Source organism: Ceratotherium simum, chromosome 23 (genome assembly GCF_057802395.1).
Source record: "Ceratotherium simum simum isolate JZ-2026a chromosome 23, ASM5780239v1, whole genome shotgun sequence".
NCBI classification, from domain to species: Eukaryota; Metazoa; Chordata; class Mammalia; order Perissodactyla; family Rhinocerotidae; genus Ceratotherium; species Ceratotherium simum.
The window spans coordinates 43,650,966-43,939,323 of record NC_141922.1 but is presented as its reverse complement, the minus strand read 5'-3'; the positions used below and the strand labels follow the sequence as shown (position 1 = coordinate 43,939,323).

The following is a 288,358-nucleotide window of genomic DNA, read 5'->3' as shown; positions in this document are numbered from 1 at the left end:
TAAAAAAAATATATATATATATATAAATAAATAAATAAATATTTAAAAAATTAAAAAAAATAAATAAAAATAAATAAAAATAAAAAATAAAAAAAATAAACCTACACTCCCTATCTGCACACTGGGGCGCATGCCATTATTTGTCAGCCTTTCCACAACAGCAGGAGGCTAAGCAGAAGCCCCAGGGTGGGACACTGCCCGGCCAGAGGCTAACTTTCCTCAGAGCCTCCCAGTGCTGGGTGGGGAGCGCCCCAGGCAGGCTTTAGGAAGGGGAAGGCCTTTGGGGGCCTGAAGGCGGAAGGAGGGAGCCCAGGATGTCAGGGGCAGAGGGACAGGGGGGTGCGCAAGCCCCAGAAGCAGCTTTCCAGACCAGTCTATGTCTTCCCTTCTGGAAAATGACAGGGTGCTCCTGCCCTTCAGCTGGCTCTTATTGGGGCCTCTCAGTCTACGGGACCTGAGATGTCTCCGGGGCCTTGGAAATCTGTCATATTTCCTCCTGAAGGCCCCAGCCTTGGGGCCTTCAACCCAGGAGCAGACCTCAGCCAAGGCTTCTCCACGGCCAGCTCCCAGGAGTCCTCTGCCTCTCTCCCCTTCCTCTAGCAGGAGCCCAGAAAGGACACTGCCAAAGGCACAACCTTCAGCTCCAAAGGAGAGAACAGAGTCCTTTCTCCTCCCAGTCATCTCTCTCCATGATTCCAGAAGGTACGGCAGCAGAGCAGCCCCAGACAGACCTCGGATCAAATACCGCTGATAAGCTGTGTGACTCTGTGCAAGGCACTCAACCTCTCTGAGCCCCAATTTCGTCCTTTGCAAAATGACAAGAACAGCAGTACCTAATGAGATTGCTATGAGATTTCCATGAGATAATACATGTAGCAGGGCCCAAAGTAAGTGCTTAGCAAATGATGGCTATTATGTCCCTGTGTGGGAAAATCTGGGAGGAGGGAGCCGAGTCATAGATAGCAAGCTACAGAGCAGGGGGCACAGGACTGAGAATCAGAAAATCTGGATTCAAATCCAGTTCTGCTGCTTAACGGCTATGTGTCCTTAGACAAGTCACCTGATGCCCACACAGTGAGAAGGACAACACCTGTCCCAGAGCAGTCGTGCTCACGCATGTGAAAGCACACGGAGGCCAGGGCTGCCATGAGGCAGGCATCACTGTTTAGACTCAGAGTGTTAGGGCAGCAAGAGACCTTGGGAATCATCTCCACGAGGGCATGCATCATGCTTTATTTAATGCCACATCTCTCCAGCACAGAGCTTGGTGCGTAATCAAAGCTCAGTAAATGTTGATTTTTGAATTAATAGATTTAACCCAACCCTCTTTGCTTTACAGAAGAAAACGTCCTGAAGCACAGAGGTGACGAGACACTTGTGAAGAGCTGAAGCTGGTCCCAGGTCTCCAGTTTCCTGCCTCCTGTTTCACCTTCTAGAAAACGCTACCCTCGGTACCAGGAGCACTCCCGCTGCCCATTCTCATCGGTCCCAGCTTATTGCACTCAGGGTGTGCGTCATTCATCCCCAAACCTGACCCCCTGGGAAGCGAGGCTAGTTAGAGCCTTAAGAGGCTCCCAGCAAAGCCCTGATGGCACCATCTCAAAACCCGTCTTCAGAGGGCCCCAAAGCACCCTGCCAATCAGCACTAAGCTTTGGAATTAAAAACAGTCATTCCCACCTTACCTGGAGCTGGTGGGGTTGCTGCAGGCCTGGTGGGCAGCCATTCATTTCTCAAACACCGGGATTTGTGAAACAACAGAAATACGAGTGCCTGCATGGGATTTGGAGAAGCAGAAAGAGGGGTGCTGGCAACAGAAAATAAAAAGGCACCCACAGAGAAAGTCACAAAAGATCCTCAAGTCAGTGATAGATTCACAACTGTGCCCTGGGGAAGACAAGCCATTCCCATGAACACAGGCCCCAGCCACTCCCCCATGTCTTTCTGCCTCCAGTCACCTCCAGCCGGTAGCCTCTCAGACACCAAGAGTTAGCAAACCAGGCATCCGGGCCTTTAAAGCCAGACTCTCTGCTCTGTGTTTACAGGGACTTCCAAAACACAACTTTGGGGGTGAGGCATGGGGAATTTAATCAGGTTATGGAAACTGAACCAAATTGGTTGTATGTTGTTGCTACTTTAGAATAAGTATGCTGCGCATTTGAGGAAGCTAGGAGACCAGCTACAGCATTACAAAAGATCAAGCTCTTTCTACCCAATGTCATATCAGTGCCTTATCAGGCCCCTATCCCAAGGTCTAGACCAGTGCTCATCAAAGTGTGGTCAGAAGACCTGCTGTTTCAGACTGGCCCAGGGAGCTTGTTCTGGGCCTCACTCTGGTACTGAATAAGAACCTCTAGGGACAGGGAGGTGGGATCTTCAAAACTCCAGGGGATTGAAATTTGATTACTGGTCTGCACTTCATTTACCCTAAGGGATGATGTCGTCTCACTAAGTGCCCGAGGAGGATCAGACAGAGGCGGTGGTGCTTTGAGGTAGGAAACAGAGATGACTCAATGTCATTTGACATTGGGGAGGGGATGGGACTTCCACAGGGCTATCCCAGGCTCCCACTGTGCCACTCCACAGGCAAGAGGACTTCAGTTTGGGTTCTGGGCGCCTGCAGAGGTGGGATGCTAAGAGATTTGGGGAGCCACACTGAGAGCCCCATGTGGAGCATGAAGTCAGGGGAGATGAACAGTGTAGGGGTGTATCTCAGGAAACCCCCCAGATTGTCAGTGCCCAATACATGATGGGGACCATACCCACGGGGGTACTCTGTATCAGAAAGAACAATGGTGATGAGAGTAATCATTCCCTAGAGACCAACTGTTTTGGCCTTGAGTAAATCCCATGGTGTCATCAATAATCCAAAGGAGTGGAGGTCTCCCAAAAAGACCAGCCCTGCTGAGGAAGGGCTGGGCTAGATGTAATTTTATTTTTAAAAAATAATGTGTCATTTCTTGCACCTCAGTGTCACAGAGAAATTTGTACCCATCACATAGATAATATACACACCAAAAACATTCATGAACTATATTTCTGCTTGGCTTATGTGAAGTCGTCACTAAGGCTGCGAGTTCATGAAAGAGGGTTACTTGAGTCTGACTCCTAGCTTCCCAGCATGAGCTTGGCAGTCCAGACCCACTTCAGCTCAGTGCTTGGCTGTATGTGACTTGTATCCTTGCCCTTTGTGTAAAATGGGTCTAATTTACACTGAAGAAAAGAAGCACCGGGACTGGGCTTGCTACTGCACAAGTACACAGCTCCTTCTACTAGCACATGAGAGCATTTCCCAGAACATGTTCTGTGGAAATTAATCCTCTAAGATGCTCCTAAGAGTTTCTTGGCCACTGCATACTTTATTCCTTTCTACCTTAGATTCACAAAGCAATATCAACAGCTCTGAAAAAGTTTTCAGTGAAGAAAAGCAGTGGGCATCTACCTGCTGGTGCCCCTTCCCCTTCCTCTCATGACAGCGTTCTGGCTTTCCTTTGGGGAAGCACTCCCTCCCTCCCACTCACCTCAACCCAGCATTTCATGTGGTCTTGTTTGTTGAGACCATTCAGTGACAATGCTGCCTCATCCTCAACACACACACACACACACACACACACACACACACACGTACACACACTCCCACTTACAGGCCTCCAGCCAAATGTGATACCCAGCACAGAAGTACACATACACAAGATTATTGAAGGTGAGTCTCTCAGATCACAGCACCATTAGAAACAGTCCATGCATTCCTGTTACTAAGATGCCTGAGTCTTTCCCATATTCTATACTGCCAGAGATTTTACCATTCAGATTTTCCCTTAATTCCTATGAGCTATCTAGAATTATTTCAATAATTAGCCTTACTCAATTTCTGTTGCTTGCAACCAATGAATTCTAGGTGATGCAAGAAACTTATTTTCCACGTGCAAAAAAGTGAAATTGGACCCTTATCTTACACCATATGCAAAAATTAACTCAAAATAGATCATAGACCTAAACATAAGAGTTAAGACTATAAAACCCTTAGAAGAAAACACAGAGGAAAGCTTCATAACATTAGATTTGGCAGTGATTTCTTAAATATGACACCAAAAGCACAGGCAAAAAAGAAAAAAAGAGATAAACTTGACTTCAAAATTAAAAATGTTTATGCATGGGCCGGCCCCGTGGCTTAGCGGTTAAGTGCGCACGCTCCGCTACTGGCGGCCCGGGTTCGGATCCCAGGCGCGCACCGACGCACCGCTTCTCCGGCCATGCTGAGGCCACGTCCCACATACAGCAACTAGAAGGATGTGCAACTATGACATACAACTATCTACTGGGGCTTTGGGGAAAAAAAATGGAGGAGGACTGGCAATAGATGTTAGCTCAGAGCCGGTCATCCTCAGCAAAAAGAGGAGGATTAGCATGGATGTTAGCTCAGGGCTGATCTTCCTCACAAAAAAAAAAAAAAATGTTTATGCATCAAAGGACACTATAAGCAGAGTGAAAAGGTAAATCACAGAATGGGAGAAAATATTTGCAAATCATATGTCTAATAAGTGATTAATATCCAGAATATATAAAGAACTCCTACAGCTCAACAACAACAACCAAAAACAAATAACCCAATTAAAAATGGGCAAAGAGGGGCCGACCTGGTGGCGTAGCAGTTAAGCACACGCACTCTGCTGCGGCGGCCCGGGGTTCGCAGGTTCGGATCCTGGGCGTGCACCAAGGCACCGCTTGTCAAGCCATGCTGTGGTGACGTCCCATATAAAGGAGAGGAAGGTGGGCATGGATATTAGCCCAAGACCAGTCTTCCTCAGCAAAAAGAGGAGGATTGGCATCAGATGTTAGCTCAGGGCTGATCTTCCTCACAACAAAAACAAAAAAAAGGGCAAAGGACTTGGACAGACATTCCTCCAAAGAGAATACACAAACGGCCAATAAGCACATGAAGAAATGCTCAACATCACTAATCATTAGCATAATGCAAATCACAACCACAATGAGATACCACTTCACACTCAGTAGGATGGCTATTATATAAAAACAAAAAACAGAAAATAAAAAGTGTTGGCAAGGATATGGAGAAATCAGAACCCTTGTACATTGCCGGTGGGAATGTAAAATGGTGCAGCTGCTGTGGAAAATGGTATGGAGAGTCCTCAAAAAATTAAAAATAGAGTTACCATATGATCCAGCAATTCCACTTCTGTGTATATTTCAAAAGAATTGAAAGAAGGGACTTAGATATTTGTACCTCCATGTTCATAGCAGCACTTTTCACAATAATCTAAAGGTGGAAGCAACCCAAGTGTCCATTGATGGATGAATGGATAAACAAAATTTGGGTCACATTTATGAATATGTCATTTTTCCTTTTGGGAACCAGTCCCTCTCTGAAGTGGATGGGAGAGAGGGACTGGTTCCCGAAAGGAAAAATGTATCAGCCTTATAAATGAATGAAGTTCTGACACATGCTACAATGTGGATGAAACTCAAAGACATTATGCTAAGCGAAATAAACTAGTCCCAAAAGAACAAATATTGTATGATTCCACTTATATGATGTACCCGGAGTAGTCAAACTCATGGAGAGAGAAAGTAGAATGGTGGTTGCCAAGGGCTTCAGGGAAGGTGAATGGGGTATTATTATTTAATGGGTACAGAGTTTCAGTTGGAGAAGACGAAAAAGTTCTGGAGATGGATGGTGGTGATGGTTGCACAACAATGTGAATGTGCTTAGTGCCACAGAACTGTATACTTAAAAATGGTTACAATGGTAAATTTTATTTTATGTATTTTTTACCACAATAAAAAAGAAAGAAACCTACTTCACTTTCTTTAACCTAATTTTCCCTGAATGTAATTGACCATGGAATTCACCCTTTTCACCAGAATTCACATGAATACCATTGAGAGCAAAGGTCCCAGAGGACACACTTTGGGAAAGGTTGGCATGTGACATTGTGGCTGGACCTTCAAGGGTAAAATCCCATGGTGGAGTAGGGCGAGGGTCTCACCTAACTTGAGGAGAAACATATTGAGCCAGTCATCTAGGGAATGAAGATGCCCATACTTCACTCAGTAAACTAGGATTAAGAGGGAAAGCACTAGTACTTCAGATAGCAGAGACGGCATCTGCTTCCCTGGGTCTTGATGTCAAGATAGCTAGGTAGTCCCCGAGAGGGGGAACTTAGGGGAACCCTCTACTGAAGGCAGATTTGGAAGCTGGGAAACAAGCAATCCGGGCAAGAGGCCCAAGACAATCTGCGCCCAACACACACCCCCAGGGACTGGGGGCTAATTACCTCCGCTATTATAGGCTATACTGTTTACATGCAGAAGACAGGTTGCTTAGCAACCTCAGAACTTAATAAAGGCTTTTTGAAATTTTTAGCCTGTTCTCAGCCACTAAGGGGAACTCCTTTGGCAGGGAGTTTGGTCCACACTTTGGCCAGGGCATTAAGGCTGGGTCACCCCCAGAATGGTACTAAGACTGCCCAAGGGGAAGAGGACAATTTAGAATAACAGAGTAGGGCAGTCTCTTATTAGATAACACCTCCCTACTTCCAGACTTCCTCCTAGGACTAATCTCTGAAGGCTCTTGGTTTTCATTTGAATAAAAAAAATAATAAAACATAGCTAAATGTTTTTGAGCTTCCATCATGTGCCAGGGACTGTGTGTTGTATGCATTTTCCCATTATTCCTGGTAAAAACCTAAGAAATAGATAACTTTTTAAATTTATTTACTCAATTTTTTCATTCAGATGAAAAAACTGAGCCTAAGAAAGATTAAGCTACTTGCCCGAGTTACCCGGCTGGGGCAGGTGCAGCTGGGATTCAAACCTGGGCAAGTGGACTCCAGAAGCCACCCTCCTCTCGGCCGTTTCACCCCGGCTCTTCAGCCGTCCCCTCACACAACTACACAGCCTGCATCTTCCTTCTCAGCCACAAAGGAGGTCGATTCTTTGTGTCCACTCTGTCTTCTTTCCCCTGCTCACAATTATAACCGGAAGCACCTATGACACCCAGCGTCCCATTTATCTCTGGGGTGGAGCGCTGTTCTGCTTAAAAGCAGCCGAATGGACAAGGTCACTATCAACCTGACTTTTTTATGAGTTAAACGTCCTCATCTTCAGCACCTAATATAGCATTTCTCATTGCCCAGTCTGTATGGAGACTCTCAAAGACACAATAAAAGAAATCAAATTAAGAGTTCCCTTCTTTTGCTGCCAAAGGAGATAATGTTGGCATTTTCCCAACCGTTAATGTTTTGTAACTGGCTTTATACATTCCAAGGGACAATGATCAATGCAGTCCAATACGTTAGCAAAGTAGGTGAGCGTCTACATGCTGGAATCCAAGGGGGCAACTGGGGGTGGGCACTGGGAGACCCACCTACTCCAAAAGATCTTATCCACGTGCCAGTTAGACTTACACCTGTAATTCTCCCTCAAACATTGTTGAAGCCACTGATGTGCAAACAAGCCCTAACACCATCTCGTCTGTGCTTAGCACTTTTATAACTCTGTAGAAATTTGAATACTCTTTAGAAATTATAAATCATATTTACTCATCTCATTCTGTCATTTTAAAAACACTGTGAAGTTAGTATTACTTTTCTTATTTTTACATATGAGGATTTTAAAGCTCACTAGTAACTAGCAAAGATATTTGCTATATATAACATAAGATATTTGCACGTATCAACCCCTCTTACACAATTCCTTCACCTGCCAGAAGCCTGAGCCCGGGACAAGTAAGTTTTGATAGACCTACTGAGAAGAACCAAGTCTAGTTTCAATTGCGCAATCCTGCCTTAGCCCTGGAACCCCAGCCCTGCCTTTCTTTCTGTCTGCACTCTGCCTTGACGTCCCCATGTGGCCCCTCAGGGCACCCTGTGCTCCACTTAACAAACGTTAATTTAACCGAGTCATAACAATTAGCTACTACCATCCTTATGGCTGTGGCTCAGATAATTCACACATGGCAGTGAAAATGTGCCCCCTCACCCGGGGCCAAGTGAAGGTGCAGCTGGGGGTTACGCTCAGGCCGCTGCCGGCTTCCTTGCGTTACATATTCCTGGGGCAGTTCTCATCTGAAAGACATCTGGAGGCCCTGCTTTCACTCATTTGTTTTCCACCTCAGCTCAGAACTACTTTTGTCCAATCATTCTCAAATAACCCAGGCTCCTCACACTGCTGTTTCCAAATAGTGAAACACATTATGGCAGGACACCAGCTCCATCTTATAATGAAATTGGTGAATCACAAGGCAATATCCTTTGGATCTTTTAATAGGATTTCCACCCCCACCTCATTGCCTTGTCCGGCCTGATGTTTACAAAAAAGAAATTACTGCTTTCAAGTGCATCTGATGATGTTTTTTTAGTCAAATAAAAGCTGACTAACTGCTTGAGTTGACTCCTCACAGCTCTGTGCTTTGTCCACCTTCTGGCACCCTTGCTCTTCCTCTGTGTCTGTGGGTGTTCCCAATAAGGTACGCTCTGCCGACACTCACGTGAGGGCCATCACTCCTTCATCTGATATTTATTTTGAAACATCTGCCGTCCGCACTACAATTATTCCCTGCCTTTAAACGAAGCTGGCATAAATGTGTATATGTACGTATATGTGTGTACACATATATATGTACATATAGGTATGTGTATATATGTGTATGTGTATGTATATGTATATAAAAGTGCAAATACTTTTCAAGAAAGTGCCCTCCAAAACTGTTTCAAATTACTCACAAGGCAGCCAGATTTCTCCAAGTCAAACAACTGCCTTGGGGCCTCTGAGTGATACCCAGAGGTGTGAGTACTTCTCATTCTCTTGCATTTTGATTTTTCTAATGACAGTAAGTGGGTAGCTTCTCTACTTTCAATCAAGTGGTTAAAAACTTCAGCGAAATAGAAGACTCAGGCGTGTTGACTTATTTCACCACAATGCGAGCAACTTAAATTACAACTTGTCTTGAGTTTCAGAAAGGACATGCACCTCTTGAATACTCAGTTTCCTTGGTAGATGCTGAAATAAATAAGACCACTGACAGCATCCCCATTTTGGGAATGTACTGAGAAGTGGGGCAAGATGAGAGTCTAGTTGATATATGAAGTTATTGTCATTGCAGTACTCTGCTGTTCCTTCAACTATGAGCCCTCTGTCTCACCTCTCCTCCCCTCCCCAACACACGTGCGAGCACCTACATGCACACTCACACGCACACATATATGCGTCCACATGCATGCACAAGCAGCCACCTGTGCAGACAACAGCATTCCTTTGCTAAAAACCTCACGTCCATGGTTTGCATAGATTTTTCCCTAGCTACATTACAAGAAAAGCAGATATATAATATTTACTTCCTCATTTCCCCAGGAGTTAGACTGGACAGTTACTGGTGATTTAGAGTCTCTTGTTTTGTGGCTTTCTAGGCAAAGTTGGAATCCACACCCTTACTCCAGTGTAATCTTATAACCTGGGCCTCGGCTAATGCTTGGGTCTGCCTCACTCTGCTGCCTGTCTCTCACTCTCCCTGTCATGTGCACTGCTGTCCAGTTGTTGTAGGCATCAGGCCTCATTGCTTTGTGAGGACTCCTTGTGCAAAACCTTGCACACTGCCAGTTACATGCCCTCCGTAAGTCCAATGAACATATCAGTGGATTTTCTGAGGGGAGGCTTTCCCCGATGATTGACTTCCTCCCCTCTGCCTGGAGCACGTCAGTCGGTACACTAGCCTGGGTGTTCTGGTGGCTTCCTCACTGGTCTCCTCGAGAGGGGGTTTTGTGCCTTCCAGTTCCTGCCAGGTCAGCTCTCCTGGGTGATGTCCTGAAGCAGCTCCACTTGATCTGTCACACCCCATTTGGGAATATTCAAATGCCACATTGCCTCATGAAGCAAATCCAAACTTAGCCTGGAAATCGACATATTCCCCAGTTGTTCTCCAACTGATCTTCCGGTTCACTGACTCTCCACCTCTTGGACAGACAATAAATTAAGTGCTTTACATTTAATCCTCACGATAATCCTTTGAGATGGGTATTATCCTTGTGTTTCAGATGAAGAAATTGAGGCTTATAGAGGCTAAGTAACTTGCCCTTAATAACACAATGTATTTCATTTCCTTGCACTGCTGACATTACCATAAACTTGGTGGCTTAAAACAACAGAAATTTATTCTCTTGCAGTTCTGGAGGCTAGAAATCTATAATTAGACATCGGCAGGGCCGTACTCCCTCAGAAGGCTCTAGGAGAGAATCCTGCCTTAGCTCTCCAGCTTCTGGGGGTCCCAAGTGTTGCTTGGCTGGCAGCTGCATCGCTCCAATCTCTGCTTCTGTCTTCACACGGCATCCTTCCCTGGGTCTCCTCTGTGTCCAGATCGCTCTCTCCCCTCTCTCTTATAATGGCACCACGCACTGGATTTAGGGTCAACCTTAAATGCAGGATGATTTCATCTCAAGATCCTTAACTAATTACATCTACAAAGACCCTATTTCCAAATAAGGTCACATAAGGTGGACATGAATTTTAGGAGGACTCGATTCAACCCACTACACTCAACAGGTAAGAAGTTGAAACTACATCTACCTGACTCCAAGCCTCATACATTTATCCACTTCACTTAACCAACTCCCAAAACCCTCCTGGCCGACTTGGACTTCTCTCATTTTTCTAAACAGATTTTTCTCTTTCCTGCCTTTCCGCTCTTGCTCATGCTATTTTCTTTACATAGACCAACCTCTCCCTTTTTCTTTCTTTCCCCCAACCCCACCTGTGGAAATCTCGAGTCATCTTCAAGATCCAGCTCAACGCCCCTTCCTCCAAGACATCCGTGATTGCACCAGTCACGCGAGGAATTCTTTCTCCCACCCAAGCTCCAACTGCCTTGCTTCACACGTCTCTCCCAGCCCTTCTTATCGTCTACAACATAGTCTAGGTGTTCGTGCAGTTTCCCACCACTATATCATAAGCTAACTATTAGTTTCTTAAAGGCGAAACTGCCTTCTCCCACTGAGGATTCTCCACAGCACCTCGCACAAGCAAGAGCTCCATCGGTTTGGCCAAGTGAATTCATAATCACCTGCCTCGTTCCCCGTGTTGAAGAGTTCATGTATTAGTAAGGAAAAACGCGGGAGACTAAAAACCAACCTTTCTCCAATGCTACTACGTCCCCAAAATGGAATTTAAAAAAATAGCCCAATTTACTTTTCCACATCGAAGTCAGTCATTTTAATAATAATGTTTTCCTTCATTTGAATTTTATCTAATGGCAGCAAATCCAGTCCCTTCCAGGTATAATTCTCCCAGTTTTTTCATTTTCTTCCTATCTCCAACGCCATCTTCTTTGGCTTTTCCAGACAAATTTACTACTCTCGAGGGCTCTCTGGACCAGGACAATGCCTTAGTCACCACTAGACTTCCAGTACCCGACGGTGCAGGTGCCCAATAGCGTCTGAAGAATGCGTGAGTGAATGAAGGCGTGAAGGCTGCTTGAGAGTCCAAGGAGTCCGAGTTCTCCTGGGATGATAACTCACACTTCTGCAGGTCTCACCTCATCCTCACCACAACCCTGGGAAGTAGGCATTATTGTCACCCCCATGTCACAGATGGGAAGACTGAGGCTGAGAGGATAAGGAAGTTACTCCTGGTCACACATCTAGTAGGTGGTGAAACCAGATTGAAACCCAGTTCTGTCCGACTCTGGAGCTGTAGCTCATAACCAAAAGCCTCTCAGACCGAAATGCAACCTGCACCGTCTTGCCCTGGCTCAAGCTGAGGGAGCTCCAATGTGACCATCTTGAACACGTCCTTAAGTGTAGGAGGCTTGGGAGCTGTTGGCCATTTGCTGGGAAGTTCTAAAAGAAGTGAGGAGGAAGGTTGAATCTGTGAGAACACAGAATAGTGTAGATAAAGAATGTGTCTGTGCTGGGGTGTGTGTGTGCGCTATGTGTGAGGTGTGTATGTGGCATGTGCGGTGTGTGGTGTGGAGTGTGTATGGTGTGAGGTATATGTGTGCTGTGTGTTTGCTGTATGTGTATGTGGTGTGTGTGCGTGAAGTGTGTGATGTGTGATTTTGTGTGATGTGTGTGCCACGTAATGTGTGATTTGTGTGTGGTGGTGCGTGGGGATGAAAAGGGCTGCGTTTATGGGAAACAGTTTTGTATCCTAGAATATGCAGATGACTCAGAGTCATGTTTGAACCCCAGTCCCAGCCCAGACACTTAACATCTGAACAGGTCACTTATCCCTCCGAATTTGCTGTAAAACGGCCCGTCAACTTCACGGGGCCATTGGGAGGATTTATTAAACTCAGTAAGAAACACTATAAAAACCCCAATGTATGCAAGGCACTGCACTGAAGAGAGTAGAGGGATAAAAGGGAAAAGGAGTAGTGGTCCCTGATTTTAAGGAGTTTCTATTCCAATTGGGGGAGACAGACATATAAAACGAACTCTAATTTATGCAGAATGGAAGATGTCTGACAACAACAACTGACATCTTTTGAGCCCTTTACAGCGTGGCAGATTAAAAAACATTCATCCCACAACCTTACAAGATAGGTATTATTAGCAACCCCATTTTGCAGATGAGGAAACTGATGGTTAGAGAGGTTTAACCTTTAACTACCCCCAAGACACCCTGATGTTAAATGGCACAGCCAAGATTCACCCCAGGCCTGAATCTTTACTCTTATCACATCTCTGTACTGTTTCCTTGAGCAATTCAAAGATGCAAAGTGCAGAGAGATGGGAATCTTTGGAGAAAGGACCAAGAAAACTGAGCAGAGACACCTTGTAAAACTGTGTTGCTTTAGGAATATGCAGGGTCCCATGATTGTCACTATTAGTATGTGTCTGATTAAAAACTCAAAAAGACAGGCGAGAATGAAAGGGAGTGCACGTAGGGGCCAGAGAAGATGTGAAAGGGGAACAGCAGGAAGTTCTACTCCAGCAAAAGGGTTACACACCACCACTGGAAAGATGCCACGTGATTAATGTCAAACCGTATTAATGTCAAAGAGGAGAATTTGGTTAAAGTCTTGACTGGCCAGATCTCAAGCTGAAAATCACCAATTTCCTTTTTTTTTTTTCTCTTCCTAATCCTTTACAATTTCCTCTAATGCTTTAGTCAAGCTTAGGACCACAAGCCTTCAGGGAGCAAAGCTAGGCCCATCTGTTCATCAGGAATTTGCCAGACCAAAGTAAAAGATCAATCTGGCTTTTACTGTAACTTAGCATTTGGATGACCCCAAATACTTCCCAACTGTATCAGCCAAAAATAACTTTGCATTACTGTGAATCATGGTTCCAAAGGAGAAATTTTGGGGATACTCTATAGAACAGTTAATGACTGGGCTACTGCTAATGAAAAGAAGAAATAATAAAATCACAGGTATGTTTCTTTAGAATGTGCTTGCTCTAAAAGCTTTATCAAAATAATCCCCATCATCTTGTCTGGGGAGGAAAAACATTTAAGAATGTCTTTTTTTCCAAAGATTTTATTTCTTTTATTATAAGACATATAGGTAAAAACTTGCATATTCTGAAAAAGATAGAAAATGGTAATAAAATGGACATTTTTCTTAAGAAGTATGTTCATAAATATGCTTTATCAAATGTTAAAATGGTTATTATTTTGCAAAATAATAATAAATAGAGCAGAGCTGTGGCATACAAGGTTCAACTCAAAGTACTGGAAGTATTTATGTTTTATAAAAATTCAGACCTTTGATTATATTTAAAAATTTGGCATTTTGCACTCTAGGTTACCAATAATTCAGATTTTAAAAATATTTTTATGATGGCCTTATGATTTTAAAAATAATGAAACATACAAGGTAGTTTAAGTAGAATTTGATTAAAATAACTTTCCCCTAAATAAAAATTATAAGACACAGAAGATATAATTTTTGAACCCATAAATGGTACATGTATCAGTTCCCAATTCTGTAAATTTCTGGATCCCCAACTGTGGGCATTGAACAAAAATTGTTTGCTAAGCTTTAGTTTCCAGCAAGGTCCATAATTTTTTTTCACAGCTTGATAGAGCAATAATAGTCATGACCATGGTGAGCCCAGTTCTACAATCCCAGCTCCATGAATATAAGGTACAGAGAAAGAAGTTCTCTCTCCTTTGAATAAACCCTTTGACAGTTTCCTATATTTATGACCCATCAGCCTCAAATTCACATGTCAGAACACTGGGCAAAATTTTAATTTTGTTCTTGTTTGAAAAGTTCTTGTTCTAGGCATTCTTTTGTAGGCTTCAATTCTCTACTATTCAAAGGAGAGAGGAAACACATGAACACCAAACATATCCTCTAATGAGTCCCAGGTGTTCAAGTAGCAAGGTCAGGCTTTTCCTGTAAATAAATACTGACTCTTTACAAAGATCTGTCATTTCCCATGCATTATGTTGCCTGTGAGGCTAACACGTTAATTTCCAGCTGCAATAGGGGAAGCCACATCTAACAATACTTTAGAATTCAATCTAATATAGATTATCTGTCCCAACAGCCTTCAACGATGTCCATCAGGGGACATCTGGGTGACTCTGGGTGCCTAGAGCACAGAGAGGTCATGGCAGGATTTGGACTTCAGCTTGAAGGCCATATTCTTGTTGTTTTTGGCCACAATTTTGCCCCAGAAGCGCCTGGCTTTCCTGGGGATGCTCTCCCTCCTCTTCTGGTAGGCCAGCCGCCGCTCGTTCTTCTCCTTGCTGTCCCGCCGAAGGCGGACCTGCCGCACGATGCCCTCAAACAGCTCCTTCACGTTGTGCTGGACGGCCGCAGAGGTCTCGATGAACTTGCAGTCGAACACCACGGCACATGCTCTCCCTTCTGGTAGGGAAAGGAGGGGAGAGGAAGGTCAGAGGGGCTGCACAGAATGACCCTACACAGCACACAGTCAAGCTGGGTGATTCCCAATTTTAAATTGACTTCAAGGCAACTCTAAGTCAGTCACACACTGATGGATATTGGAGGTCACTGTGACACATGTCCTCCCAGGGCATAAACAGAAGCAAAGAATCTCACAGGAAGATTCCTGGGAAGCAGGAGAGATGGGCTTTAGATCTGGTCCACCATAAATTCACTGTGTGAGGGTCCAGTTTCATCAAATATAGTAGTATTAATTATAACAGTAAAAACCATAGCCTTAATTTATTGTACTTACTATGTGCCAGGAATTGGGTTAAATGCTTTATAAAGATTTTTTTAATGCCCACAACAACCTTGAAAAATACATTATCCCCTCCAGATAGATGAAGAAACTTAGGCAGGGGTGGGGGGATCCTGTAAAACCTTGAGGGAGTTCATAGCCTGTAAGTGGCAGATGTGAATTCGGGCTTGCTGCATGCTCAAGCTCACATTCTTAACTCTTTCTCCTGACTCAGTTTCCTGAGTTGAAAATAAGAATCCTACTATTTCGCGTTCCTCTCTTAAAAAAAGAAATTAACTCTTTGATGAAATTATTTTGAAAAAATTTTGAGGATTTCACAAATGTACTAGACAATTACAGCAAAGTGTACAAAGAAGCTTTTCTGGAACAGCCTCAATTTCAAATGTTCCATTGTGTTCAATGACCATAGGTCCAAGTTTTGGTTTGGAAAAAATGATTACTATAGACAGTCATTTCCTAGAGTAAGACATTCCCAAAGTAGTTGTGTACATTAAGCCTTTATCAGGTTTCTTTTCTCCTGAGTGAGGCCTGGCAATGCAGTGTTTTATTTTTTACCATTGTACCAGGGACCAAATCTATATTAGCTCAATAAAATTTCACCCAAAAGCACTTGGGTGCCCATTCAGCAAAAAGGAATTATCCCTGAACTAAGTATGAAAAAGTATACGTGACACCATCAGACTGATGCCTTAACTGAAATTTAGGAAGCCAAGGGTGGGGGCTAGGAGGGTTTCTAGGGTCTACAGGATAGAATTCTTCTATCCAGAGTAGAATTCTTCTCCTCAATGGAACTCTTTCTCACAGGTCCCTAAATCAGAGTTCCCAGCCTTCCTGCGTGAAGATGCCACTTTCACCTCCCTGAATTCTTGAGATCTCCCTGGAGAGCAGAAAGGACAAGGAAAAAAGGCTGAGGACTGCCAGTAAATTCCTCAGCATGATCTTTTCCCTAAAGGAATTCCAGGGAAAGCCTTGTGGGTGGGGAAACTGGAATCCTGCAGGTAGACCAGATGGGCAAGTGAGCAACATCCAGCACAGATGATCTACTGGGCGTGGAGGAGTCAGCGCATACATAAAACTCCACGGAGCATTTTAATGAGCCCCTGGTTCCAGCTTCGTGAAAGAGCAAGGGAAGAGCACCTGTCTGAAGGAAAATGCAAGTAACCCAGAGGTTGTTTCCACGGCACTGGCACCACTCCCCTTACCTGATACAGACACTTCCCGGCACCGCACCAGGTCACTTTTATTGCCAACCAAAATTATAGGAATGTCCTCTGTCTGCCGGGCTCTGCGGAGCTGGATTCGCAGCTCAGAAGCCTTCTCAAAGCTGGCTCGGTCTGTGATGGAGTAGACAATCAGGTAGGCATCCCCGACTTGCATGCAGTGGTCTTGGAGCCATTCATTCTCCCCCTGAAATGAGAATGAAATGAGAAGATCTTCCATGAGCTCAGCATGGCCTGGTAAATGAGGAGTCAGTTTGCAAAGAAATGATATGTGTATCCTAAAGTACCCTTGCTGATATGAGAAAGGAAGAAAACTTATCCCAACGCCCCAAATGCATCAGTCTTCCATGCCTGCAAGATGTCTCGTGGCTGTAAAGACTGCTAGCCCATAAAGTACTTATGCCAAAAAGTTTTTACTCTCCAATTTCTCCTACAGCTTGAGTTGAGTTGATCAATTATACAACGACTCTGCCAAACAGTATTTCCAGTTCCTACCTACACTACCAAAAATGAGCCTTTTCTGGCTTCCAAAAGACTCCCTTTTGCCTTTCTCAAGTGATGACATTAAGAATCTTTTTGTGAGAATAGGAGGACTCTCAATGAATAGGTAGTCTAGCATATATGCTCAGAACTCAAAATCTTTAAAAAGCAAATGTTGAAGACTAGTAGTGAGAACATCAACTTCATATAATGTGGTTTTATATAGTTTAAAATTATCATCCATAACTCGTTGGTACTTTTCCTAACACAAATATACCTTTTTGTATTTTTGCTTAGATGTAAGGGCAAATCATTGCAACTTTCTTGTTATTCAGAGCTCATTTGCGAATAGCCTGTTCCTTAGAACAGTCTCATACTTCAGAAGTAAAAGCTTTTAATCAAGAAAATGAGCCCACCTCATCTGGAACACCAAAAAGGGCAAGGTCACCCTTGCACCAAACGGCCTGTTGGAAGGCAAGCCCTGAGGAATTTACAGAAGAGCTGTAGGCTCTGCGTACCTTATTTTCCCACATGTCCAAGAGTATAATTGTTGCACTCTCCCCATCAACAATCAGTGTTCGCTCATATGTATCTTCTAGAAAAGAAAGAGCAGTGATATTGGAGTCAGGCAAACAGGCAACACTTTTATATAAGAGGGTCATGTACAAACTTATGCTGAAAATAAACTTACTAAATATGCAATTAATTATGTAAATATACAGACAGTCACAAAGGCAAATTATTATTTTTTTAATCACTTTCAACAACATTCTATGTATATTCCTCCAGTACTTACTAAGCAGAATACCTACATCTTCTGAACGTGTATCACTAAACCACTTGACGTGAGAGGCATTCGTTTTCGTTATTCCTGGACCTTTCATACAGGAAAACCATTTATTAGGATAAACTCACTTTACAGCTTCTGACTCAGATTCAACAGATGCTGCCACGAGAAAACACTAACTGCCCAGTGGAACTGTCAGCCCCGTTCAGGAGCCTCACGTGGAAATCCACCCCACCTTCCAGTGGGGTGATTACTGAACATTCACTGGCGATTTCAGGAGCTTTGAGCTCAGAGACATTTCTCCTCTTTTGAGACGGGAAAGAAAAAAATCTTAAGACTATCCCTGTTCTGGCTGAAGTTTTCTTCCTTAAAAAAATACAGCTCCCTAGGAATAAACGGGTTTGTTTTTCCATCTTAAGTCCAACAAAAGCACAGCCTCCAGCTCTACTTGGTAATGGAAACGTCCCTCCCTGCACTTGAGCCCAGACTGAGGGTAGGCAAAGAGTGAAAGCAGTACAGTGGGCCGGAGCAGCTCCAGCCTGGAAAAATGAGGAGGAGGGCAGGGCAGGGGAGGGGGACAGTTAACTTGAGTTAACTGGGATTTTTGCAAGAGGGATTCCCATCAACTCCATAGGGCTGAGCCCATCACCACTCTATTTTCACAATGAAGTTTCCTGTTTGGAATTTCATCATTTGAAAATTACGATTTTCATAATGATTTTTTATCATTTTTCTTGCTGTTCCTTTTGCCTGGAATCTGTTCCCTCAAATATCCAAAAGTCTTTTTCCCTTTCCTCCTTCTGAGAGAGGTGGTCTCTGAGCGTCTATTTAAAATTGCAATACCTCTCCCCTACCGATATTCCTTACTCTCTTCCCTGTTTTATTTTTCTTTATTGTGTTTATCACCATCTAACATGCAATCCATTGAACTTACTTATTTTATTATTTTCTGTCCCTCTCACCCCCTAGAATGGTAAGGCAGAGATTTGCATCTGTGCTGTTTAGTGCTATATGCTCCAACACCCAGGATAGTGCCTGGAATATTGTGGGTGCTCAGTAAATACTTATCAAATGAATGAATGAATGATAAATATAGCATTGTGGCTGTGAGCACAAGCAAACCTGAATTAGAATCTGGGTGCCATCCCTTATTAACTATGTGGCTCTGGACCACTTAACTTAAGCTCTCTGGGCCTCGGTTTCTTCATCTGTGAAATGGGATTGGTAACAGTATCCATGCCTTAGGGCTGTGTGACAATTACATATATCAAGCCTGGGCACAAAGTAGAAATGCAACAAACGTTAGCTGTTATCACCACCTCTTCAGATGGAGAAGTTGGTCCTTGCCATACTTGGCATTTCCTAGTATAGGTAAATCCTAGCTTAAGAGGGCTACTTTGGGAGAACCAGGATATTTCTTGCTTTATAATAGTGAGGGGATTATGAAAAGCAATGTTCCTGGTTTAATGCTTCTTTATCAAGGAATTAGAATCAAGATTGGGAAAGGAAGGAAAATGACAAATGAGAAGAAAGGTAACCAGGGATGGTTCTGTCTTTCTGTCAATTTCCCCACCTCCTCTAGGTGTCATTCTTCTAACCCATGGTGATTGTTTTCCACTGGAGGATTAAAAATCCATTATGCCCATCATGTTTGCTGTCCAAAACATGCAGCAGGAACGGGATCACAGCGGGATGCACACTTGGTTTACTGGAGAGGAGGACCTCAGGACTTCAACAGGCAAATTTATACAACCAAATGGAAATCCTCAGAGCCTCAGCAGCACAGATGGGGCTGGGGCTGAGTGCGCCTTACCACCTCAGAGTTGTCATCTTTTCTCTAAAAGCCCTCCCTGTGCAGAGAAAACTCAATACTGCACTTTCTCTGCCATCAGCCCATCACTCACCACCGAAAAGCAGGTCCAAGGGACTCACAGGAATCCCCAGTAGTTCAAACAGAAAAGCCTTGTATTCCAATAGCTAAGGGAAAAAGCCAACTCCAACTTTCTCTTGGTTTAACAGATATCAGAACAAGTCTAGAGAAAAAGTGGACTAAGGATTACAGCTGTGAACATAGAGCCAAACTACTTTGCTATTCTGGAAGGTTCCTGACAGTGACATTCTGTCTGACTTACCTCTGCCTGAAAAATCATTGTGTTTAAACCCAAGAGCCCAAAATAATACATCCCTGTCCTGCTTTGTGCATATGCCCCACACCTGGGTTTATATACTCTGCCTGGCTACAGGCCCCAAGGAGTCTTCAAACACACAAAGCATCCTGCTTGATGGCCTTCTGCTAACCAGGAGGGGGCCTGCCTGTATCCAAAGCTCCAGTTTCTCTTCCTCCCTTAGTTGCTCACCTTTTAGCCTCTTCAAGTGCTAATCAGGTGAGGAGAGGGGAAATGAAAGAACAGGAGAGTCCTTTGAAATTTGCCCTGGGTTAAGGCATGTGGAGAAAGGATTGAGGCCTATTGGGTTGTAAGGCTTTCCAGTAACCTGGGTCTGGGGAAGTCTTCATTTCGCCAGCGCTCTAGATGAAAGCCGGGGTGCATTCACATTCTGTATGTCTCAGGAGAGCTCATCCTGATCATCCTGACTGGGTGGGGTGCAGTTTCTATGACTGGGCGATTGCGTCAGTGGCCATTTTCCCTGGACTAGTGCACCTTGATTTGTCTTTCCTCATTTGACCCCAAATGTGCTTGGAGGGTCCTCTTGCCCGGGACTGGCTCAAGTGCTCTGTGTGGAGCCTGCACGGGCATTCTCTCACACGCTGCCCCTCAAAGGCTCTGAGGCCCCAGCATCCCTCCCGCCAAACACTTTCTCCTGCCTTCAGCTTTCACAGCCCCAGGGGTCCCAAGGAACCCTGGAAGGAAGACCTACTCTAGGAATACCGTCCTCTCCTCTAGTGGCTCCCGCCTCCTCTGCACATCTCATAGGGCCCCAGCCAGGGCTGACCAAAGTAGATGGGGACTACAAGCAATGAAAGGGCCAATTTTGGAAGATAAGCCCAGGGAAAGGAAATGGTAGATTCAGAATCAGCTCTAACGAACGTCCATTCCGTACTTACTATGCACCAGGCACTATGCCACAAGCTTAATATATGTCATCTCCTTTAATCCTCTGAACACCCTAGGAAGTAGGTATTATCCCTATCCTCCTAATGAGGAAGCTTGAGGAGGTTAAGTATCTTGTCCAAGGGCACCCAGCTCAGTCAGTGTCAGAGCTGGGGTCCAAACCCACACCATCAGACGGCAAGTCCAGAGCTCTCCCTGTACTTCCTGTGGATGTGTGCAGGGCCTTCTCACCTGTCTCAGCACTTCCAAATCCTAGTTGTCCTTAGGCCCCAGCTCAGAGACCACCTCTTCCATGAAGCCTTTTCTGATTTCCACAACCAGAAGTAACCTGTTCTCCTCTGAATTCCCACAGCACTCTCCTAGTACCTCTTTCAAGACATTTATTACAGCCTCGCTTGATTTGTAGTTGATGTATATCTGATCTCTATTACATATACTGTAAGCATCCTGAGGGAAGAACCCTCATGACTCTGCATGTCCCCACAGTGCCTCACCAAGTTCCATGGTATATGTTCAGTAACTTGTTGAGGAATGAATGAGTGAATGGATAAATGAATGAATGAACAGCATTAAATGCATACTGAGTCATTAGATTATTGCAATATAACCATAACAACAACCATCTTTATTAAGAGAAATAATGATGAGATTATTGTGTCTATTTTTTTAATGGTTAATGCTGAAAAAAGAACAACGTAGGGGCCTTGGAAAACCCTCCTCTTGGGAAACAGAAAGCCAATTAGTGATTCCAATAGCCACCTACAGATAAGTGATGTAATCCTAGATGGTAAAAATTAAGTTACTCAAATAGGACACATTAGATAGGTCAGGTCACCTGAGAAGCTTCTTGTTGTCAAAGATTCTCTGTTTGAGGAGATAAGAAAAGGATTCTCCCTCTCCCCCACCTCCCCCCCATTAAACAAAGAGGTTTCCCAAGTATAGAAGACTGCCTTCCCAAATTCCAGGTATGAGTCCCCCTCTCTTCCCACTCTAGGCCTATGGGGTTGCCACCCTCTGGATAGGTACCACTCCACTCTAATCGATAAACACTTTTGAAAGTCTACTATCCACCAACTTTTTCAACTCCTCCTTTTTAAAAAAACAAACAAAAATTCTCAATTGATCTCTTCCTTCTGTCAATCCCCAAAGCACTGTATTGTTACTTCTTAAGGTATTCAGTAATTTTACCCTGTTCTGAATCATAGCCGCTGACACTTAGCTCCTTCCTAAGAGAGAACACTGTACCTTATCCATCACTGGGTACACCAGAGCCTAGCGGAGAGACAGGCATGTGGCTGACGCTCAGCCCAAAATGCTGTAGGACTTAGCATTTGGGCACTAAATCCAGGGGCTGCAGGGTACAGCGAAAGAACAGAGCATTTGCATTCAACCACAACTAGGTCTGAATCCTCATCATACCATGGACTAGCTTTTTCACCCTGGAAAAGTCACTTGACCTCATAAGCCTCCATTTCTTCACCTGTAAAATAGTGATATTAATACCAAATTGGTGCAATTTTCCTAAGTATTATCAAAAACACATATGGGAAGTACTTAGCAGAGTACCTGGCACACAGCAGGTTCCCCATCAGTGGTAGAAAGAGAAAAACACCAAAGTGAGATTATAAAAATCCCGAGTTCTGGGGCCAGCCCGGTGGCGCAAGCGGTTAAGTACGCGCGCTGCGCTGCGGCGGCCCAGGGTTCGCCGGTTCGGATCCCGGCGTGCACCGACGCACCACTTGGCAAGCCATGCTGTGGTGGCGTCCCATATAAAGTGGAGGAAGATGGGCATGGATGTTAGCCCAGGGCCAGTCTTCCTCAGCAAAAAAAGAGGAGGATTGGCAGATGTTAGCTCAGGGCCGATCCTCCTCCAGAAAAAAAAAAAAAAATCCCAAGTTCTAACTCCAGCTGCCCCACTGAATGATTCTAGATAAGCCTCTCCGTCTCCCTGAGACTCAGTTTACTCATATGAGTGCAGGAATTTTGTGAGGTCCGAAATAAATGGTAGAAAATATAAGACACCCCAATAAACTGCCTCTCCCATTGCAAACGCACATTTTAAATGTTAATTCCTCCTTCCCCTTCTCCTATAGAGACAGTCACCCATCAGCCTTTACAAAAAAAGAGAAAATCAATTGTACAATACTGGCCCTACTTCTCCCTTGACATTTGTTTAGCTATTGTCCCTGAGATTCCAGAAGTGAGGAGAGAAATCGATGTTCCATCAATGAGTCATCATTTATAGCCCGGTTTGGGACTGCCTCATGAAGCAAGAACTCCTCGACACTAGAGACAGTCAAGAGGAATCAACGCTTAGTGGACACGGGATGACAGCAGCGAAGGAGTACGACTGCTATGCTTCATGCTATGCTGTGAAGTGGAGGGTAGAACTGCGTCATCACTAAGGCATCTTCCTACTCTGGAAGCCTGTGATTCAGCTGTGGGTTGCAACTGAGAGTACAGACAGCCCATGCCACTCGGGCAAGCACTAGAAAATTCTTCCTTCTGCAGCTAGGGACATGCAGCTACCCTGGTCATGTATGCTAAGATGGAAGCCGTGGCCGAAAGACCCTGTATGAACACCACTGGCTATTAGGATCCTCATATTACTTCCCAGAATATAGTGTCACGCTTTACACGCATTTGAGGAATACATGCATTTTTGAGATTACATCACCTCAAATCAGTTTTGGAAATAGGCAAGGCTTAAATAAATATTTTAAATGAGATTGTACAAGGAAAACTGTCTTGGAAAACTGTAAGACTCTATACAAACATATTTATCATCATTATTATACTTCAAATTTTTTTAAAAATTATTGTATTATTTCAAATGCAGATTTTTTTTTTCCTGCTGAGGAAGATTGGCCCTGAGCTAACATCAGTGCCCATCTTCCTCTATTTTGTATGTGGGATGCCGCCACAGCATGACCTGATGAGCGGTGTGTAGGTCCGTGCCCAGGATCCAAACCTGGAAACCCTGCAGCCAAAGCAGAGCGTGTGAACTTAACCACTACGCCACCCGGCTGGCCCCTCAAATACAGATTTTTGAATTATTTTACACCCTTAAAAGACTCTAATATTGGTGGAAACAAACTGATGAACCCAACCTAACAGTTTTTCAAATCGCTTTGGTTTTAGGTATAACCATGGAAAAAGGCTATGTCTACAGTGAGCTCTTAAAAGGTCCAGGTCAGAGGGGGATCCTGAGCCTCTGGCTCTGCTGTCTTTAATCAGCCTCCCCCAGTCCCTTCAGAGCTGGAATGTAAGAAATTCCCTTTCTGGCCCAGGTTTTACCTCTGAGCATTTTCATTTTCTTGTCCCGAGGGCCTGTGCCAGGGCTTTCTGGGGACTCAGCTCCCCCAGCCAGTGCCAAGAAGGCACAATCGCAGTTCCCAACTCTGCAGATGAGTGACCCACTCACTCACGCTTCCTGCCTGGACCACCGTAACGGACAGAAACCCGGTGGGCGTGGGCCACCTACCTCCCAGCACCTCGCAGTCGCTGTCCATGCTGTCATGCACGCCCGCAAAGATGTTGGCCAGAGTGGACTTGCCCACCCCCTGCTCCCCTATGAGCACCACCCGGTAGTAGGTGTTCCCCGACTCGGAGGAGATGACTGAGTCTGTGGAGTCGGAGGACCAGCTCCGGCGGTAGTGGTCCTCAGGGGTAACAGAGGGACGGCTGCGCTGGCTGTGCTGGTGGGGCTCTTTCTGGACCATCAGATGCCTGCCGTCAGCCGGGATGCTCCAGCGCTGCTGCTGTGGCTGCATGCCCACAGTGCCCTGGCGCATGGTGACATTATTCAGAGTCATCGTTGGGTCCTGGAGAGCAAAGCGGCCAAGATGTTAGCGTTAGTAAGCATAAGCGAGAGGTGAGGAGGCTCAAACACACAGTCAGTCATCAGTGATGTTTTATCAGATGGGGTTAGAACCAAGCAACCATAACATAAGGAACACCAATGAGACAGTCCCCAAACCCTAAGAGGCTTTCAACTGGACACACACACACACACACACTATGAGTAACCAGCTCCTCAGGCAGCCTGTCACTTGCAAAGAGAAAAAAGTACCGTTAACATCGCACACTGCCCATGGGCTTCCTCCATCATCAAAGAAGCCTTGGGATCCCCACTCAGAGCTGGTACAAAGGCAGCCAGAAGGAACCTAGAACCTCCACAGATGGCTTAAAAAGCAACAAGTTAATGGAGCTGGGGACCAGCTGGCCAGGTTAGCTGCTCTTGTCTAAACATGAATCTTAATTGCACCAGCGTCCAGCGGGCTTTTGTGCCTCAGTGGGAAACACGTGGCAATGACATCACTCCCCCCACTGGACTGGACAAGCACTTATTGGAACTTCCATGTTTAGTCAAGTTGCCCTGATGATCTCCAGCTGCCTGAATAGGCTGTTATTTGGGGGGAAAAAAGAATTTCTGTTTGAGGTTTATGCCTCAGCTCTGCCCTCTTGCTCATAGATATCATGGTTAAAACATCCCAGCCCCAAGCCTGTTCCTTCTGGCAGAGAAATGACCTGCTCATGTTCAGACATTTGCAAAGAAAATGCTTCACTCTTATAAAACCATGTCCAGGCCAAGAGTTCTTTAATTCAACTCAGATTTCCACCTTCTTGAAGCAAATCGGAAGGCCAAAGACTCTGCTAAATGTCATTCAACAACTTAGCTACAACTTTCCCTTCGCCAGACCCTCTCTCCTTGCACGGAGGTCTGTTCTCCCAGGCTACTGATATAAAGCAGAAGCATTCACATTTTAACCAGCAAGATCCGCTCATGAGAGCGTGAACTGCACAGACACTCCCCTCGCCACACTCACCCTCACACTCCACACCCCGACACCTCGGCCACTAACCAGGATGACCGGCCGGTTTTTTAATCTCACAAGCAGCTGACTTGCGTTCAAACAACAAAAGCATGAACTATCACTGAGGGCTGCCCTCCGAGCACACAGTCTGTAGGAGGAGGTGACTCTCCCACCGAACAGAACTCAGGCAGCTGCTGATGACCAATGGCATCCTTTGCCCCTTAAACTCTGCCCCCGCCCAGAAAACCACAGCGCAGACAGCACGTTCCAGGGGCTCTTTTCCCAACTCAGAAAGTTCTGCCGGCTGGGAACGCCCACCCCCCTAAATCACTGCCCCGAAGTCGGGAGGGCGCCCCCGGGCAGCCCCGCTTACTCGGCTCCGCCGGGCGGGCGTCCGCGCGTCGTGTCGCTGTGCCGGCGCGCTGCGATCCCAGGCCGCGCTTTATAGCGCGCCCGCCGCCGCCCCGCTTTATAGGGCGCCCGCCGGCCTCGCCGGGGCTTTTCCGTGACGTCGGCGCCCCCGCCGGGGGGGGGCGGGCTGCGGCACACTCCCGGTCGCAGCCGCTCCACTAAATCAGTTACTCGCAGTCATGTGACCTCTCTCTCCCCTTTTGAAAAATAACGACAGTTCAATCCCGGGCTCCTTTATTTCTTTCTTTTTTTATTTTTACCAGGTGGACACAGGAAGATGGAAAAAATGAACTAAATGTCGCTTAATCGCTCTTCCCAGCAAAGCACTCGCGAGCTGTTGGGGTAAAGGATGGAGGAAGAGGCAGGCTTGAGTTGCGAGACCTGCTTTGCCAGGAAAACAGGGATCAGCCGGGCGCCCGCCGAGACTCGAGCCTCTGGCATGGGGCTGCAGCCACCTTGAGGGGCCAGGGCTTGTGTCAGCCGCATCTTGTGCAAGGGAAACAGCTGCTGCCTGCCTCCTGTCACCTTTTCTCTGGAAGACGGAGGGAGAGGAGCCCCGCCCCGTTTTGTTTCTCTTCTCTGGCAGGGACCCGGAGAGAAGGGGCCAGGGAGAGGTGAGGAGAGGGGACAAGACCTTGCATAGTGCAGTTTTGAACAACAACTTAATTAGGGAATCCAAGCAGATTGTGCTAAATGTGGCCAGCCCTCCTGCTCTGGGCCAGGATGCCGAGGCTCCTCAATCAGGGAATTTAGTCATAGTCCCAATCAGCAGCATCTCTGTACCGGCCTCCCTGGCATGGCTGAACCTGGGCATGAAGGCAGAGCCTCCCAGCCTTGGGGAGCGTGAGCCAGGGACGGGGGCCCAAATACCACCCCCCACCACCACCACCGCTGCTGTGAATGAAGGGCACAGGATAATAACAACAACTACTACTACCATTTACCAAGTATCTCTTAGAGCCTAGACACAGTAGGTACTCTTAGGCCTCTGCAGTACCTTAATCTTTACCATTCTGCAAGGTGGGTATAATGCTACCCCCATTCTATGGAGGAGAAAAATGACCCTCGACCAGAGAGCTCAAGGTCACACAGGTCACATAAGTGGCAGAGTCAGGATTCAAAATCTGATTTGCCTGACTGTTTGCACTGCACCACCAGCTGAAGGGTTTCCATGACCTCTTTCTGGGGACATGGGCATTTCCCAGACAAAGTGTTTGGGGATGACAATGGCCTTTCCAACACATCCATCCACTTTTCCAGCCAGCTTCATTTCTGGGTTGGCTGGTAGCTCCGGGAAGTAGCCAAAGGCACCAGCATCTATTTGAGTGGCTGGAGTCTGCTGTGATGCGAGTCCATTCTCAGTTATCCTGCAGGCGGTTATCTGCTTTGGGGACCCGCTGCTGAGACCTGCCAGGCCCCAAGCTGGCAAAGGTGGAATCCACAGAGTAATGAACCCTTGGAGTTCTTCTAGTCCCAGGTGCCTTGGCCACAATCTCCTACTTGTTTTACACATAAGGAAGCTGAGAGCCAGAGGGCTGACTGCCACTCAGCTGGCAAATGGCAGAGCTGGAATTGGAACCTGGGTGTCCTCACTGCCTGGATGCTGCCCTTCACTTCCATCAAGCTTCCTTCTGGGCTGAGCCAGGAGGGCACGACTACAGATGTGGTGACAGGAAGGGGGTGAGGAGAGGCCATCCAAGCGTGTATCGCTGACTCACTTCTAAAACACATGTAATTTGTGAATTATCTGCGTTTCAGAATTATCCATGCTTTGTCCATGCTGAGCCTCCCACTCTCTCGACTGGTCTCAACAGAAACATTATGTGCGTAAAAACTAAGAATAAATCAGAGTTTATAATCATAGAGCCTCTCAATTCTGCTTTGGCCTAATGACAAGAACCTAATTTTTCACATTAATAAGAACCTAATTCTATGCCTAGGCAATATCTACTGTGAACTATTTTTCATTGGTGTATGTGAGGCACGCCAAAGAAAAGGAGCTCTCAAGGTGGGGGGAGGCACTTTCCATCCACTATTGATTGGCTAAGTACAGCAACGTCGCGTTTGAATGCAAGAATCTGCCTTCTTAAATTTTCTGTCCTTTCTTAAATGTTTCTTCTTTTCAAGAAGCCGGATGAGAAAACAACTACGTAAAAGTTTCAACTGAATGGCAGTTAAGTTGGAATGAATATTTAGACAAAAGTCACAGTTATGCCTCACAAAAAGCACATTTGAGCACCAAATCTTATCCAGCAGAGTCCCGGGTACCTCATCCAGGATTCCAGCTCACTGGGACCATCTGAGGGTATGGAGCTGGAGAAAAAAGGTGGAATCAGGGCATTTGGGCAAGTGGCAAGTTCTGAAGAGGAAAAATTGGCAGAATATTATAGTTTCTTGTTCTATGAATTATTCTCTCCATATTCTTCTGCCAGCATTCAAAGGCTTCCTCAGGTTCTAGCTAACATGAAGAAGAGTACAGCTAGGCGGCAGAACTCAAAACAACAAAATAACTAACATTTACTGAACAATATACATACCTTGTCTCCGTTAATCTTCATCACCATTGCACTTACCCATGTTTTATGGATGAAGATGCCGAGGAAGGAGGTGAAATAACTTGTCCAAGGTCTCAGAGCCGCGCTCTCCAGGGCCACCATCTCAACCACTGTTCTCATTAGAGCAGGGCACACACTTCAGCCCCGTTCCCACACTAGCCCCACCTCAGCCCGCTCCCTTCCCAAGTCCCCTCAAAAGAGAAGGAGTTTTTATCTGATTGGCCAAAGTCCTTGACCTTCACTGGGCTCCGTTTTACTAATGGGGAAGGTTTCTCTACTTAAAAAGCATGAGCCATGCTCTCCTCTCCCTTTTCTCCAGATCCTGTGCCCTGGCTGAGAAAGTGAACTTGGCCTTCCTTTGGGGCCCTGACTACCACTCTGTCTCTGTCATTACCACTCTTTCTCTCAGCATATTGACCTGAGAAACCAAGCCCCATGATTTCCAAAAGGGATGAGAGAGGGAGGAAAGAGGTGGGAGAGGAGGAGAACCTTTGGGTTCCTCCCAGGGCTGCGGTTTATGGCATCAGGGACTTGCAGAAGCATTAATATAATATCGCTTTGAATCTCATCCCTTGAAAACTCTGAGGGAGGAGAGATGATGGGTAGGCCCAGGATCTGTATATCCTTGGGTCTGTAACAGTATCCTAAAAGCAACAGAATCACTCAGTCTTCAACATACTGTACTGCCTCATCTATACTGTAGACTTACTACAACCAAGGTCATGCTTACTCTTGCCACCAAGTCAATGCTACTCAGTGGTAAAGGTGACACCATCCACATGCTCTCCCACTAATAAAAGGTAAATTATAGACTGGTGCCTGAGTAGGTGATAAAATAAATGGCTATTTTAAATTGGCTTTTTTTTTTTTTTTAGTGAGGAAGATTAGCCCTGAGTTAACATCTGTTACCAATCCTCCTCTTTTTTTGCTGAGGAAGATTGGCCCTAAGCTAACATCCATGCCCATCTTCCTCTACTTTATATGCGGGATGCCACCACAGCATGGTTTGATAAGCAGTGCGTAGGTCCGCACCCGGGATCTGAAACTGTGAACCCCAGGCCACCAAAGCGGAGCGCATGAACTTAACCACTACACTACTGGGCCAACCCCTTAAATTGCTTTTTAAATGTTTTGCATTTTGATGCCTTTAGGCAAGTCATGCTCTCCAATTCGCCACAGTCCTCATTACTCCCCAATGTATTCTACTCCAGCCAAATTCTCTCATTTAGATGATCTACTTGGCCTCCAAAGGCATTTGACTGTGACCCCTGCAAGGGCTGAAAGGAAAGGTAGGGGCTTTAGCATTAGAAAAGCAAATTCAAACATAGGCCTTTCCTCTTCTTAGCCACATGATGCTGGGGAAGTCACCAAACCCCAGAGGCCTTGGCTTCTGTCGTTCTGAGGACTAAAGAGCTCCTGAGTGTGGAAGGGCTTTGTCTAGCATGGAGGGAGCACCACGTCGACGCGAGTGATTGTAAGTATGACGCAGGAGCCAGGGATTGAAGATCAGCCACCTGCCCTCGGTTCTGCTGCCTCTTTAGGCTCGCGTTAAATTAATCCAGCAGAATTCAGGACGCAGGAGGAGGAGGGAGGGCGGACGGGAAATGTACTCATACTGATGTTACTAGGAAAAAATAATTAGAAGGAGAGTGGTAGGCTTGAGTTCTTTGTAAACAAACAAGGAGCTGGGGTCAAACAGCCAGCACACATAATAGGTCTCCAGCAGCCACAAAGCACTCAGGAGGAGCCGGGTGGGAGGCAGCGTGCACAGTGTCTGAGCACAGAAAGAACTGCCCACCCACTCTGGGAAGTCTAAAGAAGGAAAGAATTACTATATGGAAAATCATTGCTTTACAGAAGGGAAAAAAAAGGCTCCAATTGCAAAATCAAGAGAGCCCTGATTAAGAGAAAACAAAGACTGAAGAAACGATGGCTAAGAATAACCTCTCAACATCCAGAGGCCTGTGCGATCCAGATGGACACTCCCTGCAGCTGCATCTTCCTTCAGGCCGGCCCCAGCTGCTCATCAGACTCCTGCTGAGCAGATTTAATTTCCCATTGAAAAAATTCTTAGCTGTCACCCGTCCTCCACTCCATTAGCCCAGCCTGCTGCAGGCCTTTACTGCTCCTTCTAAAATCCCGCAGGGGAAGTGCAGAAAGACACCACGTAGCTCAGAAGGCTGAGGGGAGCCTCCTGAAGAAAGCAGACATTCTCCGCCCAGGTTCCTCCATTCATTCCTTCATTAAACAGCAATAACTACTGAGCCTCTACCTTATGCCAGGACCTGTGCTATGGCTGGGATAAGGTACTTACGCTCTCATGGGACTTATGTTCTGATAGGAGAAATAATAAATAAACAAAGTATCACCATGTTCATTCATTCATTCATTCATTCACTTACTCTTTCTCTGAGCATGCCACTCTTTAGCCTCAGTTTCCTCATCCATAAAAAGGGGATGATAATCCTGGAGAGGATGTGCAAAGTAAGGGTCAAGTACATGCCCATTTAGAAGACTGACAATGCCAGGTTGGTGAAAATGTAAAGAAGGGGCGTTCTAATGCCCTACTGGTAGGAGCATAAGTTGATATGGCCACTTTGGAGATCAACCATCAACATCTAAGATGTGCATATCCTTCATGATCCAGCAATTCCACTTCTAATTGTGCATCTTCTACATTACACGAGGAGATGGACCCAAGGATGCTCATCAAAGCACTGTTTGTTTGTAATGGCAATAATCAGAAACCACCTAATGCCCATCGGTGAATAAATGCATAGTGGTATATTTATACAATGAAACATTATGTAACAGTGAAAATAAATGAAGTGGACCTACTTGTAGCAACATGGATAAATATTGAGACCATAATGGTGACTGGAAAAAGCAAACTGCAGGATATCTACAGGGTAATAATTTATATAATTTTTTTAAAACTCCACACGAATTTTTTATAGTTAAATCTATTTAGTAAAAGTATAAGAACATGGATGAGAAAAATACACAGCAACTTCAGAATAGAGATTACCCCTGGGAAAGAAGGGAATGACAATTAGATGGACAGCAGACTTCTCAAAAACAACCAAGAAGCCAGCAGACAGTTGTATAATAAAATCAAAGTGCTTATTGAAAGTAATTGTCAAGCTGGAATTTTATGTTCAGCTAAACTGCTGTTCAACAATGTGAGCTAGACAAATATTTATTGAGCACTTATCCTAAACCCTAGAGACGCAGAGTTATATAAGACCAGGTTCCCATCCTCCAGGAGCATAAAGTCTAGTGTTCCTTTCCCCAGCAGCTACCAAATCCATGAGAAGATCATCCACGAGCTGCATTAAAAGCTTTGGCCCAATGTATGTTTGGTTTCCCAGTCCACACAATGTTTTTCTCCCTGGGGTTTCTTCCTTCAGCAACAGAAAAATCAGTGAGACTTCTTAACCCAAGGAGTCAAAACGAGCCCAAGCTAAAGGCCTTGATTTACCCAATTATAGTGACACAAGAATTCTTCAATGACAAACCTAAAAAGGCCAAAAGAACAAACAGTTTGGTTAAGGACCTGCACAGTTAACACCTTTCATACATGGTTATAAGTATTCCTATTTGCCTGCTCTGTTTTCCTAATCTCATATCTTCCTGATTCCCTGGGTCTTTCTTTAAACAATTGGATGGTTTCTCCAATACTTAAAAGGCAGTGAGACTTTTGGCTTTGGTAGGGTGCATTTAAGTCATCCCTGCAATGAATATCATCCAGAATTTTTTCTAAAAAAGAAAAATGAATCAAGCCCTTAATTAATGAAAAGTTATGTCTAAGTTACTGTTCTTTTTAAAGAATTCCTTCATAATTGACTTAAAATCTGGCAAAAATCTTTGACTTACAAACATATGCTGTGGTCTCTTCTTAAGCAAGATATCATTTTTAACTCAGAATGGTACATTTATTGGAGGTGGTGAGGCTAATCAATGAAACAATGACAACAGTGGCTAGCATGTGTGCCAGGCACAGACATGCGTGAATTGACTTACTCCCCACAACAACTCTATGAAGTAGGTACCACTATTATTCCCATTTTACAGGTATGGAAACTGAGATGATGGGAGAGGCTACATAGCTTGGAATTGGCAGATTCAGTCTGTCTAACTCTCCTCTACCACTCTGGCCCATGTGATGAAACTCTCCATGGCTCCTAAGGACAGACAGACACTGGCACTGCTCTCACCCCCCGGGGTAGCGGGAAGTGAGTGAACAAAACTGGACAATGTTACATTAGCTCCTACAGAAGTGTCACATAGAGGTCAGCCTCTTTCACGAGACTGGGAGCTGCTTAAAGGCAGCGAGTATATCATGTCCATCTCTGTATCCTAGCTCCTAGGGGTAAACCTGGCACACAGGAGGGACTCACTCTGTCTGTTGAATAACTGAATAAATAAACAGCATGCACTACCACATTATCCAGTCAGTTATTTAAAAAGTCCCTGACTCAGGCAGGGACAGTGACCCTTTTAGGCCAGGCTTCCATCTACAGACCTGAATGCAGTGGGCCTCCATCCAAGGCAATAGAGTGGAGTGATCCAACACCCATGTGCCAGGCCCTCACTGTGCAATGACATATGTGAGATGCTGTGCAGGGGACACAGCCAAGGGTACAAGGCCATGCATTCAAGGAGCTCAGAGCCCCAAAAAAGAGGAAAACACTGAGTGTGATCTGAGGCAGAAGGTGGCAAGAGGCTATGGTAGACGTGCACACAGGAATGAGAGATGGGCACTAGACCTCCCTGTCTCCTCTGCTGCAGGAGAACCTTCCCTCCTCCTCCTGGCATGCCTGCCTGGGCCCAGGCAGCACAATGTCCTAATTGTAATCTCCTTTCCCTTGGGAAGAAAGCACTGGGAAGCACCTCTGCCCTGGTCTCCTCCCCATACACATTCCTTCCAATGGAGGAGTGACCTTCCTGATTGGTGAGATCGGGGAAGAAACTGAGCATGTGAAACCAGGCCTCTTTAACTTCTGCTCTTTGGGGCCAGGCTGCCTGTGGGAGGGGTGGTTTCTTTCCTCCTGCTGTCCTCCAGGCAGCACACAGCTGTGGTGGGGAGAGACCTGCCGCTGCTCTCTGCCTGAACAGTGGGGCAGTCACCATGGATGGCGTCTTGGCAGCTCTTTGTCCCCATCTTCCCTCTAACAGAGGTTGTTCCAGTAGTAGATGGAAGGCCCCTGGCATCAGAGGATGAAATGGTCTAAGCCAGGCAAGGTAAACTCACCCCTTTGCCAGGGATTGGTCTGAATATGGGCAAGTGATCCTGTTCTGGCCAATAGGATTTAAAGGGATGTCTATTTGAAAGCTTCTGGGAAAGAATTTCCTTACAAATAAAAAGAAAGCTCGCTTTGACGTCCTGCACTTCCTTCCCCCCGGGAATACAGGTTTAAGGATAGCTCCAATCCGGAGCCATCTTGAGACCACAAGGCAACACATGGATGATGAAGGGCACACAGGTCTTTCATGACATCACTGAGTTGCAGAAGAATCCTGGCGTCACCCTCCTTCAGACTTTTTATCAGGTAATGAACCAACTTTAGTTAAGTTTTCTATTAATTAGAGCCCAAACTAACTGATAGACAGATGAATTTAATTCTGTAAGGAAAGTAGTAGAAAAACTGAATTTGGCTGACCATATCATGTTCTCCAATCCAGCAAAATCAGCTAAAAAGCAGATATTTTGATCTCCATCTATGTGTCTCCTGAATCTGTATCTCCATGGGTTGAGAACTTTGAGAACAGGTTGAGGTTTATCATTCCTTCAAACCCCAGCTCACATGAAGGAGGCGATCATATCTGATTTACTTACCATTGCATAGCCAGTGTCTAGCATGGTGCTAGGCTTATAGTTGGCATTTAACAATGATATTGGATGATTGAATAAAGAATGAGATTACTTCCAGCTAGAGTAATTGAGAAAAACTTTATAGTAGTGATATTTAAGATGAGCCTTTAAATGTAATAATCTTCATAACATTAATGGGAATAATATCAAGTAACATTTATTGAGATTTTTCCATATTCCAGGCACTGTGAATGCGGATTATCTCTTTTAATCCTCACAACTACCCTATGTGCTAGGTACTATCATAATTACCATTTTACAGATGAAGAAACTGAAACACAGAGCGTTTAATTAACTTGCCCAAGGTCCCAGTTAGAAAGTGCTAAAGTTACAATTTGAACCCCAACTTCTGATTGCAGGGAATATGGATTTAATCCAGTAGACCATTGGGAGCCATCAGTTCAACAATTCAATTCAACAAACAGATATGAAAGGCTCTAGGAATATAGGACACCTAAGAGACAGTCCCTGTACAAGATGGTTGAGAAGAAAAACTGAGGAGTTAATAATAATATTAACAGCTGCCCTTTACTGAGCTGAATATTTTGCTAAGTGATTTACATATATCATCTCACTTAATTTGTTCAACAGCCCTATGTGGTCATTATTAATACTACCCCCATTTTACAAATTAGGAAACCGATGCACACGATATTAAGTAACTGGCACAGGATCACACAGCCCAGCGATGGAGCTGTGATTTGTAGCCAAGCAACTTGACTTCAGAGCTAGAGCCCTCCTATCCAAAACCATCACCGCAAAGTGACATGACAGACACTGCCCCAGAGCGCATGTGCAAAACGGTGAGGCAGCAAGTGGGGGTGATAACCTGTGCTCTGAGCGGTCAGAGGACACCTCACAGAGAACACCTCCGTCTCAGTTTTAAAGTACCAAGAGAAATTAGCAGGGTGGTGTGTGTCTGTGTTCACATGCATGTTCTGTGCACGAGCACACACCACCAGATGAAGAGGGCCTGGGAAATAGGAAGCATTCCAAGTTAAAAAAAAAATAGCAGATACCGGCTGACCCAGTGGCGCAAGCGGTTAAGTGCGCGCGCTCCGCTGCAGCGGCCCGGGGTTCGCTGGTTCAGATCCCGGGCGCGCCCCAACACACTGCTTGGAAAGCTATGCTGTGGCGACGTCCCATATAAAATGGAGGAAGATGGGCATGGATGTTAGCCCAGGGCCAGTCTTCCTCAGCAAAGAAGAGGATTGGCAGATGTTAGCACAGGGCTGATTTTCCTCACAAAAAAATAGCAGATACAAAAGCTCAGAAGTAAGAGTGTTTAGGGAACTACAAGTAATTTGGGGTGGCTGGAGAACATGGAAAGGTGGGGGGAATGAGAGAGAGAGCCAGAAAGGTGATCAAGGGGTCCTCTGTGAATTCTGAACTACAGACGAACAAGCCCAATGCTCTGTGTAGTCCTGCCCCAGGAACTCACAGTCCCATCAGGAGCTTCAGGAGCTCCGGCAGTGGGAGGTGGAGAGAAACTTCTCACGGTACAGGAGCAATCAAAGTGAAGCCAGCTCTGCCTTCAGAGTCGAATGGGTGCGGGAGCCATGACATGCAGGTGCACATCCTCCCTTTCCCATACAAGGGGCCGGAGGCACCCACAATTTTTATGAGGGAGCAGCTCCATAAAATGGAGCTAAGAAGCTCACAAGCCCCACTGGCTGTGCTCGCAGAGGAAGGGGGGAGGCCTGGGACCCACCAGGAGCAGCCAGACCACCCAGGAGGGACGGGCTGCACACAGCGCCACCAGCTGGAGCAGGGAGAGGTTTCCTGCCCAAACACCACCTTCTGTCACTGCCTCCACTTTATCCTCCCACTCCTCTGCACTTCTTTGTCCTTGGTCTACAGTATTTTTCTGAGCATCCAATACACAGCAAACATTGTGCTCAGCCAAGCGATTCTCATCTATACCCAATGCAAAACATGACAGCTGGATGGGGAACAGATGTTTTCGCCCATTAAAATTTATATGAAAACTATAAACGTTCCTCTGACAAGTGAAATAAGTAGACACCTCCGAGAAATTGTGAAGTCATCTCCCTGGGGAATTCAGTGGGAGTGACGCATGACCCAGTGACAGGTAGGCTTGCCATTTTTCTTTCAAAATTAAAGCACAGTCTGGGGTAGAGAAAAGCAAGCTCCCTGCAAATGACATGTGGACCCAACATTCTTATCTATGTTTTCCATGCTAGGGGATTCACACCTTAAGGGTTAAAAAATTGCATAGTGATGATACCATCATCATAAATAATACCCTAAAGAATTTTAGTAGGCATCTACCCATTTGTATGCTCAGAATATATAATTCACTATGTGGTTTGGTTTCAGGTTTTATATTCTGGTTTTTTTTACCTTCAAATTGCCACTGAGAAAAACAATTTATTCAGTCTTTCACTCAGTAAATTTTGGTGGAGGACATATTAGGTACTGGGCCAGGTGCAAGTCTCCAGGGTACACGAATGAAAGCAACACAACCCTCGCCCTCAGTGAAGTCACAATCATTGAACCCAAGTTTAGTATTGAAATGTCCATTCACCAAGAAGGCCTAGCCCTGTCAGCACAGATGGGCAGGATGACGGTGAGACTTCAAAGGGAGAAAGGGGACCTCTGAACCTGAGCATGGGGCTCCCCCATTCCTACTGCACCAAGAGAGCCTCTGCCCTCCAAGAACACAGAGATATATAAAGTAAAGGATAAGGAGAAGAGAAAATAGCAGAAGTATCCTCAAATAAAAATTGGTGTTTGGTGTTGGAAGATCTAACTCCATTAGTTTCACACCCTACTATTATGTCAGAGTATCCATGTATTTTTGTTTGCTAGTCCCTTCTAGTTTGCATAAAAAATGAGAGATACTCAACCGGGAGCTTATTGTAAAAGAGGCAAAAAACCATCTTGGGGCTTCATGGAGAACACAACTTGCATACAGTTTGCCACACCAGCTCTATGTTCTCGAGACTCTTCTTTGCTGGACTTCAAAACTGGACACTGTCTTGAGCCACCTGAATTTAAAAAGTAGTTGTGGATATTATATAAATACACATATCTTGAGGCCCTAAGGGACTCCTTTGCGGGATCAGAGCCAGGAAATGGAAGACTATCAGAAGCCAAGACGCCTGCACTGTCTCTTTCCCTCTCTCCACATGGCCCCTCCATGTCTGCTGCTTGCTGCACATCTATTTCTTTCTGTTCTCTCCACACACCAGCTTTGTCTTCTTCTCACCCCATAGCTCCACATCCCTTTGCTCCAGCCACAGGCAGACAGACTGTCTCTCAGTCTCAATTCCAAGTCCCAGGAAAGAACACCCAATTGGCTCAGCTTAGCTGAAACTGCCACCCTGGTCCAACCACCTGAGGCCTGGGGAGTAGGGCTGTGTAGCACGATCACTGCTGCCACAGAGGAGCCTTGAGAGTGTGAAAGAAGGACATTCTCAGGTGAAAGCGGTTGCTGTGAACTGAGCAACACCTCAAAAGGTGTCTACTAATCTTTGGCTATGTTGTCATCTCTCCACAGAAGGCCTCCCTTGCTCCCTGTCCTGGGGTGCTGTTTTATGGTGACCCAAGTACTGATAGTTTCTATTACATTCACCAAGTTTCTCCCCTCTCTTATTCTCTACCTCGTGGCTTCTGCTTTACTATGGCTACTACTGTTTCATGCCTCTGCTCACTGCCTGTCTCCATGTCTCTTGGCTTCTGTGCCACTTTACTTCCAGCATCTCTCTGAGTGAATGGAATGCACTTTCCCCAAAAGTAGATTGGATTGGATGGGCCAATCAACCTCAATTGACCTGTAGCTCTCTTTGGGCCAGTTATCAAACCATCAGTCCATCAATCCCTGGGCCTATCAGCTGTGGTCAGGGTATTAGGGTCTATAAGGCTACGGAATAGAAACCAAGAGCAAAGAACTGTCTTCTGCTTTTCCCAGGAAAAAAGCTATGGGCCTGGCAGTTTTTCTTAAAAAGTACTATAAGCTTCCAGCATACAGATCATAAAAGACCTGTCCTGTCTCTAAATTCTCTCTGGACATAAAATGAGGTCCTTAGGAATCTCTACGAGCATTTTAAATTTTCAAACAATAATTAGTTTAGCATTTCATATATGTTTAATAAAATTACTAATGTACTATTCAGTGTACTATTGTACCCTCAACTGGCATTTTAATAAGCCTTATTCTCCTCAAATACCTACTTCTGAGAATCTGAAAGTAAAATAGGGCAAGCAATTGATAGATCAAACAAAAACTCCTCACATATTGCAAAATCATTAAGACTGCTACATAACTTCATGGTGACTAAGGCCATACGATCTTGGTGGTAAGATTGTGATCCATCTTGTAGAATCCTCTGTAAATTGCTTATTTAAACAAGTAGAGACAAGCAGTATACTCTGTCTCCTGCCCTGCACTGAGAAATATGAGCTAACTAATATTAAACGTTACAACACCTCAATTCTCACCATAAATTAAGAAGAAATGTAACACACAAACACAAAGTAAGAGGAAAGAATATATCACTGAGAACAAAAGAATATATCACTGAGAACTGATGGGAGTTTTAGAAAAAGACAGACACATCATGTTACACCAAAGATCCTAAATATTTTCATCTCCTAGATACAAGCCGAGCTTCCAACTCATTTACGACCTAAAGCTTCCAGTCACTGTGAGCACATCCCTATACCAAAGAAGCAGATCCTCTGCCATCAGGAAACTCTCTTATCCACGAGTAGAGATAAACTCACCCTTGGTGCCAGTCCACATGGGGCTATTTGCTAGGGAAAACTCCACTAGGGTATGGTGAGTTTCAACTGATTGATAACCACAGAAGGACAATCTCTCCTACAGTACACTCAAGAAAGATTTCATTTGGGACTCATTTCCATCCTTGAAATGTAAAATTCTATTTTAAATGGTAGTGGAGCACAAAACTGTGATCCAACTTCGTTCACTCTTTCCATAAGGAGGAACACTGGTCAGAATTACTCGCATGTTCGGGCCTAGAAAAGGAACTCTAGAACAACAGGCTCAGAAGTCAGGAGGCTGTCCAAGAAGAACTATAGGCCTGCTTCCTGCAATGAACCCAAATCCAGTTTAGACAGTCCCTCCCTGCCACAGGTCTCTCCCTCCCGTCTTGTGGTATAGAAAATCTTTTGCTTAAACCCAGTGGTAATTTCTCTTGAGACACTGGATCTAAAATCAAATAAATCCTTATTAGCAAAATCCAAAAGTAGCACACGAAATCCAGAAAATCTGGACTAAAAGGACAAATAGGCAAAATAGAATGTGAATGTGAGAAACACAGTGAGTTGAATTACCACTGACCTAAAAATAGAGTTCCTAGGTTAATCTTTTAGAATGAAAAGCCATGGAAATATACTTCTTAGACAGTGAGCCCCTCAATAGCAGTTATATATTGTGGTATTACAAACCGTCCCAAACTTAGTGGCTTAAAACAACTGCAATATATTACCTCATGACACTATGGGTCATCAGTTTGGGCTAGACTCAGATGGGTGGTTCTTTTCCTGGTCTCTTCTGGGCTTACTTATGTGGCAGCTATCAGCTGGCAATTGAGCAGGGACTGGATGACCCAAATGGCCTCACTCCTATGACTGGAGGTTAGTGCTGGCTCTCAGCTGGGTTTCTCTCTCTCCATGGAGTCTCTGATTACCAAGGAAGCTGGCCTTGGCTTCTTCCCACAGCAGCGGCAGAATTCCAAGAAAGCATGCCTGGGGGCTGCAAGACCTGGAACTCCCATAGCTGAGAACTCCTACAAATGTCTCTCTTGCCACAATCTATTGGACAAAGTGAGTCACAAGTTCAGCTTACATTCAAGATGGTGGAAAATAGACTTCACCTATTGATGGGAGGAGAGGTAAAGTCACATTGCTAAGGGAATAGGACACAGGGATGGGAGGAATTTGTAGCCATTTATTTCAGTCTACACAAGCAGGAACACATCTTAATAAGTTCTATTCTCTCTAACATCTAGAAGTGCATACATAAAAGATATTTCAAGTCTGTTGTTAAATGAATACACAAGTTTTTGCAAATAAAGTCAATCAGATGCCAGCTAGGTGAAACAGGAATTTCAAAATTAAAACTGCCAGTAACTTTTAAAACTATGGTACTAACATTTTGATCAACTCTACTCTTATGCCACTATTTCCCTTTTTTCTACTTCCATTGGCATGAAAACTTGTTTTCTCCAAATAACTGAGCTTGGATGAAGCTAATTTTGACATCTCCTTGAAAAATATTGTGCTTGTTCTCTATACCAGCTTCTAGTATCATCAAAATAACATGGATCATTCTAGATATAATTGTATGAACTGCTTATAAATATAACTTTGATGTTCTGCTCCACAACATCTGGAAGCAAACACAACCACAATCCATTACTGAAAAGAATGCAGGCTTACTTGTAGCTCATCGCACACAGACTGGAGGCCCATTTCACACAGAGTCTGTCTAGAAAGGGAACCCAGAAATATCTCCCTTTTAAATTCTTCCTTCTTCCTTTTCCATTCACATGCTCGTCCCTTTTCATGAAAGGTAACACATATTTGCAGCTGAGTAGTTTTATCATCCTGTTTCCCACCTATAGAATTTTCGGGGTCCAACAGCATTCTTTCATTTCATTCTGTCCCCTTCAGTCCAAGCTGGCAGTGTTTTGCTGGTCTAAAATGATCAAGAACCTTGTGAGTCTCCTGTGTATGTCACAAGGATTCACTTCATTAGGCAAGAGGCTTGTCCCAGATCTTTGGTAGATAATCCCATCTCTGGGTTTTTTTTGTTTTTTGCTAAAATGGCTAAGGGACAATGACCTTAAGCTCTCTCCGTGCTCTCTGGATTGATTGAGAGGATCTGCGAGCCACATCCTTCAAAAAGCCTTTTGTGTGACTGAATACTCTGACCTTTTAATCTTTCTGAGGTATTAGCAAAAGGCTGTACAGCACACCCTCAGCTTTTTCTTTAGAGCATGCTTTCCTAACAATAAATCTCTCAATTTGAGCATTTTTTGCAATCCGGATAGGATGAGAGCTTTCCAAAACATCAAGTCTGGGGTCTTTTTTGTTTAACTGTTATCTTTCTCCTCTTACATTTTACTATAAGCAGCAAGAAGAAACCAGGCCACACCTTCAATACTTTGCACGGACATCTCCTCAGCTAAATCATCATTTGCTAGTTCTGTGTACCACATAAATGCAAGTCAAAATTCTGCTAACCTCCCTGCCACTGTATAACAAGGATCCACTTTTCTCCAGTTTCCAATAACATGTTCCTTATTTCCTTCTGAGTTTTCACCAGAATGTCCTTAAAGTCCAGATTTCTATTAACAGTGTGCTCACAACCATTTAGGTATTCTCTAAGACGATTCTTAAGAGCCCTCACTAGCAGAGACTTTCATATCCATATTTCCACCATCAGTCTGTTTAAGACAACCAGCCTCAAAATTCTTCCAGCTTCTTCCCACTACTAATTCCAAAGCTATTTCAACATTTTTAAGTATTGCTTACAGCAGCAACCCACTTTCAAGTGCCAAAATATTTATTAGTTTTATATTGCTGCTATGTTACCACAAATTGTGTGGCTTAAGACAACGCTAAAATAGAGGTGTTGGAGGGGCTAGGTTCCTCCCTGGATATTCATGGGGAAAATCTGTTTTCTTGCCTTTTCCAGCTTCTAGAGGCCACCACATTCCTTGGTTTGTGGTTCCCTTCCTCCAGCTTCAAAGCCAACAATGACAGGTTGAGTCTTTCTCGTGTAGATCTCTCTGACCCTCCTTCATCATCACATCCCTTTCTGACTACAGACAGGAAAGTCTCTGATTTTAAGAGGTCACCCAGATAATACAGGACAATCTCCCCATCTCAAGGTCTGTAACCTTAATCACATCTGCAAAGTTCCTTTTGCCCTGTAAGGTAACATTCACAGGTTCTGGAGATTAGAACATAGATATCTTTGGGAGGCCATTACGCTGCCCACCACAGAAAGAAGCTTCTATCTTCTCTAAGCCACTATTATTTTGGCCTTTGCAATAGCAACCAAACTAGTATCCTAACTGATACACTCCTTCTGTTCAGTTTCAAGGTTTTGAGTGGTTATTGTCTGCCTTTTTAAAGCACTGTCTATAAGGCAGGACAAGATAGCAGGCCCTGAAGAAGGAGAGATAACAAACAACGCCCTGTGCAATCTCAGCGTACTTCACCTCATGTAAGAGTTACCTAAGGTTACACATGTAATTATAATTGCTAGAAACTGAATCACATTTTAAATACACTGGGATAACTTACTATGGAGAATAATTTATAAAGTGAAAAAACACGTTGTAAAGTGAATAAGCATTACCTAATATATCTTTTTAATCCAGATTTTTACATAATTTTTTTTTACTAAAGTAGGACGTACCTACATACAAAATATAAACATGTAACATAGATACTCTTTATTTTTGGATGCCTGTAAGGTACTAGACTCTGTGCTAGGTGTTTTACAGAACTCAAAAGATTTTTAATAAAGTAGGAAATGTGTTTTTATTATTAAGAATATTCAACCCTGTTAGAAAAGACAAGAGAAACAAGAGGATGGATGAAACCCACAAAATGTAAGTAAGCCATATGAGGTATAAATTAAACTCATAGGAGGTGTTAAATATAGATAACGAGTCAACAAGTAGCTTGTGAGAATTAGGTAGAATTCTTAAGATATGTTAAATATAAAGAGTTTTAAGTAAATCAGTATTTACTTGTCAGATCCATTAAAAATAGATAGAATAAATCATAGAACAAGCAAAAGTGTTACTTATAGATTTAAAAAGGATGGAAAGACCAAGTCATAGGGTACAATTATGCTGCCTTTGAGCTGACAGCTATGGTACCCCTAAACTGGTCAACCATTGGCAGCACTCATAATGTTCCCACCCTGGCCCCATACATGCATAGATAAAATCCATAGTGATTGGTCGGCTAACTGGTGAGCTACAGTAGTGGCCAGGAGTACTTGCCCCATGTCTTGCCGATGGAACAAGGATATGTGTTGGTCCCAAGTACCTTCCAACTATTATCACTCAAACTTTAACTTGGTCCTTGTAACCACACATCAGCAAGGAATGGAAATCAACAGGACATGCAAACATCGCATAGCCCAGGACTTAGGCAGTATGTCCTCGCACCCTATTCTAAGTGTGTAACCAGCCCCATCTCTTCCCCTTAGATTCTTGCTGTGTGTTTTAAATTGAGACAATAATCCATGTGATTTGAGCATCTTAGTTTGTTTCATGAGCCTCTCTGGGTTCTGGGATAGCTTGCTTGGTACTGTTCTTGGAGGCAACCGTTGTACAACGGAATAAAATCAGAAGATAAAAGGGGTGGGAGGAAGAGAGGACGGTAAGGGAGAGCCCTAAGACACATTCCTGAACTGCATCCAAGGGCTCACACTGTCAGAAGGCACTTTTTCCCCTTAGGTCAACACCTCACTGAGTTCCCTCTCTCAACGGATGCACCTCATCTATTCAGCTACAAATAGAAATTCAGAACTTTAGTCTTCCATCTTTCTCCTTCTTCACATCCAATCCATCACAAAGTCTTGTTGATATTACTTCCAAATAGTTCTTGATTTCATGCACTTCTCTCCATTTCCCCCATAATGACCCTAGTCCAAACTACTGTCCTCTCTTGTCTGAATTTCAGTAACTGCCTCCTAATGGATCTCTCTCTGAATTCACAGACCACAGAGTTATTGTTTTAAAACATAAATTTCAACTTGACCTTCCCTTGCTCAAAGCCCTTCACGGGATCCCCCTTGCCATTAGGATAAAGATCACAGTCTTTGTAAAGTTCCATAAGTCCCCGTGAGACCCAGTCCCTGCTCCCTCTCCACTCCTGTCTCCCTCCATGTTCCTGCCACCTCTCTTTCAAGTACTCTCAGCTCCTTTCAGTTGCCAGAACATGCCAAATTCTTTCCTCCCTCAATCCCTGGGCTTGAAACACTCCTTTTCTACCTCTTCCAATTTAATTCTTACTCATCCTTCAGATCTTGGCTCAAACATCACTTACTCAGGGAAGCCCTCAACCCCCAAGGCTACACTAGGTCCCCCGATGTTTTCTCTTGGATCTTTCTGGACTCTTCCTTCTTAGGGATTACCACAAGTTCAACAAATATTTATTAAGGATTTATTGAGCATTTAGGCACTGTGGACGCAGCAGTAACAAAACAAAGTCTCTGTTCTCATACAGTTTACCTTCTACCATATTAACTTAGGTGGTCATTTGGATAATGTCCGTCTCCCCCTCTAATCTATCAACTCCACGGGGACAGCACAGATTTACTCACCATTATATCCCCAGTGCCTACACTGTGCCAGACACAGAGAAGGTGCTTAGTGAACATTTGCTGAACAAATAAATACAACCTTAGAGCCAACACTCCCTGTAGCACAGATCATATCTTACCACTAAAATCTGGTTTCTGCCCCAGATTCACACTTTTTCTAGAGCCCATGGGCTTAAGGCAATTTTAAGTATTGCTTCAAACATGCTGACCCTTCTGAATAACAGCTTTCATTTATATTTACAAAGTGTTTTTTTAATATTATCTTTATGACAAACAGGTGAAGAAAGCAAAGGCAATAGTCCTAGCCCCATTTTTCAGACATTGAAACCAAGCCTCAGAGACCTCCTGAAGGTCACACACTAGTAAGGGACAAGGCCAGGGCTAAACTCTTAGGTCTTCTGACTTCTATTTTTTTAAAAACTATTCTAAGCTATCTCCCTTTGCTAAAGCTAAAATCTTATTCAACTAGTAGTTTATCAGAATAGAGGAAGCCTAAGCCCTTGAGAATTCAACAGATCTTCATTTGTTTCTTTTGGAAGATGAGAGAAGAAAGTTTTCTTTAAAATTTAGCATCCGGGCAAGCACAAAAGTCAAGGGAGAAGACAGATGTGGAGAGCTCTGTCAGCAATGAGCTCAGCCCAGTTTGCAGAGAATAGCTGGGATACTATGATGCTTTGTGCCTGGATCTATGGAGTGCCAGCTGATAAAACCTGAACACAGCATTAAGTAAATAGTAAGTCTTCCATCATGAGCAAAAAAAAGGATGGGGCTTACCATCTAAATCACAACAAATGTGGATTATCTGCCAAGAACAAAGAAGCCCCTAAAGTCAACCGTCCATGAAAATATTCAAAGAAATCAAGAGATTATCTAAAGACTTCTGATACAAGATGGCAGACTGAACAGGCCTTTACCACCTCTCCTTCCTAAAATGACATTGACATGACAGTAAAGAAGAAGAAAAGGGACTATATCACATAAAAGAAGCCTGCAGCAGATCAGAAATTTGACAGATTTCTGGGACTAAAGAGAGCAGATGAGATTGTACTGGTAGATAAAACAGAGGAAGCAGCAACAGCCCAGAATGTACAGCAGAGAAAGCTGTAGCTAAGGTTGGAGCCATTTTGGGAGGCTCTTAGTTCAAGCCAGCAGGAACAGAATGGGAGTGGGGAGTAGAGCAGAAATGAGCATGACGAACTGAAGGCCTGTCACTGGAACAGTTGGCAGTCAAGCCACATCCCCACCTTTACATTTGGAGAATGACTGTCGGCTGGAGGATTACTCCTTGGAAAACCAAGATACACTTGCTAAAGAGAGTGAATGATCTCTTTAGGGAGGACCAAGCTCACCATTTCATGTGCTGGAACCCCCTGTTTTGCCTGCCCCTGTTTTCGTGTCTCGTTCTTTTAGAACCCCCATCTTGCTTTGGGGAACCACTCATCTCGCATTGGCTACAATCTGGTCAGTCAAGAACTGTGGGCCAAAGTGCCTTCCTCTCTTGGCCAAGGGGTGGATACCTGACCCAAATGAGGCCAGTTAGATCATCTCTTTAACAGACTGACACAAAGACGAAATATAGCTCGAGTTCTTTCTTCCTCCCTGAAGAAACTGTTGGTTCCTAAACCTTGCTTGTTGCCTAGAGGTAAATCCCCAAGATGTTCTGGTTCCTGGGGGTCCTGGCCCCTGTCCTGCCCTGGTCCCTGCTCTTCCAGCAGCACCATATCTTTCCCGTAAGTCTCCCCTGTATCCAAAGAACCATGACTAATATATAAACCCAGACTCAAGCCCTTCTCAGTTAGCTTTTGCCTCCTCGCCCATCTACCCTACGACAAAGGCTGCCAGTCCACACACACTTGTTCCAGGCTGACAATGAGAGCTTCTATCCAAAGGAGCCACAGACCTACACAACAGTGGAAAACCAATGACACAAAATAGAAAGACCTAGACGACCAAACACCTGACCTCAAAGAAATCAGCTAATTAAGTGACAAGAAGACAACCTAAAAGTAATTTTAATCAGGATAGTTAGAGAGATTTAAGATAACAATTCCTAGAAAACCTAGAGCAGGCTTCTGTAAAAATGGAACAATCAAAAATAAGATGAGTAAATATTTTTAAGTTACTACAAAGGCCACAAGAAAAGTCACAGAGATCTCCTGGAATATAGAGCAAAAGTCAAAGAAATGGAAAATATAAGAAACAGGTTAAGAGTCATATAGAGGACTTATCCAAGAAATATATCCCATATGAGTTTTAGAAAGAGCAAATAGTGAAAATACAGGAGAGCAAAATAGGAAATAAATAACAGAAGAACATTCTCAGAGCTGAAGAAAGATATACGGTTTCAGATTACAAGGATTCAGCAAGCACAGAGCAGAGAAATAAAAAAGACCCACACAAGGGTACATTATTGTGAAACTTCTGAACATCAAGGACAAAGGGAAGTTCCTTTTGTGCTGAGACAAAAAAAAAAAAAAAAAAATGAAGGTTAACTGTAGAGGATTAAGAATTAGATTGGTGTCACATGCATCAGCAACAATAGATGTTGGAAAATAGTTCTCAAAATTCTAAGGGAAAAATTATTTTGAACCTGATATTCTGTACGTAGCCAAACTTGCACTAAAGTGTGAGGTAAAAATAATGACATTGTCTCCCATACAAGAACTCAAACAAATGACCTCCTACACAATCTTTTTGGAGACTAAAGTCTTCTAAAAGTAACCAGCAAATCAAAAAGAAAAAAAAGGAATCTAAGAAAAAAAGAAAACGTGGGACCCAGTAAACAGGGGACCTAACCCAGTAGCTCAATGTTTAAAAAAAGCCCAACATAACAGTCATGCAGCTGTTTAGGAAGTAATCAGTCCAAATGAAAACAAGAAATCGGAGAGCTCTGAGATTAAGCCTTCAAGAAGTGAATTATATTATAGGCTGATTAAGCAGCTGATGGTCTTGGTGATAACGTGAAGTTATATGTTTCTTTTCTCCACAGGAAAAAACAACAAACAGAAACTCTAGTTGGGGGGAAATGTACGGAAGTAAGAACATCACAATCCACATATGAAGCTAACTAAAATGCAGGGTGAATTTGAGCCATTGTGAAAGCAAAAAGACAAGCCATTTGACCTCAATGTTTGGGACATTCTACTTCATTCAGAAGCTCAGTTTTTGTGACATTTCCTTCCCGCTGCACATCAAGGTTCTACATGAAATAATACGTACATGAATCATAATGTTGTAAACACCTTTTACTAGTGCCTCATTCTTGTTGTAAACTAAAATAAAGATACAGGAAACACACCAAAGTATAGCTTAGTGAATTAGTATGAGGAGAACATCATTTAATCATCACTCAGCTTGAGAAATAGAACTTAGTCACTCATCCCAGAAACTATGCCATTTTCACTATCCTGATCTCAACCCTCCTGAAGATTATAAGTAATGATTTCCTTGGCTTCTTAATCATTTTGTCACCCAAACCTGCATCCCTAAACATTATAGTTTCATCTTGATCATTCTAAACATTTGTAGGGCTTTTCTTAAATTCACAGGTTTCCCCTCCATCCCTTTCTTTCTCTGGCACTTTATCTGTTGAAGAGCATGGAGTCTGGACTTTGCTGGATGCACACTCACACCACGGCTCAGCATGTCCGTCTCCTCTGTAATCCTGCAAATGGGCATCTGGATCCAGAGACCGGATCAGACTCCAGGGCCAGCCTTTTAACAAGACTAGAGGTGGTGACGTGTTCTTTTTTCCTTTCTTTCGTTTTTATAACAGCTTTATGGAGATAAAATTCACCTCCCATACAATTTACCCATTTAAAGAGTACAATTCAATGGTTTTTAGTATATTTACAGAGTTGTGCAACCATTACCACAGACCATTTTAGAACATTGTTCATCATCGCAGAAAGAAATCCTATACCCTGTAGCCGTTACCCTCCAAACCCCCAATCCTCCCCACCAGTCTCAGGCAACCATTAATGTCCTTTCTGTCTCTATTGAGTTGCCTATTCTGGACGTCTTGTATAAATGGAATTAAACAAAATGTGGTCTTTTGTGACTGGCTTCTTAGCATAATGTTTTCAAGTTGATGAGGTATTCTTTCATCAGAAGGCAGAAAATGTCCAGTTTTCACCCTTTTTTGATATTAAAGGATGTTGAGGCCCCTTAATTCATCAAGGATTACAAAATGGTGATCTTCTGATTTTGTCATTTCTCTCACATTTATCAACTTGAATACTTATATAAAGAGCTGCTTTCTCTCTTTTACAATATGGTTTCCCACTACTACAGTTCCAATAGAAAAGGCAGGATAAATGCTTGATTCTTTCCCATTCTTTACAAGTGTTCAAGATAATAAGTTATTCCTCTATCATCCTCCATAGGTGATCAATGACATTTAAATATATACATCTGTAAACTAAGAAAACGTGGATTTAAACATATTCAATAGGTTTTGATTCATTTCAACTATTGCGCTTTTTCAAGCTTAAATTGTATTTCTTTGGCCAGAGGGAACCTCTTCAAGTTGGCTCCCTAGTGCTTTTGACATGATTCTGCATGTACACCAGTCTCAGAATAACAGTACTGACACTGTGCCACCAGTATTGAAAACAGTTAAACATGTTTGCTTAAGCTGTCCCACTCTGGCTCTGTTTCTTTTTTAATAATTGTACTACATCTACCTTGTCTCTCCAAGCAGTCACTTCATTCTATACTCTCTCTTTTAACCCTCATTTAGTCTTAGTTCTACAAGTACGTATATATTTGTTTAATGCTCACCACTTGCTGTTATGTCTGCGTTACTCTGGTCATTTTGGTTGTTGTCACTTTCTCTAGTAAATCCTCAGGAAGAGTTCATATTCCCTGACTTTTTGAATATTGATAACAGATTTTGCCCTTGATACTTGACATTCGGGTTTGCTGGATATAAAACTCTTGGATCAATTTTCTTTCCTATAAAGAGTAAAGCCAGCCCTGGTAGTCAGGTGGTTAAGACTGGCGCTCTCACCACCAGGGCCCAGGTTTGTTTCCTGGTCAGGAAACCACACCTCCTGTCTGTCGATTGTCATACTGTGGCGACTGCACGTTGCTGTGATGCTAAAAGCTGTGCCACTGGTATTTCAAATACTAGCAGGATCGCCCATGGTGGACGGGTTTCAGTGGAGCTCCCAGACAAGGAAGAAGGATTTGGCCACCCACTTCCAAAAAAAATTGGCCATGAAAACTCTATGAATAGCAGTGGAGCATTATCTGATATAGCGCCGGAAGGGTAGAGGATGGTGCAAAAAGACCGGGCAGTGTTCAGCCCTGCTGTACACAGGGTTGCTGGGAGTCAGAATCAACTCAACAGCACTAACAAATAAGGAGTAAAGCATTGTTATTGAAAAGTCAGATGATAATCCAAGTTTTTGTCCGTTACAAGCATCTCATTGTTTTTGCCCAAATTCCCAAAGGATTTTTTATTCTCTAAACTCTAATAATTTTACTAGAGTATGTCTTGGTATTAGTTGCTCTGGGGCAATGTGCTCAGGTGTGTGGTGTACTCTTTCAATATGCAGTTTTAAGTTTTTTATTATTTAAGGAAGCTTTTCTTGAGTTATAGTTGCTATTATTTGTTCTTTTCTATTGCTTTGCTTTTCTTCTTCAAGGACTCCTATTATCCATGAGTGGGATCTTCTGTGCCTACCTATAACATTAGTCATTTTCTGTTAAGTCCTTTTTTGTTTCTTTTTTCATTTCTTTGAATTTAAACATTTTCCTCCTTTTTACCTTCCATTTCTCTAAAAGTATTTTCTGTTATGTTTATTCATTCTTGAGTCCCTTCCAGTTTACTAATCATTTCTGAAATAATTTTTCTTTTTATTTCTATTTCCTGAATTCTATCACCTCACTTCTGAATTTTCTAATTCTGATTTATGTTGTTCTTTCACATCTTGCATTATTTTATTTATATGTTTCAGCTCATTTTGAAAGAGAAGGGCACAATTTTCATCTGTAGGTAGGTCTTCCCAACACACACTCACCATTTGTAGGGATAGCATTCTGCTCCTTATTTTTTTTTTTGCTTATAATAACTTTGCATGGGACTTGACCTCAATCCTTTTCTGTTGCATTTTATGTGAAGTTAGTTTTCATGAACTTTCAGAAGAAAAATTTGGCATAACTATTCTAACTTCACAGAGTTTCCCCTTCTGTGTAACATCAGTATCTGTTGTTTTTGTTATTGATGCTGGTGATGGTGGGTTTTTTCTTTATTTTTGGGGGGGAGTAGAGATGGTTCAAAATATGATGTCTTAGACTAGATCTTAATTGTTCTCACTATAAAAAAAAGATAATTATGTGACATGACAGAGGTGTTAACTAACACTATGGTGGTAATCATATTTCAATACATAAATGTATCAAATCAAGACATTGTACACCTTAAACTTACACAATAGTATACGTCAATTATATCGCAATTTAAATATATATATATGATGCTTGATTTCTAAGATTTTCTCTCTGTTCTCTTCTCTCATCTTTTTCTAGACCTTCTCTTTCCTTTCTCTCTATATTCCCTATCCTACTCATTTTTTATTCCACTCCCAGCCATTTCCCCTCAAGTTTGGGCCCTGTCCTGGAAAGGAGCTCTGGCTGGTCCAGCCCCTTCAGATCCTACCATAAGCTCCTTGCATTCACCCCGTAGTGGAGAGGGTAAAACTGCCCCCACGTTCAGTTCTGTTCTCAAATTGGCTTTCCATACCCGTCAAGGAATATCTATTGGGTTCTCCTGGTCTCAGGCCTGTAAGACGCCACATTGCTACCCTCTGCTCTATTCTGCACAGATACAAGTCCTGAGGTTATTAGTGGTTTGTCCACACTTGCTTGTGTTTTGGGGTTCCTGGAGATACCCTGTCACCTAGTTGTGTTGTAGTTGTTGTCCACAAATTATTTATTTTGCTATCTAGTTGTTCTGCCTGCTTTTATGTGGGGATTCAGAGAGAATGAAAACTATTTCACAGCTACTGTCTTTGCTGCTGCCATCTTCCCCAAGGTCCCAGGTTTAGAATTAAATGTAACAAAGCAGTTTCATTACATTTACAGAACATAGTGAAAGTGGAGAAAACGTAATGGTATACTGAAAGAGGCTGAAGGGGGAGGGAAGGAGGCTTGGAGGGAAGTGAATTGAGCACTAAATTTCCTCCTCTTATTCAGTGGGGGAACTAAGAGATATCTTGTAGAGTGGGTGGACAAAATGACAATACACCTTGATTACCCAGAGCATCCACCAAGGAACTATTAGAAAAAAATAAGAAAATTCAGTAAAGTGGTTAATTGCAAAATTAACAGATAGAAATCAATAGCTCTGCAACATAATTAACATCTCCTGAGTGCTACTTATGTGGCAGGCACTTTTCTAAGTCTTTTCAAAAATAATTTGCTTAGTCCTCTAAGCATTTCCCTGAGGTAGGCACAATTATTATCCTCAGTCTATGGAGAAGGAAACCAAGGCACACAGAGAGCTGCAGTATCTTGCCTTTTCACACAGCTAAAGGTCACATCTACATCAGGCAACAAGGCATCAAAGCCTATGCTTTGGCTACTATGCTATTATACCACTGCTTGAGAAAGAAACAATCACCAATTCAAGAATATGAAAAGAAAATGTCTCGTGGATCAAAGCACAAAAAAGACAAAATATTTAGGAATCATAAGAGAAATGTGCAGACCTACACAAAGAAGACTTTAAATCTCTATGTAGAAACACAAAATAAGACTTAAATAAATAGAACTATATCCTTTAATTGTAAACAGGACAAGACAATAGTGTTAAAATATTAACTCAACTATCTCTAAACTTTTATTTAAATTATCTCAGAATTGTTCAATGATCTCTAAATTTAATCTGATCTCAATTTTTTAAAAACCAACAGGATTATTAGAGGGACTAGACAAATTGATTCCAAAGGAAAAAAAGTATAGGTTTCATACGGAATGTAAACATGCAAGATAAGCCACAAAAAAATGTTAGAAAAAGAAGGACTGCAGTGGGGTGGGCAGGATTGCCCTTCCATATATCTTAAAATAATACAGAGCTACAGGAATTGAAAGTCTGGGACCAGCACAGGAAGGGAGAGATATATGAATGCAAAAGAGATTCAAATACACACAGGAATTTTATATATGATGATGGTAGCATTTCAAAACAATGGGGAAAGGTAGATTATCCAATAAATAAAGTTGGAAACATTGGCTAACCATTTAGAAGAAAAGAAAGCTGGACCTTCTTTTTCCCCTAAACTAAAATAAATTCCAAGTAGAACGAAGATTTAAAAATGGGTTCAATAGTGACAAACAGCAGCCCAGTGGTTACCTAGCCAGGGATGTGAGGCCAAGGAGCATGAGAAGGTTTTTGGAGATGATGGAAATGTCCTGTATCTTGACTGGGGTGGTGGTTACATTTGTCAAACTCATCAAACTGTACACTTAAAATGAGTGCATTTTACTGTTGGTGGGAATGTGAATTGGTGCATCTACTGTGGAAAACAGCATGGAGGTTCTTCAAAAAATTAAAAATAGAATTACCGTATGACCCAGCAATCCCACTTCTGGGTATTTATCCAAAGGAAATGAAATCACTATCTCGAAGAGATGGCTGCACTCCCATGTTCATTGCAGAATTATTCACAGTAGCCAAGACATGGAAACAACCTAAGTACGCATCAACGGATGAATGGATAAAGAAGATGTGGTATATATATACAATGGAATATTACTCAGTCGTAGAAACAAAGGAAATCCTGCCATTTTGCAACAACATGGATGAAGCTTGAGGGCATCATGCTAAGTGAAATAAATGAGACAGAGAAAGACAAATACCTTATGATCTCACATATATGTGGAATCAAAAAAAGCCAAACTCATAGAAACAGAGAGTAGATTGGCAGTTGCAGGGGCTGGGGAGGTAGGGGAAATAGAGATCTTACAAATACCCAGTTATAATAGGAATAAGTTCTGTGGCTCTCACAAGCTACTTGCTTACTATCTATACCTAACCCTTCCTTTAAGTTTCATCCATTCTATTTCTTTTCTTCTCTTCCATAGTAGAATTGAATATTGTCAAATAATAGAGCAAATATACAACATAGGTAGAAGACTTTCATTTTTCATCTTATACTCTTCCAGACTATCTGAAAAAAAGTTATAATGTGCCTGAATTACTCTTAAAATATTAATAATTGATGGGCCAGCCCCTGGCTTAGTGGTTAAGTACGCGCACTCTGCTGCTGGCGGCCTGGGTTTGGATCCCGGGTGCTCACCCACGCACCACTTCTCCGGCCATGCTGAGGCCGCGTCCCACATACAGCAACTAGAAGGATGTGCAGCTATGACATACAACTATCTACTGGGGCTTTGGGGGGAAAAAATAAATAAATAAAATATTAATAATTGAAAATGAAAATGAAAACCTTCTATACCTATATCCATTCATGATCATAAATCTTTATTTGTTATTAATAGTTTTACATTGAAGTATTAATTTATTTTAACAATTTATTGTATGGTTTCTTTATAAACTATGATTTTGTAGCTAAGGGTTTCATTGTATAAATCACCAGGCAGATCATGAGAGGGGAATACAATGCAGCAGCTAAGACCTCAGGCCTTGCGGCCACATAAATGTGGGTTTGAATCGTGGCTGTGTCACCTAGGCAAGTTACTGGAATTCTGTACCCAGTTTTCCCATCTGTAAAGCGGAAACAATAAGACTACTACATCCCAGGGTCATTGTGAGAAGGAAATTAAATAATGCAGGTGAAATGGTTAACACTCCCCCCCGCATAACACTATAAGTGATCTGCTATCATCCTCATTACATTGAGGGAGAAGCCACAACTCACATTTCATGTTCCTGCAAATGGCCTAGTATTCAGCAGACTCTCGGTAACATTTTAGTGAATTGAATCAGCTGTAGCTTCTGTAGAGAAGAAAAAGCGGGGAGGCAGGGGAGACTTAAGTGAAAACAGTTAGTATATTTATAGGGAAGCAATTAAGGAAATAGCCCCAGCTAATACGAACCAGCTACTAAGACTTGCAAAGTACCTACAGATTTCCTAACAATTAGTCCCTTATGAAAAGTTCTGTTTGTTCCTTAGGAAGACTCTGAGATTTTATTTAATTACCTTGATTTGGGTCCCAGGTCTCGGCAATATTCTGGCATTCTCCACTCCATGAGGCTCTAGGACAGGCAAGTCAAAGCACAGCCCTCTAAGATTTTTGTTCTTCCCCCAAAGGAAACCCAGCAGTAGCCTCTCCATTGTTAAGTATTCCAAGATTTTTAAAAAAGAGATTGTTTAAGGGATAATTCTGCTTGGCTTTGTAAATAGCCCTGAGATGGTGGACGCAGAGCCTGGCTGCTATCAGGAGCCAGTTCAGGAAGGAATCAGCCTTAGGGCTGGGGAGACTTCCAGAAGGACCAACCTTTAGAATGGCCTCTGTAAACCTAGATGTTGATGAATTCAGAAGAGAGTATGTAGGGCTTGAATTCCGGGGGTGTAAATTCTTTTTTTGTCCAGTGTTGTTGTGATAAAGTTAATTCATGTACGGGGACCCAAAAAACGGAGGCTGCCCTCGTGGCCCAGCCCACATCACAAATCTAAACCTGTCAGCCTGCACCTACGGGGAAACACCAGTCAAGGAATCCTGACGTACTCCAATCCCAATCCTCCAGCTCAGCTGCAGGTTACCTGACCCTAGAAAACAGGACCTGCTTGCCTCATAAGGAAACCCCAGGTCTCCTGGCCAGTCATGCCCTGTTTCTGCATTGCTTCCTCTCACACTCTATAAACTCCCTCTTCCCCAAATCCCTCAGGAACAGTGCTCTACTGCTTGTGAGGCCCTACACCCACCCAACCCATGGATTGTTTGCTCTTGAATAAAGGATATCAAACTTGTTATTAAACAGTATTATTTTTGTCATTTGACAGTTCAGATATAATTGACATACAGCACTATATAAGTTTAAGACAGCGTAATGATTTGACTTACATATATTGTGAAAGGATTACCACAAAAAGTTTAGTTAACATCCATCATTTCATATAGATACAAAAAAAAAAAGGAAAAAATGTTTTTTTCCTTGTGATGAGAAGTCTTAAGATCTACTCTCTTAACTTTCAAATATACCATACAGCAGCGTTAACTACAGTCATGTTGTTGCACATTACATCTCTATACCTATTTATCTTATAACTGGAAGTCTGTACCTTTTGACCACTTTTATCCAATTCCCCATCCCCCTACTCAAGGGATAAAAATTCGGATCCTAATTGGGCACCCAAAGTGTTTGAGCATCTTCAATGAATCCTCATTCATTCATTCATCCAATATTTCTCGCTCACCAACCATGCTAAGTACTGGAAATGCAGAGATGAATGAAAACAGTTCTCTCTGAATCATATAGCTATGCTACACAGACACATACAGACGCAGAAGGGAGCATTCCCCGGCGTGTGTGCGAGCAGGCCTCCAGCTCAGTTGTCTGCAGACAACAGCAGCAACAAGTTTACAATGTTTTATTCTTGATTATATTTATTGTCATGGGTACCTATTATCTATGGCAGGTAAAACTAACTCTTAATTTACAAATAAGTAATATAAAGTTTGGTTTTAAATATATTAAATGGATTTAAATAAAAAGTAGCAAGTAGATTTAAAGTAAATAACAGCACAAGTGTAGTAGAGGGTAAGGCAAGAATCTTGACGCTGGTAAGCAAATAACTGGAATTTGGGGGACAAACTGGTATCTCCTAGTGCCTGCCTACCTTCCTTAACAGAATTGTTACAAGGATTAAATGTAAAAACAAATGTTGATGAGCTTTGAGAAGAGACTCAAAGCCACTCAATCTAAGACACTGAGTAAAATTCAGATATAAATCTGTATGTTAACTATATTAATTTGAAATAAAGATGAGAGCAAAATGTTTCCCTATTTCTCCTTCGTGTTGATATTTGTATTATATTCTTTGCATCACTTAGGATGTTTCTTCATAACAGCTTAATTTCCTTTCAAACAAATCTGTTTCTCATTCTAGCACATGCAAAATTCTACCCAAATGATTTCATTTCGAGGCTCTTAAAGATACATATTTTTGGGATTAAGTTGTTTACTCAGAAGTCAAGGCTTGAATTTATCCTCTCATATCACTGGGGACTGCTGACCCCTAGGTGTCTATGATGATTAATTTTATGTGTCAGTTTGACTGGGCCATGGGGTACCCAGATATTTGGTTAAACATTATTCTGGGTGTTTCTGCCAGGGTGTTTTTGGATGAGATTAACATTTACATTGGTAGACTTTAACAGTAGATTAGATTACCACTTTAATCAGGAGAGTAAAGCATATTGCCCTCCATAATGTGAGTGGGCTCATCCAATCAGCTGAAGGCCTGAACAGAAGAAAAGAGCATCCCTCTCCTAAGTAAGAGAATTCTCCTGCAGACTGCCTTCAGACTATCTGTAACATTGACTGTTCCTGCTGGCCTTCAGCTGGAGTGTCAGCTCTCCCTAGGTCTCCACCCCACTAGTCCACTCTGCAGGCTGGACTTGCCAGCCTCCATAACTGAATAAACCAATTCCTTACATAAAAATATATGTATATGTGTATATACAGTAGTCCCCCCTTATCTGCGGTTTCACTTTCCGCAGTTTCAGTTACCTGCAGTCTACCAAGGTCCAAAATATTAAATGGAAAATTCCAGAAATAAACAACTCATAAGTTTTAAGTTGCACGACCATTCTGAGTAGTGTGATGATATCTCAAGTCTGTCCTGCTCCATCCCACCCCATGCCACCCAGGACGTGAATCATCCTTTTGTCCAGCGTATCCACACTGTATATGCTACCTGCCCATTAGTCACTTAGTATCTGTCTCAGTTGTCAGATCGACTGTCATGGTATCACAGTGCTTGGGTTCAAGTAACCCTTATTTTACTTAATAATGCCCCCAAAACATAAGAGTAATGACGCTAGAAATTTGAACATGCCAAGGAGAAGCTGTAAAGTGCTTCCTTTAAATGAAAAGGTGAAAGTTCTTGACTTAATAAAGAAAGGAAAAAAATCGTATGCTGAGGTTGCTAAGATCTACAGTAACTTGTATTACGGTATATTGTTATAATTGTTCTATTTTATTATTAGTTATTGTTGTTAATCTCTTACTGTGCCTACTTTATAAATTAAGCTTTATCATAAGCATGTATGTACAGGAAGAAACATAGTATCTACAGGGGTCAGTACTATCTGTGGTATCAGGCATCCACTGGGGGGCTTAGAACATATCCCTGTAGTAAGGGGGACTACTGTATCTCCAATTGGTTCTGCTTCTCTGGAGAACCCTGACTAATACAGCACCTTTCTGAGAATTAGAAGAAGGTATCCCAAAGTTGATGCTGGCCCCCTCTGGGGAAGGGAGAGGGACTCAGGCATCCTCAGGCAAGCACGTCTTGCACAACTATATTCAGCAGCCATGCACACACGCTTCTTGCCCAAGTCATTATTGAATAAAGGTCTTTTATTCTCATTACTCTCAACACTAGCAATAGCATCTAACAATAGATATGTGAACTGTGGGCTGGAAAACATCGTATGTTTTGGTGCTACCAGTCCAAAAGATGACTAGAAATGAACCCTGATGGGAACTGATCCAATTATGAAAAATGGGGAGACATATTTGCAAATATATGACAAATGAAAGTTTATATATAAAGAAAGATCATAATCAGTGAGTGCACAAGATAGATAACACAATGCTTTAGCAAGCAATTGACATGAGCAGACAGCTCTGTCAATGAGAAAGGTGATGTTCAACTTCAGTAATTATCAAATAAATGCAACTTTGCAATAATAAAAACACCACTGTTTACCAAATGGGCGAAGATCAGCTAGTGTGTGTGGGTATAAGGTAATAGGCACCTCATGGGCTGCTCGTGGGAGTGTATACTGCGTCAATGTTTCTGCAAAGCCATTTGAAAATAAGCCTCAAAAGCCTTAAAAATATTTATATGCTTTGGCCCAATATACACACTCGTAGGCATTTATCCCAAGGAAATAGAAAGATACAAAAAGATTTAAGTACAAGAACATTCATTAGAATTCTATTTCTTTGTGTGTGTGTGTGTGTGTGTGTGTGTGTGTGTGTGTGAGAGGAAGATCAGCCCTGAGCTAACATCTATGCCAATCCTCCTCTTTTTTTGCTGAGGAAGACTGGCCCTGAGCTAACATCCATGCCCATCTTCCTCCACTTTATGTGGGATGCCACCACAGCATGGCCTGACAAGCGGTGCATCGGTGCATGCCTGGGATCCGAACCTGGGCCACCAGCAGCAGAGCGTGCACACTTAACCGCTACACCACAAGGCCGGCCCAGAATTCTATTTCTAATGGTATAAAATTGGAAATAACCTAAATGCCCAGAAATAGGGAATGATTAAATAAATTATAATTCATTAACACAACAAAATAGGATGCAGTCACTTCTTCAAATATTTTTCTGCCCCGTTCGCTTCCAGAGACTCCAATTATACATATGTTACAGACCACTTGAGTTGTACCATAACCCACGATTCTCAGTTCATTTTTTTTCACTCTGTGTTTCCTGAAGGCATTAATTTCCTGGCATTTCTAGCCTGCGTGACATACAGGAAATGTGGGCCTTGGCAGCCAAAGCAAGACCTCAGGCAAAGACACAAAGTACCATCAGTTGGGAGTAGGACATGTACGAATGGAAATGGTGAAGGCCAGGGAGATTCAGGCAGAGCACCAACAGCTGCTCTCATCTCAACTCTCCTTCCCTAGTTCCAGGTCCCACCATGGCTTCTGTGCCAACTTCACAGTCAATTGAGATTCCAAGTGCCTCTCCACACTGAGTCGAGAATCATGGCCTGAGCGGGTTCAGGGCCAGGAAGGAACGCATCCACAAACCAGGAAGAAAGGGAAAGAGAGGACATATTCCTAGGGGTAAGCTATGGCATGAGGGAGAATGTACCAACAGCCTTAGCTGCCTCCTACTCCTGCTGGATGGCCAGCCACCCCGGGCTTCTTCATCTTTGTCACTGTCCATCCCACTATCGGTCGGTGAAGCTTCGCAGGTTACACCCCAAACTGGCAGGCAAGGAGAACTGCTGGGGCCTGACTGGGCCTGTGAACCACAGGGGAAAGGCTAAAAGCATGAGTCAGATATGCAAGGTGCGGGCTGGCTGACAAGTGAAAGGGTGCCAGGCAAACTGCCATCCTCAGTCACAGTTCAGGCAAATCAGAAATCCAGACAAAGCAAAGTGTCTCAAACACCAGAGCTGCGCCAGGCACTGGGGAGCTGAGGCTGCTGCAGTGCTTTCCATTGAAGCCCAGATTTGTCTAGAAACAGAGAAATGGACCAACAGGAGGTGGGAAAATCAGGGCCGCAGCTGGTCCAGAACCCACAAGGCAGCTGAGTATGGGAGGACTGACTACGTGTGGGCTGCTGCTGTCCTTGTAGCTAAGTGCCCAGAGGGTGCCGTCAGTGACTGATGTTGGGCTACATTAAAATTCATTCCTAAATGATACTGAAGAAACATTCCCAGGTGCCAACCTTGTCTCTGCAGTTTTTCCCCATAATGTTCATGTTTTCAGTTTACAGAAAGTTCACAAGCTATCTATAACTTATTCCTTCAGCTTTATCTCTCATTTATCCCTCACACAAACTCTCCATGCAGGGCAAACCCAGGTACATACTGATCCTCCATAACGGCGTCCAGTTCCTGCCTCCACAGTTTGACCCACAAAGTTCCACTCCTCACCCAGTGCCTTCCCTTATTCCCAGACAGTCAGGTTCCCATGGTCAAGAACACACACACACACACACACACACACACACACACACCACGGTCAAGAACTATGAAGGGTCTGAGATTTTGCCCTACTTGCAAGCTAACAACTGAGTCTACCACAGTTTCATGGATGCCGGCCAAGACATGAGACTCCTGGATCAGAGACAAAGGACTTTATCACTCACAGTGCAGCAAGCAGCATCAGCATCAGGATATTCAGTGCAGGTTCCCCAAGCTCCACTTCCCACAGGGCAATGTGAAAAGGTCCAGTGAACAATTGCTCACACAGCGGGTGCCACTGCAAGAGAAGAACCCAGTGCTCAGGGAACCTGAATCTTTCATAATGAGCAGTGAGCATGCCTATCCCTTGTTCTGGAAGGAGACATCATTGGTATCTTCCGAGACTGTGTGCTGTATAAACCTTTGAAAAGATAGTACCAAACAAAGAGCAGCCAGTGCCCACTCACAAGACATGCAGAAACACAAAAGACACATGGAGAATTGTCTCCCAACAGCCACCAGAGGATAAAAAGACTTTGGAGATAGACTCTCTTCTGTTCAAATCCTAGAGCCCCCTTTTACTAGATATGTGACTTTGGACATAGTTCTTAGTTTCTCTGAACTAGTTTTCCCATCAATAAAATAGATGTAGTAACATCCACTATAAAGATGTTGTAGACTGAGTTAATAACATCTGCATAAGCTTAGCAGAGTGCTTACACCTGTGAGGGCTCACTAGGTGGCCACCACCATTATTGATACTAGTACCCAGCTGTCCAAATTCTATAAGTCTTTAAAGTCCAGCATGGTTGATCCCTTTGTGGAAGCCCTCCCTTCCCTCCCCATTCCACCTTCCTACTTCCCACCAACCACAGGAAGTTCAGCCTCCCTTCTAAAGTCACCAGCCTCACCTCTGACGGTTAATTATGTCCCAACCAGGGATGACTCTGGCTCTGTTGTTTAAGTCTTGTCATTTCATGTAGATGTGTATGTCTTGTCTTCCCAACTGGATTATTCCGTTCTAGAGGCAGGACAGAATCCCTGCCTCTCAGTACTCTCCATGGCATGCAGCATTATAGCTAATACACACTCCAGAAAACATTGACAGGAAGATTATCCAGCCTAAGGCAACTGAGAAATAGCACGTTCTTGGGCAATTAGGGCCCTCTCGGCTACACAAAATAAACATACCTGAAAAAACAAGACAGAGGCCCTTTTCAGCAGCATGGAGGATGAAGCCTGGCCTATTGCCTGAGAGCTGCCAGCCCAGCTCCGGCACCTCACATCCCCCAACCCCCGGCCCTGGAGCCAGACCCCCCCATGACTCATCTCCAGCACTTACAGGAGGGGCCTGTCAGGAACCCTGGAAGGAGCTGTTCCCTTGGCAAAGCGAGAGAAACCCTGGCCATGAGGAGGAACTTGTTTGAAAAGAACCAGTTGATTCGAAGTCAAAAAATTGTTATCCCCCAGAAAGCCGTCTTCCAGCCAATCTCTGGAATGAAAAACAACCCCCTCTGATTAAACACCGTGGCCCGGGTGGCAAAACACATGCACCTCTAACCCGGCTGTGAACTGGCAAGCCAACGACATCTTCTGTGGGCATTTTAGTATTTAGTAACCACCCGACAGCTTATTAAATCCAGATGTGCACTGCAGCCATCTCTGGTCAGCAAAGAACAAACAGGCCTTCCCAGCCATGCCTGTCCCACCTCCACCCCCACCCCCAGGGCCGGGCCTCCGAGCTGCCACATTCGGGCTACAGCGTGATCTGGGACTCTGCATCACAGGCTCTCATCCCATCCTCTGAAAGCAATCACCGTACCTAGCTAGATTCTGAGAAGAGGTTTCTGAGAAGATTTCTGAGAAGAGATGGCTCACTGCAAAATTCTGACAAATCTTCACCTGTCACCAACCTGGAAAACACCCTTTCTTTCAAAAATCGAAGTATGTACTGAAATCTAGTGGTAATGGATGCTGCAAAAGGTATTGATGGGGGCAGCCCTGGCCTGTGGTTTTGCACAGGAAGTGCTGCGGAGCTGGAGCATTCCCTCTCCTCCCTTCTCTCCCTGAGCAGCCGGGAGAAGAGAAGGCAGGGTGCGCCCACAGCACTGGTGGCTGCAGCAGCAGGAGCGCAGGTGCAGAAAGAGGAGCGTGGCACCTCTCCCCTCGCCCCCAAGTGGGCAAGCCCTTGTACAAGGCCTCTGCGCCCCTTTGTGAAACCAGAGTAATACCACAGGCTGTGTGCGCTTGTGTGTTGTTGGGGGACAGGAGCAAAATACAACAAATCAGGAGAGACCACGTGGTGGCCGTTCCAACATCGAAGCCAACTCTCCTGTGGGGAGCTGAGGAAGAGGTGGGAGGATGCGGGGGTGGGGGCTGTGGGGCCCATTTCACACAGCTAATCTGGAGGCCCCTCATCAGGGACAGAGGGCCCTCGAGTCAGACCTGAGGTCCAGTTCTAGCTCTGCTACTTATGAGCTGAGTGACCTGGGTCAGGTTGCTTACCTCAGTTAGCTTCAAATTTCCTCCTCACATGAAATGGGAAAAACATGTTAATATTATCTCACAGGGCTGTTGTGAGGATCAAGTGCGTGATGAGTGCTCAGTACGGAGCTTGGGGCGTGGTAAGGGCTCAATAAAAGAGAGTGATTTTAAATCTCCCTCAGCTGGCTCCATCACCACATGGCTACCAAGCAGGCTTCAAGCCGGAGTCCCCTTCCCCAAAGGTTGCCTGCGAGAAATCATCTGCTCGTCAGCTGGGGCAGGGAGCGGGCACAGGGGATGGTGGTTCACCGGAAATTACGTTCCAGTCAAGAACTGACGTGCCCATCGCTCTGTCCATCCTGATAAAGGCCTGCCCCTGCAGCCACTACCACACGTTCCACCACCACCTCCATACAAGGAGCGCGGAACCTAAAAGTCTGGGGGTTCACAGTTTTCTGTTGGAGTCCTTCCATTTTTCAAAATGCTTTTCAGTGAATGCTGCAATGTATTTTAACCAAAATTTATCATCTCTGGATTTCCAAAACTGGGGTCCACAAGCACCTACTGACATGGAAGCTACAGGCTACACCAGGTGCATCTCCCTAAAGCATCAATTTCACCAGATGGTATTAATTGAATATATTTTACACTAAAAAGAAACACAGGCTTGTAGTGAAAGAGACATGAAGGATGGGGTTGGAATGCTGATGTGAGAGAAGTCTGGGCTGAGGCCATCTCAATGTCATGAGGCAGACAGCACAGATGGCCCACACACAGCCATGTTCCTACCCAGGGCTGCAGCTGAAGTTTCCACATACCATCGCAGCCTCCCTTGGACAACAAGCACTGCTCTGTGAGCCAATCCTGGCCAGAGGGTCCTGAGGGGAAGTCTGCTGAGGGAAGCAGGGGCCTCCGGGCTTCATGGGAGGGTGTTTCCTCCCAAATAGAAAGAGATCCATGAGAGGAAGTGCCCTCTTTGTCAGCCAGGTGACCCTCCACACCTGATGCCTAAGGCAGCAGCAGCCATCTTCTGACCCCAAAGAGACAGGCTCAAAAACAAGCCAATGTCCAACGACCCCTGAGAAGACAGACAGGGGAGACCAGGTCATGGTTAATGCCATCCAGCTCCCAACTAACCAGCCCTGGAACCACCAACTCCAGACATCTTGTTCTATGAGATGCTAAATGTCCTTTTCATGTCAGCCATTTTTGATACTCACAGCTGATGGTCAGTATGGAGGCGGCAATTTTAGATCCATTCTCCATGTCTCCGTCAAGGTTCAGGAGCCTTTCCTGCGTCTAGGAGACAGAAGAGCAACGCACAAGTGTTCCTTTAATGTTGATGTTCGCTCTCGTTTGTGGAGTTCTTGTTTACTGAGCTCTTACTACATGCCAGAGCCGGGTTTCACCTTATTTAATTCTCCTAACAACCCCTTGAGACCTGTCAGTGGCATTATTATCCTCAATAGTTTACAGATGGGGAAGCTGAAGCACAGAGAGGTTAAGTAACTTGCCCAAGATCACTCAGTCAGTTCATGCCAGGGGCAGGCTTTGCACCCCCACAACATAACACCAGAGCCCAGACTTGAACAACTCCTCTACACTGCCACTCAACTCTTCAGAGAATTACAAGAGTCCTGGAAGGCAAAGCAGCTCCCCAAACACAAAAGTAGGAAGGGTTCTGTTAAACATTTCCCACGAGGTTTCTTTCTGAGACTCTTATGCCCCTCTCTCTGCTTAAAGAGTTAGTGTCAACATTCCACAAACACAGTCAAATTCACTGGCTTTCACCGCTCTTGTGTCAAAGTCACTGGAAATTCACCAGGTATTGCCCAATGCTGAGAGAGTTCCCAGAAATTATATACAAAATGCTGTGTGGCTTAAGGACATTTTCCTTGGGGGAAACTCGACAATTTTCAGAGAGATCTGTTACCCAAAAAGATTAAGAATCAGCCTACTCACACTCATATTCATTGCAGCATTATTCACAATATCCAGGGTACGGAAACAACGTAAATGTCCTTCGACAGATGAATGGATAAAGAAAATGGTATGGAATACTATTCAGCCATAAAAAAGAAGAAACTCCTGCCATTTGCTACAACATGGATGAACCTGGAGGGCATTATGCTAAGTGAAATAAGTCAGAAAGAGAAAGAAATCCTGTGTGGTATCACTTATATGTGGAATCTAAAAACAAACAAACAAACAAAACCAAGCAAGCCAACTTCATAGATACAGAGAATAGAATGGTGGTAGCCAGGGGCTGAAGGGAAGGAGAAATGGGGTAATGTAGGTCAAAGGATACAAATTTTCAGTTATAAAAAGAATAAGTTCTGAGGATCGAATGTATAGTGCAATGATTATAGTTAATAATACAATATAGTATACTTGGAAGTCCCTGAGAGTAGATCTGAAGCATTCTCACCACACACACACACACACACACATAAAGAGTTAACTATATGATGGATGTGTTAATTATCTTGATCTTGGTAATCATTCCACAATGTACATGTATATCAAATCATCACGTTGCGTGCTTTAAATATATACAATTATATTTGCCAATTATGCATCAATAAAGTTAAAAAATAAAATAAAATTTAAAAAGAACTCAGCGTCCTAAAGAAACATCAGACACAGCCCGGCCCCACTAAATTTTTTAGTGTTCAAAGGGACCTTAGAGACCATCAAAACCAATGCCCTTGTACTGAGAAAGAAAACAAGGTCAAGAAGTAAACTGACTTACAGTATTATATTAGTTTCAGGTGCACGACATAGTGATTTGACATTTGTATACATTGTGAAGCGGTCACCACAATAATCACCTCAACTAAAAATAATAATAGAAACAATTTTTAAAAAACAGAAAAAAGAAAAGAACCAGTAAAATTTGAGTTATAATGGTTAAGGTGAATCCATTAGCACCCATGGACTATTGAAGCCTAGGAACCTTGGAATTAGAAAGGGAATACTAGGAAACCCCAAATTCTCATATTTTAGAAAGATATTTAATGACATGGGAAAATTTTCGTACTATATTTCTATGCAACTAGAAGGATAAGTATCAACATGTTAACCAGGTATAGTGAGAATAGTAAGAATAAAGTGATTTTATTCTTATCCTCTGAATAGTAAGAATAAAAGTGATTTTTCCCTTAAAAAAAAAAATGAACTGACTTGCTCGAGAGGCTCAGCTAGTTAGGGACAGGCTGGGACTGGGACCCGGAGCTCACGGCACTCAGCTCTCCCGCGGCAGTCTGTTGCCTTGCCTAGGATTCCAGCATCAGAATCCCCTCTGAACTAAGGAACCCTGATTCCACCTACAGCCATTAGATGTTCCTGCCATACGCTCCCAGGCACAGTGCCCCTCCCTTGCATGTTGTATTGTTATTGCCTATTTATTGTTTGTCCTTCCCTCTAAACAAAACCTCTTGTAAGCTCCATCAGGGTAAAGAGCAGGTATTACTTTCTCGCCATTGTATCCCAGGATCTAGCATGTGGTGGGCTCTTAATAAATATTCACTGTTTGAAAAAAATGAATGAATGAATGATAACCACCTCCTTATAGAACAGCCCTTGTAAGGCTGCAATGAGGTCGATGTAACCAGCTACTTTCCACCTCAAGCTAGCCAAGATAAGGCTCCTGGAGAAAAGAGGACGGTGGACAGTTTGATGAGGAGGAGAGGAAACAAACTCACAACAGCATTTTGAGGAGTGCAGGTTGAGGCGAGAAGCCCAGTGGATGTGTAAAAGTCCAGAGCACCTGACTCAGATAGAGAGATGTAAGTAAAATGAGAAGGAGGAGCGCTTGAGACCCCGCACACACTCTGCCTGGACCACAATTCTGTGTAGGACTCACCAGTTCTGCCAAACCAGGGCCCAACCTCCCCATGTACCAGCAGGTGTTTTCCAGCAGGGAACTTCACTGTCTTTGCTATGTCCTTCTCCTTCTCCAAACACAACTTGTGAGCCATTAATTTTCTTTCAGCAGGCAGGAAGCATGCCAAGAACTTCCTGTAGCTTATGAGTCATGGTCTCTGAGCACAGAACATCTCCCAAGGGAAGCGACAGCTGTGGGGCCCCCGAGCCCCAAGGGAAGCTCTGCCCAAGGGTGCACTGATGGAGAAGAAGCACCCAGAAAAGGACCTGTTGGAGATGCTGGGATAAATCGTGCAGGGTGCCACAGAAACCTCACTGGGTGGCCAGGGTTGAAAGAACTCAGGGCCGGCAAGAAACCAGGCACTGACCTGGGCATCAGCTGCCTGATGTTTGTTCTCAGAAGCCCAGGCTTGACAGGCTTACTGAGGTAATTGAATGAGAAAATGTATGTGAGATTGTTCTGCAAGCTGTAAAGTACTGTTACTACTAGTTGCTATGGTTAAACAAAAATTAGACTTCAGACCTACAAGACATAATGTTCCCTGTCTCTCTTTTCCATCCTCTTTGAGTTCCATTTTCCAGGAAAGAAGAATAAAGAGGGAGCACTCAGAATGTCTTGATTGTGGAAGTGAATTCAAATGGATCTGCTGCAGGTAGACACTTACAGTCTCTTCCTAATGGGGAGCTTCAAAGACAGGAGAAGGGACAGGAGAAGAAAGGGTGACATTCTTGACTGGGGCTGGTACCCACAGAGACCTGCAGACCGAAAGCAGAAATTGCAGCCTGTTAATTTTCACACTCTTTGCAAGGTTGCTTTACACTTTGGGGCATGCCTACTTGTTATAATCCTATTTGAGTCAATCAACACATATTCATTCAGCACCTGCTGTGTGCCAGGGCTGTGTTGGGCATGTGGTTTCCAGAAGCTATCCAGAATCTTTTTCTCCCTTAAAACTCTAACATGTTACCCGCCTAATATCAGCATCACACATTAATATTCTCATCACTCCTTTGACCCAGATGCTGAGGGTGACAGAGACAGTTTGGGAATTTACTTCCATTTCAAAGGCTATTGTTTTCCCAGTTTCTGATATATCTTTTTCTGCTCTTGGCATTCTATAGAATCTATTCTCCTTTGCTTCTTCCCTTCTGTTTCTCACACAGCCAGATACATACACGCATGTGCACATGTGCGCACTTGGAGCTAAAATGCCTACAACAATTGTAAGACACTCACTCCTGAGGGTCTCAGTTTCTTCACCTGAAAAATGAGGGTGTTGAAGAAGATATGCTCTAAGGACCCTTCCAGTTCTGTCTTTCTGAGATCCTGAGGTTCTAAGTCAGTAGGCAGGTCTCCATTTTTCAATGAGGAAAGGAACTCAAGGCAGGGAGAAGCACCCAGTAGAGATGAGAGACGCTAAAAGCGTTGAGTTGCCAAGTTGCTCTCTCCACGCCCGGCATGTAACAGCCTGAATTGCAAGAAACACTTTGCACAGTTCAGCCACGTCCAGAACAAGAGGAAAACTATTAGATTGAGGTGAAGGAAGAACTATCAAACGATAAAAGGATCAAAGTTCCTTAAGTAGCTGTTTTTCACTATATCTTTACCAGAAGGTTGACTCTGGCCTGAAATTGGGGCTAGGAGCCCTGGGATGGCAGCAAGCCAAGGGGGAGCAGGCAAGAAATGGGATGGCTTCTTCTCCCAACTTTGACTGGACATCAGCTAGGCAGCATTGTTGCCTGGCCCCCTGGAAGCCTCTTCAAAAGATGGGCTGTGGTAGCCCAGAACACAAACCATCTCTAACCCTTGTAGAGCAGGACAGGAAGTACTCCAAACTAGTCCAAGAAATGGATAAAGATACAAATGGAGACGGGAGAGAATATCCAAGAATGACTAAGTTGATTTATATGAAAAGGGCAAGGACTATGGACCAAAGAAAATATCTCCCTCTTGGAGGATGAAGCAGAAGACCAGCTAGCCAGCACAAGCTGGAGTTTGAGGGAGAGGGAAGACAGAAGGGATAGCCTAGAGGAGGGGACAGCTGCTGTACTCAGTGCAATGTGGAGAAGATGTGACACTCAAAGAGGATTATTATTTTGCTATGTATCATGCAGTGTTTTACATACATAGAGAGAGAGAGAGACTTTTTCAGGGATTTCAATCAAGACAAATCCTTTTACAAGGTTTTCTTGAAGTTGAAAGTGTTTCTTTGAATGCTACCCTTTGCTAAGGCTATTGCAAATGCCCAGTTACATTCTGGTGAGCTTTGGAAGAGCATTTTATGCCTGAGATAACCTCAGGTCTGTTATCTGCTGGGTTCATAGAGTATGCACCAAGGAAAGAGCCCTGGGTTTGAAGTCAGAAGATATTGGTTTCAATTACTAATTGCATAAAGGAATTGTTTAGCCTCTCTGCTTCCTCATTTTGAAAAAAAAGATGATAATTTTTACACTGATACAGTATATAAATGGTGGTCCTCAACAGGAGGCCATGGAATCACTCTGAGAAGCTTTTTGCAAGCACATGTGCCCATAAAAAGGAACAAAATACTGACATGTGCTACAACATGGATGAATCTCAAAAACATTATGCTAAGTGAAATAAACCCAGACACAAAAGACCACATATTGAATGATGCCATTTGTATGAAGGGCCCAAAAAAGGCAAATCTATAGAGACAGGAAGTAGATTAGTGGTTGCCTAAGGCTGGCGGGTGAGAATGGGGACTGATGGCAAACAGGGACAAGGTTTCTTTTTGAGGTGATAGAAATTTAACATAACATTGTGGTGATGGTTGCACAACTAATACTAATATTCATTTAATTGTACCCTTAAAACATGAATTTTATGGCATATCAATTATCTCAATAATTCTGTAAAAAAATACATATGCCCCTCATTACCCCCAGTTGATAGTGCTCGTGGGGGAAATAGGCGAAAGTGTATTCTGAAAGAATTTCCTACAGTTGGTTCTTATACATACCTTCTCTGCCTTCACATGTGAATCACTGATACAAGCCTTTACTCCTCAAAGAGCAGTCCACGGGGCCAGCAGCATTGGCCATCCCTTGGGGGCTGGTTGGAAATTCATAATCTGAGGCCCCAGCACAGAACTGTAATTTGGGTTTGAAATTGGTGAGCACATTAAAGTTTGAGAAGCACTGCTCTAGAACACTCTGCAACCAATGAGAGTCATGTCCTCGCAAGTTCTTGTCTCTTGTCATGACTTCATCCCTTATGAATCCAACATTTGATAGAAAAAGTCCTTTCTCTGAGAACATTCTTGCCTTCCTGAAACCAGGTACTAGGAAAAAAAACCAAATAGCTTCTTTTCAAATTAAATTCATTCATTATTGGTCATAAACAACACTCATTGGTGTTGCCTGCCTGCTTCAAAGCCTTGACCAGAAGACTTTTATGTGAGGCTGCAACCAAGAGTGAAATCCAGGCATCCGAAGAATGCAGCCCCTCACCTCCCTTTCTGGATGGACATTGGAGAATCCAAATGCCCATTTACTGTAGCTGAGAGGCCTTCCCACAATCTGTCGTGTGGGTAAGCTACCCCCACTGATACTTCTCTCAGGAATCTCACTTAGCACAAACATCAGATGGTTGGCATTGTGCAGTGGAAAACAACCTAAACATGAGCAACGCTTCCACATTCTGATGCTGCAAAGTGAGTGAAACAGCAGGGGCCTGATTTGCTTCTGGCCTAGACGACAAGGGTTTTGGAAGCTGCTTTGGGGACTGTTAATTGCAGAAGCTAAAGGCTGTCCCATCCCCCAAAAGATACTAGCATTGAACATCAACCTCAGATATCTACATAATAGAGATTTTCCTTGCAATTTTTAATCTAAAACATGAGAGACATTATCTCAATTGTGTTAGAGATTTTTGACTATCTCTAAAAAACAAAACTGTTTAGAAAGCATTATGTTCTTTTAGCATAATCCTGTCTTATTAGGCAAGGCATTTAAAGAGTCTTGTCCTGCTCTGTTACTCAAGGTGGCAAACCAGCCCAGGGTTTACTCATGCCTTTCTTTGGTCACATGGGTATCTTCATTTTGTTCATTTTTTTCCTCATCAACACTACCTCCAAAAGATGAGCAAGAGAAAGGAAAGGTTACCAAGCTGGATGAGTTAAATCTCTATTCCTCTGGAGGTCTAGGGAAAATAGTGGACAATATTTCCATTTTTCATGTGATGCTGCTTCTCAAGTCAGAGAAGTCAAACTCACAAGGGAATTCAATATAAGATGAATTTTGAGCCAAGTTAAAAAAAATCAAACACTTTAGAAATTAATACAAAAGAACATTCACTCACTCTTTCCAATATTGAGAAGTATAAAAGATTTTCTAAACTCTATGCAAAAATGTAAAAAGCTTTTATCATGGATTACTTTACTTATGGTCGATGCAGGAGGAGAAAGAAGAATGGATTCATGACCTCTGGGGCTCTCAGGCTAAAGATGTAGAGACACAGGCTGGAAAGGAAAAGAAAGGGAGGAAATGGTCTGGAGGTGGGATAGGCTGACTATGCCTGACCATCTGTGGACATCAGATGAGGCTGCTCCAAATACAGCAGCCAGAGAGCAGTGCAGTGATTTAACATCCTTGTGATGTCTTCCACACACCATGAAAAGGACATAGTGTACTTCTAATGGCCCCAATTTTACTTCCCAAGATTTGAAGAAATACACACTCGCACTAAGACATTGGATGAGTGAGAGTTCTTGCAGCCTTGATTCCCATCACCAGCCCTAAGAGCCATTTCTAGCAGGGTCTGACTATACTGCCATCTACGGTCATTACAAATAGCCATAATTAACCTATCAGAATCAATCCCAGAGATTGCAACAATTACTAAAAAAATAACTACATCCAAACCAGAGTGGCCTTGGGTGATAAAAAAATGTTTAACCATGCACCATCAAAACATGCTTGTTTCGTAAAGCAGGTTTAGGTGATGTGTCCCACTTTAGTTTTATCTTCCTGTATGAAAGATGGTGCATTACAATCTGTGGCTATTTAATAATATATACCTGACATCTGGACCCCATAACTCTGAAGAAAGACAACAGCTTGATAATTTATTTGCACACTGTCATTTCTCCAAGGTTAAGGGAGTTCTGTGGCATATAATGCAGCAGAAAACATCATGGGGAAACGTCTGCTGTATTCTCCATACCAAAGGCAAGGAAGAAGTGCATTGATTGGTGACTACGCTGTTGTAGTGTTATTATTCACTTTGCCTTTGAAATCATCCTGTCGAGAAGTAGAGGTCAAAGGCTTGCGGTCCTTCCAACTTGGCCCAGAAATAGAGTTCAGGTTCCAGTTGGTCAGAACCAGACACATCTGGAACAGTCCTCTAACTAACACAATGTAGGTGGGGGGCGCATCAGCACCACCTGGCAGTTGATGGAGCCTTTCGGCAGGTCACGAGAGTCTCCTCGGATAAACCTAGAAAAGAAGGAAAGTGTTTAACATATTGTATTTTGGGGAGAGGTAATAAATTAAATGTCAGTATGGAGTAAGAAAAGGAACCTTACTAGGTTAAGTAGGTGCTGATTATAACTGGAGATCTGGGGAGAAAATGAATTACATTTGGCAACATAAAAAGAAATGATTGTATGTGTCAAGGTTAAAGAAAAATCTCTTCTGGTTAAAGTGGGGACGTGCATCAGAACCTCAAGGGGGGTTACTACCTGGTAGGTGAAAGAGGAGAAGAACATTATGAACTCAGAGCAGAGAAGGAATATGGTATGTTTGATCCTAGTTGAAGTAGAGAACTAACGTTGGAAATAATGAGAAAGTGGCTAAGCAAGGTGGGACCAGGCTGAGGAGGCTGGTTTTTTATCTTCTGGCTATGATGACGTGAAAAATTTTATCTTGCAGGCCAACTTCACTCAAAAGGGAGCAGCTGCCTAGAACACAGTGTCACAGATTCTGAGGCAGTGTTTGCATTTTTGAGAAAAGAAAGTCATGATCAATTAGCAGTGTCTGCCGTGGAAGTTGGATGCTGAGGTACACGCTTCATGTCTGCTGACTTAGTCCTATAGTAAGGTGTGCCATTAGAGGTTTGAAAGCAGAACTAACTCGATTAAATGGAGAGAGAGTGTTAATATCAACATGACTATTATAAGAGAAAATTTTCCCCTAAATTTTTAAATTTCAAACCTGTGCTGAAAAAAAGATGCAATAATGATTGTACCTTGGATTTAATTTTACTGAATCATTCAATGAATATCCTTGTACGCCTACCAGAAGCCTGGCACCAGGAGTAAAATGATAGGCAAGACAATGGCTTCTGAGCTCCAGGAGGTCAGGAGTGAGGGATACAGACAAGTAAACCAACCACCAGAGCTACAGAGAGGTGAACTGAGGATAGTTTGGTAGGCTGAAAAATAGCCCCTAAAATATATCCACGACCCAATCCCTGGAACCTGTGAATGTTAATTTATATGGCAAAAAAGGGTCTTAAGATGGGGATTAAGTTAAGGATCTTGAGATGGGGAGATTATTCTGGATTATCTGAATAGGCCCTAAATGGAATCACATGTATCCTTATAAAAGGGAGGCAGAGAGACATATGACACACACAGAAAAGGAGAAGACAGTGTGACCACAGAGGCAGAGAATGGAGCGATGCGACCAAAAACCATAAGCCAAAGAATGATGGCAGCCACCAGAAGCTGGAAGCTGGAAGAGGCAAGGAACAGATTCTCCCTTAGAGTCTCTAGAAGGAGCAGGGCCCTGCCAACACTTTGATTTCAGCCCAATGATAATGATTTCAGATTTCTGGTCTGAGAGAATACATTTCTGTTATTTTAATCCACAAAATTCATGATAATTTGTTATGTAGCCATGAGAAACTAATACAGATATCCTGCAAGCTCATTCAGAGTTCACGGGTCAAGCTTGGGAACTGATTCTGGCTGATTTAGACAAAAAGATTCCCTGGACAGCTATGGGGGACTCTTACAGAATCTAGAGGGGCTAGAGGAGCAAGCCCATAAACTTGGGAGGACCTCAGAGGGGTTCAAACACCAGGTAGGAGGAACAATCCTTCCGGTGCCACTGGAAACGGGAAATGAATTCTGGCCATATTTTTTGTCTCTGTATCACTCACTCATGATCCAAAATTCCAGAAAGTAGAATCTGACTGGATGAGACTTGGACTGCTAGGGGATGGGAGAGAAAGAATCTCCCCTCGTTCAACTTCCTCAATGGGAAGAGGAGTAAGGGACCCCACAGATACTACACATAAGGGAATTTTTCTCCCAATTCAGTAGGGATTTTGGATGTTAACAACCAGAAACAATAATAATAACAACAACAAATATCCATGCCAGGAGACACCTAACCCAGTCTTGGGAAAAAGTGATATTTAAGCTGACATGCAAAGAACCAGTAGAAGTTAGCCGTGGGTGTTTGTGGAGTTGAATTATTCCACATACACGAGTAAAGCCCAGATACATTTATATCTCAGCTAACTGACATACTCAGCACTAAACAGCTCGTCAGCCACCTCTCCTATTCTTACACATCTTATTTCACTCCTGATTACAGAGTGTGAAACTGATCCAAAGAGACGTGGGAAGCAGAAAGGAGAATACGAGTTGAAACTAAAAGATACCATGGATGACCCTTCTGGACCTCACTGCACCTATGTCCTTGGAATCCCCCACACATTACGGGCACTGAGAGCAAACAGTGCCGGTGCTGCAACTAATGAAATGTGTATTCTATTGCTTAGCAACCCCGCACTGTTTGTGTGACTGACTCTTTGCCTAGACACATACGAGTATAACTTTGGCACTCTGGAGAATGTAACTGAGTCACAATTCTACTTTTATGAGATCAGGGAAGATTGAAAACATTATTACCTACGTGGTTGCCCGCAGCTCCTGAAGTGAAGCAGAGCTCGAAGACCTTCAGGTGAGATGACTCAGGAGATGGCAGGGAGGACAATGAGGATGAACAGGGATGGCAAGTTTCAAGAACAGGCTGGAAATAAATCTATTAACATCATCCTTCTAACGAGGCAGAGGAGATCCAGTCTGGGGGTTTCTGTCAGCAGAGCACCAGTGACGAGGGCACCATTGCTGGGCTGAGATGGTCAGTAGAGTCAGTAGGATTTATGTCAGACATACTCAATCTCCTGCCATTGTTCTCAATTGGGCCTTTATACCTAGAAGTTTCCTGGGAAGATGTAATACCCATGATCTATGGATAAGATTAAAATCAAATTTACTGAACATTTAGCTAAATCATACCCAGCTACTTACATTTATCCTACATTGCTATTGCTGTGAATTAGCCTACAAGCAAGTGACTTCCATTTAGACCCTGGCCTCCACTGTCACTTCACCTCACAGGCTGCTTCTCGGCGCCTTGGTCTGTCTCTCTCTGGCGCTGATACCTTCTTGCCCATTGTCAAGAGAAGCACAACCAGGCGAAGGAGCCAAATGACAGTCCTGCCACTTGGTAGTTGTACACCATAAGCAACTCTTTAAGTCCAGGATTCTTTATCTGTAAACTGGGGAAAATAATAGTACTTCATAGGGATGTTCTGGAAATTTAATGAGATAGTGTAAATAAAGCACTTATCACTGTCTGGCATATAAGAAGCACTCAATAAATGGTAACTATTTATACCACGTGGGGATCCTAGCTCTATCTCTTACCAGCTGTTGACCTTGACAAACTACTTCAGCTGTCTGAGACTCATTCCCTCCTCTGTAAAATAGTGACAATGCCTATCTTACAAAACTCTTGAGAATATTAAATGAGATAACATATGTAAAGGAACCTGGCACAGAATGGGTATTCAACTAATATTCATTAATCAGTGGAAACAAATTTTCTGTTTCCATCCATTGTTCCTTCTCATGTGGATTAAGCTAATACTTGTGTAGTTGGGGTTATCTGGCTCTTTCCTCCAAAAAGATAAATTTTTCTAAGTTACTAAGACTTTTATAAACAACTTAGGGAGAGAGATTCTATAGCTTGATGTCCCTGGTACCTGGCACATAGCAGACAGACAATTAATTAAATTTAAAATTTAAATAAAGTAAAATAAAATAAGAATTTCTCTTCTGTCCCTGATTTCTTGCCCCGCACCACCTCCCAACAGACCCCAACTCCTCCTCATACTGTTTCTTGAGATCTTATTTATTGGTTTGATGAGGTAGAGTGTAGGTTCAGAAAGTACAATATTGACAACAAAGATTAAATTCTGAAAACTGTAGATCCTTTCCTTTCCTGTGATTAAGATTAAAAGAATATTTAAAAAACTTCTTTCTTTAAAGAAAGAAAGTTACTTACTTCTAGTTAAGTAACTGTTTAAACCATTATGTGAAGTTAATGTGGTTGGGAGAGGGCAGGAGATTCACGCATCAGAAAAAGTATACAAGTTAATCCACTGGTGTATGGGCAAAAAGTATCAGAACTTCAATTCAATTGTACAGTAGTAAATGTATATAGTGTATAAATAAATAAATTCTATATATTGGGGGTGCATGCCCCAAAACTGTGATGGAGTTACAAATTACACAATCAAAAATGTTTGGAGATATTCACTTAAACCATGTATTTAATGTCACAGTTTGCCATCACTCTTACATCCAGAACTTATCATGCCATTTTAACTTCATTACTTTGGATGTGTAGTTAGAGTTACCCACATAAAAGCTACATATACAGCTTTTAAAGGTCCAATACCTTTATACATTTATGGGGGAGGGGGGAGGAAAGAGGGAAAGATGGAAGGGACAGGATGAAGAGAGAAGAGAAAAGAAGAGAAGGGAAGGGAAAAGACCAAGGGATTAAAATTTTAAAATCTCAAAAGAATAACTTAATCACTTCATGCATCCTGCTAACACTTCTAAGACTAACATCCCAAGTGTTAGCCAACGTCGAACAATACACAAACAAAACCCAAGTTCTGTCAGCCAGTGTAGAACAATACACAAACACTTGGTCCAAACTGAGTCAACAGAGGCCAGCTTTCTCCCGCAGTCACACAAAGCTCAGTGTGGTCCAGATGTCTGATCTGCCACTGTCTTCACCTGCTGGCCTCTCCTGGACTCAGACCTGCACATGGTCCTGGGCTCGTGGCTACAGAGTTTGTTTGTAATTATGTGTCCTGCTGCCCTCTGCTTGTCCCTTCTTGAAAGAGGTGTTAAATCATGAATCCCCAAGGCTGACCCAGGCTTGTGTTGGGCAGTATGTCTTTAATTCAAATCGCCTAAACAGAGCAGTTACACAAGACCCTCTTCTTAGAGGAATGTTTTTTGTTAAATATTACATATTTTTAAAATTTCCTCCACTTCATTATTGAAGCTTCTCATTCCCCTGTCTAGCCACACAGGCACAAATTTAGGTGAGATATCTATTGTCTACACCTGCCTAGAGTGTGGTAGACACCCCCACTCCCATGGGCAGTTCTTGCCCCAACATTCGGGGCTACCCAAGGCCCATTAAATCTGGTTTCTAGACACACTCATCATCTGGAAAATATTCCCTGTCTGTTAGCTGAATAGCCATTATTAATAAAACAGGCCATCTATGAGTCAGCCGAAGTCTTAATTGTTTGGGCAAGTCATGACTGACTAAGTCACTTCTCAGACTTGTGACCGAAGAGTTCAGTGCCAACATTGAAGAATCGCTTTCTCTTCTTTGTTGTTTTAGGGCCAAAGCCTTAGCCAGCTGGAATATGGAGTTAAGTAGTAACAGATGAAATTTTAAATAATTTTTCAATACAAATAAGATTTTCCATTTAAATGAAATTTCAAATTTTGTGTTATTGTTAAAATGCTTTTATGACTCTTCAACACTTTATTAAGGCTCTTCTTAAGGATTTCATATCTTCCCTCACTCAACCTCTTACACTTGGATTTCCACTCTTCTAGAACATTTCCCCTCTCCTCTGACACCTTGAATCCCGAGCCATCTGACCCACCTGTCCAAATCTACCTAGTCATCAAGGTCTAATCACATCACACATCCTTCTAAAGCTTCCACTGATGTTTGCAGCCACATTGATCTCCCCCTCCTCCTCCTATATGTGACAACCCCATGCACAGCCCCAGTCGATTTATGCCACTTTGTGCTGTTCTCCAACAATACAGGGCCATCTTGGAGGAGCTGAATAATTATGAGCACATTTGCTTTCACCACACCACAAAATTCAACATTCAGTATCATACTAAGTGTTTATGAAGGTACATTCAATCAGCATATTTAGAACTTTGACCTTGAGGTTGCCTGTTTCTGTGTTAATCAGAGGAGATGTGCTATCATGCCAAGAAGAACCTTGGTATGAAGGAAACACAATGTTCCTAGAAACAAAACATGCCAGATTATTGGGTTATTACACTAAAACTCTCTATACATTAATAATAGCTACTGTTTATTAAATTCTTTAATTTAAAAAAAGAAAAGTGTAAAGGGTAATGTTATAATACTTGTCACATTTGCTTCAGATTGAGTTTTTCGAGAAATACAATGTTATAGGGGCATTTGAAATCCTCTTTTTCCCAGTGCCATTACTCTCCCTTCCTAGTCATTGGCAACTAGTATCCTGAATTTGTGTGTATCTTGACCATGTTGTTTATGTTCATTACACACACCACACACACACACACGCACGCACTATGGTGCTCTGTTCCATTAGTTGCCTCCAGTGAACAACATCTCCCGGAAATCACACACTTCAGTAGGCCCCTCCCTTGAGCCCGAGCTGGGCTGTGAGTGGGGGATTGACAGTGGGCCAGCTCCGTGCCCAGGCTTTACGCCTGGCTGCTTCTACTTTTGCACTCTTGGGAGCCCTGACCCGCCTTGTAAGAAACACAGCCTCTGTGAGAGACCATGCATAGAGGCTACATGGAGAAGAAGACCCAAAACTACGTGGAAAAAGAGAAGAACCCAGGTGTCCCAAGTGCCTGCTGACTCCAGCTCCAGCTGACCCACCAGCCACCAAGTGACCAGTAAAACCAGCAGAAGAACTGCTCAGCTGAAGTGAGCCCAGACTGCAGAATTGTTGGCAAAAACAATGTTGTCGATTTAAGCCACTAAGTTTTAGGGTGGTTTGTTATGAATTAATAGATTATCAGAATATGTGTTCATAAACAATATATGGTAATATTTTATGTGGGGTTTTTTTTTATTTAACATGAGTGGCATCAGTATATAATATTCTGAAATTTGCTTTTTCTTAGTCAACATTATGCTTTTAGGTTTATTAATATTAAAACCATAAATCTAGTTCATACATTTTAATTGCTATATATTCCATTGTATGAGTAACACAAGTTGTTTTAAAAATTGGGTTATTTCCAATTTTTCTCTATTATAAACAAAGAAGTAATGTACATTCTTATGTAGGTCTCCTCATGCTTATGTGAGAGAATTTCTCTAGTTTAAATATCTTAATGTTGAAAATTTTCCATGCATCAAGTACTACATTACTAAAACTAATCTTTTAGGTAGGCACTATTATCCCCATTTTACAAATAGGGAATCTGAGGCTCAGAGAAGTTAAGTAACTGGCTTAATGTGATACAGCAAATAAGTTACAGACCTAGGATTTAAATAGGTTTATTTAACTCCAGAGCCCATATCCTCAACCTCTGTACTGTTCTGTACTGTTCTATATACAAGTATCCTATGGATCTATGTCTCTTGATATTGTTTCTCCACCAGATTATAAATCCTTTGAGGGTTTATAATTATAATATTTATAATAACAATAATAGCTACCACTTATTAAGTACTTACTATGGGCCAGGTGTTGTGCATAATATTTGAATTACTATTTAATTTCACACAACCTGATGATTGAGATACTATTCCCATTTTACAAATGAGTAAACTGAGGCACAAAGAATTTAAATAGCTTGCCCAGAGTCATACAGATAGACCATGGCCAAGACAGGAACAAACGCAAGTATTGTGGGGCTTGAAGCTTATTCAAGTTGGAGTAGGGAGGCTCTCTTAAAGAAAAAGAATTCAAATTTTGGATACAAATACAAAATTAGGTATGAAAGTAAATATTCAGAATGAAAGTAGAAACCACAACTAATTTCTTGCGTCTTAGATATGCAAGTCCCTTTCTTGTAAGATGGCTTTGGACAATTCCACTGAAATGCTTACATAGAAAACACTTCCTGCATGCTACCTAGCTTCCCCATCACCATCTGGAACACCTGTAACTCCTTTCACAGGGGCCATGCAAGGCAGGGGCCCTGAGGCTGAAGCAGCATTAGCTCGTGCTGGCAGAGAGGATTTAACCCAGGTCTGCCCTTCTCTGAAGCCCAGATCTCAGGCACCTTGTTGGATTCTCATAGGCCAGAGGCCTCGCACAGGTGCTCAGTACATAGTATTAGGGAGCCATGCTCTTGTATGCTGCCCACTCAGTCACTCTCTTTCACACTAGACAGATAATTTTCTTCACAGTATCTATTATTACCTACAATTGTCTTAATTGTGTCTTTATTGTCTGTTTGTCCCACTAGAACATAAGCTCCATGAGAGCAGGGACTCTGTTCATCTTTGTTCCACACTGTATCCTCAACATCTAGAACAGTGCCTAGGCCTCATCCGTAGTAACAATGAATATCCGTTGAATACATTAGTAAACAAACATTAGCTGAATGAGTAAACTGAAATACTTTTGGACAGAGATAGCTCGAAGCTTAGGAAGTCACACAGAAAAAGCTTTATAACAGTTTGTAGTATTTGAGACAATGAGGTAATATGATCCTCTTAAAAGCAAATTTATATTTTGCACAAATCATGCATTATATTAAGTCATTTTCTTATCAAAATGTTCAGTATTTCAAATCCCAGATACAAACCACAGTTCTTGAGCAAGAGGCATTATCCTTCTTCCACAGTAATTATATTGAGGTTGCAATCTAAAATAACAGTATTCAAGAACTACCTTTATTAACTTGGTAATCAAAAAGTCACACCACATATACTTCGGGAATCAACAGACATCTAAAAGAATTGACAGTAGTAGCTTCTTTTTCCAGTGGAGAAATGTAAATTTTGTCCCTTTGTGGATTATATATCTTAATTTTGGAAATCAAAACAAAAGAGCAACATTCGTTTCTAGACTATGAATCATATGAGAGAACTGCAGTAACTATGTTTTATATCTTTTCACACTGGTCTACTTGAAAGACTATTTCATTTTTTATCCTCATTTCACATTTAACTAACATGATTAAAATTCAAAATAACAGCTTTGTTTTCTTAAAATACATAATTGTTATTGAGGAAAAAATCCAGACTACATAAAGTTATTGTCTGAGATAAATATTTGTGGTTAAAGTGTCTTGTTTTCTGTTTTTCTATTAAGTATAGCAAAAAATGTCCTCAAAATAACCATAATTAATGTTTCATTTGGGAATGGTTCACTTCCCTGTTGACTTTCCAAGCATCCCACAAGCCTCTGTTTCTGTTTATTTTGGTTAACAAGATTTCCAAATCTTCATCCAATATTCTGACAAGTTTTAAGAGCATACTTTCAGTATAAGTTTATTTACATTGCTGTAAAATGTGTGGAGTTGGGACAATTGATTGACCATCTGGAGAAAAACAAATTAGATACCTCACTCCTTACACAAAAATTAATTCCAGCAGAATCAGAGACTTAAATAGAGAAAAAAAAAGAAACCACAAAAGTACAAGAAAAAAATACAGGGAAATTCTACTTCTTGTAATAGTAATTTAGGCAATTCAACTCACTATCCTGCTGAGAAAAACAAGGCAAAATATTTTTTAAATATACCTACCATAAGACCCAACTATTCTACTCCTAGGTAATTTGTCCAAGAAAAATAAAAGTATATGTCCACACAAAGACTTTACATAAATGTTCATAGCAGTGTTATTTGTAAGATCCAAACACTGGAAACAATCCAAATGCCTATCAATAAGTGAATGGATAAACCAGTTGTGGGTACATATACACAATGGAGTACTCAGTTTTAAAAAGGAGTGAACTATTGATATATGCAACAACACGGATGAATCTTAAGATAATTATGTTGAGTGAAAGAATTAAGACAAAAAAGAGTAAACACTTTCATGCTTTCATTTATATAAAATTCTAGAAAATGCAGACTGGTTTACAGTGAAAGAGGTAGATCAGTGGTTTCCCAAAGATGAGGAGTTGGGATGGGGCAGAGGGCAGGGAAGGAGGGATTACCAAGGGACGTGAGGAAGCTTTTGGGGGTGATAGATATGTTCATTATTTTAATTATGGTTATGGTTTCACAGTTATATACATGTGTAAAATCTCATCAAATTCCACATTGTTACCATGTGCAGTTTACTGTATGTGGACTATACTTCAATAATTACCTCAGCAATATTTACAACAATGACTTCAATAATACACCTCGACAGAATAAGTCTACTTGAAAGTATTGGAGAGCTTAAGGAGGCAGTGAAGAATGACACAGCCAAGATCCAGGAGAAGAAGGAATTCCAGAGAGGTGAGCCTGGTATTTGGGGTCATTTCTCCCTTTGAGAAGCATTTTAAATGTTTGCCTTAAAAAAGAAGAAATACTGGGGGCCAGCCCGGTGGCGCAAGTGGTTAAGTGCGCGCACTCCACTGCGGAGGCCCTGGGTTCACCGGTTCGGATCCTGGGCGCGCATCAAGGCACCGCTTGGCAAGCCATGCTGTGGCAGCGTCCCATATAAAGTGGAGGAAGATGGGCACGGATGTTAGCCCAGGGCCAGTCTTCCTCAGCAAAAAAAAAGAGGAGGATTGGCAGATGTTAGCACAGGGCTGATCTTCCTCAAAAAAACAAAACAAAACAAAACAAAGAAGAAATACTGAAAATAAATCGATAAAGTGGCCAACTTAAAAAGTTAGAAAAAGAACAACAGAGCAAGCCCAAAGAAATGTGTAAAGAATGAAAAAGTAAAAATAAGAACAGAAATCAATGAATTAGAAAATAAGAAATTAATAGCACAACCAATAAAACCAAATATTGATTTTTTCAAAAAAAGACTAAAAATAGACAGTCTCTGGCAAGATCTATCAAGAAAAAAGGAGAAAAGTCAAAAACAAACGTACTAGCAATGAAAAAGGGGACATAACTACAGAGGAAGTAGATATTAAAAATCATAAGAAATATAGAACTTTATGCCAATATAGTTGAAAATGACACTTTTAGAAAAATATTAACTACCAAAACTGACTTAAGGAGAAATTATTTTTTCTGAGGAGGATTTGCCCTGAGCTAACATCTGTGCCAATCTTCCTCCACTTTTTGTATGTGTGACGCCACCGCAGCATGGCTGATGAGTGGGTTAGGTCCACGCCCAAGATCTGAACCCGCGAACCCCGGCTGCCGAAGCGGAGTGCACCGAAATTTTAACCACGCAGCTATGGGGCTGGCCCCTTAAAGAGAAGTTTTTTTAATCTGAATAAACCAATAACCATTAAAGAAAGTGTTTCAGTGTTTTAAAAATCTTGAACACACACCCACACACGTGCCACAAACAGCAAACCTAAAGAGTTTCACAGGTAAGTTTTAGCAAATACTCAAAGAATAGACAATCTCAATCTTATGTTCCAGAACAGAGAAAAATAAGACAAATTCTACAGTTCATTCAATGAAGCTAATGTAACTGTTATACCAAAACTAAGAAGAGTATAAGAAAGGAAAATTTCTCATTTATGAAATGAATCTCATTTATGAAATGAATGCAAAAGTCCTAAATAAAATGTTCCTTAAAATATGAATATATAAAAAATTACTCCTGACTAAACTGTGTTTATTCTAGGAATACAAATATGGAATATATTATGGAAAAATTATTAATGTAATTTACCTGATTAACAAAGCAAATAAAGTTATTTGATTCTTTCAATAGTTGCAGAAAATGCATTTGACATAATTCAAAACACAGGTATAAATTTTTTTAAGTCATAGCAAAATAAGAATAGAAAGGAATAGACTTAATCTGAGAATGGGAATCAACCAAATTCCTATAGCAGACATCTCATTCAATGGTAAATGTTAGATCCATTCCCTTTAAAGTAGAAAAAGAAAAAAAATGATGCCCATTATCACTGATTCTATCCAACACTGTACTAGAAAACCTTGCTAATGTAGTAAAAGAATAAAAAAATGAAATAGGGGTTACAAATGAATAACAAAACTGTCATTATTATAGACAATATGTCAATATAGACAATCCAAGAGAACTTACAGACAAACTAGTAGAGTTCAGGGAGTTATTGGGATACAAAATCAGTAGGCAAAAATCAATTACTTTTCTATGCACCAGCAACAAATAAGTAGCAATAGTAATTTTTAATGTCATGTCTTTCACAAACAGTAAATATCACCTAGTGCCAAGGACTAAATCTACAATTTATGTGAAATATTCTTATGGGAAAAGTCACAAAACATTATTGAAGAATTAAATAAATGGAGAAGTACGTGATGTTCACAGATCAGATGCCTCAACATCACCAAGAGAGCAAATCTCCCAAAATGAATCTAGAAAAGTCAGTGCAAATCCAATCAAAATACCAAGAATGTTCTTTGTGCAACTTGACAAGATAATTCTCAAATTTATATGGAAAAGTAAAAAGGCAAAACTAGCCAAAGCACTGTAAAAGGAACACATTTGGATATTAAGCTATCTTGATTAATACAGCATAGGACTGGGCAGGGACAGCCATGTACATCAATGGGAGACAACAGAGAGCCTAGAAACAGAACCACAAATGTAAAAACTTCATATTTGTCAGAGATAGCACTACAAATCATGAAGAAGAATCAACTAGTCAGTAAACTGTGTTGAAATAAGTGGGGATCCAAAAGTAAAAAAGTAAAATTAGATCCATATTAAACAGCATATACCAAAATAAATTTCAGGTAGATTAAACACTTAAATGTGAAAAAGAAAACATTAACGTTTTTAAACTAAAATATAGAAAACTGTAGTTATGACTTTAGGGTAGGGAAGGATTTTTTAACCAAATCACAAGAAGTAAAACCATAAGGAAAGACTGAATTTAAAAACCTCTGTAGGGCCGGCCCAGTGGCATAGTGGTTAAGTGCACGCGCTCCACTACTGGCGGCCCGGGTTCGGATCCCGGGCGCACCGACGCACCACTTCTCTGGCCATGCTGAGTCTGAGTCCTACATACAGCAACTAGAAGGATGTGCAACTATGACATACAACTATCTACTGGGGCTTTGGGGGAAAAAAAATAAACCTTTAAAAATCTCTGTACATCAAAAGATACTAGTAATAAAATGAAAATACCAGCCACTTGAAAGAAGATACTTGCAATGCAACTAGCAAAAGATTAGTATTTAGAATATGGAAAGAATTCATACCAAAAAATTAAGAAAAGAAGAAAGTCCAGTGATTAAAGTAGACAATTCTCAGAGGAAAAAGTCCAAATAGTCAATAAAAATATGACAATATACTCAGTTCCACTTGTAGTTAAGGGAATGCAAAATAAAATAACACTAAGATAAAATTTCACTCCAATAAAGATTGGCAAAAACCACTTTGGAGAGTAATTTTCCCATAAGGATGGACATATCTTATGGCTGAGCAATTCCACTTGTAGAGAAAGTCTTGCTCATGTGTACAAAGAGACACTCATTTGACAGCATTTTTTATAAGATCAAAAAAAATAGAAACAACCTAAATGTTCATCAATAAGAGAAAAAAATGAACTGTGGTATGTTCATACAGTTGAATACTATTCAGCAATTAAAATGAAAAACTAGAGGGGGTGGCCTGGTGGCGCAGCCGTTAAGTGAGCGTGCTCTGCTTCAGAGGATCCCAAGCACGCAGCGACACACTGTTTGTCAAGCCATGCTGTGGCGGCATCCCATATAAAGTAGAGGAAGATGGGAACAGATGTTAGCCCGGGGCCAATCTTCCTCAGCAAAAAAGAAGAGGATTGGCATCACATGTTAGCTCAGGGCTGATCTTCCTCCCAAAATAAAAAGAAAAACTAGAGCTACTTGCATCAGCATGGATAATTTTTTTCTTAAATATGTAGAGTAGTTAGTAGGTTGAAAGAATACTCATAGGACTATGACACTTATATAAAGTTTTACAGCCTGCAAAACAATACTATAAAAACTTTATGGACAAATACATGGATACGGTATTAATTACTTCTGGGAAGAGGAATGAGGTCAGAGTGGGGTTCACTGTTATTTGTTAGATTTTATTTCTTAATGAAAAAAGATCTAAAGCAAACATAGCAAGATGTTATGATTGTGTAAAGTTGTGTGATATGTACAGAGGTATTTATTACGATATTATACTATATACTTTTTTATATGTTCAATATATTTCATAATTTTAAAAAGAAAAAATTATATACACAGATGCTGAATACACACTAATCTGGTGACAGAAGTAGTGTTGGGGAAAAAGACAGTGATTCCCGTGATCAAGTCATTAATGAATGAGGACATGTAAATGAATACATGTAACCAGGAAGGGTGGACGAAAGCAACAGAGAGCACTATTAGGCACCATCGTCTAATGGCTTGTGTTTCACTGGGTCTGAGATGGAAGAAGAAGCAGGCAGCTTGTTATCAACAACAAATTTAAATCCCATTCTTTTTATTCATAGGAAAGGTTTCTCCAGTTCAGGAACTATCAAAAGTCTTTACATAGGTATTAGTTAATCAGTTCTGCTAGCTTGGGGCCCAAACAAAAAGATCTCTGTTGACCAAGATTTCTGCTCATGGCCATGGGGCATGGCAGTGCTTCTCAAACTGTGGTTGATGGCACAGCACTCTGAAATTTCCGACCTGAGTCAGTGGTGAAGGAATAGATTGTGGCAATGCTGCAAAAAGGAGAAAATTGGATTCTGTTCTGGCTACCAAGTTATTCGTTCCAAGGGAGACGCTGAAATCCTCTCTGAGAGGGAATGAACCTAAGCCAATCTGATCGTCAGAGCACTTGGAGTTCTCATAGACACAAATGAAGCACTGAGTCCCTGCAGAAGAGCACATCTCCAGCAGAGCACCCCTCCAAAATCTGATTGGTATTATCTGGAAACATCTTGCCAGGAGTTGTTTATGTTTCCAGGTTTCCATGGATTTTATCCCATTATAAAGTGTACTCCAAACATCAGTTAAAATGCATTTTATATTTACTGGAGGTAGAAGATACTAATACTGACCTGTACAGAAAATCCTGGAATACAAAATGACTCCATCAGCACTTTAAGTAAAGTAGAAGTTTTAAGCTTTTTTATGGCATTTTATGGGTATGTCCAGCCAGCAGGCCTACTAACAGCCAAAGAGACAATAGAATTATAGCATCTCAGGGTAAGGGGAAACTTACCTTACTGTCCAGAGAAAATGAATAAACATTCATCCAACATGTAAGGAATCTCAGAAGCACTGACATTGTTTTACTCAAGATTTGGAAAAGACTTAGGCACAACACTAAACCTAAAGATTATGTCAGCTCGGAGGAACAAAACAGTACAACATGGTTTCATCTACTAAAATTTGGGGATGAAGATCGATGTGGGCCATTTTTAGAAAATCTGTATTTAAATAGCTATAAACTGGGATTTCTTGATATAATTTAGAACACTTGATGGGGCTGAGTTGTTAGAAGATTTTCAAAGATTGACTGAAGTAGAAAGAAGAAAAGGAGGGTGTGAGGGATAAGAATGTGGGAGGGAGAGGGACAGGGAGAGGAAACTGCCCTAGCCAAGAAGGGATAACCAGTCTTATTATTAAAAAATAAAGATTTAGGGGGCTGGCCTGGTGGCACAAGCAGTTAAGTACGCTTGCTCCACTGCGGCGGCCCGGGATTTCCTGGTTCAGATCCCGGGTGCGCACTGACGCACCGCTTGGCAAGCCATACTGTGGCAGTGTCCCATATAAAGTGGAGGAAGATGGGCATGGATGTAGCCCAAGGCCAATCTTCCTCAGCAAAAAGAGGAGGATTGGCAGATGTTAGCTCACGGCTGGTCTTCCTCACAAAAAGTAAAAAAATAAAAACATAAAGATTTAGCGTAGAAAACAGAATCCAAGAAAATACGCAAACATACAGTGGTTTTCTGGGGTGATAAGATTTTCTTTTCAAATTTTTCTTAATACATTTGTATTACTATTAAAATGGACTAAATAGGGGCCGGCCCAGTGGCTCAAGCAGTTAAGTGCGGGAGCTCCGCTGCAGTGGCCCGGGGTTCGCCGGTTCAGATCCTGGGCATGCACTGATGCACCGCTTGGCAAGCCATGCTGTAGCGGCCTCCCATATAAAGTAGAGGGAGATGGCATGGATGTTAGCCCAGGGCTGATCCTCCTCACAAAAAAAAAAAAAAAGAGTGGGAGTGACTCAATAAAATGGACTAAATAGAGAATGGTAACCAAAGAACAATGTCAACGGCTCTGGTTAGCTTTACAAGCTGAAACTATAATTCATGGAAAAGAGCAAAAAATCAAGAACACGTCAGGACAAATTTTAAGCCAAACGGGTAAGGCTTTCCATTCATATGTCAAGACTTATTATAAAGTTATGTTAATTAAAAGAATGTGGTATTTCTTCAGGGTCAGGCTAACAAACCAATATAAAAGAATACAAAACGCAGAACTTATCCATGCAACTGTGGAAACCTGAACTATGACAAGGTGACATTACATTCCAGTATAGAAGGGATGAATCTGTTCAACAAATATTATCAAGATAATTAATTATGCAAGCAGAAAAAATACACATAGATTCCTATTTCATGTCACTTGCAAAAATAAATTCCAGGTGAATTAAAGAGCTAAATGTGAAACTTAAAACATTTACAAGAAATTATAGAATCTCTTTATGACTTCAGGGCAAGAAAGAATTTCTTCAATAAATGAACAAATAAACAAACAAAAAAAATCACGTACTTCTAAAAGAGAATATAGATAATTTGGCTACATTAAAATTTAGGAATTCTATACATAAAGATTGCTGGAAGAAGATACATTTGTAACTCATAAGACTGACAAAGGATTAGTAACCAACCAAAATATTAAATATTAAGCTAATATTAAATATTATTAAATAAATATTAGTATTAATAAAATCAACCTAAATACTTAAAATCTTATATATCAGAAAGATATATAAGAAAAAGAAAAACAACAAGGAAATGGAAAACATAAATGAAGAGGCAATTAACAGAAGAGAAAATCCAAACGTCCTATTAAACATATGAAAATACACCTATCCTGATTGGTAATCAGGAAAATTCAAGAATAAAACATGATTTCACTTAACATCCATTAGACTGGAAACTTCAAAGTTTGGTATTCACAAGTTGAATTCCTAACCCCCATATTAGGAGGTGGGGCCTTTGGGAGGTGATTAGATCATGAGGGTGAGGCCTCATGAATGGGATTAGTGCCCTTATCAAAGAGACTCTAGAGAGTTCTCTGCTCTCCACTATGTGGGGGTACAATGAGAACTCAGTAGTCTGCAACCCCAAAGATGGCCCTCACCAGAAACAGACCATGCTGGCACCCTGATCTCAGACTTCCAGCCTCCAGAACTGCGAGAAATAAATTTCTGTTGTTTATAAGCCACTCAGTCTACTGTACTTTGTTATAGCAGCCTAAGCAGACTAAGACAGTCTGTCAGTGCTAAGTGTTGGCAAGGATGTGGAGCAACAAGAGTTCTCACACCTGGGTGGGGTATACCTATACTACAGAGCAATTTGGCAACGTCTAACAAAGATGAAGGTGTGCAGCTAATCCACTTCTAACATGTCTTAGCATTTACAGAGCAGCAATGCACATAATTGCAGAAGAATTGGAAACAACCTAAATGTTCACCAATAAGAGAAAAAATAAACAAATGCACTTTATTAACCAATGTAAAAACAAAAGAACTAGAGATACGTATGTCAGCATGGGTAAATCCCTAAAATATAACAGTGAGTGAAAAAAGATAATTTGCAAACATGTATATACATACACACTCACATATATAAACATAGACACACACACACATACATTTCAACTGTATCTGTGTTGTTTTTTTTCTTTTAAAAAATCTGGTTCACCTAAATATATAAAGCAATGATTAACAGACATAAAAAGAGAAATAGACAGTAACATAATAATAGTAGGGGACTTTAACACTCCACTTACACCAATGGATAGATCATCCAAACAGAAGATCAATAAGGAAACATTGGCCTTAAATGACACACTAGACCAGGTGGACCTAGTAGATATATACAGAGCATTCCATCCAAAAACCGAAGAATACACTTTCTTTTCAAATACACATGGAACATTCTCCAGGATTGATCACATATTAGGCCACAAAACAAGTCTCCATAAATTTAAGAAGACTGAAATAATACCAAGCATCTTTTCTGACCACAACGGTATGAAACTGGAAATCAACTATAGGAAGAAAATCAGAAAAGCCACAAATACATGGAGATTAAACAAAATGCTACTGAACAACCATTGGGTCAACGAAGAAATCAAAGGAGAAATCAAAAAACACCGGGAGACAAATGAAAATGAAAATACGACATGCCAGAATTTATGGGATACAGCAAAAGTGGTTCTAAGAGGGAAGTTTATAGCAATACAGGCCTATCTGAACAAATAAGAAAAATCTCAAATAAACAATCTAACAATGCACCTAAAGAAACTGGAAAAAGAAGAACAAACAAAGCCCAAAATCAGTAGAAGAAGGGAAATAACAATAATAGAGCAGAAATAAATGAAATAGAGACTAAAAAAAAATAGAAAAAATTAGTAAAACCAAGAGCTGGTTCTTCGAAAAGATCAACAAAATTGACAAACCTTTAGCTAGACTCACCAAGAAAAAAAGAGAGAAGGCACAAATAAGTAAAATCAGAAATGAAAGAGGAGAAATTACAACAGACACCACAGAAATACAAAAGATTATAAGAGAATACTATGAAAAGCTATATGCCAACCAATTCGACAATCTGGAAGAAATGGATAAATTCTTAGAATCATACAACCTTCCAAAACTGGATCAAGAAGAAATAGAGAATTTGAATAGACCAATCACCAGCAAGGAGATTGAAACAGTAATCAAAAACCTCCCCAAAAATACATGTCCAGGACCAGACGGCTTCCCTGGTGAATTCTACCAAACATTCAAAGAAGACTTAATACCTATCCTTCTCAAACTGTTCCAAAAATTTGAGGAGAGGGGGAAGCTCCCTAACTCATTCCATGTACATGTAAACCAACATTACCCTGATACCAAAACCAGACAAGGACAACACAAAAAAAGAAAATTACAGGCCAATATCACTGATGAACATTGATGCAAAAATCCTCAACAAAATACTAGCAAATCGCATACATTAAATACATTAAAAAGATTATACACCATGATAAAGTGAGATTTATTCCAGTTACGCAGGGATGATTCAACATTCGCAAATCAATCAACGTAATACACCACATTAATAAAATAAAGAATAAAAATCACATGATCATCTCAATAGATGCAGAGAAAGCATTTGACAAGATACAGCATCCATTTATGATAAAAACTCTGAATAAAATGGGTATAGAAGGAAAGTACCTCAACATAATAAAGGCCATATATGACAAACCCACAGCTAATATCATCCTCATGGTGAAAAACTGAAAGCTATCCCTCTAAGAACAGGAACCAGACAAGGATGCCACTTTCACCACTCCTATTTAACATAGTACTGGAAGTCCTAGCCAGAGCAATCAGGCAAGAAAAAGAAATAAAAGGAATCCAAATTGGAAAGCACGAAGTGAAACTCTCACTATCTGCAGATGACATGGTTTTATATACAGAAAACCCTAAAGAATCCACCAAAAAACTTTTAGAAGTAATAAACGAATACAGTAAAGTTGCAGGATACAAAATCAACATTCAAAAATCAGTTGCATTTCTATACACTAACAATGAAGTAGCAGAAAGAGAAATTAAGAATACAATCCCATTTACAATTGCAACAAAAAGAATAAAATACCTAGGAATAAACTTAACCAAAGAGGTGAAAGATCTGTACACTGAAAACTATAAAACATTGCTGAAAGAAATTGAAGAAGATAGAAAGAAATGGAAAGATATTCCGTGCTCTTGGATTGGAAGAATTAACATAGTTAAGATGTCCATACTTCCTAAAGCAATCTATAAATTCAATGCAATCCCTATCAAAGTTCCAACATTTTTCACAGAAATAGAACAAAGAATCCTAAAATTTATATGGAACAACAAAAGACCCCGAATAGCTAAAGGAATCCTGAGAAAAAAGAACAAAGCTGGAGGTATCACACTCCCTGATTTCAAAATATACTACAAAGATATAGTAACCAAAACAGCATGGTACTGGCACAAAAACAGACACACAGATCAATGCAATAGAATCGAAAGCCCAGAAATAAACCCACACATCTATGGACAGCTAATCTTTGACAAAGGAGCCAAGAACATACAATGGAGAAAAGAAAGTCTCTTCAACAAATGGTGCTGGGAAAACTGGACAGCCATATGCAAAACAATGAAAGTAGACCCTTACTTTACACCATACACAAAAATTAACTCCAAATGGATTAAAGACTTGAATGTAAGACCTGAAACTATGAAACTTCTAGAAGAAAACATAGGCAGTATGCTCTTTGACATTGGTCTTAGCAACATATTTTCAAGCACCATGTCTGACTGGGCAAGAGAAACAATAGAAAAAATAAACAAATGGAACTACATCAAACTAAAAATCTTCTGCACAGAAAAGGAAACCATCAACAAAATGAAAAGACAACCTAACAATTGGGAGAAGATATTTGCAAACCATACATCTGATAAAGGGTTAATCTCCAAAATATATAAAGAACACATGCATCTCAACAACAAAAAAACTAACAACCCAATTAAAAAATGGGCAAAAGACCTGAACAGACATTTCTCCAAAGAAGATATACAGATGGCCAACAGGCACATGAAAAGATGTTCAACATCATTAACTATCAGGGAAATACAAATCAAAACTACAATGAGATATCACCTCACGCCCGTCAGAATGGCTATAATTAACAAGACAGGAAACAACATGTGTTGGAGAGGATGTGGAGAGAAGAGAACTCTCATACACTGCTGGTGGGAGTGCAAACTGGTGCAGCCACTATGGAAAACAGTATGGAGATTCCTCAACAAATTAAGGATAGAACTACCATATGATCCAGCTATTCCACTGCTGGGTATTTATCGAAAGAACTTGAGAACACCAATGCATAAAGATACATGCACCCCTGTGTTCATTGCAGCGTTATTCACAATAGCCAAGACTTGGAAGCAACCTAAGTGCCCATCAAGGGACGGACGGATAAAGAAGATGTGGTATATATACACAATGGAATACTACTCAGCCATAAGAAATGATGAAATCCAGCCATTTGTGACAACATGGATGGACATTGAGGGTATTATGCAAAGTGAAATAAGTCAGAGAGAGAAGGTCAAATACCGTATGATTTCCCTCACTAAGTAGTAGATAATAACAACAACAAACACATAGAGACAGAGATTGGATTGGTGGTTACCAGAGGGGAAGGGGGGAGGGAGGAGGGTGAAAGGGATAATTTGGCACATGTGTGTGGTGATGGGTTGTAATTAGTATTTGGGTGGTGAACATGATGTAATCTATTCAGAAATAGAAGTATAATGATATACACCTGAAATTTATACAATGTTATAAACCAACGTTACCACAATAAACAAAAAATTTTTTTAAAAACATCTGGGATTGGTGTCAAGATGGCGGCATAGGCAGACTCTGAACTCACCTCCTCCCATGGACACAACAGACTTACAACTACTCTTGGAACAATTACCTCTGAGAGAGAACTGAAACTGGGTAAGAGGAACCCTTGCAACACGCGACAGTCCTGACTGAGGTGGAAGAGGCAGAAATTCCCTTCTGGAGAGGAAAAAAGCCACCTTTGCAAGCCACAGCGCTTCATAGCCACCCAGGAGCAATCCAAAGGTACACAGCCTTCCCTGGAGGAGGCAGATCTGAGTAGGGGAGCGTTACTACTATAAGCATTTTTTGGAGTCAGCACAAGCAAGACACGTGTCATAATATCTGGCCTTGCTGGCTACTAACAACAATGGGGAATACCCCCAGAAAAGCTATTGGATATAAGGGAAAAAAAAAATCCAGCTCTTAAAGGACCCACACACAAATTCACCCATTTCGGAAAACAACCTAAAATCACCAGAAAGAAATGTGCACAGTCCTTTGGTAAAAAGAAACTCACCAGATAGGCTCTGGGTGCATCTTGGTGAGAGGTGAGACCTCTCCAGGGACTGAGACATTGGTGGCAGCCATTGTTGTGACCTGGTTCAGGTGTGCTGACATGCATGCTAGCAGACACCCTTGGAGTTCTCTCCCTGGCCTCTCCACCCAGGGCCTGGCCCACCCACTAGAGCACCAATTTAATCCAGCTCAGCCAGGGCAAGCAGCCCGCCCTAGGGACTGGCGCCACCCAACAACAAGCCCTGGGGCAACTTGTGGGCCTGCATAGGTGGGGTGCCTGAATTATCTGCAGCCAGCTAGTGGGTCCACCTCCGCAGAGCAGGGGGTGTGCAAGGAGCGGGTGGAGTGTGGGGCAGTGGTGGAGCATGTGGGGCCTCTGCCGTGGGGTGACTGGCTCTGCTTCAGGGGGTCGGGGAACACACACGGGGCAGGACTGTGTTGACAGTGTGTATGGCCCTGTGGGTGGTAGACCTTGTCAGCTGCAGAAGACTTGTGCTTCTCAAACAGCCACACAGGGGATCAGCCCCCCTTCCAAAGCCTGAAACAATTGGGTGTTCCCCTGCCTGGGGCCAGCCCTACCCAGCTGCAATCCTGAGAGAGCTGACAAGAGCCTTATAGGTCTGAGGCCTACAGCAATTGTAAGCCCCTGAGCTTAACAACCAGCCATGCTGGGGGCCTACTCACTTAAAAGAAAAACTGTAATGGGAATGTGCTATTAGGCTTTGCAGCCAACTATGCTGGAGCTCCCCACACCCAATAAAGAGAAGGAAGGGTCCACAGCAGCCATACACAGCTGAGCATTACAACCAGAAGGCCAGGGGGACAACTCAGCCTCCCTGGGCACCTACAGCACGAGCAGCCCTGCCACAACAGAAGGAAACATGTAGCCCACATGGGGGTCACTCCTGGAACATTTGGAACTAGTGATGAGACAGAAGGACAGTGCTGGGCCTCATAAAGCATCTCTTACATAAGGTCATCTCTCCAAGATCAGGAGGCATAGCTGACCCACCTAATACATAGATAAAAGCACAGAGAAAGAGGCAAAATGAGGAGGTAAAGGAATATGTTCCAAGTAAGAGAACAGGACAAAATGCCAGAGTTTTCATTTAGTTTTTCATTAATTTCATTTAGTTAAATGAAACAGAAATGAGCAATTTACCTGACAAAGAGTTCAAACGTGTCGTAAGGATGCTCACTGATCTTGGGAAAAGAAGGGATGAACTCAGTGAGAACTTCAAGAAAGAATTGGAAAATATAAAAAAGAACCAATCAGAATTAAATAATACAATACTGGAAATGTAAAATGCACTAGAGGGACTCAAAACCAGAGTAGATGATACAGAAGGATGGATCAGTGAGCTGGATGAAAGACTAAAGGAAATCACCCCAGCTGAACAGATAAAAGAAAAAAGAATTAAAATGAGTGAGAACAGTCTAAGGGACCTCTGGGACAACATTAAGCACACTAATATCCATATTATAGGTGTCGCAGAAGGAGAAGAGAGAGACAAAGGGACAGAGAGTCTATTTGAAGAAATAATAGCTGAAAACTTCCCTAACCTAAAGAAGGAAACAGACATCCAGGTACAGGAAGCACAGAGAGCACCAAAAAAGATAATTCCAAAGAGGCCCACACCAAGACACATCATAATTAAAATGTCCAGAATTAAAGATAAAGAGAGAATCCTAAAAGCCACAAGAGAAAGGCAACAAGTTACATACAAAGGAAACCCCACAAGGCTATCAGCTGACTTCTGAGCAGAAACCTTACAGGCTAGAAGAGAGTGGCACAATATAATTAAAGCTCTAAAAGGAAAAAAACCTACAGCCAAGAAGACTCTACCCAGCAAAGTTATCATTCAGAATGGAAGGAGAGTTAAAGAGTTTCCCAGACAAGCAAAAATTAAAAGAGTTTATCACCAAGAAACCAGTCCTACAAAAAAATGCTAAAGGGACATATTTAAGGGAGAAAGAGAAGACCACAAATAGGAAAAAAATTCTCTATTTCCATGATGAGAGGGTAATGGATACAAACGCACAAAAAGGAGGTTAGATATGATATCAAAAACATAAAATGTGGGAGGAGGGGTGTAAAAGAATGGAGCTTTTAGAAAGAGGTCAAACTAAAGAGACCATCAACTTAATTCAGATTGTTATATACATAGATTATTATATATGAACCTCATGGTAATTACAAACCAGAAACCTATAATAAATACACAAAAACTAAGAGAAAGGAACCCAAACATAATACTAAAGGATGCCATCAAACCATATGCAAAGAAAGCAAGAGAAGAAGAAAGGAACAGAGAAGAACTACTAAAACATGGAGGAGAAAAGTAACAAAGTGGCAATAAGTATATACTTATAAATAGCTACTTTAAATGTCAATGGAATAAATGCTCCAATCAAATGGCATAGGGTGGCTGATTGGATAAAAAAACAAGACCCATACATACACTGCATACAAGAGACACATTTCAGACCTAAAGACACAAACTGAAAGTGAAGGGATGGAAAAAGATACTCCATGCAAATGGAAATGAAAAGAAAGCTGGGGTAGCAATACTTATATCAGACAAAATAGACTTTAACAACACTAAGATATCACCTCACGCCCATTAGAATGGCTATAATCACCAAGACAAAAAACAACAAATGTTGGAGAGGATGTGGAGAAACAGGAACCCTCATACACAGCTGGTAGGAATGCAAACTGGGGCAGCCTCTATGGAAAACGGTATGGAGATTCCTCAAAGAATTAAAAATAGAAATACCCTATGATCCAGCTATCCCCCTACTGGGAATCTATCCAACAAACTTGAAATCAACAATCCAAAGAGGCTTATGCACCACTATGTTCGTTGCAGCATTATTCACTATAGCCAAGAAGTGGAAGCAACCCAAGTGTCCCTCGACCGATGACTGGATCAAAAAGATGTGGTATATATATACAATGGAATACTATTCAGCCATAAAAAAAGACAAAATTGTCCCATTTGCAACAACATGGATGGGCCTGGAGGGTATTATGTTAAGTGAAATAAGCCAAAAAGAGAAAGACAAACACTGTATGATCTTACTTATATGTGGAATATAAACCAACACACGGACAGAGAAAACTGTATTGTGGTTACCAGAGGCAATGGGGGTAGAGGGTGGGCACAAGGGGTGAAGGGAGACATATATATGGTGGTGGACAAACAAAAATGTACAACCAAAAATTTCACAATGTTATAAACTATTAAAACATCAATAAAAAAATAGACTTTAAAACAAAAACCATAACAAGAGACAAAGAAGGGTACTACATAATGATCAAGGGAACAACTCAATAAGAAGATATAACACTTGTAGATATCTATGCACCCAATATCGGAGCACCTAAATATATAAAGCAATTATTAACAGACATAAAAGGAGAAATAGACAGTAACACAATAACAGTAGGGGAGTTTAACACTCCACTTACACCAATGGATATATCATCCAAACAGAAGATCAATAAGGAAACATTGGCCTTAAACGACACACTAGACCAGGTGGACTTAGCAGATACATACTGAACATTCCATCCAAAAATCACAGCATACACATTCTTTTTGAATGCACATGGAACCTTCTCCAGGATTGATCACACTTTAGCCACAAAACAAGTCTCAATCAATTTAAGAAGACTGAAATAATGTCAAGCATCTTTTGTGACCACAAAGGTATGAAACTAGAAATCAACTACGGAAGAAAATCAGAAAAGCAACAAATATGTGGAGATTAAACAAAATGTTACTGTACAACAATGGGGTCAATGAAGAAATCAAAGGAGAAATAAAACAATACCCAGAGATAAATGAAAATATGACATGCCAGAATTTATGAGATATAGCAAAAGTGGTTCTAAGAGGGAAGTTTATAGCAATACAGGCCTATCTCAACAAACAAGAAAAATCTCAAATAAACAATCTAACAATGCACGTAAAGGAACTGGGAAAAGAAGAACAAACAAAGCCCCAAATCAGTAGAAGGAAGGAAATAATAAAAATCAGAGAAAAATAAATGAAATAGAGACTAAAAAAAAAATAGAATAAAATCAATGAAACCAAGAGCTGGTTCTTTGAAAAGATAAACAAAATTGACAAACCCTTAGGTGGACTCACAGAGAAAAAAAGAGAGAAGTCTCAAATAAATAAAACTGAAACAAAAGAGGAGAAATTACAACGGACACCTCAGAAATACAAAAGATTATAAGAGAATACTATGAAAAGCTATATGCCAACAAAGTGGATAATCTAGAAGAAATGGATAAATTCTTAGAATCATACAACTTTCCAAAACTGAATCAAGAAAAAATAGAGAATTTGAATACACTAATCACCAGTAAGGAGATTGAAACAATAATCAAAAACCTCCCAAAAATACAAGTCCAAGACCAGAAGGCTTCCCTGGTGAATTCTACCAAACATTCAAAGAAGACTTAATACCTATCCTCCTCAAACTCTTCCAAAAAATTGAAGAGGAGGGGAAGCTTCCTAACTCATTCTACAAAGGCAACATTACCCTGATACCAAAACCAGACAAGGACAACACAAAAAAAGAAAACTACAGGCCAATATCACTGATGAACATTGAAGCAAAAATCCTCAACAAAATACTAGCAAATCAACAATACAACAATCTTAAAAAGATCATACACTACGACCAAGTGAGATTTATTCCAGGGATGCAGGGATTGTTCAGCATCCGCAAACCAATCAGTGTGATACACTACAAAATGAAGAATAAAAATCAAATGACTATCTCAATAGATGCACAAAAAACGTTTGACAAGGTACAGCATCCATTTATGGTAAAAACTCTGGATAAAATGGGTATAGAAGGAAAGTGCCTCAACATAATAAAGGCCATATATGACAAACCCACAACTAATATCATTCTCAGTGGAGAAAAACTGAAAGCTGTCCTTCTAACAACAAGAACCAGACAAGGATCCCCACTTTCACCACTCCTATTTAACATAGTATTAGAAGTCCTAGCCAGAGCAATCTGGCAAGAAAAAGAAATAAAAGGGATCCAAATTGGAAAAGAAGAAGTGAAACTGTCACTATTTGCAGATGACATGATTTTATATATAGAAAACCCTAAAGAATCCACCAAAAAACTTTTAGAAATAATAAATGAATATGGTAAAGTTGCAGGATACAAAATCAACATACAAAACTCAGTTGCATTTCTATACACTAACAATGAAGTAGTAGAAAAAGAAATTAAGAATACAATCCAATTTGCAATTGCAACAAGAATAAAATACTTAAGAATACACTTAACCAAAGAGGTGAAAGATCTGTACACTGAAAGCTATAAATCATTATTGAAAGAAATTGAAGAAGACACAAAGAAATGGAAAGACATTCGGTGCTCTTGGATTGGAAGAATTAATATAGTTAAAATGTCCATACTTCCTAAAGCAATCTATAGATTCAATGCAATCCCTATCAAAGTTCCAACAACATTTTTCACAGAAATAGAACAAAGAATCCTATAATTTATATGGAACAACAAAAGACCCCAAATAGCCAAAGGAATCCTGAGACAAAAGAACAAAGCTGGCAGTATCACACTCCCTGATTTCAAAATATACTACAAAGCTATAGTAACCAAAACAGCATGATACTGGCACAAAAACAGACACACAGAATAAGGGAACAGAATCGAGAGCACAGAAATAAACCCACACATCTATGGCAGCTAATATTCAACAAGGGAACCAAGAACATACAACGGAGGGTCTTCGATAAATGCTGTTGGGAAAACTAGACAGCCACATGCAAAAAAATGAAAGTAGACCATTATCTTACACCATACACAAAAGTCAACTCAAAATGGATTAAAAACTTGAATGTAAGATCTGAAACCATGAAAATTCTAAAAGAAAACATAGGCAGTACGCTCTTTGACATCGGTCTTAGCAGCATATTTTCAAGTACCATGTCTGACCAGGCAAGGAAAAAAATTAAAAAAATTTAAAAATGGGACTACATCAAACTAAAAATCTTCTGCACAGCAAAGGAAACAATCAACAAAACGAAAAGACAACCTAACAATTGGGAGAAGATATTTGCAAACTATATATAGGGGTTAATCTCCAAAATATATAAAGAACACATACATCTCAACAACAAAAAAACTAACAACCCAATTAAAAAACAGGCAAAAGATCTGAACAGACATTTCTCCAAAGAAGATATACAGATGGCCAACAGGCACATGAAAAGATATTCAATATCATTAATTATCAGGGAAATACAAATCAAAACTACAATGAGATATCACCTCACTCCCGTCAGAATGGCTATAATTAACAAGACAGGAAACAACAAGTGTTGGAGAGGATGTGGATAGAAGGGAACTCTCATACACTGCTGGTGGGAGTGAAACTGGTACAGCCACTATGGAAAACAGTATGGAGATTTCTCAAAAAATTAAGAATAGAACTACCAGGGGCCGGCCCCGTGGCTTAGCAGTTAAGTGCCTGCACTCCGCTACTGGTGGCCCGGGGTTCAGATCCTGGGCGTGCACCGACACACCGCTTCTCCACCCATGCTGAGGTGGCATCCCACCTACAGCAACTAGAAGGATGTGCAACTATGACATACAACTATCTGCTGGGTCTTTGGGGGAAAAAAGGAGGAGGATTGGAAATAGACGTTAGCTCAGAGCCAGTCTTCCTCAGCAAAAAGAGGAGGATTGGCATGGATGTTAGCTCAGGGCTGATCTTCCTCACAAAAAAATAAAAGAAGAAAAAAATTATAATTTAAGAATAGAACTACCATATGATCCAGCTATTCCACTGCCGGGTATTTATCCAAAGAACATGAAAACACGAACGCATAAAGATACATGCACTCCTGTGTTCATTACAGCGTTATTCACAATAGCCAAGACTTGGAAGCAACCTAGGTGCCCATCAAGGGATGAATGGATAAAGATGTGGTATATATACACAATGGAATACTACTCAGCCCTGAGAAACAATGAAATCCAGCCATTTGTGATGACATGGATGGACCTTGAGGGTATTATGCTAAGTGAAAAAAGTCAGAAGGATAAAGTCAAATACCGTATGATCTCACTCATAAATAGAAGATAAAAACAACAACAAACAATCACATAGAGACAGAGATTGGATTGGTGGTTACCAGAGAGAAAGGCGGAAGGGTGGAGGGCGAAAGGGATGATTAGGCACATGTGTGTGGTAATGCATTATAATTAGTCTTGGGGTGGTGAACATGATGTAATCTATACAGAAATCGAAATATAATGATGTACACCTGAAATTTATATAATGTTATAAACCAGTGTTACTACAACTAAAAAATATAAAACGTTTAAAAAAATAAATTTATACAGACAAAAAAAATCTGTAACAAATATGGCAAAATGCTAAGATATGAAAGAGATGGGTGGTGGGTACAATTCATCCACAAATATTCATACTAGAATGTGCTGAGCCTGTGGCAGGCTGGGGATACAGCAGTGAATGTATCCACGTCTCCATCCACACAAAGCTTCCATTCTATTGGGGGAGACAGACCACATAAATATAAAACAAATATTTAATGTCAGATAGTAAGTGCTATAAAGAAAAATAAAGCAAATTAAAAGTTATGGGGGTGGGGCCTATGCTGTTTAAACAGCGAGGTTAGGAAGGCCACTCTGAGGAGGTGACAACTGAGTGCAGACGTGAACTAATTAAGGGAGGTAGTGCCGTTTAGTGTTTTCTTCCACATAAGGAAAGCAACACAACATTTCCTAGAACATAAAAGAGGACATGAATATCTAGAGAATATCTCATATACCTGGACAAATACTATAAATATATCATTTTTTCCCCAAAATCAATTGACAAAATAATTTTAAGACTCATCCAGAAAAATAATTGATATAGAATAACCAATGAAATATTGAAAAAGAAGAATACTATAGGGAAATTTGATCTACTAAATATTAATAAATCTTGTAAATCCATAGTAATTAAAATATTGTCTAAGTTCAAGAGCAGACAAATCAATAGAAAGCATAAGAAGTCCAGAAATAAACCTGTCAGATACAAGTGACATATCACCTCAATAGGGAAAGAATGGATTATTTAAGCGTTGTTGTTACAACTGGTCAATCATTTTCTAAAACTTAATTCCTGACTCATTCCTCACACCAAAACTACAGATAGCATACCTGCGGAAATGAAAATAAGCATCTCTGAATCTAGGTGTTTAACAAAAAACCTAGAATATCATAAGTTCTCAAACAATGTATGGCAAGTGAATGAATAAATGAATGAGACAAAACATAGAGCTCCTTCCTGAAGAAATGAAAGGAGTTCTCTTGCACCATATTATTTGTCTTATTCATTTCTTCATTTAATTCACATGTATTGAACACTTGCTTGGTGCCATCAGCATCTCAGGGTATAGGAGTGATTGAAGGCTCAACATGTCTTTCCAGGTAGATCATATTTCTCCTGTTAAAGGGCTCCATCCAGATCCAATTCATGGGCTCTGCATCCTCCAAGCCTCAGTCTGTGTTCCTTCCATAGAGGAGCCTGGATGTGGCCTGCTGACACAGTACTAATGAAAAGGGCTCTTCTATCTCCTCTTCCTCAGCAACACTCTAGATTCAGAAACCAGGCTCAGAGGTAGGGAGGCCTATGGGTCTAAGCCACCCAGAGAAAGCAACATCCAGGTCAAAGCATCGCTGTCTGACCATGTGAGCTTTCTACACCTGGGCCTCCAGGAACGCTGATGGGAGTGAGACAGCTCCTACCTGTGACCTGAGGCTGGGCTGCATCAAAGCTCGGAAACTGCAGAAATTTTCAATTTCTCTTTATGGGCACTTCCTCAGGCATAAATAGAACATTTATGTTCTATTTTAAAACATTATAAAACATTCATTTATCTTCTACTACTTATGGAATAAACATTAATGCTTCCATGTTTTCAAAGCCATTTGACAGTCAAAGAATCTCTTAATAATGTTTATGAAAGAGAACTGAAAAATCATTACTGGAAGTCTCTCAAAACATTGTTAATAAAACAACAAATCTTTCATTCTGTGCAAAAGTCAGTTTATTAAACCATATTCATCTCACAACAAAGGAAAAAGTTAATAACTAAGGGGTTATGATCTCAACAGTCTATTCCATCAGTTTTTAAAAGGTTTTCTCACTTTTCATTTTAATTAATAATTTAATACCCATCCCCTTTTACCCCCACACCCCATGGGAAAAAATTAGTGTAAAACTCTGATAATATAAAACGTTCTGGAAAATAATCTTATCAGTCATACTGATAGCTAGAATGATTTCCCAATTTTTATAGCTATCCTAAGAGCAGCCTGTGATGTGAAATCGTATAAAAACGGAGCTCTGTGCTTTAAGACATGCCTGGAGTTCCTGATGCGACAAGGGACAACTGTTGTGAGCTGTTGCTGCCACCAGCAGGGTATTCTCACAAAATATGTTCACAAAATATGTTCCCCTTTGCTTTTTGTTTTATTTCTAACTCATCTACAGATATTTCTTGACCACCAAATTCTTTAATCAGGACAAATAATTAGACAAAATAACAAATGTCTTTCCTGGGTATCCTCAGTAACAACTACTTTTTAAAAATCTACTATACATGACCTGTTTTTCTTTTAGAAATAGGCCTAATCTTTTTCCTTATCTTCTATTCCTACTTCCATTGTTCTCCATAAACCCCCAAATTCTTGCTTTTTGACACATTTTTCTGGTAAATGTATCTTAATTTGAGAACGAGTCATCCTGGCATAAAAGGTAGAGGCCCACAGTCCATCACACTGGATGACTACTACCTGATGTTCCTTACCTTTTCATTTAGATTGTAAGTTAAAGGTTGGTGCACACAAGTGAGTTCTAAAGCCACATCGACCTGGGGTTCAATCCAGCTTCTACCAATAACTAGCACTGTGCTCTTGGGAGGTATTTAACTTTTCTAAGCCTAAGTTTCCTCCCTTGTAAAAGGGGGATAATAATAGTTACATGTTGGGATTGTAGAGAGGAACAAATGAAATAATGAATATAAAGCATTTAACAAAATGTCTGTCATATAGTAAGCAATAAATAAATGATTCATTATTATTATTACCAAAAAGTACAAAAATTAAGTGCCTTCCATACGATCAGAAGCCAAATCAATGGGACAGTTCTGACCAGAACCTCCAGACTGCCTATTCCCAACCCAGAGCTCTGACCATCACACTGCAGTGACGCTAACTTTATATCTGTCCAATTAACATTAGGGCTCTGGTTTCCTTGGGATAGGCACAGAAGTGCTAACATTTTTAAAAAGTGAAGTCCTTTATGAGCCCAGAATTATACAAACCATTAGGTTCACAGGACATGCCTCTCACACCTGATAACAGCTTTCTTCCCAATGGGTGACAGAAGCGCTGTTTCCATGGTAATATTTCTCATAAGAAACAAGTACATGTGATTTCTCTCTAGGCTCTGAAATTTCCTTCTTTTGCGGAGCTTCAGAGAAATAAAACAGCTGTCCACTATTTGTTTCTGTCAAGTGACACCATTAAACATATTCATGGTGGAGCGTAAACATGAGGGTTGGCCCCAGTGCAATTAGTGGAAATGATTTCTAGTCCAGGTCAACACAGTAACCAAAGCCGTAGAGCCTCCTTGCTTGACACTGGTTGGGACTGACTCCTTGGATGTCTCACTGAGTAGCCTCCATGAAGCACAAGGCAGGACAATGAGAATTCCCACCTAGCGTTGCTGCTAACGAGTCGTGGATTCAGGAGCCGGGGAAGACCAGAAATGCCAAAGAAGGTCTACTTTGCTACAGAGAGAATGAGTGGAGTACTTGTGCCTCAATGATAAGTCTCACGGAGGTATTTTAAAAACATTATCCTATAATTAGATTCTCATTATATCTCCCTTTCTATTTGAACAGTAATTACTCTGGATGTGCTGTCTCATCAAATGTTAAATTATATGTTAATTATTCTTACATCAGCAAATGCTTTCTAACCCAAGGATTTCCAAAGGCTTTTCCATACATTGGAGGTTAACTTACTACATGGAAACTAAATATTGGAGGTGAGTGAATTCCAGGACTAGGGAGGGAATTTACAGAGTTTGCTCCTCAAACTAACTTTATTAGAGTAGAAAGTTTTATCAAGGTTCATGGATCGTTAGCAAGTGTTAGAAAACTCTGGCTATTGATCTCATACCCATGTCAGTACATGGGCACCAGAGCCTTCTTTATTGCTCATTGTGTTTTTTAACACTCTCGTTCTCCACAGTTAATAGTGGGTCCTAGTGCACGGAAAAAAATGGACAGCAATGCTCCTTGGCATCTGGTCAACTCTCTCAGTCATGTAGTTCTTTCTTAATTACCTTTCAGGGGTATGTACACACCTATAAATTTTGTCTCCAGTGACAATATATGTAACTGACCACAAAAGCCATTTTTTCAGTGCCTTCACTACAAAGAAAGCCTTGGTACTCAAACAATGGTCTCTTCCTGTCCCACATTCCTCCTTGTTTCCATAGAAAATGTTAAACAGCATTGGCCAATCCTTCCTTCAATTCAAGTTTCCAACCAGTTGCTGAGAATCTACCCCCTATGGGCCAAGGCCCAGGGTACCAGGACAGGAGCACACTTGGCATTCAAGAAACAGCAAGGGGGACAGTGGGAATGGAGTGTAGTTAGTGAGGGGGACATGAGGTCATAAGGATAATGGGTCCCGATCATGTCGGCCTGTAGGCCATGGTCAGGACATTGACTTATACTCTCAGTGAGAGAAGAATGAGTTTTGGAGGAAAAAGGTGGTACTTTTTTTCCCTTGGTGGTAAGAGCAAAATTACCAAATGATTAAAATGGATGCCCCACTATTAGGTAGATGTCTCCATCACCCTGAGCATTGTCACAGGCGCTTCCACAGACACACCTAGGCACCGCAGGATTGAGCCAAAGACTGAGAGCGACCCACAGCCTGGTTTTATAAATTAGCCCAAGGACTAGGATCTGAACAGGGGCTTTGGCCCCCTGCCAATAACCTCCCTCTTGCTTTCTTACACTTGCCCATTCTTCCTAATTTCCCTAATCTCGTTTCCAGGAATTTATCATCAACTGTGAGCATGAGCACAATAGTGGCTGCTCTGTGGGATGAGCAAAGTCCCTTCTTCCAGCTGGGATGCCAGAGCCATGGGCCTCTCTCCTCACAGCCTGCGGACCCTGGTGTACCTGGGAGCTGTCTTAACTCAGCTTTGTCTCGAAGCAGAAGAGAGCACAAAGGTCAGGGAAGAAAGAAAAAACTGTCACCCACAGCAGTCTTAGTGCTACCTTTCTTGCTGGCCCTGAATCAGAAACTGATTTCCAGCACCAACCCTGGAGGAGACTATGGCCACATTTCCACCCTGCCCGTGTTTAATGAGGCATGATGAAGAGAACACAAGGCTTCTCCTTGATGGTTTCCTCCTATGGTAGAGGCTATGAATGAATCCAGGGAGAAAGATGAGAGCAACTGGTTGCATATAATAAAGCTGGCAGTGTCTGCTTTGCCAGTGATTGAATTTTAAAATATGAACAGGATTCAGAGGATAAAGGTTAACATGACACCCTATTGCGAGGGTTATTGCTAATAGCAGAAAATAGTCATTACTGTGTTAACATTTCCAAGTGCTGATATAAGCCATAGGCTATTATCATTACTGCTGCTCTCGTTATGACAGATTAAACAACAGTCATATACTCAAACTCCGTCCAAAACTTGAAAATAAATTTAACAATGCCTAAAAAAATATCATAGCCTATATGTACATCAGCCTTCTTTACAAAGCCCTCTTATAAGCTACTTTTTCAGAGCTTATTGGGTACTACACTCCCCATCATCCCATTGTCTAGTGAAAGGCTCTACATCTATTGATGCTCATTAAGATTGTGCTGACTCCCCCTTATTAGGAGGATGTGCTTCTTCCCCACCCTTCCAGAGAAGAGAGCTCGACTGATGTTACTCCTGGCCTCCCTTTCCTCCTTTATTCACCACAGCCCTCGGGAGAAGGTGTGACTTACCTGACTGGTACACTTGTCAAGAATATCTCCACCTTGGTATGTGACTAGTTCCAGCCAAGGGGATGTAAGTGAAAGTAGGGTGTGTGTTTCGAGAATGGGCCTTAAGCGAAGGGCTTGTCCTTCTTTCCGTCAGCTGAAACGCAGATACGATTGCTGGAGCCATTCTGGACTAGCAGGTGGAAGCTGCATAGCAAGAAGAGCGGACCAGAGCAAGCTGTGAGCCTCGGTCCCCGATGACCGAAATGACCACACCAGCCCGGACTGCAAACCCACACTTTTACCTGAGAAAAAAACTTCCTGCCTCTTTCAAGCCCCAGTTCTTTGTTAAAGATTTTATTTATTCAGCTTTTTCCCCCCAAAGCCCCAGTAGATAGTTGTATGTCATAGGTTCACATCCTTCTAGTTGCTGTACGCGGGACTCGGCCTCGCGTTGGACGGAGAAGTGGTGCCTCCGGGCGCTCCCGGGATCCGAACCCGGGCCGCCAGCATCAGAGCGCGCGCACTTAACCGCTAAGCCACAGAGCCGGCCCAAGCCCCAGTTCTTTGGATTCTCGGACAATCACAGCCACGGAATGGCAGCAGGGAATCCAGGAAATCAGGGCACAGGGAGAGGAGAGGGAGGCGGGAAGAGAGCAACTCAGGAAAAGGAAAATAAATCCAAATGAAAGAGTGAAGTGACTGAAATTGAGGGTGAGCAGAAGGTAGGTGAATAGCGGAGAAAAACATGGATTTGAGGAACCAACATAATAAGTCATGATCTTTATTCCTACACTAAGATTTGTATTCACGTACACATATACGGATCCTCATTAATAAGTATAAATACATTAAATGAGTTAATAGTTATAAAGCACTTAGAAAAGTCCCTGGCACACAGTGATTACTACATAGGTGCCACAAACTAAAAACAAATAAATAAGAATGAATGGTGTGATGGTTAATTTTGTGTCAACTTGGCTAGGCTATGGTGCCCAGTTGTCTAGTTAAACACTAGTCTAGAGGTTACTGTGAAGGTATTTTTTAGATATGATTAACATTTACATACAATCAGTTGACTTTAAGTAAAGATTACCCTCCATAATGTGGGTAGACTGAGGGCCTTAAGAGCAAAAACCGAGGTTCCCTAAAGAAGGAATTCTGCCTCAAAATTGCAACATAGAAATTCTGCTTGCTTTTCCAGACTGCTGGCTTGCCCTACCAATTTCAGACTTGCCAGCCCCCTAAATCATGTGAGCCAATTCCTTAAAATAAATAAATCTCTTGATAGATTATGATAGACCGACTGATCCCATTGGTTCTGTTTCTCTGGAGAACCCTGACTAACACAAATGGGAAGTTAAAATAGGCCTGCACCAGCAGCCACTGAATTTCTGTTTGTTGACAACTGGGAGGTGGGATGAGGCACCAGAGTAGAGTCAGACTGGAAGCCTTGCTCAGCCCACTGTCACTCCCCATTCCCACTCTCCTCCCACACCCCTGAGGAATAACCTCTTCTGGACCCTAACGTTCAGTCAGCCTCCTTCCCTTGCCATTGATTTAGAGCAGAAGATGAAAGAGACCATGATGGTAACAGTCTACCCCAGCACTGGGAGTGAATGCTTACAGGCACAGGGTTTCTTTTTAGGGTGACAAAAAATGATCTAGAATAAAATAGTGTTAATGGCTAAGCAACATTGTGAATATACTGTGGGAGATCAAAATTGGCCACCCTGAAATGTGTCTCTTTACCTTGATTATTTTCTCTGATGGACGTTTGACCTCTCCCACTAACTGCCTAAAGGAATTTAACTCTGGGTATGGACAGACTGGCAGGGTCCTCGTTAAGTCCATTCTTTTCAAAGTTCCGTTTACCAAATATTTACATTTGTAAATGTATCTCCCTCTCTGTATTGGGAAGAGGGGGAGATGGCTTATCTGTGAAAACTCTTATCAGTACTGAAGGAGAGGACTTAAATCTACATACTCTTGATTACTGTGATTTCTGTCTCTCAGGCCACATTTCTATAGGTGGCCCTGCAAAGAACTGTCTGACAAACATTTACATTTCCTTCTCCATGTGAATTGTCTTCTTCCCCTCTGAAAACCCAAACCCCCCACCCCCAACATCCTCCTTTGTCTTTAGCTGAAGATGGTATTTAAGATGAGAATCGCCACTATTGTGTTGAGAAACTCAGTTTCCCTGGTTTCTCCCATGTATACATGTTATTAAACTCAGTATTATTTTCTCCTGCTAACCTATCTTTTTAATTATTTGGCCAGCCATAAGAACCTTAAGGGAAAGGGTGGCAGGGGATTCTCCCTCTTCCCCAACAATACTAAATGCCACTATATTGTTTACTTTAAAATGATTAATTTTATGTTATGTGACTTTCAACTCAATAAATTATTTTCTAATGGTGGATTTTATGCTATATGAATTTTACCTCAATTAAAATATAAACAAAAAAAAGGAAATATCTCACCTTCTTCCTGCTGGGAAAGAGCCTTGCACCTGCATACAGAAAGCACGAGCTCTCCTCTGTGCCTCCACATCATCAAGCTCACCCAGGGGAGCATTTCCTCGTGGGCAGGAGAGACTTCAGTATTAAGCCCAGCTGGGTAATAGACCTCAAGCCAACTCCATCAACTAAGCTGTTATCAAGAACAAAAGGGATATTGTAGCCTCCATATTTACTCTTTGTTTTATTTCTCAACCTCAGCAAGGAAAAAAAAGCTGAAGGACCCCAGAGCTGATGGCTCCCAGGAACTGAGGCTGTCCACATCCACTCAGTCTTGTCTCACCTGACCACAGGTAGCCTAGCCTGTTTGGAAGCCTTGCCTGGAGTCGTGAAACGTCTGCCCTGCTTTTGCAGTGCATGCTTTCTTGTTACCTGTCCGGTATCTTCCTTAAAGATAAGTCAACTTAAAGCTGGACGCTGCCTATTGTATCTTGTGAGTCTGACTGTCAATCTGAGCAGAATGAATGGTGCGATCAAATCAACTGTATCAATTGTAAAATACCATTTCTATTGTTCTGTGACAGTATAAACATCCATGTGTACCAAATATTTCCATCAAGAAAAAAATAAAGATAACAACAAAGATGAGGGTAAGGTGTTGAGATGGGCTTCCACACCTCGCTGTGACATCATACATATTTTAAACTACTCAAAAAACATCTTCAGTATTTTGCTGATATTTCCTCAAAAAATAAAAATAAAGGAATTGTTTTGATCTGCTTTGTTAGATTTTTGTTTTCTTACTCAAAATGAGATTTATAATTTTTCTATAAATCTAAAAAAATTTTATAAAGATTAATTTACATTTAACACTTCAGGTTTTCAAGTAAGTGTAACATACTCCAACAAACCATTCTGTCTGTGTCAATAAGGATTTTTTTTCAGTTTTTTACCATGAAAGCTATATTCTGAATTGGTACTGATTCTGTGGACAACAAAGGATCTTAGGGATGGAAATTTGTAATGGCTCAAAGCAAAGAACACAGGCCAGCTATACACGAGTGCCACAGGAAACTAGCCGAAACCAAAAAACCTGTATCATACAAGCTAAGAGAAAATAATATCCCTTTGTACCAAGCCATATTGAGTTCTTTCTTCAACAACAAAAATAGCATGTCTACAAACCCCTCTAGAACCCAATATATTAATTTGGGACCAACTCAGAGAAACAGTGCCATCTGCTGATTATACATACTGTTTGCTGCAAGCCCCAGAATTTCAATCTGGCCAACATAATATTAAGACACTAAGCTGCCCAGGCAATGTGACATAAGCCATGATTGCACCACTCAAACAAAATGACAGCAGGGTTTTTAGACTTGCTTCTTTATCATAGACCCTGTTGAATGGATGGACAGGCTGTCCGGAAGTTGAATTCTGTAGATCAGAGTTGCTCACGTTTTAATTCATCATTAGTGAGTCAGTCCTAATGAGAACGTGAGTAAAATGTATTTACGTTGTCATTTAGAACAAGAACCTTTTCACATGAAGATGTGTCAAAGGTGTATTTGTGTAATTAGAAGTGAATTATGTATGTGACTCAAATGATACCCTTCACACTGACAGCTTTCGTCAGCTCATGCAGCAGATTGATAGAAATCACGGAAGCAAAAGGGGAAGTCTGTATGCTGCCAGGAGGCAAGAAAAAACGGCTGGGGCTGCTTTCTTCAATGTCCAGCACAGCTCTATGCTCAGTAATTAGCTTTAAAAATACCTTAAAACTGAGATCTGTGAACAAAGAATGAGATCATGGCAGTGAAGGAAGAAAAAGAAGTGAAGCACCTCATTCATGCATTATCCTACTTAAAAGCAGCTGTTCTGTGCCAGAGACCATACAAGGTCCTGAGATACTAGGATAAAATAAAAGTAAGATAAAATCCCTGTCCTCAAATAATTCAGTCTATGGGAGAGGGAGTCAGGTAAACAAACAGTTACAGACAATGTGTTAAGTACTACAAAGCAGAGCTATGGACTGGGAGCATAGAGAAGGGAAAAAAGAAGGGAATTCTTATAAACTGAGCATCTGCCACAGAAAAGGTGCGATATATATGCAACCCAGATGTTAACGGGGTGCCTTTAACATCTGGATTAAATGAGTTTGAACTTACACAAATCCCTGGCCTGTCAGAGTCCAAAGCCTTCTTCAGTCCCCAAGAGTTTACCATCATCTGCTTCTCAGCCTCTGGGCTCCCGTGTCATACATGCTGCCTCTGTCCCACGCCACACGGATTCCCTCAAGGAATTCAGCCTCTCTTCTGAAATTTCGGCAAGATTTCAGGGTGGGGCAGAGCTGAAGGGAGGATTACTGTCCCCAATACTTAGCAAACAACCAACTGGAGAACAACTGTAATTTCAAATACCTTCCCTGGTTCCCATCACTGGGAGTTGCTCATATTTAACCCCGTCCCAGCCTCCCTCCATATTCTCATTTTTTTCTCTTCTCACCCTTCCCTCTCAAACTGCCTCCAAAATTTCAAATTTTTCTCCCTCTATTACACTTTAACAGCAACCAACACACAAGGTCTTGAGAGGCTCACTAAAGTTTTAATAGGGTGTTTTTCCAAATAAAGACTAAGAGGAATTCTGATGCAAGCAGTCAAGATAATATTTCTCTACCTCATTAGCCATATCTTATTTTATTCAAGTTTCACAACTACCCTTAGATATATCACTGAACAGATGGGAAAACTCAGTTCATCTAAGACAATACTAACCCTATCTTGTACATTAATACATTAATAATGCACACAAAGCACTTAGCATTTAGAAGACAGTAATAAACACTTATAATAAATGATAGCCATTATTATTTTTACCACTACAATATTTAGTTGTTTTACCTCTTATCTAGCTACATTTACTAGACCTAAGTAATATCATCCAATCTCACGACTTTATTAAATACCATCTATATACTGACAAATCCCAAATTGATCTCCAGCCTTGACCAACGCTTCTGAACTCAACTCATGTACCAAAGTGCTTATTTGACATCTACACTGGATATCTAACAGGCATATCAAACTGGACCCAATCAAAACTGAACTTGTGACCTCCCCCCATAAACCTCTCCTCTCAGTCTTCCCATCTCAGTGGGAAATGGCAACTCCATTTCTCCTTTGGCTCAGGCCAAAAACCTTGGAGTCATTCTTGCTTTTTCTCTTTTTCTTATACCCTACATTCAATCCATTCAGACATCTTGTTGGTTCTGCCTTCAAAAATATCCAAAATCCAACCACTCCTTAACAATTCACTGTTACCACTTGGTCTAAATCATCAACACCTTTTGACTGGATTATTGCAATAGCCTCCTAACTCATTTCATTACTTCCACCCCTTGTTCCATCATAGTCTGTTCTCATCATAAAGCAACTCAGATCATGTCTTTCCTTGGTTCAAATCCCAATGGTTTCCCATCTGCCTCAGAGTAAAAGCAAAAGCTCTCAAAATGGTCTTCAATGCCCTGTAACATTTGATCCCCCCCACCACCATCACCTCTTTTACCTCATCTCTTACCACTCTTCTTCCTCTCTCAACAACAGCCTCTGGCTGTTTCTCAAACATGTCAAACACTCGTTCATCTGTCTCAAGACCTTTGCACTTGAGGTTCCTTCTGTCTGGAACACTTTTCCCAGAGAATGTCATGGTTCTCAATCCCTCACTTTTTTCAGGTCTCTGCATAAATCCACCCTATATAAATAGCAATCCCCTGGGGCCGGCCTAGTGGCATAGTAGTTAAGTTGGGCATGCTCTGCTTTGGCGGACCAGGATCACAGGTTCGGATCCCAGGCGTAGACATACACCACTCATCAGCCATGCTGTGGTGGCGACCCACATACAAAATAGAGGAAGATTGGCACAGATGTTAGCTCAGAGTGAATCTTCCTCAGCAAAAAAAAGAAAGCAACTCCCATACCCACTTTGTTTAATATCTCCCTTATTCTGCTTATTTTTGTTCATAGCACTTATCATCATGTGCCATATTACATATGTGTATATGTATGTATATATGTATGCTATGTAATAAGTATGTATATGGTGCCAGAATGAAAGCACCATGAGGGCAGAGACTTTGCCTATTTTGTTCATTGTTGTATGCATAACCCCTATAACAATATCTGACATGTACTAGGTACTCAATAAATATTTGTGGAATGACAAATGAATTTAATCATTTAATCAAAATTAAGGAAGGCAAGAGTTTCAAGAAGGAAGTATTCACCAATACCTAATGTGAACAGAAGTCAAGATAAAGATTGAAAAGAATTCACTGCATTTGTCAACTAGGGTGTCACTAGGATAGAGGCCTTGAGTGTTGGGGGATGGAGGCCAACAGCTTTGGGTTGACAGTGACCAGGAAGCGGGAAAGTGAGACATTAAGAATAGAACTCTCAGGGCCAGCCCGGTGGTGCAAGCGGTTAAGTGTGCAAGCTCCGTTGTGGTGGCCCGGGGTTCGCCGGTTCAGATCCCGGGCACACATCAACACACCGCTTGTCAAGCCATGCTGTGGCGGCGTCCCATATAAAGTAGAGGAAGATGGGCACGGATGTTAGCCCAGGGCCAGTCTTCCTCAGCAAAAAAGAGGAGGATTGGCATTGGATGTTAGCTCAGGGCTGGTCCTCCTCCCAAAAAAAAAAAGAAAAGAATAGAACTCTCTTCTGAAAACAGTGGTGATGGCTGCATATCGTGAATGTACAAATAGTAATTCATTCTGGCATGGTCTATTTTTTAAATATGGTATAAAGTAAAACATACTTTTTTTTAACTTTCATATTATCAGCTCATTCCATTAAATGATTATTCTGCCAACAAGTATTTACAATTGGAAGCCATCAATTATAATTATTAAAATGTTTTTCCTCAGTAATTCCCCTGTGGATAACGTCTCAGGTCAGGTTCCCTGGAAAACAGACAGAGGTAGATTTGCATGCAGTGAGTTTGTTGGGAAGTGCTCTTAGGAACAACACCTGTAAGGGAGTGAGAGAAGCAGGACCGGACAGAGAGAAGCTGGACTGCAAGGAAGCTGCAACAAAGGCCTCCCCTGAGGAGCTCTGGAGCTGAAACGGTCCCTTAGAGTTGTCCCAAATTGAGGCAAGGGGGCTGGGCCTTTCCACTCTGCATCAACAAATCACTGGATGCCAGCCACCCTGGGGAGGGAGCGTAACCTTAGGCAAGGCAGCTCCTTTCAGCTGAGGGCTATTCTTAGGGAGAGATTTGGCCATGAGTGGTCCTAGGCAACACTCCTGGCAGCTGGGGGAAATGAGCACTGTAGTCCTGAAGGGGGCAATCTGGGCCACACATTATAGCATCCACTATAGTTAAGATAGACAATAAAGTTGCCAGTCCCTTATCACTGTTTTTTTTAAGGATTTTACACCTCAGAATAATATGGTACAAGATACATACTGAAAGAGGTTGCATATGTAAAGCCTCATATTTGGGGCCTATACAAGGTGCCATGAAACACCATTTTTGCTTACTATTAGTTGACTACTTCCTCACTGACAAATTTGATCCCAAACTGCCTGTTCACAAATGGCACTACAAATCTAAAGAATTGAGATTTGATGATACATAACTGAGTCTTTATTTAACACCTCAAGACAATACTCAGGCTAAAAGAAATTTTCCTAAATGAAAGTAAAAGCTGATTACAGAAGCCCCAATTGGAGATTACATGAGCAACTCCTTTTTCTTTGCAGACTTGTCTTCTAAAGCTTGCTTTGTACAATAAAACTCTCTTTTTAACGTCAAAAATTACTACAGACAACTCTTGATATAACGGGGGTTGAACCACTATTCAGTATACAAACAAAGTTTGGTTTTATAGACTGCATGTCAGTCCCCCACGAGTCTGAGGTCCCAAATTAGGAACTAGTGCTTTGAAGTGTCTAATAGTCCTTCATCTGCTGCCCCAACCCACTGACCATTCTCACTCCAACTGCCCTGCAGCAACTATTACATCCAACTTCATTTGCAATCCTCTCTGATTCTCTTTCTCCCTTGAGCTATAGTTGAAACTTACCAAGTTTTTCAATTATCTCACACATTTATGGCTAATATTCCTAATAAGATTAGATTCCCCAAAGATAGAGACTAGGTACTTCACCTTTTTATATTCCTTATGAAAATTCTTTAGTAGATACTTAATAATAGGTGCATTATGGAATTATTAATAACAATTATAGAATGATAGAAGTATATCTTTAATGTTTCAAATTTAAGAATAGATACAAAAAATTAAACTCAAACAGTTTTGACTATTGTATCAAAACTGATACATTTTGCAACAAAAACATAGTATTATAATTAAAATAATTCTATTAGTTTTCAAAAATTACATTTAATTACTATATTAATTTTTTTTAAAGGAGAGCAAGGGAATGTCATAAAGTAATCTTTCATTACATAGCAGTAGTTTGATTGGTTATATTCTGAAAAAAGAATGACACATTTTCTCTTATTCTTTCAAGAAAAGGATCTGTAAGATTTAAATGGTCTCCAGAAAAATGCTTCCACTGCTTCAGCTGTGACATGGAGAGGGGTTTCAGGGAGTCAGACTTCTGTTGATGTGGACCAAGCTGACAATTTCTAGAGACAGAGAATTTTTCCAAGGAATCACCTGAAATAAGTAAAACAATGAGAAAATCCTTAGGCCAATAAATATTGTACTATATACAATACTTTTTACTTTATGATATAGTAAGTTTATGTGATTTATTACATTTGAATCACTACAGTTCAAGTTAAAATAAACAATTTAATTAATTCATTTCTTCTACAAATATTTATAAATTGTTTACTACATGCTAATTTAAGCACTGGGGACAAAAATGATGAACAAAAATAGACATGGTCTCTGACTTCAAGGACCTTATGGTCTAGTGGCAGAGATATACGTTAAACGAATAATCGTCCAGACATGTATTCAGGTCCTCAATTCCTATCTAAAGCCTTTGAGGCCAGACATGTTTCCAAATTCAGAACATAACTGGAACATCCTGGGACAGCACTCCATAATCAAACTCATTATTATTCTGCGGCAAGTCAAATGAATAGTCTTATGAAATGGGTTAAAGACGATTGATAAATTCACAGCAATTCAGCTAAGGTTTTGTCACCAAATAAGTTTGTTGCAAATTTATGAAGGAAAAAAAACAAACTTTTGGCCTTAAAATTGAAGATAAAGGACTGTGAAGCTATGTTACAAACAGAGGTTAAGGGTATGAAGTTAAGATACAGGGGACTATGAGCACGTATCACAAGAGAAGCTCATCTGTTTTATTAAGATCTGAAGGACAAGAAGGCAAGAACTAGATGGCGAAGAGAGGTGAAGCTTTCCAGAAGGACTTACAAAGGCTATGAAAGGGAAGGGACATTTGGCACAGTTGAGGAACTGACAGGAGCCTAATGCAACTAGAGCCTAGAGAGCAAAGGCCAAGAATAACGCGAGAAGAGAAGCTGAGTAATGCGAGGCGAAGCACCCATTCAAGAGCTAGATTATGCAAACCACTGTAAACAAATCACGAATAGCAGAGGATAGTAGATATCCACTAAATCCATTTCCCTTTCCTCCAGGACACTTAGCCACATTTCCCAGCCTCCCTTACAGTCAGCTGCAGCCACTGAGTCTGGCCTATGGAGCGTGAACAGAAGTGATCTACATCACTTCCAGATCTGGCCAATAAAATCCCCAACACCATATGGTTTTTTTCTTCTCTTCCCTGCTGGCTGGCAGGTGCAAGGATCCCAGCAGGGAATTCTAAGGCCTAAGAGGATGGTAGAGCCCAAGTCTGGATGGCTCAATCACCTTAGGGAAGGCTGTCTACTATGTTACTACCATGCAACCAGTTACATGAGTGAGAAATATACTTCTATTGTGGTAGGCCATGGTGCTTTTTGAGTTTCTTGTTAGAGCACTTAGCCTAACCTAATGAACTCACCACTTTAAAGATTTTACTCTTTATCCTAAGAGCAATGGGAGCTATTGAAAGTTTTATTTTTTTAAGCTTTCAATTATGGGAAATTTCAAATATATATAAAAGCTGACAAGATAGAAATAAAGAACCTCCAGGTTTATATATCCCATCTTCAGTAACCATCAACTAATAGCCAACCTTGTTTTATTTAGACCCCACTTTTTCCACTTCCTTATTACTCTGAAATAAATAGGTAGCACACATCATTTCATCTGTAAATATTTCACTCTGCACTTCTAAAAGATAAAGAATTCTTTTTAAATTTTATCACAGCTAAAAAAAACTAAGTCTTTCCTAGACAAACAGTGCATGATTTCACTCATATGTGGAAGGTAAACCAACACATGGACAGACAGAACTGTTTGGTGGTTACCAGGGGCTGGGGGGTGGGGGTGGGCACAAGGGGTGGAGGGATGCACTTATATGGTGACTGATAAACAATAATGTACAACAAAAATTTCACAATAAAAAAAAAAAGAAAGGAAAAAAAAATTAAGTCTTTCCTTAACATCATCAAAATCCTGTCAGTGTTCAACATCATTGAGGTTTTAAGAAAAGAGATGACAAGATTGCTTTGAGAATCCAGAAGACAGTAGAATAACACCTTAAAAGTACGGACCAAAAAAATCACCTATCAACTAGAATTGTACATCCAGCAAAGATAGCATTTAAGAGAGGAAAAAAAACAAATACACTTCGAAAAATCAAAGATTGAGAGAGTTAACCACTAATAGGCCCTTGTTGACATGAAAAGACAGTAAATATGAACCAAAATATATGAATAATTATAATAAAGGTGAACAGACTAAATGCTGTAGTTAAAAGAGAACATCAGACTGGATAAAAAATAAAATACAGTTTTATGTTATTTACAAGAAAGATACCTAAAACATAAGGACACACAAAGATTTAAGCTAAAAGAATAGAAAAAGATACACTAGACAAATACTAATCATAAGAAAGCCAGTGTAATATATTAACAAAACAAAATGAAAGCAAAAGGCATTAGGGATAAAGCAATCACTACATAATAATAAAATAAACAATAATGAAAAAAAATTTCACAAAGAAGATATAAAATATATAAAGCAAAAATTGACTAATAACAAGAAACCGACAAATCCACTGTCATATTGCACAATTTTTAACATTTTTCTTTCAATCACAGATATATGTAACAAAGAATCAGTTTATTAATAGAAAAATAGGCAAATGATATGAGCAGATGGTTCACATGAAGGAAATATGGCTCTTAAACATAGGAAAATATAATCAACTTCAAAAAGAGAAAAGCAAATTAAAAGTAGACCAATATATTAATTTTTTACTATCAGATTGGCAAAAATCCAAACATTTGATAATCTATTAAATAGGCAAAGCTGTGGAGAAATAGCCATTTTAGTATAACGTTGGTGGGGTATATATGATACAACCCCCAACAGAGGGCATTTTAGCAAAATCTATCAAAACTACAAATGCACATATCCTCTGACCAGTAACACTGATAATTTACCTTATAGATACATTTGAACATAAGGGAAAAGATGTATGAATACAGATATATACTGACTGGAAAGAATCTAATTGTACATCTGTGGGGTCAGATAAATAAATTATGGTATATCCATACAATGGAGGATTGTATAGCTAAGGGAAAAAAGAATGAGGAAACTCTTTCTGTAATGACATGAAAAGATCTAAAGATAAACTATAAAGTAAAAAAGGTACAGAACTATACATATACTATGATACCTTTTACTGAGGGGAAACTGAGTAAGGATATATTCAGAGTCCCTTGCACGTGCATAAAATTTTAGCTAGAAGGACACACAAAAAAATAATAATGGTGGTTTCTTATGGGGTAGTAGGGCTAGAAACTAGGCAGATGACGGGACTGTGGGAAGAAAAGTTTTAACCATATATATTCCATATTTCTAAATAGTTGAGCCATATAAATATACTACCAATTTATAAATTAAATTAGTAAATTTTTAAATCTATAAAATAAGAAAAAATTGATTTGGTAACATAAAACTTGGCTAATACACCAGAACTCTAAGTAAGTAAGAGAATATATATGGTTTTCATGCACAAAAGAAACATTTACAAAGTGACCACATCCCAGGCCACACATCAAGTCTCTATAGTTACCAAAGAATCAGTATCACACAGGCCATATTTCTGACTACAGTGCAGTAGCCAGAATTGAATAACAAAAACTAAAATACATTTTAAAACATACTTTTAAATACCTCATGAATCAAAGAAGAAATCACAATGAAAAATAAAATATTCAGAACTGAATAATAAAAAGACTGTATACCAAATTATGAGCTTAGAGGAAAATTTACAGCCTTAAATATCTATTTTTAGAAAAGAAGGGCCGGCCCCGTGGCTTAGCGGTTAAGTGCGCACGCTCCGCTACTGGCGGCCCGGGTTCGGATCCCGGGCGCACTGACGTACTGCTTCTCCAGCCATGCTGAGGCTGCGTCCCACATACAGCAACTAGAAGGATGTGCAGCTATGACATACAACAATCTACTGGGGCTTTGGGGGAAAAATAAAAAAAATAAAAAATTTAGAAAATAAGATTGAAAATTATTAAGCTAAAGCATTCAACTTGAAAAATCAGAAAAAGAACATTAGATAAATATAAGGAAAAAGTAAGAGCAGAGTTAAGAGCAGAAATTATTAAAATAGAAAAAACATACAAGACAGAGGATCAAATGTTGATTTATATAAAATATAAATTCTTGGGGCCAACCCTGCGGCATAGTGGTCATGTTTGGCACGCTCCATTTTGGCAGCCTGGGTTCGCAGGTTCAGATCCCAGGCGTGGACCTTTACCACTCATCAGCCATGCTGTGGCGGTGTCCCATGTACAAAACAGAGGAAGATTGGCACAGATGTTAGCTCAGGGCTAATCTTCCTCAGCAAAACATATATATATATATATACACACATATATAAATTCTTCTTTTATATAATTACATAAATTATACAAAATATATATATATACAAATTCTTCCATGTCAATCTTATACAGTCTAACTTCTTACACCTATCTCAGTGCAATTTATCAAGTGACTTCCAACTACTGGACATTGTTTGCTCAAGTCCTAGTCCTGATCCAGTTCCTATCTGAACGGTGTTAATTCTGGAGGGTTGATGTTTTCAGCTTCACTTAAGCAGCACAAGCAGTTCGTCCAGTACTGAGAAGAATGCTGGCCCATGCTAACTGCCTCAGAAAGTATGACCTCATTATGAATAAGTTCTACACAAAATAAACAAAGTCAGATTATTCTGTCAAGTGTATGTTTTCTGTGAAACAGAAATAAGGACTAAAAACATTTTTCTAATTCTAAAGCCATTATACCAGGATTTGAAAGATTTTCCTAAATAAGTTAAACTTTTCACAACTGATTCAGAAATAAGAAGCTAAATTGAGGGAACTAATAATGTTCTAATTAATATTTTCTTAAATACTCATCTGGCAGTTGTCCTGAGGAAAAAACTAACATATGCAAATGATAAATATTTTAGTTTTTCTGTATTTAAATATTTTCAACTGCTAAAGATAGACAAATTAACTTTACCATTGTAACAGAATTAAAATACAACTAACCTGTATGATCTTTTTCTCCTGTACATTCACAGTCAAGCAGGTCATGAGTAACACAACGTGAACTTTCATGTAATGTGAACAAATTTTTAAGTTCCTCTACTGAAAACTGAATATGTTCAGATGTCTTGGTTAGGTCTACAACTGCCCCAGAAAGACCTTGCTTACTGATCTGCCTTTGATAGATCTTTTCTTCTATTGTACCTGAAGAGAAAACATTCATAAGATTGTCTTCAGATCTTTATGTTTGTTATTTTTATAGGATAAAACACGTTTATTAGCATGAATATGAATATTAGCATGTTTATTAACAAAATAACTATATTCTTGATACTGAAGCACAGATTAACCAAAAAAAATTTTTTCAATTATTCAAAGGAAATACATTTTTTGTCACACTGAAAGGTTATTACCTGTGGTTAGAAGTCTGTAAATATGTACAGGATGTTTCTGGCCATCTCTCCACACTCTAGACATTGCCTATCGCAAATAAATGAGAATTCTGAGAGTACAGTATAAACTAATAGCTCTTTCCACATAAGCAATTTGCGTTAATACATTTAAGATGAGGAATTCTAGATTTTACTTATAGCTTCAAAAAACAAAGGCAGGCATGCCCAAGCATTCACCACTTCACATCTTTTTCCTAAGAAGGGGATGGATGAACACTCATTGTGGTTCAAACATTCTCTCTTTGATGAGAGAGTCTACCTGCATCAAAGAATAGGACACCAAGTTTGGACAGCAAGAATGTAAAGAACCAAGGATAGCACGGGCATGGAGGGTTTATTCCCAGTCCAAGTAGCTAACGATTCCCCCCTAAAGAATCCCTAGGATACCTGCAATTAGCTCAGGCTCTACGTAGAACCCTGTGGTTTCAGAACTTATCAATGATACTATACAGTAAAAGGCTGACGGGGCAGGCCTGGTGGCGCAAGTGGTTAAGTGTACGCGCTCCGCTGTGGCGGCTCGGGGTTCGCTGGTTCGGATCCCGGGCGTGCACCGATGCACTGTTTGGCAAGCCATGCTGTGGCGGCATCCCATATAAAGTGGAGCAAGATGGGCATGGATATTAGCCCAGGGCCAGTCTTCCTCAGCAAAAAAAAAAAAGAGGAGGATTGGCAGATGTTAGCACAGGGCTGATCTCCTCACAAAAAAAAAAGGCTGATGTTCAAACCCTGCACATTCCAAAGAATAGTGTGGCCTTCAACCAGCTCCTGGGAAATAAACTCTAAGCCCTTGGACTATCCTGCCTAATAAGAGCATCTTAGTTTACCTAGGACCTTGGGCCGCACAAGACAGTTTACACTAACAATGTGATTTAGGTGGGTTAGGTGGGGTCCTTGGGCCAGTTTGACCTCTGGAGGGGTTGGAGACTGAGCCACTAAGGTCAGTCACATGGGTACTCCATGCCTATATGACCAACGTCCAACAAAAACTCTGGACACTAAGGCTCAAGTGAACTTCTCTGGTTGACAATACTCCATATGTGCTGTCATTCACCAATGCTGGGAGAATTAAGTGTTGTCCATACAACTCCAGTGGTAGAGGACAAGTGGAAGCTTGTGTCTGGTCTCTCCTGGACTCTGCCCTATGTGCCTTTTACCTTTGCTGATTTTAGTCTGTATCCGTCGACTGTAATAAACCATAACTATGAGCATAGCTGTTTTTCTCGGTGCTGTGAGTCCTTCTAGTGAATCATTGAACCTGAGGGTTGTCTTCAGGTCCCCTAAGACAGATACCAAATGAGGTACAAATCTAAAGGTAGAAGTCTCAAAATACACAGAGCTGGACTGTATTCTGAAGAAAACCAAAGGCTTCTTCTGAAATATTTTCCTAAATAAGCTAATTTTATATCTCTACTATACTTTGCACAAACATTGATCATAGCACCTATAACACTTTATTGTCTTCCCCTGATTTTCACGAGAATCCTGAAGGCCCATCTGTGCAGTGAAGTAGAGCCTCGAGACATACAGGTTTGGGTTTGAATCCTGGCTCTGCCTCTTACAAGCTATATGATCTAGAACAAGCTTCCATATCTTCATATGTAAAATAGGGCTAATAATGTCCACACTTGCAGGATTATTGCGAAGATTAAATAGATGTAAAGCACTTAGCGGAGTGCTTGGTACAAAATAAGGGCTCAATATGCAGCAGTTATTACATATCACCATCATCTTTGTATCCCCAGAAGGCATTGTATCCCCAGAGGGCAATCTATAATGTTTATTTAATGCATAAATAGTCCTACCTGGATATCAGTGGCTGGATTCCAATCAATGTCATAGAGAATTAAGTGAGATCCTCCAATAAGGTTAAGTCCTACACCACCAGCTTTTGAACTCAACAAAAAAATAAAATCAGAAGAGTATTTACTATTAAAGCCATCAACAATTTGCTGCCTTTGAGAGATTGGTGTTTGTCCATCGAGTCTTGTATAAGCATAGCCATGACGCTTGCATACTTCTTGTAAAATATTCAAGGTTTGTGTGTAGTTAGATACCAACACCACCCTGTCAATCAAAAAGAAAGATTCTTTATATACAATTTAAAAGCAATATTAGATTTTTTTTAATTGAAGGAAAATACCACAGTAATATTATCACTGATATTTACAGAATATGCAAAAATGACCTTGTACAATTAAAACACAGGCTCTCCTTCAAATTCAACTTTAAAGTCACTATCTAAGAGATTTCCAGTATTAAAATAGTGGAGTAAAGACCCTTCTTCTTTCTTTACCTCTCTGAAGTCACCCTGAAAACAGCAGGAGAATGAGAAACGGAAATACAAACTCTATCTTTGATAAAACAAGGAGACATTTGTACACGAAAACAAGAAGTGTGGAAAGGTGACCTGCTTAGGAGTACAGAGAAAGTAAAACCTAACCACTCAAAGAGGGAGATTCCAATAAGAAACAGTGCAAGTTCATTCACACCATAGAATCTTGTTAAGGCCCCTCAGAAGTGAGGACTTTAGACTGAAACTATTACAAGAGCACTGGTAAACAGACCCCAGGCCTTCCTCCTCTGTAAGCAGTGGACTTGTCTCTCTCAACTAGAATGTTTATTCTCTGGAGAAAGTAAACCAAAGAAACTTAAACAGGGGACTCTAGAAGGCAAGGATACAGGGACAAATCAAAATGAAAGTCTGCATACTGGATGGTAAGATCCCAGCCCCTTTTTCTGCCAACTCCCATAACACCAGCAGCTACTGTTGGTTTTGAGAAGTCTGATGCCTTTCTGATTTCCCACCCCAAGAAAGATGTTATTGGAAGAGTCATCTCTGTCCATCCATGTTGTCACAAATGGCTGGATTTCATCGTTTCTTATGGCTGAGTAGTATTCCACTGTGTATATATACCACATCTTCTTTATCCATTCGTCCCTTGATGGGCACTTAGGTTGCTTCCAAGTCTTGGCTATTGTGAATAATGCTGCAATGAACACAGGGGTGCATGTACCTTTACAAATTGGGGTTTTCAAGTTCTTTGGATAAATACCCAACAGTGGAATGAGGGTATAATGCAAAGTGAAATAAGTCAGAGGGAGAAGGTCAAATACCATATGATTTCCTTCATTAAGTAGTAGATAATAACAACAGTAAACAAACACACAGAGACAGAGATTGGATTGGTGGTTACCAGAGGGGAAGGGGGGAGGGAGGAAGGTGAAAGGGATAATTTGGCACATGGGTGTGGTGATGGGTTGTAACTAGTATTTGGGTGGTGAACATGATGTAATCTATGCAGAAATAGAAGTACAATGATGTACACCTGAAATTTTTACAATGTTATAAACCAATGTTACTGGTTAAAAAATTAAAAAAAAAAAAAAAGTCATCTCTGGACTGATCTGAACGACCCCACAGAAAAGGTCCACAGATACACAGTCCCCAAATAAAAAAGCCAGCTTGCTGCCTTATTACCCAATGATGGCCACCAGTCAACAAGCCCTGCCCATGCACACAGAGTGTTCAATTAATGGCTTGCTGCCTCACTCCTAAGTATGAATGGACACCAAGGATCACCAGCTTTTTGAGGTAAGCCTCCAACATGAAAAATAGAAACCAAAACAAATAAACAGAAAATAAGAAACCTGAATAAAACAGAGCAATAGAGGATACAGAAGACAACTTTAAGAAAATAATTAATATTCTCAAATAAGAGATAGCGTTCATAAGAAGAGGACGCAATAAAAAAGAACAATCAAGAAGAAGGAAAATATCTTAGAAATTTAAAATGAGAGTCAAAATAAAAATTTAATAGGGGAGATGGAAGCTATAATAATAAGCGAGTTTGCCAGGAAATAGATTAAAAAGGAAAAATGATGACCAATAGGAGAGAAAAGACAAAAGAACAAGAGAATGGATCCATGAGGTTCAATATCCTACTGACAGAAATTCCAAAGAAAACAAGAAAAAGAAATTGTTTTAAGGGAGAGTGAATATTTCCCAGACATGAGGTCTTCAGATTAAAAGGATCTACTAAAACGTTCCCAGCTCGATAAGTGAAAAAATGATCCATATTGAGGCACATCAAGATTATAACTCAAAGTACAAGGAATGAAGAAAAGTTGCTAGAGCTTTCATGAAGAAAAACAAGTTATATGCAAAGAATGGAAATCAGAAAGGCATTAGACTTCTCAAAAGCGACTCTGAAAGTTAGAAGACATATAAACCACCCCTTCAAAATTCTAAGAGAATACTGTTTCAATCTAGAATTTTATAACTATGCAAGTTGTCAGTCAAGTGCTGGGGTAGAATAAAGACAGTTTCAGACAGGCAAGAAGTCAAAAAGATTTACCTCCCATCTTTTCTTTCTTAGGAAGCTACTGTAGGATGTGCTCCAGCAAAATGTGAAACCCTGAAACAGGCGATTCAACACAAAAGAGAAGAAAAAGGAATTTCTAGGTGATGGTTACGCAAAGTCCCAGGACGACAGCCATGTAGCAAGATTAGAGAATAACCAGTTCAAATTGTAACAGGAGGGCAGAGGACTCCAAAAGAGAAGACAAAGAAAATACAAAGGCACTTAGAAACTGAGAGGAAAAATGTACTGAAAGGTACTGAAGGCAATAGGGAGAGTTTGCAATACTCACAAAGAATAAAGCAAATAGCAAGAGGGGTAAAAAAGTAATCAATAGCTCTAAGAGGCTGAAAAGTTATTCAAGAAAGGAAATGTAATCATGGCAAGCTATTTGACTTAGTAGTGAACAACAACTTTGCTGTAATAACATAAGTATTAAATATTGATCCAACCAGAATTCGATGTAACTGTCTTGAAAGGATGGAAGGTGAGGGGAGACATGAGAGTGCTAAATTCTCATGAATCATAAGAGAAAGTCGTTAGATAATGTCAAAAATGGATGAGACACGTGATGTCAACAAGATGTACTAGAAGCTCCAGGTCCTCTATGGAAACATTAAATAAACAACTGGAAACTGACTAAAATAACTTTATAGGACCTCTGGAAATTAGTCAAAGATCTAGCAACCAAGCGAATGCTCAACCAAGAAAAAGCCACATTTAAAATAATAGGATACTTCATGGTGTTTTTACTCACCCTGGCCCTACCCTCTACCGGTGTGGCTTAGTTTGGAGACTGTGACAACCTGATCCCCTGTTCCATTTGGTGAACTGGAGAGAATAGAGTGCACCGAATTTGCAAGTTGTTTTTTTTTTTTTTTTGAGGAAGATTGGCCCTGAGCTAACATCTGTTGCCAATCTTCCTCCTTTTTTCCTTTTTCCTCCCCAAAGCCCCAGCAGATAGTTGTACGTCACAGTTGTACACCCTTCTAGTTGCTCTATGTGGGACGCCGCCTCAGCACGGGTTGATGAGCAGTGCGTAGGTCCATGCCCAGGATCTGAACCGACGAACCCCGGGCCACCAAAGTGGAGCATGCAAACTTAACTGCTGCACCACGGGGATGGCCCCCAAATTTGCAACTTCTAACCTGTCTGCAGGCTACCTGAGGGACTGGTCTCTGTGACACCTAACTCAGAGTTCAGACGACCAAAAGCAGCTGTGTTCCACATGGTGTCTCATCCTCTACCAGGCTAGCCCAGGCTCATTCATATGGAGACAAGAAGGTTCCAGGAACCACAAGTGAGGACAAGCCCCGCCACGCAAGATCTTTTCAAGCCTCTTTTTGTGCCACATTTGCGAACATCTCATGGGCCAATGCAAGTCAGGTGGTTGAGCTCAGAGTCAGAGTGGGAGATCACTCAAAGTTATATAGCAAAGGAACGTGGATATAGGGAGAGAAAGAATTTAAGACCATTTCTGCAATTTACTACAATACCTATACCAGTATTTCCTTCCTTTCCCACACTATTATGGGGATGAATAACATTATCTGAACATAGTTTTTCTGATACAACTTTAGTGGACAGATGGAAATCCGGCTTTGGAATATTTTTCCCCAACAAGTACTTATAAGGCTAGATGTAGATTGATGGTATAGGTGACTGTGTTGGTAAGGAGTCTTGGACAATCCCCTTTTTAGAGGTCTAGACCACCCCCCACACACACCTGTACATACCATTTTGAAACAAGGCTGTTATTTTTATGGTCACTAGAGTGTCCCCTAAAGCAGCTGAAATCTGTAGGCAAGCCTGCCACACATGATAGAATGCCAGCTGCACCCAGCACAAGAGTGTCCAACCAAGAGACACCCAGGGTTGGACTCCAGCATGAACCCTGCTCACCAAGCTATGAAGCCTAGCGCATGAATGCAACAACCGGAGGGAAGACGAACTTGTTTTTATTTTGAAGTATCCTTTTTAAAAATAAAAGGACCACTTGCTGAACAAGTCAGGAGTTCTCAGATATGCCTCCACCCAGTTCTAATTCATCTTAATATGCACAAATGCACTGTATATGCTAGAAGAGTTCTGCCTGTAGACCTAAAATATAACTGTCTGGCTCTAGTTAATGATAACACGGTAGTGCAAGTGTAGACAATCCCTGAAATCAAACGTTGTAAGTAACTTTTAGCTACATATATTTAAAGGTTTAGGAGAATACTTGTGCATAGGCAGCCCAGCCCTGGAAAACTTGGCCTCTACACCTAAGCGGCCATATAAAAAAAAAGGCCACAACTCAACAAGAAAACAACCCAATTAAAAACATGGGCAAAGGACTTGAATAGACATTTCTCCAAAGAAAATATACAAATGGCCAATAAGTACATCAAAAGATGCCCAACATCGCTAGTCATTAGGCAAATGCAAATCAGAACCACAAAATCACACTCATTACGATGGCTACTATCAAAAAAACAAACAACAGAAAATAACAATGTTGGCAAGGATGTGGAGAAATTGGAACCCTTGTGCACTGTTGGTGGGAATGCAAAATGGTACAGCTGCTATGAAAAACAGTATGCTAGTTTCTCAAAAAATTAAACAGAGAATTACCATATGATCTAACAACTCCACGTCTAAATATATACCCAAAGAACTGAAAGCAAGGTCTCAAAGAGAAATTGGTAAACCCATGTTCATAGCAGCATTATTCACAATAGCCAAAAGGTGGAGGCAACCCAATTGTCCATTAACAGATGCGTGGGTAAACAAAATGTGATATATACATACAATGGAATATTATTCAGACTTAAAAAGGAAGGAAATTCTGACATATGCTATGACATGAGTGAACCTTGAGGATATTATGCTAAGTGAAATAAGCCAGTCACAAAAAGACAAAATACTGTATGATTCCACTTATATGAGGTACCTAGAGTAGTCAGATTTAGAGACAGAAAGTAGAAGGGTGGTTGCCAGGGGCTGGGGGAAGGCAGGAATGGGGAGTTGTTATCTAATGGGTATAGCTCAGTTTTATAAGATGAAAAGAGTTCTGGAGATTGGTTGCACAACAACGTGAAAGAACCTAACACTAATGAACAATACACTTAGAAATAATTAAGATGGTTAATTTATGTTATATGTATTTTACCATAATTTTTTAAAAAAGTGGCCATCTCTTCAGATAATGTGAAGAAACAGAACACCCAGTATGTGCCACTGACGAAGTGCTGTTTCTTGTTTCATGGGATAAGGCAGGATTCAGTTTTCTTAAGGACTCACAAGCAGTCAAAATGACTCCATCCCAAGCCCTACTCCTAAATTATATTTTTCCTCATCACTCCTTTCTTCCCACCACAAGAGGGAAACTTTCCCCTGGGACATCTCCAAGGATAAATTCTCACACTTACATTCATATCTTACCAATTCTCATTTCCCCTAAAACCCTGTCCAACAACCATTACCTATCCCCACTCAAAGAAGAGAGAAAAAAAGGATCCAGTTAAAAAACGGTGCAAACACCACATGATTTCACTCATATGTGGAAGATTAAACAAACACAGGGACAAAGAGGACAGGTTAGTCATTACCAGAAGGGAAGAGGGTGGGGGCGTGGGTATAAGGGGTAAAGGGGCACACATACACCTGAACTTTTACAATGTTATAAACTATTATGACCTCAATAAAATAATTTTTTAAAGGTGCAAATAAAAATCTAAGCAAACTTTTTAATTTAGGTTTAACGTCAAACTAGGTTACAATCTGCATATATATACATTATACATGTTCTTTTGTACATATCAAATACTATCTAATAAAGCATTTTAATCAAACTGTATTAAACATTTCATAGAAAGTTTCCTTGTTTTAGTCACTTCATTGCTATGAAAAATAAATTAAAAATTTTCACAAGTCAAATGATACTATAAATGCTCCAAAGAGGTTAAGATTCCTTGACAATTAATTATTATTTTGCAATCTTTTCTACATATTTTTGCCATAATTCACAAGTAGTTTGAATACCTCCTGCAAAGGTAATTAAGACACAGCCCTACACTATAGGTACTGACCTATAAGAGAACCAATGATTACAATATAATGTGAGATGAGCTCCAAGGTAGGTACAGGATGCTAAGGGAGTACAGAAGAGGGGCATCTAACTACTCAATCTAAGGCCAGTAGCTTCCAAGAGGAGAAAGAGTCTGAGCTGAGTCTTTATGAAGAGAAAAAGTTGGCCAGAAGAATGAAAAGTGGAGGTACTCGAGGCATAGAAACCTACAACATGTAAGAGCAGAGGGCGAGAAGTAGAGCAAATTACAGGTTCTGCAGGTAGTGTGGTATGATTGCACCACATGATTAAGTGTAAAGGAGTGGTGAGAGATGAGGCTGGAAAAGGAGGCATTAGCCAGGTCATGAGGAGTCTTGCTCAACATGCTAACGAGTTTAGAAATTTCTGGAAGACAACCAGAGTCTTTTAATAATTTTTATGAAAAAGAGTGACATGTTCACATTTGTATTTTAGAAATATAATGTAGGGCAATGTTAACACGCAACTGAGTTGCAAGTAAGAGGGAAGTAGTTTATAAGAGACCATCATAATCCAATCAGCAATTGCAAGAATCAAAACAAAAATCTTGGTATCAGAAAGGAAATGGACTCTGAGATTAAGAGATAAAAGCAATAGAATTTAGTGACTGATGATGTTGGGGAAGTGAAGGAGAAAAGTGAATCTGGAATGATGAGGGGTTTTGGTTTGCATTATGGTACCATTCATCGAGCCAAGGAATAATAAAAAAGGATCAGATGAAGCTGGTTTGGGACTGAAGGCTGAAGTCCAATAGGACATCAAGATAGATTTAGATGTCCATTAAACAATTAGAAAGAAGGATGTGGAAACTAGAAGAGAGGGTCAGACTAGAAATGCAGATTTGGAATCAACACTATACAGATAATAGCTGAAACTATGGAGAGTAGGGCTAACCCAGGAGGGGTGTTTAGAGTGAGAAGGAGGCTAAAGAGAAAACCCTCAGAGTATCAACATTTAACGGACAGGAAAAGAAGAAAGGATTCTGAAAGGGATTAAGAAATAAGTTAGGTGTTACATATCAAAAGACATTCCTAGGATTTTTTTAATATATGTATTTACTTCACATTCAGTTTTTCTTAAATAAAAACTTACACACACTGTTGATAAGTTTACAAAATACTGGGAGTTGACCGTGCCCCCAAAGAAGAAAACAACTTATTTTTAATGTTTCATTCTTTTTTAAAAAAGGGGGAGGGCCGGCCCTGTGGCTTGGTGGTTAAGTGCGCGCGCTGCGATGCTGGTGGCCCGGGTTCGGATCCCGGGTGCGCATCGAGGCACCACTTCTCCGTCCATCCTGAGGCCGAGTCCCACATACAGCAACTAGAAGGATGTGCAGCTATGACATACAACTATCTACTGGGGCTTTGGGGGGAAAAAAATAAAATAAAATAAAATAAAATAAATCTTTAAAAAAGGGGGAAAGGGAATAAGGATATAATCTAAGCCAAAATTCCATGAGCACATACAAGCAGTTTATTAAATTGACCTCTTACTTTTCAGTAGGACGAAGTTCGTGGATAACTGATAAGAGCTTTGACAGCACCTGTAGTTTTCCTGACTCTTCCTCAGTAAACATGAGTGGGTTGTAATCAGCAGGGAACACATTTATCAAGCCTTCATATAGACTTCTCTCTTCATTTTTATCCCAAGTTGAGCTGCATTCTTTTTCCTATTAAAAGGATGATTGTTAACACTCGTTCATGTTTGTTTTTTTAACTGGGAGAAGAAATGCTAAAATTATTTAAAAAAAAAAAAAAAGTGAAGATTTATAGCTACCAGAAAAGCCCAAGCTAATTTTATGTAAATCTTTAGAGGTCACAGTTTGGTCATTTTTGAAAAAAGTAGCATGCATCCTACTGAGTTAATTATAGAGCAGTTCTAATGCAGTCTGCTAACGCCTGCCACCTCACCCTACAGGCCGTGTGTAACTGGAGGGGAGGGGGTTGCAGAGAAAACAGAGGGCGAACAGTGCTACGAAATCTATCCTCTCCAAACCCTGAGATTTCTCATCATTGAGCCCTCTTTTTGTCTCTTCCTCCCCCTTCCCCTCCTGCTGTGACTTTCTCTCCTGATTTGCGGGCTTCACACAGCACCTCCCAGGTGATGCCCAAAAACAAGCACCCAGCTCACTCCATCTCATCAGTTCCTTCTGCCAGAAGGAACAATTCCACCAGCAAGTTAACACAAATCTATTCTTATAATAATATTTCTTGTTTACCCATAGTTTTTAGAATAATTTTATTCCAAAGAGATTATCACCATCTCTGAAATTCCCCTCCAAAACTGCCTAGCTGACATGTGAACACATAATTAGAGATTACATTTATTAATAACTACATCACTTTTTAGGTTAAATTTCTGGAACTGGCACTCTCTCCCACAATTACTAGATTTATTACTGTTTTCAAAACTTTGTTCAAACTACTCCCCCTGCCTGGAATGCTCCTTCATTTTTGTGCCCAATTATCCCAATCCTGTAAATACTTGAGGACCCAATGCATATTCTACCTGATTATTCTTAGCTCCTTTTTTTTGGCATTGAGTCTTAACCTTTATGGTTATACAGCACATTTCAGCTTTGACCTTATTTAATTGAGCAATTAATTATATACTTTTTTATACTTCCCTAATGTTTTTATGTGTGTTGTATTCCTTCTTTAATAATACTAGAAACATATTTAGAGCAGTGAATCATGCAGCGAAAAATGCTGGGCACAAAGTACTAATTTTAATTTGGCTTAGTATTAAAATATAGCAATATTTGGGTAAAGTCATTTGATTAAAAATACTTAGAATCCTAAGATATTTATATCACTGGGATATACAAGAGGAAAGAGATGGTTGCTGGCTGCTTCAGGTTAGGTTTCCTAAAATGGCTACACCTTGGCAAGGTCATCAAAGGACCACAGACTCAGGGTCTAGTCCACAGCTTTTCATGTTCAGAAACTTGAATATGCTTAAGCACTAGGGAAATAAATCATACTAACCAAATTAAGAGACTGAATAAATCAGAACACAAATTGACCTATAAATGAGACCTGCTTATTTAAAGCAATTGGTCTACACATTCTGACTTACGAAAGAAGGTCTATAGGGGAAGCCAAACCATTCATAGAAAGTTGTCTGGTCAATATTAAATTAAAATACGAGGGAGATGAGTGACCTTAATGCACACGTTCTTAGCCAGGAACATGTAATCAGAATCACTTGAGAAAGTTTTTCAAAATCCTCATGCCTGAGTTCTATTCTCATAGATTCTGAATCAGCCCATATGTGTTGAGGCCTAGACAAATGTATTGTAAAAGCTTTCCAGGAGATTATAATGTGTACTCCTAATTAAGAATCAAACAATAGGGGCTGGCCCTGCGGCTTAGTGGTTAAGTGCGCATGCTCTGCTACTGGCGGCCTGGGTTCGGATCCTGGGCGCGCACGAACACACAGCTTGTCCGGCCATGCTGAGGCAGCGTCCCACATACAGCAACCAGCAGGATGTGCAACTACGACACACAACTATATCTACTGGGGCTTTGGGGGAAAAATGGAAAGAAAAAAAAAAAAGAAGAGGATTGGCAATAGATGTTAGCTCAGGGCCGGTCTTCCTCAGCAAAAAGAGGAGGATTGGCATGGATGTTAGCTCAGGGCTGATTTTTCTCACCAAAAGAAAAAAATCAAACAATAGATAACATCTTTATGCTGTGACAACCTGATGCATCATCTCCATCGTAGAGATTTACCAGTTGGACTCCTCGTACTAGGTAATCAGGGTACTCTCTTCTCTAACTCTGTGCAATCCAGTGCCCTTAGGTTACGAGTTAAATTTTTATTGGTTACATTCCACTCACATTTCCTGAAGAAAAATCCATTACCTTGATTGAACTTGGAAAACAATCTAGTTTCAATAGAACACATTTATAAACCATTGCTTAAAGTTTACTTCTACATTTAGAAGACTCCTTTCAGCCATTTTATATTAATCCTTATTTGCTATGATGTTAGAGGAAAGGCTTCACTGAATAAGTCTCAGATTGCAAATTATGCACCCTATTTGAAGTCTGTAGTATCATATGACTACTACTAGTTAACTGGCACATTCTGGGCCATCATAAGGTCTTCCTTTTATGGAAGAATTTTTGGCATCTATTTTTGCCAGGCATCATGCCCAACGGGTTTAATTTTTTTTTTTTTTAATTTTTTGTGAGGAGATCAGCCCTGTGCTAACATCCGCCAATCCTCCTCTTTTTGCCGAGGAAGACGGCCCTGGGCTAACATCCGTGCCCATCCTCCTCCACTTTACATGGGACGCCGCCACAGCATGGCTTGCCAAAGCAGTGCGTCGCTGCGCGTCCGGGATCCGAACCAGCGAACCCCGGGCCGCCGCAGCAGAGCGCGCGCACCCAACCGCTTGCGCCACCAGGCCGGCCCCTCAACGGGTTTAATTTTTATCACTGTATATAGAATCTGTTTCTTAAAAAGTTGCTTAATAAACTGTTATAATCCTGTCTACTGCAGAATTACAGAAAGCTGACTTCTCCTATGATAAACTACGTAAACATAATCCATTGTAGGATAAACGTGGATAATTTTGGTACAAGACTCCATTTTCAAAGTATATAATTAATGATCTCAAGCATAATGTCGCACTCACAAGTTTTCTTTTGTTTTGTTTGCAAATTATGATTCTACTGTTTAAAGAAAAAATAAAAGAATAAAAATTGCTAAGGGTGAGTTGGGGATAACTCACCCTTATTAATCGTTACTGGGTATTAACAGTTACTGTGCAACTTCCATGGCCAGCCATTTTGCTAGGTTCTTTCCATACTATTTCATCAAATTGCCACAATAACATTATCAAGAAGTTATTACTGTCTCTGCTTTCCAGTTAGGAAAACTAAGGCTCGGGGCCGGCGCGGTGGCATAGCGGTTAAGTTCACGTGCTCCACTTTGGCGGACTGGGGTTTGTGGGTTCAGATCCTGGGCACAGACCTACACATCGCTCATCAAGCCACGCTGAGGCAGCATCCCACACAGAGGAACTAGAAGGACGTACAACTAAGATATACAACTATGTACTGGGGCTTTGGGGAGACAAAGGGGGGAAAAAAAAGAGGAAGATTGGCACAGATGTTAGCTCAGGGCCAATCTTCCCCCCCAAAAAAAGAAAAGAAAACTAAGGCTCACAGATGTAACTTGACTATCTGTGAAAGAACTAGTTAAAGACCCAGTAAGTAGCAGAGTGGGGACTGATACCTAGTTCCAACTCCAAAACAGAAAACTCTTACTATACTCCAAACTGCCTTGTATTCATTAAATATCGAAATTGTCAGCTCAACTATACAGCCATTAAAAATCATACTTGTAGAAGGTATCTAATTTGGGAAAATGTTCACAATTTATTCAGTGAAAAAAATAGTAGAATTTAAAATAATAAGCATAGCATCATTAAAATTGTTTCTCTAGAAAAAGATTATTTATGCATATCTCTGAGCCCCTATTTGCTCACCAAAAATGGGGATAGTAACAATAATAATTCCACAGAAGTTTCTGAAGAATAAATAAAATAATACTAGAAAAGTACTTAGTTTTTGGCACATGCTCAGTGCTTAATAAGTGTTAGCTAAGTATTATTTTGGTATCAGTTTTGGTATTAATAATAATAATGGTATTGCCAGGCCACAAGATAAAATTTTAAGGCTTTATCCCTTAAAATGGTATTTCCAGGCCACAAGATATACAAAATTTTAAGGCTTTTGATACACATTGCCAAACTATCCTCCAGTTGTACCAATTTACATTTTAACCAGTAGACGACTTTTATTTTCTTTGTGATTTTCTGAATTTTATAAATTTCATACAACAATCATGTATTACTTTTATAATAAGGAAAAAAATAAATTAATTTTTAATGGTAAATTTTGTATTTGTTAGCGCCAAACAAACAAAATCGACTGGATATATTAATATAAAACAGGAAGGGAGACCATGACAAAGTATGAGACAAGGTACCAAAGGGCATGGGGAACAAACTCTAGGAGGCAGAGCCTCAAGCCCACTTCATCCCTAGTTCAGCTCTGTGAATGCGGACAAGCTCTGAAGAGCAAGTAGAAGGCCGGATACACTTTACAACAGAATCATACTCAGAGGCTGCAGAGCTTTGGGAAAACCCACTAACGCAACCCCAGGGATTAGTCCAATCTGCCCTCTTAGACTCATATAACGTAGAACCCTCAGCTCATATCCCTGACAAAGTCTCACGTTCTACTTACCTTTATAGAGCTGAACAAAAGGCAGGGGTGATTGCATAGTTTTTTAAGAGCTCCAATACATATTAGATGAGGACTATTTTCCAACAACCCTTGAAGACAGAACCTGACAGCCTGAGAATTCAACAGCTTTCGATACAGTGCAATCTGTAGTGTTCCTGGTCGGCAGAAGACGACGTTCTCTATTTTAGGTGGAAGATATTTATTTACGACTTCTTGGGTTCTTCTAAGGATAAAGAGTCCAGTGAGGCAAGTAAGTTCAGCTGCTCTTCTCTCTCCTAACTCCTTTTCTTCCTAAGGAAAAATAGTAGACTTACAATAAAAATGTTATAAACCAAAAATACTTGCAGTTAAAATGAACATTAAACATTTTATAATGATAAACCATTTACTAATTACTTCCCTTCAGATCTTTTTTTAACAGAAGAAATTAAATACAAGTTTGGGATAGAAAAACCAACCATCATCTCTTTAAATGTGCAGCATAATCATTTTATTAAGTGAAGCCTCAGTCTCTTAATCCTTGTTTGTTTGGCTATTGCCACCATTGACAGCCATCAGAAATCAATAATCTACAAACTAAACTATTCTGAAAGTAAGCTTTCATGTGAGGACTGTAATGGTAAAGACTCTTAAAATCATCAGCAAAGAACTAATAAATTAGCAAATTGTTGGAAGAAAATATTTTGACAGGTTATTGATCCCAAAACTTAGCCTACAAGAAATTATTGGCACAAGGTACTGCTGATTCTTTCAAAATCATTACACATTATTCATTAAATAATAGTACATTTTTTAAGTCAAAATATGGTATGAATGAAATATATGTTTAAATTCTCTATACAGAATCTTTTGAGTGTACAGAACTTCAGTGAAGCTTAAATAAATCCCATAAGCACATATTGTTTCTACATGAATCAAAGAAAATTTCCCTTATATTTTAAAACTATTTTCAACTTTTGTTACAAAAGAAATAGGTTCACTGAAAAAAAGTCAGAAAATATAGTTAGGCAAAAATAAGAAAACAAAAACCAACTTTAATCAACCAGAAACAATGCTGTCAAGACTTTTATGTATATCTTCCAAGTCTTTTTTTTTTGCATAAATATGCAAATATACTTGATGTTTTATTTTTATTTGTAACAAAAACAGGATCTCAAACTACAAAGCTTCATGGGAACAAGAAACCAGCCAGTTTGGCTTATCACTGTACTCCCCAGGGTCTAGCACTTAGCATTTGGCCCACTTTTTAATATATAAGCATTGGGTAAATAAATGAATGTGATTTTATTTTTAAATAACATATCATGAACATTTTCCATGCTATTAAATATACGCATAAACCATTATTTTGTATAGTTCCTGGTTCATGGGAAATGTTCAATAAATATGTTTTGACTGATTATCCTATTTTATTAATTCTGAGATATACACTTTTTTATACTTTAACTTCTCTGAGATAGCATGTTTTCTTTAGTGGTACATAAAATGATGATGCACCCTAGAATTGGTAGTATCTTAGATTCAATGAAACATAGTGTCTAAACACGTAGATTCTAATTTAACCACTTTCCTACCTTTAGATATGTTTGTTTGTTTCCCATTAGTTTGTTTACTTCCTTTAGTTTGTTTCTAATTTTTTACCTTTACAGCTAAATCTTTAGCCACATCTATGACTATTTCTTTATAATAAATTCCTAAAAGTGGTATTGCCGGGCCACCAGATAAACACAGTTTTAAGGCTTTTGATACACATTGCTAAACTATCCTCCAGTCATACCAATTTATGTTCTGACCAGTAGAGGACAGTATTCTCATCTACACTTGCTATTACCAAATAAATCCCACCAACTAAAACATCAGTAGAAAAGTACAGAAGTTACTTCATGGTTGTTTTGGTTTACTTACCAGTAAAGACGAACATTTTTATATGTTTACTGTCATTTATAATTCTTTGTGAAGTGCCTATAAATTTTTAAAAACTGATGATGTCATTTTCTAAAATAAAGAATGCAAGAGGAGTTGAAAGGTTGTGGGAAAAATAAAGAATTCACTATACTAATTTAATTTTTCCTAAATTAAAATAATATCTAAGTTATAGATAATTTCCCAGACCTACTGCTCTTTTTTAACCTACTTATTAAAGTAAATTATACCTCAGAAGCAGAAGGTTGTCTGGATATAATGATGGGTTCTTCATATATTTTTCTATAAGATGACAAAGAGCCTAATATTCCTGGATTTACAAAATCAATTAATGCAAAAAATTCTTGGAGATCATTCTGAATTGGAGTACCTAAAGAAATAAAAGTGATAAGGGCAAGTCAGGTCTCTCTGTAATGCATGTAGTAAAGTGTACAAGCAAAGTCCCTAAAACTGAGACAGAGCAGCCAAATCAAGTTAAAAAAAATTAATAACCATATAAATGTTATCTCTCGTTTTAACTGTGCACTAAGTTCTTATTTAGTACAGCATAGTGGCTGAGTACAGGTGCTAGAGTCTGCCTGCTTGGGTTCAAACCCTAACTGCATCACTTACTCTCTGAGTAAACCTGAGCAAGTTTCTTACCCTACCTTTATCATCTGTAAAATAGGAATACATTAGTAGCTCAGAGGCTTGTGAGGATCAAGTGAGTTCATATACTAAGAACAGTGCATAAAGCACAATAAATGTTCCATAACTGTTAGTGATTCTTAACATTATTATAACTGTGTGGACTCTGGACAAGTTGCTTAAGCTCTTTCAGTTAAATTCAGGATTTTTTTCACTTATAAAAGTGGAAAGATAAGTTCCCAGGGGTATTACAATGAAAAGTAGAGACAATGTATGTGAAGTGCCCGGCACAGTGCCTGACATTTAGTAGACACTCAGTGAATGGCACCTATTATTATTACCTTTCAAAGTTATCAGATCAAATTGGGATCTTCACTCATCCTAAAGGTTAGTGAAGACACAGACAGTAATGGATTAATATATCCAGCATATATTACATACTCAATGACTTCTGGCTAATTAATTTTCAAAGAAATACTAGCATGTTTCAATAATTATAATAATACCAAATGAACATATAAATCAGCATAGTAGAACAGTACAATTTCAGATGAGTTTCAAATAACAGACTAGAAAAAGTTGTCTAAAGATGTAAATAATACAAGAAGTAAATAAAAATGCACTTATTTCATTAACATAGACAACATGAATTTTACAATGTCAAGGAATTTAATGATACTTGCCTCAAAATTAAATGGGACAACCCCAGGTTGGACTAACGCTTACTAATTTGTGTGTGTGTGTGTGTGTGAGGAAGATCAGCCCTGAGCTAACATCCATGCCAATCCTCCTCTTTTTGCTGAGGAAGACTGGCCCTGGGCTAACATCTGTGCCCATCTTCCTCCACTTCATATGGGATGCCGCCACAGCATGGCCTGACAAGCAGTGCATCAGTCCATGTCTGGGATCTGAACCCGGGCTGCCAGCAGCGGAGCGTGCGCACTTAACTGTTACGCCATGGGGCCAGCCCCCACTTACTAATTTTTTTAACACATCTAGTCAGTTCTAAATTTTTAGACACATCATAAAGAGTTGTTGCTAGTGCTGTCTGGTGGATTCCGACTCCTAGCGACCCTGTGTACAGCAGAGCAGAACCCTGCCCAGCCTTTTTGCACCATCCTCTCAGCTTTCAGCACTATATTAGACAATGCTCTGCTGCTATTCATAGGGTTTTCATGGCCAATTTTTTTGGAAGTGAGTAGCCAGGTCCAGAGTTAGAGAAAATATATTTATTTGATAGGCATTTTGTTAAGCCTTTAAAAGAATATCCACGACAATGACTAATAAAGATGGGGGAATGGGAAAAGCAAGAAGGAAAGAGGGGAAAGAAAGGTATAAGCATCATTGTGGTTGGCTTCCAGACATTCTCCTAACCCCAAATGATTAATCCAAGCTAATTATGGTAGTCCTATCCTCTTTACCAATGACTGATGTGGGAAAGAGTTTGTGTCTTAGACTGGGTTCCCAGAAGCAGAGCCTGAGATAAGGATTAGGCTGCACATGATTTACAGAGGGAGTACTCTCAGGAGAAAGGGAATAATAGAATCAGAAAATGCAGGGGAAGAAACTAACAAGGATGTCCTCAGTTATAATGTAGCTTGAGCTAAATTACAAGGAGCCTTAGAGCATAAATTGCACCATAAAGTTGGTCCTAAAATTACCTTGAGTCAAGAGGGCTGGCATTTTTTTTACTTACTCTTATATATGAGTCAATCATTGACCAAGCTGCAGGGGAGAGAAGAAGCTCTCATTCAACCAAGGATAATTCTCCAGAAAAGGCAGGAGTTATGAGTTGTTTACTCAATAGTCCCACAGCTAAGGGATAGGTGCAACAGCCCAGGAAAGAGGAGTTAAGAAGGGCACCAAAAGTTTCCACCAACAGCATGTAACCTGTCCTGTCCAGTGAGACACACGAAGAACTCAGGGAGGGCCCCTGGGAAAGTTTCCTCACTCTTAAAGACGGAGAAACAGAAAGAGCCAGTCCCTGTTCTCCTATGGATATCACCACATCTAGATGTGATGTCTGGAAATGCTGAGGTCGCCTGCCATTAGCCTGATAATGAAGTCAACACCAAACATGGCACAACAGAGGACAAAAAGAATGAGAATCCTGGAAGACATTGTTGAGCCGCTGTATCACCACCCAGGGAGCCTGCCCTGGCTCTAGACTTCCAGCTACGGGGGAGAAGAAGCACATTTGATGCAGATATCTGTTACTGGCACCTGAAATCACCCGAACTGATACACAAGGGAAAGAGGCAGAAGCAAAACTGGAAAAAGAAGAAAGGCAGAACACAGGAGGAGACAAGAAAAGGGATTTAGGGCAGAAAATAAGAAGGAAAAAGAGTAAAGAAGGAAAAAAAAGAAGAGAAGGGGCACGTGGCTCCAAGAAAGCCAATCCACTAGCACAGTGTCATTCTGAGAATGTGTCACAAATGTTGTCTGGAGACGGTTTAGTCCCCCGTTCACTGCTCCTAGTACTCCTTTCTAACTCTAGACTAGGTGGAACCTGTAGAAAAAGCTAAATAATTTAACACTAATAAAAGTTGGGAGCAATGTCCTGTGACAGGAAAAAAGGAAACACTAAAGACTGTCAAGTGAAGTTGGTGTGCTTACTACAACTATTTTCAGGGCTATGGAAGAGAAACTTCTAGGGAAATGGAAAGAATTCTTTCTCTTTCCCTACCACCATCCCAGGGAAAAAAAGCTTTTTCTTTGTTTTATTGCTTACTTTTTAACAAATCTACCACACAACCCAAGTAATGCAATACCACCAATAACCTACACCTATATCTTCCTCCATTACCTCCATAAAAAGCTCTAAGAGCTCTTTATACATATTCATACATATATTTTTCCTTTAGATCCTATAATTCCACTTCTAGGAATCTATACAGAAAAAGTATATGCTTGTAGATATTCATCACCACATTAGTTTTCAAGATTATGCAATATCATAGGGAAATGTTTATATTCAGTGTATTTTGATGTGTATATGTATGTAAATGAATAAAGATATATTTTGTATGTATATATAAAGAATAAAGAAATATGCATGCATGTTCTCTGTGTGTGTATGAATAATGAAACACGCCAAAATGCTAACAGTTAATTAAGAAAGTGAGATTGGAGAATGATTTCCATTCTTTAGTTTCTAAATATGCTATAATATAGCAATGTGTATGTGTGTGTGGTGTGTATTTTTAACCTTCAATCTTTAATATGAAGCTTGCTTCAAATTTCAGATTTCTCTTTTTTATAACATAATGAAAGGACATCTAACATCTTTTACTAATCACTTGCCCCTTGTTATGGACTGAATTGTGTCCCCTCAAAATTCATATGTTGAAGCCCTAACTCCCAATGTGACTGTATTTGGAGATAGAGTTTTTAAGGAGGTACTTAGGGTTAAAGGGGGTCATAAGAGTGGGGCCCTAATCCAATATGACTGGGGTCCTTCTGAGAGAAAGACACCAGGGATGTGCACATACAGAGGACAGGCCATGAGAGGACACAGCCAGAAGATCGCCACCTGCAAGCCAAGGAGAGAGGCCTCAGGAGAAACCAAACCTGCTGACACCTTGATATTGGACTTCCAGCCTCCAGAACTGTGAGAGAATAAGTCTCTGTTGTTTAAGAAATTTACCACCCAGTCTGTGGTATTTTGTTATGGCAGCTCTAAGTCTAATACACCTCTACTAGTCAGATTGAATCCTAACCAGTTTCCAGTAAATATTAACTAAACGTTCTCCACAGCACTAGACTAGATAATACCAGGAAACAAAATGACAATTACTTTCATTTGACTTTCAGAGAGTTTCTGCGCACCTATCATACGCATAGCACTGTATATACTCATGTACAAAATGTCCATAATAAGAGACAAATCATCTTGGGAGTAAAATATCCCGCCATCATAAAAAAGAATTCATTCAGGCAATTCTAAGGAGACAAAAACCAACTACGAGTATTTCTAAATCTAAGAGGTTAGTTAGTGCTGGTTTGTACCTAGATTCACACTCAGCAGGCAGCAGTGACAAGGACGAGAAAGCAGAAGCGAGCTGAAGACGACAAAGTAAGACAGAAGGGCAACGCCAACTCTTCTACTGACACTATCTCACTAGTCACCATCACGACATTCCTTTTGAATTAAGGCCCAGAATTATTTTCAACTGCAAATATTAAATTTAATTTAGAATGCTAATTGAATTAGTATTTGCTTATAATTGAAAATATTAGTAAAACTGTCCATTTTAGCTAAAGAAAATTATCTTATTTTTGAATAGAAGAAAATCTATTTTTATTCCTCACCTTCAGTACTTTTCAGTAACCTTCACTTCCCAGTCTGCTTTCTTATTTCTTTTTCTTCCCCTTCTAATGCCAACCTTTTTAACTCCATAACTGTTACCACTCTTTAAGTACGCAATATTCATGCCACATTGAGCAGTAAAAAGAAAGAGCCTCTGCTCTTCTCCTCCAACATAGTAAAAATAAATTTAGCTAAATCTTTTTTTCCATTGCTTTTCTGGCCCCAAGATCTCAAAATCAAAGGCTAGTCAAGAAGTTTCAACTGCAGCTTTGGGATCAGTATAAAGAATTCACTTAGTTCCCCAAACAGCCAAGGATATAAAAATCACCTAGATTACATTTTCCATTTCCCCAACTCATTTTTTTCTTTAAAAATGGCTTTTCATAAATATGCAAAGCCGTTTTTTCTATTCTCTGGTTTCCACATCACTAGTATTACTGACAAACCTTTGTTGGGCATCTACTAAATCTTGGGGATATAAATAACTATGAGATTTGACTCCTGCCCTTTTTATCTTTATTATCTTTAAGTAACTAAATGTGAAGAATGTAAAGGTCATTTAAACTTCTCAAAATCATTTTTAAAAAGCACATATAGTTTTAAAAATTACACTTAGTAATGGTTAATACAATCCTATACAAATTGGAAGTCAAAATGACCATGAATTACTTCAAGATGAGTACCCTCCCCATTCCAACTCAATGAGAACAGAATAGGGGGAGTTTCCTCTGTTGCTCTAAGGCACACTTCTACCCTAGAGATGTGGACTGGAGGGACAAGCTGTTGGTGACACCCCTTGTCTCTCTCCAGTTTAACTTCAGAGAAGAGCTCAGAAATGCATAAAGGACACTGAATGACAAAATGACACAAAAGATCATGATATAATAAGAATAATCATGCCCTGCCCATTCCTTCCAAAAGCATTAAAGACAGCAGGGAAATGAAGCCTCAAGAAGAAAAGGGAGGGGTCGTAAATATTAGTAACAAATACAACTCTCTTCTTTCTGCTGCTGCCAGAAGGGCAAATCGGAAGGGCCACACGAGACCCAAGTGAGGTGTGGGAGAAAAGCTACACTGAGCTACTCAGGCATGATTCTTGTCTTGGCCTTAAGCTATAAAGGAGTGGGTAGAAAAGGATTCTTGTATTGACACATGGTCCATCCCACCTTTCCAGACAGTGTGGGCCAGAAGCTTTGGCCAGCAATAAACTATGTGCATGCAGCACACACAGAGAAAAATAACGGATATTTATATTAAACACTTACCATGTGTCAGGTCGTCTTCCAAGAATTTTACACGGATCAATTCGTTTGACCCTCACAACAACTTTAACAAGTAGATAGTATTATTATCCCTATTTCACAGATAAGGAAATTGAGGCACAGAGAAGTTAAATAACTTGCGCAAAGTTGCACAGCTGTAAATGTCAGACTTGGGAACCAAGCACAGGCAGTTTAGCCCCATATCCTACATTCTTTACCATGACACCATTGTGATTATTCCTCAAAAAATCCAAAATCTGGGTTGTAGAAAATTACATAGGGATTTCATAATGCAGAATCCTACCAAGACTCGGTTAACACTGAGTTAGTTATTAGTATGAATTCCACCCAACACCACCAATTCTTTGGATGCCAAGCATCATATTACAAGTCTTATGTTTACCAGGCAAAATTCCATCATATCTTCCCAAAAGTAAATACTGACCAGTTAGAATTATTCTTTTCTCACAAGAGAGGCTAATGAGGGCTGTAGTTGTCTTAATGGCACTGTTCTTCAAACGATGGCCTTCATCACAGATTAGAAGATCAAATTTTATATTCTTAATTTGATCCAGGGAACGAAGTAACATTTCATAACTGATGATAAGAACAGAATAAAATGAAGATTTGGTGAATTCTTCTATTTTGTGGTCCTAAAAAAAAAAGATAATATTTAACAAATCATGGATAGAAACTGTATGAAATCAAATTTAAGCAGCATATTCCTGACAACCATTAATCAAGTATTAGAATATGTTAACTCACAACCAAATTGTAAGCCAAGATTCCATTTTTCTGCAAAGGAGTTGGAGAGTTACATACACTTAAAAAACTGCTACATAGAGAGTAAAAACAGCAGTATTGATTTGAAAAGCAAGAGATTTAGAAAATAATGAAGGCTAAGTTTTTAAAAGTCTCTTACCTGATCAACAGTAAATATCTTGATCCTTTCACTTCCTAGCCATTTTTGAAATTCTTTCCTCCAATTATTCACCAAGCTTCCAGGTGTGACAATAAGTGTCTTCTTTATTACCGGCTTGCCTCCATAGGGTCCCTGACACTGGAGAGTCCAGATGAGCGAAATACATTGCAATGTTTTCCCTAAACCCATTTCATCAGCAAGAATAGCTCCACATCTGCCATTCACTCTGTTAGAAATAATTATACTTCCTTTAATCACAATAGGAAAATGTTTTATGCCCCTAATATCGTCACTTATTAGTCAAGAACCAAAAGCTGATATTTTGTAATTAGGACAAATTCTATCCCCCACTAAATACTTTTTCTAGCTTTGCATTCAGCTGAATTAAAACATATCTCTCTTTTGCATCTGTGATAATTATATTCATTATATATTTATTGTTAACTAAATTACTAAATCAAATCTGAAACTAGAGAGTTGAATCTAAATCATCTGTTACTATCATACATATATATTTAGAGAGACTAAAAATGAATCCCAATTTTATATCTATATTTGAATAATTTAACTATAACTGTGCTTCTCAGCACTAACAGTTGAGCAATTTTTATCAGTTTCAGTACGAGATATCAAAACAGTTTAAAATATACAGTCATCCGCCACATAACGACATTCTGGTCAACGACAGACCACATCTACGATGGTGGTCCCATAAAATTACAACGAAGCTGAGAAGCTGAGAAATCCCTATCGCCTGGTGACATCACAGCCGTCATAACGTCCTAGCACAACATATCACTCACGTGTTTGTGGCGACACTGGGCAAACAAACCTACTGCACTGTCAGTCATATAAAAGTATTGGGTTAAAAACAGAAGAAAGTTTATAGAATAAGGGTATAAAGAAAGAAAATATTTTTGTACAGCTGTACAACATGTTTGTGTTTTACACTGTGTAATTACAAGAGTCAAAAATTTAAAAAATCAAAAAGTTTATAAAGTAAAAATAGTTACAGTAAGCTAAGGTTAATTTATTATTGAAGAAAGATAAAATTATTTTATAAATGTAGTGTAGCCTAAGTGTACAGTGTTTATAAGTCTACAGGAGTGTCCAGTGATGTCCTGGGCCTTCACATTCACCCACCACTCACTCACTGACTCACCCAGAGCAACCTCCAGTCCTGGAAGCTCCATGCATGGTAAGTGCCTATACAGGTGGACCATTTTTTATCACTAAACCATATTTTTACTGCACCTTGTCTTTGTTTACATATACAAATACTTACCGTTGTGTTATAATTGTCTACAGTATTCAGTACAGTGACATGCTGTGCAGGTTTGTAGTCTAGGAGCAATAGGCTCTACCATACAGCCCAGGTGTGTAGTAGGCTGTACTGTCTAGGTTTGTGTAAGTACACTCTATGACGTTCGCACAACAACGAAATCACCTAACAACAAATTTCTCAGACCGTACCCCCGTTGTTAAGTGACGCATGACTGTATTGTAATGTTAACCAGAAAGATCTACTGAGCTGTATTTATGATTCTCTGGCAATAAATGAAGTCCTCAACCAAAATAGCTCCCTGCACTGTAAGAAAAATTAAACACTAAATACTTGATCTAATACACCTAATTTGGTAAAAATCTTATTCTACAAACCCACTTGGTTAATGCAATTTAAAATTAAATATTATAAGGAATATTATTACGTGGTATTTTTATACCACTTTGTCGCTTTTTAAGCTCTTTGATAGTCATGTATTTTAGATTTATTTGAAAAGAAAACTCTTTCTAAGCATAATACATCTGTGAGACGAAAAGTTTAAGGTGCTATTTTTTTCTAATTATCCATTAACTAAATATGCTACTAAAAGTAACAAACAAGACTTGTCCATGTACACCTAAAATGATCCCACATACCACCAGTGGAGAGCATATCACAGATTAGGAAACACTGCTCTAAGTTCTGGGAGTTTGAATGATTTTATGCAAGGGAATGCCATGTTCAGAACGGTTTTTCAGAAAAATAAAGCTGCTGGCTCTCGATAAGCAGAATGGATTTGAGGAGCATCAGAAGCACATACACAAGTTAGGAGCCATCGCAATAGTCCAGATAAAATGTAATTTTATGACATCAGTTACCAGAACTGCTGCAGTGAGGCGTCAGAAAAGATTAGCAATCAAATGATATTTAGGAGATAAAAATAATTAAAAGTTCAGATTTGATTAGACTGAGAAGGTGAGAGAGAAGAAATCCAAGATGATTCCCAGACCAACTAAGATCAGATCCCCAAAAAGAAGAGCAGACTTGAGAGAGAAGATGAGTCTAGAAAGTTTCTAGGAGATAGTATTCCCTTAAGCTGTCATCATTCAAGGGGTTCTTAGAGTTTGGGGGAATTTACATTCCCAATTCTCTATTAAATGACCAATTTAAAAACCAAGGGTCTATGCACTAAAAACAAAACAAAAAAGAAACTGAAGGAAACAGACCAACATGTTAGCAAGGACCTCTGATTCTTTTTTATCTCCTTTGTCTGGGACGTGTATGCGCGTGTGTATGTGTGTCTTCTAAAGTATCTTTGAGAGGAGACGAAAATTCTTTAAGAAAATTCCATTTTAAAAAGGGGGAAGGGGACTTTCTTTTTAAGTAGAAGTGAGATAAGAGGAAAACCTTTCTTCCAAAATCCTCATAAGTAGAATTAAATATTTCTTCCATTTTGCCCCTATAACCCTTTATCATATCCATAGTGAGCTCTTATTGTACCACGTTAAGGTTGACTGTATCTGTTTCCTCAAACATTTATAAGCTACTTAAGAGTCAGGACCATGGTCCTAGCTCATGTATGCCCAGCTCCCAGCAGGATATCTGGCACATGGCATCCTTCAAGAACCGCTTTTGAAATAAATGCACACATTAAGTACTATTTACCATTCCTACCAACTAAAATTCATGATGTACCCACTAAGACTCATTCAGGTTCTTCCTAGAAAACCATTATGTTACAGGTTAAATTAAAACTCAGATTAGACTAAACAAATGATTTATTTTCCTACCTCATTCCCATCACACATTCATAAAGGAATATGATTCCTTCTTTCTGATGTGGTCGAAGATGACGTACAAGGTGAGGATCTATCACTACATCCACAATAGCAAAACAGTTCTTATTGAACATCCACTGGTGATTATCGTCTGGTCGTAGCATAACAAGGGAATCTTAAGAAAAAAGTAAAAGTATAATTATAAATGTATTACAATTTCACTTTGTCAGCAACTACATTATCTTGCTTTAATTACTTATAAGAGGGGGCCGGCCCCGTGGCTTAGTGGTTAAGTGCGCATGCTCTGCTACTGGTGGCCCGGGTTCGGATCTCGGGCGCTCACGGACGCACAGCTTGTCCCGCCAAGCTGAGGCGGCGTCCCACATACAGCAACTAGAAGGATGTGCAACTATGACATACAACTATCTACTGGGGCCTTGGAGAGAAAAAGGGAAAAAAAGGAGGAGGATTGGCAATAGATGTTAGCTCAGGGCTGGTCTTCCTCAGCAAAAAGAGAAGGACTGGCATGGATGTTAGCACACAGCTGATCTTCCTCACAAAAAATAAATAAATAATTACTTATAAGATAGAACCATGTGCCATCGTTTCTGGCAAAAAAAATTCAAAATTTAGTAACACTAATGCTAAGCAAATGTACAAAATTAAAAAATAAAATCTCATGCCTTATTGATGTAAGATTTCATGAAAAGAATTACAAAGGGCTTTCCAAACTTCATATGCCCGAAAGTGCTTCAAAACCACTGAAACTCACTATTGTCTAACAAGGAATTCAGTAAGCTGTAACACTTAACAATTCAGTCTTCACAGCAAAGAGAACTATTTCAAACTGAAAGCAGTGGTTGGAATTTTGCCAAGATGCACTTGGTAATACTCACAGTTTCTTGTTCTGGAAAAGTTCCCTAAATTTAACATAAAGACTCCCTTTATTTTTAGTCCTGTACATACTAACAATGACCATTACTCCTACTAATCACAAGAACTGAGAAAGGATGACAAATTTTCCATTGACTTTGCCATCAGTATTTACCTAAAGTTAATTACTACGTTCATAAATGTCAAATTCATGAATCCTTGCAAAGCAGCATGAAGTAACCATCAAATAATAATGTAATTCTTTAGAAGTATGCTAATAATTTAAAAGATTTATTAACATATCACCAAAATATACAAAATAAAATATAACTAGAAAGCAGGTCTCAACTGATAAATCTGAAGTCAGATAATAAACTCATCAATATTATTTTTTGGAAATATTTGTATGTCCACATCCTGGTTAAAAAATGAAATAGATTTTAAAGATAAATAAAAATTTTTAAAAAGGACAAATTGAATGAGAAGGGGAGATAAAAAATAGGTTCCAGTAGATTAAATAAATATCCATCAATGTGGAAATAGTTACAGGAATGAGAGTTTGGTCATGTTCACCATTAGCAATCACCTACAGGAAAGTTTTCTGTGGATCCTCCTAGGTTTCTGAGCAACTAAAAGAAACTCTCATTTTTTAGGTCAATTCCTGGCAGGTAGGGGATTAGGGAGTAAAAATGGAAACTTAGCCCTTGGCTTTCCTCTGCATCCCAGTAGCAAAGCAAGAGTGTATTCCTTGTGAATTTCCAACCAAGAAATGGCCCCATTTTTTCTGTCTTTTAAAAAGGACAAAGGGGAAGAAACAGAAGATAGAGGTGAAGATCATATAGTGCTCAAGCAAGAAGGACCATAGGATCTATAAATCATCTAACAAAGTGCCCATCTTCAAGAAAGATAAAACCTAAAGCACCATGATAATGAGACACCAGTTGCAATTTTAAGATGCCCCTCTACCTTCACAATCATGAGACATCATTTAACACTAACAAAATCTCTCAGGCTTTAGTTTAAGTCTACAATTTAATTCTACCCTTGGCAAGATAAAATAAATAAATGAGAATAAGCAACCAGTTACTATTTACACAAAGGGCTTTCATCCATACACACAAACATACACACACGTACACTTACATAGAAATTATCACAGTAAAATTCTTCATTCATTCAGTCAACAAATATTTATTGCACGCAGTCTATACTAGGTACTTTAAGTCTCTACAGTAGTTATTAGAAGCCACATTTTACACATGAGGAAAAACATTAGTGAGGTGACCACCCCACAAGGTCAAAGAACCAGTTAGTTCAGTGGCAAACCAGGATTATAACTCAGGTCTTTGAATAAGCACAGTATTCTTTTCAGTTCCCCACAGCCCTCTATTATGTAATAGGAAGGCAAAGAGAATAAAGGAGAGAAGGAAGCTTGTTAAAAGAGCTGGTGGGACATACAAAATATTTAGATAAAGAGAAAAATCAGAAGCAAAGCTTCCACTCTCTATATTTCAATTAAGTCTCAGATAAGCTCAAATAAAGCTAGGAATTTTTAATTTGGGGTTTTTATTCCAATTATGCCAATAACTGTTTGAATTTAGGCAAGTCAGTTCATCTTTCTGGGCCTCGGTTTCCTCAAGTGCAAAGTGAAGGACTGATCTAAATGATCTCAAAGGCCCTTTTATTTCAAAAATTCTGTTTCCATAATATCTGCGAGAGGGGAAAATAATTATGTTACTTTATATACTTTTATTTTACTACTATTATGAAAGAAGCCTACTCTATTCTCCAACTGCCACATCCACTACACTATAATTCACATTTACTTCTCTTATCCTCACCACATAAGAAGCTCTCTGATGACAATTTTACATCTGGGCCCAATGCAAAAAAGGGACTCAAGAAATGCTTGTTGAGTGAATAATCAAATAAAAAAAAATAATAGTCAAAAACAGATGAGGTTTCATTTTTTAACGTGATTTTTAAATTAAATTCATTAATGTGAAAATTAACTGACTGACTTGAATTCTCACAAGTAAAATTTGAAGTCTTTACATGACTTCTCACCATTCAATATTGTAATACACTAACGCATGTGATCAAGGCATATAGTCTTCAAAACAGAAGTATAAACATAATCCTGATTCATGAATTAACTAATTTTTCTCCTTACTAAAGATGTCAGATTTTATCCAAAATCATACGTATATATGAATGTATACATCTAAAATCTGTGTATTTTTCTTTCAACTCATGTATAGTATTTTGATTACTGTTTCTTGGAATTATGCATTTACTTATGAAATTCCAAAACTATTTTGTTATTCAACTTCAATATTATCCCTTATGTCAGATTGTATATCTGAAGAATAATATATACTTTCACCTGGAAACTTTAAAAGAAAATTTAAATTCACATAACAAAAAACTTCTGACAGTAAAAACAGAATACTCAAATTATTTTTTAAGTCTTACTTGGTGCATATGGATCATGGCGTGGTTTGCAATTTTGGAAACTATTCTGTCTATTTTCCTTTGAACTTGGTTTACAGACACTTTTTAAAGGGTTAGAGAAACACTTCTTGATAGTCTGAGAAAAACTTGAGATGGCAGGACTTTTTCCTCCAAGTTGAAAACATCTCCCACTGCTGAAATCATCTGGAGAAATTACACCCATGACTTCTATTTCTTTTCCACCAATCATCATTGTTTGACCCTCTTCGATCTTTTCAAGCTCTTTGAATTTGTATCCAATGCCTTTAAATTGAGAATGAAGAAAGTTAATTTAATTTATTAACACTCTAAGATGACTTAGTGATACCATAGTCACCTTCCCATAACTGTACAGAATAAAAACTGTGCTTTGAATGCAAACAGACTTGTATAATCTATTAGCCAGAATGAAAACACAATTTATCATTTTAGTAAAAAAAACAAAAACAAAAAAACACTAAAAAATCAGAATAAGTGATAATATTACTATAAAAATTAGCCAAGTTTTAGAGAAAGCAAGGCTTTTTTTAATTATTGAAAACATAGCCTATTGTACTCTTAGTTTTACCGTCTCTCTCTGTAGAAAATCAAGCCAAGAAAAGAGTTTGGTAGGTTATGTGGATCCTCCTTTCTTGTGAACAAACTAGAGATACACTACGGCATGTCTATTTCCACTTAGAAACAGCTGGAAATGTGAAGGAGAACTAGCAATAAAAGCAACCGCCAGCACAGCCAGCACCGTACTGCTCCACACGGGACACAAAGCGCAAACAGCGGTGGCGAGAGGCCACTGATAGTCCAAGCTCCAGCTGTTCAACAGAAAGTGGGATACTTGATAATATCAAGCTTGTTTGAATTATTATTAATTCAGTGGACATTTATTAAGTGTTGCCATGTGCGAGATGCTGATGGAATATAAATATGAATAAGTCATCACAGTCTGCTCAAAATGAGCTCATGAACCAGACAGAGAGATAGAATTTTAGACTTCTATGCCTGTCTACAGTACGTGTATGGTTATTGTGCCATTACGGGGTGCAAGAACTGTGTGTACAATAAACCATAAACCTATTTAAGTCTCTAAAACATAAAAAATAGGGGCTGGCCCGGTGGCGTGGTGGTTAAGTTCGTGTGTTCCGCTTCGGTGGCCTGGGGTTTGCAGGTTCGGATCCCAGGCACACACATACGCACCACTTATCAAGCCATGCTGTGGTGGCATCCCATATACAAAATAGAGGAAGAGGGGCACAAATGTTAGCTCAGGGCCAATCTTCTTCAACAAAAAGAGGAAGATTGGCAATGGATGTTAGCTCATGGCCAATCTTGCTCACCAAAAAAAAAATAATTAATAAAGAAAGAAAGAAAGAGACTCACATTTTAGAAACTGTGACCTGGGGCTGGCCTGGTGGCGCAAGCGGTTAGGTGCGTGCGCTCTGCTGTGGCGGCCCGGGGTTCGCAGGTTCGGATCCCAGGTGCACACTGACGGACCACTTGGCAAGCCATGCTGTGTCGGCCTCCCACATAAAGTGGAGGAAGATGGGCACGGATATTAGCCCAGGGCCAGTCTTCCTCAGCAACAAAGAGGAGGATTGGCGGATGTTAGCTCAGGGCCAATCTTCTTCACAAAAAAAAAAAAAGGAGAAAAGAAAATGTGACCTTTTTAAACCAGTTGGAAATTGCTACAACTTGCCCTATTAAAACTGGGCTAAAATTTACAATCTGTGCAAACTGGTAACTAATATGTAGTCAAATTATTTATGATGGAGCCCTTTTTAATTTTAATGCTCTGATATAGGAAGAAATTCCTTAGCTGGTGTTCCTAAATGCCAAAGACCCATGGCTCCATTCTCTAAACTATCTCACTTCAACAGTAATCTTAACCTCTCCACATTAATGAAGATTATAGTTTTATCTTCATATAGAATCCAATTGCTGTTAATCTCAGTTTTATATGGAAATGAGAGATAAGAATAAACTTAATTTTGAGGCATCTTTAGAAGTCTCATTTCACTTTGATCCATAGTGATGCCTCTCTTCTTAATCCCTCTAAACACTGAGCATGATACTGTATATAAAGTAGTTGCTCAATATTTTTATAATAAAAAAATTCTATTGCAGATAATTCCATTCAGCCTCACTGCCCTCACCCACTACATGCCTAAAACACTGAAGTAGTTTTAGTTCTCTCCTGCCTTTGTTCCTTTGCACATGCTGTTCTCTCTTGCAATGCCACTTCCTCATACCCTATAAAACTATTCATTCCTCAAATATTCCCTTAAACAGTAATTCCTATGAAGATTTCCCCTTGTCTTCTAGGCAGACTTAAATGGTCCTCCCATGCTCCTACTGCCCTTAGCAAAAATTCCCAGTGAAACAATTATCTTAGCACTTCCTATTTATCAGCTGCATTGCCCTGTCCCTACTAAACTATAAACTATATCCATGTATGAATGTTTACTCCTAGCATAATTCCTGGCATAACAGTTACTGAAAACTATAAACTATGATACTTTCAAATGAATGAACATGTAGAACAGATTTTATAATTATGGGCCACACTCAAAATTGAACAATAAAAGACACTGCAAAAAAAACCATGGTTGGTGTTATACATTCTGAATTTGTGGGCTAACTTGTACAAATCATGCTGGCAACATTTTATAGTGGAAATAATGGTAACCTCCAATCCAGATGTACTAATCTAGGTCATGCCTAGCCATTCATTATCTCCTTGCTTTTTTCCAATTTTTATTGGGTATCATTGAAGTTAAATATCATTCCACTCCTGATATCAACACCTTGTTAACTTTTAATCACTTGGCATTCTGCAAAAGAAAAAAGATGAAAAAGCACACCAAGACAAACTGCTTAATCTCAAAAAATGCCAAAATTACTGTATATACCTGTCTGACCATTACGTTTCTGGAGATAATAAAACCATGGAATGAGATTCGTCTCACTAAGCTAGTATATATAAGACTGTCAGACTGACTATCTGAGATAATTTTATGTTTGTTTTTTTTTGTGAGGTAGATCGGCCCTGAGCTAACATCAATTGCCAATTTTTCTCTTTTTTTTTTGCTGAGGAAGATTAGCTCTGAGCTAACATCTGTGCCCACCTTCCTCTATTTTGTATATGGGATGCCACCACAGCATGGCTCGATGAGCAGTGCATAGGTCCGCGCCCAGGCTCCAAACCTGCAAACCCCAGGCCGCCAAAGTGGAGCTCGTGAACTTAACCACTATGCCACTGGGCCAGCCTCGGATAATTTTATGTTTATGAGATAATTTAGACATGAAAGTCAATTAAAGAACATCTTACTCTATACTTTTACAGAACCCAATTATATTTCAATTATGTAACCAGAGATATATACTAATTTTAGGCCAAATAATAAACATCAGTTAATATCACAATACCTCTTCCAATGTCTTTGCCGTCCAAATTCTTTAATGTAAATGACTTTCCTTTTACAATAAGAATAGCATCACCTTCCCACTTTTTGTGTTTTTTCTTTGAAGCTTTACACCAAACAACACTGAAATATTTAACTAAGCTAGCAGGTTCCTCTTCTTGTCCCTTAGACACTGTTATTTCCTTAGGAGCTGAATGAACTAGAATAAAAACATAAAATAAAAAACAGATTATTAATATTTAGTACAGTCATTCAAACAAAAATAAAAGCACAAGAAAATTAGATTGTATTGAGAAGTATGAAAGACTATTTGATCATACTCATATTAGCATTGTATAAACTGAGAAATTCAAATGTCAGGTACTAGTATTACCATGAGTACCATGAATGTAAATTTCTTATCATCCCGAAGTCATATAAACTCAGTTGAAGTAGAATAACATGAAAAGCACTGCCAACATTTTAAAACTCTAGGAATTAAAGATAAAATTTCAACATCCATGGAAAAATATCTAAAATCACAGGTTTTGAACAAACAACTAATTTAATTAACAGTGACATGACAAGTCAGGAAAAGAAAAATAAGATCACAGAGTTCTCTAAAAGAAAACTTTGTATTCTTTTTCAAATAAGAACAAATGTAACACAGCAAAGTAGGTATCAGACTAAATTTCATTAAAATACTTTTATCTCCTAGTTAGGGAGTAACCAGGTTGGGCCATTGATTCTGAGAATTCAGTAGTACATGAACAGAAAATAAAGTTTCTTCTTACAAAAGTTTGTACTTTTCTCGAAAACATTTCCAGTATCACCTTATAAAAACATATCCAAAAAGCCTATCACAAAAAATTCCCCAGCAACAGGAAAACCAGTCTATGGTGACAGAGACCAGATAGATGGTGGTTGCTGTCTCTGGAGCAGGAGGAGTGACTGGAAAGGGACAGGAGAGAAGAACTTGTTCTGCGTGGTAGTTATATGGGTATATACAGTTAACAAAAACCATCACTGATCTTTTAAGAGCCATACACTTTATTGCATGTTAATTATACTTCACCTTAAAAAATACAAAATAAAACAAAACAAAGAATAACACCAGAATAGGTTGAAAGGCATGTACATGATATTCTAAATAATGGTATCTTTTAGTGTTTTGAAGCAAAAACACTCTAACTTATCTATGAATTCAAAGTATACTCGACGCTTACAGACAAAATCTCGCCAGCCCTGTCTTACTTCCTCTTTTCCCCTTGACCGTTATAGTTAAAACAGCAGCATCCCCATGAGAAATACAGACCACCCGCATACTGAGTCCTAGCTCCTGCTTCTCACCTAACTTGTAGGCTATATTTTCAAGGGCTAGATAAAAGCTACTCTAGCTGAAACTAGCAAAATCTCATTCCCTCATTACTGAAGAGCCCTTCACCATGTCTTTTACCAACTACACACTGGACCCCAGGTAACTATCAAAACAATACAATTTACAAAACAAAAACCAAATAACTACTTTACCTTTTAAACTATACCATCTATTTAAATAGGAAAAGAAAAAAGAAAGACCCTGAGATCAGGAATAAGACAAAGATGCCCACTTTCACCACTTCTATTCAACATTGTCCTGGAAGTCCTAGCCATTGCAATAAGGCAATAACCACAAAAAGCATCAAGATCAGAAAGGAAGAAGTAGAACTGTGCCTGTGTGCAGATAATAAGATTTATTACATAGAAATCCCCAGGAAACCTACAAACTAATGACTAGAATTAATAAAACATATTTAGCAGAGTCACAGGATGCAGGATTCAGATGTAAAAATCAATTGTATTTGTATAGACTAGCAAGAAATAATTGGAAAATAAAATATTAAAAAGTCCTTTCACAGTAGTTCCAAAAAAACACACGTGAAATACTCAGGAAAATATCTAATAAAAGGCATCTAAGATCTTTACACTGAAAACTAAAGCTGTGCTGAAAGAAATTAACAAAAATCTAAATAAGCAAAGCTCCTATTTGAAGGATAGGAGATTCCAATTTTAAGATAGCAATTCTCCCCAAAATGATTTCTATATTCAATACAATAACAATCAAATCCCAGGATGCTTTTGCTAGAAACTGACAAGTTGATTCTAAAATTTATATGAAAATGAAAAGAACCTAGAATAACCAAAGCAATTTTTATTTATTTATTTATTTATTTGTTTATTTATTTTTTTAATTTATTTTGTGTGTGTGCGCGTGAGGAAGATCAGCCCTGAGCTAACATCTGCCAATCCTCCTCTTTTTGCTGAGGAAGACCGGCCCTGAGCTAACATCTGGGCCCATCTTCCTCCACTTTATGTGGGATGCCGCCACAACATGGCCTGACAAGCGGTGAGTCGGTGCGCGCCCGGGATCCGAACCCGACCGCCAGCAGGAGAGCGTGCGCACTTAACCGCTACGCCACAGGGCTGGCCCCAAAGCAATTTTTAAAAAAGAACAAAGTTCTTTTTAACAACACAGAGAATAATAAGCAGGAATATACTCACACACACATGGCAAATTGATTTTCAACAAAACTAGTGAAGCAAATACAATGGGGAAAAAGAAAGTCTTTTCAACAAATATTGCTGAATCAACTGGATATCCACATGGAAAAAGATGAACATCAACCATTAACTCCTCCGTATACAAAATTTAACTCAAAATGCATCATAGAACTAACTGTAAAACCTAAAACCTCAAATTTGTACAAGAAAACATAGAAGAAAATATTTGTAACCTTGAAGCAGGCAAAGGTTTCTTAGACATAATACAAACGCTGAAAACGTAAGAAACAAAAATTAAGGGCTGGCCCTATGGCATAGCAGTTAAGTTCACACGCTCCACTTCACTGGCCAGGGGTTTGCAGGTTCAGATCCTGGGCCCAGACCTACGCACCACTTATCAAGCCATGCTGTGGCGGCGTCCCATATAAAGTAGAGGAAGATGGACATGGATGTTAGCCCAGGGCCAATCTTCCTCAGCAAAAAAGAGGAGGATTGGCAACAGATGTTAGCTCTGGGCTAATCTTCCTCAAAAAAAAAATTATAAATTGAATTTTATCAGAATTTTAAAATTTTGCTTTTTGAAAGATACCATTAGGGAAAAAAAAAAGGTAAGCCACAAGAGGATAATAATATTCACAACACATATTTAAGACAAAGGACTTGAATCCAGAATATATAAAAAATTCTTATGGCTCAAAAATAAGACAACAAACAAATCAATAGAAAATGGGCAAAAGATTTGCCCATTTAATTCAGAAAATATAATTCAGAAAAGAACATATACAAATAGGCATGCAATAAGCACATAAATAGATGTTTAACATCATTAGTCATCTGGGAAATGCAAACTAAAAACACAACACAATACACTTCACATCCACTACGATGATTAGAATCAAAAAGTCAGATAATAACAAGTGTGGTATAGATGTGGAGGAATAGGAATCCTCATACACTGCTGGTGGGAATGTAAAATGGTGCAGCCACTACGGAAAACAGCCTTGCAAATCTTCAAAGATTAAATAGAGTTACTATATGACTCAGCATTCCACTCCTAAGTATATGCCCAAGGGAAATGAAAATACATGTCCACACAAAAACTTGTACATGAATGTTTAGGATTATTCACGATAGCCCAAAGGTAGAAACAACCCAAATGTCCATTCAGCTGACAGATGGATAAACAAAATGTGGTTCTGCCCTACAATGGAATATATTATTCAGCCATTAAAAGGAATAAAGTACTGATACATGCTACAACATGCATGAACCTTGAAAACATTACATTCAGTGAAAGAAGCCAGTCACAAAAGACTACATATCATACGATTCCATTCATATGAAATGTCCAGAACAGGAAAATCGATGGAGACAGAAAGTAGATTAGTGGTTGCTTAGAGCTGAGAGGTGAGGGTGGGGAAGGCGGGGGCTGGGGGGGGGCTGGAGGGGGGCTGGTGAAAGCTGAAGAGTACAGGGTTTCTTTTAGAGGTGCTGAAAATGTTCTAAAACTGACTGTGGTGATAGCTGCACATAACTGTGGAAATACTAAAAATCATGAATTATATACTTTATATGGGTGAATTATATCATATGTGAATTACAGCTCAAAAAAGCTGTTTAAAAACATGAAATACCACCACATATCCACTAAATTGACTAAAATCAAAAAAACTGACCATACCAAGTGTTGGCAAAGATGAAGAGTCAATTATATCTAGGAAAAAAAAAAAAGATGTAAAGAAGCTGGAAATATTGCACACTGCTGGAAGGAATGTAAAACAGTACAATCACTTTGGAAAACAGTTTGGCAAACTCTTATAAAAAGTTAAACATACACCTACCATAACCAGCCATTCCACTGTAACGTATTTACCAAAGAGAAAAGAAAACATACGTCCACAAGAAAAAGAAAATGTGTACATCATCAGGCCAGGTTAACCAATCTCCCAAAAGCCTGAAAATCCATTGTCACTACTAGAATTCAGATAACTCATGTTCATCACTGGCAGTCATAAATTTAGAAAATGACTCTTGACTATCTTCAAAGAATAAATTATCCTCAGAACCGCCAAGGTTTTTTTCTGAGAAAATATATGTTCCTGAGTCAGCTGTGTCCAGAATGCATGGCCCAATGAACTTGAACCAGCCCCTGAAAGGACTCAGGCTGCTGTAATCCTGAGCAGGAGCCAAGCAGGCAGAGGACTTAAATGCAGTGGCCCCAGTTTCCTGGTCTTCCTCCCACAATGAGGGTGTATGGACAAAGGGTCTTTTTGTATACTTCTTTGGGGGAAAATATGTTTCTAAAATATGAAGAAATATGGTGTATAGTTTTTTATTCTCCTCTTTTCATATATTATTTTGAATGTTTCCCACGCCATTAAACAAAAAAGTAAAATGACGTTTAATATCTGCAAAATGATATCACCGATAGTCCTACCAATCAAGAAAGTGTCCACTTCACTACACATACATCAGCACAATATATCATCTTTACCAATTTTTCTCTAATTATATTTATTTTTTATTGTTAAAATTATCATACGGTCACCAAGACAAAAAATAACAAACGCTGGCGAGGTTGTGGAGAAAAGGGAACACTCATTCACTGCTGGTGGGAATGCAAACTGGTGCAGACTCTATGGAAAACAGTATGAAGATTTCTCCAAAAATTAAAAATAGAAATACCATATGACCCAGCTATCCCACTACTGAGTATTTATCCAAAGAACTTGAAATCAACAATTCAAAGAGACTTTTGCACCCCTATGTTCATTGCAGCATTATTTACCATAGCCAAGAAGTGGAAGCAACCCAAGTGCCCATCAATTGATGATTGGATAAAGAAGATGTGGTGTATATATATACAATGGAATATTAGCCATAAAAAAAAAGACAAAATCGTTCCATTCACAACAACATGGATGGACTTGAGGGTATTGTGTTAAGCAAAATAAGCCAGTCAGAGAAAGACAAACACCGCATCATTTCACTCATATGTGGAAGATAAACTAACACATGGACAGAAAGTTTTAATGGTTACCAGGGGTAAGGGGGTTGGGCAGTGGGCATAAGGGGTGAAGGGGTGCATTTATATGGTGACTGACAAATAATAATGTACAACTGAAATTTCACAACATTATAAACTATTATGACCTCAATAAAAATAATTTATCATACAGTAAAATTGACTTTTTCTCTTGGTGTACATTTCTAAGAATTTTAATACATGTATAGATTCATTTCACCACCACTACAATAAGGATATAGAATAGTCCCACCACCCCAAAAGACTCTCTTCATGCTATTCCTTTAGTCACACCCTCACCCTATCCAAAACCAATTACAAAAGCAATTACTGATCTGTTTTCCATTAATATAGTTTTGTCTTTTTGCAAATCATACAGTATACTACACAACCTTTCAAGTTTCTCCCACTCAGCATGTCATTGAGATTCATTCAAGTTGTTGCCTATATCAATAGTTTGCTCCTTATTATTATATAGATATTGAAAGACAGTTGAGGTGTTTCTAGCTCTTAAATATCACAAATCAAGTTTCTATGAACATTCATGTACATAATTTTGTGTGAACATTCATCTTCACCAATTTAATAGAGGGAAATGGCACTAATGTTGTAATTTGAATTTCATTATTAGTGGTAACACTTTTTTATATATTTACATTTCCTCTTTGCTTGACTCCACTGTCACATTACACTTAAAGGATGTACCTAAAATAAACGATTCTCATTTCTTTAAACTGAATTTATCTGATCTGAAAACCCTCAACATTCATTCACTCAACAACTTACAGACTACCCAATATGTAGATCTAAACCCAAACTCTTATCTACTACTTATTGCAAAATTTCAATGAAGTCTGTAAGCAGAAAACAGGCATTAAAGAGAACTTGAATTAGTAAGAAATTATGTCAAAATTAAAGAAAAATATAAAACACTACTAATTTTAATATGTAAATGGATAATAAAAAAAGAATCAAGAATCCATTTATATCTTCCTTAATATAAGGTATTCACTATACCTTCTATTGTTGTAAAATTTTAAATAAGCCCAGGTCATTTAAACACTCCTGTCTATCCCTCCCCTCTAAAAAAGGGAAAACAATACATTTTGGCAACATGTAGATTAAAATGTGCCAGGTTGAAATAAGCTAGAAATTATTAAACAGTACAACTCAATAAATCATTGTTTTAGTAAAAGGGCCAAACAAGTTCATTCTTTTTTTTTTTTAATAAAAGAAACTTACTAAAGTGGAGTTACAGTGAAGTGGAGGGAGAATTAGTGCATTATTTTAGAGGCAATAAAGGGCTCTTAACAAGGTCACTCTTGACTTACTACTTGTTAAACACCTTTCCCCACAGTGAATCACAGAAAGGGCCACAGCATGGAAAAATAAAGTCAAAATTATTCTGTGATGTGTTATGTTCAGGGATAAACTAGAACACATGCATAAAAATAGAATTTTTAATACCAGAACGAGTTCTCTCCCTATTGTTTCCACGTCAAGCACCTGAACACCCCACCACTCGCTCCGTTTCTTCAAATACACAGTCACTCTCAACCACTCCAGTCTGGCTGCCAGTCCAGTCCTCCCCCAAAGCTGTCCTTGTTAAAGGCCACTAAGGAGCTCTTTGTCAACAGATCTACAGGATATTTTTCAGTCCTCATCAAAGTTCTCAAAAGCATTGGACAATGTTGACCACTTCCTCCTTCAAATACTGAACTTTATTTTTATAGCTTTTCTAACACACTTCAAATTTTCCTCTTACTCCTTTGGTTGCTGCTTCTTAAACATCTTTGCCAGTTCTTACTTCGTAGTCTAACCTTTATTTATTAGAGTTCTTCAGCCCTGAGTTCTAGGCCCTCTTCTCTTCTCACTGTGTACCCCTTCTCCTTAAATTAGCTCATCTACAGCCATGGCTTCAATACCATCCCTGTACTTATTTTTTCTTCTCTAGCCCAGATCATGACTCTAGATCTGTATCCAACTGTCTCCCAGACCAGTCCACGTGAATGTCTCATAAATATCTCAAACTCATCATGTCCATTTATCTTCTCTTCAAAAATTGCTCCTCCTTCCGTTTTCCTATTTCTCAGTGAAAGTACCACCACCCTATTCAAGCAAAAAAAATTGGAAATCATCCTTGATACGCTTCACTCTCAGTTCCACAGCCAATCAACCACAAAATCCAGATGATTCTACCCCCTGCATGTTCTCAAAGCTGTGTAATATTTGCGTTCTCCACTGCTTCCACTCTTTTCAAATCATCATTTCTGACCTGGACTACTGTACTATTGTAGGATCTTCCCAACAGGTCTACCAGGATCTTCTCTTGCCACCTTTATTCCCTAAAAGCATCTTCCATATTTACTATATTTATCTATTTTTAAATGTAAATCTGATCATGTATACCTCTTGCTTAAAATCCATTAGTCTTAATGGTCTTGAACACATGCTACTTCCTGCCAAAGAGCCTTCTACGTCTCTTCCTCCAACATGCTTATCTAAATTAACTTCTACTTACCCTTCTGTACAGTTTAAATTTCCCTCACTGTCAAACTAGATCAAGTTGCCTTATTATCTCAGCAATTAATTATGTGACAGATTATTTAACGTCAGCCTTCTGCGCTAAACTATAAAATCCTGACAGGAGGGTCTGTTTTGATTTTGTTTATCACCATATTCCCAGAACAAGCAGTACTTTTCAAAACTGCCATTTTGATTCCAGGTACATTTTGACTTCATGTTTATAAAAATATGTAATTAAATAGAATTATCTTAAAATTAATTTTCATTAAGAAAGTAACTTTAGAAATTAACTTTGAACATCTCCATTATTGTCCATTTTTATTTTCATTTTAATGAACTTTTACCTTCAGGATTGATTATTTTCCAAGTAAACTTTATAACAAAGATGTGATTCATCAGTCACTTTTTTATGTATCGTATCTTACTGATTATAGCTTTTGCCAACATGAGTTTTCTTTTATAACCGTAATTCCTACCAAATGCAGTTTTGCTAAGTCAAATTTTGCATATCTAAATATTATCAAGATTGTATTATTCCATCAGTTTTTAGTAAAAACAATGTATCAGTTTCTAGATAAATTGGTAGTTGTCATGTGTTGATTATTTTTGTTGTTTTACCCACCTTGATTTTTCCCAGTTTTGAAGTTTTTAACATTAACAAAAAAGACGTGCTTTGATCAGTTTTTGAACTCCAACAATTTTTGTAGCATGCAATTTTAATTAGTTTTCTTTTTGCATTATTTCTACCAGTAGAAGTCACTGTGCACTGAATGAAAGACTGACAATATCTTTCTGTAGTTTTAAAATCTGTTCCTATTTTTTACTAGGTTATCCAAGAGAAAAATGTAATTTCTCAGGATTGCTATAAAGCAGGGGTAAAAAGAATGTCTTCATCAAAACGGCTGGGAAACATATCCTCGAGTCCAATATCCTGTTGTATTTATTCCCAGGGCCTACAAGAGTGACTGTTATTTCTAAGACCCTCCCCTCAACCCCCCAAAAAAAGCTGAGTAGAACAAAAGACAATAATTAAATTCTGAGAATTCAGAAATTACTTATAATTTACTTTGAAATGCCATAAGATTCTCCGACTTAGATATATCCTTTCTTTTGCAGAACAGCAGGAGGAGGACAAAAGCAGGTCCTATGGAGCCAGACTCGCTGGATCTGAATCTTGAATCTGTCACTTAGCAGCTATGTGACTCTGGACAAGTTACTTATGCCTCTGTGCCAGTTTATGAATCCGTAAATGAATGCAATACGAGTTCCTACCACACAGACTTGTGAGCACCAGATTGACTAATATATGTAAAATGCTTAGAACAGTACCTGCCATGTAGTAGGTGCCTTCTAAATGTTAACTACCTTCATCATCATCTTGCCCTTGTCCCTTTCCCATTTAGTCCCACTTTAAATGTAGGCCTTAGGGGAGGGAAGGGAGAGGGTGAGTAATTCCAAAAAGTAGAAGATAATTTGGAATTAAACATATATGGAACATAATCTCCTATATCTAGACCATTTTGGATACATAAAATATTGACTAACTTGCTAAATCACAGACTAACGATCCCTAACAATTCTGCTCTAACTGTAATTTTATTTCTAAACTTGGTTCTGACCTATTTCCCCCTTGACCCTGTAATGTAGTTCCCAATCAATACCAAAAGTAATCTGCATAGACAAAAGACTTGAATGTCCATCAGCAAGATTCACAAGGTAAAAATGCTTAAAACCATGCTTTGATAAAAGAGAAAGAGTGATAATGTCATATTAATATTAATAGTGAACATTATCATTTTAATGAATGAATCCTAAGTGAGTCACTCTAGGGTCGGATGGCTTAATTATACATTTCATAAACCCAAGCCTTTAATATTCTTTTTTTTCTTTTAACAATTCTAAATACACATATTGTTTTCAATGGAGCAAATGAAATTTAAAATGTCTCATGCATTAACATATAACTGCAATATAAATTTAATATTTGAAACAGTTTTTATTACACTGAAAAATATACAAACATTAATATACAAATTCCTTTGAACTGGTAATCATCCATAGTTTTCTTTATCTAATAAGAGAAATTGAATGTCAACTAAGTACAAGTAACATTATGTATAAAATGAAGATATTTCTTTGCATTACAAATCATTTTCAGATGATACTTTATGAGCACGGCAGAACTATACATTTCACCATATTTCTCAATATCTCATGCCAGAGCATAAATGCAGTAAGTGTTAAAATAGAAAAAATAATCATTAAAACCACAATACTCCCAGATATCTAAACTATCTGCCCAGCATTTTGTTTTTTTTGTGTGTGTGTGAGGAAGATCAGCCTTGAGCTAACATCCTGCTGAATCCTCCTCTTTTTTGCTGAGGAAGGCCGGCTCTGAGCTAACATCTGGTTGCCAATCCTCCTCCTTTTTTTTTTCCCCCCCCAAAGCCCCAGTAGATAGTTGTATGTCATAGTTGCACATCCTTCTAGTTGCTGTATGTGGGATGCCGGCCTCAGCATGGCTGGAGAAGTGGTGCATCGGGGCGCGCCCGGGATCTGAACCTGGGCCACCAGTAGCCGAGCGTGCGCACTTAACCGCTACGCCACGGGGCCGGCGCCTGCCTAGCATTTTGAATTCATCTAAAAATCAGAAAAGTGATTCATCAATTTCAAGTCTGACATTCCAATCATTGAACATGTACAACTTTATTTAAAAAAAAAAAAACCCATACACTGTTGATGGAAGTGTAAAATAGCACAATCACTTTGGAAAAAGGTCTAGCGGTTTCTTAAAAAGTTAAATGTATATCTTTCCTAATCCAGCATTATGTCCAAAACAAATTTATACAAGAATATTCACAGAATCTTTATACATAATAGCCAATATCTGGAAATAGCCCCAAAGTCCATCAAAAGATAATGGATAAACCAACCATGGTATATTTATACAATGGAATACTACTCAGCAACAAAAAGCAATGAACTAGTGATAAGAGAATGAATGAATATTAAAAACGTTAAGATGGGTGAAAGAAAACAGAAACAAAGGATACATACTGTATGATTCCAATTATATTAAGTTTCAGAACAGGCAAAACTAATCTACGATTTTTTTAAAACTTAGAACAGTGGTTGCCTGAGGTGCCAGGGGACTGATTAGGAAGGGGCAGGAAAGAACTTTCTGGGGTGATGATAACGTTCTAAATCTTGATAGTGGTTCAAGCGACACAAGTGTAGTCATTTGTCAAAACTCATCAAATGGTATGTTTAAGATTTGTGCATTTCACTATTTGCAAATATTACCTAAAAAACCACAAACACACAAATAAATACTGAACTCCAGTTCATAAAACTCATGCTGAAGTATTTAGGGGTAAAGTATTCTAACTAATTCTGCAACTTGTGCTAAAATAATAGTTTTCTTTAAGAAAACGAAGTGATGGATGGATAGACGGATAAATATGTGATAAAGCAAATATAGCAAAAGTAATTACAGAATTTAGGTGGTAGGCATATGAATGGTTACCATAAAATTCTTTCAACTTTTTCTTTATGTTTGGAGGGGTTTCTTAATCTTTGTAACAAAGGTGAATTCACACATAATTATAAAACACAAAAGATCTACTAACAAAGTGTAAGTCTAATAATGTATTCATTTTAGTTTAAATTCTTTGGATTGACTTGGGTGGTATTTTTATTTTTATTTATTTATTTACTTTGTTTTCCACTATTTACAAAGCAATTAAAAACTAAAAATAAATAATATAAATTCAAATTACAGCTATTCATTTAAATCAAACAATTTTAGATATAAAAATATATTGAACCAATTTCTCAAAATCATATAAAGATTTAGCATGACTGTTAATGTTTAATTAGGATGCATATTTTAAGAATTTGCTATTTTATATTTAAGTACTGCAATCATATTTCATCTAACTATGTTTAAGTATTTACAATCAAACTCTCTAGCAAATATTTAATTGATTTTGAGAATTTGTGGATCTTAACATTTGAAAAAAATATATTATGATATTCAGACAGGGTACATTAGGCATCTATTATAACACAATCATCTAAAGAAATTTACTTGAATTATGCCTCATCAAAAAATTTTACCTCTTTAGCACTGCATTCTTTGTCTTATGACACACAAAAAGAGTACACAAATCAGTACAATGTATTACATTGTATTTAAAAGAACATGTATTAATAAAGCATTTAACCACCATCAACTACAGTATATATCACTTATAATTTATCACACTCTAAATTATTTAAACATGTCTACTTAAAATTTGACATTACTCTAAAAGAAGGCACGTGGAAAATAATTCATATTTTAAACATTTTCATATAAGCAAAGATGCAACAGGGTAGAGTAACTCTTTCAAAAATGAAATAACACCAAGTTGATGTCTCATTATACAAAAAAGAAAAGTACTTAATTTGAATATTTTAAGATATCTGGCATTTGTTAGATATGAAAGAGCTTCATTAACTTTTTCATGATGCCATTATAAATCATAACTAGTTTAGAAAATCATAAGTTGTAAAAATAACAATGTACCCATTTAAGTTCATATGGATAAGAAAAGACAGGAAGCTGGCAAAAATAACCTATTCACTATCTAAATTACTAATATATTGGATGAAATAATCTGTTGATTTAGTATATTTTTCAAATTTAATATATTTCTACAGAATCAAGTCTACATTTTAAAAATAAAATCACTCTTTCCCATGTTTTCCCAGCATTACATTTCATAGGTAGAGCTCATGGCCCCAAAGAGTTCTCTACAGCAGGATGTCTGTAGCTTCAGCTGCATTCCATTGGTATTAACAGAATTCATCCCATTACATTTCCCTTAATGAAATTTGTCCTCAGCAAAAACTGCTAATGTAAGTTGGTAAGTAGTCAAAAATTCAAAAAAGTCTCAATACCAAAAAGAAAAAAAGGGGGCCAGCCTGTGGCTTAGTGGTTAAGTGCACGTGCTCCACTACTGGCAGCCTGGGTTCGGATCCCGGGCACACACCCACGCACAGCTTCTCGGGCCATGCTGAGGCCGCAACCCACATACAGCGACTAGAAGGATGTGCAGCTGTGACATACAACTATCTACTGGGGCTTTGGGGAAAAAAAGGAGGCGGATTGGCAATAGATGTTAGCTCAAGGCCAGTCTTCCTCAGCAAAAAGAGGAGGATTGCCATGGATGTTAGCTCAGGGCTAACGTTCCTCACAAAAAAAAAGAAAAGAAAAGAAAAAGAAAAAGAAAAAAGCTTTAGCTCAGAATCTCCCTAAGATACTCTGCAAGATAATAATAAACAGCCTCCAAAAAGAGTTCAATGGTCAAATAAGTAAAGTTTTCTTTATACAGGAATTCTCATACATTATACTACGTTAATTATAGTTGCATGGGTGGGGAGGTGGAGCAATAGAAATGGAGCATTTAAATTTCTGCAAATTGAAATTAAACAAGATTTACTCAAAAACTGCTGCAGTAAACTCACTGCAATGAGTGTAATTCTGGTGTTAAAAATAAAGTGTATAAATAAGGTTTTTTATTCCATTCAATCCCTAAATGCTAACAAATTTGTCACCCGACACAACCAAAGAAACAACAATCTTAACAACGCTGGAGAAAAATATGTCTGTAGGAGACTATTATTTACACTTTTTGTCATTTTTTTTTGGTGAGGAAAATTAGCCCTGAGCTAACATCTGTTGCCAATCTTCCTATTTTTGCTGAGGAAGACCAGCCCTGGGCTAACATCCATGCCCATCTTCCTCTACTTTACATGGGACGCCACCACAGCATGGCTTGATAAGTGGTGCATAGGTCCACGCCTGGGATTTGAACCTGTGAACCCCAGGGCCGCTGAAGCCAAGTACATGAACTTAACCACTATGCCACCGGGCTGGCCCCTATTTACACTATTTTATGGGCAGCAAAAGAATTTTCAACAGCAATTTTGTATATACATTTTTATCTTCTACACTGATTTTAGAACCTAACAACCAAAAAAGACGTTGCGTTTTTTTAAACACAGAACTCTTTCCTAGAAACATCTCACAGAATTAATATTCCAAAGAATGCACTTTGGAAAACTCTGATCTGGCTGACAGTCAACATTCAAATTGAATGTTCATTATCAATTCTGAGTAGTACCATGCTAGGATTGTAATATGAATTACATTTGGTATGGTAATTTGCTTTCAATAATTTCAAAAAGTTACAACTTGCTACTGTAAAGATGTATTTACTAGAAATATATTGAAAAACATTATCTCAAATGAGAATTATAAGATTCATTAGACCAAGGAAAAGTCACAACACAAATTAAAGAAATTGTCAAAAGGATATATCACATTATACATTCAAGGGATTTTTATAATAAAATATTTAACTCTAATAGCAGACATAAAATGCCAATAAAATTAAGCTATCAACAAGCTAAAATAGTACCATAAAGTCCATTTAATTTTGTTCAATTTCTATAGCCATAACCTAAATTTCAGAGTTAATTTCCCCTCACTACAATGCCCACCCTGAAATACTGCTATTATAACACTAAATCAGAGCTCTAATCATATCCACCTAAGAATAGCCTTCCATGGCTTCCCATTGTACATTCAAGTTCAATTTCTTAAAAATAGCATTTACTGTAATCCATAATCTGGCACCAACCAACTTCCAAATTGATATCCCTCAATTCACCTTCACCCACTCTTCTATTCAACAAAATTTTCTGAGAATCTAGTATGATTTAGGCACCACACTAGGTTCCAAAATACTCTATTCCAGTGGTTCTCAAACTTTAGCTTGCATCAGAACCTCTAGAGAGCTTATTAAAGCCGATTCCTGGACTCCGCCCCCAGAGTTTCTGATTCAAAAGGAATGGATTTACATGTCTCACAAGTTCTCAAGTGATGCTGATGCTGCTGATCAGCATCTACTGTTGGTGAGCCACTGCTCTACTCCACAGGCCACAAGCGGGAAGGCCCACTCACATGTTTTGTCCATGTAGTGTTTTTAAAATGTTTGGAATTATTTGCAAACACTTTAAAATTGGAAAATTTCACACAAAAATGCAGATTTCTGGCTTATTCTTGCATGTAAAAATTCTGCTGGAGCTAAACAGTAGCTTCCCCATTTAGTCAAGGGAGATGTCCTAGTCCAGGTTATCACAGCCCTAACTGGCCCTCTCTACACTCACTTAAAATCACCTGGCTCAGCACTGTATTTGTGCTTGCACACTCTGATGCACTCTTCCCCATTCTCTATGCCTGTTTTCACGCTGCTCACTCGGACTTGAACATCCTTTCTCCCCTAACCTGCTGCAATTCGACCTACCCCATTCTAAAACTTAGCTTAAAAATTCTTCCTCAACAAAGTTCCAGCAAAAATAGAAATCCTTAAGTAATATACATATCAAGATTTAACATAAATTTAATATGTGTGCTTTAAGAATCAAGGTTTTATTTCCACAAATACTAAAATACTAATATTTACAAAAAAAATAAAAGATTATATAGATTATATCATAAATTATAAACATGATTTTTTTGTTATTTTTACTCTAAGTAAAATTTTAATTTTGTTCATTAAAGTTTTTACTGGGATTTTTACTGTGAAAGAAATCTTTTTCAGAATAAAACATTTAAAATGAATTAAGACATATTAAATCTTACAACTAAAATATATAATAGCTCCAATAGAATATTTTATTTTGCTGGACAAAAAAGGGAAGGAGGATGGGGGTAATCGATCAATTCCCCTGATTTCATAGCCCACCAATCTTTAAAAGAAATTTTAATGAAATAAATGCTTCTGATTTTTTAACATGTAGGATATTTTAATGAATTTTTACCTCTGTGGAATAGCAGGGGGAAAAATTACAGAGAAACAAAAACTGAGTGCTGGTCCTGGCTCTGCCATAAATAGCTATGTTACATCAAGTCAGTCACTGAGGTCTCCCTGGACCTCAGTTTCATTACCTCTAAATTGAAGAGGCAGGACAGTGTTCTCCAAATACCTTCTGTCTCTAAAATCCTAGAACTTACTCCTTCAAAAAATGAAAGCATAAAAATCAATGTCATAAAGACGAGCTTCTATTGGGCTAGTATTGCTTCTAAATCAGACCAACTTAAAAACCTTGAACTACAGCTTTCAAAGCTCTAATTAAAAATGTTGAAGACTCAAAACTTTGAAGGAATATGTACGTTTGTATATGTATTTATGTATGTTATATTTTAACGATCAAAATAAAACATTTTTTGTAAGGCCAATAATTAAAGTTAGAAAAAAAATTGGGTGAAGACAAAAATACATAACCATGCCAATCAAGATATTTCAAAACAAAATTAAAAAATTAGAAAATTGTGTCAAAAAAGGTTTTTTCATAATAGAGATAAACAACATTTTTTAAGAATATGTATTCTGCTTTAGGATATTCCCAAATGAAAGTAATTTGGCCAAATTAAAATTATCAAATTGCAAGACTGAAAAAAAATTTTAGAGACTATTACGTTCAGGCAGATCATGCCGTAAGCGAATTGCTTTCAGCTTCTCCACTTCAATTTTTGCTCTTAGCAGCTCTTCCTCTAGCTGCTGCCTTCTTTTCAATCCGTCCCTCTTCTCCTGAACATATAATCCAAAATTTTTTTGATTTTCTAAAATTATCTGATGCTCCTCTTTCAGCATTTGCAGAATCTGAGGATCATACCCTAATTGTGACCTAAAGTGTTCTCCACTCTCATGCTGAAAAAAATCATCTCTCCTTGGGATAGAAGACGGAGACGATGTCATTCTCATATCAACAGAGGAAAGTGACGGTGACAAAGATCTTTCCATAACATGTACTAATTCATGTTCTTCTCTTTGCTCTAAAGTATCACTCTGACGAGAATTTAAAACCAGTGGAGGAGGGGGCTTAACGTCTTCTTCTTGCTTCACCTCCACTGTAATAGCAACTGGACGGTGATCCAACATTACCTGAAGTGAACTTGTACCAGCCTGTGCTTCCTCATCCAAGTTTGCACTACAGCACACAAAAAAGCATTATAAAATATAAATCACATGAAGACAACAGTATATTTATAGCATAATTTCATATTTAATATACACTAAATTATCAAACATTAAAGCTATAAAGAAAATTATGAAACAAAAAATATTTTAACCCTCAGAATAATAAAGTGACTAGGGTTGGGATTTTAATAATATATACATATAGCTCTCTCCCATCCTTAACTTTAAAACTGGGCTGTTAAAAGGACAGGAAATTACAAATACTACAGAAGGCCAATGAGAGAAATAGAAAAGAAAAGGTATTGTTAACTCTCTCAAAGAGACACCAATTGTCCCTACAAGCCTGAGGTTCTTAAATGGTGTAAAGGGTCATTGAATGCATTCTAAGCCTTGCTACCACCACACCTTAGCCCTAGACCTCCTGCTTCTGCTCTCCTGGATTGATCTAAAAATTACCAAGGCCCATGACTTCTAGGAGGACAGTGGAAGGCCATCTACAGGAGGTATTGATTTCTGTTATTTGTCCAAAAAAAAAAAAAAATCAAGATTTTGTATGGCTTTGGGTATGCCCGACTATCAGGGGGTTATCCTAACTATGCAATTTTAAATGCAATGGTGTTTCCCCTTTACCTATCCTAAACCACACGACTCAAGTTGCTCTTTGAGTCTTTCAACCACTGGTCATGTAAAGTTCACAATGGCAAGGGTTTATATCCACCACTGTATCCCCAGCACCTGGCATAAGACTACACTTGGAACCTAGTGGGTGCTCACCATATGCTGAATGATTAAAGAGATGAAATAGTTTTTTAATGCAATGTTTTTAAATGGCCCCTAAACAATGTATTGAAAGTTTATTAAATTTACACGTAATTTTCATAAAATGTGCATTCCTATTAGAAGCAACTTCAGTTTTAGCATAATTTAAACTTTGACATAATAAAATCTGTTATAACATATAAACACAATGTACCTTAAAATTCCACTGGTTTTTTTTAAATAATTTCATGTATAACATGATGCTGTTAATTAAGAATATACAATCTTGTTTCTTGAGGTTTTTTTTTTTTAATTTATGCTTCTATCTAACTTAAAAATAAAAGTTATAGAGGGGAAAGAAATTATTGGAACATTAATGGAAATATGCTATACTTGACATTATTTAGAGAACATTTTACAAATGATAAATAGGTAACATAGGACTATATTCTACTATATTGGATGATTAAAATGCTGGAACAAGTTCAAATAGAACATTAGGAAAAAAACTGCAACTCTCCATATGTCAGTAATGGCAATAAATTGCCAGAAATAACACATATTTGTCCAACTGATACAAATGAAATAATTATATACTATGTAATGAAAAATCTATTTGTAGATTATATAAATTCCTTCATTTTCATTGTCTTTTTTTTTCATTTTATGATTTTCAAAAGCAAAACAATGGATTATAAATGTAATTCAAATTAGTAAGATTTGCTTTTATTAACACCTCTAAAACCTGGAATGGGAAAAGGTTAAAACTACAGATGAAAATTAAGTTTTTAAAAATCTACATAATTACTATTCCAAATCAGTATATATAATAGAGTATAAGACTCACAATTAAACACAGACATTATACTCCCATGTAAATTAAAAATATGCCTTATTTCTGGAATATTCTATTCCATTTTAGTTAAAACATTACAAATAAGGCATAACAAAGTAAAAAAAATGTTTTAGAGAAGGTCACAAAAATGATAAACAGAAAAGGACTTCTAAAATTTATGAATATGAACTTGGAGGATCAAATAGGTTACAAAAACACAAAATATAATCTGATAGTAGAGAGAAATAAAAATAAAGACATAAATCAATGTGAGTTGTAGAAACAGCCTTAAAAAACAGGTGTATATTGTTAAATACGTTAAATAATATAAGCAGTAATATTTTGCTTATTAAGAATGGAAAGTTTGCTGAGATTAACAGGCATCTCTATATAGAAGCATAATTAAGATTATAGACTAATTATCAATTTCAGAGATAACTAAGATTCAAGATGATGTCAATCAAATAAGTACATTAAATATATAAATATATTAAATGAAAAAGCTAAGATAGATAAAGTGGCAGTGCAGACACACTAACATAAGTAAGTGGCATATTTAAGTGGCATATTTCTGATATTCTTCCCTTTTAAATCTGAAAAATAGTTATTGTTTAAATAGTAGATATAGAAATATATAAATCAATTAACTCATTTTATCAGAGAAACATTGGTGTCCCAAAAAGATTGTGTGTATGTTCTACATATGTATGTGTGTGTGCATGTGTGTGTATAGATATACACACAAATGGTTAAAAAATAAACAGGTACTTGTATATTATATATTATTTCTCATCTATATTCACTGTATTTTTAAAATATAAAACTTAGTAAAACTACAGTTTCTATGTGTAGTTTTCAAATTATAAAAGTCTATAATATCCAAAAGGTAGTTTTACAACTGCACTGCAAAAGTCACTGTTCTTTATGATTTGAAGAGGGAAAATCTTTTAATAAATAGCACAGTACAAAAGTTTTACTGTGGAGTTTTTTTGGACATCCAGCATATTACGATTTAATCATTTGTCACCACAGTACACATTTTAAGCAGTGACCCCCATGAATTAATACACTGTGTACCCATGTCCCACTGGTGATATTTTTTATTCTGCTATCAACTAGAAATAAGCAGTATATGGTAAGAAGCTGAGCTCAAAAATATTATCCTAGTAAATTATCCAAAAAAAAAAATATGTTTGGCTAAAAAGGTTTTTTTCCTGTTTCTCTCCTAACTTCAAAGGGATTTCGCAGGTAGTCAATAATTCTGCTTGTGTAATGCCTCTTCCACCAATAGGAAAGCATATTGTAAAGCTTTGTTTGAAAGGTCCCTCAGTTAACAAGGAGTTTGCAATTTGTTTAAACTACCCTAAATGGTTCAGAAGAATGTAGCTGCCATTTTTATCTTTTGCCAGGGTTAAAATTTGAATTAGTAGTAAGATAATAGTATTGAAGATTTCCAGGCAAGTAGTTATGTAAAGCACAAATTTAACCAAAAAACTGTTTCTAACCCTATAAGAACCCAGTTGCTCTTATTGATATATTAAAATTCATAGTTTGATATCCTTGCAAAACAGTATGGGAGAGCTTACCCTTTCCTGTATAACCCAAGATCAAAGTGAAACTAGACCATTAATGAATAAAAACAACAAAAACTTTTAATTTTTTTAAGTAATCTGAATCCTTAATTAGGCATGAACTTCTTTACTTGTGTTTATCTTTTTTATTTTGAATATGTTAGAAAAATAATTTAAACTGTCTTAATATATACAAGCATGCCATTAATAAGTTTACTTAATTATTGATTTAGGTTTTTAGTTCAATTAATATTCTATGAGTGTAGACAGCGACAATTCATAAAAAAGCAAGAGTTCCATTTCTCCCGAAACTGCTAACTTTACATAAAATTGAAAATCCCAATGAAATGTAATCTTAAATGAAATAAGAAAAATGTATCTCTCAGAAGCTAATTAAGCAATTTAATTTTAAAGCTTTAAAAGTTTATGAGGTGATGTCACAAATTTCATCCCTTTATTCCTCTCTAACCTTTACTTTTTAGAAACTACAGAGGGAGGAAAGGGGGAGGGGAAGACAATAAAAAGTGGCTTAAATCAAATGCAGCAGAAAAATTCCTTATAGCCTCACTTTTCTTTTTTAAGAATGCAAAACAAAGACACTATTCATTGCTCCCGTAGTGGGGATGCTTACTATGCATATCTGTATCACCACTAAGCCAGAGCCCAATAGATAGGAGGCGCCATCATTTTCCACAACAAAATAAAATAAAGCTTACCTTTGTATGTGGTTCCTGTCTCTTACCAGGCAAAAACTGGAAATCTGGGGAATCATCTCCATAACTTTCTTGGTTGGCTCAGAAATATTGCTTTTAAAATCTGATTGGGTCTCTTTTTGCTGCAATAGCTCCTGTTTGGCATATTCTTTGAGCCTTTTGTAAAGGGTGCGTAGGCCCTGCGCTGTTCGAGGAGGACGGTCTACTCCAATTGCATTATAGTTAACTGCTATGATATCCCAACATCTATTCTTTTCCACTATTACTGAATGTTTATTAGTGTGTTCTTCGAGAATTTTAACATATGGCTTCACAAGCTTTAGCAAATCAAGCTTTTCAGATAAGGTAAAATTGGAAGATCTAGCCTTTCCTACCATTGTTATTTTCAAATTAAGTAGGCAGTTTCTGAAACCACCATGCAGCCTTCAGCTCTTGTCAGCTCTTTTCACAAACAGAAAAAAGATCAGGCTTAACTAGGCTAGCCTCATTTAGGCCCACGCCTACGGGGAGGGTTTATTAAAATTCCTCCAGCTTAAGCTGACGCAGGTTCAGGAAATCTGCTTAAGCCAAGCCTGACCTACATAAAGCTTCTCACTGAAGAAGACAGGAAGGCACAAGCAAACACACTTGTGTATAAAGAGAACAGCTCGAGAGAGGATTTAATACACACAAGTCTAGAGATAAGCATGGAACACAGCTAAAAATTAGCTAATTTAGTGAGAATGCCGAATTTCCACAAATGTATGCCTAGCTGATAGACTGAAACTGCACTGCAGTATCACTTTAATAAAAACAAAAAAGGAACTGTTTTGTGCTATTTGTTTACAAATCCAGTAGACAGAAAAATGAAAAACTAAAGATATGAGTGATGAATGTAGATTCCTAACAGAGCCTCTAATCACTGTTTCTGAGCTGCTGTTCTCTCTTACAAAATCTGCATAATGCTGGTCCTGCTGTCAATCAGGAATTGCATATCCTCTAGCTAGTTAGGTTACACCCAGACTCAGACTTCACAGTAAAGCTAAGCTTCTCCTTCATTTTACAGTCTACAGGAGCCACTGAGCATTTTTTTCAGTTACTTAAGAAGAAATTTTTCTTGAACACTAAATCTAGGAAGATAAAAATTATGTTTTTAAGGCAATGGATTATTCTAGCTGTAACGTATGTGAATATGCTAGCCTGCTTTATCGTGTGTAAAAAAACACTATTCACAGTGAGAACAGTATAATCACGCCTTAACACCGCACACAACAAAATCGCATTTGCTATTATTATAGAGAAAATTTTGTGTGTGTGTGTGTGTGTGTGTGTGTGAGGAAGATCAGCCCCTGAGCTAACATCTGTCACCAATCCTCCTCTTTTTGCTGAGGAAGACTGGCCCTGGGCTACCACCCGTGCCCATCTTCCTCCACTTTATATGGGACGCTGCCACAGCATGGCTTGACAAGCGGTGCGCGCGTGCGAGCCCGGATCCAAACCCGGGAACCCAGAGCCCCCGACGCAGAGCGTGCACACTTAACCACCACGCCACACCACCTGGCCAGCCCCAGAAAAATTTTTATTTACCTATATTCACATAATTTGGACTATGAAAGTGAACAGCTAGTCAAGCTATTTGCAAGGCCACCAATTTGCGTGCTCAGAATATATTTTCTAATCCCTGTCTGAAAACATGATAAATAACAATGTAGGCAAAATAAGCCTATTTCTCCTAATATACATGTTTCTCCAGACAGGAGAATGAATTGGAACATACTTGAACACAGTTCCATTCAAATAGACAATTAGTAACACCCATTAAAAATGCTCCAAGGAAAACAAAGGTGAATCTAGATACAGCCCCTATCAAGGGAACTGTAGTTCTACAAAAATGCCTTGTTTTTCATTCTTTTCACTATGAGCCAGACAATGTGCTAGAAGGTTTAAATGGGTTATCTGTCAGGAAAAAAAGCGAAAAAGTGCTGGGTGTTCTATGGAATGTTGTCTGGTATACCCCCCTGGGTAATCCGATTCTTTAGTAGTCCTAGCCTTTCATTGTCTTTGAGTAGTTTTATTGCTCAGTAATTGTAGAAAACAGTAATGCAAACAATTCTTGTCCATAAAGATGCAAACTGAAAATTGACCTGCCCCTACAACCTGACCACAGGAACTCAAAGGAAAGCAAGAACATAGGACATATACTGTCTTTAGATAATATTTTGTTATTTTTGGACGAAATATAGGTATTGTATTAAGAAATGAAATACTAATAAAAATATGAAAGACCACTCAATCTCACTATCAAGGAAATGTATACTAAAAATAATTTTCATCCATAAGATCAGCAAAATTCTTAAAGATTGAAAATGTCAGGAGTAGATGAGGATGCAGGGTAAAGAGTACTCTTCTGTACTGTTGATGGGACAGTAAGATGGCATTTTGGGTGGTAATCTGAGAGTCATCTATTAATATTTACATGTGTAAAACCTAAAATTGCAGTAATTTTACTTCTCAGAACATACCTTAGAAAAACACTCAGACACAAGGAGCAACAGAGCATTCTTCGTAGTTACATAGTACTGGAAGCAATCTAAGATCACATCAGTTGGGGACAAGTTAAAATCACTAGAGTACATCCATACTGTGGTCTACTCTGGCAGCATTAAAATGAAAGAGGCAGATTTCTATGTATTGACATAGAACAAGCTCCAAAACATATGGTAAGTAAAAAGAGCACGTAAAACAAAAATACATACAATATAATTCCATTATGCTTACCAAAAACACCCAAAGCTAAATATTTCTGTAGGAAAATATACATGTAGGTCCAGAATGTAGGTACATAAATATGTATGAAAATGCACTCTAAAAACATCTAGAACGCCACTGTCCAATACAGTAGCCATGAACCACATGTGGCCAATGAGCATTTTAAATGTGGTTAAGGGGACTGAGGAACTGAATTTCAAATTTTATTGAATTTTAATTTAAATTAAAAATTTTTAAACTGAAGCAGCATATTCTTCCATTAAACACAACTTTATTGTTTGGTAGGATGACATTTTACTTCACCCTTTCATCACATATGATACTACTGTTTCTAATATTACTGACAAGAACTCCCCCTTTGACCAAACTTTAGCCATGCTCCTCTGAGCCCTCTTCTCAACTAGGCCTTGGCCTTGGAGGCCTGCCAGGCCCAAAGTTGGCAAGAATCCTGCTTAACCAGTTTATGGAGCATCCCCAACCCTTGATACCTACCCAAGTTCCCCTCAGTAATTTTTCACCCACGGACTCCCTTACCCTGCCCATGGGCACTGTAAGTGCCAACTGTATTGGGAGTTGAGTTCAACCTCTCTCCCCTATTGCAACAGTCTTGAGTCAAGTCTTCTTGCCCTTTTAATTTGTCCAACGCAATTTTTCTTTGATGCTACACATAATCATATCACCAGTGTAGTCAGTCTTAACAAACTGATTCCATTTTAAAAGATTTTTTTTCTATGCACTGATATAACATTTAATGATTTGTTTGGATATTTTATGCAGACACACAAATTACACTGTTACCCTGTGTAAAATGTAATTGATTAATCTGAAATATTTATTACTGTTTTAATTATAATTAAATTATTTTTCTAGCTAAAAAAATAAGAATGCGCACATTTTTTAATTAAAAAAAAAAGCAGGGCCTGGGCCGGTGGCGCAAGTGGTTAAGTGCGCACGCTCTGCTGTGGCAGCCTGGGATTTGCCAGTTCGGATCCCGGACGCACACCGACGCACCGCTTGGCAAGACATGCTGTGGCGGCGTCCCATATAAAGTGGAGGAAGATGGGCACAGATGTTAGCCCAGGGCCAGTCTTCCTCAGCACAAAGAGGAGGATTGGCAGATGTTAGCTCAGGGCTGATCTCCTCATCAAAAAAAAAAGTATACTACTGACGCAGAATCAAGAGGAGATGTAGAAGCTAGTACTACCCTTACTGGAACAGTAAAGAAAAAAGAGACTGGAATCAGGCATATTGCAAATTTCACAATGAACACCAAATGCAATTTGCTAGAGCAGAACAAGAATAAGCTGTTTATTGCATAAAAAATTTTAAAGACAATATTAAGAGACATTGTCAACAAACACATAGCAAATATGACAAGAAGTTCTCTCTACAAACAAGAATTGATGAAGTTTAGTTACCTCAAATCAGAATTAAATATCAAGAAATATTTTTAAATAATATGTAACATGTCTGAGCTTGTAACTTTTTTTTTTTTTTTAAGATTTTATTTATTTTATTTTTTCCCCCCACAGCCCCAGTAGATAGTTGTATGTCATAGCTGCACATCCTTCTAGTTGCTGTATGTGGGACTCGGCCTCAGGATGGACGGAGAAGTGGTGCCTCGATGCACACCCGGGATCCGAACCCGGGCCACAGCATCGCAGCGCGCGCACTTAACCACCAAGCCACAGGGCCGGCCCATGAGCTTGTAACTTTGGCCAGCTATAAAATGGCTTGGTTTCTTACACAAAAAAAGAAAACCATTTTTAGACAGAGAGATAATAAAAAAGTATATTATTTCAGTTATGGAAATTTTATTAGAAAATTATGGAAAAAAGATTTTAAAAGATATATTTTAAAAAAGAAACACCTTCAATTAAGCAACCCACAACTGCCTAGAGAATACAAGACCTAAGACCTAACATCAATTGATTCAACAATTTAAAAAATCACAAGTACTTTTTTTGTGTGTGTGTGAGGGAGATCAGCCCTGAGCTAACATCCATGCTAATCCTCGTCTTTTTGCTGAGGTAGACTGGCTCTGAGCTAACATCTATTGCCAATCCTTGTCCTTTCTTTTCCCCCCAAAGTCCCAGTAGATAGTTGTATGTCATAGTTGCACATCCTTCTAGTTGCTGTATGTGGGACGTGGCCTCAGCATGGCTGGAGAAGCGGTGTGTCGGTGCGCACCCGGGATCCAAACCCGGGCTGCCAGTAGCGGAGTGCACACACTTAACCGCTAAGCCACGGGGCCAGCCCCCACAAGCACTTTTCTTTTTTTTTTTTTTTTTGTGAGGAAGATCAGCCCTGAGCTAACATCCATGCTAATCCTCCTCTTTTTTGCTGAGGAAGACCAGCTCTTCGCTAACATCTATTGCCAATCCTCCTCCTTTTTTTTTTTTTTTTTCCTTCCCCCGAAGCCCCAGTAGATAGTTGTATGTCATAGTTGCACATCCTTCTAGTTGCTGTATGTGGGACGCGGCCTCAGCGTGGCCGGAGAAGCGGTGTGTCGGTGTGCACCCGGGATCCAAACCCGGGCCGCCAGTAGCGGAGAGCGCACACTTAACCGCTAAGCCACGGGGCCAGCCCCCACAAGTACTTTTGTTTAGATTTAAATAAGTTGTACAACATAACAGACATTGCACTATTAATACTTAGATCACATTTTATCTCAAAGGATTTCCAAATTTACAAAAAAAGCTATCAATTCATCTTCCAACCCAAATATATATATGAACTCATGGCCGAGATATTTTTGAATCTTCTGTATCTGTCAAAGAATTTCAGCTAGAAATAGAAAAAAAAAATAGTTCTACCACAATAGATGGTGCTTTGTAAGTTAGGTAAAAATCTGGATTTACTGAAATTTTAAAACAAGAAATGAATGTTTCATTTATTACTTTGTTCCACATACATTATTAAAATATTGTGGTCAATTTTCTGAAGCAGAAATGTGTCATGAATATAGCTGTTAAAACAACTTGGAATATGTATGCAAATACTACGAGTCACTGCCAGTTTGTGGAACTGGTAAAAGAAATAGAACACAATTTAATGATTTGTTTTGTTCTTCACCAGTGCTCATTGGTTGAGTCATGGAGAGTTTTATAAAGAATTATTATATTGTGAACTCCAATTCAAGATTGTTTTTGAAACAAAAGGAATGCTTGCCAAACATTCAGTAATCAAAGACAAAAAAACAGCAACGCAATTTCTGTTTTCTCTCAATATCATACTATATATGAACGAACTAAATTTGAAGCTCCAAGAAAAAGAAAAGCATATTTGTGACCTAGCTGGATAAGCAAGAGAATATATGTTGTAATTATATGTAAAAATTTTCATAACAATACAAATTAGTAAGTGACATTCTACATTTTTCTAACATGAATCAATAGAGAATTTTAATTATAATTAAGAGTGTTACATAAATTGCATGCAAAAAATACAAGAAAAATTTGAAAAACACTGTTGATATTGATAAATTTGAAAAACACTGTTGATATTGATAAATTTAGAGCTGCTTTTTAATTTATACAATGCTCTTTTAAATTCAATGTTAATAATACCAAGTTGACACACAGTTACTTAACTTGGACAGACATATTTTTGAAACTGATATGCTTTTGCTTCCAAGTCAAATCAATTCTAAAAAAGATGAATTAGTTTTGTCGATGTAGATACAAATATAAACAGAAATTTTTTTAAACTCAATTCAGCTAGTGAACAACTTTTGTTTCGAACTTGGGTATGCAAATCTATTTTTTCAACTATGAAATCTAAATACTGATCAAGAATTCACAATAAAAATTCAGTATCTAGGGGCCGGCCCGGTGGCATAGGGTTAAATTCACGCACTCCGCTTAGGTGGTCTGGAGTTTGCAGGTTCAGATCCCGGGCATGGACCTATGCACTGCTTATCAAGCCATGCTGTGGCAGGCATCCCACATATAAAGTAGAGGAAAATGGGCACGGATGTTAGCCCAGGACCAATCTTCCTCAGCAAAAAGAGGAGGATTGGCAACAGATGTTAGCACAGGCTTAATCTTCCTCACCAAAAAAAAAAAAATTCAGCATCTAAATTGAGATGTGCTGTAAATGTAAAACATACACCAGCTTTCAAAGACTTAGTAAACTGTATTATAAAAATTAATTACACCTGCTTCTTTTTACTTTCCTAACATGGCTACTAGAAAATTTTAAAACCTATATATGTGATTTATACTATATTTGTATTGGACAGCTCTGGTCTAGAAGGATAGGCAACAAACTAATGACAGCAGCTATTACTGGAAGGAGACTAAGATTGAGGGGAACAGTTAAGAACTTTTAATTTAACTATATTAGAAAGTTTATAAAAATATATTCATGTATTACTTATATAATCAAAATTAAATTATAAATAATTCTTACAACCTAAGAAAAACAATGCAAACAAAAATGGATGTAGAACACAAACAGAATTTAAAGAATAAAATATAAATGTCCAATATATAAAGAACTCAACCTCACAAGGAATCAGGAGATGGAGGTTAAAAGATCATAGTAGCTTTTACCCATTCAACTGGCAAAAGTTAAAAAGTTTAATAGCATGTGCTAAAGAAAGTGGAGAAATAAATTCTCTCATACACATAATGACGGCAGAGCCACTTTAGAAGGCAATTTGGCAGACCATATTAAAATGTAATGCAAACACATTATGATCTGACAAGTGAGAAATATTTGCATATGTTCATAAGACCACATGCACAAGGATGTGCACTGCAGGACTGTTTTTAATAAAAATCCTAAATAAACCATGAATATTCATACCATGGTTATACTCTGCAGCAATTAAAAGAATGAGGTACATCTACATGTTCTAAAATGAAAATAAAAACCTCCAAAGCACACTAGTGACAACTGCAAAGAACTCTCAGCACAGAACAACTCCATCCAAATCCCTGCACTGAGAGACCTGATGAACCCTAGCACGGCTTCTAGCACCCTAAAGGCCCATCCCTGGGACAACGTAGCCTCCTTTGAGTTCTATTCTCAAAAAGCTCAGGGCTCTCAAAATAATTTACTGTTTTTTCTAGCCAACATCTGACCATAGGCCCCTGACTCCCTTTGTTAAGAGTGTTTACAGTTGGGAATCTTTCCTCTGTCCCTTTGAGATGTTTGTGTATCTCCTACAACTCAGGAATGTCTTTCTCAAGGACCTGAAAGTCATTCCTTTGAAATGTAATCATCAGGAAGAAGACCTCTGTCTTCCACTCTCAGTGGGAAGGTAGGATTCTAACTCTGATAACTGCTAGCTAGCAGACACAAGTTGCCCCATCACATTCACACAGACCAACTCGTAATTTTTCAGTTCCCTGACTCTACTTGAACCCCTCCTTGCTCCCCCTCCCAACTCTCTCATTGTCCCTTTAAAAGGCCCAATCACCTCTGCACAAATCAGAATGGAGCTCAGCTCTTTCCCTACTGTCAGTACTTACTGAATAAAATCTGTTTTCACCACTTTAACTAACGTCTGGCTTGATGAAAAAATCAAGTTGTAGGTGGATATATACTCTATGGCATCACTGATTTGAAGCACAACACTCATATTAATAAGACCTATTTCCTACAGGTACAAATTATAAGAGTTTAGCTTTATCTGTAGTATTTTAGATATCTTTATTGGGAGAATACAATTAGGAACATTAATCTCAATGAATGCATGAAGAATTTTGGAAAAAATGTACTGATGTCTGCAACTTTAAAATTCATTTTAAAAACGTAAAATAGGGGTCGGCCTGGTGGCATAGTGGTTAAGTTCGCGTGCTCTGCTTCAGTGGCCCAGGGTTTGCGGGTTCGGATCCCGGGTGTGGACCTATGCACCACTCGTCAAGCAATGCTGTGGTGGCGTTCCATATACAAAAAGTAGAGGAAGACTGGCACGAGTGTTAGCTCAGGGACAGTATTCCTTAATGCTAAAAAGAGGAATATTGGCAACAGATGTTAGCTCAGGGCGAATCTTCGTCACAAAAAAAAGTAATAAATAAGATACACTGATGGATGAATTGGTATATAACAAAGTAAATATAGTAAAATTTTTATTGCAGAATCTTGGTGGTGGGTATATATATGGGTGTTTAATGTAAAATTCTTGCAACTTTTCTTTATGTTTAAAAATTATAAAGTGTACAAAAATTATCCTTAAAAATAAAATAAATATAGCAGTTAACATAATTTAGCCATTAAAAATGTGGGAAGTTTGAACAAAGCTAAATTTCTAAAATAGAATTCAGATAATTAGATCTATTAAATTTAATAGTAAGGAATAACTGTGGGGTAGGGGTGATTATTTTCCATAAACTATTTTTTAGGCAAAAAGAACACTATGACTACTGAAATTATTTCTATATTTTAGGAGATAGTCCAAAAAAAAAAAGATAAGGATTATACACCTTATTAATCTTTGTCTTAGCCCAGGTTCTCTGGCAAATAGAGCCTGAAGCGATGATTAGAATGCTGGTACTTTACCTGGGAGTTGGATACACAGGGCATCAAGGGCAGAAAAAAACGTAAACTGAGGCAAGGAACTATGTAAAGCAAAGTGCTGGCTACCACTTTCCAACAAGCTATGAAAAGACACTGGGCAAATGCATCCACTTGGTACTCTCCTTGGAACATCTCCGGGTAGACTACAAAAAGAAACCATACCTCAGAGTAGTCCATGGAGGCAAAAGAGGAATTGATCCGGCAAGTTCCCTCCTGTCTCTGGTTTCCCACTGGTCAAAGTTTATCCCACTAAGAGTAAATTCCAGTAAACTTCCCTCCAGTAAACTGGCTTCCAGACTGTCTTATCCAGTCTCCACAGAAGTGCAGGGTGCTCCCCTAAGCCCTGTAGTGTGCTGTTCCATCCAAGATTGGAAGTGGCAGGAGGAGCCAGACCCTCCCCGAGTATGGGTCGTCAGCCTGGCTGGATGGTGGCCACCACGGAGTAGGGCCCTACCGCGCAGGTTAAGCAACAAACAGATCAGTCTCCAGCAGCAGCAGGGCAGTCTAGGAGGTAGATGGTATCTCGAGGATCTGAGCAGGCACATAAGATTATGTTCAATATAAAACAATGCAACATATAAGGAAGACTTGAACAAAAAAGGTAAGGGTAAAAACTAGGGTAAATCTAAGTCCTACGAATCACTCTCAGTTATAGCATTTATAGCTTATACCTTATCACTGTGCTTTAGTGATGATATTCTGCGATGTTAAGCACTCAAGACAATCAAAACCTAAGTTTCAGGGATCCTGAAAACCCTTACAGAACTGAAGGAGTCTGAGAAAGAAAAATTCAGTCCCCCTCCTACATTTCTCCTCTATTGCATACTACTACCACACTCACAACACTTCTGATACCAGATGTGTGGGTTTTCCCCACACCAAGCAATTCTCCAACACCAGCTGGGTGTCCTACAATTTAACTCAATTCTGATGCTATCTACCTGAAGATAGCGTCAGGTCCCACAGGTTAAGGACTCAGTCCCACAAGACCGCCCCTCCAACTTCAGATGCCAATCGCAAGTCCAGGTCGTCACCTGTGCTTCCAATTGGCTATAAATCAGAGGTTCCTACAACCTCCTCCTCGAGTTCAATTAATTTGCTAGAGCAACTCACCGAACTCAGGAAAACAGTTTACTTACTGCTTACCAGTTTATTATAGAAGGATATGATAAAGATACAGATGAACATTCAGATGGAGGAGATGCGTAGGGCAAGGTATATGGGAGGAGGCGCAGAGCTTCCACGTCACGTCTGGGCGCCATCACTCTCCCAGCATCTCCACATGTTCACCAATCTGGAAGCTCTCCAAATCCCATACTTTGGGCATTTTTATGGAGGCTTCATCACATATGCATATTCGATCATTAACTCCATTTCCAGCCCCTCTCCCCTCTGTGGAGAATAGGGATGGGGCTGAAAATTCCAAGCTTCTAATCAAGGCTTGATCTTTCTGGTGACTAGCCCCCATCCAGGAACCCACCAAGAGTCACCTCATTAGATGACACTCCTGGGGCCGGCCCCGTGGCATAGCGGTTAAGTGCGCACTCCGCTGCTGGCGGCCAGGGTTCGGATCCCGGCGCGCACCGACGCACCGCTTGTCAGGCCCTGCTGTGGCGGCGTCCCAAATAAAGTGGAGGAAGATGGGCACGGATGTTAGCCCAGGGCCAGTCCTCCTCAGCAAAAAGAGGAGGATTGGCATGGATGTTAGCTCAGGGCTGATCTTCCTCACAAAATAAAAAAGAAGACATTCCTATCACCCAGGAAATTCCAAGGGATTTAGGAACTCTGTGTCAGGACCTGGGGACAAAAATCAATATTAGAACATAAGATGCTCCTAGTACCCTTATCATTGAGGAAATTACAAGGGCTTTAGGAGCACTGTGCCAGAAAGTGGGGGCAAAGAACAATATAGATTATTTTTTATTATCTCACAGAGTCAAATTATAAAATTTACTCCAGCCATGCTACATAAATCACAGACCTACTCTATATAATCTAAATTTACATACATCTTCACAGACTAGCTCCCAGCCACCTATTAAGAACTCAGTTTGGCCAAGTCTTATCCTTGGGGTAAAAATACTTTGAGCTAAAGGAGCCTCTGCCCCAGAAGCTGGTTGGCAGGAATCTGGCTTTTAGTTAAATTTTGTATACTAAAAATGTTGCTAAGCTACTCATATTTATTTTAGCCATTTTTTTCTCTTAGTCATTTTTCAGTATAGTTAACATTGTGGATATTGAGGATGGCTTACCAACATCCATATCACCCCTCCCCCATTGTGTAGCAGCCAGGAAATCTGGGTGCAATAGCTCCCACTTTCAAGAAAGGAGATGAAGAGTATGTACCTGATTGGTACACTGATGATTCTCAGAAACAAATAAAAGGTTTGTTCTTCACCGTGGTACTCTAGGTCTAAGGTTAGGAATCCCTCTGGTCACAGGAAAATGGCCCAATATCAGCATGAAGTTAAGAAATCGTATTTAATGAGTAGGGACCATCTGCATGTCAACAGACATGAGAAAAAGGAAGAATGTGGCCTCAGTGGTTGCGGGAATCTATCATTCAACTTGAAGGGAGCCAGTCTAAGAATGAAATCAATCCTGTGGATGACAGATGGGAAAAACAGAAAGAAACTGGGCTCACAATGACATCCTTTAAACGATTAGACCAGTCAATCCTGAAGCCTGGAATTTCCAGTTACCCATGCCTATAAAATTCAATTATATAAGCAGTATTTTAACCAATTCTTGAACCAAAAGCATACTAAAGTGAAATAAAAAAAAATTTGTTATTTTTCTTTCTTTCCATTGTGCTTATTCTGTTTGCCTATTTTATCTTAAATCACCACTTCTCCACATTTATTTTTAAATAAGGATTCAAATAAGAGGCAAGATATTTGGCAAGAGGCAATTTCAAGAAGAGGCAAGAGGCAGTTCACTCCCCAAAAAGTAAAGGCTGAACACCATTATTTTTTCAGTAATTCTACACTGTCCCTCCCAAAAGCATACAGCGGATTCCCGGATGAAAGCTCTGCTCAAATAGGAATATTCTCATCTGCATCCAATCCAGGTAACTGAGGAAGTCTTAGACCAAGTTACATGCTAGGGATGGAAGAAATTTTCCAAAAGACAGCTTAGGGAATACATCTCACTAAGTTTACACAGCAGTAGTTTTTTAGCCTTGGGGGAGGGACAGCAAGAGTTACAGGACTTTTTGAGAAACTCAGGAAAGCTCCTTAGAAAACTGCCCATGTGTATGTCCTCCTCTGTTTTAATTGCCTCCTATTCACTCAGTTGTGAGGATGGGATTCCTGCTCTAGGGTTTTGGGGATGGCCAAACCCATGACACCTGACACTACACAGGTGAGGTCAACAGCAGTCACATATACTCACAGCCCAGGGGAGGAGGACAACCACACTCAGGCAGGGCCACAAGCAGGCTGCCCTGGGGAACACGGTGAACCACCAGGGGCTGTGGGAGGCAGGCTTTGTAGCATCAAGAGGGTGGGGTGCACCCTGGCTCCTGCAGGAGGATGGGTTCGGCTTGTTTACATAATTCTGTGGCTGGCAGTGAACCGAAACCTGCTACTCAGGGATAAGCACAAACTGCCCCTGATCCATTTAATAAGGAGGATGTTATCCTCAGGAGCAGAGTGGGGAGGGGAACTTGCAGTTAGGGTATTCAAGGCCCTCTTGATTTTACCAGATGTCAAGGCAGCACATAATATTGAGCCGTGATTTTAGGTCTTATACCACACTCTCCCACACACACACACAACCCTCTAGAATCCATGTTAATTAAGAACCACTGCTCCAAATGTATTATCATCTGATTGTTGCCTTTTCCCATGAGTGCCCCATCTTAGGAAAAAAGCTAGCAATGCTCTATTCTCAGGAGAGAATTCAGTAACTCAGTTTCCTAGAGGTGGTCCTGGGTAATACCTAAGTAGTTTCAGACATGCTTTAAGGGATACATATAGGAGGGTCAATATTCAAATGACCAAATGTTTTTTACTGGCCTGATTCCAGAATAAAGTTGAGCAAATTTATGCACTTCTGTCCAAGGCAGGAATTCAAAAGAATAGTGCCAGTAGGTAGTCCCAGTGTGTAGGCTGCCTCAAAAGCCCTTCTTTACCCTGAGAACTAAAGGCAAATTATTTAGGAGAGAATTATGTTCACTGGTGTTTTTAAAAAAGGTAGGGAGAGGGGACGGCCCCATGGAATAGTGGTTATTAAGTTCCACATGCTCTACTTCGGTGGCCCTGGTTCACGGATTCAGATCCCGGGGGAGGACCTACACCACACATCAGCCATGCTGTGGCAGCGACCCACATACAAAATGAAGGAAGACTGGCATGGATGTTAGCTCAGGGCTAATCTTCCTCAGCCAAAAAAAAAAAAAAAAAAGGTAGGGATACACCTACCATGTTTTCCCTCTTTAGCAGACTTGCCTCCTGACATTGTCCAATAATCTGAACTGAGAAACAACTCTACACACCACCAAAATTAAGACACCTACTTATTCCCTGATCCAAATCTTCATAAAGGACAAAGGATGGCCTCCTGAATTCTTAATATACTTTTCTATGGGAAAAAAGGATATAGTGAGTCTGAGTATTCAGGATTTGATTCCTTACAGTTATATAAGGAATTAAGAGTCATTATAACAGAAAAAATATTCACCAATCAACTGATCACAAATTTAAAAAAAAATAGTTCCCATTCAAGTATATTTTAAGGCTTAACTATAACATCAAAGTCTCTTTGAAGACCATATGACAATATAATGATAATCAACTGCAAAATGAAATTGCAAATTTTGCAAAAAGCTGACATGATAAGTGCTTAGAAAGAGACTGATTTGAATATCAAAGGATTTTAGGCCCTTGGGAAAAGTTAAAAAATCACAAATATTTTATAAAAATAATCCTTTTTATGATGGTGCTAAGAAAGTCAATAAAGTCACACATAAACAAAAGAAGATTTATCACGCCTCATAACTTTTGTGACAAAAATCCATATTTTGTTCAAGTAACCATTTTTCGTAAGGATATAAAATCTCAAACTCCCTTTTTCACAACAACATTTACTATTGATTTTGGTCCCTTTTTGGTAGACTGGTTATATACACGTGAAATGAGTAAATAAGTAAATATATTCAGCATAACGGTAACCAATTTCTTCACTATCAAAGAAGGGGCTGCAACCATGGAAAGAGTAAAGACTGGACTGAATCCTGTGGCACTGAATGGGGATTGGAATAGGAATATTAGTAAGAACTCATGGTTTTTAACATCGAGATACATGTAAGTATATATATAAATATTTCCTAGCATTTATCACTGAAAGGGCTAAAAGCAATAACACTGCAATAACAATAAGCATACCTAGTGCCCAGGTCTTGGTTTTTAAATACCATTCTCCATTAAAAAGGAATCAGGGCCCTTGGCTAATTTCAGGAGCTGGGGTAAGGAAGATCTTATTGTGCCAGAAAGTACAAAAGTGCTCAAAAATTGATGGGGATTGTCAAAAGGACAGAGGAACCCTTGTAAAGGGGCTTCCATGGTCAAATTTGAGGCAATCTGAGCATCACAATAAATGACAATGACAGATTATAACCCATTAAATAAAACAGAAACCTATGAATCTGTAAGAATTAATTTACAAATAAATAGGGAGAAGGAAAAGCTCTTGCTTCCAGCAGAATGCCAACAAATAAATATAGATGGAACTAGAAAACCACCATTTAGCAACAATCACAGTAATCACATTTAGGCAGGAATCAATGGAAGCTAAAACCACTGGGTGATGGGGCCAGCCTGGTGGCGCAAGCGTTAAGTGCACGCACACCGCTGCGATGGCCCAGGGCTCGCGGGCTCGGATCCCGGGCGTGCACCAACGCACTGCTTGGCAAGCCATGCTGTGGTGGCGTCCCATATAACGTGGAGGAAGATGGGCACAGATGTTAGCCGAGGGCCAGTCTTCCTCAGCAAAAAAAAGAGGAGGATTGGCAGATGTTAGCATAGGGCTGATCATCTCACAAAAAAAAAAAACCACTGGGTGAAAGTTTGATTAAATACAAGATATTCACATAGTTTCAAAGTATCTCCCCATAGATACTTATTAAGTACAAAGGCAAAAATAAAAATTTTATAGTGAAGAAACCTGGCAGACACCAATTTATTCAAATAATCAAACTTACTATCACCAACAGTAAGACAAATTGACATCATATATCTCCTGATGATATACTAAGAATTATTGCTGTGATATTCCTACCAAAAATGTATAGCCTGAATCTACTCGTCAGGAAACATCAGACAAACTCAAATTGAGGAACATTTTATAAATGATTGGCCTGTACACTGTAATTTAAACACTCAATATTAAAATTCTGCACAAAAGAGAAGCAAAGACTAAGAAATTGTTCCAGATTAAAGGAGACTAAAGGAACGTGAAAACTAGCATGAACATGAAAACAACACGTAATCCTAGACTAGCAGGAAAAAATGATCATTTATTCATTTTTTAAATTTATTTTCCCCATAAAGGACATCATTGGGACAAGTGGAGAAAGTTGAATGGGATCTGTAGATCAGATGGTAGTACTGTATCAAAGAATTTCCTGATTTTGATGGTTGTACTTTCATACTTTTATAGAAGCCTGCCCTTGTTTAGGAAATACATACTGAAGAATTCAGAGTGATGGGGAATCATGTCAGCAACTTATTCTCAATTGGTTCAGAAAAATTACACACACACACACACACACAAATGTGGTCAAATTTTTGAAAGTTCTTTGTAATATTCTCAAATTCTTCTGTAAATTTGAAACAATCTCAAAATATAACATTACAAAGTTTAACTTAGGGCCTGCCCCATGGTGTAGTGGTTAAGTTTGGCAGGCTCTACTTCGGTGGCCCGGGTTTGCAGTTTCAGATCCCGGGCGTGGACCTACACCACTCATCAGCCATGCTGTGGTGGCGACTCATGTTCAAAATAGAGGAAGACCGGCACAGGTGTTAGCTCAGGGTTAATCCTCCTCAAGCAAAAAAAAAAAAAAAGAGAGAGAGGAAGATTGGAAACAGATGTTAGCTCAGGGCGGATCCTCCTCAGCAAAAAAAGAAAAAGTTTAACTTAAAAAGCACACCAAGGGGCCAGCCTGGTGGTGCAGCAGTTAAGTGCACGTGCTCTGCTTCGGCGGCCCGGGGTTCACAGGTTCAGATCCCGGGCACACATTGACATACCGCTTGTCGAGCCATGCTGTGGCGGCGTCCCATATAAAGTAGAGGAAGATGCGCATGGATGTTAGCCCAGGGCCAGTCTTCCTCAGCAAAAAGAGGAGGATTGGCATCGGATGTTAGCTCAGGGCTGATTTCCTCACCAAAAAAAAAAAAAAAGCACAACAAAATAACATTTTTAACTATTAGACTGTCAAATAACAAAAAGTATAAGTATATACTTATATATAGATTGAACATCACAATAAATGATACGTACATAGTTCATACTTGCTGGTGGGAGTATAAACTTGTACTAACCTCTGCAGAGGGCAAGTCATCATAATCCACCAAATTGATAAATGCACATACCTTGAGACCAGCACTCTACTCCAACGTATTTATCCTATGGATATATTCTCACATATGTATATAATATATAGATATTCATTCTGGCTTTGTTTGTGATAACAAAAGATGTCAAGTAACCTAAATATCCATTAATAATGCACTGGCTAAGTATACTTGGCATATCCATACAATGGAATATTATGTAGTTTTAAAAAGAATGAGATATTTCTAAATGTACCGACAAAAAGATTTCAAAGATATATTGTTACAGTAAAAATGCAATACAGAACAGTGCAGCTAGTGAACAATCATTTGTAGGAGAGAAATATACACATACAAATATGTTTCCAAATGTACAGATATCTCCAAGATATCCAAAAAACTGGTACTTGGTTGCCTCTAGGGAAGGGAATTAGATGGCTAGGGATCAGGTAACAGAGACTTTTTACTATATTCTTCATGCCTTCTGAATTTTTTACCATGTGCATGCATTATCTTTTTTTCTTGTTTAAAGTCACAAGAGACTACATATTGTCTGATTCTATTCATACAAAATATCCAAAATAGGAAAATCCACAGAGACAGAAAGCAGATTAGTGGTTACCAGAGGCTGGGAAGAGAGTGGGGAGTGGGGAGCTGACTGCTTAATTGGTCCAGAGTTTCCTTTTAGTGTGATGAAAATGTTCAGGAACTAGATTGTGGTGATGGTTGCACAACATTGTAAATGTGCTAAATGCCACTGAATTGTACACTTTAAAATGGTGAATTTCATGTTATGTATATTTTATCACAATACAAAAATGAAACATTTATAAATCAAATATAAATAAAACGAATAAAATTCAAAAATAACATTAATTTAATGATAGTGATATTTTACTGAAACTAAGCTGCTAATTACAATACAAATATGGTACCAACAGATTTGGCACAGGTTCTTTTGTATTCAACAAGCCGTTTTTCCAACAGAGCATACAATAGCTCAATTCTTTGACCAACTCTATTTGAATAGACGAAACTTGCATTTGGTAGGAGTATAGCACTACATATTCTGTCCACCTGTTCTCATTTGCAGACATGAAATGTTATAATAATACTCAGTTATAAGGTGGCCATCCAAAAGATCCAGCATATGTTTACATACTTTTATTCATATCATTTAAAAGAAAACACAAAATTCTAAGCTTCTCTGAGAATTTACAAACCCCTGAGAATATGTCCAATCATCTCCAGGGACCTCAGACCCATTTTTCTCTCTCCACTAGAGAAAGATTTTATCACTCCCTTTTTATATCCTTAATCTTCCTCTTTTCACTACTTTTTTATGCTCAGCCTACAACATACTACCTTAAAAACAACAATAACAAAAAATACCTCTCCGGTCCCCTGCTGTCCCTCAAGATATTACTCCTTCCCTTCACAACCAAATTTATATATTTATTTACATACTTTATTTACTTACATTCACTGCCTCCATTTGCCTGTTTCCACTCATCAAATATCCATCACTATATGACTTTTGTTCCAAACACTTGCCGAAACTGTTCTTTCAAGTATTACCCATATCTGCAAACTGTAATGTTCCAGTAGCTTCTTGACTATCTGACTTCTCTGAAGCACTTCAAAGCCAAAGGACTTAGGCAAGAGAACATCTACAAGTTCTCAAATCCCTTCATCAGTCATAAAATGTTTTTTAATTCACACTATTTAATTTAAAACCTGAACAAAGGAAAGTTCCTGCCTTTGTACATCACGGCTTAGTGAAGGAGAGTCAGGTAAAGAGATAAAGTATAACACAAGATAATGTTGTTGGACAGCATGAGGGAGCATTAATGGTCTCACACTTCATCAGAAGGAGAAGGAATCAGAAACAAAAAAAAAATTTCTTTTTCTTTTTCTAAATAATGTAAGTATAGCTCTGAATATCAGAAGGTCTAGGGCTTCCTGTATTAAATTCCAAAGACTAGTATAACAAAGTATCACAAATAGGTGGCTTAAGATAACAGAATTTATTCTCTCACTGTCTGGAGACCAGAAGTTCAAAATCAAGGTGTCAGCAGGGCCATTCTCTCTCTGAAGGCTCTAAGAGAGAATCCTTCCTTGCCTCTTTCTAGCTTCTGGCGCTGCTAGCAATCCTTGGTGCTCCTTGGCTTGCGACTGTATTACTCCAATCTCTGCCTCTATTATCACAAGGCCTTTTTCTTTCTGTATTTCTGGGTCTCTTTCTCCTCATGACACCAGCCATTGGATTTAGGATCCACCCTAATCCAGTATGACCTCAACAGACTTGAAGAGACGTGAAGTTCAGTAGAGTGAAAATGTCAGGGCTCTCTCAGTTGAGAAAGAAATCAAACTCAAACTAGCTTAAGCAAAAATGGTATTACTGATGAACCAGATATTAAATATGATGAATTACTGTTAATCTTGTTTGGTGTAATAACAATGTTGTGCTTATGTAGGAGAAAGCATTTATTTTATGAAATACATGCTGAAGTATCTAGAGGTGAAGTGGCATGATATCTGCAACTTATTTTCAAATGGTCTAGAAAAAAAGTGCATGTGCAAGCATGTACGCGCGCGCGCACACACACACTGAGAGAGAGAGAGAACAAATGAGGAAAAATGTTAACAACTATTAAATTCAGGATGATAATTAGATTATTCTTTGAATTTCTCTACATGTAGTAAATGTTTCAAAATAAAAAGGTGATGGGGAAAAATGAGGACATATTTTAACTGGGACACGCAGGCTTGGACTTCACTTGAAGGTAGATTAGATCTAAGATTAAAAGGATCTAGGATTAAAAAGATCAAAAGGTGAGTGTATACTATAGAGGTCTTTCATTTCCACACTTTTCTATGTACAACATTCCTCTCCAGCAATCATCATAGGAAGCAAGATGATTGTCACCATGCTCTTTTCCCCAGTTAACCTCTCTCTGAATGAGAGGCAGGACGGTATCAGGAGGTTGGCACAGGTTCCCCAGTCCAGTGAATCTACTAAATCAGAGAAGGGATTAAGGGATTAAGGGCTGAGTAAATTAACTCTCTCTTCAATTTATCTTAACTCTTAACTCTCTTCTCATATTTAGCAGGGAAGAGAATGAGAAACCACAGTAGAATACAAATAAAGCCCCAAATCAGTAACACGGAAGGTATTATATTCTAGAGTCTAAATATCCTTCTCTGGTGAAGAGATTAGCTACCATGATAGAAAAGACACAGGCATACGTGGATCATTATCTGCTTGACACGCTTGACAGTAGAGAAGAGAGCCTGGGAAAACAGGACATTAGCCTAACAAAGATGGAAAGAAGAAAAGAGTAACAGAGGGAAGTAAGGAGGAAAGAAATCAGGAGAGAGCAAATCAGTGAAACAGGGCAGCAGCTAAATGCCACGCCCAGAGCTGTCTCTAGGGACCTCTCTAAATTGATACCAGCTCCAAAAGTCCTCCTCAACTTTGTCCTAACAGTAGTTACAGCTTGTGAAAAGTTATGAGGAGCACAGAGATGGCACTAAGGATGCTGGCCAGCAGGGAAAATACAGAATTCCTTTTTGCCCCAGCAAGAAATAAACCCATTCATAGGTAAAATTTATTAACCATCATAAAGCTCAAGAATGTCCTTCAAAAAGCTTAAGCGCTTAAGGCCCTGTGTTGACTTGCACTGGTGTCTGAAGGACGGCAGTTACCGTTCTACAGACCAGCAGATGTGGCTCTCTCCCTGAATCTGTTTATCCAACCAAAAAATGAATGAAATGTAATTTGGAACAATGTAGTCTTAATGTTGCCTTTCACAAGGCCAAATAAACATCTGTGAACAATCCTAATTATTTGTTAATTACCTGAAAAATATTGATCTCTTACAGATATAAAATGAACCACAATCATTATTTTAACTCAATTCAACAATGCGGGGAGGGAGCATTTGTTAAATGCTTGGTATTTCTGCAATTAGATACCTTCATAATAATTCAAATCTAACTGATTTAAAGTTATTCCATGGACTATAATGAATTAACGATTTTATTCATTTCAAGTTCACCTCTCCAGTTTTAGTACCATTAACACGTTTTTTAGAAAAATTTTTTTAAATCAAATCTTTAAAAACACAATTTATTTTGAACTTCAGGAAAAGATCATATTTGACCAGTAAGTTACAATGAACAGTCTTAGACATACACCTATTATAAAGTACAAGATTTGAATTACATGGTTATTAATCCAATCATTAAAGATAAATTACGACAACAAAAAATCTGAATTGCCAACAATCTAGTGGTATTACATCAATAATTTTCAAATATAACATATCCATTCTTATAAATAATTTAAATAATACTGTAATAAGACTGGTCAAGTGTAGTGTAAACCTGATCAATAAAAAATACAGTCTTACCTGGATGATGTGGGTCTAATGTTGCCATTGACGATGCCTCAAAACAATCCCTGTGATTAATTTCTCTAGCACCTTCTTCAGTAGGCAGAAGATTTAAACTGCATTTTCCAGGATCATTTTGTGACTGCAGAAAAGTATTCTTATTTGTAGCAACCTAAAAGAACAAAATATCTATTTTATGCAGAAATTAAATCTAACTTCCCATATTTTTACATAATAAATTCCTACTTTAAAATATGAGCTACCAGTTTCTCTATCTCTAAATAGGGAACAGATATTTTAAAATAAATTAAAAATCCAATTTTTATTGTTTTTTAAACTAGTTTTAATTATGTTGTAAAAGCTGAAAGACTTATAAGCGTTATGAAAATTATGCTTGTAATTACAGTGTATTTTAAACAACATATCAGAAGAGTTTTTAAATTATAACATGCCATTCTCATAGTTAATTGCCATTTTTCTGCTAAATTTCTCAGGATTAAAATCAACACTTAAATACTGTTAATTTTTTAGGTGTGATAATGGTACTATCACTGTGTTTTTGTTTTTTTTTTTTTTTAAAGATTTTATTTATTCATTTTTTTCCCCCCAAAGCCCCAGCAGATAGTTGTATGTCATAGGTTCACATCCTTCTAGTTGCTGTACGTGGGACTCGGCCTCGCGCTGGACGGAGAAGTGGTGCCTTGGGGCGCGCCCGGGATCCGAACCCGGGCCGCCAGCATCAGAGCGCGCACTTAACCGCTAAGCCACGGAGCCGGCCCTCACTGTGTTGTTTTTTTAAAGAGCCGTTCTATTTTAGAGACAGATACTAAAATATGTACAAATGAAAAGATATTTCTGGGATTTGTACCAAAACAATGAGTGGGGAGGACCTGGGGAGGGAGTTGGAGAGGTAAAAATGAAGCAAGATTGGTCATGAATTGACAATTGTTGAAGCTTAGGTAATGAGTACGGGGGGTTCTTTATATACTATTTTCTCTGTTTTCATATATGTATTAGATTTCCATTGCAGCTGTAACAAATTACCACAAACTTAGTGGACTAAAACAATGCAAATTTATTGTTTTATAATTCTGTAAGTTAGAACTCTGACTTGGGTCTTACTGGGCTAAAATCAAGGTTATCAGCAGGGCTGCATTCCTTTCTGGAGGGTCTAAGGAAGAATACATTTCCTTGTCTTTTCAAACTTCTAACAGCCACTCACACTCCTTGGCTTGTGGCCCCCTTCCTCCTCCTCAAAGCCAGCTATGTTGCATCCCTCTGACCCTACTTCCATAATCACATCTCTTTCTCTAACCCTTTCTTCTACTTTTAAGGACCTTTGTGATGATACCGGGCTGACTCAGACAACCCAGGATAACATCCCCATCTCAAACTCCTTACATTAATCACTGTCAAAGTCTCTTTCGCCATGTGAAGGTAACGTATTCACAGGTTCCAGGGATTAGGACGTGGACATCTTTGGAAGGCCATTTTTCTGCCTATCATAGTTTGTTTTTAAATAATAACTCAAAATAACAAACACAGTTGTCATAACTCTATAAATACTCATTATATTTCTTTTTTTTTTGTGAGGAAGATCGGCCCTGAGCTAACATCTGCCAATCCTCCTTTTTTCATTTTTTTCTTTTTCTTTTTTTTTTTTTTTGCTGAGGAAGACTGGCCGTGGGCTAACATCCATGCCCATCTTCCTCCACTTTATATGGGACGCCACCACAGCATGGCTCGACAAGTAGTGCGTCAGTGCACGCCCAGGATCCGAACCGGCGAACCCCCATCCGCCGCAGCTGAGCGCGCGCACCTAACCACTTGTGCCACCGGGCCAGCCCCTATAATATATTTCTGAGACATTCAAAAAACCTATCTGATAAGATTTTAAGGTAAGTCATAGCAATAAACTAATGGAGGTTGTAAATTTTACTTTTTGCAACACTTTATTTTGATACAATTTCAAACTTATAGAAACATTCCAAAAATAATACAAGGAAGTCCCAAATACCTTTTACCCAGACTCACCATTTGTTCACATTTTGCTCCATTTACTTTCCCTCTCTTCCTCCCTCCCTCCCTCTCTCTCTGTGTATGTGTGTGTGTGTATACACATTTGAGAGTAAGCTGGAGACGCTGTGCTCCTTTACCTCTAAATACTTCAAAGTGTGTTTCCAAAGACCAAAGATACTCTCTTCCATAATCACAGTAAAATTATCAAAATCGAGAATTTAACATTGGTATAATACTATTATGTAATCCATAGTCCATATTTAAATGTGGTTACTTATCCCAATGATGTCTTTTATAGTTTTTTCCCTGAGCCAGGATCCAATCCCAGATCACACATTACATTTAACCAGCATGTTTCTTTAGTCTCCTTTTATCTAGAAAAGTTCCTGGACCTTTATTCATCCTTTGTGACTTTGACACTTTTTTTTTTTTTTTTTTTTTTTTAAAGATTTTATTTATTCATTTTTTCCCCGCAAAGCCCCAGCAGATAGCTGTATGTCATAGGTTCACATCCTTCTAGCTGCTGTACATGGGACTCGGCCTCGGGTTGGACGGAGAAGTGGTGCCTCGGGGCGCGCCCGGGACCCGAACCCGGGCCGCCAGCACCACAGCGCATGCACTCAACCGCCAAGCCACGGAGCCGGCCCTGTGACTTTGACACTTTTGAAGAATACAGGCCAATTATTTTGTAGAACGTCCCTCAATTTGGATTGTCTGATGTTTCCTTATAATTAGTTTCAGGCTATGCATTTTGGACTGGAATATCACTACAGTTCATGTCAGGAGGCACATAATATCAATTTGTCCCATTACTGGAGGTATTCACTTGATTAAAGTGGTGTCTGCTAGGTCTCCCTGCAAAGTTAGTATGTTTCCCTTTATAATTTTTTAAAGTATGTTGTGAGGGGATGCTTAGTCTATTCAGATATCCTATTTCCTGATCAAACATAGTTTTGGCATCCATCTAACACCATCATTACTTCTGTTTTTATGATTTAGCATTCCACTCTAGGGAAGAGCTTATTCTTCTCCCCACGTATTTATTTACCTATATTAGTATGGATTCAGATTCCTATATTATTCAATGAGTTATTATCCATTAGTATATTTATTTTGATACTTAATTTGTTCCAGATTTTGTATTTATCAGACCAATCAAACAAAAAACCCCTGAAGTCACCAAACAATATTTTCTTAGTATGGATTAATTCAATCTAAGATGAGAAATAATTTAAGAATAAAAATTTAAGAATGGAATAAATAAAGTAAGGGGAAGGCAGAGTTGACTGCTAAGTCTAATACTTTCAGGCTTTCTCATGTTGCCTTGTTTAAAAATAGCCATATAATTTCAAAAATGCCTACCTCACTAGTTTTAAAAAGTAAAATAACTATTTAGTTTCCCGATATAATTGTAAGAAGAAAAGAATAAATCAGTATTTGGGGTTTGGAATTAGTCCTTTGAAACTACATCAGAAAATAAACCTTAAGACAAGAGTGTCAAGAGGATTCAACAGGGGAAAGAATAGTGTTTTCAACAAATGATCTTGGAACAACTAGATACCCACAAACAAAAGGATGAAACTGGACTCCTACCTCACACCATACATGAAAACCAAACCAAAATGGGTCACAGGCTGAAATGTAAGAACTAAAACTATAAAACTCTTAGAAGAAAATACAGGAGGAAATCTTCATCACCTTCTTAATTAACACCAAAATCACGAAGTACCAACACCAAAAAAATTAGATAAATTGGACTTCATCAAAATTAAAAACTTTTGTGCTCTAAATGATACCATCAAGAAAGTGAAGGACAACCAACAGAATGGGAGAAAATATTTTCAAATCACATATCTGATAAGAGACCTATGTCTAGAATATATAAAGAACTCTTACAACTCTATAATAAAAAGCAAACAATCCAATTTAAAAAAGGACAAAGGGGGGCCAGCCAAGTGGTGTAGCAGTTAAGTGCACACGCTTTGCTTCGGCAGCCCAGGGTTTGCAGGTTCAGAGCATGTCAAGCCATGCTGTGGCGGTGTCTCATATAAAAATAGAGGAAGATGGGTACTGATGTTAGCCCAGGACCAATCTTCCTCAGCAAAAAGAGGAGGATGGGCATCGGATGTTAGCTCAGGGCTAATCTTCTTCACAAAAAAAAATTTTTTTAAATAAATAAAAAAGGACAAAGGATCTGAATAGACACTTCTCCAAAGAAGATATACAAATGACCAATAAGCATATATAAAGATGCTCAACAACATGAGCCACCAGGGAAATGCAAATCAAAATCCCAAATGAAATACTACTTCACCCACTAGGCATGGCTACACTCAGAAAGATAATAATAATTGTTGGCAAGGATGTGGAGGATTGAAACCCTTACACATTGATGGTGGGAATGAAAACGGTGCAGCCACCTTGGAAAAGGGCTGGCTTTTTAAAAGTCATTAAAAAGTTAAAAACAAAGTTATCATATGATCCAGCGATTCCACTCCTAGGAATGCACCCAAGAGAAATGAAAATATATATCCACACAAAAATCTGTACACAAATGTTCACAAGCATTATTCACATTACCTCACAAATTAAAAAGTGGAAACAACCCAAACACCAATCAACAGATGAATAGATGAATAAAATACAGAATATTAATACAATTGAATATTATTTGGTGTGGTAGGCAGAATAATGCCTCCCAAAGAGGTCCACACCCTAATCTCCAGAACCTGTGAATACATTACCTTACATGGCAAAAGGGACTTCGCAGATGTGATTAAGGTTAAGGACTCTGAGATGGACAGAGTGTCCTGGATTATCCAGGTAGGACTAATCTAATCAAATGAGTTCCACTTTCAGAGAACCAGAGAGATGGCAACAAGAGGACTCAAGCTGCCATTGCTGGTTTTGAAAATAGAAGGCGGCGACCACGAGCAAAGGAATGAGGTGGCGTTTAGAACCTAGAAAAGGCAAAGGAAACAGACTATTTCCTAAACCCCAGAAATGAATGCAACCCTGCCAATACCTTGATCTTAGCCCAGTGAGACCTGTGTTAGACTTCTGACCTACTATAAGATAAGCCACTAAATTTGTGGTAATCTGTCACAGCAGCAATAGAAAACCAATAAATTTGGCAATAAAAAGGAATGAATTACTAATACATGCTACAACATAGATAAGCCTTGAAAAACACTATGATAACTGAAAAAAAGCCAGTCACAAAAGGCCACATGTTATATGATTCCATTTATATGAAATGTCCATTACAGGCAAATCTATAGAAACAGAAAGTAGATCAGTGGTTGCCAAGTGCTGGGGGATTTGGAGAAAAATAGAAAATGAATGCTGATGCATATAAGGTTTCTTTTTGGAGTGATGAAAATGTTCTAAAATTGATTTTGGTGATCAGTGCACAATTTATACAGTCAGGTGTCACTTAACGATGGGGATACATTCTGAGAGATGCCTTGTTAGGCGATTTCGTTGTTGTACGAACATCAAAGAGTGTACTTACACAAACCTAGATGGTGTAGCCTACTACACACCTAGGCTACACAGTACTGATCTTATGGGACCACCATCGTCTATACAGTCCATCGTTCACCAAAATGTTGTTAGGCGACACACGACTGTACTAAAGACCACTGAATTGTAGTAGGTAGATTGTATGGCATGTGAATTGTATTTATCTATTTATTTTTTTTAATAATTTTATTTATTTATTTTTTCCCCCAAAGGCTCAGTAGATAGTTGTATGTCATAGCTGCACATCCTTCTAGTTGCTGTATGTGGGATGCGGCCTCAGCATGGCTGGAGAAGTGGTGTGTCGGTGCGCGCCTGGGATCCGAACCCAGGCCGCCAGCAGCGGAGCGCGCGCACTTAACCACTAAGCCACGGGGCCGGCCCTGAATTGTATTTATTTTTTATTTATTTTTTTTTTAAAAGATTTTATTTATTTTATTTTTTCCCCCCAAAGCCCCAGTAGATAGTTGTATGTCATAGCTGCACATCCTTCTAGTTGCTGTATGTGGGACTCGGCCTCAGGATGGATGGAGAAGTGGTGCCTCGATGCGCACCCGGGATCCGAACCCGGGCCACCAGCATCACAGCGTGCGCACTTAACCACCAAGCCACAGGGCCGGCCCACTGAATTGTATTTAAATAAAGCTGCTTTTATTTATTTACTTATTTTTTCCTCCAAAGCCCCAGTAGATAGTTATATGTCATAGTTGCACAGCCTTCTAGTTGCTGTATGTGGGACACGGCCTCAGCATGGCTGGAGAAGCGGTGCGTCGGTGCGCACCCGGGATCCAAACCTGGGCCACCAGTAGCGGAGCGCACGCACTTAACCACCAAGCCACGGAGCTGGCCCAAATAAAGCTGCTTTTACAAAATAGAGAAACCTTATTTAAAATGAGAAACTGTTTTCTCCTTACATTGAGGCCAGAATTCCAAACAAATGTAGGGTAAAACAAACACATGCAGACCAAAAAAAGCAGAGTCAAAAATCAGTAGACATTTTCAACAACAAAAAGACAAACAGCCACTTAAAAACCTGAAAGGACTTGAATAGATATTTCTCCAAAGATATACAAATGACCAAGAAGCACAAGAACAGATGCTCAGCATCACTAGTCATTAGTGAAATGCAAATTAAAACCACAATGAAATACCACTTCACACCCACTAGGACAGCTATAAGCAAAAACAACAAGAACAACAACAACAAAAAAAAAAACAGAAAATAACAAGTGTTGCTGAGGATGTGGTGAAATTGGAACCCTCAGACACTGCTGGTGGGAATGTAAATGGTGTAGCAGCTGTAGAAAACAGTTTAGTAGCTCCTCAAAAAACTAAATAGAGAATTACCATATGACCCAGCAATTCTACTCCTAGGTATATACCCAAGAAAACTGAAAACAGGCACCCAGACAGAAACTTGTATGCCAATGTTTTTTGTTTGTTTGTTTGTTTGTTTGTTTTGTGAGGAAGATTAGCCCTGAGCTAACATCCATGCCAATCCTCCTCTTCTTGCTGAGGAAGACCGGCCCTAAGCTAACATCCATTGCCAATCCTCCTCCTTTTTGTCCCTTTTTCTCCCCAAAGCCCCAGTAGATAGTTGTATGTCATAGCTGCACATCCTTCTAGCTGTATGTGGGACGCCACCTCAGCGTAGCCGGAGAAGCAGTGCGACGGTGCACGCCCAGGATCGAACTCGGGCCGCCAGTAGCGGAGCTCGCACACTCAACCGCCAAGCCACAGGGCCGGCCCCTGTATGCCAGTGTTCACAGCAGCATTATTCACAATAGCCAAAATGTGAAAACAACCCAGTATCCATCAATAAACAAATGGTTAAACAAAATATGGCACATACATACAAGTGAACATTATTCAACCATACAAAGCAATGAAGTTCTGATACATGCTACACCATGGACAAACCTTAAAAACATTATGCTAAATAAAATAAATCAGATACAAAAAGCACATATTTTATGATTCCACTTAGTAGCAGAAGTGTGGACTGCCCGTTTTATATACTTTCTATATACCTCTATACACCTAAGACAAAACAATCCTTTCTCTTAGTAGTAAAGAACATAAAGACTGCTTCAAGCATTTATTTTTTGCAAGTAAAAATGAAAGGAAATGTCCAGAATAGTGATATAAATAATTATTTATATATGTTTTCTCTTTAAATTGCCTTATCTAAAGTTTTCACTTATTTATGTGGTATCTTTAAAAAGAACACTGATCAGAATTTTTTTTTACAAGAATTTCCACCCCTTCCCTCAAAGAGGTATTTGTTACCTTACCAAAAGTTTATTTTACAAACCCAATTGCACATCATTCCTTAAAAAAAATTATTTAGTCATTATTTCTAAGGTTTTTGGAAGACTTTGTCAGAGATACTGAAAATTCCTATAGGCAGTAAGTATTGTAGTATTGTTAACTCTTTAACAATACTTTTTTTAAAAGTATTGTTTTAAAAACAATAGTATTTTTTTTTTTTTAAAGATTTTATTTATTTTTTGCCCCCAAAGCCCCAGTAGATAGTTGTATGTCACAGCTGCACATCCTTCTAGTTGCTGTATGTGGGACTCGGCCCCAGGCTGGACAGAGAAGTGGTGCCTCGATGCGCACCCGGGATCCGAACCCCGGCCGCCAGCATCGCAGCGCGTGCACTTAACCACCAAGCCACAGGGCCGGCCCAACAATAGTATTTTTTAAAAAATACATGCTTCTCTATATTATACTTCCTTTACTTTTTTTTTTTTTTACCTCAAATAATTTTATATCTGGATTCAGCTTTGTAATCTCTTCATTCGGACTTGGATTACTTCTTGCTGGTGGAATAAATTTTGGTTTTTTGAAGGGATTCCCCTGCAACTGGCTTGGTGCTGCAGATCGTCTCATATTCAGCCGTACTAACCTGAAAAAAAAAAACAAAACAAAAATCATCCATAAGTCTGATTAGAACTAACTCCAAATATGAAAATAGCTCATCACAACCACCATGATATTTTTAAAAATAAAAGAGAATAAGCCTGTGCAAAGCCTTTGAAAACAAATTCAATAGCTAGTAAAATTTTATTTTCCATCACAGAGCTTTTGAAAAGAATTTAAGATTTAAATTGAATGGTGCAAACTTGACATATATTAAGTCAATTTGGATAATATTATAGATTATATAATGATATAGTCAACACAATTTACATAGTAGTTTCAAAATCAAAGGAAACATAATTATTTACATACATATATCAAGCATGTTGCTTTTTTTCTATTCCACTAATCCATAAACTGCATGAGGGTAGCAATCACGCTTGTTTTCTTCACTACTCTATTAGCAGCATCAACCACAAAGCCAGATACATTATAATCACTAACAAACAGTTTTGAATGAAATCCTGGCAATTCAAGGACACATTTACAACTCAAGTTGTTTTTCCTATCCTATTTCCTCTTAAAACAGTGGAATTTTTAAAATATATAAATCAAGAGACTAGAACAAGGTTTCCTAACTTTTGCTCCAGGGCTGGACAAGGGAGACAGAAGACAAGAACATTACATACATACATCATGCTTCTGCAATGGACAGCAGCAAGCACTCCAATTCAAAGCAATTTTACAAAACTCTATACAACATAAGGCATCACCAAGGATGTACATGACTACCAAAACTATTTGTTTAACCCATAAATTCCACTTCCGGGAATTTACCCTAAGGAATTATCAAAAATATACTCAAACAATTACGTATAAGGATAATCGTGCTAATGTTAATTACAGTAGGGAAAAAAAGGAAATTTAAATGTCCATAACGAGGTACTAGATAAATAAATTATGTTAAATCCACACAACAGAATACATTCTCTTCATATACCACTAAAACTGCGAGTTACTGCTGCAATTTCCCAAGCAAGCCATGTTCTCTTTTCCTCTAGGCCTTTGAACAAACTTTCCCCTGTATAGTGTTGGAAATGTCTTGTCCCATTTTTCTTTGCCTGATTAATTCCAATTTATTCTTTAGGACTCTTAACTATGAGCCCTCTTCATCTTCTCCCAAAGACTGGATTAGAGGCCCTTCCTATGTGTGTACTACCCAAGCACTTTTCACACTGTAATGAAATTGCCTATCATTTCCCCTAAGTATAAACTCCTGGATCAGGCATGAAGTCTTATATTCCATTCATCACTATATTGCCAGTACCAAACACAAAGAAGGCATTCAATATTTGTTATATGAATGATTCTATAGCCATTAACAAAAAAAAAATCACATTTTAAAAGAATGTTTAATCACATGAGAAATGTTTTTGATATATAAAATGAAAAATGGCTAAAAAAAGCAATTATAGCAAAGTTGCAGGATACAAGGTTAATATACAGAAGTCAATCACTTTCCTATATACCCAGAAATGAACAAGTGGAATTTGAAATTAAAAACAGTACCATTTACGTTAGCACCCAAAAAAATGAAATACTTAGGTATAAATCTAACAAAATATGTGCAAGATCTATGTGAGGAAAACTACACAACTCTGCTGAGTGAAACAGAAGAACTAAATAAATAGACAGCTATTCCATGTTCATGGATAGGAAGACTCCATATTGTGAAGATGTCAGTTCTTCTCACTTCATCTATAGATTCAGTGCAATCCCAACCAAAATCCCAGCACGTCATTTTGTGGATATTGACAAACCAATTCTAAAGTTTATAAGGAGAGACAAATGACCCAGAATAGCCAACATAATATGGAAAGGAAAGAACACGGTTAGAAACTGACGCTACCTAACTTCAAGACTATTACTATAAAGCTACAACAATCAAGACAGTGTGGTATCGGTGAAATAACAAATAGATCAACAGAACAGAATAGAGAGTCCAGAAATAGACCCACATAAATACAGTTAACTGATCTTTGACAAAGGAGCAAAGGTAACACAATGGAGCAGTTTTTTCAACAAATGGTGCTAGGACAACCTGCCATCCACATGCAAAAAAACGAATTAGTCACAGACTTTACAGCCTTCACAAAAATTAACTCAAAATGGGTCACAGACCTAAAGGTAAAACACAAAACTATAAAACTCCTAGAAGATAACATAGGAGAAAACCTAGATGACCTTGGGTATGGTGATGACTTTTTAGCTACAACACAAAAGTCATGACCCATGAAAGAAATAATTGATAAGCTGAACTTCATTAAAATTAAAAACTGCTGCTCTGCAAAAAGGCAATGTCAAGAGAATGAGAAGACAAGCCACAGACTGGGAGAAAATATTTGCAAAAGATGCATCTGATAAAGGACTGTTATGCAAAATATACAAAGAACTCTTAAAACTCAACAATTAGAAAACAACCCAATTAAAAAAATCAGCCATGGGCCGGCTCCGTGGCTTAGCGGTTAAGTGCGCGCGCTCTGATGCTGGCGGCCCGGGTTCGGATCCCGGGCGCGCCCCGAGGCACCACATCTCCGTCCAACCCGGGGCCGGGTCCCGCGTACAGCAACTAGAAGGATGTGAACCTACGACATACAACTATCTACTGGGGCTTTGGGGGGAAAAAATGAATAAATAAAATCTTTAAAAAAAAAAAAAAAAAAAAAATCAGCCAAAGACCTTAACAGACATCTCACCAAAGAAGATATGCAGATAGCAAATAAACATATGAAAAGATACTCCATATAATATGTTATCAAGAAAATGCAAATTACAACAACAGCGAGATACCACCACACACCTATTAGAATGGACAAAATCTGGAACACTGACAACACCAAAAGCCGGTGAGGATGTAAAGCAATTCACTGCTGGTGGGAATGCAAAATGTTACAGCCACTTTGGAAGACAGTTTGATGCTTTCTTACAAAACCAAACATACTCTTTTTTTGTGTGAGGAAGATCAGCCCTGAGCTAACATCCATGCCAATCCTCCTCTTTTTTGCTGAGGAAGACTGGCCCTGGGCTAACATCTGTGCCCATCTTCCTCCACTTTATATGGGACGCCGCCACAGCATGGCCTGACAAGCAGTGCATACCAGGGATCCAAACCCAGGCAGCCAGCAGCAGAGCGTGCACACTTAACCGCTACGCCACGGGGTCGGCCCCTAAACATACTCTTACCATACAATTAAGTCCTTGCAACAAGAAGCTGAAAACTAATGTCCACACAAAAAATTGCATACGGATGTTTATAGCAGCTTTATTCGTAATTGCCAAAACTCAGAAGCAACCAAGATGTCCATTCAGTGAATGGATAAATAACTGTGATGCATCTAGACAATGGAATATTATTCAGCACTAAAAAGAAACGAGCTGTTAAGCCATGAAAAGACATGGAGGAACCTTAAATGTGTATTACTACCTGAAAGTAGCCAATCTGAAAAGGGTACATTCTGTATAATTACAACAGTATGACATCCTGGAAAAGGCAAAACGATGGAGACAGTAAAAAGATCAGTGGTTGCCAGGGGTTAGGGAGGAGGGGGGGAATGAAAAGGCAGAGCACAGAGGATTTTTAAGGCAGTGAAAATACTCTATGATACCATAATGATGGATACATGTCATTATACATTTGCCCAAACTCATAGAATGTACACCACCAAGAGTGAACCCTAGTGTAAACCATGGACTTTGTGTGATTATGTGTGCCAGTGCACGTTCATCAACTGTAACAAAGGTACCACTCTGGTGAGGAATGTTGTAATGAGGGAAGATATGCATGTGTGAGGACAGAGCGTATATGGGAAATCTGTACCTTCACCTTAATTTTGCTGTGAACCTAAAACTGCTCTAAAAAAATAGTTTTAATTTAAAAAATGGCTACAAACCATGTTTAGCATCATTTCAATTTTATAAAAGAAAAAATACAAAAAAATAGTATATGTATATGTTAAAAGACTAGAAAGCAAAGGGGCACGAGGAACTTTTGGGAGTGACAGAAATAACCTGTATCAGATGGTAACGTGGTTACAAATTTGTCAAAACTCATCAAAGTATACACACTGAACTATACACTAAATTATACTTCTATGAAGATTTTTAAAAGACTAGAAAACACATGCTACAACTTTAACACTGATTACGTCCAGATATTAGAATTACCAGTAATTTTTATTTTCTTCTGAGTTCTTTTCTACATATTTCCAATTTTCTACAATGAAAAATGCTACCTCTGTAGCAGGGAAAGTCCCATTAACTAGATTTTTTAATTATTACATTTCATCAAATCTAGGATGCCATCAATTGTACGATGCACTATTATTTTACATACCAAGGTAGGGCCAGCCCTGTGGCTTAGCGGTTAAGTGCGCGCGCTCCGCTACTGACAGCCCGGGTTCGGATCCCGGGCGCACCCCAACACACCACTTCTCCAGCCATGCTGAGGCCGCGTCCCACATACAACAACTAGAAGGATGTGCAACTATGACATACAACTATCTACTGGGGCTTTGGGGAAAAAAAAAGGAAGAGGATTGGCAATCGATGTTAGCTCAGAGCCGGTCTTCCTCAGCAAAAGGAGGAGGATTAGCATGGATGTTAGCTCAGGGCTGATCTTCCTCACAAAAAAAAAAGATTTACGTACCAAGGAAGAAACAAGTGCAGCCAATTAAATTGTGACATGCCATCACTGATGGCGAGACATTTCCCAATTTCAGCAATGTTAAAATGATGAAATACATGAGTAACAGATAAATAACAAGGCTTTTTATAGTTTGAGGGATTAGTAGCGGAGGACATTCTCTACTGTTTCTTATTCAAGGGCAAAATAGATCTCTATTAGCACAATCTTAGAGCAAATTATTAAACAGATGGTTTGTGACTGTTTACTTTAGAAGCAGTATTTACCAATACCAGTAGTCAATACTGGTCATGCCAAAATAACCTCATTAACCTCATTTCCTTTTTATAATAGGTCAGTAGAATATTCCATGTCTCTAGATATGTAATTGTCACAAATTTGAAATTGACACAAGCTAACTGTAACAAGATGATTTAGAAACAAGTAAGTGTTAAGCCCTGCATTTAGACTCAGTTACTTAATGGTGAAATAAAATAGAACAATGGGAAGTTCAGATGAAAAACCCAAGGGTTTTAGATAACTACAGCTCAACTGAAATAGCAAGATAATGACAAGCCGACTTAAAGTAATAAGTTCTAGATATGATCTCCACATCATGAAATGTAATAGGTTCTATTCTCTGCATTTAGTCAGACCCCACTATAATACTGTGAAAAGTCTGACTGACATCTTTTTAAAAGGAACACTAGAAAAATACAGCAGCTAGAAATTTGGGGCAAGCTATTTAAACTCTCTGGATACCAATTTCCTCATTTGTAATATAAAGAGAATAGACTAGATGATAAAATTTCTTTCAACACTAAATTCTAAGAATCACCACCTTAAACCCTTCTACACCTAATACATGATTTCTAATTTTCCAACCCTCCTATTTATCCTGTAAACTAATAAAAGAAAAATAATGAATTTGAGAATATAGACATGTGAGAAGCAGCACAGAAGTTAAAAAATCAGACTCTGCAGGGGCCAGCCATGGCATAGTGGTTAAGTTCTGCGCGCTCCGCTTCAGTGGCCCAGTTCGCTGGTTCGGATCCCAGGCGTAGACCTACACCACTCGTCAGCCATGCTAGAGGTGACGCACATACAAAATAGAGGAAGACTGGTAACAGATGTTAGCCCAGAGCAAATCTTCCTCAGCAAAAAAAAAAAAAATTCACCATAAAAAAAGACTGGAGCCAGCCTAAGTTGGCTAGTTCTGCCGTTGACATATGACCCTAGGCATCCACCAACCCATCTAACTTGTTGATGCATTTCAAAGTAAACTGCAGACATCAGTATATTTTCCCCTAAATACTTCAGCATCCTGTTTACTTCTCAAATGAGTGCTATTTGAGCCTTTTTCCCAGGCCCCAAAAATAATGCCCATTTGGCAGCCCTGCTGTGATGGCCACAACTTCTGCGATGACTCTAACACCTTCCTGCTTCTGTCCTCCCAAGTAAAATGGCAAGTCCAGGCTGACAGCTGCAACACATCAGAAGGTCTAAACTACTTGCCAATAGCATATTAAGAACACAGCTTTGGAGGCAAATGCCTGAATATAAATCTGGACTGACACTTCCTAGCATGCAATCTTGCACGGTTTACTTAACCTCTTTGTGTCTCTGTTTCCTCATCTATAAAAGGTGGTACAACAATCATAATTACTCATAGGACTGTTGGGAGAATTAAATGCAATACTTAAAGCACTCAGAACAAAGCTTGACACATAGTAAGCACTCAATGTTATCTGTAATATTTCTATCTACAATTATTACTGGATGTTTAATACACGAGGTCCTATGAGAGCAGAGATTAAGGTCCCGTGAGGGAAGATAGAGAAGGATGTAGTTCGATAAAGGGAATCAGGGTCAGAATCTAAGGATTCGTTTGGGCTTTGAAGGGATGATGAGGTGCAACCATCAAACCTCTGGGATGCAGGAATGTAAATAAAACAACCAAGAACCAGTACCCCCACCCCCCGCCCCGCTGTTTCTGCTTTTCGCCTTCCAACTGCATTAGGTAGTAGTAATTTTACTTCGTGGCTTAAGTTGCTCCTTTAACTTTGTGGCCCCGCTAAACCCGCCTATAAAAATCTTACATTAATTAATTAATTAGTACAGTGCAGGAGAGTGTAGATTGGTCCTGGGGGAAAAAAATCCAAGGGCCACAGGAGCAGAGCGGGAGGAGGCACCACTGCCCGGAGTCGCCTCTCTTGGGGACCTCCCCAGCACAAACGCACCCCCACCGGCCACCCTGCCCCACCAGCCACCCCAGGGCCAGCAGCGAGGGCGTCCCTCACCCTTCAAATCGCACTCCGGGACCCGCAGGGGGCGGCCACCGCCGCTCCGCCGCCTTCCTTCCCTTCCCCCTCGGAGGCCTGCTCCGGCGCCTCTCGCGGCTTTGTCCCGCACGAGCCTACAGGCTGCCGCAGCGTCACAAGCCTTCCCCTCCAGCGACGCACCGGCGAAGACCCGACAGAAGGCGCAGGTCCAGCGAGGAAGAACCGGGGCAGACGGCGCTCCCCTCACCGCCGGAGGAGCTCAAGACTCCCGCCTCGGCGCAGCCAATCGCGGACAAGCCCGCCGCGCGTGCGCACAACTTCTTTGCCGCAGTGCCTGTTCCAGCCCGACTCTGATTGGACTAACTTACCGCGTCACTGCGCATGTCCTTTTGCTTTTTTCTTTGAGAGCTTCAAAGTTTGAGTTAGGTTTATGGTTCCATTCAAAAGATATTTATTTGATGCCAACAGTCAGACATGGGGTAGATGCTGAGGCTACAGACCTCATTTTAGGACAGATGACACATACTTCTTAAATCTGAGAACATCTACATGAATATGTTCATGCAGTTTTATGGTTTGTGTAGCAGTATTTGCTTTGAAAAATAGTAGGCAAATATAATGGATTTTACCATGAAGCTCTTAAATTATGCTGTATTTTAGGAATGAAGTGACTTCAGCAACTTTGTTAAAATAACAGATCCCTTTAAAGTACCTGGCCCAGATAGGCAAACTGATATTTTAAAAGTGGTCCATGGGCCGGCCCCGTGGCTTAGCGGTTAAGTGCGTGCGCTGCGATGCAGGCTGCCCGGGTTCGGATCCCGGGCGCACACAGACGCACTGCTTCTCCGGCCATGCTGAGGCCGCGTCCCACATACAACAACTAGAAGAATGTGCAACTATGACTTACAACTATCGCTTGGGGCTTTAGGGGAAAAATAAATAAATTAAAAGTGGTCCAATACTTTTTAATATGGTGACAAGGTAGAAATACATAGGTCCTGGGTCTTTTAATGTAAAAGTATCTCCAGTACTCCAATGATACTACAGGCCACCAACTGTAGTATCTAGAAAAATATTCCAGTTTGAACAAAACACTTAAAAATGTGTGAAAAAAATAATTTCATCACCTGGCCTGATTTTCAAAAGCCCTTAACTCTAAAAATGTGTGAGGAGGGAGCGGCCCAGTGGCCTAGTGGTTAAGTTACAGCGCTCGGGTTCAGCCACCTGGGGTTCACAGGTGCAGATCCCAGGTGCAAGACCTATGCACTCCTTATCAAGCCATGCGTGGCAGGTGTCCCACATAAAATAGATGAAGATGGACACAGATGTGAGCTTAGGGCCAATCTTCCTCAGCGAAAAGATGAGGATCGGCAACAGAGGTAAGCTCGGGGCTAATCTTCTTCACCAAAAAAAAAAAAGAAGAAGAATTAGGAAGTATTAAATTTTACCAAATTGTAGCTAACCTTTTTTTAAATAAATTGTTATAATGTTTGGGACTTTATCTTGGCAAAATTAGTGTGCATCTATGACATACAACTATCTACTGGGGCTTTGGGGGGAAAAAATAAATAAATTTAAAAAAAAAATTAGGGCTAATTTTCTACAATGAGGATAAGGACAAACAGCAAAATTATGACTGATGAGTATAATCCAAAAGAAATACAGTCATAGTTAGAATGTAGCAAAAAAAATACTTTTCTTTGAAACAGTAAATTTCAAAAGAGTTATATTTTAGAGGAATTGTCTGTGAGGGGGGAGAAATCAACCTTTTTATTCTTTCTAATAAAAATTATCATCATGAAATATTTACTTCACGTGGTTATTTTATGATATTAAATAAAGATGGGCTATAAAGATATGTCATTTTAGCCAGAAAGAATACAACTATTTCTCAATACTAACATAACTTATTACATAAATAAATGATTTGTAATTTTCTGCATTTCAATTACAAAATCGACCAGTGAGGTGAAATATCTTCATTCAATCCACAACTACTGAGGGCTGACTATGTGCCAGTCACAGTAGTTGCTAGGGATATAGTAGTGGGTAAAACAGACAAAAATTCCTATCTTTATAGAACTTGCATTCTAATGGGGAGACAATCAATAAAGAAGATAAGTAAATAAGTAAACTATACAGCGTTAGATAATGAAAAATGGTAAAGAAAAGAGTAAAGCAGAAATGGAGGGTATTGAAATTTTAGATAGGGTAGCCAGAGAAGGCCTCCCTGAACAAAAGTCCTGAGGCAATATTGTACTTAGGGCCAACAGCAACAGTGAGGAGGTGGTGGAGTGAGTTCAGAGAGCAGTAGATGAGGTCAAAGAGATAACAAGGACAGGGGAAATCATGTAGAAATTGTGGACCATTGTAAGAACTCTGGCTTTTATTCTGAAATGAGAGGCCGTTGAAGATTTTTGAGCTGAGTTAGGAGGCTATTACCATAATTCAGGCAAGAGACAATGGTGGAGTGGCCCAGGTTGGCTGCAGCAGAGGTGGTAACAGCTGGAGTCTAGATATATTTGGAAGATAGAAGCCAGATCAGAGGTAAAGCGTGAAAGAAACAGACTAGGTAAGGATGACTCTAAGGTTTTTGGCCTGAGAAACTGGAAGTACGGAGTTGCCATTTATTGAGAAAAGAAGACAGCAGAGGAGTAATTATCATGGGGGGAATATCAACAGCTCAATTTGGGTATGTCAAATTTGAGGTGCTTACTAGACACCTGGTGGAGATGTTAAGATGCAAATCCGGGGCATCACAGGAGAGGTCTAGTTTGGAAATTCAGAGGAATCAGTGTGTAGAGACACTATTTAAAGCCACGACACTGGGCCGGCCCCGTGGCTTAGCGGTTGAGTGCGCGTGCTCCACTGCTGGTGGCCCGGGGTTTGGATCCCGGGCGCACACTGATGCACCGCTTCTCCGGCCATGCTGAGGCTGCGTCCCACATACAGCAACTAGAAGGATGTGCAACTGTGACATACAACTATCTGCTGGGGCTTTGGGGGAACAAATAAATAAATAAATAATTTAAAAATAATAATAATAAAGCCACAACACTGAATGAGAACAAGAAAGTGTAGTTTAAAAAAAAATCTTCATCCAATTTGTGGATACAGATATATTTGGAAACAAATATTTTGGTAAACTTTAGTTCATTTCATTTCCTGCTTTAATCATTAATTAAATACTAAAGTGTTATCAACACTAAATACTTTTTGTAAGGATATTATACTGTGTCCTCAGATTCAGTTAACATTAGAACTATTGGAGGTAAAAGTTTCCACAACTCTTAATTTTGAATTGACAACATTAATTGGTTATTGGTTATTGGTAGTGTTGGTTAATTAATTAACCAACACCAACATCAGAGCTGAACACTTCTCCTTGGGGGGAAAGGAGAAAAAGAATTTGGATACCTCCTTCTAGTGTGATTACCCTTCTTTTCTCAGTTGTGTTTATTCCATTTGTCTCTTAGCCACCACACCTCATCAATTCTGGACTTTTTACTTGAACTCTACAATAAATATCTGTAATAATATTTCTCTTCTGATGCACACTCTCCTCCATGCTACATACATTCTGAGCTCTATTCTATATTTCAGAATATATGAGAAAACAGAGGCCCACTGATAAGATTTAATTTGTTCTTATCACACAGCCAGTTAATCAATGGGAAAGCCTAGCTTTTTGCATTTCTAATTTTTCTGCCTTTTCATCGAAAAGAATTTTGGAGATAAAGTTATTGAACAACTTTTTAAAATTTCATATGCTTATGAAGCAGCTTTGGATGGTATTTGTTTTACATGACTTTGGCTTACAGATGAATTCTTTCCGATTCCTTATTTAACTTAAAGGAAACAAGGATTCCAGAGGACCCTAAATTGTTCTAGCAGGGCCAGGTGAAATGTTGGGTCAGAGTAGGTAGCAATTATACTGCTCCAGGGTTACCAGAATATCAAAAAGCATCATTCCTAGAGTAAATGGCTTAAAGCAGCCGCAGACCTAAGGGGGTCCAGTAGGCCTGCTTTAGTTCAAGGCTTTACCAAAATACTCCCAAAGCCCCTCTTCAGCAAATGAAGAGACTTTCACTGGGGTATAATACAGTTTGTCAACTCAACTCATTTGTTAAGATTTATTAACTTGAAAAATTTTTAAGTAAGAATTTTCATTTGGCTATTTTAGTTTTGCCCTTTGCTTTAAAATCAAAGCCATGCAACTCAGCTTTATTTTTTTCCAAATTAATACCACAAAACTTTATTCCATTTAAAACCCAGGAATATATAATGTGCTAAATATACTAACCAGAATAGGGTCATTAAAAAGTTACACTTCAAAGATACTTTGGCAGCATGAAACAATGCAGCATATTTAAGAAGGTCTTAGATTTGAAAGAAGCAGATGTAAGAACTTAGAACACAACAATCAAAAACAGAATTTCCAAAGCAGTCTGTAGCCAAAAGCATGGAAGCACAAAAAATATAATTAGATTCTGCAGATCCAGTCTAGGGCCAGAAGACGCACAGGCAATCTTTGTGTGTGAATTGTTAGGGAGGGGATGGCTTTGGTACACACAGCTTTTAGTAATCTCTCCTCTGTTCCCCACCAAACTGAAAAAGTACTCATCACATATACTTTCTCACTTCTCAATCATGCAACAAATAGCATTATGGCTTCTGCTTACGTTCTCCCAAATTTGCACTCCAATAAAACCGCCATCACAAAAGTTATAAAGTTTTCCAAATTACCAAATGTAGTTGTTTTTCATCTTCACCTTTTGTGATCCATTTGGAGCATATGGCTCTACTTACCACCCTCAAACCTCAAGTCTTGAGCTGCTTCAATTCTGCTTTACTGAAATGCTTTTTCCTCATTCTGCTCCCAAGCACCTACCTCTCTCTTTTCCCACTAGAAAGTACTTTCAGAGCAGTAACTGCATGGTAGAATGTTAGGCCATCATGGCCTAATATAATTCTTTTTGTGTGTGTGTGTGTGTGAGGAAAATCAGCCCCGAGCTAACATCCTCCTCTTTTTGCTGAGGAAGACCGGCTCTGAGCTACCATCTATTGCCAATCCTCCTCCTTTTTTTTTTCCCCCAAAGCCCCAGTAGATAGTTGTATGTCATAGTTGCACATCCTTCTAGTTGCTGTATGTGGGACGCCGCCTCAGCATGGTCGGAGAAGCGGTGCGTTGGTGCGCGCCCAGGATCCGAACCCGGGCCGCCAGTAGCGGAGCGCGCACACTTAACCGCTAAGCCACGGGGCCGGCCCAAGACATTACTTTTCATTTGCGTCACTGGATCAAAACCTGGCTGATCATCAGAATCCCCTGAGAAGATTTTTAGAAACAGATTTGTAGGCCCCTGGAATGTGCATTTTTTTTTTTTTACAATTTTATTTATTTTGTGTGTGTGTGTGTGTGTAAGATCAGCCCTGAGCTAACATCCAGTGCCAATCCTCCTCTTTTTTTTTTTTTTGTGAGGAGATCAGCCCTGTGCTAACATCTGCCAATCCTCCTCTTTTTTCTTGAGGAAGACTGGTCCTGGGCTAACATCCATGCCCATCTTCCTCCACTTTATATGGGACGCCGCCACAGCATGGCTCGACAAGCGGTGCATCAGCACAGCAGAGCGCGCACACTTAACCGCCTGTGCCTCTGGGCTGGCCCCCCAATCCTCTTCTTTTTGCTGAGGAAGATTGGCCCTGGGCTAACATCCGTGCCCATCTTCCTCTACTCTATATGGGATGCTGCCACTTGACGGCATGGCTTGACAAGCAGTACATCGGTGTGCGCCAGGGATCTGAACCCGAGAACTTCGGGCCACTGAAGTGGAGCGTGCACACTTAACCCCTAGGCCACCAGGCCGGCCCTGGAACCTGCATTTTTAATGACCTCTCCAGATGACCCCTAAATTTGAAAAACATTGATATACATCAGTGGTTCTCAAACTTTAGGGTGCATCAAACGTTAGCAGAATCAATTGCAGGGCTTATTAAAGCACATTGCTGGGCCTCCCCTCCAGTTTCTTAGCTCTGGAGCGGTGCTGGAGAATATGCATTTCTAACCAATTCCCCTGTGATACTAGCTGCTGGTCTGAGGCCCGCTGTTTGAGAATCACTGATTTAGATCTTGGCTGTAACCGCTCAATTGCTCTTCCTGCCTCAGGCCCTTCCCTCTCTAATCCAGGCTCCCTGCTGCATGGGAGGAGTTCTCTTTCTAAAGCACAGATCCGATCACGAGTTCATTTATGGAAAACATCTTTCACAGTGACTGGCCAATAGCAGATGCTCATAAAAGTCTACCAAATTTAAAAATACCATTCATATTAACAACAAAAAACTTTAGTTACTCCCTGTGGCCTGGCTCAGCAAATACGACTTTCATAATTTTCATAATTTAGCCCCAATATCCAAGTACACCTTCCCTCCACTTCTTCTACCCCCACCCCTGCACCCTCCATTGGCCAAAGTAGACTACTCACTATTCTCCGCATATTTGTACCACCTACCACCTTTTGTATTTTAAAATATAAATATTATATTTCAAAATTATTACCACATGCCCCAAGTATCCTAGGAATTCTTAGACAGAAACTGGACTATCTTCACTTACAATCTATGTTCACAAGAACATTATATAATAGTGTCCTCAAACTAAAAATCTCCCTAAAAAACATATATATACATTATTATAATTCTATTTTCATAACTTCCACGTTATTTCTTAAGCAGGCCCTAATTTCTATGACATCAGAAATAATTTAGCAAGTGTGTCATATTTAGTATACTTTTTTCCAGGCAATAAAAGCTCTCATTTAAAACAATATTGCCCTCATATCAAAAAAAATTCAAATACATACTTCATTTCATCTCCAAAACCTAGTGAGGTAGGCAGAGAAGACAGATTTAAGATGAGAGATTAAAGTTGATTCAAGTTGCACTGCTAATAAGTGATAGAGCTCATTCTCAAACCCAGGCCTTTCGGCTCCACAAAACTTCTCTATAGTATCATGTCCTATCACAAACTTACTTGGTAAATTTTACTGTCTCAAATGGAAAAAAGTTTTTTTGTATAAAGTAGTAGTACTCTAGTTCCAATATCTAAAATAGATGCTATCTTCAGGCTGGGACCCTCTGGCTGCACTTTGCCCTGCACATGTGTTTTGTTTGGCTCGTATAATGTTTTTAATTTTAATTAATCACCATATTTAAAATTGGTTACACACTAATAATCCAGATTTTTGGCTTTTCTTTAAAGGAGTCAGAAGCACATCCATTTGGATGGCTACCATTAAAAAAACCAACAGAAAATAACAAGTGTTGGTGAAATGTGGAGAACCCTTGTTGGTAAAAATGTAAAATGGTGCAGGCACCACGGAAAACAGTATGGCACAGCAACTAGCAGGATGTGCAACTATGACATACAACTATCTACTGGGGCTTTGGGGGGAAAAAAAGGAGGAGGATTGGCAATAGATGTTAGCTCAGCAAAAAGCTAACAGCTTCCTCAGCAAAAAGAGGAGGATTAGCATGGATGTTAGCTCAGGGCTGATCTTCCTCACACACACACACTCACAAACAGTATGGCAATTCCTAAAAAAATTAAAAAGAGAATTGCTCTATGATCCAGCAATCCTACTTCTGTGTACATACCCAAAAGAATTCAAAGTAGGATCTTGAGCAGATATTTGTACAACCATGTTCATAGCAGAATTATTCACAATAGCCAAAAAATGGAAGCAACTCAAGTGTCCATCAACAGATGAATGAACAAAATGTGGTATATACATACAATGGAATATTATTCAGCCTTGTAAGGAAGGAAATTTTGGCACAGGCTACAAGATGGATGACTCTTGAGGACATTCGTTATGTTAAATAAGCCAGTGACAAAAAGACAAATACCACTTATACGAGTTATCTAGACAAATTCACAGACAGAAAGTAGAATGGTGGTTGCCAGGGGCTGGAGAAGGAGGGACTTGGGGAGCTGTCGTTTAATGGGTATAAAGTTTCCGATTTGCAAGATGAAAAAGTTCTGGAGATGGGTTGTACAACATGCATATACTTAACACTACTGAACTGTACACCAAAAAACAGTTAAGATGACAAATTTTTTTACTGCAAATAAAAATTTTAAAAATTATAAAATAAAATTTAAAACATTAAAAATATTTTTAAAAATAAGTCAGATGAATCAGCATTGGAGCCATCAGTCATCCAAGCTATCAATTAGCTGAAGCTGAAGAGCAGTTTCCTTTAACACTGTAGGCACTCTCCAGCACCACCAGCTCCAAACTCCCCCAGGTTTCTCCCCGGCACTGAGGCCAAAGTGTCAACTGTCAACTCTTTTCCAGTTTTCAGTGTCTATTCTTCACCTGGTTTTCTTCTCTCATTTCTGTTACTTTGTAGGCCACGGCTAGTACTTGAATTTGCATCCCCTTCTCTAGCTCATGAATTTATAGGACCCTTGAAAGATCTTGCTCATTACTTCCTAATCTGTCCTATGAATTCAAAAATAAAAATCACATATATAATTTTTTCAGCCAGCTCTGGTGGGCTAGTGGTTAAGATTCGGCACCCTCACCGCAGTGGCCCAGATTTGTTTCCCAGTCAAGGAACCACAGTACCGTCTGTCGGTTGTCATCCTGTGGCTGCTGCATGTTGCTGGGATGCTGAAAGCTCTGCCCCTGGTACTTCAAATACTGGCAGGGTCACCCACGGTGGACAGGTTTCAGCGGAGCTTCCAGACTCAGACAGACTAGGAAGAAGGACCTGGCCACCCAATTCCAAAAAAATTGGCCATAAAAACTAATAGCAGCAAAGCACTGTCTGCTACAGCGCCGGAAGATGAAAGGATGGCATAAAAAGACCAGGCAGGGTTCCACTCTGCTGTACACAGGGTCACTAGGTGTCAAAATCAACTCAATGGCACTAACAACAAATATAATTTTTTCACCTTAACTAGTCTTTATACAAAAACAATTCCAAAGAAGATGCTATTTATGGCCTGACACAGGATTGTAATGTCAAGTCTTATTTTATTTAGCTATTTTAAAAACACAGTTACTTAAAAAACTCCACAACAGAATCAGTTTGAAATGTACTGGTTGGATTATTCAAGAACTCTGAGTTGTTCTGTTTATACACTTAACCATTAACTTTACTTTAAAAAAAAACTTGTTTACGTGATTGTTTCCGCTATTTGACTGTGAGCTTTTTTGTGTGTGTGTGTGTGTGAGGAAGATTAGCCCTGAGCTAACATCTGTTGCCAATCCTCCTCTTTTTGCTGAGGAAGATTGGTCCTAGGATAACATCTGTGCCCATCTTCCTTTACTTTATATTGTATGCCGCCACAGCATGGCTTTACAAGTGGTGCATTGGTCTGAGCCTGGGATCGGAACCTGCGAACCCCAGGCCGCAAAAGCGGAACGTGCGCACTTAACCGCCATGCCACCGGGCCAGCCCCTAGACTGTGAGCTTCTTGAGGGCAGAAAATATATCTTATTCATCCTTATATTTCCCAGGCTGTACCAGGGTGTTATGGAACACAGTAGACGCTCAGGTGACATGCTCTCACTCCTATATTCTCAATCTGCAGATTTTTGCAATTATTTTTACACAAAGCAATAAAATTAAACTAATTTTTACCCTAAGCAATAAAACTAACCTGCTACTGTGCCGTGCACACTGATTACTACCAGAAGCGTTGTTTTTAAATGAAGCATAGCAATATTTCAGCATTTCTTTTTTCCTATTCTTACAAAATAAACACAAATCATTCTATCAACTCCTTGTGTTATAAAGTTTTATTCTCAAAGGTATTCTGCATTTTTCATTAATTTCTAAATACTGCTCAAAACTTTCCCTGCAATATCTTATATAAGACAAAGCAGTTCTACAAATAACACATATACTTATTCTACCACAGTACACATAAAATTGGTACTTATTTTCAAAGGTACGTGGTCTTACATACTGATCTAAATATATATAACAGCAACCATCCCCCAGTATCTATCTGGCTCACTTCTGAAATGACTAAAACAGTGTTAGGTCTTTGGAACTCCACTTCTGTATGATAAATAAATTCATATGATAAATTAATTCTGATCTCTAATACCATTCAACCTTAAAAAGTAGCTTCTTACCTCTCCAAGATGGCAAGGAGAGGTAAAGAATTAGAAGCTAGCCAACTTGGTTTTAAATCCTGTTTCCATCACTTTTGAGTCAAGCTCCTTAGCTTTCTCCATCTGTAAAATCAGGAAACCTCCTTTGCTGGATTGTTATAAAGACTGAGTGAAAAATACATAAAAGGGACAGTCAACATGTTTGATTCCTTCTCTGCTCATTTATCTAAGACTCTTAGTTACTCAGGACATTTTTATTTGGCGTGGTATTAATTTGCATCTACATTAATAATTTATTACCTTGGCCGGCCTGAATTACCGGGTATTAACCTAAACCTAAAAGCCAAACAGCAGAAAAAATTCTCTGATATTTCTCAGAGATCACATCCAACTTGAAGCTAAAAAACAAATTAAGAAATTATGTATCTATATATAGATGTTATTATTTAAGAAACGTAGTTACTTACGAAACAACAATTTTTACATATGTTTGTGTCAGATATTAGAACTGTGTTAGACATTTGAATTACATCTAATGTAAAAACAAAAGGTATCTTCAGAGAGTGTGAGCTCATTAGGTTTCAGGATTGAAAGGAAGAGGTTTAGGTTATTTTGGTTTTTAAGGCCATTAGTTATGAAAAGATTTCCATCACCTTTCACTTAAACATCAGAATCTTTAGAGCTGAGCTTTCCCTTACGGTGTTTTCCTGACAAACTTCCTCGTCTCATAAACAGTTGAGCAAAACAGAGTGATAAAGGGATGGAACGAGACTCATACACTCTTTTGTGTAATTGAACTCTATATTTTATGCCAGTTATATAGGCTCAGTATGTTAAGACACCTCTTGGGAAAAATATGGCTATTTTCTTAACATTGTAAACTTTATTCCTGTATATAAAGTCTAGGTTTTATTAGATATTTCTGAATCCTAAAATAACAATATTAGGATATGCCTCATTTTAGCCTTTAAATAATTGCATGATAAAATAGCATAAGTTGATATAAAGCTAAAACACAAAGTAAGTACATATTTCTAACGTAAAGGAGAGGAGTGTTGTGTTTCTTTTTGTACAGCCAAAACGTTCCCCAAACTGTGCACCAGGGTACCCTAGTAAATGCCACAGGATATTTTACATTTTTGAGGGAAACACATCTGTTGGACACAACACAAACTACTAGCTCAAGGTAGTTTACATTTTCAATATTAGTACTGTGTTTCTTTCCACAACATTGTATCTTGCAAAACTGGATTTCCAGCAGTTGTAATAAAAAGTACTGTGCAAAAAGCATAGCGGAACAAGAAATGATACTGGCAGAGTCCAACCTGATTCCAAGATTTGAAATTGTGCAGTGTCCACAGTTACCAGTGCTTATGACATAAATTCTTATTAGTTTTTTGGAACTAACTGCTTAATAAATGGAAGTATTAGGCATTTCTTTCAGTCTAGGTGTGCTGTGAAAAATTACTGAAACACTAAAGGGCACCATGAGCTGAGAAAGTATTGGGAACATCTGTGGTATAGGCAAGAAATACACTAAAACCGAAAACATTTTGTTGTTCATTTTCTACCTAAGAAATTTTCCAAATAGTCATATAAGAAGGGGAAAAAATATATACAAACATACATACAAAGTTTGGATTTTTATTGAAATCTTGTGTCAGGTATCAAACAAAATCTGCTTTCTTCAGATAAAAATATTCTCTCAGATGTCTCCAGATAACTGCTAAGTCTAAATTGGTCCTTCAATGTCTCATTTTATTTTTATTGTCCTCATGAAATGTTCATATACACTTAGGATGTTCCCAAAAGAATTTTCATCGTGTAAAAGACCGTACATGACGACCTCTACCACTGCCTCCACTAACAAACTTTCCTCTTGAGCCTCCACTGCCACTATTTGCACTTGCCCAGGAAGGCCCAAGTCCCCCACGACCTCTGGAAGCACGGTCACGAGGACTTGGTCGGTAGCCTATAAAAGAAAAAGAATATGGTTTTTAGTTGCAACATCCTTTCCTTCCTCATATATAAATACTAATCTATAAACACTGAGCTCACATCAAGACAGGAATTACGGTAGTCCCCCCTTATCTGCAAAGGATACAGTCCAAGACCTCTAGTCGATGCTTGAAACTGTAGATAGTACCAAATCCTATATGTATAATGCTTTTTCCTATACATACATACCTATGATAAAGTTTAATTTATAAATCAGACAATAAGAGATTAACAACAGTAACTTCTCTCTGGCATGTGTGAATTGCCAAGATCACTACTCTTACACTTTGGGGCCATCATTAAGTAAAATAACAGTTACTTGAACACAAGCACTGCAATACCATGACAGTCGACCTGATAACCAAGACACATAGTAAGTGACTAATGAGTGGTAGCACGCAGAGTGTGCATACGCTGGACAAAGGGATGATTCACATCCCAGGAGGGACAGAGTGGGATGACAAGATTTCATCATGCTACTCAGAACAGCGAGGCAATTTAAAACTTATGAATTGTTTATTTCTGGAATTTTCCATTAAATATTTATGGACTGTGGTTGACCACAGGTAACTGCAGTTTTGCCGCAGAAAGCAAAACCGTGAGTAAAGGGGGACTACTGTATTCTTTGCTCCTTTAAAATCCATGCACAAGTTCTGTGAATGTGCTGACAACCACTGAATTCCCCACTTTAAACAAGTAAATTGTATGAAATGTGAGAATTACATCTCAAAGTTGTTACCAAAAAATGTGCATTTGAAACCAAAAGCTACTTCTGAACAGAATAATTCTGGACTGGATATAGTAATGTTTTAGGGAAAAAAAGCTTAGATGCTTACATATACAAGACAATACTGTAAACAAAAGTAGAATATACTCTGTAAGGATATCTGTTATTAAAATACTTTGGTCAAAAAGGTACCTTAAGGATTGGCTTTCATTATTGAAATATAAAAACAAAACACATCACCATGAAACCGCTCAGATTATACACATAGCTCAGAACCTAAAATTTTGACTATTTCTACAGAAGACATACATTGGGCACTCATTCACAAATATAAAATTAAACTGCCTTTAGAATTATAAGTCTACATTCTAAAATATTCTCTCCCAGAATGAGAGTATACGACACTCAACAATTTGAAAAGGAGGATTCGCCTCCCTCTCTCGGCAATATCAAGTGGGAAGGATGGATACCTGTAGAACTAAGTGGTCGTAATGGTGGAAGAGGGCCCCTGTTAAAATTGCTCTGGCCTCCGCGACTTTCATTGTAAGTTCCTCGAGGCGTATTCTGAGCACTCCAACTGGAGCCTCTTGTTCCCTCCCGACGACTGTAGTTTCCTAAACACAGGCAATACAATCAAAATCTACTTTCTTCACAACTTCAACTGCATTAAGGAAGATTTGGCAGGTTTTTCTTAATCTTCAAAAGTAACGGAAGAGAACTATGAAATATCGTAAAGGAAATATACTATAAAGTGGCAGCATCATATGTGGTGAGGAGCAGATTCTCTGGAACCAGTCTGCCAGGGTTCCAATACTGGTTCTGCCACTTATTTTTATGTGTCCTGGTCAGCTGAATGACAGTTTTCTCTTCTGTAAAGTGAGGGTACTAACAGAACCTACCTGATGTTTAAAACATGTTTTAAAAAAAAATTCCTCTTTCCTTAGTTTACCCTTGTTTTACTGATCCTTTTACATCCTGTGGCAGCTGAGTGGGAGGGGACACTCTTACTAGAATATTTGGGCTGGCAAGTGACACCACTTCTGCTCTGAGAAAAGATGGAGACTTTTTCAAGCTATGTTTTAAAATCATAAAAAACAGAGTCTCCCGCTGGAGATAAGATATATGTTGGGTTGATATGCGAGAACTACACGTGAAGTGCTCATAATAGTTCCTAACGCAGCTATGTGAGTGTTTATTAACGTGAACTCTTATTCTCTTTCACTCCCACCCTCCTAACTCAGTAGCATGAAAACATGTCATCAATGCACTAGTGAAGTATAATTTCTATATGTATACTCAGAGAGTTTCTAAAACCTTGAGACAATTTAAAACATTTAACACAACATTAGGAAGCAAGTAGATAAGAGAATCAATGGTGAACTACACAGAACAATCCTAAGGAAATTGTTAAGTATAGTTGTGAAAATAATGTATGGATATTATTCAGAAAAGATAAACACAATTCACAGTGTAAAAAGGAAAATAACTAGCCAAGACTTCTTTTAAACTCATCACGAAATGTGCAATTAATCAAAGGTTAACGTAAAGATTTTTTTCTATCCAATAAAGTACTCTGCAAATAGTACCTTTGCTCTAGAGGAAGCTTCATTGTAGTAACAGAAAAATACTTATCTGAATCACTTCCATCTAAATCACTTCTACTCAATATTCTAATATTCCAATATTCTAACCCATTAGAAACATATATAAGTAGTTACCTTTTGAAGCAGGTGGTGTGAAAAACCTATTCTGACTGTGAAAAGCACCCCGTCCTCCTCGATTGCCTGAAAATCCACCACGAGAAGAAATCTTCTGTGATACTTTGAGTGGCCGTTTTGGTGGGGGTATTCCATCTTGAGGGACCACTTCTTTACTTTCAGCTGCAACAAAGTCATCCACGTGCATAGATGGTGGTCTGCTTGTGTTCTGTTTTCTCTGACGAAAAATATCATGGGGTCGTATACCCTGTCCAAATCCTCCCCTGCCCCTTCCTCTCGGTGGTGGCACAACATGAGCTCGTTTGGCAGGTTCAATGTATTCAGATTTTCCACTATTAAAACAAAGATACTCCATGAAAACTTTTCTTTCTTTCATATTTCCAATGAAAATATATCAATCTTGGCAATACTGAAAACTACATTTCAATTATTTATTCCAATAGTGTTAACTTACCAAATATCTCTATTCCTTTCCAGGGAAATACAACAAAACTAGCTAAGAGTGGTACGCACATTTATTGATATGACTAACAATTATTTAAAATAATCTAGTTCACCTCTTGTTCAAATATTCCAAACTCTCATAAAGTAGAACAATATAACAAACGTACTGGGTATGTCCTGGCCAAATTATTATCTTTAAAACAAATTCCAAACAATATTCACGATTGAATTATGTCAACTTCCTTTTTTCTTTAATGGTCATATCTCTATCTTAAAATATATTAAAATAAATAAGCTTACATGACGACAATCAAGATCTTCAGTAGAATAAATTTTACCTTGAAGTTATAAAGGTCTCATGCTTATGTTTCCCAAGTTTGAATCCTTTAGTAGTCTTGGTTCTCCCTGGAGATGATGGTTCTGACAAAAATGAGCGCTCTAATTCTGAGTGCAAGTCAAAGTCACTACAGCATTTTTCAGAGAGCTCAATTAAGTCCACCTTTACCTGCAGTCATAAAAATGAAACAAAATGAAAAATACACCTTAAATGTAACTATTAATATTTGATTACAGAAATTCTTATTTCTTATAAATTATATCTGACTTTCATATAAATTATAGATCTGCCTCTTTCCTTCATCTTTTCAAAAAGCAACATCATTAGTAGTTAAAAAAAATTTCAGGAATTCAGCTGCTTGGCGGGGGGATGGTATTCCTCCTCAAAGAAGGGCTGTTAATCTGGGAGACTTCTGCTACCTGACAAGGGACTTCTTTATATAAATTAACTATGTAGTATCTCCAGAACTTTTCCAAAAGAATCTGAAAATAACATTCTGCAAGCCTTGTATAGTCAACATGATTATTATAAAAGGATTTTGTGCCACAGATCTCAAAGTTCTATGCATTTAATGAGGTTCCAAACTAAGCTTACTTTCAAAGAAATGAAAATTACATTTATTTGGGTTTTACTCAGATTTATCAAACGTAAAAAACCTAAAATTTCCCTAAACCACATTAAGGTCAAGATCTTCACTGCAATTCAACATAAAGTTATTAAAAAACAACAACTTCTAAAAAAAATATTTTAGACCTGAGATGCCAAATATGGTAGGCCACTAACCACATGTGCCTATTTAAAATTAAATTAAAATAAAATTCAGCTCATTAGTCACACTAGCAACATTTTATTGCTCAACAGTCACATGAGGTTAGTGGCTACTGTACTAGACAGGGCAGATTAAGAATATTTCTGTCACTGAATAATGTTCTATTAAATGGCGCAGTTCTAAAGACTCATTGAATAATTTACACTAAAAAAGAAATGAATTCCTTAATGCAATTTTAGTTGAGTTGTATGTGATATTTTAAAGAAGGAAAAGGAGCCCTCGATACATTAAATACACCTTAAAGGTGAACCAAATCATTCTTTTAGTCTTATTGCATATGGTGAAAACTAGCATTTTTTGGTCCAGGGAATATCCAAACATATTTATTTCTTTGATCAAGAAAAAAACCCAATATATGGTACAATAAGATGTGGTTAAAAACATCTTTCCTAATACATCTCTGAGAAGCACAAAGCAGACTGCAGTGAATTTTAAATCTTTAACTGCACTCTTACCTACTCAGCATTATGTTTAAGAATGTCAATTCCCATTTATACCATATTATTATTATTTTTTTGTGTGTGAGAAGATCAGCTCTGTGCTAACATCTGCCAATCCTCCTCTTCTTTTGCCGAGGAAGACTGGCCCTGGGCTAACATCCATGCCCATCTTCCTCCACTTTATATGGGATGCCGCCACAGCATGGCTTGCCAAGCAGTGCGTCGGTGCACGCCCGGGATCCGAACCGGCGAACCCCTGGCCGCCGCAGCAGAGTGCGCACACTTAACCGCTTGTGCCACCAGGCCGGCCCCTCTATATTATTTTAACAAATATACTCTTCACATTTCCCCAAATTAACAGCAGATACAACACCACCATCCTTTCCTTAAACCCAAATACAGGAATGAATTGTCATTTTGTGAGATACTTTTCTCTACTCTATACCCTATAAACATAAGAAAACAAAGTGCTTCAGAGTACTTATGCAAAAATGTTATTTTTCCCTGAAAAGTCTCATTCTCAAATATACAGATCACCAACTAGAGAGAAGCAAAACAAGTAGCATAAAAAATAGAGTCCTGGACACCACTGAGTGGGTGATTAACAAAAATAATGCAGTACTGGTCCCCAAGAGACTTTTAACAGTCATATAACATGTAACCTATTTTAGTGCTAACAACACACAAAGGAATAAAAAAATATCAACAATAACGTTTTTCTAAATACTTAATAATAAAATTACTTATACCAAATCCAGATCTGTATCAATCTCTTCAGCCTGAAATGGAGTGAACCACATAGATTTCAACTGATCATCCATGACATCGGCTAGCACATAAGCAGTCCTAGAACAGGAAAGGTATTTGGTAAAAAGTAGAATTCCAAAATCAAACATTTTACCCTATCTTCTAATTAAAATCTGTGGACAGTACAATTAAAAATGTTATCCTCTAAAGTACTAGTAAAATTAGCATTTAAAAAGACTCATTCAAAAAGCTCTTTAAGAATTAAGTATCCTTTAATGGAAACTTGCAGTAAAAGAAAACAGAGCCCTGGTTTTATTTCAAAAAGCCAAGTTTATTACATTGTACCAACGTGCACAGAAACTGCCAATATTTAATTTTTCTAAATTTAGAGAATAATTCCATCACATTGCAGAGTCATTATGCTCCAAAAGTACAGTGCTCCAAAGATCAAGAGGCATATATCCTCTAGACCAGGGACCAATAAACTGTGGTCTCCGTTCTACTGGCCTTTTTTGTTCAGCCTCTGAGATAGGAATGGTTTGTATATTTTACAAGTTTTTTTAAAAACCAAAAGAAACAACAAAAAGCTACAGAAGAATATGCAACAGAGGCTGAAGGTGGCCTGCAAAGCCTAAAACTTTTACTATCTGGCCCTTTACAGAAAAATACTTTGTTGGCCCTCTCTAGACCCCAGTAATATCTACTCAACCACAAAACATTGCTTGTTTTACCTATTATTAAACAGATTCTGGAGAGATTCTGGAGCTGAAAGTACTGGTTCTACATCCTGGTCACCAAGAGGTAAAGGATCACCTGATGACTCCAGCATTTGCTTAAGTCCAACTACATTGTCCAACAAAGAATCCAGATTGTCATCATCTTTTGAATGTTCCTAGATACAAACAAAAGCAGAATAAGAAGCTGCAGGTAAAACTTGAACATTTATGCCCATGATCTACTGACTATTTAGTAGAAAAGACTGTATTATTTCATTTATTAAGAAATTTGGAGCACTATCAAGAAATTATCAACTTAACATTAAACATATTAAAATAAAACAAACACCAAAAACACTTGTCATTATTTCTAAAGAATGGTAGCAGGGGGCCCCCAGCATCCAAACAATAGACAATTCAAAAATTACTGCCTTCATTAAGATTCATAACAGCATGGAGGACTTAATCCAAATTATTAATTTAAAGAGTTATTTCAAACAGTATAAATACCCAACTGAGGGTTCACTATTTAAAAAGGTCACTACAAAAAACCTGTACTAGTCAAATTGAGAAGAACATATGTCTTGGGAATGAACTGTTTTAATTTTGTTTCTGTTTTTGTTTTTCTTTTTTTACCAAAACAAGCTTCTCTAGTTCAAGGAACAAATTTTCTGGACTTTCTTCTTTGCTTTGTAGAAGCTGTTTTAACTCTGCAGCATTAATACTCATCGTCCGTGATGGATGAGCTCCCTCTCCTTCCATGAGACCACTATCATCTCCACAACATCCCTGTAAATGTCACACACAAGTTAAATTTAAGAGCAGAGAAGTTTGCAAAGATGCTTCCAAACTTATTCAGATATTTAAGCCATTTGCTGCAATCTTCCCCTCAATGTTTTGGTTTTACATCAGGACAAATGGCTAATGTTAAGAAGGATTTTGTCAGCTCAAAGATGAAATAAGTTTTCTTTGTGTAATACTCACAAAATAAATAGGTAAACACAAGTATTCAATTTACTGGCACCAAGATTTCTCAACAAAAATATCCAATGGCAAATACACTGGCACTTGCAGAACATATAATATACTGATTGACACTCAAGAGTGAATAAAATGCCTGCTATAACAAAGAATTGCTGGAACTTGAATTTATCTTTCCAGAGATAAGGCAAACAACTAGAGAAAACAGTGACTATGATATTTAAGATTATATTCTGTCATGTAGAAAAATTAATATTTTCTGCTTTAAAAAGTATGCCACATAATAAAATGAACTTTGGAGTGAAATAATTAAACACTAGAAAATTCATCCAGTAAAACAAATCTTAGCTCATGACAATAAATCCAACACATGAAAGAACACTTAAGTAGTTTCAGATCTTTAGAACACAGCCCTGTTTTAGATGGCTCAAAATGAAAATGGTCTCTCAGGAGACTATACTCACCAATCTAGATGCAGGACTTAGTATTTTTAAATAGACATTAACAACTAAAATTTTGTTTGGAGTTCCTACTATTTGCCCTATAACTAGACACATTTCAATGAAAATTATTATCATTAGATTCCTGCTCAAACTGATATTGTGCCTGAAGCATACTTGTTCCTTTCAAAAAACACTAGACTGAGGAAGTCACTTATTGCATTAAGAGAGAGGGCATACAGTTTTTTTGGTTTTTTTTTTTTGTGAGGGAGATCAGCCCTGAGCTAACATCTGTGCTAATCCTCCTCTTTTTGCTGAGGAAGACCGGCTCTGAGCTAACATCGATTGCCAATCCTCCTCCTTTTTTTCTTCCCCAAAGCCCCCCAAAGCCCCAGTAGATAGCCGTATGTCATAGCTGCACATCCTTCTAGTTGCGGGCATACAGTTTTAATGAGAAATTCAATAAACTATTATGTCTACAAGGGTTTTATTTGCTGTGTTTGAGATGAGGGTGAAGGGTAGGTTGATGATGGTTGAGCCTATGTTTTATGTAAAAAAATTAAGGTAAATAAGTTAAAAATAATCAGAATGCACTGACAGAAACCGACTATGAAGAATTCTCTTTAAAGGAACTGTCCCCTAAATGATAATAAAATATATAAACTAACAGACTAAACATATTTTATAGAAATAAGTATATTAAACAGATTACAAACTATCAAGGCTTCTATCTGGCTTCTTTCCTCACTCCTAGTTACTTATACCACTTTCATTGAGAGAAGGGAAGTTGAGTATAGCTGAATCAGAAAGTATTACAATGATTATTATTTTTAAAGGTCAGAGAAAACAGAGCAAAGTAATCACTTAAAAAAAAAAGAGAGAGGAGGAGAACTTATGTCCACACAAAAACCTGCACACGATGTTTATAGCAGCTTTGTCCATAACTGCCAAAACTTAGAAGGAACCAGGATGCCCTTCGCTCAGTGAACGGATAAATAAAATGTAGTACCGTCCAGACAATGGAATATTATTCAACACTAAAAAGAAATGAGCTAACAAACCATGAAAAGATATGGAAGACTTGCTCCATACTATATGATTCCAATTATGTAACATTCTGGAAAAGGCAAAACTATGGGGACAGTAAAAAGACCAGTGGTTGCAGAGGTTAGGGGGAAAGGATGAATAGGTGTAGCACAGAGGATTTTTAGGGCAATAAAACTATCTCTATTTGTAGATGACATGATCTCGTATATAGAAAATCCTAAGGAAACCACTAAAAAAACTAATAGAACTAATAAACAAGGTTGCAGCAAGGTTGCAGGACAAAATATATCAATACACAAAAGTCAACCACATTTCTAAACACTAGCAAAGAACAATTTGGAAACTAAATTAAGAAACAATTCCATTTATAATAGCATTTAAAAAATTCCCAATTTAGATGCATAATGACGGGGGTACAACATTTGTACACTGAAAACTACAAAATATTGTAGAAAGAAATTAGAGATGACCTAAACAAATGGAAAGCCATTCCACGTCCATAGATGTGAAGATTTGATAGTATTAAGATGATAATACTCCCGAAATTGATCTACAGATGCAATGCAATTCCTATCAAAATTCCAGCAGTCTTTGTAGCAGAAATTGACATGGAAACGGAAAAGCAGATTAGTGGTTGCCAGGGGCTGGTGGAAAGGGGGAATGGGAAGTTTCTGTTAATGGGTACAGGATTTCTTTTTGGGGTTATGAAAATGTTCTGAAATTAGATAGCAGTGATGGTTGCACAATTATATGAATACACTAAAAAACACTGAATTGACAGTTTAAAATTTAAGGGTGAATTTTATGGGCTGTGGATTACAACTCAACAAAAACGTAATGAAGAAAAGAAAGTCCAAGAAGGAAAAAACCTAAGGTAATAGTGATGAAAATACAAAAGAAGGAATGAAGTATCAAAGTTTTTGTGAATAAAACTAACAAGAATGAGCTGCTGCTGAAGATGATGAACAAAAGAGGGCAAGTTAGCACTATTTCATGATTTTCATCTTGAAGGTCTGGGAAGATCAATGGTATAAAAGCAGGGCACACAAAAGATGAATCAAGTTTATGGGGGAAGATAATGAATTTGATTTTGGATATTGAGAGATACTATCCACTAGCCAAGGGCAACAAAAGATATAAAGATACGAGAGGAAAAAGTAGTCAGGAAGGATATTAGAAGGGATAAGATCTAGGTCACAGATAGAAATGAAGTAATTCAGGGGTACATCTTCCTCTGATTATGGTAGGAAACAACAGATTAGAAAGAAGAGGGAAAGAATCTACCAGAGAGTGAAAGGATTTAGAAATGAAACAGGAAGGCCTTGATCTTCTCAATAAGAGGTAAGAAAAGGAAATGCATTGATGAGGGATGAATAAAAGCATTAATTAGCAGTCCTGAGGGCCTAGCAGATCCTGGATAACATGAATGAACACTGGTTAGTGGTTTTTGACTATGAACTGTTTAACTGATGACATGTATAAGAAGATCTGTCAAACTGATTTATTAACAACATGTCACTTAGGATGTGGTAAAACTAATAAGCAGTCTTTCATCAAGTAAAATTTTAAAATCTCTTTAGGGCAGCTGCAGTCCTACTTGTTAAATATGCCAATCTTTCAGAATCAAAACATCTGGTAAACTTATTTAATAAATTAGATACGGCATAAAACAAACAATATTTTGCCAATAAAACTGGCACAGTAACTACAAACACAACATGCAGCCAAGAAGGGCTTACAGGAGCAAATATTCTCGATATAAATTACATGCATAAGAGAAATACATTAAGCATTTAATTTTGTTATGAAATCATTCTATATTATATTTATTTTGGTAACACTGTAATAAACAGGTCCTCTACAACTCTTCTGAAACAGAAATCTTAAATATGAGCTGAATTTCTTAAACCAGTGTTGACAGAATACTGACCCATAAAATGTTAACAGCTATGTACACACACACACACACACACACACACACACACACACACACACACACTTTCCAGGCAATACATTTGGACAAAGCTGGATTAGATTGCAGTAAATCAAGTTTCTATTTATCCAGGACCTTTTAGAGCTTTCAATATATTAATGTGCACAGTTAAGCTCCATCAGGGGAGACATTTCCAAACTTATTTGACCACAAACACTTTTTAAAAGCAGGCCTATTAATGGCTTCTGGAATTGTGTCTATAATATATACTATGATTTTAGAAAATATTAATGAGAGAAATTCTTAGATTTTAATAATAAGATTTTAGAATTAGGGAAATTATCTTTAATTCATATCTATGATGGATCAAACATATTCTAGTATAATAAACTTTACATTCACCCCGAAATCACAACATCCAGAACAAAATCAGTAACTGCTTAAATAACAGTAAGTAAATACTTAAAGAGACTCATAAAACTTGACCGTTCTTCATGACCCTAGCAAGGTAACTCAATGTAAAGAATTATGTAAAAAATGAAGGCACTAGAGAGAGTATTTTTCTCCATTTAAGTTGCAAAGTCACAGAGTACTCACAAACTAATGATGCCTAATAAATTAAAGAAGAGTTCAATAAATTCTACTGTTAAACATCTATTTTTTTTTTTTTGCTGAGGAAGAGTTGCCCTGAGCTAACATCTGTGCCAATCTTCCTCTATTTTGTACATGGGTTGGTGACACAACATGGCTGCCAACGAGTAGTGTAGGTCCTCACCCAGGAAACCAAACTTGGTCTGCTGAAGCAGAGTGTGCCGAACTTAACCACTAGGCCACGGGGCCAGCCCCTAAACATCTATTTTTTTAATAAATAAAAAAACTGTATTTATAATAGAGTGAAGGCATAGAAAAAAACACTAAGCTCCAAGTTCCAAAAAACACTGTGTATTCCAAGATACTTTTGAACCCATTATTTTTTAACTTATGACAAAAGTTTGTAAATTTAAAAAACATCAAATACATATATATACATATGAATACACCTACCATCGTGTCAGAATTAAGAATTTGTCTCATAAATTCCAAAAATGAAGATGCAAGTTCACCTGTGTCCTTACTAAATGTGCTGATCACTCGTTTCAGTAAACTATGCAGAGCATTGCTGTTTTTCCTTAAAGAACTGTAAATAAAGAAAATAGAGAGGAGATGTCTTAAAATTTGAGCATATAAATCAAGCATGAGAAATGAACGATCTCAGCTCAGACAGAAGACAATTTAGTCCACCATTTAAAAAAATGTATAAAGTACTTTGGTGTGTCTGTGTACGTAAACCATATAATAAAGCAGTATCTATAGCTGACATCTCTTTTAAAGATAAGCTTCAAGCTCTTAAAGAAAAAATTTCCCTCAGATAATAAAGGTATAAAACTTAGCAAAAGAACCTTGCAGGTTCCTTATTTCTACACTTTTTATTACCTGAGGATTTCTCTAACACAAGGAGGTTATAGCTGTCTCAGAGCCTGACCAGAAAGCCTAACATATAATAACTACAATGAACGACCATCTTTATGACACTGTAACCTGCCAGAAGGAAATCAAGGGTACAGAGCAGGGGTCAGCAAACTTCTTATGTAAAGACCTTGATGGTGAATATTTTAGGCTTTAGGGGCAATACACAACTCAGTTTGTTTCTCTCTATACCCAACAACAATCTCAGTCACAACTACTCAACTGCTGGTGTAGTAGGAAAGCAGCCACAGACAACACACAAACACTGGCTATGTTCCAATAAAACTTTATTTACAAAAACTGGTGGCAGGCTGGATTTGGCCTGTAGCTCATAGTTTGCCAACCCCTGACGTAAAGAGATTTCAGCATAACAAACAATCATGATACATATCTAAAATCATGACAATATATAGTCCTGCTAAAATTATCCTATGCATTTACACAGTTCTTAGTTGATCGAAAGAGAACTTCAAGGGTAAACTATTCCAATATTCAACTATGTCCTTTATGGTGTAACATAATTAGCCAAAATGAAAATAAGTACGATATTAACACTAAACGTGCTTCTTGTATTTGAAAAATGTGTTTAGATTCTGAGACACCATCATACAAGACTTTGGTAAAGCAATACAAAAGAAAGAAAGATAAAACTCCTGCTCTTGGGAACTTTATAAAATAATGAAATAGACAAGGCACAACAAACAGGAATGATACTAAATACAAAGATAATAAGATTAATGGAGAAAGCATGGGTTCAAAATTAGACCATACCAATTACTAGTCATTATATAAAACCTTAAGCAAATGAGCCTTACTTTCATGGCCTATCAAAAACTGGGGTCCACCACACATGTATTGGAATGTCTAAAATAAAAAAAAAAAACTAGCAATACCAAATTCCAGTATTTTGTTGCTCAAGTTGTAGACAGGTTGTCTATAAAATGCTAGCACACTGGAATGTTGGGGTGATGGAACTGCTCTGTATGGAACTGTAGTGATAAACACATGACTCTACACACTGTCAAAATCCACAGAATTGCACATCACAAACCATGAATTTCACTGAATGTAAATTTAAGAAAAAATCAACCAAAATTTGGGGGTAAATAGAATGCAGACTATGACAAACAAATTTAACTGTATTACAAATGAATCACATAACCAAACTGAAGGAGATGGAGAATAAAGGAGTTAATCTAAGTAACTTTGGAAAACAAGTGTTTTGACTGGATACAGTAAGGCTAAAAACAAAAAACACTATATACAAACACTGTAGGCTAGTTGCTAAATTTGTTGGTCACAGAAGTATGGGTTAGTAATTAGTTAGAAACTACTACTTAATTTTGTATAATAGGGCTAAATAAATAAGTAAATATATTATACATAATGAGAGCTACGTTTCATACTGTCGGAGAATGAAGTCACAAAGAAGGAGAAGGTTAGAATCACTCTTCTGATATTGGATTAGAATCAAAGTATCAGTATGGACTCATTTTTAGAAATACATATATACAAATAAATAGACGCAAAATTAAATGTAGATGTGTTTGTATGTGTAAGGACACATAAAAATATTTCCTAGCTCTATCCAATGAGAGGAACCAAAATCAGTGACACAAGTTGAGCAACAAAATAAGTAACAATAGTATTGGATCATTATACAAGAAAACAATAATGTCCATAAGTCCATACTAATATAAATACCTGAATAAATAAATGAGGAAAAAGTGATAACCCTTCCTTACAGAAGGATAATTAATAAATGAAAAAGGAATGAGAGAAATAGGAAATCACCATTAGAACACCAGAGTAGCAACTGCCACACGCCAAGATTCACCGATGGATACTCAAGTTAGTGGACAAAAGTTTTAAGCAGAAATAGGATATCTGCATAGTCTCAAAGTATGTTTTCCAAAATATTTGATAACTAAAAATGGAAAATTACTAAGTCTGCAGTGCAGAATCCTGGCAGACAGCACCTCAGTCAAGTGATCAAGGTTTATATCATTAGTATACCTATCAACATCATGTATTCCTTGATATGATGCACTGAGAAAGGTACATCACCTCTATGGTAGCCTTCTCAATAAAACATTTGTATTTTACCAGTTTTTCCATTAATGCTCTTTTTCTGTTCCAAGATCCAAGACAGGATCCTACATTGCATTTAGTTGTAATGTCTTTTTTGTCTCCTCCTTCCTTATTTTTCGTGACCTTGACATTTTTGGAGAGTACTTGTCAGCTATTTTGTGGAATGTCCTTCAATTTAGGTTTCTCTGATGTTTTCTCATAATTAGATTGAGATTATAAGTTCTGTATTTTAGTTAATAGTATTATGCCAAGGTTAATTTCTTAGTTTTGATATAACTACTCAACGGTCACATAAGATGCTAACATAAGGGTAAGCTGAGCGAAGAGTATATCTGAACTCTGTACTACTATTTATGCATTTCTTCTGAAAGTCTAAAATTATCTCAAAAAAAAATTAGGGGGCCAGTCAGGTGGCATAGTGGTTAAGTTTGCACGCTCTGCTTCAGTGGCCCAGGGTTCATGGGTTTAGATCCCAGGCACAGACCTGTGCACCGCTTATCAAGCCATGCTGTGGCAGGCATCCCACATATAAAATAGAGAAAGATGGGCATAGATGTTAGCTCAGGGCCAATCTTCCTCAGCAAAAAGAGGAAGATTGGCAATGGATGTTAGCTGAGGGCTAATCCTCCTCACAAAGAAAAAAAAAATTTTTTAAGTGAGCCCTACCTCAGGCTTGTTGTGAGGACTATACGAAAAAGTACATAGTGTTTTGTTTATTAAAAAAGCCAGATAAAAGCCAGATCATGCTATCTCTGCTCAAATCCTTACAATGACCCTTAATAACCCTAAAGGCCCTTGATGATCTGCTTCCCACCTTATGCCCCCATTACTTCTCTGACACTATGCCCTATCATTTTTCTCTTTGTTCACTCACTTTAAAGGTAGTCACCATGGCCTCATGGAAGTTTCTCAGACATGTTAGGCATGCCATTTGCAATTGTTCTCCCCCAGGATGTTAACATGTTTCACTCCTCACCTCATTCGGGTCTTGGTCTTTGTTCAAGAGTCACCTTCTCAGTAACGACTTCCTTGATCACTTCCCCATATTTCAAATGACAACTCCCACCCTCACTCTGGCATTCACTATCCCTCTGCACTACATTATGTTTTTCTTTAATATACTATGTATTTCACTTATTTATTTATTATCTGTCTACCTCTAGTAATATGAAAGCACCAAGAAAGGAGGGATTTTTTTTTTTACTGAATTCCCAGGACCCAGAACAGTGTCTGGCCCAGAGAAGGTATTCAATAAATATCTGAGGACCAAATGAATCTAGTATTCATTTTTCTTCCTTCATAGTATCTACTACGTATGAGGTATCTAGGTGCTGGGGGGAGTATAGTCAAGAAGACTCAGTCCCTATCCTCATGTAGCTTATATGCTAGTGAGGGAAACAATCAAATAAGCAATAAATCTATATAATGTAATGTCAAACAGTATAAATACAGTGAAAAATATAATGGAGGATAAGGAATGGGGACACAAAGGGTAGGCTATTTTAGACAGATATTTAGACAGGAAATATATTTATGCAGATACCTGAGCAAAGTGAGGAAATAAATCCTAGAAAGATCTAGGGGAAAACATTTTAGGGAAAAAAAAAAAAGCCTAGAGGTAAGAATGAGCTTGATAGGAGAGCAAAAAGTGAGGATAAAAGAGCTATGAGATAAGTCAAAGAGATAAGTAAGGGCCAGACTGTAGAGAACCTTACAGATCATTATAAAGAGTTTAGATTTTATTTGTAGCGCAACAGGAAGCCATTAAAAAAATTTAAGCAAAACAATGACATGTATCTGTTTTAAGTTTAAAAAGATCACTCTGACTGCTGACAACGGATTTTAAGGGGACAATAGTGGAAGCAAGGAGAACAGATTGGAGGCTACTGCAGTGGGTCATCTGAAAAATGATAGTGGACTGGACACGGGTTGTAGCTATGGAGGTGGAGGAAAGGGATCAGATTCAGGATATATTTTAGAGGTATAATCCACGGGACTTACTGATGGATAGGATGTAGGGGTGAGGAAAAAAGAAGAATAAAAAATCTTGGAGTTTTGGTAGTGCACCTGGGTGGATGGTAATACCATTTACTAGGATGAACACGACAGAAACATGTTTGAAGCCACAATATCAAGAGCTCTGCTTTAGATCTGTTCAGTTTGAGATGTCCATTAGATAACCAAGTAAGGATGCTTAAATAGATACATGGGTTACTAGGAGCTTAGCAGAAAGATCAGAGCTAAAGGGAGAAAGGGCAATAGGTTAAGACTATTTAGGAAAAGATTACAGGTTAAAAAAAAAAAAAAAAAGGACCAGAAACATGAGTTTAGCAAAGCCAACAACATCACAAATAATGCTATGGCAGAGGTATGCAAAGAGTATTTGTGAGAGCACCTAACCCAGCTAGGAATGGAGAGATCAAGGAAAGCTTTTTGGCTTTCTTGGAAGTATAGTTAACAAAGAGAGTTTTAAAGGATATAGAGCAAATACCCAGACAATAGGAAAAACGACATTCAAGAAATAAAGTTTAAAGACTTTGGTGAGAGATTGGGAAGGGGGGAGAAGAAAGGTGGGAGGAGGAAAACTTGGATGTTCAGCAGGTGCCACCAACAGAGAGAGAAATTCAGGAGATGAGACAGGTTCATCAGGACAAGGAGATGGAGAAGGTAGGAGCCAGCACCAAACATAGTACCTGGGAACATAAGTTTTCAACCAATGTTGCAAGAATGAATGAGGGAGAGGCACAAATGTTTCCTATTCCTTTGTATCTCATAATCCTATGCACTTCTACAAAATTCCCAAGGAAATCCATGTAATAGCCAGCTACCTTCCTAGTGAAGAAAAAGTTGAGGGTATGGACAGAGAGACTGGAGCAGAAATTATACCTAAGAGCCTGAGTTTATATCATTTCAAATTTCATCTCAGTCACTCCTATTTTTTAGAGAATAAAAAACACAGAATCAACACTCAGCTTTAGGGTCTATAATAATCACACTAATGCCACCTTTGAAGGACTATAGGTGAATATACCAACAAAACAAATATCTTGGAGCATGAATTAACATCCCTGGAACAATAAGATTTCCTTCTTAAATAATGTAAGATGCCCATATTAATTTGTCTACCTTTTCGATTTATATTTTCAATCCTAAGGATTTTATTACTAGCACACTTCACTGCTAACAAATCTTTTCCATAAACACAAAATTTCTCCACACGAAAGAAATCATACCTTCAACCTTCTACATTAGCTATGAATTAATTATTTTGGGAGGTGACAGAGAGAAAAATTAAATCCAAAAGTATATTAAATTAGATAAAGCATTACCTTTTTAAATGAAATAATCCATAATCATGCTCTGCAAGAAACATCATTGTTCTGACACATGTCAGTAAACAGTTGTAACTGCTCTCAGAGTTAGCTAGCATAGCCAGTAGACAGTCACAGATTGAGGCCATCAATTCTTTGTTTGGTAGAGAATTGGAGAGCTGCTCCAGTTCAGAAACTGAAGCTTCAGAAGAGTTTGGCAAAATAAGTGCAATGTCCTGTGAGGGAGGAGGGAGTAGGAAAAAAATAATTTTTTTAATGATTATCACCATCACTTAGCATTTTTATTTCATAAATATATAGCTATTAATACTTGATAATTATCTCATTAAACTATTACTGTTACCATTCCATCCCAAACACAGATTCAAACACATTAAGAACAAAGGAGTCATTTTACCCTTTTACAAAAGTTAATACAAGGAAACACACGCAAAGAAATAAAGAATTAAATATTTTACTTTACAATATTTTTACTTTAAGAACATCTCTTTAAAATTTTTCCGTCTGTATTGCACTGAGTGTAGTTTCTATCTTCAAATGGTTAAGTGAAGTACTTTGGTACTAAAATATTTTAAATCACTGTATTATTCATTCATTTGAATATTTTTTTAATCTATAAAGAAACCACACAGAGAAATAAATTTTAATAAACATATCCATATTGGAATTTAAAATATCACAAAAAAGGATGGATGGATGGGTGGAGCAAATAAACATTTAAGCACAGTCTTTCAACTAAATATTTTCCTCTAGCTTTAATATACTTTTAATATTCAAGTTTTTCAATGTTAAGCAAGTTAATAACTAAAAACTCTCACTATTCTTTTTATAGAAGTAAAGTGGATTTTATAGGAATATTTTTAAGTATATCTCATAGCCTTTAATCACTTCAACATACTGCAAACCAGTATTCAACTTGGCTTAAAACTATAAAACAAAGCCTGAAACAGAAGGGGAATATAACAAGGCGAGGCCAAGAATGAGGTTTATGTATAAGGGCAGCTGGGATGCTACAGTGTTATTCAGTGTAGTCATACAACTTGATGTGGATAAGATAAACACCAAATATCCTTTCTACCAGGTCCCAAATTATTTTCTACCAAGTCCCTTTTTGCGAAAACAAGTCACAACAAAAATGTTCCCTCTTAAGTGTTAAATGTAAACAAACTGGATTTTTGTTAAGCTAGAAAAAGATAATATTCCAATATGGGATCTTATTAAAAATATTCTGCCTGAAAAAAATCACATCTCATGATTAGACAGCAGGAGCATTTTGACAAGCTAAAATGTCATTGGGCATAGAAGTCTCCAAAGATCCCAATCACAATGGGCTTTAAAACTTAAAACAATCTTCATTAACTCATAGAACTATAAACTGGAAGCCAAAAATATAGACAGCAGGGAAAAATACTACTACGTTTAGCCAACATCTATGAGCACAGTAGTCTGAAATACACGAAAACTGAAGTAGCCTGTGATGCCTGCAAAAGTTATCTTAACAAGAGAACATGATATTAATTCAACCAAACACAAAGCTATAAAATTCAAGAACGACTCAGTGTATAATATAATTGGAAGGAAAATGAACATACTAGACATAACCAACCCCAAAGAATACATTGGTACATAAAGCAACTATCCAAGGACACAATTTCATAAAGAAAAGAGCTCTTTAGAGAAACCTGTGAAGTACAAAACCAAAGAAAACTATGAAGCATCAAACCATTTTACTGTTGGTTCAATCATCAAATTTATCTCCCTAAACAACAGCAGGAATAATAAAACAGGTAAGATCTGTTTGTTCAGAGCCAAGATTTACACCAAGAGAAGCTTTTAAAAAACACAAAGAATTTATAAAATAACTATAAATACCTGATCACAGAGAGACTGCAAAATGGATGTGATATATTCAACACACTGTTGGCGAATAACACTGTCTCCAGGAGACCGCACCAAAGCTAACAGATCCTGGAATATCTCTGCATATCTTTCATCACCTTTAATAGTTCCATTAATTAGATGCAAAATAGCTAATTTACAAGCTTTGTGTGAAGCCAGAGCATCAAGAAGAGCAAGCAACCTGGTGGTTTGGCTAGTATACTGTTTTTCTTTATCTTCTGAAGTGCTGAAATAGAATCAATACATTTAGTAAACAAAGTTCTTGATTTTAAGGCATCATTTAACTAATATTTATTTTTCAACACATATCAATTTATACAAATCTTGTTTAAAACATTTCATTCCTTAGATATGACAACTTCTCCAAAATTTTACAATTAACTATAAAATTTTATAAATTCAGGTTTTCAGTAATATATTTTCTTAAATCATAGTACTTTATAGTTCACTTTTCAAACACTCAAAATCAAGACCTTCAAGGTATTTTGCACATGAAAAAAAGAGTTTTCCAATTAAAAATAATCTACATATATTCATATATATGTATGTGTGTGTGTATATATATGTATATGTATATCTTTATATGCATATATATTATCTGAACATTCCAAATACTAGTGTCCAAATTCTAAGTGAAAAAAATGTATCTGTGTCAAGAATAACTTGAGGAAAAAATTTTTAATGCAAAATGAAAATACCTTTGCAAGTCTTCTACAATCAAATCCAACACAGTTCTCATAATCAGAAGTGCAGTTGGTGAGGCAAGGTCACATAATTGAACACAAATACGCCGTAACATATGTTGAATGGGCTGGCAGGTTGTGCCAGAGAAAGACCGAACTATTTCTTGGAGCAATTTTGCTTGAACATGAAGGTGCATGCTCCACAATTTTCGGGTGTTGAGTGCCACTGATATAGCATGTGGCTCAATAACCTGTTAAAAAAGTATAATGTGTGTGTACGTAGATTTTTTAAATATTTATTTATAGTCACAAAAACTGTTCAAGAAGAACTGTTATGAAAAGAACATCTTTACTGCATGCTTAAAACATTAATGTTCTATTACACAATTAAACATTTGCTTGAATTCAATGCATCTAAAAAAATCTTATTGTTCTCAGGTTAGCAGACAGTAGATCAGTGTCCATTGGTGAAGCAACCAGGTTAATGGCAAATTCTAACACATGATAAAGGGGGAAAAAAGGATTTAAAAATAACAAAAGTACAAGTATACATAACAGCATAATAAAACTCCTGGTAACAAAAATTTATTTAAAAAATGCTACCCCCATATTTCCTTAATGACCAACTTCCTTCAGTTTTATCTCACACTCATCCAGTTATTTTATGTCTTTTTTTGGGGAACAGGATGAGGGCTTTTTTTTTTTTTTACAAAATCACTGGCTTTTTAAAAAGTGTTACTGCAGTCATTTTATAAGATGCATGTTATACGGAAGTGATACCTGAGTTGTTTGCATGGGCAATGGTAGAGGCAGCAGCTCTGAAAGGAGTATGAGTCCAGAAAAAAATCCTTCAGGAACCTTCAAGATTGAAGAAAGAACTTCTTTTAACATTAAAGACCAAGTATTATTGGCCAGAGTCTCTTCCGAGATTGTGAGTTTTTCATTAACTCCTTGTGTAAAAGTCAGTAAGATATCAATGATATCATTCTGAATTTTCTGTTCATCACTATCCAAACGGCCTGAGAGGGGGATAGAGCACAGGAGCATGTGTAAAGTAACAAGTGCTGAAGGAACACGCATGTCCTTAAACTCAAAGGATCCACCTCTCAGGAGTTCCGTTAACATAGTTTTAAGAAGAGTGAGTGTGCAGCGAGCCATTGAAATAGTAGTAACTCTGTGAAGGGTAGTGCCCATGTTGACATGGAGCCTCCAAGGCTGAGTCAGAATACTGTTCAATTTTTGCAGAACCCGAATAAAGGTGTCCATTCCTTCAGCAGAAAAAAGCTGAATAACAGCAAGATTCCATTTCAGGTCTTTCTGTTGACCTTTATACAGGATAAGGGAAAAGAAAAAAATAATTACTTATATGTTAATAATCAGTTAATATTTTTTAATATTTTATTTAATAAATAATATTTATACTAGGCTTAAAGAGTAGTAGTACAGTAGCCACATTACCTTCAACAGGGGGTGGTGGGCATGCCACATTACAGAGAACTCGCAAGGCAGTGGTAAGGCCAACTCCTTCTGGGGTCATCAAGTTATCAATATTCTTTAAAAATAAAAATGAACAGAAAGTTTAATTTCTTGGTACCTATCAGATTAAGAGAAAATTCCAGAGAAGGCATTAGTTAAAAATACGAGCTTTAAGTTAACTAGTTACACATCATTTCAAATTTCTTAAGTAAATTTACAACATGGATAAGGTTAATAAAGTTTATAAAGGTTATCTGATCTTTGGCATATGTTGTACCATAAATGGTATTATATAAATAATATGGATAATTATAAAGTACAAGTATATTAAAAAATACCAACTAAAACAAAAGTAACATACAGAAATGTCTGAGACTCTCTATATTAAGAGTTTGAAATAACTTTTTCTCATATACCTTTCTATACATCCTCCCTCCCAAAAATGAAGCAACGACTCTAATTTTACAAAGCCCTGTGGGTACTAAACCTCTTTCAAAACTGAGGAAGCAACAGAGAATGTTTTAGGACTAGATAACATACATTTTAAACAGGTAGACACTACAAGAGTCTAGTGATGGCGGCCAGTCGAGGCATGGTTAGAGGAAAAAGAAATACAGTTGCCTATGTCCCTAGCACCTGCCCATGCTGTTTTCTGGTAACAAACAGTTATATTTATTTTTTATTTTTATTTTTTTTTTTTTAAGATTTTATTTATTTATTTTTCCCCCCAAAGCCCCAGTAGATAGTTGTGTGTCACAGCTGCACATCCTTCTAGTTGCTGTATGTGGGACGCGGCCTCAGCATGGCCGGAGAAGCAGCGCATCGGTGCGAGCCCGGGATCCGAACCCGGGTCGCCAGCAGTGGAGCGCGCTCACTTAACCACCAAGCCACGGGGCCGGCCCCCAAACAGTTATATTTAAATTGCTTTGTTTTTCTAGCTTCCACAGAGCAGCGTACAGGTGGTTAAAAAAAAACTTAGAAGAAATATCAGAAGCAACACTAAAAAGTGTTACTACAGTAGTCCTCCTTTATCTGCAGGGGATGTGTTCCAAGACCCCCGGCAGATGCCTGAAACCATGGATAGTACCGAACCCTTCGTATATTATGTTTTTTCCTATACATATGTACATGTCCATATTTAATTTATAAATTAGGCACAGTAAGAAAGTAACAACATCTTCTCTTTGGCATATCCGAATTGCAACCATTACTATTTTTTGCGCTTTGGGGCCATTATTAAATAAAATAAAGGTTTTTTAACATTGCAATATCAATATTGCAACAGTCAATCTGATAACCGAGACAGCTACTAAGTGGATACACTGGACAAAGGGATGATTCACATCCCAGGCAGCATAGAGCGGGATGGCACAAGATTTCATCACGCTACTCAGAACGGTGTGCAATTTAAAATTTAAGAATTCTTTCTGGAATTTTCCATTTAATATTTTCAAACTGTGGTTGACCATGGGTAACTGAAACCATGGAAAGCCAAACTTTGGATAAGGGGGGACTACTGTATTTCAGCTTCTAAAACTCAGAGAAATTTAAAAATAAGAAAATTCCTTTCCCTCATATGTTTCCCACCTTAGATTATCCTTTCCTCTAATTTCTTCCTTGCTGCCTTTCAATAATTCCACAAATTACATAAGGCAGCAAGGAGCCACAGAGTGAAGTTCCAGTCTTAGATCAACTGTTTTTAGTGCATCTCAGAACGAGTCACTTATAATAATCATAATTAATGGGATAAGGATTTGATAAAAATCAAAACTTTTCATTACAGCATGTAATTCAAATTTCCAGAACTAAATTTCTTATTGATTAAATACTTTTACTCAAGCCATCTGAATTGGACACCTTATATATTCACCTGACCATGCATAAGTACCCAGAATACATGATCATCTAAATTTACAGGACACTATTGTACTTCTGCTAAATAAAAGACTGAACATAATGAAAAGCTCCAGATGCCATTTGAGGTACAGAATAAGGAACGGAACAATATGATGGCACCATAGGAGGTACAGTACTCTTAGTAAAGATGGAGCAAAAAGAAAAGGGCAGACAAATCAGTGAAGAAAAATCTGAAGCAGATAAGCCCAAAGAGTACTTTGTTGCTGGGTCAGAATAGCAACAGATTAGACAATATACATAAATTACTTTAATAACACACATTTCAATTCCAAGACCAAGATGGTTCACACACACACACACACACACATATACACATACACATAGCTCATCTGTTAAATCAAAGAGAAGATAATTCAAGGTCCATTCTGCCCCTCTAGCCTAAAACTTTTTAAGTGTCTTTGAGTGCCTTTAGCCCTTCTTATGCTACATACTGCATCAATTAAGAAGCAAAGAAAAAACTAAAAACTTTCAAAATTAACTAACAGCGATTTTAAGCAATTTTTCCATCTTGAATTATTTGAATTGTTTTATGAATTTTTTCAACTGTAGTATTAAGAATTTTATGATTTTCAACTTTTATGAATTATTCCAAATGCAGATTTGACCATGCCAAATTAACAAAAACAGAACTAGCACCCATTACAATTATCTGGAATTGACTCTACCAATTTTCACCTAAAAATTTTGAGGGAAATTCTTTTTCACTGATTAAAGTTTAACTGAAACAATTTTTATTACATTGCCATAAATGTAAAGTGATGACACTTTCATAAACGTCATCAAAATGGTAGGTGGCATTACTCCAATTTGAGAGAAAAAATAGGACAGAATCTAATAGTGAAAAGCAGTAGAGTACACAGGGTTGTGGGCATATGTGCTCATGTATATACACAATCACACACCCATCTAGATCCATTTACCAATCTGTACCCACAAAGTCTAGTAAATTTATCAAGTACATTTAACAATTACTGCATTATATACAAGTGATTTAATGCAATATTTCTATATACTACTATAAAGTTTCATAAAATCAAGGTACTTTTAAGTTTTACTTACCTGTTTAACATATTCAATTAGATTCGGGATGCAGTTAATTTCAAATCTAAGGTTTTTCAGAGGTTCAAGCCACTTGCCAAGTTCTTAAAAACAAAAAGAGTAATTTATAATATAATATTTTAAAATAAAAACCTTTTTAATAAAGGAAGTAAAGGTATTCTTTTCCAAAGAAAAACATTATCAGATCCATACTGATTTCAATAATCTAAATTTCATACAGGGATGAACTTGTGTCTAATTCTTTAAACAAGCCTTCAAATAAAATGGAAATGCTGCTTTACTTTACTGATTTAGAAATAAGAAGTAACCACTCTTAGTTAACTGGTTTCTGAAAACACACGTTTAAACGCTTAAACAGGACCATCTAATTAAATTGAATTTTTCTGAAACAATCAACCTGAAATATTAAAAAAAAATTTATAAAAGTGACTGCTTATAAACTAATATAATAACATAGTATTTATTCACCTAACACTGCCACTGCCTCCCACAACCCCCAAAAAGCATGCACAAAATGTATTAATTTCTAACAAGATCAAGCTTATGAGGGGACATCTGCTGAATGCCTTTTCCCTTAACACAAACTTTAAATTTTGTCAATTTCCTAATGTGCCTTTACAAAATTACAAGTAATCACTATCACCTCAAAATAATAAGAGCAAACAAATAAAATATACCACTCTACTCTCCTCCCTAAGGATTACGACTGTGCACACTTGAGTGATTTTTCCTAAACATTTTTAAATTAATTCTTTTAAATATACAGAATATACAGCTCAAATGAAAGATATAAGGAAAAATAATAAAACAAATACAAGTGTACCCATCACCCAGAATAAGTAGTAAAGTATTAAAAATACCTTTGAGGATGCTATGTGTGCCCTCCTTTTATAAAGGCATACTTCAGGGAAAAAAATTGATTTCCAACATGGGAAGCTGGGTTTACTACCCAACTTTTACTGGTGGTATCACACACATAAAATTTAGGATTAAAAAGAAAAGAGGCCACATGCTACTTACAATATTTACTCAATATTATCAAATTTTCTATTTGGTAAGTTCAGAAAGCCAGGAATCAAAATAAAATAATAAAACATTATGTTTAGATACCTTAAACTTTTCAAGACTGCCCATAAAAGGTTTGCCATAAACTTCATTCAATGGACATTTATATATTTTAGAAAATAATGTTCATATTCATTATTCTTCACTTTTGAGGACAGCACAAATGTGTTAACTAACCACAAATAGATTTCTAAATTACTTAGGACAGTGTTATACTTAGAAATACATATATAGAAAACACATGTACACACAAACCATACACAAAAATGAACTTCTGAGTTCATCTTTAAACTATTTCTTCCATTTTGATTAGGATTTCAACCAACCACAACTTCCATGACTTTTCCAGAAAAAGGTACTTTCAACAATTTCCTGAAAATATTTTTAAGAACACCATATAAAATACCTTCAAAAAGGTACTTTCAGTAAGTTAAAAACAGAGTATTACTAGGCATATTATCCAAGTATGATAAAGCACTAATTACAGATACTCAAAGGCTTTTTCCTTCACATATCACAAATGCTTAAAATAACTTCAGGTACCATACCTTGCAATTTAGCATTATTTTCATCTGCTTTACAAAGCTTCAAGAGAGATGCTGCATGCTGTTCTAGCATTTGGACATCACTGGAAGACTGAACCACCACCAAAATAAGTATGCATGCATAATTATAAGCTACTGACTTCTTAGACTTGGAATCACTGAAACAAAATAAGGTTTTTAAGTTTTTGGTACAAAAAAATTTTTCAGGAACAATTTTAAACACTTTTCTTACTTGGTTTTAAAGAGACCAAGAAATTTTACAACGAAACAACTACCTTCCTGAAGACAAGAAATCATATTTTAAAGTTCACCTCCAATTCACCTGAAAATACTACTTAAAAGTGTATAAAAAGAAAAGCACATGCATCATGATGAAAAGTGAAATTCTATTAAGAAATCAGAACAACGAATTATTAACAAGTATACTTCATTAGCAATGAAAGATTAGGAAGTATACTTCACTAGTCTCCTTTCAGATGTTTGTCCACTCTGGATAAATAGGAACAAGTATGATGACTCAATCTACTGCCATCATCACTCAGTCTTCCACTATAGAACTATTAAGATAGAGTCATAGAAGCCACTGTCGTTTGCCTTTTCTAGGCCCCCATAAAAGACCTGTCACTCAACGATTCATATCAAGACCCTGTTATGAGGCCAGTTACTTGCATGCCACTGCTTTGTGTGCCATGAACCAGGAAGAGCATGTTTCTCTTCTCATACACTAAAACCCTCTGCCCTACTGGGCAGGCTCTTCAAAATTACTGTCATTCTCAATTCCCCCTATCCAGTCAAAGCAATTCTGAAACCAGAGCACCATGAACAGTTTAGAAGGCAAGTGCAGAAGACAGCAAGATAGTCCTCGTTACTCTTAAGGTATATATTCCTGTGCCTTAGGATTCCCCTCTGCACAAATTAGCAAGAGCATTATAGTTGCAATCTTTGTCAACACACGGGGCAACTGGAAGAAGCCTCCAAAAGATCCATTTCATTGCTTTACAGCCACACCTTAGAGATTTCCGTCATTCTAATTCTTAATTAACAAGTTATGTGTCATGTCAAAAAATAATTACAGTTTTTACTTTCAACGCAACAACTTCTTTTAAGACAGTAGCCCATTAGTGATGCAGTTTTCCAATACAATAGAAAATTTAAGGAATAAATAGAAAATTACCCTAAGGCTTCTTTGGAATAGTACTCCATTAGAGTAATAAGACTTTGGAGATTTTTCTCAAGACTGAAAACATGGCCAACAGCTGATCTTCCCACAGGATTAAAAGTAATCAAATAAAGATTGTGAAGGGTTCCCAAGAGATCTGAATGGTCAGTTTCTTCACTGGCTGTACAACGCTGAAAATGGCTGAACAGTTCTGTAATACACTGCAGTGTCTGTGTTGAGTCCTGTAGCCACAAAGCAAATGCATCATCAATAACACCATCAGACTGGAGACCTTCCTCTTCATCTTGATCATAAAGGTGACACAGAGCTCGGATCAACAAATTTGTTGCTTCATATTCTGACATAAAAAAAAGAAGACCCTTTTGTGACTGTGCAAGAAACTTTAAAACATCTTTTGTGGCTTGCAGCACACCAGGGTGGGCACTTGTTACTGGAATTGACAGAAGCAAGGTAACCAACTCCAAGAAGTGATGACTGTGAAGATACCTGTAGAAAATTAATTGATATATGTCAAGTCAGTGCAAAACACTGTTTATTTACTCAATATTCATTAGACAGGAGAGAGGTAAAATTTTAACGGCCATAATCCTTATCCTCAGCAATATACTGCTTTAACTAAAAACATAATGTGAGTAGCAAGTCTTCTCTCCAGTGGACCAAACAAAAGTGCAAGTTCTGCGAGGCTTTTTCCTAGCTAGCATTCAACGGATGTTTAATAAATAACTTGACAAGTTTTCTCTTTCCAGAGTCAACCTTGACTTTAAATTCTGGCCTTGTTTCCAGGTCACTGATCAAATGCTCCTTTTTCACCATGGTCCTACTCTACTCATGGCATATCAGTATAAGTGTATCTAGGAAAAATATAGTACATATACTATAAAAAATATAGCATATTCAGATTTAGTATAGGTAGTATATCTGAATTAGTCCCTCTAGAGAAAAAAAATTTCAATTACCAATTTTTAGCATTTGAATAACTAATACTACCATACGTAACACTCTTTTATCAAATACAAGAACTGTTTTTTAGCATACATAGTTTTAGGTGGAAAGTCTGAATTCACCTAACACCCCAAAATAGACACAACTGCTACTAAGTTCCCTTACCTGTATGGATTTCCTTCCTTATATGCAGGCCCTGCCAGGTTTGAACTCTTCTCTACAATCAACTTGTTCAACATGAAACTTAACCAGATTTTAAAGAAAAAAAGAACCAAAAAACAGTATTTTTTCAAAAATTCAAAAATGGGGGAAAATCTGTCAAAACATCCGTTAACTACAAGAGAAGATTAGCTTAACAGAAATTTATTAATTTTGAGTTAGGAAAAATACTGTAATTTTTTGAATGCTAACAATAATAAAAATTATTTAAAATACTGACTCAGTCCCTCCACATTTTTAGTCACTGCAAATGAGGACACAACAGCTTCCATAAATACTTGTCAAAATATTACTAATTAGCAGATCAAAGACCAGAATTTATTTTTATCAAAACCTAAAATTGCCCCCCTTTTTGTTAAGACTTCAATTTTTTAGAGCAGTTTTAGGTTCACAGAAAAACTGAGAGGATGGTAGAGAGATCTCCGATTTACCCCCTGCCCCAACACCTGCACAGCCTCCCCTATTATCAACATCCCCCACCAGAGTGATTATTACAACTGATGAACCTATATTCACAAATCATAATCATCCAGTCTATATTTTACATTAGGCATCACTTCTGGTGTTGTACACTCTCTGGGTTTGGACAAATATATAATGACCTGAAACCATCCTTATATACAGAGCATTTTCACTGCCCTAAAAATCCTGTGTGCTCCACCTATTTATCCCTCCCTCCCCCCGAAACCCTGGCAATCAATGATCTTTTCACTGTCTCCATAGTTTTGCCTTTTCCAGAATGTCATATAGTTGGAACAACAGTATAAAATCACCTGTTCAATTGTATTACTGCTCAGGCTTCTACTTCATGATAAAAAACATCCCCAGTAACTTCTTACTACAAAGGCAAACAGAACCCTCAGGAAGATAAAACTCCAGAATTACTAAGCTCCGAGAGCATCCTAAACTACCTTATGAGGCGTTCAGAAAATAGTTAACATGGCAGGCCTCAGACTGCTTATTCTTAGAAATGCCTGTCTGCAAGGTTGGCCCTTGGCTGGCATCTGGGAACTTGGATTTTGGGAGGGTTCCCACCCCCAACTGATAAGAATGTTCACTGTGCCTAAATTGTTTCTGCAAACAATATGGTTTACACTGAACACCTGCACTTCTTCTGGGAGTCTGGAATTCTGGTATGCGCTAGGTACCGCGTGCCTACTTGGTCATCCCCCAATAATAAGCTTGGGTGCTGAGATTCTAATGAGCTTCCTCAGTAGGTAACATTTCACACACGATGTCACGATTCATTGCTGGGGGAATTAAGCAGGTCCTGTGTGACTCCACTCGGAGAGGACTCTGGACTCGGAGAGGACTCTGGAAGCTTGTGACTGGTTTCCCCATGCTTCACCTCCACGTACTCTTTTTATTTGCTGATGGTGATTTGTATCCTTCTGTTGTAACAGATCATAGTTGTGAGTACAACACTGAGGCCTGTGAGTCCTCCGAGCAAACGGATGATCTTGGGAGGCCCTGACACGGGACATTAGAACCTAGCCATCACTGCAAAGTAATCCTTCCAAAATGCAATTATTTCTCCTTCCAAAATTCACTCTCCCTCCTATTTTACCAATTTCTGCCAATAAAACCACAGTTCCAATAGTTACCCTAGCTAGAAACCTCAAAACATCTTATAGCTTCTCCTCTCTTTTACCTGCTAGGTCCAGTTGCCAAGTCCTAGTAACTTTCTTTCACAAACTCTCTTGATATTAGCACAATACTTATCTTTCCATTCCCCGGAGGTGCCACTTTATTAAGCAAGTACTTAATACAACACCTAGTACCTAGACTCTTCAGACTGGCTTATCTACCTAATAACTGTAATTTCTTTTCCAGTGCAATAACCTTGCAACATATGATCTTAGAATACTACTTTGATTATATCAGATTTGCTACTCCAAAATATTCAAGATCTCTCCACGCATTCTAGAAACAAAATAAAAATTCCTTAGCGCAGTATTCAAAGCCCCTTTTACTAAAATCGGATACCTAAACATACCTCCCTCAGTTATGGGGGAGAAAAACAACACTTAACAAGCTGTTAATTACTAGTTTCCCCTCAGTGATTGTTTGAAAGCATCACCTCTTTCCTTACACTCACCACCCTCAGTCATCCTCAGCACATGACTTCACCTCCTACTTTATTAAAAATGAAGTGATCAGTGAGAAGTACCTTGGCTCGTTTACTGTCTCTACACTACCAACGTATCTATATTTGTACACTCATAAGGTTTCCTTTCTCCTGTTCAAAGCCAAACCTCTACACTTGTACTCTTTTTTTTTTTTAATAATTTTATTTATTTATTTATTTTCCCCCCAAAGCCCCAGTAGATAGTTGTATGTCATAGCTGCATATCCTTCTAGTTGCTGTATGTGGGACACGGCCTCAGCATGGCTGGAGAAGCAGTGCGTCGGTGCGCGCCCGGGATCGGAACCTGGGCCGCCAGCAGCGGAGCGCACGCACTTAACTGCTAAGCCACGGGGCCGGCCCTACACTTGTACTCTTGACCTCACATCCCATCAGACCTTGCTCTAGCAATTATCATCTCTTACTCCTGTAAGAGCTATAACTAAGGCAAGATCTGATAGTTTCAGCTAAAAACAGGAATGGATAGGTACAGATTTTACAGAGGACAAGTACCCCATTTTCTGTTAATGTACTATGCCTCAAATTAAAGTAAAAATTAATCACAGAAGGAATAAAATAATAAAAATGCCATTTTATTTATTATTTTAGCTAGAAAATTATTTACAGTCAAAATGCCAAAAACCCAGTCTCAAAAATTAAAACAAAATAAAAAAATCTACTGTGGGTGCTGGTCCCAGCAAATGGCAATGGTAAAATTGAATCAACAGAGAACTAGAGTTAGATGGCAAAAACAAGTGGCAATTGAACCTTAAACAGATCTTCGACCAGGACTGTAAAATTAAAGTAAAATGTAAATCTATCTTACAATGTATTAGACTAACAAAGTAAAAAGGAGTTCACATAGAAAAGCTCTCTCCTTTCTACGCAAACCTCTTGTACCACCTTTCCAGAAGCAACTCAGCAGTTTCTCATTTATTCTTGCTCAGACAAGCTTACATAAGCATTGTTGTTGATTATTACTATCTTTAAGTTGCTATTACCACTTTAAGTACTAACAAAATATAGTTCACCCACAGTAACATACTTCTCAGTTTCACTATGAGTATCTATTTTGAAATATCAAGTATCCTTACACAGATATGCATTACCCACAGACAAATAAAAAAACAAAATCAACCAAATAAAATTGCCTCCAATGATTTGTGAAATATATTTCTCAAAACCAAAAATATCTTACCTAAAGAGAACAGGGTATGGATCATCCCTCTCTGGAGGTCCAGTAATACGTGCCATTGTTGGGAAAGACTTAACAGGAGGTTGGATCATTGTATGAGGCGCAGTTTCCATTAAATGAAAAACTTCTTCTAAGAGGTTAATAAGTTTTTCTATTTCTCCTTCACTTATATTTGAGGATTCCAAAAGATCCATATCCATTGAAGCATCTATCTCATTCTCATATTCTGGGTTTGTTCTCTCAAGTCCAGTATCCGTGTCATGATCAGGTTCACCGTGGTTAGAAACAGATGAAGTCTTCTCTGCTAAATGATCACCAAGTCTTTTAATCTCTGACAAGATTTCATAGAAATGGCACTTCTGAAGGACAGCTGAACCAGCAGTGACAACCCTCACAGTCTGATCTAAAAGTATGAGCTCCACAAGTTTTTGATAGCCACTTTTTTCACTCTGCCTACTTCTTAGAAAAGCTTCCATTCCTTCTGTCATACTAATGACACTGTCCAAAGCTTTAAAAGCATTTAACTTAAGAGAAGATGAGACATGATCAGCAAACAGGAGCTCAAATAATCCATTGAGCACTCCTGCTTGTAGCAGTCCCGTGACTCCTTGAGCCCCACATTCTGCTAGTGAGGACACTAATTTGGTCCCAGCTTTGAGCTGTCGAACATTTAAGGCAATGGGTTGGCGAAGGGCTACTTGTAAATTTAAAGCTTGCATAGTCCAGTCTACCAACTGGCCGAGGGAGTCTTGTTTTGTGTTTTTCAATTGCAAATAACTTAATCCTTTTATTATTAAACTTGGAATTTCTTCTAGAGCTGTTACCCATTTTGCACCTCTATCTTCCCGATACAAATCTAACAGTTCGGTTAACTTCACTGAGGCTTCTACTGCTCCTGAATTTTCTTTATCTGGACCTTGATCCTTCATTCTACTGATTTCAATTTCAAAAGTAGTCTTGTATGGACAGCTGAAGTATAAGAGTGGTACGAGCTCCCTATCATATGGATCATACGTCATAGGAGGAACTGAAGCTAAGTCTTCAGCAGTGTATTCAACATCAAAGTTTGGATACTTAAATGTTTCACGTTCCAAGTCAGCAATTCCATCTTCATCACTGGAAATTTGTTCGTATCCATCATCCCCTGAAAATTAGTATGAATAATATTTAAGTATTACATCATTGTTGTTTAATGCAAAAAATTCTGGTTAATAAAAAAATATTTTAAAAATTTATTTTACAGGGGCCAGCCCCGTGGCATCGTGGTTAAGTGCACGTGCTCCGCTGCTGGCGGCCCATGTTCGGATCCCGGGCGTGCACCATGGCACCGCTTGACAGGCCATGCTGTGGCGGCATCCCATATAAAGTGGAGGAAGATAGGCACAGATGTTAGCCCAGGGCCAGTCTTCCTCAGCAAAAAGAGGAGGATTGGCATGGATGTTAGCTCAGGGTTGATCTTCCTCACAAAAAAATAAATAATAAAATAAAATAAAAATAAATAAAATTAAAATAAAATAAATAGAAATAAAGTAAAATTTATTTTACAGTTTATTTAATAAGTATGGCAAATGATAAGAATTAATGATTTCCTCAAAAACATTAACTTCTGCTCCAACATCTTATCAACAATTACCAACATTTTATAATTTCTAATAGAATAATTATGAAGAAACTTCATAAGCAAATTCTTCTATTATATCTGTTCAGCTTTACAAGTAACTGTTACAGATATCCTTTCCTCACAGAAATAAAATTAGAAACGCCTCAAAGTAACCTTTCACGAGGGAAGAAATTAAGCTTGCTCCTTTGAGAGAGCATTTTTAAGATGGAAAAATAAATTGATAAGCAAAGTTGATTAAAGTTAACAAAGAATTAATACCATAACTACAAAGCTAAACCAAGTATCTTCAGCAAAAAACAGGTTCTTTTTATAGCATTAATTTTGTATGCCTGAATTTTCACTTCTCTGTATTTACCTGTCACACAGTTTCCTAGGTCTGTATTATATTTTTATAGAAAATCTGCTCACTTAAAATGCTCAGTTTTGCCAAAACAAAGCTTTCTTATCATGATACATGTGCAATTTTTTCCTCTTTCCAAATGAAACAGAACTAGAGACAGAAAACTTGTTGATTTTATTTTTTAACACTACTATTGCCTGGCTGTGGTAAATTAGATGGGTAATAATAGCCTATGAAAGAAAAGAAAATGTCTCCAGAGAATTGCTCCAGTACCAGCCCTCTTTTAACATTCTTTTACTCAAAACAATTTAGTCTTAGCAATATACTTTTTTTTTTTTGGTGAGGAAGATTGGCCCTAAGCTCACATCTGCTGCCAATCCTCCTCTGTTTGTTTACGGAAGATTGTCCCTGAGCTAACATCTGTGCCAAGCTTACTCCACTTCACATGTGATGCCACCACAGCATGCCTTGACAAGCAGTGTGTAGGTCCATGCCCAGGATCTGAACCCGCAAACTCTGGGCCACCGAAGCAGAGCATGCAAACTTAACCACTACACCACTGGGCTGGCCCCTATACCCATATTTGAAAAGATGAGTTAGTTATCTATATATAGATATATCTATCTATAGAGGCCTAACTCTGGGATAAGCTGGATGTCTTCTATTAAAAATCAAATTAACCAGCCTCTCTCTCTCACCTTCTCTATAAAAATGTCCTCTGAATAAGAAAACAGCCTGCCTAAAATCTAACTTCTATTTGCTAGTCAAACACAGTAAATCCAAAAAGGATTATTTGGTAACCTGGGAATGGAGGAAGCTAAAAATGCATCACTCAATAACATAATTATTTATATTTTGTAAAAGGGTCTCTGTGATATTGAAATGACCCTCACTCTTATGTAGGTAGAATGACCCTCATCTGCACTATTTGAGAAGAAACTAAGGATGATTATCTGTCATTCTGCATAAATGCTTTAACATTACATGCCATTTCTTAGACAAATTAAGAGTGAATTAGCCTAAATATCTCTCACTTTCTCCTCTCAAAGAAAAAATAAAGCCTAACTAAAGGACTGCACCATGCTGTCACACATTCCCTTGTAATTGAGATTTTTCTTCTCCCTGAATTTCTAAAAATAATGTAGCACTTTGCTAAAATATCTAGGTGGCAGACATCTTTAGGAATTCTACCCAGTTTACAACACCACTCCTTACGATGATTACCAAAATCATCATGTATTAGCTGCATGACCCTGCTTCGCTGGCCAAAGCTGATGATATCAAGGGGCAACTGATATGGTAGCAAGCCAAACAGAATCTCTCTCCCAGGAAATGTGGAAATGGAACTGATATACAGCTAGGTAGTTTAGGCTGGTTGGTTAAAGAGAGGAGATTAAAGCTGTGGGGTGAATAGAGAAACAACAGTTATTTGACAGAGAGAAATAAAGTAGAAACATAAAGGAAAGAAAAGATGGAAATCCAAGTTATAGTTAAGTCTTGAGGCCCAGCTGCATTCTGACCCTTGGGTTTCTTGAAAACCATTTATCTTTCCTATAAATTCTTTTGCATTGCTCAAAGCTGTATCAACTTAGTTTCTACTACTTAAAACCAAAAAGTCCAAGCTAATATAACTCACCTTCACCTTCTTCATCATCTTCACCTTCTTCCTCTTCATCTTCCTCTTCCTCCTCAGGGATACTGTCTACTGTATGGCGATCATCCTCATCTTCATCCTCTTCTTCATCTACATCCACATCATCTTCATCATCTTCTCCTTCTTCTTGCTGTTCCTCTTCTACTTCTCCTTCATCAGAATACTGACCTTCCTGGGGAACAGAATTCCGATCAGGAGAAATGGGCTCAAAGTAATCTTCTCTATGAGGAGCATCCTCTTCCTTGTCACCAGACACTGAAAAATTGAGATTTAAGGCACAGATTATTTTAATGGTTTAAGTAACATGAGGCAGAAGGACTGGGTATTACAACTACTTAATGACATTTTGGATGATTTAACTCATAAATACCCTTAAAAAAAAGTGGTAGAATTACTTGCTTTTAAAAAATATTAAGAGTATTATAGTGTACAACTTTATACAGTGAAAATTAGTAAAGTATATGATTTTATGTTCAAATACCATAAACTAATCCTTTTCTTTTTAGCTATTAAGTAACTATACAAATTTTTGCCTCTTCCAATACATACTGCTTATTTTTAACTGCACGCTTCTGTACATACCACTATAGCATATTAACACTTTATTTTCAAAGCAATGTTGGTACAGCTTCAAATGAAATCACTGATTTTTTTTCTAACAAGTTCACTTGCCAACAGAAAAACACAAGGAAATACTGCACAGGATGAAAAGGGAGGGGGCATCCATCAGGATTTGATTACCAGCACCTAATTTTTTTTTCTTTAATTGAAAAGCACTATTTGGCAGCATGTATTAAAAAACAAGACCCAACAATACGCTGCCTCCAGGAAACACATCTCAGCTGTAAAGACAAACACAGACTCACAGTAAAGGGATGGAAGATGATATTCCAAGCTAACAGCAAACAAAAGAAAGTAGATGTTGGCATACTTATATCAGACAAAGTAGACTTCAAGATAAAACAGGCAATGAAAGACAAAAAGGGGCAGTATACAATGATAAAAGGGACATTCCACCAAGAAAACATAACTCTTATAAATATATATGCACCCAACACAGGAGCACCAAAGTACAAAAAGCAACTATTAACAAACCTAAAAGGAGATATTAACAACAACACAATAATAGTAGGGGACCTTAACATCCCACTTACATCAATGGATAGATCATTCAGACAGACAGTCAACAAGGAAATAGTGGATTTAAATGAAAAACTAGACCAGATGGACTTAGATATATATAGAACACTCCATACAAAAATAGCAGAATACACATTCTTCTCAAGTGCGCATGGAACATTCTCAAGGATAGACCATATGCTGGGAAACAAGGAAGCTTCAATAAATTTAAGAAGATTGAAATCATATCAAGCATCTTTTCTGACCATAATGCTATGAAACTAGAAATCAACTACAAGAAAAAAGCTGGGAAAGTCACAAATATGTGGAGACTAAACAACATGCTATGAACAACTGATGGATCATTGAAGAAATAAGAGGAGAAATCAAAAAGTATCCGGAGACAAACAAAAATGAAAACACAACATACCAACTCATATGGGATGCAACAAAAGCAGTCCTAAGAGGGAAATTCATAGCGATACAGGCCCACCTTAACAAACAAGAAAAATCTCAAATGAGCAATCTTAAACTACACCTAACAGAATTACAAAACAGAAGAACAAATAAAGCCCAAAGGCAGCAGAAGGAGGGAAATAATAAAAATTAGAGCAGAAATAAATGATATTGAAACCAAAAAAACAGTAGAAAGGATCAACGAAACAAAGAGCTGGTTCTTTGAGAAGATAAACAAAGTTGACAAACCCTTAGCCAGACTCACTACGAAAAAAAGAGGGAAGGCTCAAATCAATAAAATTAGAAATGAAAGAGAAAAATTACAACAGATACCACAGAAATACACAGGATTATAAAAGAATACTATGAAAAACTATATGCCAACAAATTGGACAATCTAGAAGAAATTGATAAATTCTCAGATTCATACAATCTCTCAAAACTGAATCAAGTACAAGTAGAGAATCTGAACAGACCAATCACAATTTTATTGGAACAGTAATCAAAACATCCCAAAAAATAAAATTCCAGGACCAGATGGCTTCTCTGGACAAGTCTACCAAACATTCAAAGAAGATTTAATAACCTATCCTTCTCAAACTATTCCAAAAAGTTGAAGAACACAGAACACTTCCTAACACATTTTATGAGGCCAACATCACCCTGATCCCAAAGCCAGACAAGGACAACACAAAGAAGGAAAATTACAGGCCAATATCACCGATGAACATAGATGCAAAAATCCTCAACAAAATATTGGCAAACTGAATACAGGAATACATTAAAAATATCATACACCATGATCAAGTGGGATTTCTACCAGGGATGCAGGGATGGTTCAACATCCACAAATCAATCAATGTGATACACCACATTAACAAAACGAGGAATAAAAACCACATGATCATCTCAATAGATGAAGAGAAAGCATTTGACAAGATCCAACATCCATTTATGAAAAAACTCTCAATAAAATGGGTATAGAAGGAAAATACTTCAACATAATAAAGGCCATATATGACAAACCCACAGCCAACATCATATTTGATGGGGAAAAACTGAAAGCTATCCCTCTGAGAACAGGAATAGGACAAGGGTGCCCACTCTCGACACTCTTATTCAAGATAGTATTGGAGGTTTTAGCCAGAGCAATTAGGCCAGAAAAAGCAATAAAAGGAATCCAAATAGGCAATGAAAAAGTAAAACTCTCACTGTTTGCAGACCACATGATTTTATATATAGAAAACCCTAAAGAATCCATCAGAAAACTATTAGAAACAATCAACAACTACAGCAGTGTTGCAGGGTACGAAATCAACTTACAAAAATCAGTTGCATTTCTACCCTCTAATAACGAACTAACAAAAAGAGAACTCAAGAATACAATCCCACTTACAATCGCAACAAAAAGAATAAAATATCTAGGAATAAATTTACCCCAGGATGTGAAAGACCCATACAATGAAAACTATAAGACATTTCTTGAAAGAAATCAATGAAGACATAAAGAAATGGAAAGATATTCCATGCCTATGGATTGGAAGAATAAATATATTTAAAATGTGCATACTACGTAAAGCAATCTACAGATTCAATGCAATCCCAATCAGAATCCCAATGACTTTCTTCACAGAAACAGAACAAAGAATCCTAAAATTCATAGGGGGCAACGAAAGTCCCCGAACAGCCAAAGCAATCCTGAGAAAAAAGAACAAAGCAGGAGGCATCACGATCCCTGCCTTCAAACTATACTACAAAGCTATAGTAATCAACAGCATAATAGTGTTCAAAAACAGACCCACAGATCAATGGAACAGAATTGAAAGCCCAGAAATAAAACCACACATCTACAGACAGCTAATCTTCGACAAAGGAGCTAAGAACATACAATGGAGACAGGAGAGTTTCTTCAATAAATGGTGTTGGGAAAACTGGACAGCCACATGCAAAAGAATGAAAGTAGACCATTATCTTTTGCCATACATAAAAACTGAGTCAAAATGGATCAAAGACTTGAATGTAAGACCCGAAACCATAAAATTCCTAGAAGAAAATATAGGCAGTACACTCTTTGACATTGTTCTTAGAAGGATCTTTTCAAATACCATGTCTACTCGGGCAAGGGAAACAAGAAAAAATAAACAAGTGGGACTTCATCAAACTAAAGAGCTTCTGCAAGGCAAAGGAAACCAGGGTCAAAACAAAAAGACCGGGGGCCGGCCCAGTGGCGCAGCAGTTAAGTTCACGTGTTCTGCTTCGGTGGCCCGGGGTTCACCAGTTTGGATCCAGGGCACGGACCTACTCACCGCTCATCAAGCCATGCTGAGGTGGTAGCCCACACAGAAGAACTAGAAGGACCTACAACTAGGATATACAACTACGTACTGGGGGCTTTGGGGAGAAAAAAGAAGAAAAGAGGAAGATTGGCAACAGATGTTAGCACAGGGCCAATCTTCCTCAAAAAAATTATCAAAAACAAAAACGAAAAGACAACTCACCAACTGGGAGAAAATATTTGGAAATCATATATCTGACAAGGGGTTAATCTCCAAAATATATAAAGAACTCACATAACTCAACAACAAAAAAACAAACAACCCAATCAAAAAATGGGCAGAGGATATGAACAGACATTTTTCCAAAGAAGATTTACAGATGGCCAACAGGCACACGAAAAGATGTTCAACATCACTATTCATCAGGGAAATGCAAATCAAAACTACACTAAGATATCACCTTACACCCGTTAGAATGGCTATAATCACCAAGACAAAAAATAACAAATGTTGGAGAGAATGTGGAGAAAAGCAAACCCTCATACACTGCTGGTCGGAATGCAAACTGGTGCAGCCACCATGGAGAACAGTATGGAGATTTCTCAAAAAATTAAAAACAGAAATAACCATATGACCCACCTATCCTACCACTGGGTATTTATCCAAAGAACTTGAAATCAACAATTCAAAGAGACTTATGCACCCCTATGTTCACTGCAGTATTAGTCACAATAGCCAAGACACGGAAGCAAGCCAAGTGCCCATCGACTGATGATTTAAAGAAGATATGGTATATATATACAATGGAATACTACTCAATCATTAAAAAAAGTCCCCTTCGCAACAATATGGATGGACCTTGAGGGTATTATGTTAACTGAAATAAGCCAGATAGAGAAAGACAAACGCTGTACAATTTCACTCATACGTGGAAGATAGATAAACACACAGATAAAGAGAACAGATTAGTGGTTACCAGAGGGGAAGGGGGTTCGGGGGTAGGCATAAGGGGTAAAGGGGCACATTTATATGGTGATTGACAAATAATAATGTACAACTGAAATTTCACAATGTTATAAACTATTATGACCTCAATAAAATTAAAAAAAAAAAAAAGCACTATTAACATTAATCAAAGGGGGAAGAAAACCAGCCCTGATTTTATCTATACCTGGCAAAGGCATGGGATCATCTTCATCATCATCAGGCGGAGGGGGTCCTGGTGGAGTTCTTGGTCCCCTTGGCTGTGGTCTTGGAGGGCTTCCATTAAACTGATCTTCTTTCTCTCCATCAGCTAGAGTTTTATTAGAGACAGAAAAAGAACTTTCAAATTATTAAAGTATAGTGAAATGAGTGCATGACAAAAATGCATTAATCATTTGAGTGTTTTATCTTCAGAATTTATGGATAAATTTTTCCTTTCTAATATCTAACAGAAATTTTGCTAATTAATTTATACTGAGAAAGTTAGAATTTCTGACTTTCCACATACCAAAATATAATGTATATACTCTCAGGCATTATTCCAGAGAAATGAAAACTTATTTTCCTGCAAGAAGATGTACATGACTGCTCATAACAACTTTATTGCAACAGCCAAAAAATGGAAACTACCTAAATGTCCTTCAGTGGTTGATTGGTTAAATAAACTATGATACATTTATACTATGTAATACTACTCAGCAATAAAGAGTAAACTATTGATACACGCAACAAAGTGGATGAACCTCAAAGAAATCATGCCTAATGAAAAAAGCCAATCTCAAAAAGATACTATTGCATGATTCCAATTATGTAACATTCATGAAATAACATAATTATAGAGATAGAGAACAGATTAGTGGTTGCCAAAGGTTAGGGATGGGTGGGGCTATAAAGGAATCTTGTGATGGTACAATCAAGTATCTTGATTGTGGTGGTGCTTATGCAAAGCCAGACATGACATAAAACTGCATAGAGGTATACACACATACAGACACACACACACACACACAAGTGAATGTATAACTGGTGAAATCTAAACAAGCTCTAAAGATTGTACCAACGCCAATTTTCTTGTTTTGATATTGTGCTATAATTGTAAAAGATGTTAATACTGCGGGAGGCTGGGGAAGAGTGCACCGGACTTCCCTGTACATTTCTTTGCAACCTCTTATAAATCTATAATTATTTCAAAATAAAAGTTAAAAACATACATACACACACACACACACACACACACACGCAATGTATAAGCTTAAAAGTCAATTTTAAAACAAGTCAGTAGGGCCGGCCCCATGGCTTAGCAGTTAAGTGCACGTGCTCCACTACTGGCGGCCCGGGTTCGGATCCCGGGTGCACACCGACGCACTGCTTGTCCGGCCGTGCTGAGGCCGCATCCCACATACAGCAACTAGAAGGATGTGTAACTATGACTATTTACTGGGGCTTCGGGGGAAAAAAAAAAAAGGAGGAGGATTGGCAATAGATGTTAGCTCAGAGCCAGTCTTCCTCAGTCAAAAAAAAGAGGAGGATTAGCACGGATGTTAGCTCAGGGCTGATCTTCCTCAAAAAAATAAAACAAGTCAGTAAATTTAACAAAATTTTAGAGTAGCCAGGCACTGTGTGAGGCACTGTGATAAAACTAGAGACACAAATACAAGTAAAACATACTCTCTGCGCACAAAGATCTCACAGTATGGTAAAAAAAGACAAACAAGCACAAAAGAATGAAGGATTAAAAGAAAAAGAAAAGTGAAAGATTAACTGTGCTTAGCAGGTAAGATATAAGAAAAGAGATGAAAATACAGGGTGTGACCACCATCAGAGACAAAGAACTCATACCACATTATTATATCAGGATTAAGAGAAACAAAGGTCATTTTACGTGTGCTCATAAAATGCTAATTGTAAAGCAAAATATTTTTCCTAGTGACTTCAATTATAATTTCAAAATGTATTCCTGAAAATCCTTATTTCAGCAGTTTATAGCAAGTAATACTGGATTGAAGAGAAGAGACAATGGGAAACGTGAGTCTAGCTATGCGCCTTGCAGAAGGAAAGCCACTGGAGTTTAATGGAGTTCTTATTTTTCTTGTCTCCAGTTAATGAGCAAAAGGTTCTCAAAAATGGGAAAACTCTGCATAACTTAAGATGTAGATATCTAAACAAATTTGAGATGCACTCCTGAAAATTAATGAGTATTACAAGAATATATACAAACTTACTGCCTACTCTTCTTTTCGAGATAATTTTGATAGTAAACCATGAATACCACTGGATTACATTATTTACATATTTCAAATGAAAAACAATCCCTCGGGTCAATTAAAAAGCATTCCAGGAAAGTCGAGGAAGAAAATAATATGTAACCACTTTAACATAAGATGTTCTTTTTTTTTTTTTTTTTTGTGAGGAAGATCACGCCTGAGCTAACATCCATGCTAATCCTCCTCTTTTTGCTGAGGAAGACCGGCTCTGGGCTAACATCTGTGTCTATCTTCTTCCACTTTATGTGGGACGCCACCACAGCATGGCCTGACAAGCAGTGCCTCGGTGAGCGCCCGGGATCCGAACCCGGGCGCCAGCAGTGGCATGCGCACACTTAACCGCTATGCCACGGGGCTGGCCCCAGAAGAAATTCTTATAGGAAAGAATGGAAGACTGACAGATATCTTGTCAAGTCTTAAGCAAGATTAAAAGGGTAGAAGAGCTCTTTGAATTACCTTTTGCTACTATAACGAACGTAAGTGTCATTGACAAAGGCAAATTTAAAATTCTCACCATGTTTTGGATTCCTTTTCAAACTTGGCTGCGGCTGGGGAGGTGGTGGAGGTGGAGGCGGAGGTGGTGGAGAGTCTCTGTCGTGACTTATTACTCTATCCACTGATCCGTATATTGCCAGTGTCAGACAGTTGTACCAGCCTCTTAGCACCAAACCATCAGTATTCACCTGATTTGTTGGGAGAAAATATCTTTCAAATTAATACTTTAATATGCCAGAAGTAAACTATATCAAATTAGCTGTGGTTCAACTAAAGTCTTTAAAAGTATGCTGAAAATGCAAAGGTCAATACCGGTGGGAATTCACCCTAAGGTACAGCTTTCATATGGCCCTCCAGAGTTACCATACCTAAACCTGACTCAAACTTTATCTCCCCAGCCCTATACTTTATGTCAACCCTGTTCAAAAAGCATAACCAGATTCCCAACCAAGAGAAGAGAAATGATAAAATTAAATGGGAGTTACTGCCAATTAATAAATTAAACCCCAATAGTTACAAGAGTCATGGAGGTATACAAAAGCATAAACTGTGCCCAGTGTCAAAGATTATAAAGTTCATAAAATTTTACAGCATTCTTTTTACATGCCAAACTCATACACACAGGTATATTTTATGTACTTGCATGGTACTTAAATAGTAAGGGTAATCAGAGGCATTAAACAAATTATTTTTGCAAAAAACCGTTCTCCTAAAAAGATCAAAGACTTTATCAATGCCATTAACTCTCAATATTTCCTTATAAAATAAAAATAACTACTTTATGTTTTATAGAACTTATCTACATTAATCATCATATCTTCATAATAACTATGGGAGGTAGTCAGAGCAAATATTACCAACAAATAAGAAAATCAGAGCGTCAGTAGAAGAACCTGGACTAGAAACCGAAGCCCCTGACTTCCAGTTCTCTTTCCGCTCTACCACATTGAGTTAAGATGAAGTAATAAGTGGTAATGGGGCCCCTTCTAGAGGCACAATAGGAAGAAAGAAATTATTCTTCTCCTTGCTAACTCTAGCAAACTCTAGTAAAGGGAAACTGAGGACCAGAAGAAAGGCTCAAAGACTATGCCCAGGGATTAATAGACTCTAAACAGAAATACCACTGGAAGAAAGATAAAGAGATAAGGAAGATAATTTTTAATCTAAACAGGATGCAGAGGATTAAATACTCAACTCCCCCTCCCCCAAAAACAGCAGGCTGAGTAGTCCCATACTAGATTACAATTATTTTTGCATTTCAGATATTCCATGATTCAGATTTTCTAGATGGTTCTAGAATAGCATTTGGTATATCAAGAAAAAAGGCATACTTTTGATATGAAAAGAAGAAATATGAAATAGGTATTTTTTAAGAAATTTTAATTAAGGCTCAATGATGTCTAATAACAATTTACCTGCCTGTCATCTTCTGAACTTGCCCACATAAATGAAAGAAGGGAAAGCACAGACGCTGGCCTCTCCCCGACTCATGTATAAAAATTAGGGGAAGAAAGAACTTTATAGGCAGAGAATGACATTACAATGTCTTTGCTCCCTTTTAAAACAGTTTCTGGATAGAAGAGGAATCAGACAAGAAATGATGATAACCTGCAGCACCAGAACCAAATAAGCTGACATTCTGCACCATTGGTTTATTTGGATCAAAAACTGAATGGAGGTGAAAACAAACAGTAGTAACAAGTTGAAAACTGACTTCCGCAATTACCTTTGAGTTGGGTCTAAAGATGATGGAAGTATTCTCATCATATTCCAGGCTGCCAAAAGAGTAGGAATAAATATATAGGCTCAAACACCGAACATCACAGTTCACGAAGAAGTCTTTCTAAATTCATATATTTTAATAAAATGAAACGCTAAATTTTTGTTTTGATTTAACAAACCATAAAGTTTGGGTTTAATTTACTCCCCCAAAAAATGTTATCAAGAAAAAATATAAAACAAACCCCCCAGAGATTCTGATTTAATTGGTTTGGGGTGTATGTAGGTATCAGTATTTCTTAAAAAGCACCCTTGGTAATTCTAATGTACAGCCAAAGTAAAGAACTATTGCAGGGCCACCCTCGTGGCGCAAGCGGTTAAGTGCATGCGCTCCCCTGCGGTGGCCCGGGGTTTGCCGGTTCGGATCCCGGGCCTGCACTGACGCACTGCTTAGCAAGCCATGCTGTGGCGACGTCCCATATAAAGTGGAGGAAGATGGGCACGGATGTTAGCCCAGGGCCAGTCTTCCTCAGTAAAAAAAGAGGAGGATTGGCAGATGTTAGCACATGGCTGATCTCCTCACAAAAAAAAAAAAAAACTACTGCATCATAGTCTTCCAAAAATGTATATTGGGACTAAAATTAAAGAAAAGCACCTATTTTTCTCAAGCAGGTACTGACATCAGAAAAACATTCTATAATCTTAAAAATTAGCTGCTTCAGATTATCTTGGTTCCCTTTACTTAAAAAAAGGTTAAATTATCAATATAATTTAATAATAAACGAATGAAAGATCAATAAAAGAACAAGTCTAAAAAACTGTTACTTCCTGACAGGGATAAAAATTTTTCCATTTCTAAGCTGCCTTTAAAACTTTTTTATCTTATAAATAAGTTCTAAGTAAACCCATTTAATGGTCAATTATCTTGCAGATGTCAAAAGAGCTAGTTTTAATAACACCTAGCATGTATTAAATAATCTCAAAAAGGAAGTATCTATTAACAAAATTCTCATTTTACAAAATGTGATTATGCTATGCAGTACTGTGACGTAAAAGACACAGACAAAATATTAGCTCTCAATGTGTTTATATACTTTTTTTAAGAATCAAAAAGCAATATTTTCTAAATTAGAAGGTTATTATCAAATGATGTGATATGTGTAAGAAATGCATACATCAATAAAAAGCAAACAAAAGATGGCTAATGTTTCATACATTTAAAATTTTATTTTTGGTAGGGGCCGGCCCGGTGGCACAAGTGGTTAAGAGCACGCGCTCTGCTTCAGTGGCCCGGGGTTCACAGTTTCTGATCCTGGGCACGCACCGAGGCACGGCTTATCAAGCCATGCTATGAAGGCATCCCATATAAAGTAGAGGAAGATGGGCACGGATGTTAGCTCAGGGCCAATCTTCCTCAGAAAAAAAAAGGGGGGGGATTGGAATTAGATGTTAGCTCATGGCTGATCTTCCTCAAAAAAAAAATTTTTTTTATTTTGTAAATAAACTTAACTTCTTAGGAGCCTGACATTTCTTTAATATTGCCAACTGATAAAATTAAACCCTGAGTTCTTGGATCTACCACCATATATATCCTTTTCTTCTATCTAAAGAATAAAAAGGTTTTGCTGACTAACTGATGAGTTTCTGGTGTAATTACCTAGTAGGTACATACCTTCCCAACCTATCGAAAACTGGGGCACTTGGTTTGCTTACATTGTTAAAGAATAAGTCTAATTGAAATGTGTGCGGAGATGTCTCCCTGTGAATGAAACAAAGTTGAAACGTCAGCCTTTGCAATACTCAGTTCCTAAATTAAAACAAAAAACAAAGTAAGTACAAATTTAAGAGCAATTCTAGCGTTAAGATATAATATTCCTAAGATTTAAATAACAAAAATATACAGTTAATTGTAATATTTTCTGTAATTTTATTTAAATCCAATTCTCAAGAAGCAAACTATTCACTTTGAGTATTATTGCAAATAAAATTTTAATCATCTAGTCTCTTTTGTCTGCTACTTGGACCATTCTAAAACACCTAAATATTTAAAATTTTTAACGTATTTTAAAGGAAAATGCTAATTAATTGTGATCTAATTTTATAATTCTTTATATCATTACTCCTTTTCATTAGCAAAAAGAATCAGGAGTTAATTAACTTCAAGCTGTATGTTACAATTTGATTTCAACTTAATCCACACTAATACAAAACTATAATAAGAATTTTAGCATCAGAGTCCTAAATTGTGACTTAAAGCCTAAATTGAAATTTGTATAGCAGCAATTTACATAAATATTTTTGTAGATTTACATAGTTAAGATTAAAGCCTATTTAATTTGCATTAGAATGAAATCTTGCTACACTTGATATATATTTCACCCTTGGCTGAAATTTCTTAGGCTCAACTAAAACCTTGATATTAAACACTGCATGCTTTGTTGTTTATTTACAAAAAGTTCAAATGGTAAAAAGTGTAACGCCCAGAGTACTACCAAAGAGGTTCCCTTGTGCACTTCTGGTAGAAGTACAAACAGGTGCAATCATTCTGAAGGGCAACATGACAATAAAATTCAGGAGACTGAGAAAATGTTCACACCATTTGATGCAGAAATATATTTTTCTAGGAAGTGTTTCTATGGAAACACTGATAGGCAAACAAAGATTTTTTTCAAGAGGATGTTCATTATACTATGACATGTAATTTGAAAACTAAAAACCATCTAACAGTCCCCACATAAAGAACTAGCGAAATAAATTACCGTACAGTCATTTGTCAGATTATGCAGCCATTAGAAACCATATTTTCAAACAAAATTGAACGATGTGAAAGTACTCCTGAGATAATGTTAAATGAAATAAAGGAATAAACATAATAGTATACAGTGGGGTCAGAGTAGCATCATACATTTACCTTACCCAAATTCAACTATATGTGCTCAACAACTCTAGTCTCTCCCTCCTATCCTTCCTCTTCAAACTAGACCCTGGCCTCCAATATCTCAAGGAAAGGAAAAAGGGTTGAAATGCAAATTCTTTAGTTTTGTGGCACCAAAGATGCAGGTCCTGGTCACTGAAAAGGGATGTAAAGAATCAATGGTGATTTGACTGCATCAGTGTTTCATCTTAAAACTTGTTAACTCTAAAAGCTAATCTCACATAAGATACCACATTTACATATATACAAACACATACATATACATTAAAAAACACAATGCATCGAATGTTAAGAGTCTCTCAGGGTGGCCAGCCTGGTGGCGCAAGCGGTTAAGTGCGCGTGCTCCGCTGCGGTGGCCCGGAGTTCACCGGTTTGGATCCCAGGCGCGCACCGATGCACCGCTTGTCAAGCCATGCTGTGGCGGTGTCCCACATAAAGTGGAGGAAGATGGGCATGGATGTTAGCCCAGGGCCAGTCTTCCTCAGTGAAAAGAGGAGGATTGGCAGATGTTAGCTCAGGGCCGATCTTCCTCAAGAAAAAAAAAAAAGTGTCTCTCAGGATGGAGAGATTACAGGGATTTTAATTTTACCTATACAGTTCTGAACTTTATAATGAGAAAAACATTACTGTAAGTATGCTGCACAAATATCATTTGATCACTAATATTACTTTGAACCTTGAGGTTTCAGGCTTCCTAACATCTTACATTTCTATTAATGAATTAATATGTTATTTTACTATTTTATAATATGTTGTGTATAAAGTTCTTTCTGATAATTTCATATTTGGAATTATTAAAACATGAACAGCCATTCACCCCCAGAAAAAGGAGAGAGATAAGAAGAGGGAAAATGTAACAAATACTCTTACCCACTGCAGCTAATGGCAGAGATCCATTTTGCCCACTGTGGTAGCCAGCCTACAAAATGGCCATAAGACCCCTGCTTCCTGATTTTCACACCCTGGTGTAGCTCCCACACTGTACCAGTAGAATATGTAACCAAAATATAGGAAAAATGATAGTATTTCACTTCTGATATTAAGTTACAAAACACACTGACTGTGGCTTCCTTCCTGAAGGCATGCTCTCTCACTCTTGGAGAAATCCATGTTGTGACATGCGCAGCCCCAGAGAGAGAATCTCCTGGCAAGGAACTAAAGTCTCCTGCCAAGAGCCATGTGTGCAAGCTTCTAAGCAAATTCTCCAGCCCCAGGCAAATCTTGAGACTGGAGTCCGGGCCTATATCTTGACTATAACCTCATGAGGGAACTTGAGCCAGCTAAGCTGCTCCCAGGTTCCTGACCCTCAGAAATAGTGTGAGATAAATGTTTAGTGTTTTAGGCTGCTAAATTTGCTGTAATTTGTTATGCCGCAATAGAAAACTAATAGACCTTTCTTGACCAAAAGCAGTACAATTAGAGAAGACTGCTGCATACACTACCATTACTCCATCTTTCCCATTCTATACACTTTTTTCTTTATAGAAAAGTAGGAAGAAATTATAGGAAAACATGAGTTTTTATTTCCTTAAACATGGAAAAGAAGATATGAAGTCAATTATAGTGATCTCTCATTATAAACATTAATTAAATACTCTTATTGCTTTGTTTTGTATTTGTTTTACGTCTGAACAACCTGAAACCACCTGAAGATTTTATAGCTACTTCTACAAGTAACCAACTACTTTTCACAATTATGAAGAAATGAGCCCTTAACTTTGACTCTGTACCATAACACTCACCACTAAAGAGCTGGTTTAACTCTTTCATGTAATAGAAATTGAGTTACCCTAGCATGCACGTAATGAAATGTGGTATTGATAACATAAGATTAATACCTAAGCTATAAGCTAAAAATTCACATAGATTTATTATATATACTCATGTTTCCACAACCAAAATTTAGCTTATATCTCCAATTCATGTAATTAAAATCAGATGAAGAAGATGATTACTCATGATACAACAAAGATCAGATTCCTCCATTTTATGTCAGTTGTTAAAGTTATCAACAACTCTATGTCAGGGACCATGTCTTACAGTTTGTTTATTTCCCACAGAGCCTAAGAAAGAAAAAGCATCACATAACTACTTGCTACATATAACTAACGGCTCATGTGAAGCTACATATTTATAAAAAGATACATGTATCAGGCTAAGAAGATCATCAAGTCATGAAAACTGATACTATAAAATAATATAATAAAAATGTAATAACAATAAAATATATATTTATGAATATTCACACTAATTCTTATTTTCAAGGAAAAAGGTTAAAAATACTTCATCTACTAGATTGTGCCACGTGAGAATATTCTGGAAAATATAAACCTATTTCCACTCATTTTTAAAAGAAAAGAATGAAGAAAGAAAAATTTAATTTAGTACTTAGGTCAAATAACTACTCTTTTCAAGTTTAAAATGATATATGGATTATACAGAAAACCTAGAGTCAACTACAATGCAACATAACATAACCATAAGTGAATAAAGTTTTAGGCTTTTTTTTTTTTTTACTTACAAAATATCTTAAAATTTTGCATTTAAGAATATATTTCTAGGACAATCTTTAGTCAAAAATACTTTTAAAAAGAAAGTTGACTTACCCATATGCTCTGTTGTCAGGCAGGCTGCTATGGGCTCTTACTCCTGGGGGTATGACTCGGACTTCATTGATGTAAACCACACATGGAAAACGAACCACATCTATATGAGAACTTTGCTTTTAAAAAAAAAGGGCGGGAAAGGAACATAGTGTAAGCAAAACACTTTGTCTATTCAAAATTTACTCACCTTCAATTTGTTTCATTCAGAATGTCACAAATAATCTTAAACTCCATATCACTAAAACAGTGCTATTATATTATTTACAATGCTGTATAAATCACTATTTTAATTAATTAATTAATTTATTTATTTTTTCTTTATTCCCACAAAGCCCCAGTAGATAGTTGTATGTCACAGCTGCACCTCCTTCTAGCTGCTGTATGTGGGATGCAGCCTCAGCATGGCCAGAGAAGCGGTGCATCAGTGCGCGCCTGGGATCCGAACCCGGACCGCCAGCAGCAGAGAGCGCGCACTTAACCGCTCAGCCACGGGGCCGGCCCCTAAATCACTATTTTAAAGATTTTTATTTATTTATTTTTTTCCCCCCAAAGCCCCAGTAGATAGTTGTATGTCATAGTTGCACATCCTTCTAGTTGCTGTATGTGGGACGCAGCCTCAGCATAGCCGGAGAAGCGGTGCATTGGTGCGTGCCCGGGATCCGAACCAGGGCCGCCAGCAGCGGAGCGCGCGCACTTAACCGCTAAGCCATGGGGCCGGCCCTAAATCACTATTTTAAAAACAGCTGATGATTGGGGCCGGCCTGTGGCTTAGCAGTTGAGTGCTCGCGCTCCACTCTTGGCGGCCAGGGTTCGGATCCCTGGCGCGCACCGACGCAATGCTTGTCCAGCCATGCTGAGGCCGCATCCCACATAGAGCAACTAGAAGGATGTGCAACTATGACACAACTATCTACTGGGGCTTTGGGGAGAAAAAGGAGGAGGATTGGCAATAGATGTTAGCTCAGAGCCGGTCTTCCTCAGCAAAGAGAGGAGGAATGGCATGGATGTTAGCTCAGGGCTGATCTTCCTCACCAAAAAAAAAAAAAAAAAAAAAAAAAATAAATTAAAAACAGCTGATGACAAAATATATCTAGTTATAGCTCTCCATTTGTATAATAACATTTTCTGCAGCCTATGTGCCTCCCTGCTGATGTTTTGCTTAGGTCAATACAGACCTACAATCCCTTATTGGAAACCTCTGGAGCCAGATGCCTTTCAGAATCCTGACTTTTTAGATTTTTGGAAAGGTAATATGATACAAATACTGCATACTAACTTAACACCCCCAGCGGCTTCTGGGGCAGTACCTTGTAATCAAAACATTAATACTTCTGCAGCTGCATATACAAACATGCACACTAAATAAAGATTGTAACTAGTATCTTGTCAATTCAGATCAGATTGCATGGCCAAATGAATTCCGGGCAGATTTTTCTGCCATTTTTGAATGTCCGAATTACAGATAAGGGATTGCGGATCTGTACTTAAATTAGCTTAATTTACTAAACTTACACACCAACTAACATCAAGAGATCAAGGGAGGCCATTTAGGTACTGAACAGTTGAGGTAAACCCTCCTTGAAATTTAAAAAAGAAAAAAAATCCACAAACTAAGAGTTTATCATAATAAAAGAAATGGATAGCATAAATTTAGTGTACACTTATTTCTATGTATCATTTGACACAGGATCAGACAAATGTAGCTCTTATGATCAAGAATTTAAAAAGAAATTTTTCACACTGTTTTTGGGCTATTTTACATCAACTTTTCCTAGAGGTTCAGCCAACCATCATTACCTAGTGGCCAAAGTTCATAACTAGAAGAATGGTTCACATTATTTGCATCTAGAAAGACCTGAGTCTTGAGTCTCTCATAAAGCTGCAAAGAATATCAAGCATATCAACAGATCAAAAGACTGTTCAATTTAGTCTTTCCTAAAATGTGGCAGACAATTACAGAAGAACCTGGGTCCCTGACATTGTGGAGCTGTTATACTAGCCCTAGAATATTTACAACCAGATTATTGAGAGAGAAAACCCAATTTTATCTAACCCACTGTTATTGTGACTTTTGTGACGTTAGCTGAACGTCCTAATTATTACAAATATACTGTAGGTATTCAACAAATACTACAGTAGATTTATATGAAAGAAATATGCATTTTGCCTCAAACTTCAGTGCTATGTTTCCTTCCTATAAGGAACTCCTCTACTTAACAAGTCTACTACACAGAAGTTCCTGGGCCAGACCGGTGGCGTAGCAGTTAAGTCCAATCGTTCCGCTTCGGCGGCCCTGAGTTCACTGGCTCGGATCCTGGGCGCGGACCTATGCATGGCTCATCAAGTCATGCTGAGGCGGCGTCCCACATAGAAGAGTTACAACTTTACAACTATAATACACAACTAGGTACTGGGGCTTTGGGGAGAAAAAAGAAAAAGAGGAAAATTGGCAACAGATGTTAGCACAGGGCCAATCTTCCTCAGAAATAAATAAAGGCTCAAAAAAAAGAAGTTCTGGGCCGGCCCCGTGGCTTAGTGGTTAAGTGCACGCGCTCCGCTGCTGGCGGCCTGGGTTCGGATCCCGGGTGCACATCGACGCGCAGCTTCTCCGGCCATGCTGAGGCCGCGTCCCACATACAGCAACTAGAGGGATGTGCAGCTATGACATACAACTATCTACTGGGGCTTTGGGGGAAAAAATAAATAAATAAATAAAATCTTTAAAAAAAAAAAAAAGAAGTTCCTTTGCTCACATGGTTATAAACTCTCATTAATATTTACAAACAAAGCTTAGAACAAAAGTTTATCAATTCCATCCTCCTCTACCACGCCCTGTCCTAATTAATAAATGATATTAGCAGTAGTTAGGATATAGCCACTGTGGGCCTAAAAAAAATAAACTTAAGGTTTTACAAACAGCCTTTCAAAATCTATTTTATTTGTAAGTAGAAGAATTTCTGTATTAGTTGCTACCACTTTTATTCAATATTTACTTCTAAACATTTATTAAATATCTATAATGTTCCAAGGTATGCTAGGTCCTGAGGATACAAAGACAAGACATAATCTCTGGCATTAAGGAACAATCTATTGTGGTAGACAAATACATAAATTGCTATGATACAGACTCACACAGGAAACTGAAAATTCAGACAGGTACTCACGTAACTCAGGTTATGAGCAAACATTTGTGGGGGAAAAGAGGATTGTCAGGCAAGGTTTCCCAAAAGAAGTAGCACCTGAGCTAAGTAAGTCTTCAAGGAAAACAAGAATCAGTGGAAAAGAAGGAAGAGCTTTCCACGCAAAGAGAAAAGCACGCACAAAAGGAATACAAACAAGAACTTGGAAGGTTCAAGAAACTGGAAGCATAGCTCACCATGGCTAGAGGGCAAAACGAGGGGGTGAAGTAGAGCAGAGTAGCTAAACACAATCAATAGAATAACAAGAAATAAGACTTCCATCCACTGCCAGAAGTCAATTCCAAATCTGTCTCCATACAGGACCTCTCTCCTGAGCCCCAGACCACCTATATCCAACTGCCAACTTGACATCTTCACTTGACGTTCCTCTGGCACCACAAACTCAACAAGTCCAAAACCGAACTCTCCTGTATCACTGACAGCACCACCATCCACACAATAGCCAAGACATAAACCACTTTCACCCCTGGCTTCTTTCTCATTCTCTCTCACCTAAATCATTCATTCATCCGAACATCAAGTCCTATTAATTAAACCTCTAAATAGCTCTCAAATCTGTGTATTTCCCTCCGTTCCTACTGTCACTCTAGTTCTAGACACTATGCACTGTAATCTAGATTACAGCTATAGGATCCTAACTGGTTTTGTGCTTCTTTCTTGCGTCCCTCCAACTCATTCTCCTATTGCAGTGTGGTCTTTCTAGAATGTAAATGTATCACTCCCCTGCTCCTCACTGTCCCCAGGCCAAATTTCTTGGTCTTATAAACAAGAAAGGCCTCTTCTTATCACTCCAAATTTATAGCCCCAAAATACAACCCTCTTTCTCATCTTCATGCCCTCACTCATGCTTTTATCTCGGCTCAGAACCCTCCCACACTCCTCTGTCCCAACTCCTTTCAGACAGCAACTTTCTCTTGAAAGCTGAGCCAGATCAAGTCTAGATAGGTGCTTCTCCCTTGTGTATCCACAAGCTCTTATCAAACTAAACTGTAATTGCCTCCTTTATCTCTCCCATTAGAGTGGTGTTTCAAGAAGACAAGACCCAAGTCTCAGTTTACTATTATATTCATAGTGCCTAGCATATTCATTTAATGAATCTAAGACTTTTAATAGGTGCTTAATAAGAGTTGATTGAATTGTGTTTTCAGAGTTAAAAAAATATTACAATGAAGTAGGGGCTTAAAATATCTAGAGGAATACATAAAACTAGGAAGACAGGTTGCCAATAGGAAATCATGGAAGGTTTATGATTAGGGAGGTAACAGGAATGTGAAGAACAGACTGCTCAGATTCCAAAACTCTGAGCCACATTTATCTTTGCAGGGACTCATTGTGTGTTTAAAGATCACAGTATAGCTGTCTTCCCCTCCTTACTCTTCTATCCCTGCAACTATTTTCCCTTCTCTTTTTACCCTCTCCTAAGGGTAAACTAAGGCTATCTCATCTATTCCTACCACTTCTATTATCACTTCTGTTCAGATGAGTTCCAAACTGGTTTCTTGAAAAAAACCCTAAAATGAAGTAGGACTTTCTAGCATTAATCACTCTCTTAAGACTGTATTTTAACCCAGTAATTCCACTCTTGAAAGAAAGAAATAAAGACGTATAAAATAATTTAGCTTCAAGAATATCACATCACAGGGGCTGGCCCCGTGGCATAGCGGTTAAGTGCACACACTCCGCTGCTGGCGGCCGGGGTTCGGATCCTGGTCATGCACTGACACACCGCTTGTCAGGTCACGCTGTGGCAGTGTTCCATATAAAGTGGAGGAAGATGGGCACAGATGTTAGCCCAGGGCCAGTCTTTCTCAGCAAAAAGAGGAGGATTGGCACGGATGTTAGCTCAAGGCTGATCTTCCTTACACACACACACACACACACACACACACACACGATAAATAAATAAATAAATTTAAGACTATCACATCATAGTAAAAAGACAGAAGCCTAAAAGTATGAGAATTTAATATACAATAACATTACCACTTAAAGAAATATTATGCAGCCAATAAAAAAGATATTATACAGAATATCTAGGGACGGAAACAAGAGGCTTAGGGACAGAGATGAAAGACTTACTTTTTACTGTACCCTTTTGTAACTTTTGAATTTGTACCTCATACATGTATTACCTAGTCAAAGAAAGAGATAACGTTTAAAAATGAGGCTTACTTTTAAAACGTTATATAGGTGTATTTCTGGATTGATAAAGATGCACAACACATTGCTAAGTGAGAAAAGAAACCACAAAACAGTATTACAGTATTGGTACATTAATGTGAGTGGTGAGTGTATACATTTAAGCGTATATATATATACACATATATATATATTTATATATATTTGGGAGGATTTGGGAAAAAATTAAGGAAAGCTGTCAATGATAGCTGGGACTAAGAAAGGTGGGACTATGAAAGCCTTTGCTTTTCTGTATTTTCTAATTTTTCTATAAAGAAATTGAAATTTACTAAAATAACATAGTTATTTTTTTATTTTTAAAAAAGAGGCATACAAACCACAATCACAATTTGTAATTCATTTAGCACCACTCAAACCCTTTCAGTATTCTCCTTGTGAAAACTGAATAAATGTCTGTCTTCCCCATCGGTTTACAAATTCCTTTGAAAGCAAGGGCAATGGGTTTTGTTTTTTCTGTTTTATTTGTATTCCCCCTCCTAAATGTATACCTCACCATATGTGGTATTTTCCAACCGCAGTTGGTTGGTTGAATCCGTGGATGCAGAACCCGTGGATACTGAGGGCCAACTACAGGGACTTGAGCATCCAGGAATTTTGGTATCCTCAGGGAGTCCTGGAACCAATCCCCCAGTTACAGAAGGCTGACTGCACTCTTTCTTCCTCACACCATCAGTTGCTATCCTGTCAATTCTATATTCAAAATTTATCTTGTACCTATCCCTTCCTACTTAGTCCCACTGGACACAGCATGGCACAAATTTAGAGCCAGAAAATGTGTGTTGGTGTGTCTTAATCCAGCTATGCCACTTTAGGAAAGTCACCTAACCTATCATGCTCAGTCTCCTTACCTATAAAATGAGAACAACTATCTTTCAAAACTGATGGAAGGATTAGAGATAATGTATTTAAATTACCAAAGCACTGTGTCTTGCACAAAATAAGCATTCAATAAATGCTAACAATGATTACTGCCCATTCGTTAACTCAAGCTTTCATTACATCTCATCTTCTTAATTTGTTACCTCTAATTTTTCTGAACCATTTTAGGTATTACTGATAAATTAATCTAACTAATGTATTTTACTAATCATATAATTTGCCTGCTGAAAAACCTACTCATGTCCTGTAAGATAAAGTCCACATTCCTTTGCTGAGCATTCAAGGAACTCCATGATCTGGCTTCAAACTGCCCTTCAGGTGCCACTTCACACTGCTGCTTTCGGCATAGCCTACAGAGGACTGACTACTCCAGGAGAATGCCCTCCTTTCCTATCTATGACTGAGGAACAAACCCTATTCCAGCCAAGACCAAGTTCATATGCCAACTGCCTTGATGAAGTCTTCCCTGATACTCTGAAATGAAGAGTGATCTCTCCCTCCTCTGAAATCACATAGCCTTTACTTTTACCACCAAAGGGAGCTAAATAAATATTGACTGAGGTCCCGATATGTCAGACACTGATGGGCATTTGGGAAATAAAGGTGACAAACCCCAAGGAATTCTCATTCTGTCTCTTTACATACTCATCACATTCTAACTTGAATTATAATTTTGTGGACCTAATCTCCAATACTTAGTTATAAACTCCATGAGAACAAATATCTCAATATTCCATATTCCCCACAAACCCCTACTCCTCTTTCAAGACTCAATTTAAACGTGATCTCTACTAAGCCTTCCCCAATCACTGCCAGAAGAAGGTATTTACTACTAGTTCTATCCTCTGGACATCCTCAATGTATGTCTAAGAATGAATGAAGAAATACTAAATTCTTAAAGATATGATAAGTGAATGAATGCCAATTTTTCTAAACTAGACTACTACTAACCTAACTCATCATATCCTTTTTTCTTTCATTTTTAACTTTTCTCTATTTCTGTACACATGATAGATTTGTTCTTATCCAACTACTGTCTCCATTGTGAGTTTTCTAAAGCCTAGCTGGAATTACGGTCAGAAAAGTATGGTCATTGAACAAACAGAGCTAATTGACCCACATGAAATGAGAGACCACAAATGAATTCACTATTAGTAAGATACGCTAACGTTTCCAAACTTTCGATTTTTACAGACCTATAAACCATTCGTTAAAATAATTATAAGACCAAGGTTGTCAACTTTTGATTTTGCCAAGTAAAGCATTAAGATACAACCACAACTCACTACCATCACTATCTCGGAAGAAAAAATAGTTCTCCAAATTGATTAAGTCTACATATCGAAACAGAAATGTGAATTCTGGGGGTTTTTAAATTTCTCTGTGGACTTCGTTAATGTTCATTTCTGGCCGGCTTTCGGGAACCTTTAATTAACTATCTATATTCAACTGACATACAGCAAAGTCAGTCATACGTTCAGAGGCGCTCCCAACACCCCACCCTCGCCCCTCAAAAAGACAATACAACTGTGCTTTGCAGTCTGACTACAATCCTCTCAATCCGCCCCTCTTCCCAACAAGTATTCTCCACGCAAAGGACTTCCGTGTAAGCATTTCATGTTCTAACGTGTGCGATCTTGCCAAAAGATAAGTATTAAAGTTTCAGGACAAACTGGAGAACGCCGCGATCCCAAACCGAATGAGTGTCACATCTGTGCAACAGAAGTCCCGTTAGAAAAGGGACCTAGGAGAAGGGACTTAGGACCAGGAAGCCGTCGTGACCTGCTCGGCCACTTGCACTGCTGTCAAACACAAGCTGTCCAAGACCCCTCCCAAACACCACCTGAGGTCAACCTGAGAACCATGATCCATTTCAAGGCCCAAAGCTGACAGGAACAAACAAACAAAAAAGAGCAAAGCAAGCAGAGCAGCCAAGTCAACCAAAGACGCGGGGGCCTAAGATCCCGCAGGGCAGTGAGGAGGCCGCCGCTACGCTCCCTCAGCCCCACTGCCCACACCCAAGCTGGGGGAGGGGGTGTGCATGGGAGGAATTAAAGCGGCAATCGACGGGAGGAATTAAAGCGGCAATCGACAGGAGGAAAAGCCGAGGCACGCCTAACGATGTTTTGTAAGGGTCTCCAAGTCGAGAGGCATGGTCAGAATCAAGCCCCCAAGCCTTACCTCAGCGCTCGGGTGTTTAAAAGTATCTAAAAATAGCAGCTCCATCGCCGAGTCCACCGCCATGTTTGCCGCGGGCGGGGGCAGGGGGAGGACTTCCGGGGCAGCCCTCCAACCTCGGCGACAGCGGCTCAGGAGAGGCAGAGACCGCCGTACTTCCGGTTGCCAGAGCGCTAGCGCCGCAAGCCTCAGCGTATCCTGACGCGAAGTGCTGCCCGATGTCGCCGGCCCCGCCTTCTCCAGCGCGGCGGAGGGCGCCCTCAGAGCGCCGAGAGAGGCCAAGAGAGGAAAGCAGGGGACTACGGAGTCTCCAGTGGTCCAAACCCCGTCGTTCTACCGCGTTATAGAGCCGCGATGGGCTCCCGGTGGCAGAGTGCAGAGCTGGCTTTGGGGAGGGTGGAGGAGAGATGGAGAGCGCTGCCAACTCTGGATACCCAGCCTAGTGAACCCGCCAGCAAGCAGCCTTTCTAGGGCTGGCAGGAAAAAGGTGCAATGAGCGAGACTGTAAAGTACGAATTTTTTTAAAAAAAAAAGAAAAAAAGAAACTGTTGTCTCAAAACCAAGAGATTTTTTGTTTTCTCCTGCAAAATGCGACTTGTGCATCATAATACCTAACCCACAGGCTTATTGTGAGGATGTATTGAAATAAAATTCGAGAAATTGTATGACGTGAAATACCATGAACAATAAAAATGTAGAGGGAAAAGTCAGTCTCCTTTTCTCCCTGTTGATGAGCATTGGAGCAACTTGAACAATTTGGTAGTCTTAATTGGCGCAGGTGCTTGGGAGAGCAGTTAAGAATCATCTAGTAAAATTATACGTGCCTACTCCCCTTCTGGGAAAATTCTTGTACGTGTGCTCAAAGAAATACCTACAGCTACAATAATGTTCATGGCAACATTAATGGTTGCAAAAAAGCTGTAAACTTGATTGCCATTAACAACAAGTAATAAGTAAACTGTGGTATGTTTATGCAATGTCATAGTATACAGCAGGTAGAAAGAATGAACTAGTGCTGTATCTACTAACGTGTTAAGCAAAGGGTTAAGCAAACAGGTTGAAGAATATGTAGTATAAAATGGCATTTATATAAATGTAAAATAATATAACTTTTTAAGGGCATATATGTTATAAAATTATAAAGAAATGCCTTGGAGTGATAAACCCTAAAATTTCAAGATAGTGGTGAACTGGAGGGAGATGTGACCAAGAAGTGTACAGGGGCTTCAAGTGCTTTGATAAGATTTTATTCTTTAGGTTCGTGGTGGTTTCACAGGTGTGCCTTACGTTATTGTTTGTTCCTTTCAGTATGTCTGAAATATTTAATAATAAATTAATTTTTAAATTTTTAAAGTAACTGTCCCATCTACCCGCTTCCTCAGCCATTCAGTTTCCTCTATTAGCTAAATTTGTCTATTTTCTGATTCTTCAGTTTCTGCTTTTGAATTTACTAATTCCTTCTTTCTGCTTTCTTTAGTCTACATGTACATAGCTGTTCTTTTTCAAATTTCTATAGTGATGCTTAAGTTATTTATATTCATATTTCTTATTTAGTACTATATATATTTGTGTCTACTAACATTTCCCTAAGTTCTGCTTTAACTGTAACTAATACACAATGTAGTGCTTTTATTATTGGTGTTTTTTACATAGTCTGATTTTCTTAGCTTTGATTTTCTTTTTGACCTAAGAGTAGTGTGAGGTAGCTTTTTTCCTTTAATAATAAACTATTTTTAGAGCAGTTTTAGTTTTTTGGGAAATTGAGCAGATAGTACAGAGAGTTTCCATATAGCCCCTTTTCCCACTGTTCAAGGATTCTCCTATTATGAATATCTTGCATTAACATGGTACATTTGTTACAATTGATGAACCAGTGGTGATACATTGTTATTAACTAAAGCCTTAGTTTACATTAGGTTTCACTCTTTGTGTTGTATGTATATACTATATGTATATTTGAATTTATAGACTATCTCTGAAAGAATTATGCAAGAAACTGGTAATAGTTGTTGCCTCCAGGGAGGGGAACTAGATGGCTAAAGGTACAGAAATAAAGAGAATCTATTTCCATGTACATATATTACTGTACATATTAAAAAATAAAATTTTAAATGATGAATAAGAATTGAGTAGAGAAAAAAAGAATTTAGGAGTAAAGAAAACTTTTATAAACTCTTTCAAGAACTTTTGTTGCATAGAACAAAGAAATGAAGTGGTTGTTAAATGGGGGGACGTGGAGTCAAGAAAGAGTGTCTTTAAGATGGGTGATAACAGAGCATGTAGACTGATGGGAATGAAGCAATGGAGAGAGAAACATTATGATGAAGAGAGCGAGGGAATCTGAAACAGCAAAGTATTGAGTAGGTGGGAGGGGTGGTACCTGGTGGCCAAATATAAAGTGACCTTTGCTAGAAAGAATACCTGCTCCTTGGTAACCAGGGGCAAGGAGGTCCATGGGTAAACATGCCAATGGGAGTAATGATTTAGTAATGGGGAAATGAGGAAATTCCTTTTTGACAGTTTCTATTGTCTCAATGAGATCATCAGCTATGATTGAGAAGGCAGAAAGACATGTAGGAGGCCAAAGAAGAGAGAAGGTATTAACCAGACTTCTGGGAGAGCCTCAAATCCCTGACTGGCTATCTATCACCTTAGTATGTAGGGCTTGAAATTCACTTCTCCTTGCTCACTCTTTCGCCTTGTCCCTATCACACCACTTAGGTGATTCAGCCATTCCCAGCTAGATATGGCTCCCTCCCTCAAGAGGTATTTCACATCACTGTGCCCTTGCTTACATGGTTTCTCTGTTTTGCGTATGACCCCCTAGGTATGGCTTTCAAAAACCTACATACAGTTACAATAGCATCCAAAAGAATAAAATGCCTTAGGAATAAATTTAACCATGGAGGTGAAAGGCTTATACACTGAAAAACAAATTGTTGCTGAAAAAATTAAAGAAGACTTAAATAAATGGGAAAACATTCCACGTTCATGGATTGGAAGACTTAATATTGTTAAGATGACAATATTACCCAAATAAATCTACAAATTCAATGCAATCCCTATCAAAATTCTAACAGCCCCTCCTTTTTTTGTTTTCCAGAAATGGAAAATCTGATCCTCAAATTCATATGGAATTGCAAAGGGCCCTAAATAGCCAAAAGTATCTTGAAAAAAAAAATTTAGAGGATACACACTTCCTTCTTTCAAAACTTACTACAAAACTACAGTAATCAAAACTGTGGTAATGGCATAAGGATAAACATATAGACAAATGCAATAGAATTAAGAGTCCAGGGCCGGCCCCGTGGCTTAGCAGTTGGGTGCGCACGCTCTGCTGCTGGCGGCCCAGGTTCGGATCCCGGGCGCGCACCGACGCACCGCTTCTCCGGCCATGCTGAGGCCATGTCCCACATACAGCAACTAGAAGGATGTGCAGCTATGACATACAACTATCTACTGGGGCTTGGGGGGAAAATAATAAATAAATAAATAAAATTAAAAAGAGTCCAGAATAAACCTTTACATATATGGTGAACTGATTTTCAACAAGGGTGCCAAGGCCATTCAATGGGGAAGGAATAATCTCTTCAATAAATGGCACTGGATATCTACATGCAAAAGAATGAAGTTGGACCCTTACCTCATACAATATACAAAAATGAACTCAAAATTGATCGAGGACCTAAATGTAAGAGCTAAAACCATAAAACTCTTAGAAGAAAACATGGGTAAATCTTCATTACCTGGGATTTGGATTCTTAGCTATGACACAAAAAACATGAGCAATAAAATACAAATAAAATTGGACTTCAAAATTAAAAACTTTTATGCATCAAATGACACTATCAAGAGAGTGAAAAGACAATCTACAGAATGAGAAAAAATATTCGCAAATTGTATATTTGAAAAGGGTCTAGGGCCGGCCCCGTGGCTTAGCGGTTAAGTGCACATGCTACGCTACTGGTGGCACGGGTTCGGATCTGGGGATCTCACCGACACACCGCTTCTCCGGCCATGCTGAGGCTGTGTCCTACATACAGCAACTAGAAGGATGTGCAGCTATGACATACAACTATCTACTGGGACTTTGGGGAAAAAAAAAAAGGAGGAGGATTGGCAATAGATGTTAGCTCAGAGCCCGTCTTCCTCAGCAAAAAGAGGAGGATTAGCATGGATGTTAGCTCAGGGCTGATCTTCCTCACAAAAAAAAAAAAAAAAGAAAGAAAAGGGTCTACTCTCCAGAATATATAAAGAACTCTTACAACACAACAATAAAAAGACAAACCACCCAATTTAAAAATGAGCAAAGGACTTGAATAGACATTTCTCCAAAGAAGGTATACAGATGGCTAATATGCATATGAAAAGATGCTCAGCATCTTTGGTCATTAGAGATAGGCAAATCAAAACCACAATGAGATACTTCACACCCATTAGGATGGCTATAATTTTTTTAAAATAGCAAGAATTGGTGAGGATATAGAGAATTTGGAACCCTGTGAATTGCTAGTGGGAATGTAAACTGGTGCAGCCACTTGGGAAAGCAGTTTGGCAGTTCCTCAAAAAGTTAAACATAGAATTACCACATGACCTGGCAATCCTACTGCTAGATATATACCAAAAGAATTGGGCTGGCCCCGTGGCTTAGCGG

The 288,358-nt window shown here is 38.8% G+C and overlaps 3 protein-coding genes across 8 annotated transcripts; all 3 read right to left on the bottom strand.

The window, feature by feature from the left end:
* Nucleotides 1-13,516: 13,516 nt before the first annotated feature.
* On the bottom strand, nucleotides 13,517-25,967 carry GEM (GTP binding protein overexpressed in skeletal muscle). The gene is made up of 5 exons (XM_014788060.2): nucleotides 25,920-25,967; nucleotides 24,214-24,553; nucleotides 17,390-17,466; nucleotides 16,374-16,578; nucleotides 13,517-14,831 (listed from the first exon to the last, which is right to left on the bottom strand). The coding sequence occupies exons 2-5, from the start codon at nucleotides 24,542-24,544 to the stop codon at nucleotides 14,554-14,556; spliced, it is 891 nt and encodes a 296-aa protein (XP_014643546.1). The 5' UTR covers nucleotides 24,545-24,553; nucleotides 25,920-25,967; the 3' UTR covers nucleotides 13,517-14,553.
* A 90,078-nt stretch (nucleotides 25,968-116,045) lies between these two features.
* On the bottom strand, nucleotides 116,046-213,314 carry RAD54B (RAD54 homolog B). Of its 5 annotated transcripts, none has more exons than XM_014788061.2 (15): nucleotides 176,470-177,241; nucleotides 172,496-172,598; nucleotide 172,456; nucleotides 155,490-155,684; nucleotides 152,052-152,333; nucleotides 148,716-148,878; nucleotides 145,662-145,887; nucleotides 145,185-145,392; nucleotides 138,772-138,911; nucleotides 136,619-136,909; nucleotides 131,849-132,024; nucleotides 123,713-123,974; nucleotides 121,872-121,938; nucleotides 121,462-121,662; nucleotides 116,046-116,479 (listed from the first exon to the last, which is right to left on the bottom strand). In XM_014788061.2, exons 1-15 carry the CDS (start codon nucleotides 176,841-176,843, stop codon nucleotides 116,262-116,264), a joined length of 2,907 nt encoding a protein of 968 aa, XP_014643547.1. In that variant the 5' UTR covers nucleotides 176,844-177,241; the 3' UTR covers nucleotides 116,046-116,261. The 5 variants fall into 5 exon arrangements, with proteins under 5 accessions (XP_014643547.1, XP_087303777.1, XP_004431228.1 ...); XM_004431171.3 differs by lacking the exons at nucleotide 172,456; nucleotides 172,496-172,598; nucleotides 176,470-177,241 and adding exons at nucleotides 197,711-197,864; nucleotides 205,994-206,144; nucleotides 213,080-213,314 and having other exon boundaries at nucleotides 116,048-116,479; XM_087447649.1 differs by lacking the exons at nucleotide 172,456; nucleotides 172,496-172,598; nucleotides 176,470-177,241 and adding exons at nucleotides 197,711-197,864; nucleotides 205,994-206,144; nucleotides 213,242-213,311 and having other exon boundaries at nucleotides 116,048-116,479.
* An 11,498-nt stretch (nucleotides 213,315-224,812) lies between these two features.
* VIRMA (vir like m6A methyltransferase associated) lies at nucleotides 224,813-283,817 on the bottom strand. 2 transcript variants are annotated; one of them, XM_004431173.3, is made up of 24 exons: nucleotides 283,708-283,816; nucleotides 275,249-275,364; nucleotides 271,380-271,466; nucleotides 269,715-269,763; nucleotides 268,008-268,176; nucleotides 265,417-265,539; nucleotides 260,377-260,649; nucleotides 256,783-257,923; nucleotides 252,293-252,784; nucleotides 251,122-251,276; nucleotides 249,509-249,591; nucleotides 246,515-246,608; nucleotides 245,837-246,381; nucleotides 245,072-245,307; nucleotides 244,347-244,599; nucleotides 242,472-242,689; nucleotides 236,590-236,722; nucleotides 231,781-231,933; nucleotides 231,160-231,320; nucleotides 230,431-230,527; nucleotides 228,414-228,580; nucleotides 227,632-227,963; nucleotides 226,384-226,527; nucleotides 224,813-225,160 (listed from the first exon to the last, which is right to left on the bottom strand). In XM_004431173.3, exons 1-24 carry the CDS (start codon nucleotides 283,768-283,770, stop codon nucleotides 225,006-225,008), a joined length of 5,439 nt encoding a protein of 1,812 aa, XP_004431230.1. In that variant the 5' UTR covers nucleotides 283,771-283,816; the 3' UTR covers nucleotides 224,813-225,005. The 2 variants fall into 2 exon arrangements, with proteins under 2 accessions (XP_004431230.1, XP_014643548.1); XM_014788062.2 differs by lacking the exon at nucleotides 231,781-231,933 and having other exon boundaries at nucleotides 283,708-283,817.
* Nucleotides 283,818-288,358: the final 4,541 nt, after the last annotated feature.

What these genes read in the sequence shown, in the direction of transcription:
- VIRMA (XM_004431173.3), bottom strand. Translation starts at nt 283,770, where the DNA reads ATGGCGGTGGACTCGGCGATGGAGCTGCTATTTTTAGATACTTTTAAA. An exon ending in GGATTATTTCATTTAAAAAG is followed by an intron (nt 236,723 to 242,471) that starts GTAATGCTTTAT and finishes CTTTATTTACAG; the next exon opens with TTCTTTAAGGAAAAACAGCA. An exon ending in AACTAGAGAAGCTTGTTTTG is followed by an intron (nt 231,321 to 231,780) that starts GTAAAAAAAGAA and finishes GTTTGTATCTAG; the next exon opens with GAACATTCAAAAGATGATGA.
- GEM (XM_014788060.2), bottom strand. Translation starts at nt 24,544, where the DNA reads ATGACTCTGAATAATGTCACCATGCGCCAGGGCACTGTGGGCATGCAG. An exon ending in TGGACATGTGGGAAAATAAG is followed by an intron (nt 16,579 to 17,389) that starts GTACGCAGAGCC and finishes TTCTCATTTCAG; the next exon opens with GGGGAGAATGAATGGCTCCA. An exon ending in CCGGGAAGTGTCTGTATCAG is followed by an intron (nt 14,832 to 16,373) that starts GTAAGGGGAGTG and finishes TTTCCCTACCAG; the next exon opens with AAGGGAGAGCATGTGCCGTG.
- RAD54B (XM_014788061.2), bottom strand. Translation starts at nt 176,843, where the DNA reads ATGGTAGGAAAGGCTAGATCTTCCAATTTTACCTTATCTGAAAAGCTT. An exon ending in TTTTGTTCAGCTCTATAAAG is followed by an intron (nt 132,025 to 136,618) that starts GTAAGTAGAACG and finishes TCCTTTTAATAG; the next exon opens with GAAAAAGAATGCAGCTCAAC. An exon ending in TTACAGACTTCTAACCACAG is followed by an intron (nt 121,663 to 121,871) that starts GTAATAACCTTT and finishes TTTTCTCTTCAG; the next exon opens with GTACAATAGAAGAAAAGATC.